This window comes from Myotis yumanensis, unplaced genomic scaffold (genome assembly GCF_028538775.1).
Source record: "Myotis yumanensis isolate MYYU_CA2020_CCGP unplaced genomic scaffold, mMyoYum1.0.hap1 SCAF_11, whole genome shotgun sequence".
NCBI classification, from domain to species: domain Eukaryota; kingdom Metazoa; phylum Chordata; class Mammalia; order Chiroptera; family Vespertilionidae; genus Myotis; species Myotis yumanensis.
The window spans coordinates 71304078-71579091 of record NW_027223762.1 but is presented as its reverse complement, the minus strand read 5'-3'; the positions used below and the strand labels follow the sequence as shown (position 1 = coordinate 71579091).

The 275014-nt window shown below is 45.6% G+C and overlaps 2 protein-coding genes and 1 pseudogene across 4 annotated transcripts; all 3 read left to right on the top strand.

The window, feature by feature from the left end:
- Positions 1–73689: 73689 nt before the first annotated feature.
- Positions 73690–74536, top strand: LOC139019552 (PACRG-like protein; annotated as a pseudogene).
- A 6763-nt stretch (positions 74537–81299) lies between these two features.
- On the top strand, positions 81300–225919 carry VWA3B (von Willebrand factor A domain containing 3B). Of its 3 annotated transcripts, none has more exons than XR_011473203.1 (28): positions 81300–81497; positions 86502–86729; positions 101735–101829; positions 102862–103112; positions 105064–105223; positions 112529–112698; positions 116787–116905; positions 135156–135281; positions 137742–137938; positions 144697–144851; positions 147550–147688; positions 149381–149512; positions 150751–150849; positions 153885–154067; positions 166336–166463; positions 169554–169711; positions 173978–174094; positions 175680–175767; positions 175846–176002; positions 184903–185021; positions 189489–189539; positions 193816–194020; positions 212943–213054; positions 216766–216890; positions 217993–218130; positions 220240–220340; positions 224847–225452; positions 225871–225919. XR_011473203.1 is itself a non-coding variant. In XM_070429900.1 (28 exons), the coding sequence occupies exons 2-28, from the start codon at positions 86534–86536 to the stop codon at positions 225241–225243; spliced, it is 3726 nt and encodes a 1241-aa protein (XP_070286001.1). In that variant the 5' UTR covers positions 81300–81497; positions 86502–86533; the 3' UTR covers positions 225244–225901. The 3 variants fall into 3 exon arrangements, 2 of the variants coding, with proteins under 2 accessions (XP_070286001.1, XP_070285999.1); XM_070429900.1 differs by having other exon boundaries at positions 224847–225026; positions 225219–225901; XM_070429898.1 differs by having other exon boundaries at positions 224847–225901.
- A 12662-nt stretch (positions 225920–238581) lies between these two features.
- Positions 238582–274072, top strand: CNGA3 (cyclic nucleotide gated channel subunit alpha 3). Its single transcript, XM_070428550.1, is given in 8 exon segments — positions 238582–238833; positions 246014–246134; positions 253837–253956; positions 256428–256622; positions 264232–264285; positions 265622–265726; positions 267653–267759; positions 271109–274072. Coding segments are annotated over 7 exon segments (2082 nt in total). The 5' UTR covers positions 238582–238833; positions 246014–246033; the 3' UTR covers positions 272509–274072.
- Positions 274073–275014: the final 942 nt, after the last annotated feature.

The window sequence follows — 275014 nt, the reverse complement described above, 5'->3', positions numbered from 1 at the left end:
CTGGGCATTTGGCAGATGGAGGCAGACTGTTGAGCTGGCAAAATCAGGAAAAACCTGCCAAACCCGCGGTTCTCAGTGTCATCCCAGACCAGCAGCCTCAGCATCACCTGGGGCCTCGTTAGAGATACAGATCAGCAGGCCGCTTCCCAGGCCTGTGCAATGGGAAACAGCTGTGGTCCAGCAGTCTGTGTTTTCACAAGCGGGCGGTTCTGATAGTCAAGTTTGAAGACTGTTGTGCTAGATTGATATGTGCAGGAATGACAAGCTGTTGGAACTCCTCATCTCCTGCTCACTTTGTCCTCGACCCAGATTGTAAACTGCTATTGAAAGCAGAGTTTAAAGGGACTCAGACGAATTTGGACTTAAATCTCAGCCCTGCCTTGCTTACCTATTCATATAATCCCTAGGCAAATTACTCAGCTCTTTTGGCCTCAGTTTCCTTATCTGTAAAATGACTTCTAATAAATTTGTAAACATAAAATAGTGTTTGGCAAATAGTAGGAGATTGTAAAAGGTAGCTATTATTGAGTACCCACTTTTCTCAAAACACCGTATTAGGCACAGTGAAACTTTCAAAGATCATTCCACAGAATATTTGAGAAGGCTTACAAGAATACTTTCATTATAATTAAAATATATATGAATTAACATTGGGGACGAGGTGGGGGAAAACACTATTGGAGTCCCCAGAGCTCTCTCACTGGCTCCCCAGGTGAATGCATGTGGTCTTCTAGTATTCAACACCATCTTATACTCTTTCAAGTCCCAACTTTATTTTACCAGCCAACCAGTCTTGTTATGCCCAGATTTCAAGATCCCCAATAGACCATCAGGGAGCCAGCCAAGTCCGATGCAAAAGCAGAGAGTCCTTTATTATTATTACAGACCCAGGTCTGGCTCCCAGCCTCTTCCGAGGCAACAGCAAGAGGAGAGAGAGATGACCTTGGGAAAAAATGGGATTTTAACTGTTTGAGTCCCAAGCAGCACAATTGCGCTGCTTGGTATTTCTCGACATAAAATAAAACAAGCGCTATCACGCTGTTTGGGTCTTTTCGTACTCTGTTAGAGAAAGCGCGGTTGCGCTGTTTGGGATTCTTCGACAGTGTTTTTTCAATACCCCCTGGGACTCAAACGAATCGTATGTTTTCTCGACATAAAATCTCAGCAGCGCAATCGCGCTGCTTGGGACTCAAACGGTTAATAGGGGGGTGGAGTGAGGGGAGGAGAGATGACCGTGGGCCCTGCCGATTGGCCAGGCGCAAGTTGGGTCTTGTTACACAGGCTATGGCGCGCGTCCTTTGATTGTCATTGGTCAGTTTAAAGAAATCCCGGGCGTGGCCAGCAGAGGCCTGGGCCTCCGGGAAGAAGGTACCTTCCTGAGCACATGGCTACTGCCCCAACATGGAGGATACAGGGCAAGATGGAGGGCATAGCCCTCGCCCTTTCAGTCTCTATTGAGGTCCCCACTCAGGCATCTAATACACATTTTGAACTCCCATGAACTCCTAATCTTCTTCTGGAACCTGCTCCAACCACAGCTTTTCCTATTTCCAGGGCAACTCTAACCATCGGCTGCACCAGCCAAAAACCCTGGAGCCATTCTTCATTCATCTCCAGATACATCCAGAATCTAACCGCTTCTCACCAGCTCTGTATACATGCTGAACTGAGCCCCATCATCTTCTGCCTGGATTTTTACAGGAGCTGCCTACCAGCTTTCCTTGTTTCTAACTGCAAAAGGAAATTTTTCCACTTACAGCACTTGCCTAGGAGAAATCAAAATGGAATGCTGTTATACCTCAGCTGGTTAAAAACAAACTAAAGCTGATGAAAGACTGAACTTTCAGTGACCCTCTTGGCTAGACCCTTGTTAGACGTAACTGGAGACTCATTCCTGTCCAGCAAACAAAGGACTTGTTTTATCCCGACTATCCAGACTGCTGGTTTTCAATCCTTGATTAGTATAAGCATCTTGAACCCCCTTCCTCTTTCTAGCATTTAAGAAACCCTGACTTGGAAAAGGACAAAGAACATAGGATTTCACTTATATATGTAGGATATAAAATAGAAAGCAACGAACCAACTCATAGGCAACAGGGAAGAAGGGTGTTAGGGAGAGGACAAAGAGGGTAAAGACTTTAGGGTCAAACATACATATGGTGGTGGGGGGAGACTACACTTTGGGCGGTGAGCACACAACAATATAAAGATGACGTATTACAGAATTGTAAACTTGAAACCTATATAATGTTCTTAACCAATGTTATCCCAATAAATTTAATAAATTAAAATGTTAAAACCTTGACTGTTCCCAATTAATGAGTTACTTAGTGAACTTTTTCACTGGTTTGTTTCCTTGCCTGGCAAGTACATAGACTCAGCCTTGAAATTTTTTTGTTTGAAACCCTGTGGTCTTTGCTTTACATTTTGACATAAATTTGAACATTTATGGTCTCTTGTCAACACTGTATCTAAAATAACCCATTTAAAACATGGGGGGGGGGGGGGGGGCGGAGATAGGAAGAGATCAACCAAAGAATGTAAATGCACATATACATAACCCATGGAGACAATAGGGTGGTGAAGGCCTGGGGCTTGGGGGGTGGGGGTGGGACCAGGGGTGGGCGAGAAGGGGTCAATGGGGGGGGGGGGGCAATGGGACACATGTAATACTTTCAACAATAAAGATTTAAGGGAAAAAAAAAACCATACAGGTCATCCTGTGCCCCTCCTACAGGGACTCCCGTCTCATGGTAGGAGCCAAAGCTCTTAGGATACTTCCTGTGGCACATGATTTGGTTCACTGTGATCTTGGCCTTCCATTTCTACTGCACTCTTCCAGGCTCAGTCTGTCTCAGCTGAACTCACCACATACCAGGTATGCTTCTGCTCCAGGGCCTATGCCCCAGCTCTTCCCTCTCTCCCAAGTGCTTTCTCCTCCCCCAGTTCGCTGCTTGCCTTGCATTCTCACCTCTTTTCAATCTAGGCTTAGATATCCCCTCTGTGAAGTAAACTCTGATCACTACTGTTAATACTAAAGTTTAATATACCCACTCCCAAGGCCCTGTCTTCCTTATCCTGTGCTCATTTTTCTTTTTTCCATAAAACTTATTACTTTCTATAATACCATATATCTTAATCATTATACATGGTTACTGTTTTCCACCACCATCCCTCATCTATTTTTGTTCACTGATGTATCTCAAGTTTCTAGAATATATTAAGCACTCAGTAACACTTGTGGAATATGAATGAATGATTGAATGGGCGGATGGATGGATGGATGGATGGATAAATAGACCAAAAGATAAAGATCAGCAAGACGTAATCCTTCCCCTCAAGCAAATTTATAATCTAGTGGGTAAGATAAACATGTACAAAACATAATAGGAGGGAGTGAACCAAAGGAGAAAAGAGGAGAGAGATTAAAGGAAAGCAACTCTGGGTTCTACCAATTTCTGTATTTATCCAGCCTTTTCAACTGATTCTCCTTTGTTTTTATTTCTTTGTCTCTTTCATCTAGTCCAGGGTATGAATAAAGCCCACAGCAATCAAGTGAATGAGAAGAAATGTAGCATATTGACAATCTTCCTCAATACATAGAATATTCTGCTCATTTTGTCTGCTGTGTGCCTTATTCTTTGGTAGGTTTCCCCAACTATTATTCTTAAAAAGAAAAAAAAAATTAATTCACAAGCCCCACGTTTATGAATATTCAACTTACTAGGTAAATTGCTATAGGTATGGGGTGGACAAATAAGCCCCAAGCAGTTCCATGCTGTACCTTGAGGAAGTAGCTTGTGAGGTGGTGGGCTGAGTTTGATACCTTTGTGGATTTCATCCAATTTGAAGCTCTTTACTCATATAGTCTTCAAGAAAACGAGACTCCTTTGCATTTCCCAAATTCACATGAACTACGGCCTGATCAATGATTATACCATTACCGCATACACCCCTCAACTAATAAGCATATTTCATTTAGATGCCAGAATTAACTATGGTTTTATTCACTAGTTCACTTCCAAACCAACGGACACATTCTACACGCCTGTATTCATCTTTCTAGCATTTTCATGGCAAAAGTTTAGGTTGAAATAACCAAAATTTCAGCTTGACATTTCAAATTCTCCACAATAGGACCCAGTACCTCACTAACCTTCTCTCTCCTAGAAGACCTATTATTTAACTGTTTGTAACTGTAAAACTTCTAGTAATGGTCCATAAAGGTGAGGACCAACATAATCAAGATGCTCAGATGGAGACCAGAAATTATGAAAAACAACTAAAACACTAAAATGTATGACAGTAAAAAGAAAATAAAAGGACACTGCTGAGATGGCGCTGAGGTAGGAAAGACACAATCTTATGACTTTTTGAGATGTTCATGTTGTTTGGTGGTCTTTCCATTAAAAGAAGGGAAATAATATTCTTGAGGACAGAGGCTGTCTCTAGTATTTTTCTAATTCCTCCCACCTCCCCTACCATTGTCCTCTCTAATGCTCAGTAAGTACTTTGAAAATTAATTTTAGGCTGTCCCAAGTTTCTGAACTTTACTAAACACCATTGTTAAAGAAACCTACTTCAACCATCATTCATTTGCACTTAAAATGCCATGGTTGGATGGTAATTAGCAGCCTTGGAAAATCACTCAGGGTGGAAAGGAAATTAAGGGAGAGTTGTTTCTACCTCTCCCTATTATTTAGCTATTTGTAGCTGTAAAGAATGCCAGAACTGGTCCGTAAAGGGGAGGGGCAACATATTCAACATGCTCAGATGGAAACCAGAAATGATGAAAACACGAATACCGTAATGTCCAACAGTAAAATCATTGCCACTACTGAGATGAAGATGAGGTAGGAAGAGACACAGTTCTCTCTGCCAAGCCTGGCGTGCGTTCCCTAAATGAGGAATCAATAACAGCAGACAGCCTAAAAGTAGGCATCCCAGCACACACACACACACACACACACACACACACACACACACACACCTCTGAGCAATGTTTTCCAAAAAGTGAACTCGACTTTCTCTAAATGTCATCACTTCAATTTCTGTTATTTTGAACACGAGTTAAATTTGGCATTTTAAGTCTGGCATTTTATAACCACTTAACATGGCTGGTAAAAATGTCTTCATGACCACGAATTAACAAATCTGTGACTTGTTCTTGGAATTATCATCCTAAGCGAAATACATCAGGCAGAAAAGTCAGGAACCATATGATTTTACTCATGTGGGATATAAAACTGAAATCAACAATTGAATAAGCAAGATAAACAAACAAAAACACACAGGCACAGACAACAGTGTGCTGGTCGCCAGAGGGAAGGAGGGTAAAGAGGGTCAAAAATATAGCGGCAGAAGATTTGACTTTTGGTGGCGGGCACACAATGCCATATACAAATGCTATATTACAGAATTGTACATTTGAAACCTACACAATTTTATTAACCAATGTCACCCCAATAAATTCATTTAAATAGAGCTTTAAAAATGAAAACAAAATGTCATCAAGGAATAGTCTATGCAAGTTCTCAAGGAGTTAACCTACATCATGGTTAGCATCTGTGTTCCATCACAAAGGTTTGGTGCTTTGAACCCCTTTGCTAGTACAGAGGCCAGGAACAGTCATAGCACAGTCCTTGATATTTACAAAATATGTCTGCACATGATGGAAGATGTAATTGCAAATAAAGGAACTATTCTTTTTGTTGGAGAAAAGATTTTTTGACAATGTGATTTTACTCATAACTTCACTCCAAATATTCACAGGATTTTAAAACAAGGAGTTGACCTTAAATATAGCATCCCCTCTACTTCCAGCGCTGTGGGCAAATTTCTCAGCATCTGTCTGTCTCCGCAGTTTCATGTTTTAAAAAATGGCAGAAATGACTACTGAAGGCTCATTGTAAGGACTGAATAAACTAAGCTTCATGGAACTACCTAGCACACGGCAGATGCTCAGTAATGTCACTGTTGCAATAATGATTATCATCGCAGAGAAGGAAACTGAGGCCCGTTAATGAAGGGACCTGTGCAAGATATCGCCAGGGCAGGGACATGACTCTCCAGGCCAGAGCTTCAGTTTTTGTTTCATCTTTAGGTCCATTTAACTTAATATCTTTATATGTCAACAGTGTTTTATTTGGCAGAGTGCTCCTATAATTATTGTATTAATCTTATAATAATGTCAAGGCTAAAGAATTAAAATACCACCGCTCTACCTAAATGACAGTACAGATCAATTCAGTGACATGGTAAGAGGTGAATCAAATGATTGCTTAAAAGGGTTTCACTAAAATGACATTAGCCATAGCCTGAACCTCCCTGGTCACGTACTCAAGCATAAGCACTTTACATGAGTCAAGGTAATCCAGGTTACCTCTAGTATTTTTCTTGATCTGATAACATTTTTCTTTGTGATAACAAAAAACTTCAGAATATAATGACTTAATGATTTGGTTCTGTCTTCCAGTACATGTTCATCTGAGACCCTGGCTGATGGGGTAACCTGGGTCACTGTAGCAAAGTTAAAAGAGAGTTCTGGGCATGTGGGGTCTCATAAAGGCCATTGACTTATCTGGTGGGAACTGACATTTCATCATTTCCACTCACAACTCATTGGTCAGAATCAGTCATATGACCACACCCAACTTCCGGGAACTGGGGCAGTGTAACCCTTCCTGTGCCTGGAAGAAGAGAGGCAGGAGGGACTATTTAATAACCACCCCAGGCTTTAACTTATTTTCTTTCCTTCTTGGAAAATAAGAAACAGCAGCTTGGGAAAAGATGATGGAAACTGGTTTTAGTTTCTCATGAATATGAGTTGTAAAGAACAACTAAGTTTTTATCATGCATACTTTTCTTACTTATTTAATATATTTTTATGGTGAATATAGTCATCAATGAAATATGAATGCTTTTAAAAGCAGTTGGGGGACTCAAATTTTAATGTTTAGAGTTTGTACATTGAAAGAGCAGTAACGGGATATTTGAATACTGGCTTGATTTTTTATGAGAAATTGTTAATTATCATATGTGTAATAATGATTACTATAGATTTTTAAAATGAAACTTTATCTTTTAGAAATACATACTGAAATATTTATGGGATTTGCTTCAAAATAATGTACAGGGTAAGTGGGGGCAGTGGGTAAGATTATAGATGAAAGATGAGCCATGAATTGATCATTGTTGAAGCTGGATGATTGGTGCTTAGAGGTTTATTATTCCAGTCTCTCTATTATCAGGTATGCTTGGAATTTTCCATAATAAAATTTTAAATGCAATAATGGGCCTCCAGCTGCTTCAGCCCCAGATCTAGTTTCTCTAGACATGGCTAACAAAGGGTCCGAGGCCATCACTTTGACCAGGAAGGCCTGGCCTGAGAGAGCAAATCATTGAGTTCCAGGAAAATTTTGTACTTGGCAAATACTGGAAACAACCAAACTAGCCCAAGGTGGCAGCAGATAATGCTCATACCTCAGAACCACCCATTCTTGCTCCCTAAAGAGGCGGAGTGCCTCCAGAGGCCACAGCTGCTGGTACAGCCCAACATGTGAGGCTTGTGTCGAACTCTGAGCTAAACTCCTCTTCCCGGTTACTCGGTGACCCTGGCAGGGCACTCAAGTTCTGTTGGTAGTTAACACGGTTCACAGAGACTTTTGAGGTATGCAAAAATGTGTGGGACATGAGCCTGGGCCGCAAACAGACCTGGGATGTGACACAAGGGTGACTACAGAGGCTCCTCCCTGCCTTCTAAGGCCCTGGTCCTCATGGCAGTTCTTTACCCCTGAGCCAGCCCACTCTCTGTTCCAATCACTCCAGCCTGTTCATAGCGGGGGCGCTGGTTGTGAGCATTGCCAGGTGACCCCTGGGACGGAACCTATTCTCCTCTGTGAGCACTGCTCCCTTGCCCATGGGGTGGACCTCTGGCACCTGGGTTTATTCTTTTTTTTTTTAAATATATTTTATTGATTTTTACAGAGAGGAAGGGAGAGGGATAGAGAGTTAGAAACATCCATGAGAGAGAAACATCAATTCAGTTGCCTCCTACACACCCCCTACTGGGGATGTGCCCACAACCAGGGTACATGCCCTTGACCTTGTACCTTGGGACGCCCCCAGTCCGCAGGCCGACATTCTATCCACTGAGCCAAACCAGTTAGGGCATGGGTTATTCTTCATGATCTGTTTTCCCTGCCATAGTTGATTGGCAATGGATGCCTATCCCAGTCTGGTCCAATCAGATTCTCTTTAAATTTTCACTAAGAGGTTTGGACATTGAGGATAAATTCTGAGTTATGTAAATGGCAGAGCTTACATCCGACCATCCACAAGCTTCTGCTGCAGAGTCCCTGGAGCTGCCTCAAGTTCCAGTCTCCTGAGGACTGGTCGCTCATCACTCTCATGGGTGCCATGAAATTACCCAGTATCACAAAGTATATATATGACTGAGGTTTCTTTCTTTGTTAAGTACCTTGAGGGGTGCAGTAGGAAACCTCCACAATAGTCTCCAGTTATCTCCACATTCTGTTATTCACACCTTTCTGAAAACCACCCTGTATAACCTTTGAGTGTGGGCTGAATCTAATAACACTTCTAATGAATAGAATATGACAAAAGTGATGTTATTTTACTTCAAGATTAGGTTACAGAAATCTCTGTGTGTCCCCTCTGGGGGAGGAAAACTACCATGTTATGAGTGTCCCTGTGGATAGGCCCACTGGGCAAGGCTAGCCCATAGCCAGCAAGGACCTGAGGCCTGCCAACAGCCACGTGAGTGAGCGTGGAAGCTAACTGGGAGCCTTGAGATGACTATGGCTACAGGCCAGGCTGACACTCTGATGACCAACTTCTGGGAAATTCTGAGCCGGAAGCACCAAGGTAAGCTGTACCCAGATTCCTGCTGGTAAGTGGTGTTTTAAGCTGCTAGATTTGGGGGTAATTTGTTACACAACAATAGATAACTAATACAAGGGGGTGTAAGTATTCAAAATAAAAAGGAAATCATAAAAACTGATGAAATTGAAAGGAGATATAGGCTAATCCAAAGTTATAGTGCTGATTTTAATACTCTTCTGTCAGTATTTAATAGAAAAAATAGGCAGAAGTCATAAAAACAGAGAAGACTTATACAACACTGTCCAGAAACTTGACTGAATTGATGTTTATGGAATGCTCCATGTAGAAAGAGCAGAATGCTCATTCTTTTCACATGCATGTGAGTTCATCTAGATCAGGGGTCCTCAAACTACGGCAGCCCGCCGAAAACATTTATCCGGCCCGCCGGGTGTTTTTGCAGCCGCTGACTGTTGCTGAATTTGTTCATAGTTTTTTTTAAACTATAGTCTGGCCCTCCAACGGTCTGAGGGACAGTGAACTGGCCTCCTGTTTAAAAAGTTTGAGGACCCCTGATCTAGATACACTATCTGCTGGGGCTTACAAGGACTATCAGGGGTCCTCAAACTACGGCCCGCGGGCCACATGCAAATACAAATATTGTATTTGTTCCCGTTTTGTTTTTTTACTTCAAAATAAGATATGTGCAGTGTGCATAGGAATTTGTTCATAGTTTTTTTTTTAAACTATAGTTCGGCCCTCCAACGGTCTGAGGGACAGTGAACTGGTCCCCTGTTTAAAAAGTTTGAGGACCCTTGACTAAAATCATAGAGTATGTTCTTCAACCACAAAAGAATTAAAATAGAAATCAGCTTTAAAAAAAGCCCAGTTGGGGTGGCTCAGTGGTTGAGTGTCAACCCATAAACCAGAGGTCACTGATTCAATTCCTGGTCAGGATACTGTTGGGGTCCAGCCCCAGCAGGTCCAGGGGTTCCCAAAGGTGTGGACAAAGTCCTAGAAAAAGGAATGACATGGAGATAGCATTCAGTTGATCAGCATAGGGAGGTTCTCTCTTTATTCTCCTGTTACATCTGTATTTATACCAGTTGATTTTAATCCTATCCATTCTATTCCAAAGGTTGGGGCATTTGTTATCTCCATTCTAAGGTCACTACTCTATTGTTCTGTTAAGCTACAAGGAAGTAACTGAAGGAGATTATCCTAAATAAAGATTATGTAGCTTAAGCTTGATTGTTCATAGTTAAAGTGATTAATTACCCGCCTGGCACTTAGTTAAGGGGTTTTATTCCCTTCCTTAGTCCTGTTAATCCCTAACTCCAGGAAAAAATCCCCACCTGGGGAAACAACCTTTCTCAGAGAGGTGACCTTGGTTAAAACACATAGCGCTAAGAAGGGGAGCAAACATATTAAGAACAGTATGCCATATACGCCATGTCCCTTGAAACATATGCTGTGCAGATGTTTCTTCCCTGCAGCAACTGTGTCAAGCAGCAAGGATGAACTGGCTTCTGGCAAATTCCCCCTTTTTTATTTTTTAAATGATAGCGTGTGTAAATCAGCGGCCACCTGTCGGATTGGGTTGTTTAAGACCCGGAAGACCTGTTTGTGACTTTGCCAACAGGTCAGTCCGAGGCTTAACTCCACAGGATACATGCCCGGGGTTTGGGGCTCCATCCCCAGTAAGGGGCATGCATGAGGCAGCCAATTGATGTTTCTCTCTCATTGATGTTTCTCTCTCTATTCCTCTCCCTTCCCTTCACTGTAAAATCAATACAAACATTTTTTTTTTAAAAAAGATATCAGGATAATTAAATTCCCACATGTTTGAAAATTAAAGATTTTTTAAAATTTATCTTTATTTTTGAAAGTATAACAGATGTCCCCCTTCCCCCCCCCCCACATTGACCCCTCCCCTCACCCCCCAGGCCTTCATCACACTATTTTCTGTGTCCATGGGTTATGCATATATGCATACAAGTTCTTTGATTAATCTCTTCCCACCCACCGCCCCACACCCACGTTCCCTCTGAGATTCATCAGTCTGTTCCAAAGATTTTAAATAATGCATGTGTCAAGGAAGAAATCACAAGAGAAACTAGAATATATGTCTGACTGAAGGATAATGAAAACCTGACATAATGAAATTTGTGGGATGAAGCTTAAGCATTGCTTAGAAGGAAAAGATAACTTTAAATAGTTACAATAGAAAAGAATAAAAGCTTAAAACGAATGATGTAAACTTCCATCTTAAGAAGCTAGAAAAACAGAAAATTAAGCGCGGATAAATAGAAAGAAGGAAACAGTAAATATAGGAGTGAAAATTAATGAAATAGAAAATATACAAACAATAGATAAAAATCAGTTAATCTGAAAATTGGTTGTTTGACCATTCTTCTGGCTTCCTGCTTCACTCACTTTTTCTTTCATTCTGGAGACCATCTTGACTATTAGACATGATGCTCACTCTGTCCGCGTGACTAAGAGTTCAGCTTCTATATCCTGTATCCGCTGCTCTAGTTTAAACTGGAGGACATCTACTAGAAAGATCACAATGTCCTTAGAAGGGCTGAAGGGATATATTAGGCTCAGTCTTTAGGGACATCATCTACAACACCCTTTCAGAATCAGGCTGGTAAGAAGCATTGACCCCAGAACCACGCTGCCTCGCCCTCCCCGCACAGCAGCGTGGCTCCCTGGGCTCTTGCAGGGGGTGTCCACACCATGTCTCACACTGATTTCATCTGACAGGTGGAACCCACGTCAAATGTTTGTATCGCAGTGGGAAGGAAGGCTGGGAAAGGTAGGATCTGGCTTCTACAGTTGAAGGTGAATTCACAATCCAGGAAATCATCAAATAGACTTTAGAACAAGCATGTCAAACTCGTGGCCCACAACGAATATTTTTGCAGTCCAGCCAATATAATGGTATGTAAGAAACGTTTTAATAAAAATTTCATAACTTAATTTTTACAATATCCTGTTATACATAATTATTAATAATGAACTACAACGTTCGCTAATGACTGATCACTATAATCGTGTTGCATTCATTCCCTTCACTCGACTTATGCGCAGGCGCACCATTTCTCTCCACTAATACCAGCAGCGAATATTTTAGCAGCCGATTGCCACGCGCAACAGGAAATATTTCGCTTTCGGAGAACAAGAAAAATAGGTTTATTTGCATTACCCTTATTAATTTGTGCAGTTACTCAGTGTCGGCTAAGTTAGTATTCAAAAAAATATTAATTTTTATTAAAATGTTCTATTATTTGATGTTAATGATGACTCATTTATTTCAGCCCTTTGTATTCAGCATGTCTCTATCCAAATAAACCTACGTTTCCATGAAAATTGAAGCTTTTGTTTTTTTGCAGCCCACATACACTTCAACCTTATTTATTTGGCCCATGTTAGCCTTTGAGTTTGACATGCTTGCTCTAGAAGATTTTGGATAGGCACAAGTGACAGGTGAATGCCTTAGCTCTCGATTGCTAGCACAGTAGGCTTTCGCTCTACGATGCTTTTTTAGCTTTTAATTTTGAAATGTATTTTACACATGCAGCTGTAAAAAATAAAAACAGGAAGCAATCCTGGGTACCCTTCACCCAGTTTCCCCCAATGGCGACATCTCACAGAAATATAGTCTACAGTACTGTCAAAACTAGGAAATTAAACATTGAAACATGCATAAAGCTTTTTCAGATTCCACCAGTTTTAATGCATTTGTGTGTGTGTGTGTGTGTGTGTGTGTGTGTGTGTGTTTAGTCCACTGCACTTTATCACATGCAAATTTGTGTAACCGCCGTCAGAATCAAGATACAGAGCTGGTCCCTCACCACCAGGCTCTCTCGTGCTACTCTTACAGTGATCACCTCCCTCCTTAACCTTGGCAACCACTAATCTGCTCTCCATCTCTGTGATTTTGTTACTTGAAGACTAGAATCAGGCCGTATATAACCGGTTTGAGATTGGTTTTTTGCTCCCCTCAGCACAATTCCCTTGAGATCTGCCTGAGTTTTAATTCTGGCTTTGTGTCATACTGGCTGTGTGATCTTAGGCAAGTTACATAGCTTCTCTGTCTCAGTTTCCATTCAAACCAAGGGCCACCTGATTTTGAGACAAGCTTTGCTCTCTCCCCTTCACGGTCTTGCCTCTCACTTGCCGTTGAGAGAAGGCCTTCAGTTGGCTTTATTCTCCGTTTCTCTGTGGAACCTTGGAGCATGGCTGGGACCAAACTCCAAACCTCTCAGCATTTTCAAGTCAGTACAGTGTAAGGAAAAACACTATTTGGAAATGCTAATTGATAGGTTTAGATATTTAAATTTTGTCATAATCTTAGTCTTTTGTTGAATACTTTTATATATGTTTAAAGGAATGTTGTTTTAAGTGGAAGCCCATTTCTGCTGCTACCAGATTTTATTTTGATCTGTTTCTCTCTCCAGTAAAGATGTGCATCCAGGTGGCATTTACCTGTCTTTGGAAGTCAATTGATTTAGTCTTCGATTGTGACATGGCTCTGGGTACACTGCCAAGGGAACAGTCTCCCTGTGCCAGTTGGCTGATTATCTGTAGTTGTCGTTTGTATAAAGCTTTTGTATAACTTCACAGAGCTCTCTGCACAAACGTCAGCTCGACAGAGAGGCCCCCTGACCATCTCCAAAATAGCATCTATGCCTTCCGCCTCTCTTCATTTCTTTACCCTACTGTATTTATCTGCAGAGCAGCGTCACTACATTATATGTCTGCGATATGTATTTATTGCTTTACCGTCTGTCTCTCACCTTCAGGATACAATCTTCAGGAGAGAAGGAACTTATCTATTCCCTGCTATATTTCCATTGCCTCAAGTGGTCTCTGACACATGACATTTTTAGAATGAAGGAATGACATGAAAGAATGAATGAATCCATTATCCCACTTTTAATGGTGGGGGGAAAGGGGCACTCTGGACCTGGGTGAGTGGAAGGAGAGATGGTATCTTGTAGCAGGAAAGACTTGGTATATCAGTGATCTCCATTTGAGCCCCAGAGCAGAGGTGCAAGGGCTTCCAGAATGAAGGGATAGTGATGACAAAAGTCTCGACAACAGCAACCCTGTGGCAGGGATGGAGCCCAGTCCACACACTTGGGTGTGCCAGAAAAACAACTTCATTTTTATGTAACTTAACCCAACTCCTATTTTGAGGCTAGCTTTTGACCTGACGGAGCACTAGCAGCGGTAGGGGTACTGTCCTGCCCCACCTTGCTCAGCATGTGGGGTTCTGTGTCTGTTCCCTGGGTGGGTGGGGCATTGGCTTCACTCACCGCTGGCTGGGACTGTGCTCCTGTCTTCTGTCTTGCCCAGCAAGGCTCCGAGTCCATCCACCAGGATTTCTTCTTCATCCGCTCTTTCTGACTCATCCACTGGGCTCTGTTACAGAAGGCGATTTCCCTATAATGTTCTTCTGCTTTTCAGCTTTGCCTGTCATTTCTGTTCTCAATTCCATGGTAAGTTTCAGTTCTCTATTCTCATCTCTGATATAAGAACTTTGCTCTGTTTCTCAGGACTAAAGGTTTAGTGATGAAATGAGGTAGTTTTTCCTGGAAACGCCTACACTGCCCTTTTTTTTTTTATCATGAATATTATAGAATGTTTTCTAATAGAAATGCCTCATTTATTGTGGTAGCACTCTTCCTAAATCAAGTACTTAAGTTTCATTCAGATGATGGGCCTTATATATAGCCCTAGCTGCCGGGAGCCGGTCCATCCTTGCTGCTTGACACAGTTGCTGCAGAGAAGAAACATCTGCACAGCATATGTTTCAAGGGACCTGGCGTATATGGCATACTGTTCTTAATATGTTTGCTCCCTTTAGCACTATGTGTTTTAACCAAGGTCACCTCTCCGAGAAAGGTTGTTTTCCCAGGTAGGGATTTTTCCCTGAAGTTAAGGAGGGGATAAAACCTCTTAACTAAGTGCCAGGCGGGTAGTTAATCACTTTAACTACAAACAATCACCCTTAAGCTACATAATCTTTACTCCCTGGAATGGAGATAAGAAACGCCCTAACCTTTGCAATAGAAATTGACAGGATTAAAATCAACTGGTATAAATACAGATGTAACAAGACAACAAGACAGAGAACCTAGAGAGAGAACCAAGAGACAGGACTTGGCTGGAGATCCTACACAGAACCCAGAGACAGAACCTAGAGACAGGACTTGGCTGGAGATCCTAGACAGAACCTAGAGACAGGACTTGGATGGAGATCCTAGACAGAACCTAGAGACAGAACTTGGCTGGAGAACCTAGACAGAACATGGCAGGAGAACCTGGATAGAACCTGGCTGGAGAACCTGGCTGGAGAACCTAGAGACAGAACCTAGAGACAGAACCTAGCGAGAGAACCTGGCAAAAGATCCTGGACAGAACCTGGCTACAGAACTTGGCAGGAGAACCTGGAGAAGCTGGATGGAGAACCTAGCGAGAGAACATGGCACCAGAACTTGGCTACAGAACCTCTGGTGGGAGAACCTTGCTATGCTGATCAACTGACGTAGCCTCCATGTCATTCCTTCTTCGCCAACTCGGTCCACACCTTTGGGGACCCCTGGACCTGCTGGGGTTGGACCCCAGCACCTAGCCAGTTTGGCTCAGTGGATAGAGCATCGGCCCGCAGACTGAAGGGTCAGGTTCCATTCCCATCAAGGGCACATACCTCAGTTGCAGGATCGATCCAGGGCACATGTGAGAGGCAACCAACTGATGTGTGATGTTCCTCTCTCTCTGTCTCTCCCCCTCCCTTCCACTTTCTGAGTTTTAATCTAAAAATCAATGAAAAAATATCCTCGGGTGAGGATTAACAATGAATAAATAAACAAATAAATAGTATATTTATTAGAGCCATAGAGATTAATGAGGCATTACTACTTGGGTTTCCTTTATTATAAGTAAATTATTCATCGAATAAAGTGTCTTTTGAAAAAAACAACAGTTTAAATGCAATTATAGCACCAAATTTTCATGAGAGAAATTTTAGTACTATTGTTGGGCAGGTTTTACTTTAAGCGAACTGGGAGTGTTAATATAAATTTAGGAATTAAAAAACTCTAAGCTGGTAACCAGCAGTGTATGTCAGAATCCTCTGTAGAGGCTTCTTACAATACATTAGTCTGGGTCCAACCCCCTGAGTCAGAGGGTCGTCTGTGAGGTCTGAACATGTGTGAATCCTTGTTGCAACCCAAAGTCCAATCCGCCCCTTCATTCATTTCACTGATAAAGACACTGAAGCTCAAAAATACTAAGTGCTTTGTCCAACCTCACACGCATGAAAGAAGCAGTTTCGTCTGTCATATTCCAATGGGCTGTGACTCTACAGCCAGGAGTGAAGCTTTTCTGAGTGACGAGATTTAAAACTCATTATAAAACTCCACTTTTGTCATCACCTTGTAATTATGAAAGTCAAAATTATGCAGAAATTCTTAGTTCTTATTGGAATCAACCTTCAAGTGTTCAGGTTAGCAGTTCTCAGAGGTCATATTTATGTTTTGCCAGAAAGTTCTCTGAAAAGAGAAGGCCTTACCATCTTATGCGAGTTGGGGCTGAGATTACTACAGAGGGAGGGATGTGCCGTGGACACGCCATAGTTAGAGGAAAACTGAGTGGGGAACCAGCCACTCTGTCGTAGATGAACCTAACAGAACCTGACACTTGGCACATCCTCATGGTACCCTGGCTGCATTCCTGCAGGTCATGGAAGGAAGAAAAGAAGGCCTGATGACATACTTGCCTACATCACCAATGTCGCTCTCCAGATAGCTTAAAACAAGAACTCTCCTCTGACCCTGCAGAGCCTGTCCAAGCAGTTATATTGGTATATCCCCTTTACCATCAATTTCCTCAAACGAATAATGCAAATTTGGCATCTTAACCTCCTCAACACTTATTAGTCATCCAGGTGGTTCTCGTCCCACTTTCCGTTTCTGCAAAGTAACACTGTTTGTTCATTTATCTAATATTTTTGAAGTGCTGAACTTCCTTGCCAGGCACTGACATAGGCTCAGGCAAGCATAAAAGACATAGACATTATCTCCTAGACCTTACTTTCCGGTAGGGGGCGGGGGCGGGGGGGGGGGGGGGCACAATGAATCACCCAGCTACAAACTCTGGTGGCACAATAAAGGACGCAGAGAGTGTTAGGAGAGAGTATAATGGAGGACTCATTAGGAAGGTGGTTATCAAAGAAGACCTCTTTGAGCAAGTGGAAGTCAATCTGACACTTGAAGGAGTAGCAGGAGTTGGCCTACAAAAACGTGAGGGAAGGTGTTCCAGGCAGAGGAACAAGAGTAAAGGACAAAAGGCAGGAATAACATGGACAGGCAGGCAATTCATAAAACTAAAAGAAGGTGGGCCAGTGTGTTGAGAGCTGAAGAGCTAGTGGGTAAGCAGTGTCAAGTGGGTCTAGGGAGACAGGGAGGGTGAGGTCATAGCATCTCATAGGCCAGGCTGAAATCGTTGGTCTTGATTCCAAATGCAAAGGGAGTCATCGAAGGGATTTAAACAGGAAATTGCTGTCTGTCGGCTGGAGACTGGATTACAACGGAACCATGACGGCCATTAGAAGGCCATGGCAGTGCTCTAGGTGAGAGGTGATGGTGACCTGGAGTAGGATGGTGGCTTTGGGGTGGAGGGAAATGGAACAAGTTGATAAACCTGTTACATTAAATGTCTGGGAGGTGTCCAGTATGACCTCTAGGTTTCTGGCTTAAGCATCTGCTAGATTGGAGGTGCCATTTACTGAGGTTTAAAAAGATGGCAGAATAAAAGGTTTGGCGTAAGGACAAGAGTTTATTGTTTTAAATGTCTGTGAAACATCAAAGGGAGATGTTAGGAAGGCAGTTGGGTCTGTGGGTATCAAGCTCAGAAAAGAGGTCTGGGGAGAACATAAATTTGGGGGTCTTTGACATATAGTTGGTATTGAAAGCCATAGGAATATGGAAGATCTCGGGGGGAAAAGAAAGGTTTAAGACAGACCTCTATGAAACTTCACAATATAGATGTCAAAGAAGTGAAGATAAATAAACCAAAACAGGGCAGAGGAAAACCAGGGGGTATGATGTCATGGTAGCAAGGAAAGAAATTGTCTTGGAAAAAAGTGTGGTCAGCTCTGGGTAGTGAAAGCTCAGGTACCCTGAGGACTGCAAAGGAACTATTGGATGAGAAGGCCATTGATGGTCTTCATCATGAACAGTTTCTATAAAATCATCAGACAAAAATCAGATTGGATTGGTTTAAAGAGTGACCAGAGGTTTAGTAAGTCACAATGAGCATTAAATAAAGACAAGAAATAGAAAAGAATGGAAAAGACCAGAAAGCCAGAGTACATTGCTTGTATTAAAAATAAGAAATATGTTCTGAAACTTTTGTTTCAGGCACGTGAGTGTGTCCACCTAAGGGGCATAGTCAAAGGATTCTCTGAAGCAATGGGAGATTGGAGACATTTTTTACTCTCATGACTGCGGACAGGGTTCCCACTGACATCTATTGAGTAGAGGCCATGGATGCTACTAAACACCCCACAATGCAAAGGACACCCTACAATGCAAAGGACACCCTACAACAAAGAATTATCCGCCCCCAAATGTCAAAAGTGCTGAAGTTGAGAAACTCTACTCTAAGATAATGGACTTCAACTATAGCTGCACATCAGAATCCCTGGGAAGCTTATAAAAGCTCCCATGTGTTGGGACCACCTGGGAGTTAGTATAGTTGAAATTTTCCCCAGTTTATTCTCAGGTGAAGCCAGGATTAAAAACCCTTGCTCTGGCCCTAGCTGGTTTGGCTTAGTGGACAGAGCATCGACCTGCAGACTAAAGGGTCTCAGGTTCAATTCCGGTCAAGGGCACATGCCCAGGTTGCAGGCTGTGCAGGAGGCAGCCGATCAATGACTCTCTCTCATCATTAATGTTTCTATCTCTCTCTCCCTCTTCCTTCCTCTCTGAAATTAATATATATCTATATCTATCTATCTATCTACATATATATATATTAAAAAAACTAAAACAAAACCTTGCTCTGGGAGAAGAGTTCCACAGTCCTTTTATGCATGTGTACTAAAAAGGAGGAGATGGATTGCAGAAAATTTATGATTCCTAACACCACCCCCAACACACACACACACACACACACACACACACACACACACATACTTAATGGGTGAAAGCCCAGCTAATATTATCAATAAATCTTAACAATGAAGCTTGCAACATGGTTTTAATTAATCTGTCACTTTCTTTTGGGCCCAATGTCTCTCTCAGATTTCCTATCTTTCATTTGGAGAATAACTGGCTATTTCTCAGTTCTTGCTCCTGTCTCTGGCCAGAAGCTGAAAAATACCACCAGACCACCGGGTAGGATAGGATGTGGCTTCTCAGTAACCTACTTTAGTTCCTTTTCTTAAGAGGACCCTAATTTTTTGTCTTTGGTGCTCCTCAGCTTCACTCTGACCTGACTACAGGTAGATTTATTGTTGCCTATCCTGCTCATAATCCAGGGCATTCTTTTAATCTGAGCACATCCTCTTTCAATTATGGTCAATTCTCTGCTGTTATCTCTTCAATATGTTGCCTCTCCCCAATTCTCTTATTCTCTCCTTTAGAACTCCTATTAGATTTGTATGGATTTTGACATCTTTTTCATGAGATTATGTTAATTTCATTTTCATAATTTCTGTTCTTTCTCTGTTTTTTGGTGTAATGTCCTCAGACCCAACCTCCAAACCACCAGCGCTGGCTCTCTCTCTCTCTCTCCCTCTCTCTCTCTCTCCCTCATCTTCTAGTCTGTTTAACTGGTCTATTGAGTCTTAAAATTTTAATGACTATATATTTCATTTTCAAAATTTCTCTTTGGTTCTCTATTTTCTCCAATGTTCTCTTTCTGCCTTATGGGTCCTATTCATTCCTTTGTCTTTTTTAACATTTAAAATCTCTCAGAATGTTTTATTATCATTAGTTCTTAGAGTGTAAACTCTATCATTGGTTGTGTCTGCTGACTCTCTTCCTTCTGATCTCATGCAGACATGTGTGGACAAGACTAACACTTCTGCAGTATCATAATCCCAACATCGAAATATCCACCATCTTTCTACAAGGAACAGTCAGCTAAGAGAACATTGTTCCCATTGGTGTCCAGACCTCACATGTTGTATGTGATAGTTTATATTGGTTTAAAGCCCTTATCTGAGGAGAATAGTGTAGGCAGAAGGACTATGTGGGGGGAGGGCGGGGCTCCTCCAGCCGGCGCTGTCACCTGATCAGTTGCCCGGTCGCCTCCTGCAGAGGGAGGCCAGACTGCAGCTTACTAAGCTGTCAGTAGGACATCCCCTGAGGGCTCCCAGACAGTGAGAGAGTTCAGGCCGGGCTGAGGGACTCCCCCCCCCCCCCCCCCCCCCGAGTGCACGAATTTCCGTGCACCAGGCCTCTAGTTGATTTATAATGTTCAGTTATCTAACACCTTGAGTATCTCACCCACAAAACTGCCACCTGGACTCCTGCTGCACAGTTTCTGCAACCTCACAGACATCTACAGAGCTGGTCTGATGGCCTCCTGCTCTCCAAATATCCTACAGTGGTCCTTTCCCAGGTCTCGAGTCTAGGAGGCCATCCCAGAAGGAAATGGAGTCTTTCTGAGGGAAGAGCACTTGCATGTGTGAAATAACGAGAGCACATAGCCAAATGCCAAATCATGTGCACCAGACAAATGATGTAGGAGGGAAGGGAAACATTAAGTGCTAGTAAAGCTTCACGAGCAGGCTCAGATATCATCTGGCCTTGAGGGTGAGGTGGGCCTGTGCATGAAGCATTCCAGGTGTAACTGGGTATAAATACAAGGTGAAACATGCTGACAGCTTATGCTGCCCTTTTGGTTTAAGTGGGTAGATAGACACTGAGGAGGGGTGGTAGTAACAGGCCGGGGGGGGGGGGGGGGGGCGGTGGGTGGGTAAGGAAGCTAGAAGGGAGAATACTGACAATTGGCTGATGCTTAGTAGGGAAGGTGGTGGGAGGCAGATGAGAAACAGAAAAGGTAATAACATAAATAGCCACTGCTCACTGAGCACTTTCTATGTGTGAGACTTTGTGCTAGCTACATTACATTACTTTCTAATTTAATCCTTACATATCCTATGGGTAGAGGGTGCTAGTATCCTCATTTTCCAGATGAGAAATCTGAGGCTAAAGGAAGTTAATTAAGTTGCCTTGGGTTATGCTGGTAGCGAGAGATAAAGTATAGATTTGAACCCTGGCAGTCTGGCCTCAGAGTTTGTGGTTCTAACTCTGTCTGAGAAGATTATAGTGTGTTGCTTTAATGCTACAAAAATGTTGGACCATGTGTCATTTGATCATTGCTTTACACTGGTTGTCATCTTCTGAAGTAAGACTATGCTCACTCAACAAACACTTATGATACTGCCAACCCCTAGCCTTATATTGTATGTTGAGTATATCAAAATGAGTCATTAATTACTGCCCTGGAGGAGGTGACAGTCCCATAAGGAGGTCACAAGAAGGAGAGACATGTAAACACATAATTATAATGCAGTATGGCAAATGATGATTCAACATAATGCTATTAAATAGCCCATGAAACTAGCAGCCTCCAAAATATTCTTTGAGATATATTAGAATAAGTTCATGTTTAATTTTAGTCCCAATTTTAGTAATAAGGACTCATATATTCCTGCAGGGGAATTTATCCTATTTTTCTTTTAAAAACTTAAAAATTTTTTCTCAGTTACAGTTGACATTCAATATTATATTAGTTTCAGTTATACAGCATAGTGATTAGACATTTATATAACTTATGAAGTGATACTCCTGATAAGTCTAGTATCCCCTCGCACCACGCATAGTTATTACAATATTTTGACTATATTCCTTATGATGTATTATACATCCATGTGATTATTTTGTAACTGCCAATTTGTATTTCCTCATCCCTTCACCTTTTTCATCCAGCACTCCCACCCCGACTCCCTTTCCACATGGCCTTGAGGGGGAGTTTGTTCTCTATATCTATGTTTGCTTCTGTTTTGTTGGTTTTGTGTGGGGTTTTTTTTAGATTCCACATATAAGTGAAATCATGTGGTTTTTTTTTTTCTCTGTCTGACTTATTTTACTTAGCATAATACCTTTTAGATCCATCTATGTTGTGACAAATGGCAAGATTTCACTCTTTCTTTTGGCTGAATAATATTCTATTGTATATATGCACCACCTTTTCTTTATCCAGTTATCTATCCATGGACACTTAGGTTGCTTCCATACAATAATTCTTTGATGAACATAGGGATGCAGATGTCTTTTTGAATTAGTGCTTTGGCTTTCTTCAGATAAACACTGAGAAGTGGAATTACTGGGTCCTTCTCTGTTGCTTGTTATAGCCTTTGTTTGAGTCTATTTTGTCTGATATAAGTATTGCTACTCAGGTTTTTTGTTTGTTTCCATTTTCATGAAATGTCTTTTTCCATCCCTTTACTTTCTGACTGTGTGTGTCTTTCAATCTGTGTGTGCTTGTGTAGGCAGCATATGTAAGGATATTGTTTTCTTATTCATTCAGCCACCCTATGTCTTTTGATTGGAGCCTTTAATCCTTTTATATTTAAAATAATTATTGGTAGATATATAGTGATTGCCATTTTATTATTCATATTTTTTTTTGTCTTTCATCTTAAAGAAGTCCCTTTAATATTTCTTGTAATACTGGTTTGGTGGTGATGAACTACTTTAGTTTTTTTTTGCTTGGGAAACTCTTTATCTATCCTTCAATTCTAAATGATAACTTTTCTGGGTAGAGTAATCTTGATTGTAGGTCCTTACTTTTCATCACTTTTAATATTTTGTACTAATTCTGTCTGACCTGCAAAGTTTCTATTAAGAAATCAGTTGACCAGTCATATGGAAGCTTTCTTGTAGGTAGCTAACTGCTTTTCTCTTACTGCTATTAAGATTCTCTCTTTGTCTTTAACTTTTGGCATTTTAATTATAATGTAGCTTGGTGTGGTCTTCTTTGGGTTCATCTTGTTTGGGATTCTCTGTACTTCCTGGACTTGTATGTCTATTTCCTTTGCCAGGGTAGGGGAATTTTCAGTCACTATTTCTTCAAATAAGTTTTCAATACTTTGCTCTCTCTTCTTCTGGTAGCCCTATGATGCAAATGTAGGTACTTTTGATGTTGTCCCAGAGGTCCCTTAAGCTGTTTTCATTTTTAAAAATTCTTTTTTCTTTTAGCTGTTCTGATTAGGTGTTTCTTACTACCTTGACTTTCACATTGCTGATTCAGTCCTCTGCTTTATCTAGTCTGCTGTTGATTCCTTCTATTGCATTTTTCCTTTCTGACTGATTCTTTTTTATGGCCTCTATGTCCCCTCCCCCCCTTTTTAATGCTGTTAAAGTTCTTACTAAGTTCCTCGAACATTCTTATAAACATTTTTTGAATCTGTATCTGGTAGCTTGCTTGCTTCCATCTCATTTAGTTTTTTGTGTGGAGAGTTCTCCTGTTCTTTCATTTGGGGCATGTTTCTTTGTCTCCCTATTTTTTCAGCCTCTCTGTGTTTGTTCCTATGTATTAGGTAGGCCCTCTACATATCCCAGTCTTGGCAGAGTCTCCTTATGTAGTATGTGTCCTATGAAGCCCAGAGACACAGTCTCCCTGGTTACCTCAGGTGGGTGCTCCAGGGGTGTTCCTTGTGTGGATGGTGTATGACATTCTATTGTTGTTGAGCCTAGATTGCCGTCGACACATTCATTTGTGGAACCAACCGTCAGGTTGACTGGCTGTGGGGACTGGCTATGACTACTGCAGACAAGCTGTTGTGTACAAACTGACCCCATGGAGTGAGGTTTGCGGTAGCAGGGCTCTAATGCCTGCTGAGTTCACCCTAGGGTTGTATCATTTGTGGAGCTGCTAATTGGGTGGTGCTTTGGTGTGATCTGAAGCCAGTCACTGGGTGTGTTGGTTCTGGGGCCTCTTGGGAGGAGCTTTGGTACAGGCCCAGTTCAGTTGCTGCTTTGCTTGGCCTTGGGCAACCTGGCAGGAGTTAAAAGCTGGGCTAGGAGGCATGTGGGAGAGGCTATGCTGTGAACCAACTCTGGGTGCCACTAGGTTGGGGCCACCTAGCAAGAGGTACAGGGCATGCCAAGGCCAGTCACTGCTTGTTTGGGGTTTGTCAACCGTTCAGAGATTTCAGGGAAGTCTGCAGGCCAAGGCCAACCTTATAAGTGATAGATACTGAGAGAGGTTCCAGTTTGTGCACTAGTTGGCTGGGGTGAGTGCTCAGGGAGTCACCAGGATGGGATGTGTTTGATGGAGACTCAGATTTTACACCCACCAATGTGAACAACAAAAGAAAATACACTGGCTCAGTGGTTTTGTGTTGACCTATGAACTGGGAGGTCATGGTTCAATTCCCATCGGGCACATGCCCAGATTGTGGGCTAGATTCCCAGTAGGGGGCATGCAGGAGGCAGCTGATCAATGATTCTTTCTCAACATTGATGTTTATATCTCTTTCTCCCTCTCCCTTCACTTCTGAAATCAATAAAAGAAATTTTTTTTAAAGAAAATACACTGAGAGGCAAGAATATACAATGGAGTCAAAATAGTCTCTTCAGTAAATGGTGTTGGGAAAATTGGACAGTTACATACAAAAAAATGAAACTAGACCACCAACATACACAACAAATAAACTCAAAATGGATAAAGGACTTAAACATAAGACGGGAAACCATAAAAATACTAGAGGAATCCACAGGAAGCAAAATCTCAGACATATGCAAAGCAATTTCTTCACCTATACAGCTCCTAGGGCAATGGAAACTAAAGAGAAAATAAACAAATGGGATTACATCAAAATAAAAAGCTTTTGCACAACAAAAGAAATCATCAATAAAATAACAAGAAAGCCCACTGCATGGGAGAACATATTTGCCAATGTTATCTCTGATAAGGGTTTAATCTCCAACATTTACAGGGAACTCATACAACTTAACAAAAGGAAGATAAATAACCCAATTAAAAAATGGGCAATGGACCTGAATAGCTACTTTTGAAAGAAGACATAAGGAAGGCCAAGAGACATATGAAAACATGCTCAAAGTCACTAATCATCTGAGAGATGCAAATCAAAACAACAATGCGGTACCATCTCACACCTGTTAGAATAGCTGTCATCAACAATTCAACAAATGACAAGTGCTGGCGAGGATGCAGAGAAAAGGGAACCCTCGTGTACTGCTGGTGGGAATGCAGACTGGTGCAGCCACTGTGGAGAACAGTACAGAGTTTCCTCAAAAAATTAAAAATGGAACTCCCATTTGACCCAGTGACCCCCACTTCTAGGAATATATCCCAAGAAACTAGAAACACCAATCAGAAAGGATACATGGACCCCTATGCTCATAGCAGCACAATTTACAATAGCTAAGATTTGGAAACAGCCTAAGTGCCCAACAGCATATGAGTGGATTACAAAACTGTGGTACATCTACACAATAGAATACTATGCTGCTGTAAAAAGGAAGGAACTCCTACTGTTTGCAACAGCATGGATGGACCTGGAGAGCATTATGCTAAGCAAAATAAATTTCAGGTGGAGAAATTTAAATATCACATGATCTCACTCATATGTGGAATCTAATGAACAATATAAACTGATGAACAAAAACAGATCCAGAGACAGAGAAGCCTTGATCAGACGGCCAAACCTCAGAGGGAAGGTAGGGGAGGGTGGGGGTAAAGGGGAGAGATCAACCAAAGGACTTGTATGCATGCATATAAATCTAACCACTGGACACAGACAACAGGAGGGTGAGGGCATGAATGGGGGGTGAGGGGGGGGCTATGGGGCGATAAGGACACATATGTAATACCTTAATCAATAAAGAAAAAAATATAATGGAAATACTATGGTCACAAAAGAAAATACACTGAAAGAAAAAGAACAGTCTCATGACCTGTGGGATGATAGTAAAAAGAATCCAACATTCATGTTAGTGGAGTCCTAGAAGGAGAGAAGAAAAAAAATGGAGATGAAAACATATTTAAAAATAATGACTGAAATTTTTCCAGCTTGGGGGAAAAATATAAAACAACACACTCAAGAATTTGAGTGAACCACAAACAGAATAAACCCAAAGAAATTTACAGCAAGACACATTATAGTCAAACCTAAGGACAAATTAAAAAAATCCTGAAGCATCCAGAGAGAAATGACACTTTACTTAGATGGAAAGCACAATTTGAATGACAGCAGATTTCGCATGAGGAGGCCAGAAGAAGTGATGTTTTTATCCCTCTCTTCCTCTCCCTTCCTCTCTGAAATCAATAAAAAAAACAAAAACAAAAACAAAATACAGAATTCTAAATTATCCATGGCTACAGAGGAAGTCTCAAAGGAAACAAATAGATGTAACTGGATGAAAATAAAATACAATATATTGATAATTGAGGGATGCATTTAAAATGGTGCTGAGAAAATAAATAATCAAAATAAGACCAGCAATCAATGAAATTAAGCAATGTCAATAAAAATGGCAGGATAAGGATTGGCAAAACTCCATAAAAACAATAAGAAAAATGGCAAAATTTTCAGAATTTTGGAAACTAACCAACAGCATTTGGCACCCCAAGAGCAGTGTTCATTCAATAGACGAATTAGAGTAAGATCAGTGATTTTCCTGACATTTTAAGTTGTCTTCTACTTATTCTTCCTCCCCCCTTCCTCGCCAACCCAGCTCTGTTGCAGCCTTGAAAACCAACTACCCAGAATCATGGTAATAATGATTCGAAATCAGCTATTTTAAACATGTTAAAAGAACGAAAGAAAACCGTGTATAAAGTGCTAAAGAAAAGTGTGACAATGATGTCTCACCAAATAAAGAATATTAATAAAGAGAAATTATAAAAAGAACCACATAGAAAAGTACAATAACTTAAATAAAAATTCACTAGAAGGCTCAACAGATTTCAGCATACTGAAGAAAGACTAAGTGAACTGAAAGACAGATCAAATGAGATAATCTAGTCTCAAGTATAGAGGGGGAAAAGAATGAAGGAAAATGAACAGAGACTTTCAGAGTCTTTTTAAGCCCCAGAAGAGAAAAGGGGCACAAATAATATTTTAAGAAACCATATCTCAAAAATTCCCAAATTTGATGAAAAACATTAATTTATACATCAAAAATCTCAGCCTGCTTCAAAGAATAAAATTGATGGCCAAAGACAAATGTGAATCTTGAAAGCAGCAAGAAAAAAGCATATCATCATACACATGAAATCCTCAATGAAATTAGGAGATTATTTCTGATTAGACCCTTGATCCAAGAGGCTATGGAATGAAATATTCAAAGTTCTGAATGAAAAATACTGATCAGGATTTCTAAGTATCTTTTAAAAAGAAGGCAAAAATTAAAAAAAAACAACCCAGAAAATTCATCACTAGCAAACCTGCTTTTCAACAATGCTAAAGGAAATCCTTCAGACAGAAGTAAAAGAACACTAGATGGTAACTTGGGTCCATCTGAAGAAATAAAGAGTTCCAGTAAATGTTGCTATATAGGTAAACATAGAAGAAAATATAAATGTATTTTTTCTTCTTATTTTTCCCCTACTTGATTTAAAACACAATTGCATAAATCAATAATTGCAAATCCATATTGCTAGATACACAATGTATAAAGATAGAATTCTTATGGAATGTTGAAAAAGAAGAACAAAGTTGAAGGACTTACACTTCTTATTTCCAAAATTTACCATAAAGCTACAATAATCAAGACAGTGTGGTATTGGCATAAGGATGAATAGTTCAATGAAACTGAACCGAGAGTCCAGGAATGAACCCAGACATCTATTATCCATTGATTTTTGACAAAAATGCAAAGACCATTCAAAGGAAGAAAGAAGAGTCTTTTCACCAAATGATGCAGAAACAACTGGATAATCACATTAAAAAGAACAAAACTGGATCCTTTCCTCACCCTAGATACAAAAATCAACTAAAAAAACACACCAACGTCCCATATCTAAGACTTAAAACTATGAAACTCTTAGAAGAAAACATAAGTATATGTATCTGTGACTTTGGTTAGACACTGTTTTAAGCTATAATTCTAAAAACACAAACAGCCAAAGAACAAACAAATAAATTGGACTTAATCAAAAGAAAAAAAAAACCTGTTGTGCTTCAAAGGACACTATCAGGTGAATGGATAAAGGAAATGTGGTACATAGGTACCACTGAATACTATTCCGCCATAAAAAAGAAGGATATCCTGCTATTTGGGACAATATGGATGGACGTTGAGGATATTATGCTGAGTGAAATAAGTCAGACAGAAGAAGACAAATACTGTATGCTCTCACTTATATGTGTAATCTAACCCCCCACCCCCCAGAAACCAAAGTCATAGAAAAAGAGATCAGATTTGTGGTTACCAGAAGCAGGTAGTGGTGGTGGTGGTGGAGGGGGGGGGGGGGCAATTGGATAAAGGTGGTCAAAAGGTAAAAACTTCCAGTTATAAAATAAATAAGCCTGGGGGTGTAATGTACAACGTAATAACTGTACTTAATGCTGCTGCATGGTATATTTGAAAGTTGGTAAGAGAGTGGATCCTAAAAGTTCTCATCAAAAGGGAAAAAAAACTTTGGTAGCTATATGAGGAGATGGAAGTTAACTAAACTTGTGGTAATCATTTTGCAATATATGTAAGTCAAGTCATTATGCAGTACACCTTACACTTATACAGAGCTGTATGTTAATTATATCTCAATAAAAAAAAAGTGAAAAGACAACCCAGTAAATGGGAGATATTTTTGATAAAGATCTAGTATGCAGAAGTTAACTATTGAATTATAAATAACTATTACAATTCAACAATGAAAGGCAAGTAACTAAATTTTAAAGTGTGCAAATGACTTGGAGAGACATTTACTCAAAGAATTTACACAAATGGCCAATAAAGACATGAAAAGGTGCTCAACACCATTGGTTATAGGGAAAATGAAAGTTAAAACCACAATGAAATAATGGTTTCAGACCTACTACAATGGCTAAAATAGAAAAATACAAACAATAGCACATGTTAGAGAGGATGTACAGAAATTGGAACTCTCACAAATTGCTTGTGGGAATGTAAAATGATGCAGCCACTTTGAAAAACAGTCTGGCGGTTCCTTTAATACTTAAATATAGAGTTACCATATGACCCAGCAATTCAGCTTCTAAGAATATACCTAAGAGAACTGAAAGCAAACGTTTTTATATGCCCACACAAAATGTGCACATATGTTCATAGTAATATTATTCATAATAACCTGAAGTGAGAAGAATCAAAATTTTCATCAGCCAACGAATGGATAAATAAAATGGGGCATATCCATACTAGGGAATGTAATTCCACCATGAAAGAATGAAGCACTGATTCATGCTACAATGTGGATGAACCTTGAAATTGTTATATGACTGAAATAAATAAACCAGATTCAGGGGGCACAAATTATAATTCTAGTTACATAAAATGTTCAGAATAGGCAAATCCACAGAAACAAAAGTAGATCAGTGGTTGCCAAGGACTGGAGGAGAAATGAGTGGAAAGTAATTGCTAATGTGTAGGGGGATCTTTATTAGGTGATGAAATGTTCTGGAATTAGATAGTGGTGATATGTGCTTGCTTTGTGAATATACTAAAAAAGAATGAATTTTACAGTTTACAGGGTGAATTAGTATGTATGTGAATCATCCTATATAATAAAAGTGTAATATGCAAATTGACCATGGGCCGAACAGCGGGACAACCATCCAGATGACTGTCCCGTCTGGACGGCAATCCGGGACCACGCTATGACACCTACTGACACCAGACCAGCCAAGGTGGGTGCGATGTGATTGGCCAGGGGCCTGGCCATCGCCCTGCAGAGGGAGGCCCAGGACACTGTCTGATTGCCCCAAAGAGGGAGGTCCAGGCCACCAACTAGCAGGCTTCGGTGGGTGGCCGGGGCATCCCTCTGTGAGGGAAGCCTGGGTCCCGGGTGCTGGAGGGAAGCCAGTGCCGGCAGGCGGGGGAAGGAAGGCCTACTCCTGCATGAATTTCATGGATTGGGCCTCTAGTATCTTAACAAGTGAGCTCATCAAAGTCGCAGGATGATCTTTCAGCAACACAAATTCAGTTATGTTTCTGTACACTAACAAAAACAGATGGAATCCAAATTTTTTTTAAGTTGCTAACATGTAATTATTTCAAAGAAAATTAAATATTTAGGTGTAAATCTAATAAACATGTACAAGATCTGTATAATGAAAATTACAAAATACCAATTAAATCCTATATAATAAAGAGGGATATGCAAGTTGACTGTCACTCCACCACAAAGATGGTGGTGCCCACAGCAGAGGTGGGGGGGAGGGGGCGGGCGGGCGGGTTCCGTAATACAAGATGGCTGCACCCACAGCAGAGGCCAAGTTCCCATAACAAGCCTTAAGGAGCAATCAGCAGGGATCTGAGGCTGTGCCCCTCCCCCGACCCCTCCTGTGGGGCTTGACAGGGGACCTCAGGCCGTGCCCCCGACCCTTGTGCCAGGCCAGGGGGACCTCAGGCCGCGACCCCTGCCTGGCAGAGCTTGACGGAGGACTTGAGGCTGTGCCCCTCCACCCAGCAGGGCTTGATGGGGGACCTCAAGGTGCGCCCCCCCCCCACCCCAGTACTGGGCCAAGGGACCTCAGGGTCCCCCAACACCAGGCCGGGGGACCTGAGGCCACCCCCCTACCTGGCAGGGCTTGACAGGGGACCTCAGGCTGTGCCCCCCGCCCTGATGCCAGGCCAGGGGACCTGAGGCCACACCCCCTGCCAGGCAGGGATTGGCGGGGGACCTCAAGGTGTGCCCCTCCGCCCCAGTCCTGGGCTGGGGACCTTAGACTGCTCCCCTTGCCCCGGGCCAGGGGACCTCAGGCCGCACCCCTCGCCCAGTGGGGCTTGACGGGGGACCTCAGGCCGTGCCCCACGCCCCAGTGCCAGGCCAGGGGACCTGAGGCCGTGCCCCCTGCCTAGTGGGGCTTGATGGGGGACCTCAGGCCACGTCCCCCACCCAGCGGGGCTTGACGGGGGCCTCAAGGCTCACCCCGCACCTTGGCCTGGGCCAGGGGACCTGAGGCTGTGTCCCCCGCTCCAACGCCGGGCCAGGGGACCTGAGGCTGTGGCCCCTGCCTGGCAGGGCTTGACAAGGGTGGACCAGCCAGGCCTGGATCTAGCCCAATGGGGGTGGGGGGGCCAGCTGGGTCTGGGTCTTGTGCGATTTTGAGGTGCACGTGGGTGGGTGGGGACTTGACTCTGGGTCCCATGGTGCGCCCCAGACTCTGACAGGAGGAAGATTTTCATATACATTTTACTAATTTTCTTTCATCTCTGACACTTCTATTATAGAGAAAGGGCAAATAGCAATATTAAAATATTTCCTCTAATTAATCCCCTTTTAATGTGCACAAATTTCATGCACCAGGCCACTAGTATATAAATAAATAAATGGAGAGATAATTCTTATTCATGGATTGTCATACTCAACATAGTAAAGATATCAATTCTCTCCAATGATCTATAGACTTAATGTAATTCCTATCAAAATCACAGAAAGGTTTTTTTCTAGATAATAGACGAACTATTCTAAAATTTATATGAAAAGGTAAAGAAACTAGAATAGATAAATCAATTTTGAAAAAGAAGAGTAAAGTGGAAAAAAACAGTCTACTTGATACTAAGCCTTACTTTTATTAATCAAAGCATTATGGTATCAATGGAGAGATATACACGCATAGATCAAAGGAATAGAATAGAGAACTAGAAATAAATCCACACAAATACGTCCAACTGATTTTTGACAAAAGTTGCAGGAGAAATTCAGTGAAGGAAGGACAGCCTTTTCTACAAATGGCACTGGAGCAATTGGATATCCATGGGCAAAAACTAAACCTTGACCTAAACCTTATACCTTAAACAAAAATCAACTCAAAAGGGATTATAAAGGTAACACCACAGAATTCATAGAATAAAATACAAGGGTCCTTAAACCTGGTGAAAAGTTTTTAGGCTTCGCATCCAAAGCACAATCCATAAAAGGAGGAATGGATGTATTTTGCCTCATCAAAATTTAAAATATTTGCTCTACAAAAGGACAAAAAGTATAGACAGAAGATAAAAATTTGGGAAGAATATTTTCAAATCATTGCTTGGCCAGTGTGACTCAGTAGTTGAGCATTGACTTGTGAACCAGGAGATCATGGTTCGATTCTCGGCCAGGTCACATGTCTGGGTTTCGGGCTCATTCCCCAGTAGCGGGCTTGAAGGAGGCATCGGATCGATGATTATCTCTCATAACTGATGTTCCTATCTCTCTCTCCCTCTCCCTTCCTCTCTGAAATCAATAAAACTATATTTTAAAAAGTCATATATCTAATAAAGTCCTTGTATCTATACGGTGTCCTGAAAATGTATATACTTTGAAGAATTATTAATTCCAATGAGTTAAATTTGAAAAGAAAGAAACATCAATTGAGCTATCAGGAAAAAGAATGTATATACATTTTTGGGGACACCTTGTATATAAAAAGTACTCTCAAAGTTCATCATTAAAAAAAAACAAAACAGACCTAGCCAGTTTGGCTCAGTGGATAGAGTGTTGGCCTGCGAACTGAAAGATCCCAGGTTCGATTCCAGTCAAGGTCACATGCCCGGGTTGTGGGCTTGATCCCCAATGGGGGGCCTGCAGGAGGCAGCCGATCAATGATTCTCTCTCATCATGGATGTTTCTATATCTCTCTCCCTCTTCCTTCCTCTCTGAAATCAATAAAACTATATTTTTTAAAAATCCAACTAGAATATGGACAACAGACATGGAAAGATCAAAAAGGGACACACAAATGGCAACTAACCATATGAAATGGTATTCAGTGTCATTAGCCACTATGGAAATAAAAATCAAAACCACAATGCTATACCACCACCCACCTATCAGAATGGCTAAATGAGAAACAGTGGCAGCATCAAATGCTGGCAAGTATTCCCCAGAATACGCTGCTGTTGGGAATGTAAAATGGTACTGTCATCTGGAAAATAGTTTGGCAATTTCTTGTAAAACTAAACATGCAACTACTACACACCCAGCAATTGCACTTAGGGACATTTATCCTAGAGAAATAAAAACTTATGTTTACACAAAAACATAAGCAGCTTAAGTCGTAATTGCCCCCCACTAGAATCATCCCAGGTGTCCTTCAACAGTTGACTGGTTAAATAAGCGGTGGAACATCCATACCATGAAATACCACTCAACAATGAAAAGGAAGGAACTATTCTTACTCATAACAACTTGAATGGTCCTCAAGGACATCATGCCGAGTGAGGAAAGCCAGCCTCAAAAGGTTACGTAGTATGTAATTCCATTTATACAATATTCTTGAAATTACAACATTTTAGTGATGAGCAGATTAGTGGTTGTCTTGGGTTATGAAGGAAGTGAGAAGATAGGGGTGCTTGTTACTATAAAAGGGTAGCATGGGGAGATCTCTGTGGTGATACAGCAATTCTGATTGTGGTAGTCTTCACGTGAATCGACAGGTCTCCCCCAGTGGTAACACTTACATAACTGCAGCACATTATCAAAGCCAGGAAACTGACATTGGCAAATCCATAGAACTTACTCAGATTTCACCAGTTTTACATACACTCGTGTGTGTGTGTCTGTGTGTGTGTGTGTCCACTGGGTAAAGTTAAAAAGAAATATTTTTAAAAAGTTCAATAGCTTGCCCTAGCGGGCTTGGCTCAGTGGATAGAGCGTTGGCCTGCGGACTGAGAGGTCCCGGGTTCGATTCCGGCCAAGGGCACATGCCTGGGTTGCGGGCTCAATCCCCAGTGGGGATGTGCAGGAGGCAGCCGATCAATGATTCTCTCTCATCATTGATGTTTCTATCTCTTTCTCCTTCTCCCTTCCTCTCTGAAACCAATAAAGAAATATATTTTTTTAAAAAAGTTCAATAGCTATAGTCAACAAACTTCAAATTTGGGGCATTTAGGCTGTTACAATCATCACTGGTAAAAATATTTGCCTGTATACATCTTTGTGTACAAATCTTGCCCAAGATTTTAACCTATTTCTTAATTTTGAATTTCTAGTAAGTGGAATTTCATAGTCTTAAGAGTAAGGGAGAACATTTTTAAAATATGTTTTTATTGATTTATAGAGATAGAGGAAGGGGAAGAGATATAGAGAAAGAAACATAGATGAAAGAGAAACATCATTGATTGGCTGCCTTCTTCACACCCTCTACTGAGGATTGAGCCCACCACTCAGGCGTGTACCCTGACCAAGAATCAAACCATGACCTCTTGGTTGCTGAGTTGATGCTCAACCACTGAGCCACACCATCCCAGCAAGAAGAACATTTTAACCTGTAAGCTGTTTAAAATGGGATGGGCTGTCCAGGGAGCTAGCAAGGGCATCATCCTTGCTGAAGGTCACCAGTTAGGAAGGCTATAGAAGAGATGCCCATGTTAGTTGGACCAGGTGGCCTCTGAAGTCCATGTACAACTCGGAGTTCGAGGATGGAATATGTTACAAGCTACTCTGTGCAATGAGAATGAAACTAAATTCATCACCCTTCTCCAAGACCTGACCCTCCCCTAGATTCTTTGCCTCAGCAGATGATATCACTGCCTCACTGCTCACTGGGAGTCACCTCACACACCGCTCATTCACTTATGGCCTTCTTTTCCCCAGTAGTTGTCAGGGAGCACAGGAGACTTGGTTGGAAAGTCTGTAAGGAGGGAAGTGGGCTGAAGGCGGCCCACCTGTCTATTGGAATTCTGACTTAGGGGAGTGTGGTCAAATGCAGCAGCTCCTAATTGTTTCTTGACCTTTCCAAGCAAGTCTGGTACATGCGGACTATCAGGTGTTTACCAGAATCTTTATGCTTAATCTTTAGGTGTCCTTGCTTAAAGGGCACTGCAGACATGTGTGTCCTCCCAAGATTACTTAGCCTACTGATTGTATCTAAAAGATAAACTTTATCTCAAACTGCTGTTACAATAAAAGCCTGAAGAGGCAGGCGATCAAGGCTGTCTGGTTCCTTTAGCCAGGCAGTCCCTTAGCCCTCTCTTGCACAGCAATCCTGTGTTGGAGTAATCATCCATTGCTCAGGGTCTGCTGGTCAGCCCTGGCAAGTAGTCACCACATCCTTGGAATTGTTGCTCCAAAACATCTCTGACTTCTGTGCTCTTCTCCCTCCTGGGTGCCTGCCTCACTTGGCCTGTCTTTTAGCCCTATGGCTCTCTGCCCAACCTCTGCTGCTCTACACACTGCCACTAATACAAGCTAAGAAGTGTGAAAGATGTTAATCTGTCTTATTTGTTATTACAGTCTCTGTCTTTTTTAACCTTCTAGGAAAGACTTTCTTCCAGGTCAAGGAAGGCGTTGGGGGAAGGGCTGAGTATCACACTTGCTGGTACCCCAAAGTTCACTGGAAGCTCCTTGTGGGCAGGCAGGGCCTGGAAGACCTTTCAAACCTAACACCCTGGCGCCTACCCATGTGCCAGCCACAGTTGGCAGTTAATTGTGAAGCCCACAACCCGTGAGGCCGTGTTAATATTATTGCTATTTGGCAGATAATGGAAACTGAAGCACAGACAAGTGTTCAAAACATCAAAGGCCACCTTACTACATTGGGATGCTGCTATCAAATCAAATTTTAGGAATCAAAAATCGCACAATGAATGTTGAATATTTGTTATATACTAAGGAAAACTGACTAGTTGGCCTTACCCCCACCTTAAATATTTTTATTATTCCTTTGTATAATTTTTCATTTTCAGTGATGTTAGTCACTGAGGGGCGCATCTAAACGCTCTGTCAGGTGTGACGAGTAACTCGTCTGCAATTCTGACAGGGAATGAAAGGCACAGAGTTATAACTGGCTATTTGTGTTTTAAAATAAAATGTACAGACTATACAGACAAATGGTTAATCAAAGACATCAGGAACCAACAAACCAAAACCAGAAACAAGCAGAACACTGATCAGGAAAGGGGAAGTCTTTCTAAGATTGTGTGTGAACTGAATGTGTGTGTGTGTATGTGTGGACATGTATTCTGCTTCTATTCCTTGTAATACAGTAAAATTTGATTAATGGTGAAAGTTTCTAGGGTTGGAGATATTGTTGCTGAAACACTCAACCTCTCATCCAGACACTCGCTGACACTCAGTTTCCCTTCGAGCCTTGTCCCCGTCTCCCAGGCTCAGAGCTCACTCATTTCCAAGCTGGTCCTGACTTCACAGTCAGAGTGGGTGTTAGTTCCTAGGGCTGCTGTAACTGGGTGGCCTATAACAACAAAAACGTATTGTCTCGTAGTTCTTGAGGCTAGAAGTCCAAAATCAAGGTGTCTGCAGGGCAACATCCCTCTGCAACCTGTAGGGGAAGTACCTTTCCTGGCCTGTGGCTAACTTCTGATGGTTTGCTGGCAATCTAGTTCCTGGACTTGTGGGTGCATTACTCCAATCTTCCATCCTCATGTGGCCCCCTTTCCTCTGCGTGTGTCTCTGTGTCCAAATATCCACAGTTAGATTAGATTAGGGCCCATCCTAATGACCTCATTATAACTTGATTACATTTGCAAGAACCCTTTTTCCAAATAAGGTCACATTCTGAAATACTGGGGTTAGGACTTCACCATAGCTTTTGGGGGGACTCAATTCAACCTGCACTTATGGAACTGTGAGGGCTGTGTGGTGCTGCCTTCCTCAAAATCACCCTCATCCCTGGGCAATTGTTTGGCTGGGTACTACCTGGGGATGCTGGCCCAGGACCCTACTACTATGCTGTTAAGTGCCTTGCACCCCAGATGTCACAGCAGGCAGGGTTTCCTTGGTGACCAATCTCATGGTTTGCCGAGGATGGAGACAGCCAGAAGCCTCTGGGTTCATCTCCTAGTTGTCCTTCCTTTCCCTTCAGCCTAAGGGCTTTCTATTTTTATCCTTCTGTGCTGTATGCTTGTGCTTACAACCCTCCTTAACTCTTTTTGGGATGAAATAAAGTATAAAAATAAGTTAAATGAATGGCAATTTTCTGCCACAGTTTGGTGGCTTAATTAAGTAGCAGCACAAGGGCAGGCTGTGATTTCCAGGGCCTCAGTGGTTTCCATGACAACCACAGGGCGCTGCCTCCTCCCCTTGGCCCTTCTCCAACCTCCATACTAAGGCCAGCTCATTCTGGTACCTCAGCCCTGCCTCCACCCTTCTGGGAAGACCTCTCTGAGCAACACATAGGGCCCACACATAGGGTTCCATGTGCACCCACAGAACAGCTCTCCCTCTGTCAATGCACTCAACTGGTGCTATGCCAGTTGCCTGTGTAGTTCCGTGTCTCTCATCAGTCGGCGCGCTTCTCAAGGACAGGGGTCACACCTTCTGCATCGTTCATTCCCTCAAGTATCTAATTTGAACTCTGCCTTCAGGGAGTTGCCATAGCAGGAGCTGGAAAACCAGCATGCATGATTTTTGAAGGCCTGTCTCAGCAGCTGCCATCACATGTCGCCAGATGTGCCTATTTAAATTTAAATGAACTAAAATTAAAAGTCCAGTTCCTCAGTCCCACTAGTCACATTTCAAATGCGTAATAAGCCACATATGGTTAAACTACCACATGGGACAGCATAGCTATGGAACATTTCATCATCGCAGAAATGTTTACTGGACAGAGCTGGTCTAGGAGCATCCCACAACTGCGGCCCCTAAAGACACTCTTGGTGTCTGTCCATTGCTCTCCTAGCCCATCTGAGCTATGCCAACTAGCTTTAGCCCTGGGAACAGAAGAGATAACGTAAACCATATATCCCTCTGTTAGAATCTCGAGCTAATGCCCCCTTACATTGGTTTCTGCTCTTTTTTTTATATATATATTTATTGATTGATTTCAGAGAGGAAGGGAGAATGAGAGAGAGAGATAGAAACATCAATGATGAGAGAGAATCATTGATCGGCTGCTTTCCACACGCCCCGCACTGGGGATTGAGCCTGCAACCCAGGCATGTGCCCTTGGCCGGAATCGAACCCGTAACCCTTCAGTCCGCAGGCCGACACCCCATCCACCGAGCCAAGCCGGCCAGGGCGGTTTCTGCTCTTTATTAGTTTCTTCTTTCAGTTCCTTTGGTTTTATTTTGATGATCTTTCTCTGGTTTTCTTAAAATTGTCAAAAGATGAACTGAGGCATTAAGAATGTTAAGAATTGATTTGAGTAAAAATTGATCATAGTAGGACAGTGCCAAACCTGAAGTGGTTAGAAGCACGCCACTGGCAGGAGCTACTAGAAAGACGGTCACAGAGGGAAGTTGGAAGCAAAGCAAGGCAATTATTTGCTCAACTGTAGTGCAAGCATTTGCCTTTATGGAAAAGCCTAGCTGGCTGTTTGTTATTGGTTGTCAGTAGGTTTAGAGTCTTAACCTTGATGCATTTCCAGGCGTAGGTTTGGTTTGCTTACAAAGGCTGGCTAAGGCCTTAGACCCGCCTCAGTGTAATGGCTTCTTTATTTAATCAATTTAACAAAATGGATGCTTACAAAATTGACTTCCAGCTTTTTTCCCCCTCATAATATATGCATTTAAAGCTATAAATTTCCCTCTAAGCATGGCTTTAGCTGAATGTCAGATTTTTGTTTTGTTGTCACTTAACTTTAAATATTTTATATTTTTCATTGTGATTTCTTCTTTGACCTCTAGATTATTTAGAATAATCACACTTTTCTGTTAATTTGATTCTTTTATTATTGTGAAATATCCTTTACCTGTAATAATAATTCTTTTTTTGTTTTTGTTAACCCTCCCAAGGATATTTTTTCTATTGATTTTTAGAGAGTGGAAGGGAGGGCAGGAAGGGGCGGGGCAGGAGGCAGCTGATCCATGATTCTCTCTAATCATGGATGTTTCTATCTCCCTCTCCCTTCCTCTCTGAAATCAATAAAAATATATTTAAAAAACAAAGAATTCTTGTCTTAAACTCTACTTTGTCTGATATTGTAACTGGACAATCAATGGGTCTGTGCTGCCTGTCACTACTTGTGCCAATTAAGCAGAGACAGGGTTGAATCAAATATGAGCATTTATTCCAATACTGCTGGCAGTATGGGAGAGCAGCAGGTCATCCACAAAAATCTGCTCTGCAGCCCCCCCATAAGCCGGCTGCTTATATAGGGTAGAACAGGGATTACATGGGGAAGTAGGCAAGGGGAAGTAGGAGGGTGGGGTGGGACTCCATTGTTTGGGCAACAGGGCCATTAATCTTGCATGATAATAGGCAGTTCTTGAATGAGAATGGTTCTAAGGTTGACTCCCAGGTCCAAGGTTGACTGCCAGGTCCTAGGTTGACTGCCAGGTCCTAGGTGCGTACAACTCCCAGCCAGGTCAAACTGTCTTTTCTTTAATCAACACGAGGCAATCATGGCTAACAGAGCATGATTAATATTTCCCATAACCATAGCTAGTCTCCAATATTCTATTTTTGCCCCTAACAATATTAGTATAGCTATTACGGCCTATTTTTAGTTATTGTTTATATCATATATTTTTTCTATTCTTTTAATTCAGTGGTTCTCAACCTTCCTGATGCCACGACCCTTTAATACAGTTCCTCATGTTGTGGTGACCCTCAACCATAAAATTATTTTCGTTGCTACTTCATAACTGTAGTTTTGCTACTGTTATGAATCGTAATGTAAATATCTGATATGCATGATGTATTTTCATTGTTACAAATTGAACATAATTAAAGCATAGTGATTAATCACAAAAACAATATGTAATTATATATTCAATATGTGTTTTCTGATGGTCTTAGGTGACCCCTGTGAAAGGGTTGTTCGACCCCCACAGGTTGAGAAACCCTGTTTTAATTCAATCTGAGTCCCTATATTTAAAATAGAATTTGGCCGAAACCGGTTTGGTTCAGTGGATGGAGCGTCGGTCTGCAGACTGAAAGGTCCCAGGTTCGATTCCGGTCAAGGGCATGTACCTGGGTTGCGGGCACATCCCCAGTGGGGAGTGTGCAGGAGGCAGCTGATCGATGTTTCTCTCTCATCGATGTTTCTGACTCTCTATCTCTCTCCCTTCCTCTCTGTAAAAAATCAATAAAATATATTTTTACAAAAATAAATAAAAATAAAATAGAATTTGACTAATTTCAATGAAGCCTGGGAGTTTTTTTGTCTTTAATTAATTTATCTCTTTACCCTTAATATAATTACTGATATATTGGGTTTAAATCAACTTACTATTTATTTTTCTATTTGTCCTATATTTTTTTGATTCCCTATATTTCTCCTTTCTTCACTTCTTTTCGATTAACAAGGTGTTCAGGTGTTTTTTTTATACTTTTATGTCATTCCATGTCTCTCCCTTTATTGTTAGTTACACATTTTCTTATTATTTATTTACCTTAGAGACTGTGACATGCTTCTTTCACCTTTTGAAGTCTCCCTTAAATGTTTTCACCACTTCCTAAACAGTGCAAAGACCTTTGACCACTTTCATTCCCTACCTTCTTTCTACCTTTGTCCTATTGTTGTCATGTATTTTAATTGAATATATATTTTAAACTCCTCAAGTAAAAGTACTATTTTAAACTCTATATTGATTTAAATTTACCCTCATTTTTACTTTTCTGGTTTTCTTTATTCCCTCCTGCACCTCCAGCTGAGGTCATGTGACTAAAATAACAGAAGGAAGAAATTTTAGTTCTCAGTTAGGTAGTCTGCTGATAATAGTCTGTTAGGTTTTTATTTTTTGTTTGTTTGTTTGTTTCTGTTTTGAAAATGATTTTATTTTTCTTTCGTTTTTAGATGCTATTTTCCTTGGATAGAGAATTCCAGTTATATTCTTTCAGTACCTAAAGATGACAATGCATTTCTTTGAGCTTTCAAAATTTCTGTTGAAAGTCAGCTAGAAGTGTTGTTTTTTGAATGTACAGTGTTTTTATTCTCAATTTCTAATTAAAATTGATTCTAAAATGTGCCCTTTATCTTTGGTCTGCAGCCTTTTAATGATGGCCCTAGGTATGGTTTTCTTTGTATTTATGGACTAGAATTCCTGAATCTGTGACTTGATATCTCCCACCACTTTTGGAAAATTATAAGCCAGACTTTCTGCAGCTGTATTCCCTATATTTTTCCCTTTCTGGAACTTGAATTCTATGTATGTCAGACTCTTTCACTGTGTCCCATGTGTCTCTTATGCTCTTTTCTGTATTTGCTGTCTTTTATTTTTCCTTTCAGGATTTTAATTTAGATGTTCCGACTGGCCTATTTTGCAACTTCCTAAGTCCCTTTTCTGTGCCTAATCTGTTGCTATTTGGGAGGGATATAGGGGAGGTGGGGAAGGTTGATCTGATATAATCTACTCAATCATAGTTGGAGATATCGCCAAATCATTTAAAATTCTTTGGTCATTTTAATTTAATTAGCTCACTTTTTACAATTCTCTCTTTTTAAAAAATATATTTCTATTGATTTCAGAGAGGAAGGGAGAGGGAGAGAGAGATGAGATAGAATCACTGATCGGCTGCCACCTGCATGCTCCCTACTGAGGATCAAGCCCGCCCATAGCCCTGGCATGTGCCCTTGACCTGAATGGAACATGGGACCCTTTAGTCCGCAGGTCGGCCCTCTATCCACTGAGCCAAACCAGCTAGGGCTCTGTCTTCTTTTTATCTTATTGTATTATCAGCTAAATCTTTTCTCTCTACACCTATTTTAGTCTTTGTTTCTGTAATTGTTTTATATTTTTATCCCACTGCTTCCCTATGCTGGGTTAACTCATTTATTCCTTCTTCCTCTGGGCTTCTCAATTGCTGCATTATGCTCTTTTTTTCTATCCCATGAACAAATACTCCATTCATTTCTTTGTAAAATTTCTGGTACTATGCTTAGTCAACTTTTCAACTGTTCTGTGGCAATAGTCTTTTCGGTGAGTGTTCATCTGCCACTCCCACTGTTACTTTCATCTTTTTATTAATGTGGTAACTTTGTTTAGATTCTGTGACTTAAAAAAAAAAAAAAAAGCTCTTCTTGGAGGTTTAAATTGAAGAGGGGCAGAGCCATTTTGCAGGCTAAAGGTGGTTGTATGTGTGAGAGTTCTTTTATCCTTTATTTCTCCGAAGTCAGATGAGATAAGCCGGGCAGGAGCTCACACCATCCCACCTGCCACCAGCTTGCAGCCGTGGCTGGTCTGTCTTCCTCTTTCAACCCTGCCTTGTTCTTTGTCGAGCCTTTGGATTTAAGTGGTCAACCCGGTACACTGTTCCTATTGTTTCAAAAAGAGATTTCTGGTTTTGTCACGTAGGGTGTGTCATTTACTTTGAGGAACTAGGTTTTCCTGGATTTGCCTGATGTTTCCCACCGTGATATTCTCCTCTTTATTGTTCCAGTGCCTACTTGACCTTCGCTGAACTTGGGAGCTCTTCCTTATCTATTTTGGTTTAGGATTGCAGATGTCTCTCAATTTCTTTCAAGAGGTTTGTTCCTGTTTCTTATTCTTCTTCCTTTTGGGTGATTTCTCTGAGAAGAGGGAAACTGCCCTCTTTATGCTGCATTTTAGAACCAGAAGGCTCGGAGAGCCTTTCGTATACAAAATTATTTTTAGTTTCAGTTCTGCATCATATATAATCTTTCAAGAGTCATGTTAAGTGGTGAGTAGGGAACTGAGTTCAAGTTTAAATTCAATCTTGCCTGGTGCTACTGAAAAGGAAAATGGGGGGCGGGGGTGTTGCAACCCAGTTCAGTATCTGGTTAAAACTGTAGTCTTACTTCCCCACTCTGACTGACTTGGGTGGAGCTGCAGAGCCTAACCCCAAGGCCCTGCCACAGCTGACTTGGGTGGAGGGGCCACCACAGGAGGAGATATATAGGTCAGAGCCTTCCCACGAGTCCAGTGCAGGCTTTGGATCCAAAGGGAGCGGGCCTAAGCTGTCAGTAGGACATCCCCTGAGGACTCCTGGACTGTGAGAGGGCACAGGCCGGGCTGAGGGAATCCCCTCTCCCCAGTGTAAGAATTTTCATGCACCAGGCCTCTAATTTATAAATAATAAAAGTAGGTTAGCCTAAACCGGTTTGGCTCAGTGGATAGAGCGTCGGCCTGCGGACTGAAGGGTCCCAGGTTCAATTCCGGTCAAGGGCATGTACCTGGGTTGTGGACACATCCGCAGTGGGTGATGTGCAGGAGGCAGCTGATTGATGTTTTTCTCTCATCGATGTTTCTGACTCTCTATCTCTCTCCCTTCCTCTCTGTAAAAAATCAATAAATATATTTGAAAAAAAAATAAAAGTAGGTTTACAGTTGTTGGTATGGAAAAGAATACAATAAGTAATAAGTAATAATACAAGAAATAAATTCTGTTCTGCATACTCACAACTGTAAACCTACTTTGGCCCACCCTGTGCTTACCTTGTAGGGATCTATAAGGATTAAATGCTGATAAAGTGCTTCCAACCATTCCCGGGCCTCCCTGACTCCACATTACCCAGCTCTTCTAGGGAAACCAGTTGCAGCCTCTTTCCCTGAAATCCTGCAGTCCTGAACTCGAATCTCCTCCTTCCACACCTGGGCATACTTTCTAACCTGGCAGACATGGAAGTGAGCCCCATTCTTTAAACTTCGTTTTTCCCAAATATTATGTCTGTGCTTCAGTCCTCCACATTCCCCTAGGGGCCCAGGCTCTGGATTCCAAAAATCAGGGAGGACCTTCCTGGTAGGTTTTTCTCCCCAGTCCTATCATATCCCTGACTATATAAGGGCCCATCATGTGCTTGGGAGAAACAGCAGGAACGCAAAAAAATTTTGAAAATCATTCTTCAAGAAATCTCATTACACCTGGGAGTAACACAGAGGGTATAGAACATGGGTGTCAGAGGAGTGGCTCCTCCCTCTGCCTGGCTTCTTGCAGGAGGTGACAGGTGAGGGCAGATGAGTTACCTACTGAATTAGTTTCCTAGCGCTGCCCTAGCAAAGTACCACACTAGGTGGCTTTCAAAAAATGGAAATGTATTGCTTCACAGTTCTAGGGGCTAGAAATCCAAAATCAAGGTGTCGGCAGGGCTCCCTCTGAAGCCTCCAGGGAAGTCAGTCCTCACTTGCCTCTTCCTAGCTTCTGCTAGTTTGCTGCCAATCTTTGGTGTTCGTTGGTTTGTAGTGCATAGTTCCGATCTCCACCTTCATTATCACACTAGAGGCTCGAAGCATGAAATTCATGCATGGGTAGGGTCCTTAGGCCTGGCCAGCAATCAGGGGTGATTGGCAAGGGGGGGGGGGCGTTGGCACTTACCTTGGCTGGTGGGGGTGGGCCTGCAGGCTGGGGGCAGCTCCCACGTTGAGTGTCTGCCCCCTGGTGGTCAGTGCACGTCATAGCGACCGATTGTTCCACCAGTCCTTCCCCTGTTTGGTCGATTTGCATATTAGGCTTTTATTATATAGGATGGCATTCTACCTGTGTGTCTGTGTCTTCACATGGCTGTCTTGTTATTAAGGACACCAGTCATATTGGACTAGAGGTCCATCTAGTATGACCTCATCTCAACTAATTACAACTGCATTGACCCTATCTGCAGTACTGCCAGTTAGGACTTCAACAACTCATTTTTAGGGAAGCACAATTCAACCCATAATACTCAGGGAGGGACGGGGCAGGCCTTGGACCAGGTGAGGGCTCCCTGGGTAGAAAACACCTGTGTAGGTGTAAAAGCTTTCTGTCCTGATGCCAACGGGGATGAGCCAGTGGGCTGGGAGGCTCCAAGCTGTTGTGGGAAAAGGAATAGGAGGCGGTGGGATCTGGGTGACCCAAAGTGAATTGAAGACTGTGAAAAGGATACTGTTAGTTAGAATGGCAGGAGAGGGCAGCCCAGGCAGAGGCTTTGACTGTCTTTCCAGGTGCCAGTTATATAAACAGACTTCCGGGACCCTGTTCTTGGGAACTTCTGGAGATGGCGTGTATTGTCAGGGGACAGGGCCGAGAAAGATCCAACCTCTTCTGGACCACTGTTCTCTCATCCATGCGGAATGCTCTGCGTGGAGCCCCTTCTGCTAAATCTCATGGTCTTACCTCTTTCCCAAGAGGCTTCAACCATTCGAAGTCCAATGTTTGGCTTCAATAATGGTTTGCAGGCCTCATTTTTTACTTCACACTCTCCTACGTCAGCCAATGCCCACATTTTGTTCTTTTGGTTTATCTGCTTTAAAAAGTCGCTCTGCATCTTCAAAGTGATGGCTTGCTATCTTGTGAGCAAACTTGCCCACAACTAAGGGCAGATTTCACACCTGTTTCATACAGTAATTTAGGCAAGGTTGGAGAAATACTGTTTGTTCCTGTGAGTATTACATTTTCAAAATCATTCAATCTTCCAACAAGTACTTGAGTGTCTACTACTTGCCGTGAGATCAAATATTCTGCCCTTCCTGAGGAATTACTCACCTGGCCTGACAACGTGAGCTATGCGGCATCTTTAGGCAGGTGTTTTAGTTTAAATTACTTCTGTCTTCTCTCCCTCCAACCTGATCCTCTTTCACTCTTTAAAAAAAAAATTAACAGAGATAATGTAAATATTCAATCTAAGTTATAAATGAAAGTTCCTCTCCCAAACTCATTTTTGAGAAAAAATATCAGTTAGGAGCCTTGACTAATGAAGGAAGTTGTTTCCTCGTTCGGAAAACGTACTCTTGTGCTAGATCTGGCCTTTCCACTTTTTCTTTTTCTGATTTTTATTTTTTATTTCAAGAAAAATGATTTTAAAAATGATAATGTGCATGCAATAAATACCAATTATTCAAGAAAAATGATCTTACATATAATAATATTACATGCAATAAACATTAATATTTTAAGAATGAAAGGATTTTAAGTATAATAATATTACCAAAACTGTACCAACATAGTATGATATCACAAAAGTTGTAGGAAATATTAAAAATCTTCAAATAACAGGATTACTTCTATTATGTTCTAGAATATTTTCCCCCTCTGGCTCTATTTTTGTTCATCAGTTTATGTTGTTCATTATACTCCACAAATGGATGAGATCATATGATATTCATCTTTTTCTTATTTTGCTTAGCATGATGCTTTTAAAGTCTATTTTGTCGGATATGGGTATTGCTACTCCAACTTTTCTTTCTTTTCCATTTGCATGGAAAATTTTTTTTCATCCCTTCACTTTCATCCTGTGTGTGTCTTTTGTTTTGAGGTGGGTCTCTTGTAGACAGCATATAGTTGGGTTATGTTTTTATATCCATTCAGCTACCCTACACCTTTTGATTGGAGCATTTAATGTACTTACATTTAGGGTTATTATTGAGAGGTACTTATTTATAGCTATTTTAATTTCAAATGGCTAGGTTTCTCTCTCTGTTTCTTCTTCTCAGCAATCCCTTACAGAAGTGGTTCTCAACCTTCCTAATGCCGCGACCCTTTAATACAGTTCCTCATGTTGTGGTGATCCCCAACCATCAAATTATTTTTGTTGCTACTTCATAACTGTAATTTTGCTACTGTTATGAATCGTAATGTAAATACCTGATATGCAGGATGTATTTAGGCGACCCCTGTGAAAGGGTTGTTCGACCCCCAAAAGAGTCGCGACCCACAGGTTGAGAACCGCTGCCTTACAGCAATCCCTTTAGCATTTCTTGTAATGCTGGCTTGGTGGTGATGAACTTCTTTAGCCTTTTTTTTTTTTGTCTGGGAAGTCCTTTATTTGACCGTCTATTTTGAATGATAGCCTTGCTGGACATAGTAATCTTGGTCTCAGATCCTTGCTTTCCATTACCTTGTGTACTTCATGCCATTCCCTCTGGCCTGTAGAGTTTCTGATGAGAAATCAGGTGTCAGCCTTATGGGAACTCCTTTGTAGGTAACAGTTTTTTTTCTCTTGCTGCCTTTAAGATTATCTCTTTGTCTTTAATTTTTGGCATTTTAATTATGATGTGTCTGAACATGGGTCTGTTTGGGTTCTTCTTGTTTGGGGTTCTCTGTGCCTCCAGAACTTGTGTGACTTTTTCCTTTACCAGGTTAGGGAAGTTTTCTACCATTATTTCTTCAAACACCTTCTCTATTCCTTTCTCCCTTTCTGCCTCTTTCTGGCACACCTACTATTCTAATATGGTTACATTTCACATTATTCCACAGCTCCCTTAAGCTGTCTTCCTGCTTTTTAATTGTTTTTTTTTTCTTTTTCATTCTCTAATTGAGTGATATTTTCAACTCTGTCTTCTAATTCACTGATTCGATCCTCAGCTTCCCCTAATTTGCTGTGTTCTTTATTTGTGTTATGTTATTATTATTTTTATTTTTTATTTTAAATATATTTTAAATATATTTTAAATATATTTTAAGAAGAAGGGAGAGGGATAGAGGGTTAGAAACATGGATGAGAGAGAAAGATTGATCAGCTGCCTCTTGCACCCCCCCCTTACTGGGGATGTGCCCATAACCAAGGTACATGCCCTTGACTGGAATTGAACCTGGGACCCTTCAGTCCGCAGGCTGACACTCTATCCACTGAGCCAAACCGGTTAGGATGTGTTATGTCATTCTTTATCTCAGACTGTTCTTTTTTCATAGTTACTATATCTTTTTTCATAGTGTTGACATTTTAACCAGCATTACTCTGAACTCTGTTTCAGATGAATTTCTTATCTCTGGTTCATTTATCTTTTCTTCTGGAGAATTTGCTAGTTCTTTTATTTGGGGTTGTTTCTTTGTTTTCTCATTTTGGTTGTCTGTTTGGGTTTGTGACTATGTATTAGGTAGATCCTCTTCACCTCTCTATCTCTAGTGCAGGACAGTGTTAACGGCTGTTTCTGACTAATTGGATCAGGCAAAGACCCAAAGCCTCCAGAGACCAGCTCTGACTACAGACTGATAGGATTCCAACTTGAATTGCCCCCAGGTAATCGTCCTCAGGTGTGGCAAGAGTTTTTTCAACAGGGTGGGGCAGTTGCTTCTGCCTGGAGGCTAATTGTTACTTTTAATCTCTTAAGTGACCTCAGGGCAAGGTGGTATCCAATAGGGTGTATTGACTGTCTCTCCCCCCCCCCCCACCCCCCCCCCCCCCCCCCGCCCCAGCAAGGCAGAAGTCTATGTGGGAAAGATGTCCTCTGGCTGTGTGAGGGAATGACTGAGCCCAGGAAACTTGGGGTGTCTGTCTTCTGAGCTCTATCCCCTGAGTCCCCAGTGCTGGGTTCTGCTCTCACAGCTCCAGTCCACTTCACCCTCCCTCTGCCAGAGAACAAGGTGGGTGGTTCCACAGAGAATGTTTGTGCCTTGGACCTTGAATGGGGTGCCTGAACTTTCAGCTGTCACTCCCTGGCAGACAGCATCCCACTGCTTTTCACAGCTTGATGTTATGTGGGTACCCTCCTCAGTTTGGTGCTCTCTGCTGGGGAGCCCAGCTCCGGGATTAGATCCCAGAGTTCTCAGTAGCACCCCCACTCCCACCCCCCGTTAGCTGAGATATCTCTCTGGGACTTCAGTTCCCCTCTGTGGGTCATGACTCTGCCCCTCCTACCAGTCTCTATGCCGGCTCCACCTTTGGTCCTTGGGTATCAGGGTTCTCTCCTGTGAGTTTTCCTTTGATTATTCAGGAAGCCTTCTCGTATTTCAGTTATAATTCCAGCTTGTTCCTGGGAGCATGTCCGTGCACATCCTCCTACTCTGCCACCATTTTTAATCTCTCAGGGCCTTTCCACTTTGGAGAGATCACCAACACAAGTTTGTTTTATTTTTAAAGAGGGACATAGGATGAATCTCAAAAATATGCCTGGCAAAAGAAGCCAGAACACAAAAGAGTGCAATTTTATGAAATTCAAGAAGAGTGAAAACTAACCTACAGTGACAAAAAGCAGATCAGCAGAGGCCTGGGCCTGCGGTGAGGGGGCGAATGGACTCAGAGAGCCCGGAGGAGTCACCCGGGGAGAATGGGAATGTTCTATATCACGACGTGACAGTGGTTACACAGATATGTACACTTGTCCAAACTCATCAGACTCTATTTATTTATATGTAAACTATACCTCCACAAAATTGACTTAAAAACAATACATCAATTCAACGTGGAGTGAGCATTTGAATGGAAAGGAATTATCGAGGGAACACACACACACACACACATATACACCTTTTTGTTTCCTCTTTTTCCTTAAAGAGCTTTATCAAGGTATAATTTATGTACCATAAAATTGACCCGTTTTAAGTGTATAACAATAAATTTCAGTAAATGTGCAGAGTTGTGCAACCCCTCCCCCCAAATACCGTTTTAGAACATTTCCATCACAAGAGTAAAATCCCTCACACCCAATAGTAGTCAGGCCCCAGTGGAGCTTATATTTTATGGTGACTCTGGGGAAGGGGCTAAGTGAGTACCTTAAGTGGCTGAGCTCACCTGCCAGGGAGCCATGGAGGACTGGAGCCCTGGTGGGCTTGCTGTGGGCACAGCCCTCAGGGGCCCCCACAGAGGCAGGTCCTTTCCTTGTGCTTTATTATTTTTGTGTCACAGGCATGTTCTCTAATGCTCCTCCATGGACCCCGCATGGACGGGCATAGGAAAGCCTATGTTGTCCTTTGGGTGCCTCCTGCTCCCTCTGTGCCCGAGTCACCGGGCCCCAGAGCCCCCTACTGCAGCTGCCCCTGCCTGGCCTACCTGCTTCCCTCCTGTGCCCAGGTGGAGGCTGGTCAGGGCTCAAGTGCGTTGCTTCTGTTCCTGCCAGCTGCTGGGGAGCAGGCCCAGGAGGAGCCCATCCTGCCGGTCAGCTGGCTTTGGAAGCAGTGATAAGAGCAGCCTGAATGTCCCCAGAGAAACACAATTAAGAGGAGGGAACACAGGAATGATCATAGTGGACCGGAGCAAAAATAAGCCCCATTGGACAGCAATTCTGTTTACTCTGAAGGGTTGGCACACACCCAGAGACACGTGATAACACTGCCACCTTAGTCTGAGGAAATCAAGGGTGAAAAGCTGGCAGGAGGGTGGAGGACAACCTGAGCCTCTCCTCCATGTTCCCATAGAGCAGGGGTGTGGAGCGTCGGGCCAGAGAGCCGTAGAAGGCCCGCGAAATCATTTGCTCTGGCCCTGCCACGGCATTAGGGGTGAGTTAATTAAATGTTTGAGCAAATACAGCAGGCTCATTTTTAAGTTGATAATTTTGTATGGCCTGTGAATGAAGTTATAAACATCCAAATGGCTCTTGGCAGAAAAAAGGTTCCCCATCCCTGCCTTAGAAGCTCAAAATCAAGGGAAGGCTCAGGATTCACTTTTTATGGGCCTCGCCAGGACTCTATTGGCAAAACTTAGTAATAAACAAAGTAAACATAATTTCGTTATACATAGGCTACCAACATCTAAGGGTCCGTGGTACAGCTCGTTCTCGGAGCAGGTGAGCTGAGGCTGTGTGAGAGGGAGGCCAGAGCTGGTGTGCACAGTTCTGAGCTGTTAGGAGCAGTGTGCCGGGTGGTCCTCCCTGCTGTGCTACTGTTACCGTTACAGATGTCTTTAACATTTTAGAGTGTCCAGCTCAGCGAGTGGCTTATATACACCGTACATTGGGTCATTGCTATCAAGGCTACATCATTGGCAAGGCCTGGTGCGAGATGGAAATGTGGGTCCTTTCATTTATAAGAAACAGCCTTTTCTTTTCACTTGTGGTCTCTATCTCTCTCTTGGCCTGAAAAACTGTTTTTGTAAACTTATTATTAATGCTGTGCTCCTTTGGACATGGGGATCCTCACAGGGTGAGTGCAGACCCTTACAGATGTCCAGGGCCCCAACCTACAATTCCTCCTGGCCCCAGACGGGCTCTGCCCCTGTCCCTGCCCCTGCCCCTGCCCCTGCCCTGCCCTGCCCCTGCCCCTTAGGTCCTTTGCCAATTTTTTGCATGTTGGCTGGGTGTGCTGTCGCTTCCAACAGCCAGTACTTGGTGTATTGCTTTCTCAGGGGCTGTTGTAAGGTGGGCAGCTTGAAGCAATAGAAATGTATTCTCTCAGAGCTAAAAGTCTGAAGTCTGAAATCAAAAAGTAGGAGGGTTGGTCCCTTTTCGAGGATCTGAGCAGAAACTGTTCCATGCCTCTTCTAGCTTCTGGTGGGCTACTGGCCTCTCTTGGTGTTCCTTGGCTTGTGTGCACTTCACTCCAACCTCTGTCTTCACTTGGCATTCTAGGGTGTGTGTGTGTGTGTGTGTGTGTGTGTCTGTTTTCTCTTCTTATAAGGACCTCATTTTAACTGATTATATCTGCAAAGACCATATATCCAAATAAGGCCATGAGGGTCCAGTGGACATGAATTTTAGGGAGACACTCCATAAACCAGAATACCTGAGCTAAAGAAGAACCCAGAATGCCTAGGAAGTTAAGTCTCTCCAACTCCTGGCTACATAATTTGTACGGCCTAGGGCAAAATGAATACTTGCTTAAAGATTATTAAGAACTTCAAGACGAGGGAAGCAGAGTGTTGAATGAGGCGTGGGGCCTTCTGAGCAGGGAGCCCATGTGACTGGATTCCCGCGAAGCTGGCCCTGCTCTTGCCTCCGAACAGGACAACTGGGAGGGGACACCTGCACTGTCTCCACTGATCCTTGAGGGCTCAAGCCAAAGTCACCTCTGTGACAAAGCACCTTTGTTTGGCCTCCCTCACTTCCCAAACCCACTCCCCCACACCCTTACTATTCAGTTCCTCTTATATCCCTCTCACCCAAATCCCCATCTCAGGTCTACTTCTGGGAACTGAAGGTCAGACAGGCAGGGACAACTGTGTTCTAACTGGATAACCCCCGAAAAGGTCATTGCTGAGGCAACATGGTCTTATGTGGCACAGCTAGCTTCTCTATTCCTTTTCTTCTTATAAGAAAAACTTCCAAAACAGATCTTAAAGAAGCACCAGGGCACTTCTGGGAAAATAGAGTCGATGGACTTCACCTATTCCTCCACTAAACACCATTGACATTATATAGAAAACAACATAAGGAGACTGAAAGGTGGAGAGGAGAAGGCAGGCTAGCTTGGCCTTCAGGATCCAAGGAATGGCATGCTGGCGAGGTCCCTGGATTCTTTTTCCCTCTTATATTCTAGACTCAGAATGAAAGAAGCTTGAAACCTGGAAATGACAATGATGCAGACAAGAAACAACAAACAAACAAACAAACAAAAACACCTCCACAAAGTCCACTTTTTCTTGTGAAAGGACCAGGGATGGTGGAGCCTACAAGGCAGGAAACTTTTAGACAATAACGGCTCTTCTCCAGCTAAATACTAAAGAAAATGCCTGTGGCCCCATTCCCACCTACGCCAGCAAAGGTGGAGCGAGAGGCCTAGACTACCACCCTCACCAGGTGGAAAGAAGTGCTCCATCCCCCGCAGAGGTGGTGCCACAGAAGCCTGGTGGAGTCGGGATGTCCGTGCCCAGCAATAGGAGGGCTGCTCGCAGGTGGTGTCAGTGAGGCCACTGGGGAGCAGTAGATGACAAACTCCTACGTTTCCTGACCACGAACATACAGTGGGGAGAAATGAATTTCCACCCCCCCTCAGCATTAATGAGGAGCCTCATCACCCTTGAGTGTCAAAGGAGGCCAAGTGGGCGTCTGGAATGTACCCTCATCTGACAGTAACAAGGTGGCGACTTCGCCTCTGCCCGAGTAGTGTCAACAAAGCCTACTAGAAGAGAAGGTTTAAATAAGATCCAGAGTCTCCTAACAAATTACCCCAAATGTCTAGGATTCAATTTTTAAAATCACGCATCATATCAAGAACCAGAAATATTTCAAACTGAATAAAAAAAGATGACAGAGATGTCAGAATTATCTGATTTTAAAGATTTTAAAACAGCCATGATAAAAATGCTTCAATGAGCAATTATGAATATGCTTAAGCAAATGCAAAAGCAGGAGCTCTTAGCAAAGAAATAGATAGTTGGGCAAAGAAACAGATCATTAAAGAAGAACAAAGTGGAAAATTTACAACTGAAAACTACAATAACCAAAAATGTAATAGATAAGCTTGACGTCAAAATGGAGGAAAGGTTATGTGAATAGTCAGATAGAACAATAGAAATTACTCAGTCTGAGCAACAGACAACAAATAGACTGAAAAAAAATCAAGGATCCTTAGAACTTGTGGGACTGTCACAAACAATTTAATAGTTATCTCATTGGATTCCCAGAATAAAAGGAGAAAGAGGGCGGGATTTTAAAAGTCCTGAAAGAAATAATGGCTGAAAACTCTTCAAATTTAACAAGAGATCTAAACTTACAGATTGAAGAAGTTAAGCAAACCCCAATAGAACACACACACACACACACACACACACACACACACACATGCACACACTCCACCCCAAGATGCATTTGGTCAAAGTCTAAAAACTAAAGAGAAAGAAAAAAAGTTTTTAAAAATAGCCAGGAAGAAACATCCTATCTAAAGGGAAAAAACAATTTGAATGACAGCAGAATCCTATATCCAATGAAAATGTTCTTTAAAAATAAAGAAGAAATCAAGATATCTTCAAATGAAGGAAAACTGAATAATTTGTTCCCAACAGACCTAACCTAAAGTAATGAATAAAGGAAGTCTCTAAATAGAAAGGAAAAGATAAAAGAAGGAACCTTGAGAAAAACAGGAAAGAAGAAAGAACATAGTTAGCAAAAATACAGTATTTTTTCTTTCTCTTCCTCATTTTCCTAAATTATGTTTGATGATAAAAGCAAACATTGTAATACTATTTGATGTGGTTCTAAATGTATATAGAGGAAATAATAAGAAAATTATATTATTAGTGGGACACAGTAAAGGGCCATAAAGGGATATACATTTTTATGCTTCACTCAACTGGTAAAATGAGGACAAGACACTGTGATAATTTATGTATATACTAGAGGCCCGGTGCATGAGATTTGTGCACTGAAGGGGGGGTCCCTCAGCCTGGCCTGAGCCCTCTTGCAGTCCAGGACCCCTTGGGGTATGTCCGCCTGCTAACTTAGGCTTGATGTCAGGAGGGATCGGGCCTAAGGCGGCAGTCAGACATCCCTCTCGCTGTCTGGGGCTCTCGCAGTCCAGGACCCATCACTCCTTACCACCCGCCTGCAGTGGAGGCCAGAGAGGCTCCCACCATCGCCACTGTGCTCGCCAGTTGTGAGCTCAGCTTCTGGCTGAGCAGTGCTCCCCCTGTGGGAGCACACTGACCACCAGGGGGCAGCTCCTCTGTTGAGCGTCTGCTCCCTGGTGGTCAGTGTGTGTCATAGTGACTGGTTGTTCCGCTATTCAGTTGATTTGCATATTAGGCTTTTATTATATAGGATAATAGAATACTTAGAGTAACCCCCAAAGTGCTCTAAAAAGAGATATACTAAAAAAAAACCACTATAGGTAAATCAAAACAGAATTCCAAAAAAATATACAAGTAGCCTAAAGGAAGTCAGAAAAAAAGACTACAGAGTAATGAAAAACAAGGAGAAAAATCAGAAAATTAAAAAAAATGGCATACGTAAGCCCTAAGATATGTCATATTAACACTAATTAAAAGAAACCTGGAAGAATTAATTTGCTAGGGCTGTTGTAACAAAATACCATAAGGTAGGTGGCTTAAGCAACAGCAATTTGTCTTAAGTTCTGGAGGCCAGAAGTCCAAGATTAAGGTGTCAGCAAGGCCATATTCCCTCTGAAGGTGATAGGAAAGGGTTTTATTCCAGGACTCTCTCCTAGCTTCTGATAGGTTCTTGGCTTGTGGCTGCACAACTCCAGTCTTCACCTGGTGGCTTCCCTGTGTCTGTCTGCCTCTAAATTTCCCTTTTCTATAAGGACATCACTTATATTGGAGTGAAGTCTCATCCTACTCCAGTGTGACCTCATCTTAACCTAATTACATGCAACAACCTCCATTTCCAAATAAGGTCACATTCTGAGATAGTAGGGACTAAGATTTCAACATCTTTTTTGAGAAACACAATTCAACCTGTACACTGGAGTAGCCATGTTAATTAACTTCAGATAAAACAGACTTCAGAGCAAGGAAAATTATTAACAATAAAGATTTAATTTTAAAAAAAGCTCATAAAAAATCAATAAAATATATTTTTTTAAAAAGAGAAGCTTTACATAATGATAAAAGGATCGGTTCCCTCAGAAGACACAATAATCCTTAGCGTGCATGCACCTAACAACAGAGCAACAAAACACATGCAGTAACCTGAGCCCTTTGGCTGGCTGGGTAGAGTGTCTGCTTGCAGACCAAAGGGTCTTGGGTTCCATTCTGGTCAAGGGCACATGCTGTGGGTTGCGGGCTCGATCTACAGGAGGCAGCCAAATCAATGATTCTCTCTCATCATTGACGTTTCTATCTCTCTTTCCCTCTCCCTTCCTCTCTGAAATCAATAACAATATTTTAAAAAATACAGGAGGTAAAAACAGAACTGCAAGAAAAAAGAGACAAATCCACTTATAGTTGGGGACTTTAAAACCTCTCTATTAGTAATTGGAAGATCCAACAGGCAGAAAATTAATAAGGATGGAGTTGAACTGAACAGCACCTCAATCAACTGGATCTGATTGACATTTAAACAATACTAGTAGTTTACCCAAATACATCAGAAGACATATTCTTCTTAAGTTCAGTTGGAACATTCACCTAGACGACATTCTAGGGCATAAAACAAATATAAAAGAACAGAAATCAAAGTATCATCTCAGACCACAGTAGAATCAAGTTAGAATCAATAGAAAGATGGCTGGAAAAATCCCCAAATATTTGAACTAACATGAGCCAAAGAAGTCTCAAAAAAAAAAAATTAGAAATATTGTGAACTAAATGAAAATGAAATACAACTTACCAAAATTTGTGGGATGTAGCAAAAGCAGTGTTTACAGGAAACTTTACAGCATTGAATGCATATATTAGAAAAGAATGAAGATCTGAAATGAATAATCCCAGGGACTTGAGAGCAAAGAAAATGACAAGAAACAGAAAAAGAAACAGAGAGGGTCATTATGTAATAAAAGAGTCAGTCCACCAAGAGGACATGATAATCCTAAATGTGTAGGCACCAAACCTCAGAGCTGCAAAATATGTGAAGGAAGAGTGATACAACTAAAAGAAGAAATAAGCAAATCCATAATCATAATTGGAAAATGCAATACCTTTTTGTCAATAATTGATAGAACAACTAGACCAAAAATCAGCAAAAATTTAGTACTAACACCATCAACCAAAAGATCTAACTGACATTTATAGCAAACTCCATACAACAGCAGAGTACCCATTTCAGCACATGTACTAAGACAAGACCACATCCTGGCCTATAAAACAAACCTCCACAAACTTAGAGGGATTTAAGTGACGGAGAGTGTGTTCTTCAACAATAATTGAATCAAACTAAAAATTAATAATAAAAAGATAACAAGAAACTCTCCAAACACCTGGGAACTAAATAACATACTTCTAAATAAGTCATAGGTAAAACAGGAGCTTTCAAGAGAAATTAAAAAATAGGTTGGATTGAATGGAAGTACAACTCAAAATGTGTGGGACACAACTACAGAGGTGCTGAGAGGGAAATTTGTAGTTCTAAATGCAAACATTAGAGAAGACAAAATGTCTCAAATCAGTAATCTAAGCTCTCGCCTCAAGAACCTAGAAAAAGAAGAGAAAAACAAAACTGAAGCAAGTAGAGGAAAGAAATAATAAAAATCAGAACATAAATCAATGAAATTGAAAAACAGAGAGAAAAAACAATGAAACAAAGAGCTGTTTCTTTGAAAAGATCCATAAAATTTAAAATCTCTGGAAAGATTGACAAGGAAAAAAGACACAAACCCTTATCAGAAGTGAAAGAGGGGATGTCATTACTGACCCAGTACAAGTTAAAAGAACCACCAGGGAGCCTGGCTGGTGTGGCTCAGAGGCTGAGTGTTGACCTCTGAACCAGGAGGTCACGGTTTGATTCCCGGTCAGGGCACAATCCCCAGTGGGGGGCTTGCAGGAGGCAGCTGATAAATGATTCTCTCTCATCATTGATATTTCTATCTCTTGCTCCCTCTCCCTTCCTCTCTGAAATCAATAAAAAGTATATATATTTTTAAAAAGAACCATAAGGGAATAATACAAACAACTCTATCCACATAAATTTGACAATTTAGGCAATTTGGACCAATTCCTCAAAATACACAAAGTACCACAATTCACATTTATAAAACAGCTCATTTAAACAGCCCTATAAATATGAAATTAAATTCATAATTTAAAAATTTCTTCCAAATATGTAATCAGTCCCCAAGAATTTTACCAATAGCTTAGAGATTTAATTGTACACAACCCATGCTGGAAAGTGAAAGGACAGGGGGCAGGGAGTAACATTTCCTAACTCATCTTATGAAGCTCATATTATTACCCTGATACTAAGGCAAAGCCAGACAAAAAGAAAAGTTTAGGCCAATATCCCTCATGAAAATAGATGCAAAAGTTCTTAGCATAACATTAACAAACACAATTCAGCAATATATAAAAAGAATAATACTGCAAAAAGTAAGCAGGATTTATTCTAGAGATGCAAAACTGGTTCAGTACCCCAAGATCAATTAATGTAGTCCACTAAAATAATAGGCTATGGAAGCAGAAAGAGCATTTAATATCCAATTCATGATAAAACACACACACACACCCTCTCAGAAAACTTTAATTTTTTCAGGCTCAGTAGAAAAGAGCAAAAAAGGACATCATATGTAAATGTAAGCAGGACATTCTTCCAAAGTAAAGGCCAAATGATGCCATCCATGCTTAAAGAAAATTTCCCAATAGTTCAAAGGGAGAAAATGGTGAGAGAACTGAGTTACCAAATAGAACACAATGGTAGAGGCAGTGCTGTGGGAAATTATATTCCCACTAGAGGCCCGGTGCACGAATTTGTGCACTGGTGGGCCCCCTCCGCCTGGCTGGCGATCAGGGCCATCTCGCCCAGTCCCGATTGGGTCCTATCAGGCCAGTGGCCGGAAAGAGACCGCAGGAGGGACTGCGGGAGGGCTCCAGGGCGTATCTGGCCCCATCTCGCCCAGTCCCAATCGGCCCAACCCCAGCAGCAAGCTAACCTACCGGTCGAAGCATCTGCCCCCTCGTGGTCAGTGCATGTCATAGTAACGGGTTGGTCGACCACTAGGTCAGACACTTAGCATATTAGGCTCATATATATATATATATATATTTTGATCAGCAATTTAATATTATTCATCACATCAAATTAATAATGACAATTATTAATGGATAAAAGTAATTGGAATTTAATAATATACACTGATTAACATTTGTATTGGATTTTTTGGTTTGCTTGTTTCAAATCTCTAAAACTATCTGCATAAGTTCAAGCTCTGAACTTGGGTTGTTTGTAGATGAAACTCTTCTGAAACATTCAAATATAACATACATTTCATTTATTCCAGCTACCCACCAAATGACACAGGAATGTCTAGTGGTGCCCAGGGGGTACCTTCCAAGTGTTTACAAATGCATCTCGTTAATTACCTGCTGGCAGTGACCATCTGTATGGTTTAATTTCCCCTGTGCTGGCCCTGTCTCCCGGTCAGCCCCATCCTCTCCATTCCCCACTCCTGCCCCGCTTCCAGCTGACAATGCTGCTTCTCTGATCACCGCTCCTCCCATCTTGGCCAGGACCCCGGTATCTGCAGCCTCCTCCACGGTGCCTGAATGGCCCTGGCCTCCAGAATTCTTCAGTTAGAGGACCTATAACCTGTGTTAAGATGATTCAGTGCAGACAGTGTCATGGCATTTCCCAGGCTGTGGAAGCTTCCAAATCAGGAATATAGCTCTGTGTCCACTGGGACAGGGCTTGCTCAGCTGGAGCCCACTGGCCTCCAGGGGGCTAAGGCGAGGATTCAGGAAGTCTTTCCATTTGGATGGGGAAAGAACATCTTTGTTTTCACCATCCACAAACTAAAATACTTTGTTTCCCTCCATCATGAAACTTGGCAGCAAATGGGGGTGGGGTGGGGGGGAGGGCGGCGGTAAGGTGGAGAGAGGGGGACCAATGGTTCTGCCACAGCGGGAATCTCAGGTTTTCCCTTGATGTTACAGTTTCTGTATCTCCAAATATTGTTTACACTCATCGTGATTTTAAAATCACAATAATACTAGACTTGCCTCTAGAGCTTGTTTTTTAAAGTGTTAATAAAGAAGCACATATATTGCTAGTATAGCACAAATTTATTTATTTATTTATTTATTTTTTAAATCTTTATTGTTCAGATTATTACATTTGTTCCTCTTTTTTCCCCCCATAACTCCCCTCCTTCCAGCTCCCACCCCACCCTCCACCCTCACTCCCCACCCACTGTCCTCATCCATAGGTGCATGATTTTTGTCCAGTCACTTCCCGCATCTCCCACACCCCTTTTCCCCCAAGAATAGTCAGTCCATTCCCTTTCTATGTCCCTGATTCATTATAGTCACCAGTTCATTCTGTACATCAGGTTATTTATTCACTTGATTCTTAGATTCATTTGTTGATAGATGCATATTTGTTGTTCATAATTTGTATCTTTACCTTTTTCTTCTTCTTCCTCTTCTTAAAGGATACCTTTCAGCATTTCATATAATACTGGTTTGGCGGTGATGAACTCCTTTAGTTTTTCCTTATCTGTGAAGCTCTTTATCTGACCTTCAATTCTGAATGATAGCTTTGCTGGATAAAGTAATCTTGGTTGTAGGTTCTTGGTATTCAGCACTTTGAATATTTCTTGCCATTCCCTTCTGGCCTGCAAAGTTTCTGTTGAGAAATCAGCTGATAGTCGTATGGGTATTCCCTTGTAGGTAATTGAGCCTCTTTCTCTTGCTGCTTTTAAGATTCTCTCTTTGTCTTTTGCTCTTGGCATTTTAATGATGATGTGTCTTGGTGTGGTCCTCTTTGGATTCCTTTTGTAGCACAAATTTTTAAAAACTATTTTGAGCCATGTATTTCAATATAGTAGGTTTCCTTACAGCGGTTCTCAACCTGTGGGTCGCGACCATCAGAAAACACAGATAGCATATCAGATATTTACATTACGATTCATAACAGTAGCAAAATTACAGTTATGAAGTAGCAACGAAAATAATTTTATGGTTGGGGGTCACCACAACATGAGGAACTGTATTAAAGGGTCGCGGCATTAGGAAGGTTGAGAACCACTGCTTATGTCCTTATGTATTTTATTTAATTCATTTAAAAGCGTTTCTTTTTTTTTTCTGAGAAGGGGTTCATGGGCTTCCCAGACTGCCAAAGGGGACCATGGCACAAAACACTCATGAAACCTGATCCTAAGGATTAATTAACAGAAGGGCTATCAGAATGTACTTTTCTCCCGTGTAATAGGAGCTGTTCAGGTGGTGAGTCTGGCTCTTGCAAACTGGGGCACAAGAGTCAGAACTGTAGTCTAATACTCGCCACTTAGACAAAGATTCTGGACTCCACTGCTCTTCCCTGCACAAGGGCCATTATGGCCGGGCTCAGCCAGAAGCCTGGGGGGTCCTGTGGCCAGGGCACTGCTGTGCTGGCTTTGGAGTGGCCCTTTCTGGCAAGGTGTGTGTCCTGGACTGAATGGTGTCCTCCAATATGACATGCGGAAGTCCCAATCCCCGATACCTGTGAATGTGGCCTTTTCCGAAATGGGGTCTTGCAGCTACTAGGATAACCAAGGGAAAATGAGGAGAGACACACAGGGAGAAAGTCGTGTGAGGATACAGCAGAGATTGGAGTGAGGCAGCCGCAAGCCAAGAACACCAGGGATGGCCGGCCACCAGCAGAAGCTTGGAGGGGTGCTGGAGGACTTTACCCAGCGTCTCAGCGGGAGCTGGCCCTGCTGACACCCTGGTTTCAGGCCTCTGGCCTCCAGAACTGTGGGAGGATACATTTCTGTTATTTTAAACCTCCAAGACTATGGTACTTTGTTAGTGTGGCCCCAAGGAACGAATACAATCCGTATCGGGTGCCTAGTAAAGGGAGAGTAGGAACCTCACGGAGGTCACAGAACTGGCTGTGTGACTTCTGGGACCTAGTTCCTAATAAGGCTGCACACGTGCCAGCACCTGGTGGGAGCTTAACACTCATTGTTATACACTGTCTGGGTGTGAGGTTGTGGGGAAGGAGATGCCGAGCAGCTACCCACTTCCAACTGGCAGAGCCGAGAGAACCCCAAAATAGAGCACAATTGTTGGGCCTAGAGATCAGCTTAGCACAGCTGAAAACAAAATGCTGTTCTCTCTTTTTTTGTTACACCAACACATCAACTGAAACCATTTCCTTACATTTTTACTCATCCCCTTTCTTTCCCTGGGGCTTAAATACAAGTCCAGGGAAGGCCGGGTGGGGCCCACACTCACTAGTTTCACATGGCACCGTCACTCCCTTCCTTGGCATGTATGTGTTCCCTCCCGGAGAGCACAGGGAATTACACGGTGACACATGCAAATCTACCCATGACTTTGCTAGACCTCCACCTTGCTTCCTTGCTAGACCTACGCCCCAGGAGTGGGCAGGGTGTACCAAGTTAGGACCTTCTTCTCTATCAACACAGTAGCCTGTTTACCCAAGATGTCAGACGGGATTAGGTACCAGTTCAGACGCCCTTTTAGAAGACCCTTTAAACCAGGGGTGGGCAAACTTTTTGACTCAGGGCCACAATGGGTTCTTAAACTGGACCGGAGGGCCGGAACAAAAGCATGGATGGAGTGTTTGTGTGAACTAATATAAATTCAAAGTAAACATCATTACATAAAAGGGTACTTTTTTTTTTTTAGTTTTATTCATTTCAAACGGGCCGGCCCGCGGGCCGTAATTTGCCCACGGCTGCTTTAAGCCAACAGGCAGAAGTGGTCTAGGGCCTTGAACTTCCCTCCCTGGTTTAAACCCTTGAGGAAGGGATGGTGATGGACTGGGAATCAGTAGGGGCAGGGACACCTCATTGCCTGGAGCTCCCACTCTTTTCCTCTTGAGTCCCTGATTTTCTTCATGTTTGGCTCCGAATCTTCCTGCATCCAAGATAGTTCTTCTTTCCACTGAGACCTCTGCCTTTTGCTCTTGTCCAGAAGTGTGTCCTAAGTTCTAGCCCTGCTCCCAATACATCCTTTAAAATACACTAGACTGGAGCATTCACAAGAGCCACCAATCTTTCAATAAGTAGTTTCTCCCAGATCAAATGCAAATTCAAATATTAACCTGCATAAATTTGTACTGATGTAATCTAATCTTCAAATGTCAGAAATATAGCCATCAACCTTCTCCTCCATTCCCAAGAGAGAATGCAGGACCTTTGGTCTCACACAAAACCACCTTCAAAATGTCTAGTCCAGTAACCCCTTCATATCAAGTTTTCAGTTGAGAAAATAAAAACTGTTGCTCAATATGCCTGTGAACTAGCTGTTCATGTTACTAAACCACCCTGCTCCCTCTGCTGTTGTTGGCCAGTGAAATAACTCCATTTATAGATCAATTGAGATAGAACTCATCTATACTAATGAAAGGGTAATAAGCTAATTAGACTGGGAGACCTTCCGGATGTCCTTCCGGACAAAGCCATGGTGGTGGGGCCGAGGCAGAGGTGATTAGGGGCAATCAGGCCAGGAGGGGAGGGCAGTTGGGAGTGATCAGGCGGGCAGTGGCGGGGGGGGGGACAGTTGGGGATGAGCAGATCGGCAGTGGGGGGCAGTTGGGGGCAAGCAGGTGAGTGGTTAGGAGCCAGTGGTCCCGGATTGCGAGAGGGATGTCCCCTGAGGGGTCCCAGATTGGAGAGGGTGCAGGTCGGTCTGAGGGACAACCTCCAGTGCATGAATTTCGTGCACTGGGCCACTAGTCTATATTAATAAAAGGGTAATATGCTAATTAGACTGGGTAGACTGGACTTCATTCCAGACGTCCTTCCTGACAAAGCTGGGGGCATGGCCAGCCTGCAAACTGCCTGAGGCCCCTCTCCCAGGCTGGTCCTGCCCCCCAACAGGGACCCCCACCCTGATCCAGTGCCCCCTTCAGGGCAGGCCAGCCGGCCCCCACCTTTGCACCAGGCCTCTATCCTATATAATAAAAGGGTAATATGCAAATTGACCCCAACAGCAGAACAACCGCTGGACCAATCACTATGAGGGGCACTGACAACCTCTTGGTCCCTTTCCTGGCTGGCAGGCTCTGATCTCCTGATGGTGAATGGGGAACCAGGGGGGAGTGGCAATTGGGGGCAGGGCCAGCTGTGGGCAGCTGGGGAAGATAGCCCTGATCGCAGGCCTGGCCTAGGTTAATTTTGTGTACCGGGCGTCTAGTATATCATAAAATATAGATGTTTAAAGTGTACAACTGAGTGGTCTTTAGTACATCCACAGAATTGTACAACCATCACTACTATCTCATTCCAGAAATTTTTCATCACTCCCAAAAGAACCTCTGTGCCTTTTAGCAGTCACTTCTCCTTCTCCCCTCTGCCAGACCCTGGCAACACTAATTTAATTTCTGTCCCTGTGGATTTACCTGCTCCTTTATTTTTTTCAACCCTTTTCCAACCCCAAGAATCCAAGCCAGCTCTACCAAACTAACATTTCTTTAGTGAAGGCCTACTGGGCGGGAGGGAGGCTCTGGGCTTTGACTTTGAAAGGCCAACCGTTCAAGTTCTCTTTTTTCATAACTAGAGGCCCAATGCATGAAATTCATGCAAGGGGCTTGGCCCCCGCCACTGTGGCTTTATCCGGAAGGTTGTCTGGAAAGTTGTTCGGTAGGTCATCCGGTCTAATTAGCATATTACGCTTTTATTATTATAGATGCAAAGAAAGAGTGGCAGGTGGCCACACAGATCCCAGGAAGGGCTGGTGTGGGAGTTAAGGGAGGCGTGATAGCAGTGACCTTGAGGAAAACCCAGGGCTCTGGGTTTGTAAACTGAAGCCACACCACATGCTTCCTTAGCAATGAGGCTTCATAACCATGGAGAATGTGTGCCAAGGGCAGGGGCTTTTGTTTCTAACTGCTGGAGAGTTGCTGTGGGTGTTGCTAACTTTCAATGCAAACAGAAGCAAACTTAAATGTCCACTGAATGACCTGCAAGTTGATTCTTTGGGGCAGGCCCTTTGCCCTCACAGCAACCATTTGTTGGTTCTGGTATTGCCCAGTTGACAAAGACTATTATCACATCACCAGCTAACCAAAGTCCTACAAGGGGAAAATAGTCCTAAAGACACCTTAGAATACAATTTATTTTTATTTATTTATTTTTAAAGATGCATACATTTATTAAAACTTGGAAGACATTTAACAATTTATTAAAGTCAGAAATATAAATTCTTAATATTAACTCTAGAAACACAAGAATTCAATTTCCAAGGCTTTACAAAGAATTCCTTATGAAGATGTTACTGTTACATTCGTTATTAGCTTGGTACTTGGAGCACTTTGGATATCATTTCACCATTTCACGCCCGACCCAGCAGTAGCACATGAGATTGTGGATAGATGAGAGTCTCATATTCATATTTATCTAAATGCAATATATAGCACCAGATTCTCCATTTAATGAAATGCAGTTTCTTTTACAATTCTTTGGAGCAATAAGCCTTTAGATTCCCATTTTCCCACCAGAGAAGAGCCACTCAAGTGCCTTTGTCCTAACACAACTTTGAGTACTTGTCAGGAATTAAAGCGGCTGAATTGTCACCATAGGACTCCTGATAGGGATGCAGGTAAAGTCTCTGGAGGTGCTTTACTCTGTTCTTCCACATCTCACATTCACTTGGCTGGTCACAGGTAGGCAGGTAGAAATGGGTTAAAAATTTTGCAACTCATTTTCTACACAAATAGATTATGATTGTTAGTGTAAGGCATGACAGAAGAAACGGAACCAGCACTTTCCTCCAACGTGACTGTGTAGCTCTGAAGTAGTAGCAAAAGCCATCCCAGCCGCCTTGCGCCTCCAGTCAGGTGCAGGTGCTGCTCCACGCAACAAGCGCACAGCAAGGTCACCAGGCTCTGGCAGTCCAGGTCAACCCTGGCATCCCATTCCTTTAGTGCCCACGTGTGGCTTGCCAGCGGTCTCTCCAGCAGGAACCCCGCAAAAGGCACGAGCGCCACCACTCGGCCCCAGTTGGGGCCCAGGGGCTGTTGAAATGCGTTCTGCATCGCGGTCGCCACCATCTCCACGAGGTTACCAGGCCATCAGTGGTAGCGGGTCCAGGAAGACCGGTAATGCTCCTGTTGTCTGTGTCCATGTGTTATGTATATATATATATATTTTGGCTAATCCCTTCACCTTCTTCCATCCAGTCCCCCGACCTCCCTCCTGTCTGACAGCTGTCAGTCTGTTCCATGTTTCCATGGCTCTGTTTCTATTTTGTTCACCAGTTTATTTTGTTCATTAGATTTCACATATAAGTGAGACCATATGGTATTTGTCTTTTTCTGACTGGCTTATATCACTTAGCATAATAATCTCCATCCAAGCTGTTGCAAAAGGTAAGATTTCCTTCCTTTTTTATGGCCATGTAGTATTCCATTATGTAAATGTACCACTGCTTTTTTTAAAAAAATCTTTATTGTTGAGAGTATTACAGATGTACCCTCCTTCCCCCCCTTCCCCATGACTCCCTCCATCTGGTTCCCACCCCACCCTAGGCCTTCACCACCTTTTATCTGTGTCCATACGTAATGCATATATGCACACAAGATCTTTGGTTAATCTCTTCACACACCCCTGGCCCCCTTCCCTCTTCCCTCTGAGATTTGTCAGTCTGTTCCATTTTTCCATGCCTCTGATTCTATTTTATTCATCAATTTATTTTGTTCATTAGATTTCTTGTTCTTTTATTTTGATTTTTAGATTCAATTGTTGATAGATTTGTATTATTGCCATTTTATTGTTCATATTTCTTCTTCTTCCTCCTCCTCCTCTTCTTAAATAATACCCTTCACCATTTCATCTAATCCATGAACATGGTATATGCCTCCACTTATTTGTATCTTCCTCAATTTTTTCCTTCAATGTCCTATGATTTTTCCAAATATAGGTCTTTTGCTTCCTTGGTTAAATTTATTCTTAGGGATCTTTTGTTGTTGTTGTTGCAATAATAAATGAAATTATTTTCTTAATTTCTATTTTGGATAATTCATTATTGATGTAAAAAAAAAAAAGTTGCTGAGGCCCTAGCTGGTTTGGCTCAGTGGATAGAGCATTAGCCTGAAGACTGAAGGGTCCCGGGTTCAATTCCAGTAAAGGGCATATGTCTGGGTTGCAGGCTCGATCCCCAGTAGGGGGCATGCAGGAGGCAACTGGTCAATGATTCTCTCTCATTATTGACATTTCTATCTCTCTCTCCCTCTCCCTTCCTCTCTGAAATCAATAAAAATATATTTTTTAAAAAGTCGCTGATTTCTGAATGTTAATTTTGTATCCTGCTACTTTGTCAAATTCATTGATTAGATCTAGTGGTTTTTTTGTGGGTAAAGATTTAATTTATTTTTTTTCAAAAAATCTCTCTCTCTAATTTTTCTTTTTTTATTTAAATTTTCTATTGTTTAAAGTATGACATATGACTCCTTTTTCCCCCATTGACCTCTTCCCAGCTGTTCCCACCCTACAGCACATGCCCTCACCCCTCTACTGTCTGTGTCCATGGGTTATGCTTACATGCATTCACACAAGTCCTTTGGTTGATCTCTTACCCCCCTCTCCCACCCTGAGGTTGGACGGTCTGTTGGATGCTTCTATGTCTCTGGATATATTTTTGTTCATCAGTTTATGTTGTTCATTAACTATTTAATTTCTGACATCAACATATCAATAAACACATATAAAAATGGTCACTCAATTGGTTCTCAGGACATCATTCAAATATTCATAAATTAATTAAGAACATAGTGCCCTAGTCGGTTTAGCTCAGTGGATAGAGTGTTCGCCTATGGGCCGAAGGGTCCCAAGTTAGATTCTGGTCAAGGGCACGTACTGTGGTTGCAGGGTCCTCCCTGGCCTGGGCCCTGGTCAGGGTGTGTGTAGGAAACAACCAATCGATGTTTCTTTCTGTCTTTCCCTCTCTCTTACATTCTCTCTAAAAATCAATGGAAAAATATCATGTCCTTAGGTGAGAATTAAAATATATATATATATTAGAGGCCCAAGATTCATCCAAGAATGGGCCTTCCTTCCCCTAGCTGCCGGAGCCGCCTTTCTGCCTTCCCACGCTGCCCAGAGGCCCAGAGTGGCTGGGGCGGTGCAGAGTGCCTGCATCATGCCCTGCCCCTGGCTGCTCAGTGCCTGTGTATGCAAATTAACCCACCATCTTTGTTGGGTTAATTTGCATACTCACTCCTATTTGGGGTGGGTGTCACAAAGGTACAGTCAATTTGCATCTTTCTCTTTTATTAGTGTAGATATATACACATATATACATATATATTTATATTTTAAAAGAAGATCAAATAATGAAAATGAAAACACAAAATTTAACAATTTTTTAAATATATTTCTTTATTGATTTCAGAGAGGAAGGAAGAGGGAGAGATAGAAACATCAATGATGAGAGAGAATCATTGATCGGCTGCCTCCTGCATGCCCCAACTGGGGATCGAGCCTGCAACCCAGGTATGTGCCCTTGGCCGGAATCGAACCTGGGACCCCTCAGTCCGTAGGCCGACGCTCTATCCACTGAGTCAAACAGGCTAGGGCAGTGGTTGGCAAACTGTGGCCCCTTGCATGTGGCTCTTCCATAAAATACCACGTGTGGGCATGCACGTACAGTGTGATTGAAACTTCGTGGCCACACTCAAGGGACCAAAGAGCCGCATGTGGCTCATGAGCCGCAGTTTGCCGACCACTGGGCTAGGGCAAAATTAACAAATTTTTATAAAGCATTCATAGACATCCAAAAATAAATTTAAGGAATATAGGGTTGGTAGTCTAGTGTAAAAAACATTGTTATTGATTATTCTTTGATGCATTAAAAATGTGTTGCCCTCGCTGGTTTGGTTCAGTGGATAAAGCGTCGGCCTGCGGACTGAAGGGTCCCAGGTTCGATTCTGGTCAAGGGCACATTCCTGAGTTGCGGGCTCGATCCCCAGTGGGGGGTGTGCAGGAGGCAGCTGATCAAGATTCTCTCTCATCATTGGTGTTTCTATCTCTCTCTCCCTCCCTCTCCCTTCCTCTCTGAAATCAATAAAAATATGTTAAATTTTTTTTTTTAAATAATGTGTTTGTCTCTTCTATGTTTAGACACAACTAAGTGTTGGGAATTGAAAGGGGAAGATAAATGGGGCTGGGGAGAGCACCACAGCAGTCAGTTCAATGTGTGAATGCAACACTGCATGTATGGTGCTCTGGAGACTAGAGGAACTCTTTATCAAGTAGGTGACATCAGTACTGGACCTTATTGAATGCAGAATTCTCCAGGTGGAGAATAAGAGAGGAGAACTCAGGGCAGAGTGATCAATATCCCTGGAATGAGTATTTGTATATATTGGCAATTCTTTTATCATAGTAAATCAATTAAGCAATATGAGTACATAATTTATGTCTAGTTCAGTAGGGGGCACATTGCAGTTCATGTTCCTGCTTTTGAGAAGTGAGAATTTAGTTGGAGAAACAAAACTGCAACTGACGACACAGTGACCCCACAAGGAGTATAGTATTGCCAAAGAGTATGGCCCAGAGATAGATGCTACAGGCGTGCCAAGCAGGCTGAGTGGCCCAAGATGGGGTGGTGAGAGCAAGCTTCACAGGAGGGACAGCTGAATGAGGCCCAGAAAGACAGAACAGAACAGAACAGAACAGAACAGAACAGAACAAGCAAAGCCTGCAGTGACATGCCTCCCAAAGTACAGTCACTGAATGGGGGCGCTGAGGGCATCCCAGACTGATAGAGAAACCTAACACGTGGGAAGATCTGGTATGGCCACCAGAGTAATGGTGTTAGGCTATGCTCAATTTTGATCATTGAGGTCAACGTATTTTACCCAGTCAATTAAATCAATGATTCTCCTTCATCCCTTCTTTTCTCTACCCCAGTGAATCAACAACTGTGTAGCAAGCAAAGCAAACTGACAGGTTGCTTTGTCAACGGTAGCCTACAGACCACATTAGAGTCAACAGTCAGGCTCCTGGAAAGAGTAGCCATGACCTTGCTTTAGGTAAGTGCAGTCTTCTTATGCATTCCTTGTAGTAAGTGAGTGGGAAAAGCCCTCATCGGATATGCTGGTTGAGGTCTCAGGTATCAAAGGCTTGCCAACCATAGTAAGGCAAGGACTTGATTAAGACTGCTAAAGATGACTTTCAGTTAATACTGATTTTTTAATTTTCAAGCTTTAAGTTAAATTTTTTGAATAGCCTATACATTTGTATGGCATAAAATTCAGATCATCTAAAACAATATTTACTGAAATATCTTCTCATTTTCCCTCCCTGGAGGTAACCAATATTGCAGTCTTGAGTCTCCTTCCAGAGATAGCTTATGCATAGAAAACAATTGCATAGTCTCAAAGAAAAGAATTGATTAGTATCAGATTTTCATACCATAAATAACACTAAGGATGTATTTTCTTGCAATAATGGGGGAAATGGTTATTTTTCAAATTATAAAATAAGTGGACATTTATTATATTACCTAGAAACGACGAAAAGGAAAAATAAGAAAAGGAAAACTGTCTACTATCATACCATTTGGAAATAACCTACAATTATTTATATTTCCTTCTAGGACTTTTATACTAGGACACAATATGTTAGGTCTTTTGTTTTCACTTATTTTCAACTTTTCCAAGTCATTAAATGTGTCTGTAAACTCATTTTTAATGGCTTGTTTATATATACCACAATTTATTTAACTGAGTCCTTTCATTTAAAACTCAAGTTGATTTCAATTTTACACCATTATAAACCTTGATTTGATATATATTTATTTTTTATTTATTTATTTATTTATTTATTTTAAAAAATATATTTTATTGATTTTTTTACAGAGAGGAAGGGAGAGAGATAGAGAGTTAGAAACATCGATGAGAGAGAAACATCGATCAGTTGCCTCCTGCACATCTCCTACTGGGGATGTGCCCGCAACCCAGGTACATGCCCTTGACCGGAATTGAACCTGGGACCTTTCAGTCCGCAGGCCGACGCTCTATCCACTGAGCCAAACCGGTTTTGGCTATTTTTTATTTATTGATAACTTTATAATTTAGGTGCAAGTTTCCTAAGGGAAAAGACTGTGTTTGACTTGATTACTTCTATCCCTATAGCACAGTGCCTAGTTATGTGAATTTAAGTATTAGACCATATCTGCAACAACAAAATGCACATTTTTAAGTGAAATTAAACCTCAGAAAGGATTTACTTAAGTGAAATGAAATCTCAGAAGGGGTTGGGTTTCTGATTTCTCATATAAGTTGATTTTGGAAGATAGGACAGTATTATTTCACATGCTAGAGGCCCGGCGCATGAAGTTTGTGCGTGGGTATGGTGCCTAGGCCTGGCCTGCGATCAGAGCCATCTTTCCTGGCTGCCTGCTGCCGGCCCCACCCCCTGCTGCCACCCACTCCAGTTCCCCGTTTGCCATCAGGCGATTGGAGCCTGATGGCCGGAGGAAGGGATCGAGAGGTTGGCCATTCCTGCTCGCTCGTGGGCCCTGCCTCCGCTGTGGGTCGCCCTCTGTGTGTGGAGCAACTGGCGGGGCAGGGGTCTTGGCCTGGCACTACCCATGTCCCCCGCCACCCACCCCCAGTTCTCCATTCTCCATTGGGCGATCGGAGCCTGCCGGCCAGGGAAAGGTACCAAGAGGTTGTCAGTGTGCCTCATAGTGACTGGTTGAGCGGTCATTCTGGTCGTTCTGCCGTTAGGGTCAATTTGCATATTACCCTTTTATTACATAGGATTATTATATAGGATAGCTACAAATCTTGGAGGATAAAGGGTTTGTTTATTCTCTTTCAAAAAGGAAGACTTGTGACTAGGGGCTCAAATGTAAAATCAAGGTCACAAAAAGGGCCTCCATTTCTAGTAAGCTGCTCCCTGTATGAGTCCCACTGCAGTGAGACCGAAGAGCACATGTTGTACCACTGCAGTAAACAGGCTGTAGGGCACCAGGCCAGCTGAAAGCATCAGATAAAACACACTTCACAAGTGACTGTCAGACAATGCCATCTAACACATTACAAAAAGCTACTTTCTCAAAACAATCCTGCTCCTCAGGAGAGGTCTGTTTTAAAAGACAATGCTCACTAGACACTGGCAGTCTTGTTTATAATTCCAAATGAGGCAACAGAACAGCCACTTGTTCCGTCTGCAAAAAAAACAAAAAAAAACTCCCCCCACCCTTAACTGTGAGTCTTCACAGGGAACAAAGAAGGATGCTTCCAGAGCAAGGGGCAGTCAGACACAGAGGAGGGCAGATGGAGCAGATTTCTGTGGGAGTTCAGCTTGTGACTCAGAAGGGTAACATTTCACGTCCAAATGAAGGTGTAGAGATGGCCCTTGTGTTGACAAAGCTGCATGTCATGGAGACCAGGAACACTGAGTGCCCAGTGATAACAGCAGTATCTGGGGACCATCGCATCCTCGGGCACCCCACACATTGTATTTTTCACAGCCGGGCCCTGGTCTAGGGTTAGGCTTACACATGTGCACAGAAGTTTCCTGCAAATCTGACTTTGAAACCCTTTGCAGAGAAAACAGAAACAATCACAGGCTATTTCTTCACTGGAAACTAAATTTCTGGCTATGATATGCAGAAGGAAACTCTTTCCTGGGTCTGTCTTTCCCTGAAGGTATAAAAAGTGCTTCTTGTTAAATATTTTATGATGATCCTTGTTATAGTGATGGGGAAAGTTTCGATACTGTAAAGATGATACTTTAACATTAACAGGCCCAACATTTACCCCAAATGCATCTGTCTTCACAATGGATCCAACATCCCACATAAATTACAGTGTTTTTTCTGTCAAGAATAAGATATAACGAGCAAAAGTTTATAAAGTCAACTATATAAACTTTGAAGCATATTCCTTATTTTTTAACTTTTATTTAATTTTATCAATTTATTTTTTTAATTCTCACCCAAGGATACGTTTTTATTGATTTTAGAGAGAGAGAAAGGGAAAGGGAGAGAGAGAAACATTGACGTAAGAGAGAAACATCAATTGTTTGCCTGCTATACGCACTCCGACTAGGGATTGAACCTGCAACCTGGGTATGTGCTGTGACAGGGAACTGAGCCTGCGACCTTTCGGTTTACAGAACAATGCTCCAACCAACTGAGCCACACTGGTCTGGGCTTTAATTTTATTTTTAAATAATTATAGACACAGGAAGTTGTAAAAAAAAATAGTACAGAGAATTCCTTGTACTATTTCCCCATCCTCCAATGGTAATGTTTCACATAACGGTATATAGCACATAATCAGAACCTGGAAATGGACATTGAAATGGGTGCTGCTGCCTCTATTGCTTTGAAGTCTGACAGTATGGCGTCTGACAGTATAAAGTTAACAGACGAGTCTTACAATCCAAGAAAAAGAATGAGTTCCATCTCCTGCTAAGATTTACTACTACCAGGTTCCTGTTCTCTATCTTCTTCCCTCCTCAGGCTACAGTGTTAAGGTTTTGTAACAGCTCTGCCTCCTTTGGGCACAGAAATGCTGTTTCCTCTAAAACTTGCTAATTTCTCATCTTGAATGCAGAGCAGGCCTCCCTTGTCCCTCATTCCTTGTGTTCAGCAGACAACTTTCAGAAAGAGAAAGTGGAAACTTTTGGGGGGTCTCTCCTGGTGCTGCACTTTAACATTCTGTATTTTTTATTTTTACTTTTCATTTAAAAATAATTATAAATTCAAAAAAATAGCAAAAACAGTAGAGAAATTCTTCGAATCCTTCATCCAGTGTCTCCCAGTGGCTACTTTAACTTACTTATCAGGTTACTTACATTTGGAAAATATAATAAATTCCTGTGGGTTTTTTTTTTTTAAACTAGGGAACATCAAACCTTTTCTTTAACTACTTCTTTTGTCCAGTGAAACAAAATTTATTATAGCTGAGTCTCTTTTATTCAAGATATTAGGGCTAATTGTTAACCAGTTAATTGAACATGTAGGAACCATTAATAAAAATAATAGAGCTCATATATCTCATTTTAACTTGTCTCATGTAAAGGTGTTCTTTCTTAAATTTTTTTGATACAAGGTGTGTCAACTGAAGGTCTTTGCCACCAATTCAGTGCCACCAGGATTCCCTAACTTGGGGTGTGGTGAAGGGGGAGATTTGTGAGACACCTCAGAGGAGAGGCTGCTTGGGTGGTATGTCTGAAAATCCAGTTCTGGTGTTGCAGCTTCCTCCCCTTCCCCTCTCCCTGCCCTTACTCCTGCCCCTCCCCTTCCCCTCTCCTCCCCACTCCTGCTCTCCTCTCCCAAAGGCACTGGGATCTTAAAGACTAAGGCTTGCAGCTCTGCAAGGGATGAGAGCTGGCATTGGTCATGACGTTGGGAAAGTTCTCCAGGGAGGGGAGAAACCTGTTGTATGCTTTTAAAACCATCCTTCCATTTGAAGAGGACTTCAAAAGACAAAAAGTGGCACTGAGAGAATGACTTTCTAGGAATTTTGTTCAAACTTTTACTGCAGTAAAAAATCAACAATTCGCAGGCACCACCAGATCTGAGGACCACATGAAGCTTCATTTCCCCCCAAGCCCGGCTGTTGGGGGAGTGGGCGCCGGTCAAAAGCCCCATCTAGGGTGGTGGCTGGTGTGAGGCGTAAAGGGGAAGCCATGCAGAAATCGGAGTGCCATGGAGCTGCACCGCTGAGAAAGAGTGACAGCTAATTATGATCACAGAACATCATCAAGTGCACAAATAAAACAGGACAACAGATCAAGGAAGTGAATCCTCATTGTCAACCAGAGTCTGCAGGAAAAGTTCATCCTCAACCAAGTGATAGACTTAATCCTAAAACAATTCAACTGTTTGGTGAGCAGTCACTAGCTCCTCCTGCATTTGCAGCTCTTTAAAGGGGGTATTCCTTGTAGGTTGGTCCATGGTTCAGTAAAGCAGATTACAGTGGGAATGACCTGAAAATCTTCCATTTGATCCTCTTTTTATTACTTTAACTGAGGGTCTGAGAGAAACTAGACATCCATATACCTTTGTGTCAAAGAAGGCTTTTAGAGAATTACTTTTAGGTGCTCCTGAAAAAGCGGTGCCTCCGAGGTAAGGAGGGAGTTTAGGGGGGTGCGAAGAGATTAACCAAAATACTTATATGCATATATGCATAACCCCTGGACACAGACAATAAGGTGGTGAAAACCTGAGTGGGGGGGAGGGGGGGCTAGAAGGGGTCAATGGGGAGGAGGGGGGAGAAGGGGTACATCTGTGTTACTTTCAACAATAAAGATACATTTTTTGTTTTTTAAAAAACTGTGCCTTTGCTTCCTTGCCTGAGTCCTGGCAGCTCTGGTCCATCCCAGCGATGAGGTGTTGGACAGAGGATTGAAGGCTCTGGTACGATTAAGTGTTGTTGTTGGTCCTTCTCTAAATAACCATCTGAAACATCTACTTCCCAGTGGAAACCTTATCGCCATCAAAACTAAAATTCCAACATACAGCTCCATATGCTGATGAAGAAGGGAACTGACAAAAATCTTCTAACTATCTGGTGACAGGCGTTAAATGCTCACCATGGATAACTATGGAACTTTTTAAGATTCACTTCAGTTTATTCTTTTGTAAATTATAGCTGCCACTCATTAATTTACTAGTTTAAGATGAATATACACAATTCTGCAGAATCATAGTAAAAGTTAATCACCAACAAAAAAGAATGGTTAATGATGGAAAGCTAGTTAAAAGATTTTTTAAATTGACTTTTAGGGAGAGAGAGGGAGAGGGAAAGAGAGAGAGAAATCGGTATGAGAGTGAAACACTGATTGGCTTCCTCCTGCATGCCCCCTATTGGGGATTGAGCCCAAAATCCAGGCTTGTGCTCTGACTGGAATTGAACCGGCAACCTTTGGGGTACAGGACAGTGCCCAATCAACTGAGCCACACCTGCTGGAGCTGGAAAACTATTTTTAAAGTTCTATAACAGTACAATTTTGTGGGGGTTATTTTTAAAATTTCTATGGTTTGTGTGAACAACCATTATTGGGTTTACAATAGATGTGTTTGTATTTATTTTCTAGGGCCTTTTATTTATAACATCCCTTTTGCAATCAGTTTGTAGCTCTACACTTATTTCTAGATATTTTGCCATTCTTGATTTTATATTTATTGAGGCTATGGAAATTTAAAATAGGGACATTTGTGAGTTACTATTAATTATTGTTTGTAAGTATGTATTTAATGTACAATGCTTGGGAAAATTTCTTTACAGAGTATTCTAGTTTAAGAAAAAATGTAAATGTATAATTCTCTTATAAGCATGTTTATTACAACTCATTAAAACTACCTAAACTTTAGGTGTTAAGTGTATTTAAGTAAATGTTATTTTTTCATTTTATAGTCTGAATCCAGTACATGAACAGATTCAGAAATTAAAATCTTAAAACTCATTTAAAAATCAACAATTCTTCTACTGTTGGTTAATGACTCAAGAACCTGGTTAATTCTTTGATCAGAAGATAATCTTCAAATAATTATTATTATACTAGAGGCCCAGTGCATGAATTCGTGCATGGGTGGGGTCCGGCCAGCCCGCCCCAATTGGGGCTGATCGGGGTGAACCAGCTGTGAGAGTGGCCGGGCATGGTTCGCCAGCCGGGCCCACCTCCTGGTTGAACTCCTGGTTGGACTCCTGATGGAGGGGACAATTTGCATATTAGCTTTTTATTATATAGGATTAACATTTTACAAGAGCCATTGACATATAATATTATAAACCCTATCTTTGTGACAGCATTTCTAGTTGAGTAAGAACATATTAGTATATAGTTTCAGATGAAGCTGAACTCTGTGTGTGTTCCTAGCTGTCTGTAGATTTCACATGCCATTGCCACCACATTCTACCAGGCAATGTGTCCTCCACTCCATTTTCTCAGGTAACGTATATAACACACGGGAAGCAGAGCGTGTGTGCAACTCTTTCTCCAAAAGTCTAAGTTGGCGCATACGGCTGGGAGAAATGCCCACTGCCCAGGGATTATTCTGTGCTCTCCATATTTCCCCATCTCCTCGTCGTTAGGTGGGGTCATATGACGCTCTGGCCAGTACGCTGTCAGTAGAAGCAAACATGAATGCATCAATATAATTGTCTGTGTGCTAACATAAAATGCACAATATTGCATGTATTTGTTCTACAACTTGATTTTGAAACACTCAACAATATATCTTGGAGATCTTCCTAGAATATAACAAATAAACTATTCTTTTGAACAGCTATCATATCCCAATAATGTCACAATTTCAACCACTCCCTTATGAATGGATAGTTAGATGGTTTCCATTATTTTGCTATTACAGAAACACTCCTGTGTATGCTCAAGGTAACCTGGGCAAAAAGTTATGTGCTTTGATGATTTTAAAATATAGTCTATTAAATTCAATTTGCTGGTATTTCCCTAAGATTTTTATAATTAGATTCATCAGCGAGAATGTCCTAATCCTTCTAATGCTGTCATCTTTCTCTCCTCTCTCTTCTTCAGTCCTTAACAAGTGGGAATACTGATCTAGTTGGGTCAGATTCCAGGATGTTGATGGTGATGAGTTTAGGAGCGTGAGCACATCCACCTGGGTGTGGTTCTCCCTGTGGTGCTTAGGTGTTTCTCAAAGAGGGACAGGCCAGCTGAACCAGGGTGTAGCTCTTCTGGGGGGCAGACCCTCTTCTCTCTCTTCCTCCCACATGAGCAGCGCCACACATGTGCCCCTTCAGGCGTGGCAAGGAGTTGGTAGAAATTCCTGAGTTTAGCCTTGTGCCCCAGCCCTGTGTCCCTACAGGGTCACCAGATGACCCTGCACTACGGTTAGAAGAACCTAAAATACGGGGATTCCTATTGCCCACGGCCATCGTCGATGTGTGTACTCCTCTCTCCAGGAGCCACCGGAAGAGGATGACCAGCCAAGGCAAGATCCAGGCCTATTCCTGAATATCATTTCCATGCGACCAAATCTCATCCAAGGATATTGTTTTTGGCAGCTTTTAGTATAAGTGTCTATAATGAAAAGTAATTTTAAATGTTCAAGTGTTTGGGACTTTTTGTTAAAACAAAATATTTTTGTTCAATTCCTCTTCATTTAGCTATTGGGATATAATAGTAGACAGTAAGGCATCCAGTTCATTTAGAAGCAAGGCTGCATTGCAAAGGTGTTGGTTAACAGGAAGTGAGGGAGAAGGGTAATTAGAAAATGCTTTATGCTGTTTAAAATTTAAGTGTGAGGTTTCAAATCCAGCAAGGTTTTCCTTGAGGCATTAATATCCAGTTCTAAATGAACACTGTATCATAGATGGCAAAAAATTTCTTTTGGAGAAAACTAAAGCCAACAACTGACCAACACAGCATATGATTAAGAGGGCAGGGTGTCCAGGCAGGCTGCCTAGGCTCAGATTCTGGAGCTAGCATTTACTAGCTGAGCTGCCTTGGAGAAGGTGCTTACTCTTGTGTTTAAGTTTATCTATAAAATGGGGATAATGATAGTATTTCCCTCAAGGAGCTTTAAAAAGGATTGAACGAAGTGATATATTTAAAGTGCTTAGAACATTGTCTAGCATTGAATAAATTTTAGCTATTACTTTTAAGTATTGATCATTACATTGTCAGGGGTAGAACAGTTATACCTAACAGCTCCATTCCTCACAAAAGGTGTTAGATTGAGAACCATAGGCCTGCATTCACTCCCCAAATAGTAAATACTGAACCGAAGAACATGACAAGATATACAAGTGTCTGTTTAGACTTTGCCTTCCCTCACTCCCACCCGCCTCTCTCAGGCAGCCCCTGGCAGCCAAACACCCTGGACCAACAGTGCCAACCAAGGTTCACCCGCGGCTGCTGCCTGATTTCATTGCTCTATTTCCGCACTTTCCTTGTTCTCTTCCTTCCTCTTCAGAAGGAGGGAATTCCATCTCAGACTTTTTCTCACACACACTAGTACACAGCCTTGAATGAATTTTCTCCTGTTCTCTGGTTCCAGTTTTTCTGGTGGGCTTAGGGAAATTGCTTTTCTTCCTTTTATTTCATTTACCACCCTTCCTGTCCTCCAACCCCCCAAATTCTAATCATGCCCATAAGGCCAAGTAGTGCCAGTGATAGACTTGTGGAAAGAAAAAGAAAAAGGATTCAACCTGCAAAGTAAACAGCATAAAGTAAAATAACAGCGTAAGAGTTGTCATAAGGCAGTTCAAGGTGTGGTACTGACAACTGATGCGGAGTCTGGACAGGGGGAGAGAAATTATTGGGGCTAGAGCAGCCGTGGGCAAACTACGGCCCGCGGGCTGGATCCGGCCTGTTCGGCTGTTCTACCCGGCCTGCGGAGCCGAAAGAGCGGAGGGTTCTCTTGCTCTCCCCTCCGCTCCTTCACCAGCAGCAGTGTTAACATGGCAACTCGGGAAACACGGCCGCAGCTCCTTCTTCTGAGTGGGCTGATTTATATCCGCCCATTCAGTAGAAGGAACAACCATCAATCTTTCAGAGGCTCCTCGTAATGCCCGCTGACGCGCCTCCATACACCACCCTGGGAATGCGTAGACACGTTATCGTGGTGATGTAGGGAGACACGCCCCTGGAGAGCACAGTATCAGAGCCTTTGCCATCTTCAATATAAGGTATGTTGCTATGATTCCTCCATTTTTTGAAGTTTTAAATTATAATAATTAGTGTTTACATTCTTCTTGTTAAAATGTTTGAAATGAATAAAACTATTGAAATAAAAAAAAAAGACCGTACCCTTTTATGTAATGATGTTTACTTTGAATTTATATTAGTTCACACAAACACTCCATCCATGCTTTTGTTCCGGCCCTCCGGTCCAGTTTAAGAACCCATTGTGGCCCTCGAGTCAAAAAGTTTGCCCTCCCCTGGGCTAGAGTGTCATGGCAGGCTTTGTGAAGAGAGAAGAGCTTGAGCTGACCCTGAAAGACCTGGGGGCTGTGGCTTCCAAGTTTTGCTAATCCAGGCGAAGGGGTGGTCTGAGTAAAGGCATCTGTGGTTAGAGGCATGGACCAGGTTAGTCTCTCTGCTGGAGGGTTTGTTTGAGTTGTGGGCAGTGGGCAAAGAGACTGGAAGTATAATCTGGTCCTGAGTGGTAAACAGGTTAGACATTATTTTAAGGATGGGTCTGATATGATAAATATCAATCACTGAGGTTGAGGATAGGGATACAAATTATCTGTAAACAGTAAATTAAAAAAATTTGTTAAAGTTCAGTACAGTGGTTATATAACTATGTTAAAAGTATTCTTATTCCAAAGTATTCTTAATCTGGTCAACAAACAAAAATGAGGTGAACCATCCTGTAGCTAGCCGAACTCATTTGTATCAGCTCAGCAATACTTCAAAATGACCTAGACTTCTGCTCTTTTATCTGTCTACAATTTAAGTAGTGTTTGACATTTTGATAGGAACTTATGCTTATAGGCACATAAACCTAACTGACAGAAACATAAAATCTTCTGCAGTTACTTGCATGTAAGCGGCAAGTGTCCCAGGGAAGGGAGAATGCATGGGATGAAGGTGGGGACAGGAGTGCCTGGTGTGTGTGGAGGCGGTGGGTTTGCTGTGTGGATGCTGTGTGCTCTATGCCATCTGTGTGACACAGGAATATTAGTCCAGCCAGGTGTGGACAGCAGGGAGCAATGTGGCCTTGGCAAATGTGGTTATAGCTGCTGTGTTTTCTCCTTTCCGAACAGTCTTCAGCACTGTTGAGTTTTTGTTTGTTTGGGGGGGGGGAGGATGGTTTTTGGTGGTAAGGCCGACAGGTGTCATTTGCAGGGCCAATGGTACACAATCAAATAACTTTACGGAATGATTTGTGATCTGAGATAAATCTTTCAGTACTTTTTACTTATAAAGGTGTTAAAAGAACGCAGGAATAATAAACCCCCGTTGGGGGTATAATTATTCAGTTCTTAAATTAACTATGCTTTCTTGGATCTTTGACTCAAAACCCTAGAAATAATAGGGTTATTTTAAACTTCTTGAGTTTTAAAAATGTAAGCTACAGCTTAATATCCCAATATACTAAAAACAATACTTGCCTGTGGGATCTTCTTCTAAAGAAGCTTTTCTTAAGTACAATTTTATTTCTGAGTGACTGAAAAATCACAGGCATATATTTTAAGCTCTTTGCTTATTTGATAAGGAAAAACGGAAATGATTATATATAAAGCTGAATGAAGAAAGTAATGCCTATAGGAATTCTCATATCCAATAGATAAGAGTGTTTTTGGTAACTGCAACCTCTGCCTCCAAAATCGCAAGTCTGCAAAACTGCAGCTCGAGGTGTCCCTGTCTCAGCTCCAGCTCCTGCAGGCTGAGTAACCCGCAAGGGCCCCAGCTCTCTAGGCTTCTTTCCTCAACTGTAAAACGAAGAAAATCTCTCTTTACAGCATTGACATGAAAATTAAAAAGTAAGTCCTCTGCACGCTGAAAAGTGAGTACAGAAGTTAATGGCAACGTTTCCTACAATGTGCTGGCCTCCCCGCCTTTATTTTTTAAAATTTATTTTTATTGTTGACACTATTACAGATGTCCCCATCCCCTCCTACCCACCCCACCCAGCCCCCGCCTCCCCTTCTCTCTGGCCATCATCACACTGTTGTCTTGTGTATGAGTTACGCATATATGCTCTTTGGCTAATCTCTTCGCCTTCTTTCATCCAGTCCCCGCGCCCTGACATCTATCACTCTGTTCCATGTATCCAAGCCTGTGTTTCTATTGCTCCTCAGTTTATTTCGTTCATTAGATTCCACATATATGAGATCATATGGCCTTTTAGTGTCTCTGACTGGCTTATTTCCCGCCTTCCTCCACGACTGCTCTCGCCAGGTCCCTTACCCTGCCTGGTCTGTGTATTCGTTTGTTGATGATATTATTTATTAATGTTCGCTACCATTGTTGACTTCCCCGGTGACAGCAAACGCAGAGGACAGTCCCATTCTCCCAGTCCGCTGGCGTGGGACGACCTTGCCCGAACCCACCTGGAAGCCCCGCCCCCAGCCCCGGATCCTGGCCCCGCCCCTCACAGCCCCGCCCGAACCCACCTGGAAACCCCGCCCCCAGCCCCGGCTCCGGGCCCCGCCCCTCACAGCCCCACCCGAACCCACCTGGAAGCCCCGCCCCCTTACGGCCCCCGCCCACGAGCCCCGGCTCCTGGCCCCGCCCCCAGTCCGGGAGCCGCGCGGTGATTGGCGCTGTCCTAGCAACCGCCACGCCGCGGTCATCCTCTGGCCACGCGGCTACTCGGTCACAAGGGACATCGAACGACTGGGGTCCTGGGCGAGGAGCATGGACGCTTCGCGCGCGGGAGGCGCCGCTTGTCACCTAGAGGGAGGCGACCCTCTCCCGCCCTCTCGGGTCTGAGGCCCGCGGGAGGATGGGAGGGCGGCTGCCGAACCGGAACCGCCTGCCAGTCACCTGACCGAAGCCTAGTAAGTGTGGGCTGCGGTCCCTGCACGTCAGACCCTCCGCGGGGCTCCGGGAAGCCTTGGGAATTCAGTTTCCGAGCTGGACTGTCCCTACTTACCGATGCCGAAACCGGCCCGGAGAGGCTCGGCGCCTCGCCTCCTCACTTACCTGTTTGGTACCGGGGCCCGGGCGGGAAAGCTGGTCGCGCCCGCCCACCCCACAGCCCTTCCCTCCGCCTGGGCCGCAGCCGCGGGGGCCGCCAGCCCCGAGCTCCTCTCTGTTTCGGGGCCAAGTAGGAAGGCGAAGGCAGTCTGGGCTTTGGAAGTAATGCGAGCACCGGAACGTTATTTATCATAACAGGAGTAGCCTAAACCCGGGCCATGTGTGTGCATTGACTTCCTCCAGCTCTCGGTCCTGGAACGGCCGGCTCCCTCCGCCCCTCCGCACCCGCACGGTTTCCACAATCACACCAAGACGAGCCCCGTTCTCTGGCTCTTGTTATATGGGCATAAAGCTTATATTTAGTTTCCACTTGGTAGTTTTCCTTTAATCTTGTTTTTGTTTTGTTTTCCCCCAGCAATGACCTTCCTCCTAAAGCACCCCAATTACCTTCAGATTTTCTTTTCTTGGCCCTATTTTCTCAGCGGGACAGCCCCTGTCAGTCTCCCTGCCTCCGCCTAGCCCTGCTCCTCGAGGGCAGAGAATGGGGTGGGGGTGGGGGTAGGGTGTTACAGCAGGGCACCCACGGGACCTCTTCCAAGCTTGCTTTATTTTTGGAACAATCAAAATTCAAAACTCACATCAATCACAAGATATATCCACTTAGCCCAGACTTCTTTTTCAGAAGCTAACAAGGATATAGGAAGTTTTGGGTGTTGATCATAAAGCAGAAGTATAGGACATGTTAATAGAATTAATAGACTCTAAGTTGTGCATTGTGCCTCAGCCTCTTACCATCTGGGCCTACTGTCAGAAGCCGTGAGGACCTCTGCAGGTGCTCCCCTCAGCAGCAGTGGCCACCTCTCCGCTGCCCAGCATGGCAGACCCCGGCAGCACTGGCGTATGAGGCCCAGACCTAGTTCCTTTGGTTGGAGCCTTTGGACTTGTGCCAGATTAATCTTTCTATTTTTCCCCAAATTCTGCCTTCCCGTCCCTGCTTTCATCAGACTTTGACCTCCTCCTCCTCCTCCCCCCCCCCTCCTCCTCCTCCTTCTCCTCCTCCTCCCCCTCCTCCCCCTCCCCCCACACTTCTTTCTATTTAGGAAATCCCTTCCTGTTTCCCCAAGCTTTGGCCCTTGTGATGCACTCAGGGCAGCGCTCAACTGGAATTTGTTCCTCTTTCCCCAATTTGTAATAACCTCAGATGAAGAAATCCTGAGTAATAATAGTAATAATAACAACATAGTAATATCCAGAAAATAATGTCTCTGTTTAAACAGATATCATTTTCCTGATCTTACCCTTGTTAGAAATGCAAATCTTTGCCTTGTTTGAAAAAGAAATCAGGATTCTCAGCAATTCTGAGTGATCAATTTAGTTAAACTTTTAACACCCATGCAGACAGAGTGCCTGCTGTGTATGAGGTACTGTGCTGAGGACATTCAGATAGTTTGTCCCTGTAGTCATGGAACCCTCTTGCAGTCTAGAGGGGACAAATCTCAAGTGTTCAGGGCCACCTTGGTGAAGTGTCCAAGCAAAGGCCGGGGCTTTCCTGGGGAGAACCACAGGAGCCCACCCGGGAGGTGGGAGGCAGGTGGGCGTGTGCAGGAGGGCTGCTTGCAGGTCTTCGGCAGCAGCTGTGGCAGGCGTCCTTGCCCTGACACAGCAGCTCTCATCCCATCTGAGTGGGAGGACCCCTTCTGTTGGAGGGGCCCTTTCTCTCCTTTCTGTTTTCTCTGGATAAGTTCCATTTTCCAGTTGTTTTCACTTCCCACAATGTGGGCATTCTCAGGCTAAAAAACCCCGAGGCAAGATCTGAGTCAATGATTCCTACAGGTTCTCTGATCCAATAGTACTAACCAGATTTTTTTTTTAAATTTTAGATTTCTTAAGTCATGTGAGTGCAAAAGGGGCTGGGGCACACACCTTAAAGGGTTCAGTTGCCTTTTGTTTGGAATCAAGAACATACCCCTTTGGCTCAGAAGCCTCTTTTAAATTTCCAAAATTCAGTTTAGGAGTCTTAGGATAGTTTATGTAGCTGTGTTCCCTTTTTACTCTAGGGCAGAGGTTCTCAACCTTCTGGCCCTTTAAGTACAGTTCCTCATGTTGTGACCCAACCATCAAATTATTTTCGTTGCTACTTCATAACTGTCATGTTGCTACTGTTATGAATTGTAATGTAAATATCTGATATGCAGGATGGTCTTAGGCGACCCCCGTGAAAGGGTCGTTCGACCGCCAAAGAGGTCGTGACTCACAGGTTGAGAACCGCTGCTCTAGGGCGTGTAGCTCCCTCTAGTAAGAATATAGGAGGTGGGTGAGTATGTTTCAGGGAAGAGAAAGGTGAATTGGAAATGATGAAATAAATAATAAAAAATCTTTATTCTGAGCCTCCTTTTGTTCTATAAGAACCATTGGCTAAATGTAAACATCAGTCTTTGTTGGACAGATCCCCAAAAGAAAGTGGAAGCATAGAGTCTGTGCTTTCGTTGTTTTCATGTTCTGTGGTTCTAGAATGGGAGGAGGAAGAAACAAAACTTCACAGCTCAGTATGACTGGGGTGTGAGGGTAAAAAGATGCTTGCAGTAAAAGTGGGTATGGGAAACAAAGCACAGTTACCAAGGGACAATGATTTTAAGTAATGTATTTGTACAGAGCTCTTTCCAATATGTCAAGTGCTTATCCACGCAGAAGTCCTGTGTGGCTACATTTGCCCCTTGCAATAGCCTGGGAGTTGGGGACCATGGATGGTGCCACCACTGTGGAGAAGGGAAGTCACCTACTGTGATGGCATGGACCTAAACAGCATTTTCATTCTCAGTTTTCCCACTCCTGTATGATGCTGTCCAAATACTTTTGCGATATTCTCATCAAATTGAGCCCACTTAGGAAGAAGGCAATATCTTCACCAATAATATGAGTTTGTGTACCTTTGGAATTCAACATATCCGGACAGTACAAATTTGCATAAACCTTAAAATAGAAATCATTATCTTTAAAAACTTGAAAATGACAAATCAGGAAGCTTGTTGATCCTGAGCTCTGAAAATAAAGGTTATTGCTCTCTCTTCAGTGAGGACCCCGAAGCCCTAGGAGAAAGCAGTCCTCCTGGAATCACTGTGTGGGTAGGCTTGTGCCATAGCAGGTGGTTAAGAAGTGGCTTTGACTCCTGCTCCTCCTGCCACTTACTGGCTGTGGGTCCTGAACAACTTTTTCAAATTCTCGAAGCTTCTGATTCCTCAAATGTAAACGGGGTGTTAACAGTATCGGACAAATATGGTTGTGAGGAATTTATGATACAGCACATATAAAAAGCTCATCTCAGGGCCTGGCCAGCAAATGGGAGTTGCTGCAGTTGTTTTTTTTATTATTATTATTATAATAAAGGCACAGAACATTTTGTGTTCTAGACCCTACAGGCAACTGATGTGTTTGGAATCTCAATTATGCATCTACCTGCTGTGAGATGATGAAGACCTTAGTTAAGCTCTTTCAGTCTTGGTTTCCTCATCTGTAAAATGGGAATAATAGGGCTACCTGCCTCATAAGGTTATTACAAGAATTAAATATATATACTACCCAGAATACACATAAAATTGTTTGCTAATAATGACACTTCTTTTCAAAAAAATCTTCCTAGCTTGGGTCCAACTGATTTCTGTGTTTGAAATTCATGGGAGACTTTTAGGAAATACAGTTTTAAAGATGGGATAAAGGACTATTTCCATTGTTAAAAAGTATTGTAGTCCAGGGGACTCATTTATATGCATTGCACACTCCGACTGCAGAAGTAAGCAGAGCTTTCGACTCTTTCCCCCAGTTGTCAGGCCCTTCCTGAAGTTGTGGTGAGTGGGTTAAGATTGCATTACAGTTTGGCGACTCCTTTCCTCCTGTGCACATTGGCTATATTTAGGCAGGTCTAGATGAGTTTAATATGTTGAATATTGCCTTGAGTCCAGTTGGTCCCAGAACAGCTGGCCATGTGAGCCAGAATGTGTCAATCCAACTTTACAGTTTTAGAGAAGAGAACATTCGGAAGGCGAGGCTGTGTATTCTGGCTGGGCTGAGCCTCCGTCTGGTTCCCACTCTCTCACTAGCTCGCAGGTGGCCACTCCACGTGCAGAACAGTGTGTTTCCTCTCAGGGGTTCATCCTCTTTAACTTCTTTGGATGCATATGATTATAATTGGAATACTGATGTGTAATGAAGGTTCAGGAGTGATTATTTATTTTCCAAAACGGAAGACCTTTATATTTTTCTGATTATAAAAATAAATGTTGTTTTAGAAACCTTTAAATAATGCGAAAATTCAAGCAATGTAGAAAAGGCAAAAGTCCCACACACTCTCACCACACAGAAAGCTACTATAAGCCTCTTAGCATATATCTTTCTAAATGTTTTTCTGTGTGTGTATGAGTACCTACCTATGGATGTTGAATTTTATGGATATCTTTTAGCAATATATGTAGATATCTTCTTTGCCAACAAATATACATCTGTATGATAATTTGTTTAAAGGTTGGGGAAGCACTAACACAGTGTTTTCTGTGTTTGTTTTTTCTAAGAATAGTTTAATGATTTTTAGAGAGAGGGGAAGGGAGAAGAGAGAAGTGAGAGCATAACATCAATCGGCTGCTTCCTGCATGCCCCCCTCTGGGGATCGAGCCTGAAACCTGGGCACGTGCCCTAATGAGGAATCAGTGCCCCATCAACTGAGCCACACCGGCCGGGGCTGTATTGTAATTTTTAACTGGTAGGTAGAATTCCACTTCATGGATGTACTGTAATTTATTTCAAACCAATCCTCTGTTGATATTAGATTGTTTCCAAGTTTTCAGGAAGTCTGAGTTTGACAATTGCCTTTACAGGAGGCCCCTGTGACTTAGATCCTAACACAGAGATGGAGATATCAAGCTCATCTTCTACCATCTCTGAGCAGCAGCTTCGGAGGCAAGAGGGACAGAGCAACACCAACACAGACGTGGCCAAGCAGAGTCTCATCTCATCCAAGGAATGGCTCCAACTGCATGGGCTAAAGAGCAACAAATTGAACATGAAACAGATTTTGTCACAAATTGGATTTCCACACTGTGAAGGTAGAGTACTCACAGAGCGATGCTGGCTGGAAAACCCAATTTAGCACGCTGCCTGGAAAACCACGGGTCTCTGAGCTTGTTTTTTTTTTGTTTTTTTTAAAATATATTTTATTGATTTTTTACAGAGAGGGAGAGAGAGGAATAGAGAGTTAGAAACATCGATGAGAGAGAAACATCGACCAGCTGCCTCCTGCACATCTCCTACTGGGGGTGTGCCCGCAACCCAGGTACATGCCCTTGACCGGAATCGAACCCGGGACCTTTCAGTCCGCAGGCCGACGCTCTATCCACTGAGCCAAACCGGTTTCGGCTCTGAGCTTGTTTTGATCTCACTTCCTTGCGGGTAAAAAGCGTTGGCACCCCCAATATATGAGTATTATATAGATGTACATTTGTAAATCTGCATACTAAATATTGGTAATGCTTAATTTCCTTCTTCTTTGAAAGGTGAAATATAATTTTTTTGTATTTATCCCCTGGGATGTGCAAACCCCTTTTGGAGGGAGGTCAGTAGCGATGTGTAGTTTCAGGGAGAGTGTGCTGTTTTCCTGTGGTGGCCTTCCTTGCATTGTAGTCTAATTTTTTTTCTAAATGCATTAGCTTGAATGTTGGTTATGAACTCCTATGAGTACTGCCCTCCAGCAGTGAGTATAGTAATGTGTGAGGATAGTGGATTATACCAGCCTTATAAAATTATTTGGAAATATTTACTCCTCTATGTTCTGATGTTGTTTGTGTGTATATATATATATATATATATATGATTGGCACTATTTCTTCTTTAACTGTTTGATAGAACTCAGCAGTGAAACTTATTTGAGCCTAGACTTTTGTTTGTAGGAAAAGTTTGATAAGAAATTCAATTTTGGTAGCAGACATAGAACTATTCATATTTTTTTGTTTCATCATGGTAATTTGGGAAGGTGTGTTTTTCAAGGAGTTTGTTCATTTTATCAGTGTGTTTTAAAAAAATATATTGGCAAAACACTGTTCATAATATTCCCTTAACATTTTTTTAATGCCTGTGGAGTCTGTAGAAATGTCACCTCTTTCACCATTGATATTGATAATTTGTGTTTCTCTCACTTTTTCAGGACAGGTTTTGTTAGTGGTATATTGTAACTCTTTTCAAAGGACAAAATATGGGCTTTGTTGATTTTTTTTTTCTACTTTTTGTTTTCTATTTCATTTATATCGGTTTTGATCTTTATTATTTATTTTCTTCTACTTTGAGTTTAACTTAAGGTAGAAACTTAGATAATTAGTCTTTTTTTCTCTTCTAATGTAGTCATTGAGAGTTATAAGTATTTCCTCAAGCATTGCTTTAGTTGAATCCCACAAATCTTGATAGGTAATGCTTTTATTATGAGTGAGTTAAAAATATTTTCTTTTTTTTCTTGTGACTTTTTCCTTTGATTCATTTTTAAAAAAGAAATGTATTGATTGATTTCCAAATGTTTTACGACTTTGAAAGATACCTTATTTTTGTTGGATTTCTAATTTAATTTTGTTGAGTTAGAGAACATAAGATTTTAGTCTTTGGAAATTTACTGAGATTTGTTTTATGGCCCCTCATATGTCTTGATGAATATTTCATCACACTTGGAAAGAATGTGTATTCTGCAGTTTCTACATAATACTTGTAAATGTTAATTGAGCCAAGATTGTTGATAGTATGATAGAAGTATTCTGTATCTTTAGCGATTTTTTTTGTGTGTATAGTAGATGTGTCCATTTCTCCTTTTAGTTCTGTCAGTTTAGTTTGAAGCTCTAAATGCATATCCATTGGGATTGTCATATCTTTCTGATGACATTTACTTTGTTTGATGTTAATATAATTACCACACCTTTGTCATGCTTAGTTTTCACATGGCATGCTGTTTATAGTCTTTTACTCTCAAACTACCTGTAATCTCTCTGTGCCTCTTTAACCCAGTCTCATGATCTCTGTCTTGTAATTATAGTGTTTGTTTTGTTTTTTCACTTTAATGTAATAATTGATATAGTTAAATTTAGGTTTCCCATTTTACTTTTTGTTTTCTATTTGTCCCATCTTTTTTACCCTTTGTTTCTCCTTTCCTGCCTTCTTTTGGGTAAACTAAATATTTTTTAGTGTTTCATTTAATTCCATTTAGATTTCAGTGGGCTTAGGTATACCTTTCTGCACTATGCCTTCAGTGGTTATGTCCGTACTTTCAGTGGTTTGGGTAACTGACTGAAGCTCTTCTAGTGCTACCCCTTTATCGTCACACAGACCTCTGTCTCCCAGCATCCTTAACCCCTGGTGGCCACCAGTCTAAAAATCAATGGAGAAATATCCTCGAGTGAGGATTTAAAAAATGTTTATATAAATGCTATGACATCATATGTGAGCTTTGGAGATTGGCATTTTTTCACTTAATATTATTTCTTTGAAGTCCGTCCAAGTTGTTGCATGTATCAGTAGTTTGTTTCTTTTTTAAAATATGTTTTTAATGACTTTAGAGAGGGAGGAAGAAAGAGGGAGAGGGAGAGAGAAACACAGGTGTGAGAGAGAAACACTGGTTGGCTGCCTCACAAGGCATCCCTACCAGGGGCTGAACCTGCAATCGGGGCATGTGCCCTGACCTTGAATCGAACCAGTGACCTTTTGACGCTCAGCCAAGTGAGCCACACTGGCCAGAGTGATAGTTTGTTTCTTTTTATTGCAGAGTAGTGTTCCGTGGTGTGGATGTACCATCAGTTAACCACTCACCCATTAAAAGACATTTGAGTAGTTTATGCAAATAAAGCCTATGAACAATTGTTTACAGGTTTTTGTATAGAACATAAGCTTTCATTTCTCTGGGATAAATGCCCAGGAATGCAATTGCGAGGTGGTATGTTAAGTATATGTTTTAATGTTTTGTTAAGAAACTGCCAAACTATTTTTCAAAATGGCTATACTACTCACATTAATAATTATGAAAGATAGCTTTTCCTCTTTATAACAGCATTTAGTGTGTCAGCATCTAAAAATGTTAGCTATTCCAATAGTTGTGTAGTAATATTCCGTTGTGGTTTTAATCTGTAATGCCCCAATGCCTAGTTTAGTTGAACATCTTTTCATGTCCTGATTTGCTCTATATCATCTTTGATAAAATAAATGTTTATGTCTTTTCATCATTTTCTAATTAGATTTTTTTAAATGTTGAGTTTTGAGAGTCTATTTTATATTATATATTCTAGAAATGAATCCTTTGTCACATATGTGGTCTGTAGATATATTCTCTTAGTCTTTAGCTTGTCTTTTTATCCAGAACTTCTGTTTCTCAGAGCAAAAGTTTTTAATTTTGATGAAGTTCCATTTGTTGACTATTTTCTTGTATGGTTCTTGTTGAGTCTCAAAGAATTTCTCCTACTTTCCCCCTAAAAGTTTTATAGTTCACATCTTAAATTTAGCTCATGACCAATTTGAGTTCATTTCTGTTTAAGATTCATTTTTTTGACCATGGATATCCAGTTGCTCCAGGATCATTTTTTTTTAAATTAAATCTTTATTGTTCAGATTATTACATTTGTTCCTCTTTTTTCCCACCATAACTCCCCTCCACCCAGTTCCCACCCCACCCTCCGCCCTCACTCCCCACCCAGTGTCCTCATCCATAGGTGCACGATTTTTGTCCAGTCTCTTCCCGCACCCCCCACACCCCTTTCCCCCCCAAGAATCGTCAGTCCATTCCCTTTCTATGCCCCTGATTCCATTATAATCACCAGTTCATACTGTTCATCAGATTATTTATTCACTTGATTTTTAGATTCACTTGTTGATAGATGTGTACTCGTTGTTCATATTTTGTATCTTTACCTTTTTCTTCTTCTTCCTTTTCTTAAAGGATACCTTTCAGCATTTCATCTAATACTGGTTTGGTGGTGATGAACTCCTTTAGCTTTTCCTTATCTGTGAAGCTCTTTACCTGACCTTCACTTCTGAATGATAGCTTTGCTGGATAAAGTAATCTTGGTTGTAGGTTCTTGCTATTCATCACTTTGAATATTTCTTGCCACTCCCTTCTTGCCTGCAAAGTTTCTGTTGAGAAATCAGCTGACAGTCGTATGGGTACTCCCTTGTAGGTAACTGACTTTCTTTCTCTTGCTGCTTTTAGGATACTCTCTTTGTCTTTTGCTCTTGGCATTTTAATTATGATGTGTCTTGGTGTGGTCCTCTTTGGATTCCTTTTGTTTGGGGTTCTCTGTGCTTCCTGGACTTGTAAGTCTATTTCTTTCACCAGGTAGGGGAAGTTTTCTGTCATTATTTCTTCAAATAAGTTTTCAATATCTTGCTCTCTCTCTTCTTCTGGCATCCCTATAATTCGGATGTTGGTACGCTTGAAGCTGTCCCAGAAGCTCCTTATACTATCTTCGTATTTTTGGATTCTTTTTTCATTTTGCTTTTCTGGTTGGGTGTTTTTTGCTTCTTCTTATTTCAAATCTTTGACTTGATTTTTGCGCTCCTCTGGTCTGCTGTTGGGAGTCTGTATAATATTCTTTATTTCAGTCAGTGTATGCTTAATTTCTAATTGGTCCTTTATCACAACATCAAGGGTCTCACTAGATTTCTTGAGGATCTCACTACATTTATTGGCGGTCTCACCAGTCTTTTCGAGGGTTTTACTAAATTTATTGACAGCTTCTAGACAGTTCTTGAGAGACCTTAAAAGTGTGGTTTTGAACTCTATATCCAGCAGTTTGCTTTCCTCCATTTCTGTCATTTGTGTCCTGTTTCTTTGTCTCGGCATTTTTTGTGCTTCGCTGTGTCGATAGAGTGGCTTTCTGTGCTAAGTGTCCCAATCACCTGAGGTAGACACTCTTGGTGCACCCCCTTGTGGGCTTTGTGCACAGTCTTGTTGTAGTTAAGCCTTGATTGTTGTATGTAAAGCTGGGAGGATTTGACCTCCAGGCCAATTGCCTGTGAGAATCAGCTGTGTCTACGGTGGGAGAACTTCTGTGCTGAAGACACCCTTATGAGGCAAGACTTGCTTCAGTGGGGCTTTGGTGCTCACCGAGTCTGCCCCCTGTGTGTGTCCCTTATAGATCTGAGTAGTTGTAATTGGATGGTCCCACTCTGACCACTGGGTACACTGGCTCTTGGATCTAAGGAGGTGCTAATCTAGTCTTTGCCTGAGGCTACCCAGCAGAAGCCAGCTATAAAGCAATGCAAGTTGCCCTGAGGCCTTGGGGCAGCTGCAGTTTGTTAAGTTATTTTCAGATTACAAAGGGCCGGGCCTTTCATATGCAAAAGCATCCTTACGGCTTGGGGCGGGGTCCCAGGGGATCAACAGGGCGAGCCGAGCGAGCCAGCAGTATGGCTGCTCTCAGTCCTGCCTTCAGAGGTCCTGGCAATCGCAGAGAGTGCCTCCGAGAGAAAGCTGCCCTCGAGTTCCGACCGATGCCAGACAGTCCCGTTTCTCCCGTGTGAGTCTGGGTCCCCAAAGACTCGCCCAGAACTGGAGCTCAGAGCCTGAGACACCCTCCCGATTGAAAAAGACAATCATGTCCTCAGCCTCCAGCCCTCTCCACATGTACCTCTGCACCTTTGTATTTACTTCAGCACCGCACCTCCTCTGAGTCTCGGTATGCTTTTCTCTTTCCTTCTAGTTGTAGAAATTCCACTCAGCCAGCCTTCCTGTGGTTCTGGGTGATGTCCGTTATGTCTTTTAGTTGTATTTTTGAAGTGGTTGTGTGAGGCAGCAATCTCCGGTTTTACCTATGCCACCATCTTGGTTTTTTTCTTTCTGCTTCAGGATCATTTTTTAAAAAGACTATTTTCCTCTTTTGAATTGCTTTTGCATTTTTGTTAACAATTTGTTGGTTGTACTTGTATGGGGCTATTTCTGGGTTTTCTGTTTTGTTCTATGCATCTGTGTGTCTATCTCTTCACTAATACCATAGTCTTAGTTACTATAACTGCATTCTTACTATATATAATGTCTTGAAATTGGACAGACTGATTCCTTCTATTTCAGTGGTTCTCAACCTTCTGACCCTTTAAATACAGTTCCTCATGTTGTGACCCAACCATAAAATTATTTTCGTTGCTACTTCATAACTGTAATGTTGCTACTGTTATGAATCGTAATGTAAATATCTGATATGCAGGATGGTCTTAGGCGACCCCTGTGAAAGGGTCGTTCGACCACCAAAGGGGTCACGACCCACAGGTTGAGAACCACTGTTCTATTTTATTCTTTTTCAAAATTGTTTTAGCTACTCTAGTTCCGTTATCTTTTCATATAAATTTTAGATAACCATGTCTAGGTCTACAAAAAGATCGCTGGGATTTTGATAAGAATTGGATTAAACCTGTATTTTAATTTAAGGAGAATTGACATCGTAGACCTGAATATCTTCCCATTTATGTATGTCTTTTGATTTCCTTCATTCAGGTGTTTTGTATTTTTGGTATATGTCCTACACATGTTTTGTTAGATTTGTACTAATTATTTCATTTTCTGAGTAATTATAAGTGATACTGTATTTAAAATTTTTATTTCCATATGCTCATTGCTAGTATATACAGAAATATGCTTGATATTTTTGTATGTTGCTTTTCTATCCTGTGAGCTTACCTAACTTATTAATTTTAAGAGGGGTTTTTTGTTTGTTTGTTTTGTGTGTGTGTGTGTGTGTGTGTGTGTGTGTGTGTTTTGCTGCTGTTGTTGACTCCTTCAGATTTCTAGGTAGACCATGATGTCATCTCCGAATAGGGAAAGTTTTCATTCTTCATTTTCGATCTCTATGTCTTGCATTTTCTTCTCTTGCCTTGTGCTGGCTAGAGCTTCTAGAGCTCTGTTGAATAGCAATAGTGAAGGTGGACATCCTTACCTCACTTCAGATCTTAGGGAAAAGCTTTCAGTCTTTCACCATCAGCTATTTGTTAACAGTAGGTTTAAAAAAAATAAAGTTGAGGAAGGTCCCCTATATTCCTAGTTTTCTGAGAATTTTTATCATGAATGCTTGTTGAAATTTGTCAATTGAAAGGATCTTTCGATTTTTCTCCCCTAGGATGTTAATATGGTTGGTTATATTGACTGGTTTTTGAATATTGAATCAGCCTTGTATCTTGCAATAAACCACTTGGTCATGTTGTATAATTGTTTATATTGCTGAATTCTGTTTGCTGGTATTGTGTTAAGGGTTTTTGCACCTGTATTCATGGCAGATATTGGTCTTGAGTTTTCTCTTTTTATACTGCCTTTGCATGGTTTTGGTATCAGGGTGATACCTACTTCATAGAATGGGTTGGGAAGTGTTTCCTTGTCTTTTATTTTCTGGAAAATATTGTGCAGAACGTTAATTCTTCTTTATATGCTCAGTAGAATTCTTTGAGAGAACCTACTCAAGCCTGGGGATTTCTTCTGGAGAAGTTTTGAATTACAAATTCATTTCCTTAATAGATATGGGGCTATTCATATGATGTATTTCATATTGAGTGAGTTATAGTAGTTTTTATTTTGAGGCATTGATTCATTTCATCTAAGTTGTTTAATTTATGTGTGTCGAGTTGTTTGTGGTATTGCATTATTCTTTTCATGCTTGCGGGGTCATTAGTGATACTAGTATTCCCTGTTTCATACCTGATATCAGTAATTCATGTTCATTCTCTCTCTCTCTCTCTCTCTCTCTCTCTCTCTCTCTCTCTCTCTCTCCTCTCTCTTATTAATCCTTGTCCGAAGATATTCCCCCACTGATTTTTACAGAGAGTGGAAGGGAGAGGGAGAGACACAGAGAGAGACACATAGATTGGTTGCCATGACCAGGCCGTGGGGGATTGAGGCTGCAACAGAGATAGTTGCCCTTGACCTGAATCAAACCTAGGAACTTCCAGTCCTCTGGCCGATACTCTATCCACTTCTCTCCACTGAGCCAAACCGGCCAGGGCCATGTATCTTTGTCCATCTTGCTAGAGGTTTGCCATTTTTTTTTATTGTAAAATACCAGCTTTTTGTTTGATTTTTCTCTCTTGTTTTTATGTTCAATTTCATTGATTTCTGCCTTGACCTTGATTATTTCCTTCTGCTTTCTTTGGATTTATTTTGCTCTTCTTTTTGTAGGTGGGAGCTTAGATTATTGATCTGAGACTTTTCATCTCATTTTATGTAAGCATTTAGTGCTATAAATTTTCCTTTTGGCATGCTTGAGTTGTACCCCTCAAATTTTTACATGTTGTATTATCATTTTTATTCAGTTTTAAGTATTTTTTACTTCTGCTGAGACTTCCTCTTTGACCTATGGATTTTTTTTTAAACATGTTATTTAGTTCCAAAAGCTTGGAGAGTTTCCTGTTACCTTCTTGATTTCTAGTTTACTTCCATTGTGGACATAAGTGTTTGGTTTTAGTTATTTTAAACTGTTTGAAGTTTGTTTTATAGCCATGGGTATGATTTGTCCAGGTATATATTCTGTAGGTACTTGAAAATAAAATATATTCTTCTGCTGTTGTATAGTTTTCTACAAATGTCAATTAGATCCTGCTTATTGATGATGTTGTTGAGTATCTTTGTTTATTTTCTGTTTAGTTGTTCTATCAATTGAAATATTCAGCTATTGTGGATTTGTCTATTTCTCCTCAGTTTCATCAGTTTTTGCTTCACATATTTTACAGTTTGTTGTTTAGAGTATATGTACTTAGGATTGCTATGTCTTCTTGATGGATTAACACTTTGGTGATTATATAATGTCTTGTTCTGTCTCTAGTAATATTTTTTGCTCTATAGCAATGATGGCGAACCTATGACACACGTGTCAGAGGTGACACGCAATCTCATTTTTTTGGTTGATTTTTCTTTGTTAAATGGCATTTAAATATATAAAATAAGTATCAAAAATATAAGTCTTTGTTTTACTATGGTTGCAAATATCAAAAAATTTCTATATGTGACACGGCACCAGAGTTAAGTTAGGGTTTTTCAAAATGCTGAAACGCCGAGCTCTAAAGGTTCACCATCACTGTTCTATAGTTTACTTTTCTGATATTAATATAGCCAATACTGCTTTCTTTTTGATTTATATTTATGATTTATATTTTTACTATTTACATATATCATATTTGAAGCAAGTTTCTTAAAGATAGCCTATTGTTGGGTCATTTTAAAAATCCCCTTTGCCAGTCTCTCTTAATTGTTGTATTTAGACAGTTTACATTGAATGCAATTTTTGCTACGTTAGGCCTTGTCTATTTATTTTTTTGTTTTATGTTTTCCATTTATTTTCTTTTTCCTACCTTTGGCTTACTTAAACATTTTTTAGAATTTCCTGTGTTTATTTATTTATAGTATTTTTAAAGTATATCCTTTCCTACAGCATTTTTAGTGGTTGTGCTTGCTATTACCTTATAAATACATAAATTATCAAAATCTGGTGTCAACATTTTACCAGTTTGATTGGAGAGTGGAAACTATATTTCCCTCTATGTATCTTTACTCTCCCTATTTATAATATAACATTATTTTATTTTCATACTTTGAGAATAACATTAGACTCTGCTATAATTTTTGATTCAACAATCAAAACAATTTAGAAAACTTGAGAGGGGCTATTGTATTTATCCATATTTATGCTTACTATGTTCTTCCTGATGTTTCAAGCTCCTTTTTTTTATTATTTCCTTTCTGTTTATAGAGTTTCCTTTATTCTCTTTTTAAAAGTAGCTCTGTTAGTAACAAATCTTTTTAGTTTCTTGTCTGACAATGTCTTTATTTCTCCATCATTCCTGAAGAATAATCTCTCCATATGTAGGGTAGACAGTTCTATTCTTTTAGCACTTAAAAAACATTGTGCCACTTCCTTCTGGCCTTTGTGATTTCCATGAGAAAGCCATTTTTATTAGAATAGATTACCTACTGCTAGTATGTAAATGTTTTTACTGATATTTCTTTATTCAATTCATTACATTTCCTTTATATACTTTCATATTATACCCTTCTTTTTAATCTAAGAATTTGTATATTTTATATCCTAATACATAAAAACCTTGAGTCTGTCACATCCACAATGACCAGGAGGCTCAAGCAACTGGAAGTCAGTCCTGCAGTCAGCGGGTGCCTTGGCGACCCAGCGCAGACTGCTATGGCTGCAGGCAAAGTGACCCAGCACCGATTGCCGAGGGGGCTGTGAATCAGGCCCAGAGAGAGGCCTAAAGAGAGAAGCAGGGTCTGATCTGTAGCCTCTGTGGCAGCTGTTGATTAGCACTTGCCTCTCTCTTTAGCTCCGGGCATGGTCAGCCATGCCTCCATTTCTCTCCAGGCCTCCACGGGGCTGCTGATCAGCCCCACCTTTCTGATCAGGCCCTGTGGATAGGCCCAGAGATGCTGATTGGCATAGAAACCGACCAATCAGAACCAAATCTAGGTCAACTGTGAGGAGCCAATGGCTGCCTAGGAGGCGGAGCTTTTGATGCTGACTGGCATAGAAACTGACCAATCATAACCACATTGGCCAGCAGGGGAGGGCAGTTGGGGGCAACCAGGCCAGCAGGGTAGGGAAGTTGGGGGCAAACAGGCCGGCAGGGGAGTGCAGATGGGGGCCATCAGGCCAGCAGGGGAGGGCAGTTGGGGGTGAGATCAGGCCAGCAGGGGAGCAGTTAGGGGGTGATCAGGCTGGCAGGCAGAAGTGGTTAGGGGCAATCAGGCAGGCAGGCAGGTGAGCGGTTAGGAGCCAGCGATCCCGAATTGTGAGAAGGATGTCCGACTAAACCGGCAGTCAGACATCCCCCGAGGGGTCCCAAATTGGAGAGGGTGCAGGCTGGGCTGAGGGACACCCCCCCCCCCCGCCCAGTGCACGAATTTCGTGCACAGGGCCTCTAGTCTATTGATAGTTACCATATTGGAAGTTAAGACTAAAAACTTTAAAAAATATTTATTCATTTAAAAGTAACAAATCCAACATAACATTTTAAAGAAAAATAAGTATATTTTCTAAAACAAAAATTTTAGTAAGAGTGGCATTGTTTTACATTTTAAAAAATCTTTTTATTGTCTGTCTCAGTAGAAAATACTTAGTTTCTCATTTCTACTTTTTAAAATAACAGCTTTATTGAGATGTAATTCACATACTATACGATTCACCCATTTAAAGTGTACAATTCAGCATTTTAAACAAATTTTAAAAAATTTTTATTTTCTTAATTGATTAAAGTATTACATATGTGTCCTTATCCCCCATTGCCTCCCCTTCCCCACCTCCAGCCCCCCACCCCACACTAATGCCCTCCCTCACCCCCCTGGTGTCTGTGTCCATTGGGTATGCTCATATGCATGCATACAAGTCCTTTGGTTGATCTCTCCCCTTTACCCCCACCCTCCCCTGCCTTCCCTCTGAGGTTTGACGATGCTTCTCTGTTTCTGGATCTGTTTTTGTTCATCAGTTTATGTTGTTCATTATATTCCACAAATGAGTGAGATCATGTGATATTTATCTTTCTCCACCTGACTTATTTCACTTAGCATAATGCTCTCCAGGTCTATCCATGCTGTTGCAAATGGTAAGAATTCCTTCTTTTTTACTGCAATGTAGTATTCCATTGTGTAGATGTACCATAGTTTTTTAATCCATTCATCTGCTGATGGGCATTTAGGCTGTTTCCAAATCTTAGCTATGGTAAATTTGTGCTGCTATGAACATAGGGCTGCATATGTCCTTTCTGATTGGTGTTTCTAGTTTCTTGGGATATAATCCTAGAAGTGGTATTACTGGGTCAAATGGGAGTTCTATTTTTAATTTTTTGAGTAAACTCCATACTGTTCTCCACAGTGGCTGCACCCGTCTGCATTCCCACCAGCAGTGCACGAGGGTTCCTTTTTCTCTGCATCCTCGCCAGCACTTGTCGTTTGTTGATTTGTTGATGATAGCCATTCTGACAGGTGTGAGATGGTACTGCATTGTCATTTTGATTTGCATCTTTTGGATGATTAGTGACTTTGAGCATGTTTTCATATGTCTCTTGGCCTTCTGTAATCTATTTAGGTCCATTGCCCATTTTTTGATTGGGTTGTTTATCTTCCTTTTGTTAAGTTGTAAGAGTTCCCTGTAAATGTTGGAGATTGAGCCCTTATCGGTGATAACATTTGCAAATATGTTCTCTCATGCAGTGGGCTTGCTTATTATTTTGTTGATGGTTTCTTTTGCTGTGCAGAAGCTTTTTATTTTGATGTAGTCCCATTTGTTTATTTTCTCTTTAGTTTCCGGTGCCCTAGGAGCTGTATCGGTGAAGATATTGCCTCGGCATGTTCAGCCTTTTTAATATATCCATAGGTGTGGGCCACTATAACAACAGTCAACGTTAGGACATTTTCATCATCTTAGGAAGAAACCTGGTACTCCTTATCTACCCAACCGCTCCCTCAACTGCCATTCCCAAGCAGTCTACTTCATGTCTATAGATTTGCTTGTTCTGGATAGTTCATATACATGGAATCCTATAAAGTGGGCTTTTGTGATTGGCTTCTTTCACTGAACATAATGTTTTTAAGACTTATCAATGTTGTAGCATGAATCAGTACTTCATTCCTTTTTATGGCCAAATAATGTAAGGAGATGAATGGTATGGATATATCACAGCCTGTCCATTCATCAGTTGATGTGTGGAGAGCTGATTCTTATTTTAGCAGGTAGTTAACTTGGTTGGACTCAGACTGCAGACTCTGCCCTCCCTGTGACAAGCTCACCGATTGCCTTCTTTCAAGGATTAATGCCAATGTAGTTTCTGCCTGTTCTTGATTGCTCTCTAGTACCTTCAGGCAACTATTTTTACATTTTTTTCTGAGTTAATACTTTTTCCTCTGTGAGGATTTGCCTATAAAATTCACCATTGCTAGATGCCGAATTCACAATGCCTCACATTTTAATTAGTAATTGTGGTTTATACAGTCTTCTGTAGGCTCATCTCCTTCAGTCCCCCCAAAACAGTACTCTTTCCTCATCCCAGGTGAATGTTTTAAGTAAAGAGAGAGTATTGTCGGTGATTTGAAGTTGTTCTATCTGTGTCAATTAAGAAATTGAACTCTTGGAAGCAGAGATTTTAGAGTTTGAGAAGTTTGAGTGTTGACAATGTAAGAAACATCCAGACCTGTAGAGAATATTTATGAGTTTATTAGCCAAATTGATGACACTTTCTTGGAAGCAAAATCTCAACGGATTGAGAAAATGCTACAGAGAATAGCCACTTTACAGCGTATTTTATTTATTATTATTTATTTTTTTTTACAAATTCCTTTAATAACTTCTCTCTCTCTCTCTTTTCTTTTTTTCTTTGTTAAATCCTTCCCCAAAGGTAATTTCCCATAGATTTTTAGAGAGCGTGGAAGAGAAAGGGAAAAACAGAGAGAAACATCGATGTTAGAGAAACACATTGATTGGTTGCCTCCTGCATGCGCTCCAACCAGGGCCCGGGCCGGGGAGGAGCCTGCAACTTAGGTACATGCCCTTGATCGGACTCGAACCTGGGACCCTTCAGTCCACAGGCTGACGCTGTATCCACTGAGCCAAACCGGCTAGAGCTATGTCTTATTTTATATATTACAATAAAAGAAGGAGATGTACGGGGTGTTACATGAAATCCATTGTTGGAACATTAAGGAGGCAGGAGAAAGCAATGTGGGAAATCTCTGAGATGGATAAAAAGTAAATTGGAGAGAGGCATACTTTTTTGCATGGTGGGTATAGGATAGTTAACATTAGTAGCACATGGAGATGGTATTTAGGCAGCAAGGTAACAATGAGAAATTCTGTGGTCCCTTCTCTACTTGGAGATTGTACCCTGAGGGGGTCTGGAAAAAAGGGGATTACTCTGACATTCTAAAGGTATGCTATTATAGATGTAAAAAGACAGTAGACAGTCTCAGTTAAGGTAAAGATTGACCTTTGTCAAGGAAAATACTGACCTAGGACGTGACTACTCACCACAGCTCGCTTTCAGTTAGGAAGTGTTAGTTTCAGAGCATCCTGTGTAGTTACTTTCGGTCTCTGAGTTTGTAGGCCCGCTATGCAGGCCTTCCCTGAGCTTGTCAGGTTTGGTATGTGGCCCCTTTTTTGTCCTTATGATTGAAGTTATTGCTGATGGAATTCAGTAGTTCATTCTTTACTCTTTACTATTATGAACATTGAGCTGCATTCTTGTAAATTTTCTCACCCCTGATGATTTGGGACCAAGCCTGGCCAGGGAAGCTGTAAAATCCAGCCTTGCCCTTTCTGCCGTTCCAAAGCAGGCTGTCATCCTGCCTCCCTAGAGAGGCAGGGAGTAGGACACGCTAGGTCTGAGAGCACCACCATTCCCCTTCTAGCGTGGGAACTCAACAACAGCAGCAATAAAGTAATCATCACAATAAGAACATCTCTGGGAAGCCTTGCCTCATCTCCTGTCCTGCAACTCACAGTTAGTCCTTGAACCCTTTCTGTAGCCTCCTGTCCCATGAAGGATAAAATGTTTTAGGCAGCACTGTATTTCCATTCCGTGAGCACTGTGTGTATCACATGGTGGGTGCTCAATATGTGTTTGTGCAACAGATACTGAACAGTTGAGCACATAATCTGATAAATTTTGTTTTGAATTCTGTGTGAGTGTTCTGAATCCATTACCTGCTTGCTTCATTCACTCATCTATTCATGAACCCCCCCTTGAGAGAACAGTGGGCAATATCTGAGTTTAACTTTTAAAACTCTGAAAACAAGTCCAAGTCCTGAATAAAAGGTTTTAAAAACTAAACACAATTTCTGTGTTTTCTTATTGACCTCTGACTTAATCATCCTGGACAAACGAATCAGGAAACCAAAAAGCAAATCCCATTTTCCTCCTCATTCATTCATGTATTAAAGGATTACCATGTCATAAGCAATTACATTTTAGCACCCAGAAATACTTCAGAATGCAAAGCATCACAGTGTGTAGCTATCACTGGGGATCTGAAGGGTGTGAGAGAAAAGCATTTTGAAATAAGAGTAAGTGTTGATAATGCACCATTTTGATGGTTGTGTTTTTTTTGAAAATGCAGCTTATGTGACGTCTCTGGGGAGATTTGTGGCTTCCCGGTATGCCGACGGACTATTCCCACGGGTCTACAGAGCGGAGGATGGCACAGCATACAATGTAAGTGGGAATCCCCTTAGGGACAGGCCCTGTGATCACTGCCGAGGTCTGGAGCAGCCCGTGCAGAGAGGCTCGCTGCTTCCAGGGATGCCGGAGCTTGAGGAATAAGTCTGAGGGACAAGGGGATGGGGAAGGAAAGGAGTTTAAGACAGACGGGACAGTGTGAGCCAAGGCATGAAAATGTGGAATTACCTGGTACGTGGTCTGTTCAAAAGACAGTTTAGGTACTTGGGAGTGTTCTGAGGGTTGTTGAAGTTCTTCAAAGGTACCAGATCTTTAAAATTTTGGTTCTTCACAGGATAAGTATAATTTTTTCTTATTCCTTTCCCATGTCTCCCACCACCTTACACCCCGAAAGGCCTCGCGCAACTGTGCCTGTTCTGTGTGGATGATGGTTTGTGTGTGCAAGAAATGGCCCGCAAGTGTCTGTCACCTTTCAGTGGCGGCCCCGACGGGTGTTGGTGGCGGCTGTAGGTGACCGAGTGATCCAGATGCAGGGGAGCCTGGACTGAGAGACGGAGAGCACAGGATAGAGGTCTGAGCAGGAGGATAGTCGCCGGCGCAGCATCCTTGGAGGAAGCCGGCAGGGGTGCTGGCGTGGTTAGAAGCATTTGCAGAAATATTTTTGGCATGTTGTAGTTAGGAAAACTTTTTAGTGAGGCTTATAAAAATAAGCTTCTCCCTTTTTATTCCTCCTTAATGTCTTAAAAGTGTCCCTGGAAATTTTCTGATAATGGTTATTCTGTAACTGTAAAGATAAAACATGATCTAGAAATAGATCTTTTAAAAGAATAATAACACGTGATCATCTTTTCTCCTATGGGGAATCAGCCACAGGTTTTTAGCTGCAAGACTAGAACCCTTCCTTTTGGATTATGTGGGGGTTGGAGGTCATCTACAAAACTCTTATTCATGCAGTTCTTGATGGCAGGGGCCTCGGCTCACTGGGCCCTGTTGTTCCTGGCTGCACTGTGGTTCAGGTATCCTCGTTATTTATTTATTTATTCATTTAATTAATTTAATTTCATTAAGCTGACAGCTAAATCAGAACTGATTTGTCAGTTTGTGGAACATTTAAAACAAGCGGCGGAGAGCTATGAGCAGCGGATAAACTGGCTCACCAGCAGAAGCCGGCAGGTGTTTGGTGTCATCTTGGAACAGTGCATCACCATAGTGCTGGATTGGGGTGACATGCGGGAGGAGGAGCTCAGTCTGTGCCAAGACGCTCTGACAATGGTCCTCGAGGAGCAGGTGGCTCTCATAGCCAAGTTCAACATCATACGGTGAGCTTCCCATGGGCACGGAGTGCTTCCGTGAAACTTCATAGGCAGTTTTCATTCATGTGGAGTTAAGTAGTGTAACTAGCATAGTTAGCTCTATTGGGGGGGAGGGGGGGTGGGGGGGTAGAGAGAATGTAATTTTGTAATTTCCCTAGAATATAGACTTCCAGCAGAAAACCCACAATGAATATCTCAGAAAACTTTTATCTGCTTTGCTCTTGGTATTTTAGTTTTCAAATTAGGAGAGATTTAGAAACACACTTTTCTTCAATGCATGGCAAGATGAAAAAATATAAGAATATGAATGATATTGAGTAAAAATCCCTTCACTCATTTTAGATTTTAGCTTGGATAGTGGATTTAATCTGGTCACAAATTTCACTGGTTTTCAGACTGAGCTCACAACTCAGGTTGACCTCTCCATAAGTTCCCCCCTGAATCAGAACAGCAGGTGGCTGGCTTTATAGAATCTCCCGTATTTCAGGGCTTTCGCAGTCAATCATTCATAGACTTGGGTTTGAGAGGATTTGGACTGCAGGCCAACTTCCCATGTGGAACAGTGGCTGCACCTCCCCGACAAGAAGCACCTGGAAGGGGGGCATCTACCTGAGTTTTTCTTTTCTTTTTTAATTGAATTTATTGGGATGACATTGGTTAATACACTGAGTTTTTCTTTTTTAAAAATAAAACACTTTTAGCTAAATAGATGACGTCTTTGGGGATGCTGCCTAATCGTGTCCTATCCAATGTTCCTGTTCCTGTCACAGATATATTGAAGGAAATAAGTGCTTAAGTCTACCACACTGTAGCTTTCTTGGAAATGCTCTAGCATATGGGCCACGCGGCCAGATTCTCTACCGGGAAGCCGCCCAGGTGACACATGTGTGCGGCAGCCTCTGTCTCTGGAGGTTCATTGAAGCCATGTTTCACATCATTCTTATACTCATAAATTCATATGATTCATATAGGTCACTGGATTATAAACATGGAGATAAATACAGTCAAATGGCTGTTTTTGAAATAAAAATGATTTAATAAATTTAAAAGACTTATGCTCTGTTGAACTCAGATCAATACTATTTTTTTATAAAGTATATTTTTATTGTTTTGTTTTTTTTAGAGAGAAAAAGAGAGGGAGAGATAGAAACATCAATGAGAGAAACATTAACATCGATTGGCTGTCTCCTGCACGCCCCCTACTGGGGATTGAGCCCTAACTGGGAATTGAACCGCTGCCTTCCTCGTGCATAGGTCGATGCTCAGCCACTGAGCAACACCAGTCAGGCAGAACAAAACTATTTTTAATCCAAAAATACATTGATGGGATTCTTTCAGAACAATGAAAACAATGTAATAAAAGAACCAGAATTTTATAGTAATAAAATTGTTGCTAATTTGCAAGTCTTAATGCTGTGAATCCTTATAAATTTACTAGCAATAGAAGACAGTTCATATAAATCTGCCTGTTTATGAAAATAACTTCCTCAATAATTTTTTAAAAAATATATATATTTTTATTGATTTCAGAGAGGAAGGGAGAGAAAGAGAGATAGAAACATCAATGATGAGAATCATTGATTGGCTGCCTCCTGCACGCCCCCTACTGGGGATCAAGCCCACAACCTGGGCATGTGCCCTTGATCAGAATTGAACCAGGACCCTTCAGTCCATAGGCCGATGCTCTACCCACTGAGCCTAACTAGCTAGGGCACTGCCTCAATAATTAATCTACTTTATAATGTTTGAAATTCTCTGTTCTCCATAAACATTGTTTTCCCAAGTCAGTACAGCTGATGGCAGGTAATGGTGCTTTGGAAACCTCTTTCAGAGGCTGGGAGCTGCCTGTCTTTCTGTCAGTGCTGATGTTAAGTGGCTGCTGCTCAGGACTGTGAGACTGAGGGCTGACAGCTGTTGTTGACCGCTGCCGGTGACAGCCCCATGCGATTCCTTTCAGGGCTTCCCGAGAGCCTGTGAAATGGCAGGAGAACGCTGCTCCTGCGATGGAACAATCCATAGCTGCCGCCATCAGTTGGGTGGAGAAACTGGCCTTCGAGCAGGCTCTGAGCCAGGCTAGCCGCCTGGACGCTCTGCAGGAAGCGGGGAGAGACAGAACTGTAAGTGTGTATCCAGGGCTGGCCCCGGTCACGAAGGCGGCTTCAGGCTTATGTCTCACCTCAGTATCCTCATACTGCCGTTCAGCTGTTCCGAGTCCCTTCCCAGGGGCATCCCACAGGGGCTGCCTCATTGGCACTGAAGAGCCCCATAGTCTTAATCCTGTTCTCCTCTGAATTTGGAACCAAGTAAGACAGAGTGACAAGCCCCAGACAGGGATCAAAATCACAGCTTTGGTGATGGCAGAGCTGGACCAACCAAAATGAGACTCCCTAACACCTGTCCTCTGGGCTCCTCTGGTGGGGTGATTGGGGTCGACCCTCATTTAGCCACTCCCAGGAGAGCCACATGCCGCTCAGAGCCCCTGAGCATCGAGGAAGGACAGGGTGTTAGGACCTGGTTCTGCATCTCTAACACTTTAATTCCACTCTTGCTCTCCTGACAATTAGATGAATCGGGCACCTCTTATGGAAGGAGAGGTTGGAAGAGTCCTCATTGCACCCTTCGATGAGGAAGTAGGGCTTCCCCCACACCCATGTTCTGAAGCTTTCCCACTTCCCCTTCTCACAAATGGGTCTGTCATGTGCTTTCCAAGGTGATGTACATCCATGCCAGTGATTCATCCATTTTCAAATGTGAATGTATTCACATTTATACATTTTGATAGTGACCTTTTGGAAATAAAGATTAACTGGAAGAAGTGATTAATGGTGGTGTTCTATGTGTCTTTCAGCCACAAGGATGTGTGTTTTTGTGAGTGACTCTAATGGTGGGATTGTCAAGGGTAGTGGCAAGCCAGAGAGGAAGTCCTCTGGGCAGGTGGGTCCTTTGACCCGCCTCAACTCCCTGCCTGGGGGTGGGTCCCCTTCCTTTGAGATACAGCTACTTAATACCTATTAATTAATATTAACATTTAATTGCTTTTCAACCCTGGAAGCTGGGGAATTCTATAGATTTCAAGCTTTATTCTGCTGCATTAAGAAGTCCTTTCTTGGGCTAGTAGGCCGTGTGCTGGCACCTTGAAAGGGTAGTCCTCAGTGGTCACCAGGCTGTGTTTATGGATACTGAGGAGGATGGTTTGACATTGGAAACACATTGTTTATCCTCACGAAGCCAGAAGAGCAAATGTTTCCCATTAAAGAAGAACAAAATACAACCTACTTTGTTCTTTGGCCTTTCAAGTTTGTCTTAACATCTGTAAAATTTCAAGGGTCTGGACATTGTAATTAGCATTCAAGAAATGGGACATTTCACAGGCTCGTGTGTGTGTGTGTGTGTGTGTGTGTGTGTGTGTGTGTGTACATGCACGCGCGCCCTCATGGGTGTTTTCTTTCTTTGTTCACCTGGCTACCCTTATCACAGCTGACTGACAGCTTGGCTGCAAGATTTCCCCGTGACCTTGGTTTTCTGTTTTACGTGCCTCTGGTTTGTGCCTCTCCTTTCTCTGGGCTTCATCCCAGTGCAGGAAACAAGGAACATTTCAGTGAGTTCCAGGGAAGTCCAGAAGAGGAAGAACCCAGAAAGAAGCCTACACGCACTGGCCATCAAATGCCCCCTGAAGACCTTGAGGAGAGACTGTGGAGTATGGCAACTGCAAAGTGCGTTAGACAGGTGGTCCCTCCACCTAGCGCTTTGCTTGGTTGTGGTCCCAAGGGAAATTCTGTAAATGCAACTGTCTCGTGGGTGAAACTGCCCATCCTTAGGCTTTATGAGGAGTAAAGCAAAGCTTGCATGTGTGTGTGGGGTGGGGTGGGGAGGGAATGGGTCCCCTGCTCTGTGAAACTCAGCCCACCCCAGTGAGTTTCAAACTCATCCATGTTGCTGCTGTTCGCTGTGACTAGAAAAGACTAGGGCTTAAGAAACTTGAACAATAAAGCAAAACACCCAGACTTCCTACTGAGGATAACCTACTTTGGGTTAGCATCTCCCAGAAGTGAGTCCTGAGAGGAACCAAGAAAGTGAGTATTGTCTTGTGTCCAGAGACGTACTCGGAGGTTGGGTTTTTGTATCAGGTCCACACGAGAAGGGAGGGTCCCGTGTGCTTGGTTACGGGGAGGGAGAATGTTCAGAGGCCCTGGCCTCCTCCGGACTGGGCTCTGTTGCCGCAGACAGGCCAGGAAGATTCAACAGCGGGGTGAGCATGAGCCCTCACGTCCAGAGGAGCCGGGCAGATGGTGGGAGTCTGCTTACATCTCTCATCATGGCAGGTGAAGAGCACTGTACATGGGTGAAGTACTGAAGTGTCCTGGGGGGAAGTCCTGGCTCATGGGCAGGGCAGCCGGGGGTGCTGGAGGGATTCCGCAGTCTAGAGGGGCCGGCATCACCCTCAGGGCCCAGGTGTGCTGTCCGGCTCAGGGCTCTGCCCTGCGGCACACCGCGGTCAGAACCCTGCACACGTCTCTCGGAGGTTGGTAGTTGCTCAGTCTTTATGAGGAGGAGGAGGTGCAGGGCCCCAGAAGGCCTGCTGGCCCAGGACGTGTTAGGAAGGAAAGACTGGTGATCTCAGCTGCCTGAGAAGCTAACCAGGGGCCCTGCCTCTGCTTTCACAGCGGCCACCTCCCCAGGGGCTCCTGTTCTCTGTGTTCTCTCAGCCTCTCTCCCATCCACTGACAGGCACAAATGTGTTTACCCTTTTACTGGACGGCTAAGTGGGTTAATGGGAGATGGACCCACCTGATTCCATAGGAGCCCCCCACTGGGCAGTAGAGAAGGAGGGGCCACCTCAGGCGTTCCATTTACTTCCTTCAGAGATGCAGACAGGCATCAGCTCTCACCTCTGTGTGCTTAGCAGTGGCAGTGCCTGCCAAGGGCTCGCTAAGTCTTTGATAAACATTGAAGGAATAAGGAGGAAATAATGTTGATATTCTTCTTTTTAAATGTTTTTTATTGACTTTTAGAGAGAAAAGAAGGGAGAGGGAGAGGAAAACATTGATGGGAGAGAGAAACATGGATCGGTTGCCTCCCACAGGCACCCCTGCTGGGGATCAAGCCCACAACCTGGGCAGTGCCCTGAGCGGGAATCAAACCGGCAACCTTTCAGTGCATGGGATGGCGCTCCACCAACTGAGTCACATGCCAGGGCAGTGCTGGTATTCCTGGGCTTGGGGCTAGATGTGATCTAAGAGAGTCCCCTCCCCAACCTAGGGTGCATATTTGAGTTTTTTGAAGTGAAGGGAGGTGGTCTGCATGGGACCAGGCAGGCGAATTGCTGAGCCTCTGTGACTGATAGGGACGGCGGATTACACAGGGACCCTGAAGCCCGGGAGTCCCCCAAGTTGGTGGTGGTCAGGGTGTTAGGGCAGATCTGAGACGTGAGCTGATTAATACCACGGGGGTAGTTCCTGCCAGTAGGAGAATCAGAAAACCAAAATTGCTGCTCCAGGAAAGGGCTGCCACAGGACAGGGAGGATCTGGAAGTTCCACTCAAGGTCCGGGTTGGTCAAAACTGTTGCAGTGGCCAAAGTTGTATGACGAACGAGAAAGTGTTGCCAGACCTCGCCATGCTCATGGGGTCGACTGTCACTGTTGCTTCCTTGCGGAGAGAGATTTTCAGACCCAGAGGCCTCGGGGCTCTGACCGGCGAGAGCCTCGCGGAGTCAGGAGGCAGCCTCTTGGGGCTGGTCCTTCTTCCCCCCAGGCCTGTGGCTGGGAGGCTGCGGAGGACTCCTTGGCCAGCAGATGCAGTTGCCGCGGGAAGCTGCTGGACATTGGCCCAGGCAGAACAAGACATTTTTAGTGAAACAGAAAAGCTCCACCCTATTCTATGCAGTATAAAGTGGCAGGAGTTTGTGATGCAGGAAATAGCTGAATGTAACCCACACAATTTCCAGGTCTTGTGTTATCAGATTCAATGAGATTGGCATGAAGGGAAGTGCAGGTCAGTGAGGAAGCTGGCCTGGTCCTGGCTGCCCCCGCCCCAGCCGGGCCTGCCCCGGGGAGCTTGGAGGTGCTGGGTTGGGGGAGGGTTCCCTGGGAGATAAACCCCTGAACCAGACAACCTCCTGGACTCAACTTTGGTCAGTGACGTTGACAGCTGGTGGTCGGAGCCTCAGATGGTGTGGGAGCTGAGGAAGTGAGAAGGGTGCCTGGCCTCTGGCCGCTTGGTGTCCATGACCTCCCTTTTACGATGCTGGGAGCTCACCTTCACCTCCAATAGGTGACCAGCCTTGCCATGAAGAGGCGACAGAGTGAAGTGGTTGAAAGCAAGGACAGCAGCTCATGGGGTCAGGCAGCCTGGGTTTACTAGCTGCAAGACCAGGGCAATTAACCTGTCCAGGCCTCAGTTTCTTCATCTGTAAACTGGGCGTGAAGATAATTCATATCCCACAGGACTGCTGTGTAAAATAATTCATGTTAGCTTATTGTCCCAAATAGCAGATGACCCCAGAGCCATTTCACTTTAAAGGGCATTTGGCCCGTTTGGGGAGGGGCTAGTGGTAGGCAGCGTATTATCTCCCTCTGTTCTTCTCAGTGTCTTATGAGGCAGAAAGGCAGGGTGCAGGGGGAGGGGTGGGACAGGCGGCTTTGTGGGAAGCATGTAGCTCGGATACCTGAGAGCTGGCAGAAACAGGCAGTTAAGAAGCTGAGGACCGAACTTAATGAGTAACCCTATCACCTTCGAGAGGGAAGGAATCCCGACTCGCTGCTGGCTACAGCAGTTTTTAATTTGATGAAATCTCGAGGGGAAACATTCTGCACAGGGATTCCAGACTCCTGGGTTACTGCCAGGGCAAAGCAGCCGGGTCTGCACGCCCACCGCAGGGGCGCTGCGGGGTGTCAGCCGGCAGACCACCTGTTGGGGTCCAACCACAACAGGTCCAGGGGTTCCCCATAGGTGTGGACGGAGTCAGCGAAGAAGGAATGACACGGAGACAGCCTTCAGCTGATCAGCAGCCTAGCCAGGATCTCTAGGCAGGATCTCCAGCCAAGTTCTGGTCAGGATTTCCAGAGAAGTTCTGGTTGGGATCTCCAGCCAAGTTCTGGTTAGGATCTCCAGCCAGGTTCTGTGTCCATGTTCTCTTGCTAGGTTCTCCAGCCAGGTTCTAGCCAGGATCTCCAGTCAGGTTCTGTCGCCAGGTTCTAGTCAGGTTTTCTTGCTAGGTTCTGTCTCTAGGTTCTCTCTCTAGGTTCTTCAGCCAGGTTCTCTCGCTAGGTTCTGTTTCTAGGTTCTGTCCTGTTGTCTTGTTACATCTGTATTTATACAAGTTGATTCCAATCCTATCAATCTCTATTCCAAAGGTTAGGGCGTTTCTTATCTCCATTTCGGGAGTAAAGATTATGTAGCTTAAGTGTGATTGTTCATAGTTAAAGTGATTAACTACCCGCCTGGCACTTAGTTAAGGGGTTTTATTCCCTCCCTAACTTCAAGGGAAAATTCCTACCTCGGGAAACAACCTTTCTCAGAGAGGTGACCTTGGTTAAAACACATAGCGCCAAGAAGGTGAGCAAACATATTAAGAACAGTATGCCATATACGCCAAGTCCCTTGAAACATATGCTGTGCAGATGTTTCTTCCCTGCAGCGACTGTGTCAAGCAGCAAGGATGGACTGGCTCCCAGCAACCACCTAGAGATGTTTACCCTCCCTGACCTCCCCACCGAGCTAGCAAACCCAGAAGCTGTCCCCGTGTCTGATCCCCGTCTCAGGCCACGTGTGAATTTAGTTCCTCTGAGGGGATGCACCATCCGTGCAACACTTGGCACCAACACAGCTGAAACACGCATCGCTAGGAGTAGCTCAGCTGCGTCTGCCCTGCATCCCACACAAGGTCACGGATGACAGCAGGAGGAAGTGGGCCTCGTGCGCTTGCTGGAAGAACAATCTTAGGAATGAGGAGGAATCCGGACAACACTGCTCCTCCGGTGTTCTTCCTGCCACTGGGTGACTGGCTGAGAGCATGTGCCGCTTCCCTCCGTCTTTACTCCCCTTCGATCCTTTTTAAAGTCGGAGCTGGAGTTCAAAGGCCTGAGAGGAAGTGGGGGTGGGAGGTAGGGCAGGCACAGGGGGCTCTTTGGTGTTGGCGAAGGGTTGTTGCTGCAATAGGCTGGTCTCCGCTCCCAATGTGCTCTCCTAGCTCCCGGCCTGCGTCCTCCGTTGCCCTGCCCCCTCCTGGCTCCGGGGCACAGAGTCTGCCCTGGCCACTGCCCACAGGGTGTCCTACCAGCTGGGGAGCTGATCATAAGCCCATCTCTCTGCCAGGTGGGTGTAGGGCCCAGGCTGGAGGTCTGGGGGAGATCATTGATGGTTTACCTTCTGCTCCAGGCCTGTGATTAGAGCAGAGAGGCTCGCAAGTCCTAAAGGGATAGGCATCTCCTTATCCCTTAAAGATGGGGGTTCCCCCTGGCATCTGGAGACAGTCCATCCAGGTGTTGGTAGGCAGTGTAGATGCTGTGCAGTGCGGGCTCTCTTATATACATAAGTGTAGGTCATCTTGTTTACTACACTCTCGCTCTTATCTTCATTAGAATTACTTGCCCCAAGTTACAGAGCTCCTGGGTGTGTGTGTGTGTGTGAGGGGGTGTGTGTGCTGTGGAAGGCAAATCCTGGAAAGGAGCAAGGGCGTTGTGGTCGCTGTAGGACCATTGTCACGGGGCCCTTGGGTGGGACTGGCATCACTCTAAATGAAGCAGGGAGCTTTTGGGGATTGCCTCCTATCGTGTGTGTGTGTGTGTCCTGACACAGGGGCTGTTCATTCTCTCACTGTTGTCATGGCAACAAGAGGCAAGGCCCTGTGGATGGACCTGGGTCCTCGCCTGCTGTGTGAAGTCCGGACAGCCTCACCCCACTCCGGGCATGCGCTTCCCTGTGAGATGAGACCCGAGGATGAACCAGCCGGGAATGTGCCTTCCTGCCACAGCCTGCCTCAGATCAAGGATGGAGGAGCTGGATTGCAGGATTCTGGCTCCGCCATGGAAATGGCTGATAAGCTTCCTGCCGCAGTGGCTGTGTGTCTTCCTGTTGAAAACAGCTGCTCCTGCCCTTGCCCCTGCACTGTGTGCTGCACTCATGGGCACAGAGAAAGCTCCTCTCCAGGCTGCCAACCATTTCCTCCCATGCGGTACCAGAGGCTGCGGCCACTCCCACAGATCTCGGCACCAGGCCTTGGATCCCTCACTTCCTGACCTTGGTCCCCAAATGTCCTCACAAAACGTTGAGCAGTGCTGCTGCCTTTCTGTGCTCCCTTCTCGCGCCCCCCCCCACCCCCCCGCCTTTAAAATAATGCCGTTTTGTAGGAAGTGTACTGCCAGTGAGCCCTGCACAAGGCAGGGCGGGCAGGAGGTGAGTTGCTGGGACTACTTTCTTGCAGATTGAATCCGTGTACTACTTTGTGGTGGGGGACATTCCTGAGGAGTCCAAGCAGCTGCTCCTGCAGAGGGTGTTGGAGATGCCATGTCCTGTCTGCACCGTGTCCTTCAACGCCAGGGGAGAAGGCACTGTGGCTTTCCTAAAGGACCTGAGCGCCAAGGCCCACGGCAGGTAGGCAGAAATGGGCCCTGGACGGACTGCAGGGACGGGGCCTGGCCGGTCTGTGCTGTGCTCTTCCCGTCTCCCCAGCCATCTCAGTCTCCACACACCTTTTCTTCTCCACCCTGTACTAGTCTTGCCTTTTTTTTTTTTTTTTTAAATCCTCACTCAAGGATAGTTTTCCATTGATTTTTAGAGAGAGCGGAGGAGAGAGGGAAAGACAGAGAGATATATCGATGTGAGAGAAACACACTGATTGGTTGCCTCCTGCACGAGCCCCGACCAAGGCCCGGGCCAGGACACTGCAACCGAGGTACGTGCCCTTGACTGGAATCTCAGACCGATGCTCTATCCACTGAGCCAAACCAGCTAGGGCAGTCTTGTCTTGTGTTTCCTGTAATTTGGTTGCTTGGACATTGTGGGACCTTGCTGACCTTGCAGAGACTGCCCCTCCCTGGGCTGGCTGATCCTAGAGCGAGTGAGTGACCCCTGAGCGAGCTGCCCAATGCAGACCCCTGTTTCCTGCTCACCCCAGAGCAGGTACCAGAAAACTCCGCTGCCTCAGAACGCGCTGAAATTATGCAAACATAGCCAGTCCCAGGCCTGCTTGCTCTGCCTTGCCCGTGCCTTCCTGCAGAATCTCTACAGACTCCGGCCCATGCTTCTTCTGCCGCCTCTGCCTCCTGACCGGCCCTGGCGCCTTCCTGTGTGGCCCTGGGTGGGGGGTGCCCCTCCTCTTGGGCGCTGTGTTAGTTCTGCCTGCCATAGCCACGTAGCACAGGCTGGGGCTTAAACAATAGACATTTGTCTCACTGTGCTGGACGCTGAAGTCCAAGATCAAGGTGCCTGCTGATTCAGTTTCTGGTGAGAGCTCTCTTTCTGGCTTGCAGACAGCTGCCTTCTTGCTGTGTCCTGTATGGTAGGGAGTGACAGGGGCAGGGAGAGAGAGAGAAGGGGGTGGGGAATCCACAGCATGTGAGCTCCCTGGTGTGTCTTTTTAAAAGGATGCTAATCCTATCAGGTCAGGACTCCACCCTGAGGACCTCCTTTTACCTTCATCAGAGGTTAAACCAGTGGTTCTCAACCTTCTGGCCCTTTAAATACAGTTCCTCATGTTGTGACCCAATCATAACATTATGTTCGTTGCTACTTCATAACTGTAATATTGCTACTGTTATGAATCGTCATGTAAATATCTGATATGCAGGATGGTCTTAGGCGACCCCTGTGAAAGGGTCGTTCGACCGCCAAAGGGGCCGCAACCCACAGGTTGAGAACGTCTGGGTTAAACTTTATAGGCTTCGGTATGAATGGAAGGGTGGACACAATGCACTCATAGCGGGAACTGTGAGTAATGGATTGCCTTTTCAGTGGCAGTTGAAGTGATCTGTTGGCCTCATCATATCTGAATAATAATAAAATCTGCATTTTATTTTATTTTTTAAAAATACATCCTATTGATTTTTTACAGAGAGGGAGGGAGAGGGACAGAGAGTCAGAAACATCGATGAGAGAGAGAGAGAAACATTGATCAGCTGCCTCCTGCACACCCCCCACTGGGGATGTGCCCGCAACCAAGGTACATGCCCTCAACCGGAATCGAACCCGGGACCCTTCAGTCCGCAGGCCGACGCTCCATCCACTGAGCCAAACAGGCTACGGCAATGAAATCTGCATTTTAAAACAAACCCCACAGGCCTATCTGTGTGTGGGTTGAAGGCCCTGGGGGAGAGAGGCCAGCTGCTTGTGTGAGTACCAGGAGAGGCCTGGGCCTGTCTGAGACGAGTGCAGTGCCGCTCGGGGGTCTCTTCTCAAGTTGAGTTGCTCCTCGTGTTTGTGTGGGGAGCTTGTTCATCGTCGGAGGCCGGGGCTTTACCTGCAGGCTGACTCCACACAATGCAGGGGAGCCTGGTCACATGCAGTTAGCCCTGCGTTTTGCTTAAGAACTATCAAGGGAGCTTGATTAAAATGCATATGTCTTGGCCGCAGCCCCAGAGATGCTGTCAGGAGGGAGGGAGAGCCAGGAACCCCTGGGGTTCTGAGGGACACTGCTCTGGCTGCTCTTAAAGCACTTGGGAGAAATTGGCTTCCATCCTGGTGCCGGCCCCCCATATACAGCAAGGGCTCACTGCCCCACTTTGCTGTTGGAGACAGAAAAAGGCAACTGGCGCGGCCACCTTGCTTGTCCTCAGCTCAGGTGGGCATCTCCTCTGGGCAGGTGAGTGGCCAGGGAGTAATTTAACAGGGAGTTCGCTCTGACCTTTAGCACTTCAAAGCTTAACAATTTACCCCTGCATTTCAGCTCCTGTCTTGTATGTAGGCCATGCACTGGGGAGTGCGAGTTTTGAGGAAGAGGGCGAGGTGTAGACACCCCCTCCCTTCCCACCCCGTCCCTGCTCTGGCCCTCGAAAGTGAGCCCAACCCACAGCCAGCAGTGCTCCTGCCCCTCACGGCACCAGGGCCCTGGGTCCCACTTGGTCTCCCTGCACTTTTGGCTCTTGAGCCCCATCTAAAGTACAGTAAGGGTCCAACTGTAAGGGCATGTCCCGAGCGTCTCAGCTGGTGGGGCCTGGACTCTGGGTGCCCCTGTGCCCCAGGGCAGAGCCCCCAGCCCTCTGTGGTGCTGTGCTCTGTGGACTCTTAATGGTGATTTGCTTTCTGCACAGCGAGGCTTATTAGCCAGAGGGAATGTCTGCCTTGCTTGCTTTTCTAATCCGGAGACCACATCAGAGAGTAGAAAGTCTTGGGTACCAAAGGCCTTGGCATTCAGGGGGTGGGCCTGCCAGGACTAGCTTGGCATCTTTTCTCTGCTCCGCCAGGAAGCTGGCCATTTCTGCTCAGGGAGAGGTCCCAGCGGGAGGGAGGCACAGCCAGGTTGAGTCCATCAGCCTCATGAGGAGCCACTGGACAAGGCTGGCTGTTCACTGCCATCAAGCCATCGTCCTGGTGTCACCTGAAACCCTTTAGAAATAGATGGGACTGCCCCGCTGGCGTGGCTCAGTGATTGATCGTCGACCGGTGAGACCAGAGGTCACGGTTTGGTTCCCGGTCAGGGCACATGCCTGGGCTGTGAGCTCAATCCCCAGTCGAGGACATGCAAGATCAGTGATTCTCTCTCATCATTGGTGTTTCTATCTCTCTCTCCCTCTCCCTTCCTTTCTGGAATCAATAAAAATAAAAACAGTAAGAAAGAAGTAGGAGGGACTGAGGCTTCCCGTGGCCTAGGCGAGGCCACATCCACCCACCCGCGCTCACCTGTGCTTCTGGGTTCTCTCTGGGAGGGTGAGCAGCCACGGGCCACCCCGACAGGCTGGAGGACCATTCCTCAGCGATCTCCTCCGCCCACCTGGAGAATTCCCCGTGACTACTGACTTTAGATTCCAGATAAGTGGCTTCGGCCGTGGCTTAGCCCACGACCCGCGCACCACACCGGCGCTCCTTGAGCTTTAAGGAGCACGAGTCCCTGGGGTAGAAGCTTGTTCAAGTGCCGCTTGCACTCAGCGTCGTGGTGGCTACGGGAACATGCGTCCTGGGCAGCTCCCAGGCGCTGCTCTCCTGGGCCATGCTTGGAGGACTCAGTCCCTAAACCGTCCACACCAGAAATCTTCCTATTCGGACTCCGCGTGGGTCCCGGGGAAGTGTATTTGCCGAGCTCAAGCTGACTGCAGCCTGGCGGCCATTGGCAGGTGCCATCGGCAGGTGCCATCGGCAGGTGAGCCAGTGCCCCTTGTCGCCTGAGCTCTGACTACAGGGCTGTGGGCACTGTGGGGCCACGATAGACTTGACTTGTCAAGACTGTGCTGCCATGAACAAAAAATCAACGTAAGTACAGGGTATCGTTTCTCCAGGCTCAAGAAATACCATTTGGCTGAGCAATGACTCTGTAATGAAGAGAAGAGTGATCAGTTAACATCCCAACACATCCACAATTCCCTGTTTCCTCCCACCTCCCTGTGTGCCCCCTGGGGGAACAGGCGAGGTGCAGGGAAGCGCTGATGGTGCCAGGCAGCGGGGAAGAGCAAGTTCAGTCTCGGGCGACGGAATGGACATGCGCGAGCACCACTTTCCCGCCTAATGTTGCAAATCTCTTCACGTTTCAGGTTCCATGCGTTTGCAGAGAGAACAGAGTATGCGGGATTCCCTGCATCCTCCCTAAACGATGGTCACGACAGTGTAGTGACCAGGAATTCAAGGAAACTGAAAGGAAAACCCCCTCCAGGTACCTGGCATAGAAAAGAAACAGTGTGCGTTGTGCCTTAATGATCGCAGGTGGTCTTGTGTCTTAGGAAATAAAGCACCAGGTGGGGACTGACTGGTCTTGGGTTATGTAGGTGGTACCAGGGCAGAGCTCATGGTGCTAATGGTGAGTTTGTCAGTGTAGCAACCGGTCCGAAGTTTATCACCGGGGGAAGCGGCCTACGTGGTAAGTGCTCACAAACTTGGGAACCTTCTGGAGACGTGGCCCCGGGGCATGTCAGCGCAGGGCTTAGTTCTTGGCAGGCAGAGCCCTTCCGCCCAGGGTAGCTGGGTGCCGTGGCGAGGACGCCTACGGTCTCGTTTCTGGGGCCCTTCACGCAGGGACAGTGGAGCTTGTAGATGCCCGTACGGGATTGACCTGCCCCGTGTTGGGGGCCAAGGCCACACAGGAGCCTCTGCATGGGCTGAATGAACCTCCCTTCTCATCCAAGGAGTGTGATCAGAGACTTGAGCAGGCATAGAAAATGAGGTCACAGAATCAGTGAGAAGCAGGGTGGTGATTCGGATGGTGCTAGACGGTTACTCAGAGAGCCAGGAGTTGGAGTTTCTTTGGGACTGTAAGGTGCCAGACGCGGGGCACACACCGCCGGGAGAAGCAGGGAGGAGGTGCTGCCTTTGTGAGGTGACATGGCACAGGGTGGTCAGACGGGTGAGAAAGCCCAGCCACCTCCACCCTCCTGCCAGCAGAAGGTGTCTGTCCTCAGCGTGAGGCAAGCAGGACTCTGGGACAGGGAGAAGCTGCAGTTAAGCTGCTAAACTCTTCTGTAAGTGTGGCAGAGGACGGGAAGGGCACTGGGGCTTCGCGGAGGCAGTGTGTCAGGCGGGGAAGGCGGGGGCAGCCGGGGGTCAGGTGGAGACTAAGGCAGGGGGTGGGGCCACAAAGTGTGTCAGAGGCAGGCTTTGTGAATTCGCATTCTTGGTGCCCCATGTGGAGCAGGAGTGGTCCCTGTGACACTCAGGGTGGGCACTGCTTGAGGCCATAGCCTACACCTCTGTTCTGACAGTGACGTAGACAACTCCAGGAAATCGGAAAAATACCCATTGATAAGCAAGGTTGATGCTAAGCTAAGAAGAATTAATTCAGAATGTATGCCGTCCTATTGGGAATAACTGACAGGATGAAGCCTGCGGGCAGTGGATCAGTCGGAGTGGAGGCTGGATGTCGCCAGCTCCCCAAGGCAGGCCAGTTACTGTCAGTGGGTTTGATTTTGGCCTCTCTACTCCTTGGAAGTCAGTGTCAAAGGGCGACGTATCTGGCTGCATAGCTTTCATTTTCTGCAAGTGTCATCTTCTCAACCCTGCGACGCATACAAATTAAATTACAGATTAAAACATTCCTCTTAGAACAAAAGGCTCAGAGCGTGGCCTGCCACTCGAATGCCATTTCGGCGCTCACATGTTCTCAATGTGGGGAGAGAGCCCCAGATCCTGCATATGGACCTTCTCTCCTCTGTCCATCACCATGTCCCAGAAAAGCCAATGTTCCAAGTCGACCTCTCCCACTCAGAAACGCCCCAAATCCTTGACTCTTTTGTTTGGCGATTTTGTGGTTTCCACCCTCAGTGAACTGCCTCAGAGACAGTTCTTCAGTCTTTTCCTGATCAGTACCCCCCCTCCGTCCCCCACCAGCTGTTTCAGGCATTCATCGGTGCCAGTTTCCTCAGGTTCCCCTCCAGTGTGGGGAGGGAGGGTTCCCTCAGGAGGTAAGTTGCCAACTATTGCATAGAAAAGCAAGACTGTCAAGCGAGGGGCTGGGGATGGGTGCTCAGGGAAATCACCTGCCATTTAAAGAGATTTCATGCTGTAATTGACTTTCAGAGGATAACTTGCCATCACCCCGTGCAGTACACCAGTGCACAAAGAAACTGTAGTTACGATAAATATTTTTAGAAGTTGTAGTAAAAGATGCATAACATAAAATTGACCATCTTAATCATTTTATTTCGGTAAATACATTAACACATTTCGGCCAGATCACGAGAATTCTCGTTTGCTAAGGCTGTGGCCTTAGAAAACTTTTAAAAGATATTAGTTTGTAAGAATATGTAATAAATAACTTCAAAATGCAATGGGTATTTAATTTTAAAGCGTGCCTTTAACATTTACGTAAAACGTTTTTTGTACTCGTTCAATAGAAACTTATCTGGCCACTGGGTAAGGCCAGCAATAAAACCACTGGTCCGCAATTTAACATTGTTGTACAACCAATATTTGGAACTCCTTTCATCTTGCGAAACTGAAACTCTACACCTATTAACAACAAATCCCCATTCTTCCCTGCCCCAGCCCCTGGCACCCACCACTCTCCTTTCTGTTTCTCTGCCTTTGCTGTATTATCATTATCATCTTAGAATGGAACAAACACGTAGACATTGCTGGGCGTATTCCAGGCACGGCTCCAGCCTCTCGTCAAATTTAACTCAGTCTTCGTCACAGCCCTATGGAGTGGGGCTGTCAGTGCCCTCAATCAGGGAGGCGGCACCAAGACAGAAAGTGGTTAAGAAACTTGTCGGAATTCACTGAGCTCTTGGCAGCCCTTCTCTGGATGTTGCTTTTGTCCCCTAGTTTAGCAGAAGGCATTTCTGTTTTCTTTTTCATTCTCATTTCCCCCATGATTTCTAGGAAAAAGGGAAAAAGATATTGACTTACATAGTTGCCTGGAGGTAAAGGCTACATCTTAAATGTTAAAAGTGTGTTAAAGTGAGCTCTCAGATCAAATGTGAAACCTGGTATCTGCATCTACTATGTGGGATGGACCGGATCTTTCACTTTTTCTTATTGTACATTTTCTTGTTGTGCATAATGTTGCCACTCATTGTGTTTATCTCAAAAATGTGTTTATCATTTGAACACAGTCCATCTATGATCAATTTCTCAAATTCTAAAATAACATTTGATAGGTTGGTATAAAATTCTGGTGTTTTAAGAGAGAATATAATTTGTAAACCTTAAAAAATAATGATCATCTGTTTTTTCTCTATTACACCAGTTATTTCCTAGAAACCATGGTATCACTTCTAATTGTTGAATGAGAGTGATGAAATGTACCAGCCCTCTAAATGTTTAACTTTGTCACTTCACAGTATTTTTTCTAAGGTGGCTAAAGCTGGGTGTGTGTTGCTAGGTGCATCACATACATTAACTCGTTTAATCTTCACAACAGCCATGTGAGGTGAATCATTTTATTATCCCAATTTTTCAGAAGAGAACTTGAGTTATTTTCTTTTTCTTTCTTTCTTTTTTTTTAAATTTTAGAACATCTAGGGTGTCTGAGTTTGCAAGGCCAGGCCAGGCCTCCACACAGGCCTCCCCGGAGTGGGTCAGGTTAGCATGTGGGCCGCCCCCCCGCCCCTTTTTTTTTTTTTTAATTTCTTTATTGATTTCAGAGAGGAAGAGAGGAGAGAGAGATAGAAACATCAATGATGAGAGAGAATCATTGATTGGCTGCCTCCTGCACGCCCCCCCTCCCCCAACTGGGGATCAAGCCTGCAACCCAGGCATGTGCCCTTGGCCGGAATCGAACCTGGGACCCTTCAATCCGCAGGCTGATGCTCTATCCACTGAGCCAAGCCGGGCAGGGCTGGAGTTATTTTCTGAGGTTACACAGCTGGTAAGAGGCAGAGCTCGAGGCCTGAGCCCAGGCACATGAAAACTAGGCTGCCTTGTACTCTGCAGACATAGTATAGACAAGATGGGAAATACAGGGAGGGAAGGAAAAGAAATATTGTTGCCACCAAAGATTTTCCTTCCAATCTTCTCATTGCGTATAGTCTTTTAAACAATTAAAGCATAAATGTCATATCATGTATCCACTTGAATATTGCATTTTCTACTTAATATTATAGTATTTTTACATATTCCTAGAAAACTTTTGTGACATTTAAAATACACAATACTTCATGAATGCTGCGGTATAGTATAATTTTATTAATTTCTTGTCGGACATTTGAGTACTTTCTAATTGTTTTGCTACTAGAGATGATAACAATACTTTTTGTGAGTGGTGTATTTCCTCCTGCATTTAGATCTTGGGGGATTGATTTCTAGTAGTGAAAATACTGGATCAATATATTTGTATATTTTGGGGTAATCTCTCACATTGAATTGCTTTCCAAAAAATGTTTCAAGACAAGTTAACTCACATCAAAAGTGTATGGGGGCCCTAACCGGTTTGGCTCAGTGGATGGAGCGTCGGCCTGTGGACTGAGGGGTCCCGGGTTCGATTTTGGTCAGGGGCATGTACCTTGGTTGCGGGCACATCCCCAGTGGGGGGTGTGCAGGAGGCAGCTGATCGATGTTTCTCTCTCATTGATGTTTCTAACTCTCTATCCCTCTCCCTTCCTCTCTGTAAAAAATCAATAAAATATATTTTTTTAAAAAGTGTATGGGGAAGACCCATTTTACTGAACCTGAATTAGCATAAAAATAGTATCTCATTGTTTCCATCTGACTTTCTTTAATGAAGAAATTAATGTCAATTTGTAGTGAAAAACAGTAAACATTTTTGTATTTAACTTCTTTTGTGAATTGTCTCTGTCTTTTGCTCGTCTATCTGCTGGGTCTTGTGTTTCTTATATTGTGTGAACTCTGTGCATTAATGACATTAACTCTTTGGTGCTATTACTTACGGATAATTCATCCTAGTGATTGTTTGCCTTTTGATTTTGGCTGTATTTTATATGCAACCTTAAAATCTGCACTGTAAATTCAACCTGTAAACCTGTAACTTAAGTGACTCCGTCTCTTTTCCATTGATTCTTTATGGCCTGAGTTTAAAACAAAAACAAAAAGCGTTTTAGTGCACCTAGACTTATTTTGAGGTATGCATAATGTACGGATATAAGTGGATGTTTTCTTTAGTAGCTCATAGCTGTATTCACCATCCACTTCCTAACCTCTGTCTCTCTGGCTGCCTTTGTAACATATTACATTCCTATGTGATAGGCTTGCTCCTGGCCGCCTGCTCTGCTTCACTGCCCTTCTAGTCTTCCCTTTCTAGGGAAGATACAGCAAGTACAGTCATTTATTTATTCTGTGCTCGCTTTGGGTTCTTATATGGACATTAATTCCTCGGAAGAATGCCCCTCAGGTGAAATTTTTCCTATTTGTTTTTCCAGACTGTTCTTTCTAGGTGTCTTAACAAGGCCAGCGTGTGCTCTTTAGGTTGGTACATTCAATGGTGCAATACATTTAAGTTTTTCTTGCATTACCTTCCAGGAGTGCGTGGTCCGTCTTCTCTGTCAACAATACTCAGAGAGACGATAGGAAGGGGATTAAGGCTCATGGTACCTATTGTGTCAGCTCCACTGAGCACTTATCTAGATGGTGGTGCCTGTCCACCACAGGGATCAAGAGAAGATTGCCTCGCCCGGCCAGTGTGGCTCAGTGGTTGAGCATGGACCTATGAACCAGGAGATCACCGTTCGATTCCCGGTCAGGGCATATGCCTGGGTTGTGGGCTCCATCCCTGATCAGTCAGGAGGCAACCAATCAATGATTCTCTCTCATCATTGATGTTTCTATCTCTCTCTCCCTCTCCCTTCCTCTCTGAAATTAATAAAAATATATTTTGAAAAAAGAGAGAGAAAGCTGCCTCTGACCCATGATTCTGTGGTCAGGGGCTATCTGAAGACCTTCCCTGGATTTCTTTAAATACACACACACACACACACACACACACACGGTGGCCAGATTATTATGACCACCTGACGTTTGTAGGCAAATTAGCTATAATTTCACGCTGAAGTTGCTAGAGGGCCAGACCATTATAAATAGGGAAGCAGGTTGTTTACCACGACAGTAGAAGTGATTTTTTTTTCCCTGAAGATATGGGTAAACAATGCGATTTAAGAGTCTTTGAACGTGGGATGGATATATATATATATATATATATATATATATATGTAATGATTTCAGAGAGGAAGGGAGAGGGAGAGAGAGAGAGAAACATCAATGATGAGAGAGAATCGGTGATTGGCTGCCTCCTGCATGCCCCCCACTGGGGCATACCCCCTGACCAGGAATTGAACTGTGACCTCCTGGTTCATAGGTCAATGCTCGGCCACTGGACAACACTGGCCGGGTTCCCCAGGATTTCTGAGAACCTACGGCAAACCCTCTTGTTGCCCTTGACCTCTGGTGTCCTCTGTTGGCCTGCACTGTGTCTGGTTTCCCCACGTTAGCCTGGATGAGAATTCATGTCCTCTGTCCCCTCTCGCCACTCTCTTCTCACCCTCTTCGTTAGGTGTTATTTTGGTAGATGGTACTGACCCTCTGTGGGCTGAGGAAAGACTAACATGCATCCTCCCTGGACCTTCCCTTCTGTTTCTCCTTTTGCCTTTGAAGCCTCTTACTATTTCTTTTTAAGAGCAAACCATGCCATTGAGCCTCCCGCCAATCCTAATGACAATATGTCCTTGGGGTTTGTTAAGCTTCTTGGACCTGTTGGTTTACAGTTTTCACCAAATTTTGAAAAATGTCAGCCATTACTTCTTGATCACAGGTCTACAGATCAACTGCAGTTAGATTATCCCAGGGTGGACTCATCTTTCTTTAAGTGGTGTTACCCAAGGTACATTTTTATTGTAGCAAATGCTGCGAGCATACGAGCCAAGCCAAACCCTGCAGCCATGCGTAAGGTCCCTGTTCATGTAACATCCACTAATACTCCATTGGCCAAAGCAAATCATGTGACCAAGTTCAACAGTTGTGGGACGGGAGGTCTCCACTCACACTGAGATGGAAGGGAAGTAAATATTTGCTGAACAACAATGTGAGCTTGTCACAATCTTTTGTTTTTGTGTGATTCTTTTTTTTTTTAGCTCTGGGAAAGTGTTTGCTGGATATTGAATCCACTTTGGAGTCAAACCTGGGCTCATACCCTAGTTTTGCCACTAATTACTGTGTGACCTAGACAAGTTACTTAACCTTTCTGACCGATGTTCTCTCAGTTGTAAAAATGGGAAGAATAGCACTTACCTCATGTGGTTGTGGGAAGAATAAAAGCATATGGCACACCCAGAAATGTTTAGTACAAGATTGGCATTCAGTTCATGTTAGTTTCCTTTTGGGATTCCAAGTGGCCTTCCACTGGTTCTAGAAAGTAAGATAATCCAACAAGATATGGCAGCCTCTGTCATATAGAGCATTTCATGCTGCTGACCAGCTTATCTGCACGCATAGCGATGGGTGGGCACTGGAATTTGGAGCGAGGAAGCGGATACTGATTTGTTAAATTGTGTCCAGACGGGAGGAAGTCCGTGTTTCAGGTTGAGACTAGGAGTGGGCCGCTGGGGGGGCCCCTCTAGAGCTGGGACTGGAGCACCTGCCCTTCCAGGCGAGGAGTAGTACACGCAGGGCCCTTCCGGGAGGACTTTCCCCCACTTCCCTGTTGTCAGACTGGGCTCAGGGAGAGGCCTGAAGTGCCAGCATATCTGTAAGTTGGGCTTCAGAAACTGTCAGGTTGGGTGGATTGTCCTGGTCGGGGCTGGGTCATTACTGTCTTGGAAGGCCCTTTAACTGCCGGTGCTTCCCAGGGACTGTGTGTGTAACGGGTCCAGTCCCCATCCTTTGGGGAGCTGCTCCTGAGGCTGTGAAACCCCGTGGGCCTGAGTGAGGGGTCTGTTGAGTGGTTTGGGGACTTTCTCCTGGGAAGGAGAAAGGCTTTTGATCTTTTGGGTTTAAGGCAAATCTCATCTTTTGGTTTGGTTCTTTCTTCCTGTTTTATGCTAGAAAATTTAATTAAACCAAAAATAATAAAATTTTCAATGAGGGCCTTGCATCCGGCTATAAAAAGAGATAATTTTGGCATTGATGTAGCCAGTCCAGGATCTGGACCACTGGGGACGCTCACATGGACTTATTTTAGATGGCCTACAGTGTCAGGCTCTTCACAATTGAAATTCAGGGACTCCGTGGTAGGATGAGCACCCAGGCTGACTACCGCCGTCTGATCTCTGAGCTCCCATTTCAGGCCAGAGCTTTATACTTTGCTAGAGGTCTGGCTCATGAAATCTGTGCACTGGTAGGGTCGCTAGGCCTGGCCTGCGATCAGGGACGAGCTTCCCTGGCTGCCAGCAGCAGGCCCTGCCCTCCGCTGCCAAGGCCTGTAGGGCAACCAGCTGGGTGATCGGGGCCACACTCGCTTGCACCTGCCTTGGCCTGATGTTGCCTGCATCTGCCGCCATCCACCCCCGGTTCCCTGTTCCCCATCGGGTGATCGGAGCCTGCGGGCTGAGGGCAGCTACTGCATTGAGCGTCTGCCCCCTGGTGGTCAATGCGTGTCATAGTGACCAGTCATTCTGCCGTCCGGTCAATTTGCATATTACGCTTTTATATACATAGATACTGAGGAGGAGGAACAGAAGGACGAGACAAACTGCAAACAACTGGGGCACAGCTTCAACTTCCGCGTGTTTACATATTTTTCTTTTTTTAATTATTTTTTATTTTAATTAAATCTTTATTGTTCAGATTATTACAGTTGTTCCTCTTTTTTCCCCCCATAGCTCCCCTCCACCCAGTTCCCACCCCACCCTCTGCCCTTACCCCTCCCACTGTCCTCATCCATAGGTGTATGATTTTTTTCCAGTCTCTTCCCGCACCCCCCACACCACTTTCCCCCTGAGAATTGTCAGTCCACTCCCTTTCTATGCCCCTGATTCTATTATATTCACCAGTTTATTCTGTTCATCAGATTATTTATTCACTTGATTTTTAGATTCACTTATTGATAGATATGTATTTGTTGTTCATAATTTGTATCTACCTTTTTCTTCTTCTTCCTCTTCTTAAAGGATACCTTTCAGCATTTCATATAATACTGATTTGGTGGTGATGAACTCCTTTAGCTTTTTCTTATCTGTGAAGCTCTTTATCTGACCTTCAATTCTGAATGAGCTTTGCTGGGTAAAGTAATCTTGGTTGTAGGTTCTTGCTATTCATCACTTTGAATATTTCTTGCCACTCCCTTCTGGCCTGCATAGTTTCTATTGAGAAATCAGCTGACAGTCGTATGGGTACTCCCTTGTAGGTAACTGACTTTCTTTCTCTTGCTGCTTTTAGGATACTCTCTTTGTCTTTTGCTCTTGACACTTTAATTATGATGTGTCTTGGTGTGGTCCTCTCTGGATTCCTTTTGTTTGGGGTCCTCTGCGCATCCTGGACTTGTAAGTCTATTTCTTTCACCAGGTAGGGGAAGTTTTCTGTCATTATTTCTTCAAATAGGTTTTCAATATCTTGCTCTCTCTCTCTTCTTCTGGCACCCCCATAATTCGGATGTTGGTTCACTTGAAGTTGTCCCAGAGGCTCCTTACACTATCTTCATATTTTTGCATTCTTTTTTCTTTTTGTTTTTCCGGTTGGGTGTTTTTTGCTTCTTCGTATTTAAAATCTTTCACTTGATTCTTGCGATCCTCTAGTCTGCTGTTGGAACTCTGTATAATATTCTTTATTTCAGTCAGTGTATGCTTAATTTCTAGTTAGTCCTTTTTCATATCCTCGAGGGTCTCACTAGATTTATTGAGGGTCTCACTAAATTTATCAGTGGTTTCTAGAAAATTCTTGAAAAACCTTATAACTGTGGTCTTAAACTCTGTATTCCTCCATTTCTGTCATTTTTGACCTATTTCTTTGTCTCCACATTTTGGCTGCTTCCCTGTGTTGATAGAGTGGCTTTCTGTGCTAGGTGTCCTATAGGGCCCAGTGGCTCAGCCTCCCCAATTACCTGAGGTGGACACTCTTGGTGCACCCCTTTGTGGACTTTGTGCACAGTCTTGTTGTAGTTAAGCCTTGATTGTTGTAGGTATCACTGGGAGGAATTGACCTCCAGGCCAATTGGCTGTGAAAATCAGCTGTGTTTACGGTGGAAGAACTTCTATGCTGGAGACACCCTTCTGGGGCAAGACTTGCTTCATTGGGGCTTTGGTGCTTACTGAGTCTGCCCCCTGAGTGTGTACCTTATGGATCTGAGGAGTTGTAATCTGGATGGTCCCACTCTGACCACTGGGTACACTGGCACTTGGATCTGTAAGGAGGTGCTAATTTAGCCTCTGCCTGAAGCTACCCAGCAGGAGCTATGGAGAGATCTGCAGATTCCTCTTCTTTGTTTGGGGTTTGGAGGTGCCCAGATGAGGCCCAGCTGTGAAGCAATGCAAGCTTCTGTGGGGCCTTGGGCCTTCTTTTGGATGTTCTGGGTCTTTCTGACCCAGCTGCAGTTTGTTAGGTAATTATAGATTGCAAAGGGCCAGGCCATTCATATGCAAAAGCCTCTGCACACAGCTTGGGTGGGGCGGGGTCTCAGGGAATCAGCAGGGCAGAGCAAACAGCTATGGCTGCTCCTCAGTCCTGCCCTAACAGGCCCCGGGTCTCAGTGTCCCGAGGTAATCGCTGCAAGCACCTCTGAGAGAAAGCCGCCCTTGAGTTCCGCCCACTGCCAGACAGTCCTGTTTTTCCCCGTATGAGTCTGGGTCCTGAGAGACTCGCCTGGAACTGGAGTCCAGAGCCATTGAGAGTTTGTGTCTCCCTTCTGATTGAAAATGACAACTGTGTCCTCAGTTGCCAGCCCTTTCCGCTTGCACCTCCGTACCTCTGCACTTTACTTCTGCACCTCCTCTGAGTCTCAGCGTGCTTTTCTCTTTCCTTCTAGTTGTAGAATTTCCACTCAGCCAGCCTTCCTGTGGTTCTGGATGATGTCTGTTTGGTCTTTTAGTTGTATTTTTGAAGTGGTTGTGCGAGGCAGCAATTTCAGGTGTTTACCTATGCCACCATCTTGGTTTTCGTGTTTACATATTTTTCATAGGTACAACCAATAAAACCAGTAGCTCAGAACCCTCTCCTAGTTCCAGGAGACCCGGTCGGACAGTATAGCACTTTCACGTCTAGGCCCACCCCACCCATTCATTCATCACTAATCCATCTATCACCCCCTTCCCACCGAGCCGTGCTGGCCTCAGACCCTCCCAGCACCGCATGCTGGCCAGGCCCTGCTAACGGAGCTAAACCGGCAGGTAGGGTTCCGTGTGCTCACGAGAAAGACCTAGCAATGAATAAGTAAAAAGGAGGATCAGGTAATAGGAAAAAGGCAGTTTTTCTGAGAGTATCTCCTGGCAAAACAGTAGCAGAAAAGCTGCCCTTTCCCACTAGTATTAAGTCCAGAAGTGGTGTAGCTGTAAAAATGTGGTTCATTCTGTCTTTGAAAGCTGCACTTCTTTTGTGTTGGTGGAGAAAAATGCATGGACTAAAACTGAATATTGTGAAGCCAGACTTTATTCTCTGTAACATATGCTCAGGCTGTTATGCCTAAGGAGGAAAAGTGACCAGGTTGTGTTCCTGGTAGACGCTGGCGACCTTTAGTTAGCTAGTTTCCTGGCTCATCGCTGGCCGTGGTGTTGCTGCCTTGTTCCTTGTCTCTAATTTAATTTAGAAGCGCCGATGGGTGCCTGCTTACAGCTTTCTGACTCAGGAGGCTCTCTCGGAGGGCAGATGCCTCCTTCTCCCAGGACTCAGTTTAACTCAGTGGGTGGAGCTGGAGCAGCTGCACTTCCCAAGCTGTTGCCACATCACAGTCGACATGGCCCAGGACGTTACTGACGTCCAGGTCCTGCTCCTTCTGACCGTGGGTGCTCTGAATTTTTTAATTTTTTATTTTTTTCTGCTATGAGACAATCATCTGGTTGGTTAACAAGCATTTATTAAACTCCATTTGTGTGCTTTACAGTCTCACTCGGGTTGAGGAGATGCAAAAGGAATAAAAGACATGGTTCCTGTGGAGGGAACCCACACTCCTGGGATGCCCATTGTGCTTTGCTTGCGGGTTGAAAAGTGGCTCCTTGTCTCCGTAGCTCCGGGATCCCGGTTTAGAACTTAAAAACTGTTCCCCTGTACCCCTTCTCCCCTCAGCGCTCACCTTCACCGGATGCATATGCAGGTCTAGTTTTCCCAACGGGAGAGGAAGCCCTGATGAGAGCAGGGAACCTTATATTCCTCCTCCAACAGTGCGTGTGTATCCTGAGCTCCTGGTTTTATTCTCAGCTCCTGGCTGCAGGCCAGCCTGCCCCCAGGACGCCCACCGCTCACTGTACCTCTCCTGGCCTAGGCGGTGGTGGGCAGGCTCAGCCCAGTTCTTCTATCACCAGTATAATCTCCTGGGCCCTCGCCAGTTAGGCTCAGTGGATAGAGCATCTGCCTGCGGAATGAAAAGTCCCAAGTTCAATTCTGGTCAAGGATACATGCCCAGTTGCGGGCTCAATTCCCAGTTGGGGGCGTGCAGGAGGCAGCCAATCAATGACTCTCGTCATTGATGTTTCTATCTCTTTCTCCCTCTCCCTTCCTCTCTGATTAAAAAATAATAATAAAAAACATTTTAGAAAAAGTCTCCTGGAATCATGCTGAAGTGACCGAGTGATGCAGCCTGCGTCACCTAACAAGACATGAGCATAGAGGAATCCCTCCAAAATCTTTTAACAGTTAAATGGAGCTACTAGGAAAAAGCAATAGTGAGGCTTTCTGGTAACATTTGAAAAACTTGCTCTGATTTCAGAGTGAGAGATCCACTCGCGTTTGTTATCTGAGAGCCGCGCAGTGTGCTGAGCTCTGGGGAGCGGTGACGAAAGGAGGCGGTGGTTGGCGACCGCTGTTCTGTTTGGAAGGAGCTGCCAGGAGCCGGGGCGTGCCAGGGAGAGTGGTCACCAAAACCGATAGACACAGGTCCGGGTCCAAGGAAGTCACAGTTCAACAAAGGGGAGAAGCTGCAGGTGGCAGGAGCCCGACCCTTGCGAGCTCTCTGAGTTGCTCACCAGCAGGCCTGGCTGTGGAGGCTGCGTCCCAGGGCAGGTGTGTGTTGTGACTCACCAGAATGTCACATCCGGCCCTGCCTTGGGGGGCAGCCGCCGTGGTCACCTGTGTGTCAGAATTGGCCTGGGTGGTTTCCATCCCGGGAGGTGATGGGTCTGTAAGCACCTCGAAGGAAACTAAAAGCAGCCATAGCGTGGGAGGCTGCTGGAGCACGGTGTCCCGGGGTGGGAAGTGTATCCGGCTTTGGGCACACAGACCCGAGCTGAGTCCTGACTTTACCACTTAGCAATTGTGTGGCCTTGGGCGAGTTCCTACTTTCCCTGAACCACAGTCTGCTTATCTGTAAATGGGTGGTAATCCCTACTTGTATGATTGTTGTGAGAGTGAATGAGTTAATATATTTCAGGGCCCAACATGTTGGCTGGTACGCGGCAAATTTTGGTTTCCCCCTCTTTCTCCTTTATGTATCAGCAGGAGGCAGCCATTATAGAATGCATCTAAGGTAAACAGTGCTCTAAATAGTAGTGAACCAGATCAATGAGGGCGGCCGGGCATGGTATCCAGAAGGTTGGACGTCAGGGCAGAAACAGGGACATCAGGATATTGGGATATTGTTTCTGGAAATCATCGAACTTTATTTTCCCCCTAAGAATGTTTTTATAGGAATAACTTGTTTACACGCCTTTCTCATCTATAAGACTAAAATGCCCCAAACCTTTGTTGCAAAAGAATCCCTGGGATGCTTTTAATTTCCTGGTGCCCCACCCTCAGAATGCACCTGGGCGGGGTTTAGGAGTCTGTGGAATTCTGGGCTGTTGGATGGCATTACATCTGCACATCACAGTGCCCTAACCCTAACCCTAACCCTAACCCTCTACTCAGAAGAGAGGCCCCAGGAGCCAGTAGCACACCCCCCTACTGAGAGCTGCCCACACGTGGTATTTGAAATTGCTTTTAAAGGCATCATGGCCCTTGTGAAACATATGCATTCATGTCCCCAAGAAGAGGTCAGACCTTTATCCAGATGGCGAAGTGACTCGACTTGCTTCAGTTGGTGGTTGATTCCATCGGGTGAGACTGCGGCAGCTGCACACTGGCCTCCGAGGTTGGGGTGGTCATCAGATCAGTGACCTCTTGACATCAAAACCCCTTAATATATACATTGTTTTGTTACTCCTCACCCGGGGATATTTTTTCAGTGGACTTTTAGAGAAAGTGGAAGGGAAAAAGGTAGGTGGGGGGAGAGAGAGAGAAGCATCAATGTGAGAGAGACACATCAATCAGTTGCCTTTCACATGCCCCCCCCTTCCCCTCCCAAGGCTGGGGATCAAACATGCACCCCAGGCACGTGCCCTTGGTGGGGAATTGAACCCATGACCCTTTAGTGCAGGCTGACGATGTAACCACTGGCCAGGACTAAACACCTTAATATATTCTTTAACCCTTACCTGGGGATTTTTCCATTACAACAAAAACTGCTGGTTTCACCACTTTCAATCTCTTTGTGGATGTAGTACGTCCCCTTTCACCAGACACATCAAATATATCTGACCTGGTCTTATTTCATTTAGACCAGCCAGTCTGAGAAATCAGTCCTGGGAGCAAATGAAGAGCAGCAGCTTAATGCGGCATCTCTCCCAGCTGATGTCAGCGTGCAGCGCGCCTGCAGGCATGTGGGGGTGTTGGGGGGTGCAGGAGGGTCGCTGGGTGGGAGGGTCTCTCAGGCCGCCCGATGTCTCTGTGAGGAACCGTGTCCTGCCTGTGAGCACTGCAGGCCTGGCTGGCCGACGCCCTGACGGCCAGATCCCGACGGCTTCATTGTTTTGTCCGCTCTCTGTGTGAGCCTGGAGAACTTCAAGTTCCCAGAGCTCTCTGACACTGAGCTTGCCTGTGCCTGTCCTCCTTCCTCTCTGTTCCCCGTGGGCTGTCTCCCTGGGCTGCAGCTGCCCTGTATCCTACCAAGCCCCGCAGAGGGGCCCTGGGAAAATGCAGCTCGTCCGCACTGCCCGCAGGGACTGGAAGCAGAACCCCTAACACGGAGTCATGCCTTTTACTGGCCTGTGGCTTTCCTTGTCCACTAGCTGGTTTGGTTTTGTTTTTAAACAAAACTAGTTAAATGGATAGTTTTGAGTTGTTCTGTTTCCCGATCCCCAGCATAAGAACCTGTAGCTGCCTAATTGCATGGCTACACCAGTGTGATAATGCCAACCACAGCTCCCACAGGGCGCGTCCAGGTCACTGCTGCCCCGGACGCACGCTCTCCTGTCCCTGCATCAGGAGCCGGCAGGATTTCCTCGAATGCTGACCTGTGGTCACTCCCTTTTAGGATACCAATGGGAAGCCTTGACTCGTTTGAAACATTTTAAGAGAGAACCCTGCTACTTAACATGCCGCTGCTGGCTCCCCTAGCATCGGAAAGGCCTGTGGCACCGGGTTTGCATTTGGCCACAGCCGGTGGGAATATTTTTGGAGTTGCTGCACGGAGCTGGGTGCATACCACCTTTCACTCCTTGGACTGTTGATGGTGGCAAAGCCATGGTGGCCCGCATCTCTGCCAGGGCTTGTCACCCGCTTCTTTACAGGCACAGTCACGAATGCTCCCTTAGCCCGTGGTCAGCAAACCGTGGCTCGCGAGCCACATTCGGCTCTTTGGCACCTTCAGTGTGGCTCTTCCACAAAATACCACGTGCGGGCGCGCATGTACAGTGCAATTGAAACTTCGTGGCCCATGCGCAGAAGTCAGTATTTTGTGGAAGAGCCGGTATTTTGTGAAAGAGCCACACTGAAGGGGCCAAAGAGCCACATGTGGCTCGCGAGCCGCGGTTTGCCGAGCCGCAGTTTGCCGACCACTGCTTAGGCGATCTGGCCAACGTCGGGAGGGCAGAGCTCCGGCGTCCCTTTCCTTCCACCCTGCCCTTCCTGACTACTTTTCACCTCAGAGTCATCGACTCTGGTCTGCCCCATCTGTCTCGGTGGCTCAAGGTCAGCCCTGTGGCCCGGTGGGTGAGTCTCCTGGGGTGGCCTGTAGACCTGTGGTCTCCTCCTCTGTGGCTGTGGCTCTCAGTGTCTGGGGACTGCTAGTGGACAGGCTTGGTAAGGGGGTCCCTCAATCTCTGTGGCTGGAGACTTAGTAGAAAGGTTTGGTAAGTAGGGTCTCGTCGCAGCTGGAGTAGGGGCCGCAGGGCCCCTTGGTAACCACTCGCCACTCTATCAGGGCAACTAGTCCTAGCGGCTGAGCTGGTGTAGTCACACCAACCTGGATTTGACTCTGCTCTGCCACTCATTGACAGTGTGACCTTAGACAGCTCACTCTGCCTCAGTTTACACAGCTGTAAATGGGAACAAGAATAGAATTTGCTCCCAGAGTTGTGGTGAAAAGAAACAAGAAAATGTCTAGGAAGGCCCAAGCATAATGTCAGGCACATAGCAAGCACCCCCAAAAAGTACTCATCATTACGGAACTTGGACCCAGCTTGCTTCCATGATAACATCATCAGTGTTCTCTGAGCCAACTGTATACAGTCTGTGAAGTAGAGTTGTTGTATGTTTGTTTTAAATAACATTTTCAGCCCTGGCCGGGTGGGTCAGTTGGTTGGAGTATCGTCCCATACACCAGGGTTCAACTCCTGGTCAGAGCACATACCTAATTTTAGGTTCTGTCCCCAGTTGGGGCACATACAGGAAGCAACCAATCAATGTTTCTCTCTCTCTCCTTTCCTCTTTCTAAAAATCAACAAAAAACATATCCCTAAGTGAGGATTAAACAGACCCACGTAACTTTTTTATTGGAATGGAATTTTAAAATGAGAAATACAACTGCTAAATTCTTGTCTATACACCTGTTTAAAGCAGCACAGGGCCAGGGACTCCCCTATAGCCCAGGTGCCTTGAGGCGTGCCAGGCTGGTGGTTGGGCCACAGATACCACTGAAAGTGGGTGGGTGGCATCTTCCACTCATGGTAGCCTTTTGCCGTCACCACTGGCCATGTGCTCACAGCGCAGAGGGGTGGCGATCATTGTAGGTGCGTGTACAGTTGTAGGAAGTAATACAGAGATCCATGTCCCTTTACCCAGATCCCCCTTGTAAAACTATAGGACAATATCACAGCTGGGACACTGACATTGGTACAGTCAGGGTACCCCACAGGATCCCTCCTGTTGTACTTCAGTCACACCTCTATCCTTCCTGCTCTTACACCTCCTTAACCTCCAGAAACTGCTGATGTGTTAGAGCAGAACCTACGTGAGGGCAGAGCCTCTGTCCCAGCCGTGGATGTCTTACCGTAGACGCACTGTGACTGATTATTGTGAGAGTGACATAAATGAGCCATGCCATGAAAAACAAAGTCATATGGTATAACCTAGCCCTAAACTGAGACAGCAGAGGTCCAGAAAAGGAGGCCAAAGACTCATAGTAACTTCAGGAGAAAAGAAAGACTTGGGAAGGTGCTTTCAAAGAAGGCAGGCTCAGCTAAGTCAAGAAAGGATAAGGTTCGTCACTTTCCTAAACCATTACCTTTCCCTTCCTCGCCACATTCACCTGGCATTTATTAGGTGCCTTTGAATATTTTTATTCTTCATCATATTTGAGTATTATCAGTAATTCACCTTAAAATATCTGGGCTGCTACAAATACTTACTTTATAAAGATTTATTACAGCCCAGATGTGCATTTATAGTTTCTGGAGATGACAGCTTTTCCGTAGGGATTTCAGTTCTGTTTCCCAGAGGTTATTGAGGAACATGGAAATTTAAAAATAACAACTTTAACTTTTCAATTACATTTGATGTACAATATTATTTTAGTTTCAGATGTACAGCGCAATGATTTGACATTTATATAACTTACGTAGTGATCACGCTGATAAATCTAGTACCCATCTGATGCCTACATCGTTGTTACAATATTATTGACTATATTTCCTATGCTTACTTTATATACCCGTGACTATCCTATAACTGTCAGTCAGTACTTCTTTTCTAAAAATTTTATTTGTATTTTTTTCAATTACAGTTTATATTCAGTATTACTCTGTATTAGTTTCAAATGTATGGCATATTGGTTAGACAGTCATATACTTTGCAAAGTGTTCCCTCTGAGACTTCCGGTACCCACATGCCACCAGACATAATTATTACAATGTTATTGACTATATTCTCTATGCTGTGCTTTATATCCCCATGACTGTTTTGTAACTACCAACCTGTACTTCTCAATCCCGGCACCTTTTTCACATAGCCCCCAGCCACTCTCCGCTCTGACAACCATCAGTCTGTTCTTTGTATCTATGAGTCTGTTTATGTTCTGCTTGGCACATGGAATTTGATGTTCAAAATGTTCTAGAAAACTGGCCTGGGAGTGCCAGGCCTGCTTGGACTGCCAGCCACGGCCAGCCACTCACACTGTGTTTCCCTCCCAGGAGCCGGGGTCCGAGAGGACGTGTTTCTCATTTGGAGGGAGATGGAGGAAGCCTACAGCACGCTGGCCCAGATCCAGAGGCTGGTGGCCGAGCCCTCCAAGTCTGACATGGCCGCAACGGAGAGCGGTGGGTACCGCTCATGTCCCTCCTGTGCAAGAGTCAGAGCTGCTGCTGCTTGGGGTGGGGCTGCTTCCAAGTTCTTTCCCAAGGAGCGCTCCTGAGCCCAACCTGCGGGGAGCATCTGGAGCTGTGGGGCGTGTGTTCATGTGCATGTGTGCATGTGTGTGCATACATGTTTGTGTGTGGTTGTGCATGTGTGTGTGTGTTTTGTGTTTATGAAAATTATTAAATTAAAACTAGAGCCGGATAGTAGTTAAAGCAATAAAAACAGATTCTATCAGGAACTATTGCAATAGGGAAAGAGGTGTTACAAACTAGGCTCAGTTATGAACACAACATGGAAAAGTCGAGATTTATAGCCATGGAGCAGTGTCAGGGTGGGTCAGTAGACAGAAAACTACTGAGAGGAAAGATCAGGAATTGGAGGGTGCGGGGGGGTCAGGGGGTGATTTCTGGCTAAACCGACCTGCTAGGGTTCCTGCTGTGGGCAGGCCTCAGTGATCAGAGGTCACCTGGGGCATTGAGTGGGTTCTGGCTAAACTGACTTAGCAGGAATTTGCTGAAACGGGGCAATGCACAGACAAGCAGGAAGTCCCAAGATCACAGTCTCGTTGAGAAGAGGATCCAGAGGGGCCTGAGTTTTGGAGTGAGAAAAAAGTCCTTTGTACCAAGGAGCAGAGATAAGCGTGACAGCACATTTCTTGCTGGGAGTGAAAGGACAGTGGGGCCCATCTTTCATTTGGTCCTCTAAATTTTCAATCTCGAATTCTATGTCCCATGAAAATGTACTTCAAAAGCAAAGACAAAAATAAAGACTTTTTAAGACATACAAAAGCTGAAGGACTTTATTATCCGCACATCTGCACTGCAAGAATGTTGGCGGCAATCTCAGGCAGGAGGAGAGAAAAATAAATGGAAATATGGAGCTATGCAAAGTAATAAACACCAGAAAGAGCTATGCGGATAAATATGTGATATTTTTCTAATTACTTATCTTTAAGACAATTAACCATAGGAACAAAAATAGTGTGTCTGTAACAGATGTGTAAGTAAAATGTATGACAATAATAGCATAAAAGCTAGGAGAAGGATAGCAGCATTATCCATAAGTTCCAAAGATAAACAACTCATATGTCCGCTGACAGACAAGTGGATAAACAAGATGTGTACTAGTATATACTAGTACACATAACAGAATATTAGTCAGCTTTAAAAAGGAAGGAAATTCTGACACATACTACAACATGGATGAACCTTGAAGATATTATGCTAAGTGAAATAAGCCAGACACAAAAATGACAAATATTATATGACTAGAGGCCTGGTGCATGAAATTCATGCGGGGGGGGGGGGGGGGGGTGCTATCCCTCAGCCCGACCTGCACCCCCTCCAATTTGGGATCCCTCTCACAATCTGGGACCACTGGCTCCTAACCGCTTGCCTGCCTGCCTGCTTGCCTGATCACCCCTAACCGCCTCTGCCTGCCTGCCTGATAGCCCCTAACCACCTCTGCCTGCTGGCCTGATTGCTCCCTAACTGCTCTCCTGCTGGCCTGATTGTCCCCAACTGCCCTCAGATGCCAGCCTAATCACCCTCAACTGCCCTCCCTGCTGGCCTCATCGCCCCCTAACCGCTTGCTCCCCTGCGCCGGCCTGATCTCACCCCTAACTGCTTGCTCTCCCTCACTGGTCTGATCGCCCCTAACTGCTTGCTCCCCTGCTGGCCTAATCGCCCCTAACCACCTCTGCCTCAGAACCCGCCACCATGGCTTTGTCCAGAAGGAAGTCGGACGTCTGGAAGATGTCCAGTCGACCTGGGCTAATTAGCATATTACCCTTTTATTAGTATAGATTCCTCTTATATGAGGTAAATTTATAATCAAATTTGTAGAGACAGAAAGTAGAATAGTGGTTCCCAGGGACCTGGGGCATGTGGAATGAGGAGTTATTATTTAATGGCTGCAGAGTTTCCATTTGGGACACTGGAAGAGTTCTGGAGTTTGATGGTGGTGATAGTTGCACAACAATGTGAATGTAGTTAATGCCACTGAATTGCACACCTAAAAATGGTTAAGTTTAGGTTGTGTATGTTTCACCACAATTAAAAACAACAAACCACGTGGGAACTTGCCCAAGCTAGAAAGTGATGGAGGCAGGATTTGAACCCAGAGCTTCTGACCCCAAGTTTAATGCTCTCCCAAACACACTGCCTTGGTCTATTGGCCATCTCCACCTATGCATGGGGCCAGTCACCTTAGGTAGAGAGGAAGTAAGATGAAGTGTAGCAGGTTCTGGCCTTCTAGTCTTGTGAACTGATTCTTTGCCATCCCTGCTTTGGAAAGCTTGCTTCCTGAAGTGAGTGGGGTCCCCCAAAGAACATGTTTGAGCGTGGTGAATATTAAGGTGGGGGTGCAATATGAATGGCTGTGTAATCTGAATGGCTAATGATCTGTGATTCCAAAAATAGAGTCAGGAACAACCTCTGTTGGAAGTGAACCAAATCCAGAAGACATGTGGGACTCTAAGAAGTGGCTGCAGAAATATGGCTTAAAAGCCCAAAAGCTGTCATTTTATGATGTACTTGCTGACTGTTCCTTCCGCCATGCTGATGGAGTCGTTGATATAAAAGCCAAACCCGAGAACGAGTCCATACAGACCAGCGCGGTAAGTGCGCTCCCGTGGGGCCGTGCCTCCCTTGGTGCCCTGAGTAGGTAGGCGAGGCCTCCCTCAGGCCAGTGCCCAGGGCAGCACCAGGTTAAAGGCGTTATGGAGGTAAGCTGCCTGGGGTGTCCATGCGGAAGGTCCGTACACTGCTTCTCACCGTACACTCCCCTGTGGGGGTGGAGGCCAGTTCTGGGAATGTTTTCTAGAGATAAGTGAACTATACAATAATTATACATAAGCGAGGAACTGGGCTTGTAATTCAGGCATTATGCGTCTCAGAAATATGCAACATTATTTCTAAGGAGACGCCCGGTGCTCCTCCATATTGAATGGAAGAAGGTAAGTACTTGTGAAGATGCCCACAGCAGGCGTCCCTACGTCCATCCTAAAGATGCACCAGTCCTAGTGACTGTCCGTCAGCACTGAGTGCACCCCCCGTGAGCACGAAATCAGTTCTGTGGGGGGTCACCCACTGGGAGGGGGTGTGCATGTTGAGACCCTTTGACAGCTGTAGTCCCATTGTGCCAATGGGTCGGGAAGGAGCACAGCTTCTCTAAGTGCCCGACTCTGGCTCCCAGGGACGGATAAGGATCTATAGCAGCGGTTCTCAACCTGTGGGTCGCGACCCCTTTGTGGGTCGAACGACCCTTTCACAGGGGTCGCCTAAGACCATCGGAAAACACATATATAATTACATATTGTTTTTGTGATTAGTCACTATGCTTTAATTATGTTCAATTTGTAACAATGAAATTGGGGGTCACCACAACATGAGGAATTGTATTATAGGGTCACGGCATTAGGAAGGTTGAGAACCACTGATCTATAGTAACAGCTCCTAAACTCTAACACGCGTGAGTCAGTGGGTCTGGGGTGGGAGCCAAGAATGTGCATTTAGACCAAAGCCTCAGATGATGCAGAGGCTTCTGGTCCAGGGGCCACACGCTGAGAAATGCTAGATGTAAATAGAACCCAAACTGTCAAAAGTTCAGAATTATGGAGACTAAAAAGTATCACAATATGAAACAGGACATCGGGATAAAATGAATATGCTAAATGTGTCTAAACTGGAGAAAAGCTCTTTGAGAAGGTAGTAAAGGCCCAGGTACCCACTGCAAAGTGAAAGCCGAAATGCCAGCAACAGAGCAGACACGACTGGGAGAGGGAGTCAGGGTCCCTCTCAAAGGCAGGCCACTCTATGTATCTCTAATCTCCGGTTCAAGGTCAAGATCGTCACTGAGATGTCTGTCAAGTTGGAGGTGAAACCCCAGGCTCTCCAGCACTCAGGCGGGCTGGCCACGGCTCCTCGGGGAAGGGCCTTTCTCTCAGGCCTGCAGACACTCGATGTATGTTTGTCCTTTCACTGCTGTGTGCTGACAATGAGCTGCAAGGAGGAAAATATAAAAATGGAATTAGAAGGAAAATGCAGAATTGACGCAGACTTGTCTCCTGGCATATATGCTGGCTGCAGAGTAATTGCTGGGTTGTGGGGACATCTCGTTGGTTTCCTGATTTTGTAGACATCATTCAGTAATGTCATTAGTTCAGGAAATAAGCATAACTAAATTTTCATTTTAAAAGGTACATTAGGCCCTGGCTATTTAAGAATATGAATCCTCAGAGAGAAGGCGGGGAGGGAGGGGGGTAGAGATCAACCAAAGGACTTGTATGCATGCATATTAGCATAACCCATGGACACAGACACTGGGGCGGTGGGGGCTTTTCCGGGGGGCGGGGGAGCATGTCGGGGTGGGGGGGTCAATCAGGAGAAAAGGAGACATGTGTAATACTTTAAACAATAATCATCATCTACACTAATAAAAGAGAAACATGGTAATTGGTGTACGACCGCTACCCTTTTCATTGGCTAATCAGTGAGTATATGCAAATTAACTGTCAGCCAAGATGGCGGCCGGCAGCCAGGCAGCTGGAAGCGAACATGAGGCTTGCTTGCTGCAGTGAAGGAGGACTCCAGTGTTCCCTGCCTGCGCTGCCGGCCTCTGAGCTGGCAGTTTGAAACTTTGTAACAAAACCCTGGGATCTCAGAGCTGGAGTTATACATTGTTTCGATTGTAGAACGCAAACAAACCAGCGGAAGCCTCAAAGCTAGAGCCAGAGTTAAAGCTGGCCCAGAATAAAATAAAAAAAAAGAGAAAAAAAAGGAGGGGTTGGGAGCTTCAGTCAACAATCGCCAGTCTGAAAGCAGCCCTCAGCCCCTCACCCAGACTGGCCAGGCACCCCAGTGGGGACCCCCACCCTGAAGGGTGTGTGACCAGCTGCAAACAGCCATCATCCCCTCACCCAGGCTGGCCAGGCACCCCAGTGGGGATCCCCACCCTGATACAGGTCATCCTTCAGGGCAAACCAGCCGGCCCCCAGGCCTCTATCCTGTATAGTAAAAGGGTAATATGCCTCCCAGCACTGGGATCAGCAGAGCCTCGAGGCCTCCTGGCACTGGATCAGCATGACAGGGGGCAATGCCTAAACCCCCTGATCGCCCTGCGATTCTGTGTGTGACAGGGTGCGGCGTCCCAACCCCCTGATCGGCCCTGCTCTGTGGGTGATAGAGGGCAGTGCCCCAACCCCCCACCCCCACCCCACGGGCCCTGCTATGTGTGTGATGGGGTAGAGCCATAACCTCCCCATTGGCCCTGCCCTGAGTGTGACAGTGGTGGCGCCCCAACCCCCTGATAGACCCTGCTCTGTGTGTGACAGGGGGCGGTGCCCTAATTCCCCTATTGGCCCTACTCTGTGAGTGACAGGGGGGAGCTCCTCAACCCCCTGATTGGCCCTGCTCTGTGAGTGACAGGGGGTGGCGCCGCAACCTCCCCATCGACCCTGCCTTGAGTGTGACATGGGGGGGTGCCCCAACCCCCCAATCGGCCCTACCCTGAGCATGACTGAGGGTGGCATCACAACCTCTCAATCCGCCCTGCTCTGTGCATGACAGGGGGTGGCGCCCCAACTCCCCAATCAGCCCAGCTCAGAGCCCAACCAGGGGCTGCACCTAGGGATTGGGCCTGCCCTCTGCCACCCAGCAGCAGGCCTAAGCTAGCAGGTCATTATCTCCTGAGGGGTCCCAGACTGCGAGAGGGCACAGGCCGGGCTGAGGGACCCCACTCTTCCCTCCCGAGTGCACAAATTTTTGTGTACCGGGTCTCTAGTATATAATAAAAGGCTAATATGCAAATTGTCCCCTCAACCGGGAATTTGAGTGGAAGTTCAACCAGGGGCCGGCCAACCACCTGTGGCCCCTCCCTCCAGCTGGCCTGGCCCGATTGGCCATATTGGGACGGGACGGCTGGACCCCACCTGTGCATGAATTCATGCACCAGGCCTCTAGTAATAATAATAAAAGAATATGAATCCTTCCCATTGGACCTAGCTCACTGCCCCTTCCTGGCCACGCGGAAGTGCCCTCAGGCCTCTCCAACACGGATTATCTCCTTCTTCCCTCGACAGTTTTATGTGAAATTTTATAGGGAAAGTTTGAATAATTTGGCTTATGCGGAATATTTTGCCTCAATTTTCTTGTGCTAAAAAATAATGTAGTAAAAGTTGAGAAGTATACAGCACAGCTATATTCTTTCCCAAATATTGATGAAAAAAAAGGGACAATTTTATTTTTAGTATTTGGGGTGACATATCTGAAACCAGATTTATGCCTAAAATTGTGATGTGTATAAGGTAGGGAGAGCCTGAGGCTATGAAAGAGATAGATTATTTAGGGTTTCCCAGACTACCATGGGCAGGGCCTCATAAACTCTTAACTATAAAAACCAGTTTATAGGTACTGATCTAGGAAACTCGTTTGCACTGAGAAATAAATGACTAAAAAGGCCTCGCTGTGTAGCATTTCCAAGATAATGAGCAGGTGGGAGGAGACAGAATGCATTTCTAATTAGGACATTTCAGGCAAAGTCTAGTAACATGAAATTTCAGGGCACCCCTGAAATCACATCACAGGCCCGGTTGCCTATGCTGCTCACGTACAAAGCCAGGCCTGACGTTCCCAAACCCACTCTGGTCGCACCATCTCTTCCTCTAACAAATGTTTATGGAGCCCTTACTCTATACCAGGCAGTCTGGTTTGGTGGCAAGTGCACCATATTTGGAGCGAGGAGACCTGGGTGTGAACACTGTTTCTACCAGTTACTAATTATGAGATGTTGAGCAAATAATTCAGCCTCTTTTAGTCTCACTCTCCACATCTGTAGTAGGTGGTGTAAAGTCCAAATGAAAAGAAATGCATGTCTGAGCACAGCGCCTGGTGCCCACCCAGCAGACGTTGCCTGCCTTCTTTACTAAACGCATGAGAACTCAGAAATGAGCACTTATGGAACGCCCATGTGCTTTATACAGAAGTGGCATATTTGTGCTCTCCTATCACATGTGACACAGCGAAGTCACAGGGCCTCCGAAAGGTGAGGCAACTCACCTGCCACCTCATGGCAGGTGGAGGCCGGGGTTGAACTCGGATCTGCTTGGCTCTCACACGTGCTTTCCCCGTTCTGAGACTCTGCTGCCTGACCCTGGATTCACATACCATATGGCTTGGTGTGTTTCTGCTTGGGAGTGTGTAAGGCACAGTTGGCAGAGGCCGCGTGTTGGGGTTGAGTAAACAGAACTCTCGTGGGTGCCATCCCAGGAACGTGGTGAGAATGAGAGGACGTGCTTCCCCTGGGGCTGCGGGCAGATGTGCTTCCCCTCTGCCCGCCTCGGCGGCATCAGGGCTGATTTCATCAATGCCCTCAACCCGGTTCGCATCAGTCACCACAGGGCCCCTGAATCTCACTCGTGTGTGGCTCTGACCTCCCTTTCCCGAGCCTCCTCCCTTTCTCCCTGACTCCCAGAACCCTCCCACTGTGCCCTCTGAACCTAGAAGCCATCAGCAAACCCCTGGAGCCTCAGGTGAACTGAGGTGTTCCCTTCTCCTGCTTGTCTGGGTTCTCACTCACAGACCCTGGGTTCACTCCCTCCTTCTGTGGGCTGGGGGTGGGCAGGGGTGGGCAGTAGCCTCTTTGCTCCTCTTTGCTGCTTCTGGGTCATTCTCCTGCCCTCTTCCCATGTCATCAGAATGTACCATCCACTACACCTTCTGTGGCTGTCACCTACTGTGATCCAGGCCACCTCCATCAGTGCTTGGCGATTAAGCTTGTGGCTGCTGTCACTGGCCCTGTTTTAAATCCTAGTGATGTCAATACCATGTAGATGGCCCCGACCTTTCATCTCTCTGACCTACTCTTCTCCAACGACGTTCTCCTCTACTCCCTATACACCACTCCTGTCATAGGCTACCATTGACATTGTCATTACAAATAGCTGTGTAATCATAACCCATATAATCAATTCCAAAGGTCCACTGTTTGATCACTTTTTTTTAGGTCATTTCCTCTGCTGTCCTAATTGCATCAACCTTTCAACCCCACTGGGATGTCCGATTTGTTGTTTCTGCCATCTTCTCTCTGTTCTCTCTATCCTCTAGTCCCTCTCACACATCCTCAGCTACTTTCTCTCTTACATTCTTGCACTCCCTGGCAAAACCCCACCCCTGGTTAAATCCACTTCTGCCATTTCTGCCTTATACCTGTGCAGTGACTACAGTGGGCGAAGGAGGAGAAAAACACAGCCATGCGTCTGGCTTCACCTTCAATCCCGACCTGTAACTTCAGGCGGGTCTTTTGTGCTGCAGCGCAGTCCCATGTCCTCTCCCAGTCCATGCAGACTCTCATCCTGCCAGACGTCTACCTGCTCCTCCCTCCTCCAACTTCAGCATCTTCTCCGTGCTCGCTCTCAGCAGGCGACCTTGTTCTCCTTGCACTGACCATTGAAGTGAACATCCACGAACACCTACAAACAGCTACAAACATCCTAGCATCTGTGTCTGGAGGTTCTCCTCTCATTTCTCCTAGGATGGCTGAACTGCCCTTGCTTCTGTCTAAGACCAACCCCTCCCTGTGTGCACTGATCCCAATTCCCTCATTCATTCATTCATTCATTCTCCCCCTTTCTAATTCGTATCATCAGTATTGCCCTCATTTCTAGATCTTTTCCATCAGCATATAAACATGGTGTTATTTGTTCCATCTTAAATAGTCTGTTCACCCTTTACTGGCCTCCAGTTCTGCCTCCTTAGCCTCATTCCTCAGCTCCTCTCTAGAACTCAATCCCCTAAGGGTTTTATACATTCCCACTCTCCAATTCTGCGCTTCCTCCACACTCTTGAATGCACTCCAGTCAGGCAAAGGCCCCCTCTCCACCAAAACTCACTTGGAAGGGATACCTGAGTTGTGAATCCAGGGATCAATTCTCCGTCTCTTTCTGTTATCAACACATGATGTAGTTTGGGTACTTCCTTGAATTCTCTTACTTACAGAAAATGCACTGTCCTGTTTTTCCTTCTTGTTCTCAACATTCTTTGTTAGTTCTTTCCCAGCTAAATGCTGAAGGCCTCGAGGTGCCGTCCTCAGACCTCTTCCTGCCTGCACTCACCCCCGGTGTTCCCCCACTGGAAACAGCAGCTTCTCTGGGGCACAGACAGGGTTGCACACATCTTTCTGACGTCATCATGACATCTAGCACAGGCCTCCGTATAGAGCAGACCCCAGTGCACACTTGGTTGAACCAACAGTGGAATGATTTTACGTGGGAGTGAGTGTGATGAGCTGTATAACTAAGGCAGAGATGGAGGTGCCATCTGGAGACTTTTCGTGGTGGGATGGTTTCTGAGTGGCTCCTGTCCTTTGTCCTTTCCATAGGAGACCAACAGGAAGACAGTCCACGCGAAATACTGTAGCAGATTTGTCCACGCGCCCTGGAAGGACGGGAGCTTGGTCCATGTCTGCGTTACCAAGGAGAAGTGCACGTGGTACACCGAGAGAATCCATGCGGTCCTGGCCCAGATCAGGCGCAGGTCGGTGTGTTTGCAGAGGGTACAAGAGGTCTGGTCTCTCTGAATTCAAATCTGCTTGACCTCTTTATAAAAGCGTAACCAAGAGAAATGGCCAGTAAACATGTTAAGTCAAGTGGTTTGCTGGTGTTTGCTGGTGGCCTTGTTGTTAATACCAAAGGGTGATGTTTGGATTCAAATTCTTAAAAACAGCAAAGGTGTAGTTAACATGCTGGTTGTGCGTCACTGTAGGCAGCTAAGGAGCACTTCTCCTCAGAGTTGTGGGCAATATTCCATCTGTCCTCTTGAATATTACATTCCAGGTGACTGTTACAATGTGAAACATTTGATTATAGTGGAAAAATTTATATGGATACTAGAGGCCCGGTGCACAAATTCGTGCACCGGTGGGATCCCTCTGCCTGGCTGGCAATCGGGCTGATCAGGCTGTCTCGCCTAGTCCCAATCGGGGCCAGCTGGGGGGAGGGACCGTGGGAGGTTGGCCAGCTGTGGGAGGTTGGCTGTGGAAGCGCACTGACCACCAGAGGGCAGCTCCTGCATTGAGCATCTGCCCCCTGGTGGTCAGTGCATGTCATAGCAACCAGTCAACCGGTCGTTTGGTTGACTGGTCCTTACTGTCACTTAGGCTTTTTATATATATAGATATATCTTTAGAAATCAGCTAAAAATAACTTCATGTGGTCCCTCTCCACCCTGCTGTTAATATCTGCTGTGGCCTCAACCTCAGACCCCTGGGGATGATCCACCTCATGCTTTCACCTCCCGAGGCAGGGACAGCTCAGACCATGAGGACCAGACCCATTCAGGTGCATGGGCTCCGGGGTCAGAGAGAGCTGATTCTAATCCCCACTCTGCACTTGCTGTGTGACCCTGGGCAAGGTCATTGATGTTTTTATGCATCGGCTTCCTCGTTTATAAAGTGGGAATATAATGCCATTTGGAAATGTGTTCTATGGATTAGATTAGAGACTAAATATAACGAGTATAGGTGAGTACCGCCTGCAGTAGCTGCTTGGAAATGAGAGTTTCCTACTTCCTTCTGTGTTCTCTGCTGTAAAGGTATAGGCTGCAGACACCTGTCTCCATATTAAGTCTTCGGAGGCCCAACTTCTCAAAACCCAGTTGGTGATGGGTTATTGGTGAAAGGGTTACTCAGAAAAACGAATCCTTATGTCGGAGTCATCTCTGCCTATAGTTTCCAGGTTGACTTTTGGGGAGAATTGTTTGGATTTCAGGTCTGGGAAAAAGGATGCTACTTAGGAGACATTCTGCCTGGCAGCTGCCAGGTCTTTTGTCCCTCTTGTCACACCGGGTTTGTTGGCAAGTCTTCTCTCCTTCTCCGTTTCCCGTGGAGAATTGGTATCATCTCTCCCGTAAATGCTTGTGGAATTCACCACTGAAGCCATCTGGGCCTGGAGTTTTTCTTTGTGGGAAGGTTTTAAATTATGTATTCAATTTCTGTAAATGCTCATAGAGCTGATATTGGTAACTTGTCCTCTTTATTTTCTAAGCAGTCTGGCTAGAGGGATCCATTTTATTCATCTTTCCTTTTGGTTTTGTTGTGTGTTTTTCTCTGCAGGGTTTTCTCCTTTCTATGCCATTACTTTTTATTCTCACCCTTTTTATTTAATTTATTTTCCCTTACTTTGGGTTTAAGTATCTTAGAATGGATATCACTAATTTGAGATCTTTCTTTCTAGTGTAAACATTTATTTTTCTTTGTTTGTTTTGCTTTTATTTTATCATTTTTTATTTTTTATTTTTATTGATTTCAGAGAAGAAGAGAGAGGGAGAGAGAGAGAGATAGAAACAGCAGTGGTGAGAAAGAATCATTGATTTGCTGCCTCCTGCATGCCCCCTACTGGGGATCGAGCCTGCAATATGGGCATGTGCCCTTGGCCAGAATGAAACCCGGGACCCTTCAGTCTGTATGCCGACACTCTATCCACTGAGCCAAACCGGCTAGGGCATAAACATTTATTTTATAAACTTTCCTCTGAGTAGCTCTTTAGCTGTCTCTCACAAATTTTATTATGCTGTATTTCATTTCATTCAATACTCTCCAGCAGTCTGTCCTTCTAATTCTAGTTGCCTAGGCCTTACTGAACTCTGAACTCAGTTTCGGGTATTTTTTTATTCACTGCTCCCTCGCCCAGGCATTGCCTGCAGCCATGAATTTCAGTTTGCCTCCTGTGATGGGAGCCCGGCCCGTCCCCGGAAGCAGCCCTGCACACACAGCGGCCTGGCGCGTGGTCACTGCAGGGCCTGGGGCACCCGGCATTGTGCATGAGGCCCATCGAGGCTCCAGGAATGCGCTGGTGTTACCCGCGGACTGTGGTCAGCAGGGCTAGAAGGAAAGCGGTCTGAAGGCATAGTTGAGGGCTTCAGACTCTCAGATGACTACAAATGATTTACTTTTGACTTTGGAACCCAGTATTGGATTTATTTTCTGTCCCATTAATTTTCCTGGTTCTGTTTTACTTGGAATGGTGATGGTTAGGGGAGGGGAAGTCAGTGAGGGAACCAGTCCAAATGTAGGATTGTCCACAGAAACCCTTCAACATGAGTAATCCACCCACAGGAGAGTGTATATAACAACGCAGCCCAGCTCTGGCCTCTGTAGGCGTCTCATGAAGTTCTTAGGAAGGTGCTCTCGCTCCACAGGCCCTAACCGTTCACGTTCACACTATTTCCTGCCTAGGATTGAATGGCTACAGGCAGGGAGTCGAATCCTCTTTGGGAAAGTGTATAAGGACTGCGTCTACATCCTCATTGATACGTCTCACTCAATGAAGGGCAAACTGGAGTTGGTGAAGGACAAGATCATCCGGTTTATGCAGGTTAGATGCGCGGCCAGCCCCTGCATTGGGGCCTGTGTATCATGAAAACATCTCCACTGGCCTCACTGCTGTGGGAACAGAGTGCACCGGTGAGGTTTGCACTAAAAAAGTCCACGGGAAAGCCAGTCATTTCAGGAAAAAGCTCCTTTCACCAGTGAGAACCGCCTGTTCTCCTTGGCAAGCAGACCTTCCCTTGGCGGGTCCTTTCTGTAATACGTGGCTTATCAAGGGAGTTTCTGTGTCCACTGCTACAGGTTTTCTCTGTCCTGAGGTCTGTGCGTGCACACACCTTCATGGTTTTCATCTGTAGGTCACACTGGAATTTTAATTCTCAGTGGGTGGAGGTGCTACGTGCGCACAGACACAGCCTGGCGATCAGGAGCATCCCATGCTCACTCCTGTGCTGCCTCTGGCTTGTAGGCCTGACACAGACGCCGTGCGTCCTAACCCCAAGTTCCCACACCTGGAAATGGGCATCACAGCACTGTCACGGGCCAGCAGTAGTGAGGTATTTACCACAGAAAATAATGGGGGAGGGGGGGTGGACAACTACAAAGTGCAGCTTCTCATTGGGGAGACCTGTCGGAGAAATAGGGGCTGATGGGAGGCAAGTGAGCAGAGGAGTTACGGAGTCATAGCCCTGCCAGAAAGATGGCCAAAGTGGAACTCTGCTTCGGATTTCTTTTTCTTAAGCATATTGCATTTAGTGGGAGCACTTGGTGTGTCATTAATATCAGTCTTAGAGACAACATTTAATGTCACACTATATATAAACATTCTAAATAATAAGAGAGGGATATGCTAATTAGCCCAGATATGCTAATTAGCCACGACTAGATATGCTAATTAGTCATGACCAGTATGCAGATTGACCATCACTCAAACACACAAGCTGGCCGCCCCCATGTGGTCAAAGATGGCCACCCCCATGTGGCCACAAGATGGCCAGCAGGGGAGGGCAGTTAGGGGGGACCAGGCCTGCAGGGGAAGGCAGTTGGGGGCAATCGGGCCTGCAGGGGAGAGCAGTTGGGGGTGACCAGGCTGGTAGGGGAGGGCAGTTGGGGGTGACCAGGCTGGTAGGGGAGGGCAGTTGGGGGGGGAGAGCAGTTGGAGGTGACCGGGCTGCAGGGGAGGGCAGTTGGGGGTGACCGGGCTGGTAGGGGAGGACAGTTGGGGGTGACCGGGCTGGTAGGGGAGGGCAGTTGGGGGTGACTGGGCTGGTAGGAGAGAGCAGTTGGGGGTGATCAGGCCGGCAGGCAGAAGCAGTGAGGGGCAATCAGGTAGGCAGGCAGGTGAGAAGTTGGGAGCCAGTGGTCCTGGATTGTGAGAGGGATGTCTGACTGTGAGCATCCCTCGAGGGGTCCCAGATATGAGAGGGTGCAGGCTGGGCTGAGGGACACCCCCCGCCCTGCCCCGTGCACAAATTTCATTCACCGGGCCTCTAGTATACATATATGATACATAGTGTATATTCATGCTTATATACATTTGTAAAGGTTTACTATCTAAACTGTGTATAATTTACTTAAAAGCCTCCTGTATCAGAAAAGATTTTCTCTGTTGAATGTAATTTTTACCTTCTAGAACTGAAAATAGATATCATGGTGATTGAAACTTATCAAACCATGACCTGTCCTAATATTTTCTTACATTTGAGTGGTTTGATGGTTAAATAGTAATTGTCTCTTACAGGAACAGCTGAAATTTAAAAGGAAGTTCAATTTTGTGCAGTTTGATGCTCACGCAGTTGCTTGGCGGGAAAGACTTGTTGACATCAATGAAGATAACTTGCAAGGGGCTCAGTCCTGGGTTAGAGACATGAAGGTGAGAAGGAGGGGGCCTGGGAGAAGCAGGCGCTTGATCCCTGGTGAGCTGATCCTGGGGAAATCCCGGGGAACGTGCTTTGAGCTGCGAGGATGGCAGTGGCTTCACACACACACTCACCTGGATTCCTGAGGCCACATGGGCCCCGTCCCAGTGGTCGGTGTCTTTTGAGGGGGTGGGCCTCTCCGCAGCTCCGAGCCCAGCCCGCCTGTTCCTCCGCAGGTGTCCAGGGCTTGCTGCTCCCTCCTCCCTTCCTCAGCTGTGCTGGTTCCCACCTGGGCCCAAGGGTGGCAGGTGCCCTTCTCCCCACCCCACCACCTGCAGACTAAGGCTTTGGGTCTGTGGGGAGGCAGAGGGAGGGTCTCTGGGGATTCAGGCCGCTGTTCCTCTCCCCCATCCTGCACCGTGGAGGAGACGTTCTTGGGACTCCCCCAGGCTCTTCTGTGAGCACCCGGGGGTTTGTGGTGAAAAAGCCACGAGAGCACAGATTCCCCTGTAGCTGTGGCATCCAGGCCGAGTACCCCTGGGCAGCCTCCACCGATTCACTGTCATCCCAGAAAAACTCTTCTTATGAGTGTCTGGCTGCATCCTGGCCCGGAGAGCCAGTGCGCCCCACCTGACTGCAGGTGCCGCCCCGCCCCGTATTTTGGCCCGTTGCTGCCCTGTGCCCTCTGGTGGGTGTGACAGCTGTCCGGGGCCTGCCACTTGTCTGGCATTTTCACTGCGAGTTTGGGAGTGGCACTCCTGCCAGTGCTCTGCATCCCTGGGCAGAAACCACAGGAGTTTTTAAAACTTACAGTTTCTTTGTTGAACCTCCAGATTGCTAATGATGGCTCACTCGTGTTTGTGAACACGGGGTGTCATGAATCAGTCCTGGTTTGAAACAAACACATCCCCGCCGGGGTGTGCTCAGGCTGCAGGGTTAAGCCGTGCTGGCAGCTGAATGAGCAGTGGCTGCGTTAGTGCCTCTCAGGGACTGCACTCAGAGCTCTGCCGTCAGGACAGGGAGGCCCGGCCCTGGCTTCCCGCAGCCCCGGGACCTCAGAGAGAGGCCTGACGGGACGCCCAGGGGCTGGCTTCTTGGGATGCCTGGGCTTAAATTATTATCTCAATATCATTTCATGCATCTTTTATTTCACAAGCACTTCCCTTTCTTTCTGGAAGCAGAACGTAACATTGGTTTGAGATCTTTCTTGAGATTCAAGTGCGTGCCGGCTATCTCTCCCTCTTTTCTGTAGGTCGGGAGTTCCACAAACACTCTGCATGCCCTGCAGATTGCTTTTGCTGATAAAGAAACACAAGCAATCTACCTTTTGACAGACGGGAGACCTGACCAGGTACTGATCAGACTGGGGACAAAGAGGGACTCCCCAATGCCCTGACACTCGATGCTGGGAAGGGATTGGGGCCTTTTCACCTGCCATCTAAAAGCTGTTGAAAGGTGTTTCCTTGGCTGAGGGTCCCCTAACGAGGTGAGAAAATACTGGAGCAATTCCTTTGTCTAAGGAAGCACTGAGGACAATGTATGTGGCCTTGAGTGCTATCTGGTTAATGGCCACACGCCCACAGGCCTGAAGACCACGCCATGTAAGGAGCTCCCCGCCTTCCACTGAACTCTGGTTTACATTTTATTATAAACGAACAGGGAGAAGAGTCTTTCTTTTTTCCTCCGGGGACTCTGAATCTAAACATGTCACTGCACACGCCCGTGGTTTTACCCCTGATGTTAACTCGGTGATCACTTGAAGGGAAGCATGCCTTGCGAGTGAAATGTTCCTTGTTTTGTTTAGCCTGACTGGAAATATTTGAAAGTTTCAGCGGAGTCTGTTCTTCTTTTGAGCTTTGTGAATGAAAGTCTAATGCTCTGGGCATTAAGTAAATACACAAATTTGCAGGCCAGGCCATGCAAATTAACCACTAGAGTGAATTGGTACCCACTCGTTTCCTTCATTGTGAGCTGTGTGCATGTGAAGACAGCTGGGCCAACAGTGTGCAGTACCCTGTGCCCAGTGGTGCAGGGATTACATGGCAGAGCAGCTGGGCTCGCCGCGGCGTTAGACTTACCGTGGCCGAGACCGTGTATGTAAAGTTGTACTTGACATGATTTCCCGTCCGCGTCACTGCACTTTCTCTCAGAAGCAGAGTGTTGTGCCCTGTGATGTTCTACGTGTGGCGCCAGGTGTGAGGCTGCAAAGGTGGCTCGGTCCCTGCTTAGGGAAGCGGCACTGCAAGGGACGTGCAGGGGCGTCCAGTGACCCGACAGATGGGCGTGCTGGTGCTCTGCGATGTCTGAGCGGAGAGAAGCCAGGCAGGTTTCCACCGAGGAGGGGACGTCCCGCTGTGTCTGGAAAGAGGAGAAGGAATGTTGTAAACAGAGGAGGTGGCTGGTATCCTGGGTAGAAGGAGCAGAGGGGCTGTTCGGAGAAACAGTGTGAGAACAAGGCAATGAGAGGAGAGTGTCGGGCAGAGCCTCGAAAGTTAGGTTGGGGAGATTGTGACGGTCCTAGACGGCCACCTGGAAAGGGTGGGTTTCACCACAGGCGGGGAGGGGTGCTCAGAGGAGCGTATGGTTCTGTCCACTGTGCGTTAGACATATGCCTGTCAGTGCCAGGGGCAGAGAGGCCTTGATCACTGGTCAGGAACCACTCGGGTAGGAGCATCAGAAAGAAGGACAAGGACACTCTCTTCTGAGATGAGATCATGGAAGTGGCCCCAAAGGACTCGGTGACCGATTTGGGAGGGGGTTGTGGGGCCGGCCCAGTGAGGAGAAGTGGGAGCAAGGGAGAAAGAGGTCAAGCTGACTGATTTCTGGTTCTAACGATTATGTTGTCAACTGACTTGATTTAATGAAGGCTTGGAGGTTGCTGGTGGAGGAAGCCGCGTTTGAGCACTTGTAGTTCCTGGACGGCCAGAAGCCCCTAGAAACGCAGGCTGGGGGCCTGATTTGAAAGTCATCTGGACAAGGTCCTTTTCTTCTTAGCAAACTCCCACTGATTTTATTGCAACTTAGAAGCTATAGACCAGCATAAGCATAAGAAAGAACAAAAGTTAAATCATTCACAAGTCAATTTTGCTTTTAAAAAATCTAATATGTGCAAATTTTTGAAGTCATGAGAAATTCTTAAGAAACATCATTCTCAATGACTGCACCATATTCCATTATAGATTTCATAAAACATCCACCTTCAAAATTACTTTGTTTATGTAATTTTTGAATAGTAATACACTGACATGGTGTAAATTACAAAGGTACAAAATAACATACAGAGAAAATTCTCCTTCTACTTCCTGTTCACCAGCTAAGAGGCAATGGATGTTACCGGTGTCTCCTCTCCTCTTTCAGAGATAGTTTGTTTGCCAGCAGACATGTACTTATACATACGTTTTCTTTAAAATATACAAGTGGCAGCATGTTACACCACAGCTCTGAGGACCTTTATTAATAAAACAATATACAGAGCTTCCTCATTGTCTTATAGCTGCCGACTATTCTTTCACGTGGCTCCTTAGCCATGTCCCCTGAAGATGGACATTTAGGTTGTTTTCAATCTTTCTGTTATGAACAGCGTTGCAAAAGTAACTGTGCCTACTAGTCTATATCGTTGTGCACATGTATGAGTATGTGTGAAGGGTAAATTCTGAGAGGTGGACTCAGGCAAAAGGTATATGTTTTGATAGATACTGCCAAATAGCACACAGACACACACACACACACCCCAAGAAGATGTAGCAAATAACACCCCTGCTAGCAGGATATTGAATCTGCTTCACAAGATGCTGTGAGGATTAACTGGGACATTGTGCCCCAACCGGGGGCCCAGCACACAGAAGGACACTTAATGGCTCTTCGTTTGCTCTCTGTGGGAGACACACTGACCATGGCTTGTCTGAAGCTGGAAATTGCTCTGTTGGTGGAGATCTTTGGAAGCCACGTGAATATCCAGGGTCCCCACTCTGTGGAATCCTTATTGTCAGGAAGTTCTGCTCCTGGCCTCTGACTGCAGTCCTGTAGGGGTCTCATGCATAGCCCAACACCTTAAAAGCGTGGATCCCAAGCTTAGGCGCACCTAAAGCTGAGGGACTTGGTTCGCTAAATGTTTCTCCCGGATTCTTTCTCCCGCCCTCAGAGGGCGAGGACCGTGTCCTCGGTCTCTGTGCTCGCACTGTCTGGCAGTGCTGGCTTTCCGTACTGACTTGAATTGATACCTTGCTAAGAGGCCACTCACTGTTTGCTACATAGGAAATTACCAGCTGAGGTTTTACTATCTTCAAGCAAATGCTAAGGGATTTTACAACTTATTTTTTTTCTTTCTCTTTTTGTTTCTTTCTTTCCATCTCCTCTTCACCTCTCTCTCAAAACTTATCATTTCAGCCACCTGAAATGGTTATAGACCAAGTCAAACTTTTTCAGAAAATTCCTATTTATGCTATTTCTTTCAATTACAATGATAAGATGGCAAACGACTTTCTGAAAGAACTTGCTTCTTTAACTGGAGGAGAGTTCCATTCCTACCAATTGGGCTCCAAAGATGCCTGTTCTCCGGAGGCTGAGCAGGTAAGAGCTTGATGAGCTGAAAAGAACGTTCACTTAACTGAATGTGACAGTCCGGAGGCCCAGGAACCACACCTTGACTGGGAAAACAGCAACCATAAAGCCAATTAAGTCGCACAAATGGATCCCTTGATGGTGAGTACACCAGTGTCTGTCAAGGACCCCTGGACTAGGGCACAGGTAAGCATGCAGATTCCTGGGTTCTCCTGAAGAGCTACTAAGTCAGGCTCTAGGCATAGAACCCCAAGGCCTTGCTATATTTGGTTTTCTTCTAAGCTTTTTATTGTGGAAAGTTTCAAACTTAACCAAAGTAGAAGAGTACCATCCCCCCATGTACCCATCAGTCAAATTAAACAATTATCAACATTTTGCCAAACTTCAGGAATCTGTATTTTTAACAAGCAACCCAGGGGATCTAGATGTGAAATCTGTTAGCCACTGCTGTTTATGGACATATGTGGGATACTTTCAAAAAAATTCAGATACTAGGTAGTTGTCTTCTAACTTCTTTGACTATATAACCACGTGACCATCTGATGAAGCAATTCACTCTAATGGGCTAATGGGAGAAAGTAAATAAAATTCTATTTTTACATTTTCCAGTCTTGACCTGAGGATATATATTTCAAGAATGCCCTTTTCGAGAATGTGTTTTTCATCTCATTGTCTGTCCTGAGGAGTGAGCCAGAATACTGATTAGTACTTGCATGTGATGATACTACTGGATTCTGGGGAATGAATCATCCAAGAGGATTGTAGAGAACAGAACCCAGAGTCCACACAGAGATAGAAATAGTGACGATTCCCATAAACTAGACTGGAAAACCTTATTACTCTATGGGCATTGGATGGAGTATGCAAAAGGGTCTTGCCTCAGTATCAGGAGCAACCAAACACTGATCCAGCTCTGCCTAGGAAATCTTAAATGCAAGAACCAAAAGGACCAAACTGTTTCCAAAGATCTATACTGAATCCCTGAGCAAACCTCAAGAATAAGTATAGGAAAGCAAACATGTCCACCACTCAACAAAGTGAAATTGAAAATGTCTGGTATCCTATCAGGTAGTACAGATATGCAAGAAGCAGGAAAATACAGGTGCATAATGAGAAAATGTAAGCAGAAAAATAAAAACATACCCATAACTGGCTCCGATGTTAGTGCATTAAAACAGTTAATGTTATTGTACTAGATACCTATGCAAAGTTAGGGAGAAACATGGATGATACAAGTAAGATACAAATCGAACTTGTAAAGATGAAAACTCCAGTGTATGAGATGAAAAACACATGCAATGGGATAGATAGCAGATCATATGTTGCAGAACAAAAGATTGAAACTATCTAAATGTAATACAGAGAAGAAAAAGAATCAAAACAAAAAATCAAACAAAAAAAGAGGTATCTGTGAGCTGAGGAAAAGTTCAAGTAGTCTACTAAATGTGTAATTGAAGAAATAGTGGCCAGAAATTTTTCAACTTGGATTAAAACTATAAACCCACAGATCCAAGAAACATACTGAATCCCAAACACAAGACATATAAAGAAAACCACACCAAGTCACATCAGAATGAAACTGCTCAGAAACAATGGCAAAGAGAAAAGAATAGGGAGAAAGAAGACATGCTATGCACAGAGGAATGGTATACATAAAGATGACAGTAGTCTTCCCGACACAAATGATGCGAGTAGAAGCACAGCGGAGTAACATTTTTTTAAAGTTCTGAAAGAAAAACCTGTCATTGTATAATCTATATGTTTGAAGAATCTATATGTTCTTTCAAAAAGGAAGGTGAAATAAGACTCTTAAAAATATACAAAAACCACCCTGGTCGTTGTGGCTCGGTTGGAGCATTGTCCTGTACACCAAAAAGATTTCAGGTTAGATTCCTGGTCAGAGCACATACCCAAGTTACAGGTTCCATGGTTGGGAGGCAACCAATCAATGTGATGTTTCTCTCTCACATCCTTTATATGGAGGTCTCTCTCTCTCTTTCTCTCTCTCTCTCTCTCTCTCTCTCTCTCTCTCTCTCTCTCTCCCCTCCCTCCCTCCTTCTCTCTAAAACCAAACTCGCTGAATAGGCTCAATAGTAGAATGGAGATAGCAGGATTGCATCAGTGAACTTGAGGTCAAACAATAGAATTCTACCAATCTGAACAACAGAGAAAAAATAGGCTAAACAAAGAAAAGAAACACAGGGACCAGTGGGACAATAACAAAAGATCCAATATAGTATCATAGGAATTCCCCAAGGAGAGGAGGAAGTGAAAGACTATGTGAAGAAATAGTAGCTGAAAACTTCCAAAATTTGATGAAAAATACAAATACACAGATTTTAGAAGCTACGTAAACTCCAAACAGGATAATCTCAAAGAAACTCATGTGAAGGCACATCATAGTTAAACACTTAAAAATCAAAGACCAAGGAAAAAAATCTTGAAAATAGCCTGAAAGAAATGACACCAAATTGACAGTGGATTTGACAGAAGATTTCTCATCTGTAATCAAGAAGGCCAGGAGAAGGGCACAATATATTGGATGACAAGTGTGACAGGTAAAGAGCTATCAACCACAAATTTTGTATCTGATAAACCTATCCTTCAGAAATGCAAGGAAAATGAAAATATTCTCAGACAAATAAAATTTAAAAGAATTTGTTGCTAGAAGACCTGCCCTTATATTGGCTCTAATAAGTTCTTCAAGCAAAAGGAAATCATGAAAGAAGAAATCTTGGAACATCAGGAAGAAAGGAAAAAAGAGCATAAAATATGAGTAGATATAATAGACTATTAATCATATTTGATAATTGAAACAAAAAATATAGCACTGTCGGGTACTCAAGGCAATAATATTTAAAAGGGAGGAAGGTGAAGGGACCTAAATAGAAGTGAAGTTTCTCTCAAAGTAGTAAAATATTGATTGCTAGTGCACTTTTATAAATCACATGCATATGTTGTGATACGCAGAGCAACCATTACCAAAACCGTACGAAGAGATACACTCAAAAGCACAACAAATGAACCAAGGTAAAATTATATTTAAAAGTTAAAATAACCTGGAGAAAGGCAAGAAAAGAAAAGCAGAGGAACAAGACCAATGAAAACATATAGAAAATAATAAAATAACAGAAGTAAGTGCTAACATCAATAATCACTTTAAATGTAAATGTTCTAATTACAGAAAAAATACATATTGGTAGAGTGAATAGAAGAACGTGACTCAGTTTTATGCTGCTTACAGTAAACTCACTTCATGTACAATGACAGAGGGGCGTTCAAATAAAAGGATGTAAAAGACATACCATATAAATATTAAAAAGCTGAGCTGGCTATGTTAATAACTGGTAAAGTAGACTTCAGAGCAAAGAAATTTACATAATAATAAGAGAATCAATCCACCAGGAAAATATATGTATGTGTGCACAAACCAATACAGCCTTAAAAGACACGAAGCAAGAACTGATAGAATCAAAACAAATAAACAAACAAACAAACAAATGGATCAATACAAAATTATAGTTGGGGACCTCAACATTTCCCTCTCAGCAGCTGATAGAACTACTAGACATAAAATTAGCAAGAACAGAGAAGGTCTGAACAACACAATCAACCATCAGGATGAAATTGATGTAGACATAACACTCTCCACCACAACAGTAGAATACACATTTTTCCAGTGCTCACAAAATATTCAAGATAGGCCATAATATGGGTGATAAACCTCAACTAATCTAAAATCAACTAATTGAAATCACACAGTTTGTCTTCTGACTGCTGTAAAATCAAACTAGAAATTAATAAAAGAAAGGCAGCAGGAATATGTCTAACACATGGAATTTAAACAGCACAGTCCTAAATAATCCAGAGGTCAAAGAAGAAGTCTCAAAGGAAATAAAAAGTACTTAAAACTGAGTGAAAACAGAAACACTACATATCAAACTATATGGGATGAAGCTAAAACAGTGTTGGGAGTGAAATTTATAGTACTAAATGTTTATGTTGGAAACAAGGAAAGATATTCAATCAACAATCTTAGTTCTTGTCCCAAGAAACTAGAACTAGAAGCAAAATAAATCCAAAGCAAAGGAAACAATTCAGAAAAGAGCATAAATCAGCCCTAACTGGTTTGGCTCAGTAGATAGAGTGTCGCCCTGTGGACTGAAGGGTCCCAGGTTTGAGTCCAGTCAAGGGCATGTACCATGGTTGCAGGCACATCCCCAGTAGGGATTGTGCAGGAGGCAGCTGGTCGATGTTTCTCTCTCATTGATGTTTCTAACTCTCTATCCCTCTCCCTTCCTCTCTGTAAAAAATCAATAATATATATATTTAAAAGAGCATAAATCAATGAAATTGAAAATAGAAAAAAAAACACATAGGAAGCCAATGAGACAAAAAGCTCTTTTTTGGGGGGGGGGGGGGGAGGGGACTCGAATTGATAAAACCTCTTGGAAGGCTGATGAAGGCAAAAATAGCATTTACAAAGGAAAAACAGCCTTAATTTTCTTTCAGAAAAATAGAGGACATCACATTAGATCTAGTAGTCATTAAAAAGACAATAAAGGAATATAGTGGACAACTTACAGTCATAAATTTGACAACTTAGAAAAAAATGGATAATTTGCACAAAAACTACAAGTTACCAAAACTCGGCCAAGATAAAATAGACAATGTGAATAAATTGAATTAATAATTTTAAAACTCCTGAAAAAGAAATACCCAGGCCCAGATTGCTTCATGGAGAATTTTACTAAACATTCAAAGAATAGCTAAACAAATTTATTTAAACAAATAGAAGAGGAGGGATCACTTTCTAATTCATTTTATGAGGACAGTAGTTCCTCAAAAACCAAAACACCAAAACCAAATAGGCAGTATAAAAAATCTACATATCATGAACAAAAATGCAAAAATCATCAATAAAACATGAGTACTCTGAATCCAGCAATGTATTAAAGAGTTATTCATTATGGTCAAGGCGGGGTTACTCTAGGTATACAAGTCTGGTTCAACATTAGAAAATCAATGTAAGCAGTAAAATCCAAAGCATTCAGTATAGTCCAGCATATCAACAGGTAAAGAAGAGAAATCATATGGTCATATCACTTGTGCAGAAAAGGCCTTGACCAAAGCCAACATCTGCTCATGATTAAAAAAAAAAAACAAAAAAACAAAAAAAAACCTCTCAGCAAAATAGGAATAAAGGGGAACTTCACAACTTATATCATCATAAAACCTACAGCTAAAATAATTTCCTCCTAAGATCAAGAAAGAGACAAGGACATCCCTTCTAACCACTCTTGTTCTGCATACTACCAGAAGCTTTACTCAGGGCAACAAGACAATGAAGGAAATAGATGGCATACAAGTTGGAAAGGAAGGAATAGAACTGTCCTTTTTTGTTGGCAACCTATTGTCTACATAGCAACCCCCAAAAGATCTACAAAAAAACTTTTATTACTATTGTTCAGCAATATCACTGGTTACATTCAAAGAATGTCAAGCTTATTCTAAAATTTGTATGTCAAGACACAGGCCTTAGAAGAGGTAAAACGATCTTGAAAAAGTTTAAGTGGGAATAGAGCTTACTCTGTAGCTGCTTTAATCAAGACAGTATGGCTTTGATGGAGGAATAGACATATAGGCCAATGGAATAGAATATAGAACCCAGAAATATACTCATGCAATATACCAAACTGATTTTTAACAAAAGTGCAAAAATAATAGAGGAAGTAGAGTCCTTTCAATAAATGGTTGGAGCAACTGGACATTCATAGGCAAAATAGTGAACCTCAACCTACATCTCACTCATGAAGATATTAACTCAAAATGGAGCATCAACTTAAAGGTAAAACATAAAACTTCTAGAAAGAAATACAGGAAAGAAATCTAGAAGACCTCAGGCTAGGCGAAGAATTTTTAGTCTTCACACCAAGAGCATGATCCATGAAATAAAATATTGATAAATTAGACCTCATCAAAGTTAAAACCTTTTGTTTTGAGAAAGACCCTGCTAAGAGAATGAAAAGATTTGTAGAAAGTATCTGCACACAACATATCTGACAGAAGCCTAGTATCTAGAATATATGAAGAACTCTAAAACTCAGCAGTAAACTTCAAATCATTCAACCAGAAAATGGGCAAAAAACATGCACAGACATTTCTCTGAGGAGGATATATATACAGATGGCAAATAAGCATGTGAAGAGATGATCAACATCACTGGCCGTTAGGGGCATGCAAATTGAACTGCCATGAGATATCTCTACATGCCCAGCAGAATGGCTGAAATTAAAAATCGTGACAAAAGTTAGTGCTGGCAAGGATGAGGAGACACTGAATTGTTAATCAGTTGTATGTAATTGCTGGTGGGATGTAAAATGTTGCAGCCACTCTGGGAAAGTTGGACAGTTTCCTTTAAAACTAATGTTTAATCACTGTATGACCCACTACTTGCTCTCTTAGGCATACATTTCATAGAATAAAAACTTATATTCACTGAAAACCTGTACTTGAATGGTGGTAGCAACTTAATTTGTATTAGACAGAAACACACAAGAACCCATATGTCCTTCAACAGATGAATGGTTAAATCAACTGTGGTATGTCCATATCCTAGAATACTACTCAGTAATGAAAGGAATGAATTATTGATTCATGCCACAACTTGCATGAATTTCCAGGGAATTTTGCTGAAGGGAAAAAGCCAATCTTAGAAAGTTATACTAGTACACTGTATGAATCCATTTGTATAACATTTTTGAAATGACAAATCAGTTTAGTGGTTGCTAAGGTTTAGGAATGATGTGAGAGGGAGGGAGGGGGCAGGTGTGGTTACAGAAGAGAAACACGAGGCCTCCTTATCATGATGGAACTATTCTGTTCTTGACTGTAGGGGCAAATATACAAGCCGCACAGATGAGAACATAGTATATAGCTAAACACACACATATACACACACAGAGAAGGACAAGTACAACTGGGGAAATCTGAATATGATTGGTGGATTGTATCAATTCCATATCCTTGTTGTGATATTATATTATTTATTTTCAAGATGTTACCATTGGAGGAAACTTGGTGAAGAACATATGGAATCTCTCTTTATCTGTCCTAAAGGAAGTTAATTAGAAGGTGCCTGATGGGGCAGGACTGGGCGAGATGGGCTGGACACACCCTGGAGCCAACCTCCCATGGTCCCTCACTGGCCGGCCACACCTGGGGTGCCGCTGTGGCTCAAAGGCCATTTGCAGAGTGAGTGGGGTCCCTTCAGCAGGTGAGGTCCCGCAGCCTGGCCTGTGAGGGGATCAGGCCAAAATTGGCTCTCCGACATCCCCCCAGGGGTGCCCAATTGCAAGAGGGCGGTTCTTGGGTGACGCACCCCAGAATCGGGCTCCCTCCTCTGGTTCCGGGTGCGTCACCCGAGAACTGCTGCTGCCAAATCACCGCAGCTCGGCAGCTCCTGCATTGAGCATCTGCCCCCTGGTGGTCAGTGCAGACCATAGCTACCAGTTGGACAGTCGGATGATTGCTTAGCCTTTTATATATATAGACTAAAGGCCCGGTGCACGAATTAATGCACGGGTTTGGTTTCTTGGCCTGGCCAGCGATCAGGGCTGATGGGGGCCGTATTGCCCAGTTCAGGGGGAGAGACCATGAGAGGTTGGCCGGATAGGGGGAGGGACCACGGGAGGTTGGCTGTGGGAGCGCACTGACCACCAGGAGGCAGCTCCTGCATTGAGTGTATGCTGTCTGGTGGTCAGTGCGTGTCATAGCGACCAGCCGGTCATCTGATTGTAACAGTCACTTAGGTTTTTATATATATAGATTACACATGCCTGCGAACCTACAATTATCTGAAAAGAAAAGGTTTAATTTTAAAAAGACAAAGACAATTTATTGGTAATGCAAAAATAATGATATATCATATCTAAGATTAAATGATAAATCGCTCAAAAGACAAATTACCAAAACTCTCTCAAGAATAGATAACCTGAACAGCCCTACATCTATTTAAGAAATTGAATTTGTAGTTAAAAACCTTTTTGTAGAGAAGACTCCAGGACCAGATGACTTCGCTGCTGATTTGTATAAAATATATAAAGGAGAAAATAATATGAATTCTACACAAACTCTTTCAGGAAATTGAATGAAGAAAATGCTTCCCAACTCATCCTATGAGGTTAACATTAGCCTGACATCAAAACCTCACAAATACATTATAAAAAATTTATAGGCTAATATTCCTCATGCATATAAACACAAAAATTCTAAACAGAACCTGGCAAATTGAAGGCAAAATATACAGGGTGTTCCTGAAAATGTATACACACTTTGAATGATTATAAGTCAGTGTTTGTTAACATACAGTTCATTTTCAAAATTTAAAAGAATCTATAGAAATGAATAATTTTTTTGTCAATGGCTGTTTTCAAACTGATAGCTGTTCAGGTCCAGGTACTGCTGGAAATGCAAAGCAATGCAAAGCATCAAGAATCATTTCGTTCAGTATTTGTGTGCCCTCAATTTGTACTGTACACTTTATCTTTCATGTATGTCCATAAAAAAAGTCTAGTGGCACTTTAGGATAAATTTTCTTTGTTCAAAGCTTACTTAGTCTGGCTTTACCCATTATTTCAAACCAGTTAAACCTGAAAAGGAGTGAAAATTAAGTGAGTTATCAGCTGTTAACGTGTGTATACATTTTGGGGGGATTCCTATATATAAAAAGTCTAATGTATAATGACCAAGTTAAGTTAATTCCAGAAATTCACGGTTGGTGAAATTAACCATATTAACATACTTTTAAAAACCAACTTTACAATCATCACAATTTATGCAGAAAAAGCTTTGACAAAATCCAACATGCATTTCTAATAAAAGCTGTCAGTGAAGCATGAATAGAATGGACTTCCTCAGTCTGACAAGTGGTTTCTGTGAAAAACCTACAGCTAACAACATACTTTAATGGCAAAAGAGTGTGTGCTTTCCCTCAAAAGCAAGAAAATGACAAGGATGTCTGCTTTTACCATGCCTATTCAACCCAGCGTAATGGAGGTTCTGGTTAGGACAATAAAACAGGGTGGCGGAGACATACAGATTGGAAAGAATAAAGTGAAACTGTCTTTATTTTCATTCAACATAGTTATCAATGTAGAAAATTCAATGGAATATACAGAAAGCTATTGGAAATAAAGTTAATTAGCAAGACAGTAGGATGCAAAGTTAATATAAAAAATGAATTTTGTACCCAGCTGGTGTAGCTCAGTGGTTAAGCATTGACCTATGAACCAGGAGGTCACGGTTTGATTCCTGGTCAGGGCACATGCCCAGGTTGCGGGCTTGATCCCCAGTGGGGAGCATGCAGGAGGCAGCCAATCAATGATTCCCTCTCATCATTGATGTTTCTATCTGTCTCTCCCTCTCCCTTCCTCTCTGAAATCAATAAAAATATCCTTTTTTAAAAAAAGAAAAAGTCTTTGTCATCTTATATTAGAAAAAAATTTTAATAGGGTTTTAATTCATGATCTATATAAGAATAAATTGATAAATTGGATAATGAAAAGATAAATTGTAAACTGGGAGAAATTATTTTCAAATTGTATTCTATCTAATAAAAGAGAAAGATGCAAATTGACCATGGCCCTGAATGCTTCCCATTGGCTAATCAGCATATCCTTATGCAAATTAACTGCCAACCAAGATGGCGGCCAGCAGCCAGGCACTGAAGCGAACAGGAGGCTTGCTTGCTCCAGTGACGGAGGAAGCCAAGGTTCCCTGCCTGCCGCTGCCGGCCTCTGAGCTGCAATTCTAAGCAACTATGTTACAAATATAGAAGGTAAACAAAACCCCAGAAACCTGCTTTCAGCCAGCCGGGCTTCAGCCAGCAGGACCGCAACAGTGTTTCAATTATAGAACAAACGCAGATCCCTGCTTTCAGCCAGCCAGGATCTCAGAGCTGGAGCCGAGCCTCCGAGCTAAAGCTGGCCCAGAATAAAAAAAGAAAAGAAAAAAAGGACAGGTTGGGAGCTTCAGTCACCCACCAGCCTGAAAATGGCCCTTAGCCCCTCACCCCAGGCACCCCAGTGTGGACCCCCACCCTGAAGGGGGCATGACCAGATGCAAACAGCCATCATTCCCTCATCCAGGCTGGCCAGGCACCCAAGCGGGACCCCCACCCTGATCCAGAACACCCTTCAGGGCAAACCAGCCAGCCCCCACCCGTACAAACCATGAGGAGATACCACTGCCCAAATTAAAATGATTGACCATACCAAGTGTTTGGTCTACCCTATATAGTAAAAGGGTAATATGCCTCCCAGCACCGGGATCAGCGTGACAGGGGGCAGCGACCAAACCCCCTGATCGCCCTGCGGCTCTGTGTGTGACAGAAGGCAGGGCCACAACCTCCCTATCTGCCCTGCTCTGTTCGTGACAAGGGAAGGTGCCCCAACCCCCTGATCAGCCCTGCTCTGTGCCTGATAGGGGGGAGCTCCCCAACCCCCTGATCGCCCTGTGGCTCTGTGTGTGACAGGGTGCGGTGCCCCAACCCCCGGATTGGCCCTGCTCTGTGTGTGACAGGGTGCGGCGCCCCAACCCCCCACCACGGGCCCTGCTCTTTGTGTGATGGGGTAGAGCCATACCTCCCTATCGGCCCTGCCCTGAGTGTGACAGTGGCGGCGCCCCAACCCCCTGATTGGCCCTGCTCTGTGGGTGATAGAGGGCGGCGCCCCAACCCCCTGATCTGCCCTGCTCGGTGTGTGACAGGGGGCAGTGCCCCAACTCCCCTATTGGCCCTACTCTGTGAGTGACAGGGGGGAGCTCCTCAACCCCCTGATCAGCCCTGCTCTGTGAGTGATAGGGGAGAGCTCCCCAACCCCCTGATGGGCCCTGCTCTGTGCGTGACAGGGGTGGCGCTGCAACCTCCCCATCGACCCTGCCTTGAGTGTGACAGGGGGCGGTGCCCCAACCCCCCAATCGGCCCTACCCTGAGCGTGACTGAGGGTGGCATCGCAACCTCCAGATCCGCCCTGCTCTGTGCATGACGGGGCAGCGCCCCAACTCCCCAATCGGCCCTGCTCTGAGCCTGACCAGGGGCTGCACCTAGGGATTGGGCCTGCCCTCTGCCACCCGGGAGCAGGCCTAAGCCAGCAGGTCGTTATCTCCCGAGGGGTCCCAGACTGCGAGAGGGCACAGGCCGGGCTGAGGGACCCTCCCTCCCCCCCGAGTGCACAAATTTTTGTGCACCGGGCCTCTAGTATCTAATAAAGGACTTCCATCCTAAATACATAGATATCTCTAAAAACTCAATGATAAGGAAACTCAAAAAATGGGCAAAAGATTTGAACAGATACTTCACCAAAGAAAATATATGTTCGGCAAATAACATGTAAAGATGCTTAACATTATTAATCATTAGGGGAAATACAAATTAAAACCATGAGGAGATACCACTGCCCAGCTGTTAGAATAAGTAAAATTAAAATGATTGACCATACCAAGTGTTTGCAAGAATGTGGAGAATGTGGGAATGTAAACTAGTACAGCCATTCTGGAAAAGAGTTTGGTAGTTTCTTTAAAATTTTAACATCTCTGACCATATGATCCGACCATTCCAACTCCTCGATCTTCCCTCAAGAGAAATGAAAGCAGATGTTCATACAGAGACTTGTGCACAAATGTTCATAGCTTTATTAATAATAGCCCAAACCTGGACACAACTCAGACGCTCATCAACAGGCAATTAAATGTTGGTATTCAGTATACAATATAATACTGAGCAATAAAAATGAACGAATTATTGATTCATGCTACAACATGAGGGAAGCTCAAAATAATTACACAAGTGAAGGAAGCTATATAAAAAAGGGTACATACTCTATGATTCCATTTATATGAAATTCTGGGAAATTAAACTACAGTGACAGAAAGCACATGAATGGTTGCTTGGGGATGGAGGTAATCTTGAGGTGGGGAGAGCATATTTACAAAGGACATGAGGAAACTTTTGGGGGTGATGGGTATGTTTATTGTCTTGATTACAATGATGGTTTCACAGGCTTGAATGTCAAAACTATTCAAATGGTACACTTTCCATACATTTAGCTTACTGTACGTAAATTATACCTTAATAAAGCTGTTTAAAATGGAATAATGCAAGAACTACATGAAATTTTTTAGATTCTTCTTTTCCTGGTAAACTTGGTCTTGTGTTAGACGTGTTTGCAGGGTGAACTCTTATGTGACCTTATAGTGTATTCACTTCTCATTTGGGCAGAATGAAGATCTCACCCTTTTAATTAAGGAAATGGAACAGGGACGCAGTGATTTGGAGAAGATGCAAAACCTGTATTCCGAGTCCTTGATCATGGACTGGTGGTACAACGGCGAAAAGGAAGGCGACAAGTGAGCTGCCAAACCGCCTGTCTCCCTGCCCCGGCCCCGCCAGTGCTCTGCGCTCCTTGGCACTTCTTCCTTCTGTGATGCTTTGTGATGTCTCTGAAAGAATCACACAGTATGACATTAGGGTTTTTCTAAGCAAAGAGAATTTATCATCCAATAATTTAGTAACGATTGGCTTAAGGAGGCCACATGTTCACTTGATAAGTAAGTTCTGAAGCCCTTGCATGGACCTCAGAAGCAGTGCCAGCTTCATCTGCACCCGGTGTGACCAGGCCCAGCCCGAGCGAGGCAGGCACAGCACGAGTGTGCAGGGAAGGAGGCCTGACACCGGTGTGAACACGCCCAACCTGAGCCACGCAGGCACAGCACGAGTGTGCAGGGAAGGAGGCCTGACCCTGGTGTGAACACGCCCAGCCCATGAGGCAGGCACAGCACGAGTGTGCAGGGAAGGAGGCCTGACCCTGGTGTGAACACGCCCAGCCCATGAGGCAGGCACAGCACGAGTGTGCAGGGAAGGAGGCCTGACCCTGGTGTGAACACGCCCAGCCTGAATGAGGCAGGCACAGCACGAGTGTGCAGGGAAGGAGGACTGACCCTGGTGTGAACAGGCCCAGCCCGAGCCAGGCAGAGCAGGGCAGCCGTGTGCAGGGAACCCAAGTCCAACTTCACTCTGCCTGTTGGCAAGTTCTATCTTCCCTCCACACCTATCCATTGCTGTGCGTCTCGGTTCTTTATCTTTGAAATGGTGGGTGTGGGGCTAGGATTTGGGATAGATGATTTCTTGGGCCTTTTCCCACTCTATATTCTAATGTGTTTCTAATTAGTAGTTTTTAAACACAAAATCAAAACCAACCCCAACATTCAGAAAATGTGTCAAGTCTTATTAAAATGATTTAGTATTGTACGGATATTCAAGTACCACAGCTTCATATAAATACTCTATCAGGAGGATTTTTTTTTAATTTAAAAGAGTGATAGCAGCCCTGGCTAGTGTGGTTCAGTGGATAGAGCTCTGATCGGCCTGCACACCATAGGGTCGTACCTGGGTTGCAGGTTCGATCCCTAGCCTGGTTGGGGGCACAAGCAGGAGATAACCAATTGATTTTCTCTCTCACATCGATGCTTATTTGTTTGTTTGTTTGTTTATTTCTCTCTGTCAATCCTCCCTCCCTCCCTCCTTTCCACTCTCTCTAAAAACATCAATGGAAAAAATATCCTTGGGTGAGGATTAACAACAAAAATATAAAGAAAGAAAGAAAAGAATGACAGCAAAATGGAAAGAAGTTATGAAATACATTTATTAACCATCATTTCCTCTTCATCAAAATTCACTATTAGCAAATTAAACATTAATATGGGCTGGGGGCAGGATATGAGCATGGAATCAGTAAAACAAGATAACTATTATACTGGGCATCTCTTACAATGAGGCTTTACAGCATCATTTTTTTAAGCATTTGTTTGGGAAATCTCAGATGTATCTTCTAAATTGAGAGGATTTGAACAAATAAATTCAGAATCAAGTTAATCGGCAGCACTTCAGTGTAAATTACATTCTCTGTGCTTCAGCCAGTACCTCAACTGCCCTTGTCTCCTTGTTTAACCAAACGAAAACCTCAGGAAGTTGGCTTGGTCAGTTGACTATACTTGCATTCTAGTTCTTTTATATTTCTCTTTTTAGGGGCTGGAAGGGGCGGCAGGTTCCAGAGCACCAGTGTGACCTCTTATGTAATCTGGAAAAGTGTTTTAATCTGGGCTTCCTCCCGTTGCATGTTAGGTTCCTCATCTATAACATGGAGTAATGGCAGCCATGGAATAGTTGGGTGGACTGAACGAGAGCATGCTTGCACCTAATAGGAGCTCTGAATTAACAGAGAGGAAAGAGTAAATGCAGTGCCTCCTGTTTCTATATCCTTGTAACATCACATTAGAAAAGTCATTCACCGATTTAGCTCCAGTCAAAAACAAATTGCCGTGTTCTAGTTTTCTACCAGCAGAAAAAAAATAGCCCCAACTATCTTCTCTTTCTTCTTTTTTTCCAAACATTTATTGAGTACAAGTGAGGAACCAGGAGAACTGGGACACAGAGGAATGTGGGCCTGGCCCCTCTGTCACGGGTGCACAGTGGGGTGAGGTACACAGGACTGGGCACATTAGGTGGTGCTCCATGGAGCAGGCACGGTGTCGGGGCGGAGGGAGTGAAGAGGGAGGGCGTGCTGAACTTGCTGGAGCAGGAGATGGTTCTGGAAACTTTCCCTTCTATGGCTGCTGTGTTCAGAGCTTCAGAGAAGGTGTGTCCAGGAAAGTATGGGGGCATTTCAGGATCCCTTCTGGCCCCAGATCTGTACCAGAATGTTTTGCTGTGATCTGGTGTTGCCCCCGGGGGTTCTGAGGCTTTTATAAGAGTTGGTTGTTCAACCCTTTGGTCAGAGACATGGGTTCCTATAGGGCAGTGGTTCTCAACCTTGGCTGCACATTAGAATCACCTGGGAATCTTTTTAAAATCCTGATTTCTGGGCCTCATCCTCCAGAAATTCTGTTTCTTTGTTATGGGGTGAGGCCACAACATTAGTGACAAAGTAACAGAATTTCCGGAGGATGAGGCCCAGAAATCAGGATTTTAAAAAGATTCCCAGGTGATTCTAATGTGCAGCCAAGGTTGAGAACCACTGCTGTAGTGCTTCCTGGTGTACAGCCGGCTCTCCTCGTGTTGGTCCTCACGTGGGCCCCTGCAGTCAGAGCACAGCTGGTTCCCACAGTTTGCAGATGAGGACAGTGAGGAAGTTTAGAGAGGGTTGGGCGACCTCCCTAAGTCACACAGCCAGGAAGGACGAGAGCTGCGATGTGAGCCATATCTTGTGGCTCCAGATCTGGGTCCCTGTCCACTCTTCTGGTGGGACAGCGATCAAGGGCTGTTCTCACACGTTACCTACTAGTAAGTGGGGAGGGGAGCTCACTTCTTTAAGTTTGCAACTTTCAGTATGACTATTGCTCTAACTCTGCCTTCTTGATGAAAATTTTATGTTTTCCCCCTCCTTTTTCTTTTTGTTCTTCCTTTTTCTTTTTTTTCTTTTTTTATCTAAATCAAAACAGGCATCAAAAAGAAATCTGTTCCTTGGTTTCAACCCCAGAAAAATGTTCAAATCCTCACTCTGATGTTGAAGCAACCTGGGTGTCCTCCCTAAATATGTCGAAAGTACCAGAAGACCTTTCACATCAACAGATTCAGAAAAAGAAACTCCTCCATGCAGGTATCAGTGAACAAAATGGTTTGAATGTCATTAATGGTTGTTCTTCAAAGCAAGAAGTAGAATAAAACGAAACCCACACAATATTATAAAATAAGCCTAACCTGGTGGTTTTTAGTTGAAATTTTTATTGAGATACTTGTACATTCACATGCAGTTGTAAGAAATAATGCAGAGAAATCCTGTATGCCTACTCTTCCCCCAGATTGGTGACATCTTGCAAAAAATCCTATATAATAAAAGGGTAATATGCAAATTGACCCTAATGGTAGATGACCGGGAATGACTGGTCTCTGTGACATACACTGACCACCAAAGGGCAGATGCTCAATGCAGGAGCTGCCTCCTGGTGGTCAGTGTGCTCCCACAGGGGGAGCTCCGCTCAGCTACAAGCCAGGCTGATAGCTGCGAGTGCAGTGGCGGTGGCAGAAGCCTCTCCCGCCTCCTCAGCAGTGCTAAGAATGTCTGACTGCGGCTTAGGCCTGCTTCCCATGAGGAGCAGGCCTAAGCTATCAGTCGGACATCCCCCGTGGGCTCCCAGACTGTGAGAAGGAGCAGGCCGGGCTGAGGGACCTCCCGAGTGCACAAATTTTTGTGCACCAGACCTCTAGTAATAGTACAATATTCCAAGTAGGATATTGACATGATCTTATTCAGTTTACCCAGATTTACTGTGTTCATGTGTGTGTGTGTCTGTGTATGTGTCTGTGTGTGTCTGTGTATGTGTCTGTGTGTGTCTGTGTGTCTGTGTGTGTCTGTATGTGTCTGTGTGTCTCTCTGTGTGTGTCTGTGTCTCTCTGTGTGTGTCTGTGTGTCTCTCTGTGTGTGTCTGTGTGTGTCTCTGTGTGTGTGTGTCTGTATGTGTCTGTGTGTCTCTCTGTGTGTATCTGTGTCTCTCTGTGTGTGTCTGTGTCTCTCTGTGTGTGTCTGTGTGGGTGTCTGTGTGTGTCTCTGTGTCTCTGTGTGTGTCTGTGTGTGTGTCTCTCTGTGTATGTCTGTGTGTGTCTGTGTGTCTCTGTGTGTGTGTCTGTGTGTGTCTCTGTGTGTCTGTGTGTGTGTGGTTCTATGCAACTTTATCACACAAGAAGTTTTGCATTTCCACCACCACAGTCAAGATACAGAACAGTCATCACCACAAGGATCTGGGCGTTGCTCTTCTGCAACCATGCCTACCTTTCGTAAGCCCACGACCCACTGAATTCTCCATTTGTAAAAAGTTATCATTTCAAAAATGTTATATAAATGGAATCATGCAGTACATAACCTTTGGGAGTTGGCTTTTCTTACTCAGCATATTTTCCTGAAGATTCATCCTAGTTTTTACATGTATCAATAGCTCGTTCCTTTTCAGTGCTGCGTAGTATTCCATGATATGGATATATCAGAGTTGGAAGAACATTTGGGTTGTTTCCAGTTTGGGAATATTACATAAAGCAGTTATAAGCATTCATGTACAAGGTTTTGTGAACATAAGTTTCATTTCTTCAAGATAATTTGTTATTTTATTTTTCAGTTTTACAATTTCCACTTGGAAATTTTTTATAACTTATATGTATTTCCTGAGATTTTCTATTTGTGCATTTTTCTCAAGAGAACTTATAATTAACTAGAGACTCGATGCACAGATTTGTGCACCGGTAGGGTCCCTTGGCCTGTCCTGAAGAGGATCAGGCTGAAACCGGCAGTCCAACATCCCCTGAGGGGTCCCAGAGTGCAAGAAGGCACTCTGCAAAGTTGCTGTTGCTCGGCAGCTCCTGCATTCAGTGTCTGCCCCCTGGTGGTTAGTGCGTATAATTGCTACCAGCCAGTTGGCCAGTCAGCCAGTTGCTTAGGCTTTTATATAGCTAGATTAATGAAACATCTGTAAGATAGTTTCTTTGGCTCAATGGTTGAGCTTTGACCTATGAACCAGGAGGTCATGGTTCATATTCTGGTCAGGGCACATGCCCAGGTTTGCAAGCTTGGTCCCCCGTGTGGGGTGTTTAGGAGGCAGCCGACCAATGAGTCTCTCCCACCATTGATGTTTCTCTCTCTCTCTCCCTCTCCCTTTCTCTCTGAAATCAATAAAAATGTATTTTTTTAAAAAAGATGAGAAAAAAAGATAGCTTTTTTGAATTTCTTGTTAGATAATTCCATCTTCTGATTCATCTTGGTGTTGGAGTCATTTGATTGTTTTTTTCATTCAAGGTGTGATTTTCTTGGTTCTTCATGTGCTGGGTGATTTTTTATAGCATCCTGAACATTTATTTGGGCATGATGTTAGGGACTCTGGATCCTATTGAAATCTTTTCTCTTAGTAAGTAGATGCCCTGGTCAAGGGGTTCCAATCACATTTTAATTTTCACAGCCTCTGTGGTGTGGTTTTGGTGCTTGGTTTTCTGGTCTCTCTGGGGCTGCTTCTGGTCCCTGCTGGGCTGCCTGAATTTTCTCAGGCCAGGACCACAGATGTCTCTCAGTGCGGGAGGGTTGTGGGGGCTTCTCCACCATTGTCTCAGGGGTGTCCTCATGTCCAGAGAGATGGAGAGGTTTCCTAGCATGGGCCGCTTGCTATGTCTTGGTCCCTCTTGAATTATCTGTCCACGTGTCCTGGTGTCCTGGTGTGTGAGGGAGGAATGTGTTAGGCCCATGGGGACAAAGAGGCTCCCATGCTGGGCCACTAGTGTGTCTGCATCCCTTTTGCCAGTCCTGCCTGCCCACCCCAATAAATCTGCTAAAGATGCTACTTGCTACTCATCCTAAACATTCTAATGGCTTTTTGTCACTTCCACCATTTCACTTAGATTTGGGATCATTGCTAATGATAGGCAACCCTGTGCTGAGTTCTAATTCTGTTTCAGTTTTTAATAGAGAGTGAAGAATGTGGGGATGGACTATACAGAGCTTGGGGAGGAGTTAAATGCTTGAATCCACTGCCAGATAAATATGTTTTATTTGCAGAGTCTGCAAATAGTGCAGCTTTTATGCTTTGAGACTTTTAATTTCTTAATTTTTTGTTAATCCTCACCTGAGGATATTTTTCCATTGATCCTTTTTCTTTTTAGAGAGAGAGTGGGAGAGGGAAAGTGCTTGGAGACTTTTAGGACAAAATTTTATTTTCGTTTTGGCATCCTGTGCATGTGGTTATTTTGGGCTAGTAACTTTGGTCAAGGTGGGCTGTCATTGTGGTCAGGGGCAGGAGGTCAGCTCTCCTGTGTGGATCATTTGTCTCCTTTTCACAGGCATAGCTCCCAAGAAGACGCATCCTTCTTAATTCCTGGTTACACAGGCAGCCAGGACTCACCCTTTGTTGCCTAGAAAAACAATGACTAACATATAGCTCACTTCTATCTCCATGCCTGGAGGCCCTGGGATTACCTTTCCGTGCAAAAGACAGACCATTTGTAGATTGCTAACTATCATTCACTTTATCTAATTTCTTATGGGAGGTGGTAAGTCCCTTCTTGTTGAAAAATAAGAAGACATTTTATTCAAGAAAACTACTAAAGCCTTGGTACTTGTGCCTCTAAATTGTGAAGTACAAACACATTTACAATTAGTGTAGTTTAAGAAATCACATGTGAAAACTCAAGGTATCTTGGTATAGGCTCATTATCCCCTAACACACACAGATTAAGTATCAATATTGTTAAGTGTCCACGTGCTAGTTGAAGGGACCCAACAGAGGGTAGAAAATAATACAAAGGTGTGGACAGCAACTGTGGGAGACAGAGCTCCTAAAGCAGCCTCCCAAAGATGACCCCTCTGACCCCTGTGACTATGAGTCATCACTCCCATGATTACGTCATGTTGACCTGGAGACAGGGCTCTAGAGGGGTGGCAGGTACCTACACGGCCCTTAGAAGCAGAGGCGTTTTCCAGCTGGTGGCAGAATGGAAAATCAGAGACGAAGCACGAGGGGAACTCAGTGTGCGTGGCGGCTTGCAGATGGAAGGGCCACCGGAGTAGAAATGCGGGGCCTTAAGCAGCAGAGCGAGGCCTCTGGCTGACAGCCAGCGAGGAAGCAGGGTCCTCAGTCCTGCAACCGCGGGAAATGGATCTGCCAACAACTGGATGACCTTGGAAGCAGAGTCCTCTCCGAAGGGTCAGAGCTTGACCTAAGATGAGTGGAGCAAGCCGGTACCACAGCATTCATTGCTGTCAGGGCTGTGCTCTGAGGCTGGAAACTGAGGCTGCATTCTGTTTTTAAGGATCCAAGGAAATAGGTGCATCTAATGAAGTATCTCTTTCCATCCCACACTCCTTTAACCCCTCTCCCTGTCATACCTGCAGAAGCCACCAAAACCAGCCTGCTCAGAAGCCAGATGTGCACCCTCAAGAGCACAGCTTGCAGCAGGAAGACAGACGACCTTCCCACTCCCGGCAGCTGGAACCCTCCCGGTGACAGAGGCAAGGTGGAGAGGGTCTCTGTCAGCGAGCCAGGCGGGCTCCCTTTGCCCAGGGCCGGCTCCTGCGAGCTGGGCATAGATACTTAGGGGGAGGCACGTACTTTTAAATGGGACCAGGTTGCTTTCTGTGCAGAGGACTCTCTTGTAAATCAGGTCTACCTGCTTTTGTGAACGGGGTTTTCTTAGGGGGCGACTTGCTTACTGTGCCTGGGTGTTTAGTACGCACGGGGCCTGTGCAGCTACAGTGCCAGTGGCCATGCTTCGGCCACCGCAGGGTTTGAGTCTGAGCGTCGAATACTTCGCAGTTGGTTTATTTATTTATTTATTTATTTATTTATTTATTTGTGTTTGATATCACTCTAATATTTTATTGATTGACTTTTAGAGAGAGACATTGATTTGTTGTTCCACTTATTTATGCGAAACATTGATTTGCTGTTCCACTTGCTTATGCATTTATTGGTGATTCTTGTATGTGCCCTGACTGGGGATCAAACCCACAACCTTCCTTGGTGTATAGGGGTGACGCTCTAGTCAACTGAGCTACCCGGCCAGGGCCACGGGTGGTTTTTTTTCTTCCCTTCTGGCACAGGTGGCACCATCCAATAAACTCCTCTCCGCTCTAAACATGAGGAAGATAGAGCTTTTCCACTCAGTTTTTATTACTGTTGATAAAGTCATTATTGTTAAAATAGTAAATTTCTAAAAGTTTAATTACTGTAGTACTTTTCCCTATATTTCAGGTAGTTGATAAATAGTAAATCCTAGTACACACACACACACACACACACACAATCCAGAATCCCCTGGGCAGTGGGGTGCACCTGGGTGACATCACACCTGTTGGTGCTGGGCCACAGCTTAATCGACCCTTGTGCTCCTCAGGCTGATGGAGGCGATGTCTTTTCCCTAGTTTCAGCTCACCTGGCACATCTCCTGTCTGCTCCCGGCACCATCCTTAAAGGGCTCATCCTGTGATTAGGATAGGATACGTTAGGCTTTTAACTAGCTCACTCCCAAATTCCCCTTCATCTAAATGCTGCTGATCTGATGAGCTAATATTCCTTTTCATGAATAAATCCAAGCTTATGTACACTAACCGCCCCCCCCCCCCCATACCAATGTGAACAATTGACCCTACAACTAAGCAGGGCCTAATAAAGATTTGGCTTCGCTACACAGAGCTGAGGAGCCACAAAACAAACTGTTATTGGCTAAAATGTCGATCAAAGCTCCCCTGTGTACTTTGGGAGGAGCCTGATGAGGCCCACATTAAACCACCAGTGGTGAGTGGTATTCTTGTTCAACATTTAAAAAATGTGTCCTCTGGAAAGTGGAGGGACATCTCCGTGGCCCAGGGGGAGGTGGGTAAGACAATGACAGGTGGTACTCACCTGGGGTTGGTCTTCAGTGTCAGCCGCAGGTGCGTGCTGCCTGGGAACCACTCTGAGGGACCGTGTGCTCTGAAGTGAGGTCTGTTTCTCAGCCTCAGGCACAGCTGAGCTCAGAGACCTGTGCGCCCCTTTTGCATCTTGCTGTAAACCCAGTGTGAGGACATTGTCCAGTCGCCATTTCCCTGTCCACAGAGCTGAGCATCCTGCTGACAAACGAGTATCTGGACGACATATCATTAGAAAGACCGACTCCAGAAGGAAGCCACACTTACAACCAAGAGTGAGTTTTAATTTTGTGGGGACAGTTTTGTTCTGTTTTTGTTGTAAGTTTTAAAATGTCACAGTCAAGTGTTCTCAGTTTTTCAGGTTTGTCTTCAGAAAACTGGCTCAAGACCCACGGCTTGGTTGCCAGGAAACTCACCATCATGCACGCCTTGTCGGCGACAGCCGTCCCGCACAGCCCTGCCTACATTCCCATCCTGGGCAAGCACGTGACTTCCAAGGTCTTTGATGAGGTGAACTGATTGTCTGTGTCTCTGCTCGACACAGTTTTCATTTCGTGCTTAAATGAAAAGCCGTCCACTCAATGTCTTGTTCAGTTGTAACCAAAGTGCATTTTACCCACTGAAAAGGAGCTCTTTATGAAGGCGGTGAGAAGCATGTTTGCTGTCAGCTAAGAAGGAACTGGCCTTTGTTAGTTGGCAGTTCAGGGTTCTCTGCTTGTGAGAGACGAGGTTCTTCTGTTGCTCACCTTCTCTTCCTGAGTGCATCATCAAAGTCTCCAAAGGAAAAAGAGAGAAAGAAGGAGGGAGGGGAGGAGGGAGGGAGGGAGGGAGGGAGACAGAGAGACAGATGGATGGAGAGCTAGCTAGAACAAAAGAGCCCTAAGAGAGTGATGAGTGACAGTCATACATGTCCCAGAAAGAGAGAAAGAGCTAAGAGCTTCCAATAAGAGGGTGTGCGGTAGGGTTACAAGCGGAGGAAGCCAAATAAGTGTGAAGAGTTCCCACTGACTTGTGTGATGAGAAGGTCCTTGCCTTTAGCAAGAACAGACTTAGTGGAGCAGCCAGAGTGCACAGGGATGGGGAACACAAAAGGCAAGAGAACATAAGGCTTGAACTCCAGAGCTTCAATGAAACAGCAACTAATGATTTAAATAGGAACATGTCAGGCCTTACAATCACTAAATGAAAAGAATATCCTTAAAACCTTGTCTCACACTGAAATATTTACAGAGGAATGGGAGGGGTTTGGGATTAGCTTCAAAATAACCTGTATGGTGGGAACAGTGGGGGGAGGGGAGGAGTAGGTAAAGCAACATTGGCCATGAGTGGGTAATTGTTATATTTGGATTAGAAGACTATTGAATGGTGTGGGGCGGGGGGGGGGGGGGGGGGGCTCATTCTACTGTTCTGTCTTCTTTTTTACATATTTGAAATTTTCCATAATAAAAAGTTGAAAAAGAAATCAAAGGCAGGAAACTTCTTTTAAAAAGAGCTTTATCTAATTGTCCTTGCAATAGCTGAAATTTGGTGTATTTGGAAGAAGTGGGTGAATTGGGGAGGTTTTCTATTAGTCACATGTAAGGAATTATGCCCATGGGCTTCCACATCAGCCTGGTTGGCGTGACCAGTGGCTCTTGCTCTGGAGGTTGTGTGTGTGCTCACTTAGGCTGGGTTCCTGATGACTTTGCTGAAGGTGAGTGGTCCTGGCCCTGTCAGCTTGTGACGGGCAGATTCTATTTACACCCGCAGTGAACGCTACCTGATTAGTCGGATATCAGCTTATCACGTGAAGCTTTCTTCTAGCAACTTTGGTGACAACTTCTCATGTGCTGTGGATTTATTTTATTAAATTATTGAGTTTTATTTGGAATAGAGGATATTTAGTGAACTCCCCCTGGGAACAGAGTTTTCTTATGCTTATCTTGTCTCCTTCTAACCCTCGCAATAAGCTTTGATACGTCAAAAGTAAGTTTCTCTAAAAACAAACATAATAGGGTAGGAAAACATGAGAATAAAATAAAAGAAAAAACATGAAGGGCATATTTATGGATTGAATAAATAAAAATGTTATTTTGTATAAAACTATATCAATAAAATTAAGGCAGATCTCAGAAAAATATTGGTAACATATACGACACACAGTTGAGGAAATGGCAACTAAAATAAGAAGTTCTAGTTCTTGTGACCTCTGGGAAGTGTAGATCAAAGATCCAGTTTCATGTCAGAGAAATGCTCTGACATAGCCTGAGAGCTCGGACCTGGGGCATTTGCTCAGCCCGAGTCTGGGCCGGGGGAAAGGAGTTATGAAGGTGCAGAGATGAGGAGCAGGGTCCTAGGCCGTGGGGAGCAAGCACACAGGGAAGTCTGAGGGTCAGAGAAAGGTCTCACTCCTGAGGAAGCTTAGTGTGGCTGCAGGAAGGTGCTGGAGCTGGGACGGAAGGTCTTGACTGAGTTAAGGACGTTGAATGCCATTCTGAGGGGGATCTGAAGGCTCTTTACAGAGGAGAGAAAAGATCAAGTTTGGGCTCTGACTGCTATCTGGACAAGAGTTGGAGGGGTCTGAGGCCGGGAAGGTGAGGTGCAGTGAGAAGGCAAGGTCAAGGTGGCTGTGACCCAGGTGGTAACACTGGGGACAGGACCAAACCACATGGAGCTGAGCGAGAAAAATGCCAAGAGTGAAATTTAAGAAGGAAAAGTTGGGAGGAAGAGTAGTGAAGGTCCTGGTCCTCAGGGGAACATTCGAGTCTTCTGGCGCTAGAAAGCAAAGCCACGGAGAGAGGACAAGCTTCTCAAGTGCATCTTCCAGGGGACTGGGCTTGTGCTCTTGGTGCCACTGTACGTCCTTCACGAACCCGGGGCCGGTAACACACTGCCCAGCGTGCTCACTGTCCTTCATTATTGATAGTAAGAGCCAGAATCATGATGATGATGGAAATGTACTGTAATGAGTTCCAAGTTCACCCTTAAAGCACACTTACATCTCCTATTCCTTAATATTTCCTCTGACGTTAAGAGACCCTGGCTGTCAATGGGAAAACAGGAAAACTATCATCTAAAATTATTCCCACTTAGTGGGGTGTATAGCTTTTTGAGACTTGGACATAACATTTTATGAAAAAGTAGACAAACACTAGAATGGGGCTGAAAAGAGAACATGAATCCTAACCCACTGCACTGAGAATTGTAATTGACTCTTACCCTGTGCGCTGTGCACGGCCACATCCATCCGGGTGGAACTGTAAAGCAATGCTGGGCTTTGCCCCCCACTCTTGGTTTCATTCATGACTTACGTGTGGGCTCCTTCTTCTTCTGGAACACAGTGCTGTTTTGGTTTTCAGTGTTTCCTGGACCAGCATCAAATCTGTCACCTTGGAGATAAAATATTGAGCAGACAGGTTGCCCTAGCAACTCTCCATTTCAAAATGCTAACTGGCAGTTTAAGTTTCCAATGGACCAGATGATTTTTTTCTTACCTCTTTCAAAAAGAATCATTCATTGTCAAGCCATATACAGAATAAAACTGTTTGAGTTATTTGTTGAATCTAGAATTTGAAGCTCTTTACTGCCAATTGCTTTGAAAATAATAAAACCAAAATAATTTGGAAACATTAGTCTGCATCATTGGAAAGTCTAAATCTTCATCGTCATCATCATGATGTCTTTAACAGCAGCCCATCAAGCCTTGTTGCTTTGCCCTAGTCTGGGTCCAGCAGAGAGCTTTGTGGTCAGAGAGCCCTGGCTGGCACCCCAGCTCCTTTACTCCTGGCGGCCATGGCAGGTCCCTGATCTAGTATGAGAGGAGTCCTCACACTAGGTTCTGAGTGAAACACTTGATATCATCAAAGTAGTTCATTTAAAACTCAGAGAGCAGCCTAGCGAGGTGGCCAGTCCTCACAACATGTAGCTGATGAAGAATGTTAGGGGCAAAGAGGTTGGGGATGCTGTGACAGACCTGGCATTCTGTTATTCAAATATAGTAGCATTCAACAGAACTTTCTATTGATAAAAAAGCTTCTTTTTTAAAAAATATATTTTATTGTTTTTTTACAGAGAGGAAGGGAGAGGGATAGAGAGCCAGAAACATCAATGAGAGAGAAACATCAACCAGCTGCCTCCTGCACACCTCCTACTGGGGATGTGCCCGCAACCAAGGTACATGCCCTTGACCGGAATCGAACCTGGGACCCTTCAGTCCGCAGGCGGACGCTCCATCCACTGAGCCAAACCGGTTTGGCTAGAAAAGCTTCTTTAATTAAAAATTCAAAAGCACAATTATTGCAAAAGCTATATATATTCATTGTGTAAAAAATTAGAAACTATAAATGAAAAAGAACCAATAATTAAAATTCCCTGCAGGTGAATCATTGGTGGTTAGCTGGCTATTCCTTTTCACTGTGTGTAAATCCTTTGTTTTTTGTTTTCTTTTTTACCAAAATGAAGTCAAACTAAATATACTGTTTTGTACCCTCATTTTTACTCAGTAGTCTATTGTGAATGTTGTTCCAGGCCAACAAATGTGTATCTCCTATACCATTTTATTTATTTATTTTTACATTAAAATTAAAATAGAAAACCCCAATCTTTTATATTCTAAAAGCTTAGATTAAAAAATGTAAGATGTGCCTGGTCAAGTGCCTAGTTGGTTGGAGCAAAAGGTTTCGGGTTTGATCCCTGGTCAGGATGAAGTGTATGGGAGACAACCAATCGATCCACGTTTCTTTCTCACATCCATGTTTATCTCTCTCTCTCTCTCTCTCTCTCTCTCTCTCTCTCTCTCCCCTCATCTTCCTCTCTCTAAAAATAATTAAACATATCTTTTGGTAAAAAGACAAGAAAAAGTAAGATATCATCTATAGTCTATACTGTAATCTACAGTGAAGTAAATAGCATATTTTCAGGGGTTTTTGAATGGTCTTATTGGCTTTGCCAGTTAATTTTGTGGCCCTGCCTTCATTCTGCTCTTTGGAGGCTGGACGTATTGCAGTTCAAAAGCACACACTTAGGCTTCAGCACTTGACAGTTTGTGCATCCGAAGTTTTATTTGTACGCAGAGTTACCCACCCAGGATATGCACAGCTCTTGCATTTTCATTGCACATATCCAGTCAGACCTTTCTTGGCCAAGCTGGCAGCAAGGTGTGGATACTTATTGGAAGAGCTGATTTTTTGAAAAAAAAAAAAGTAGTTGGTGAATTCAGTCAGGGTTGAACAATAAATATTTAATTATCAGTTTCATGCTATTTTCTCATTTCAAAAGGGGGATTGTGGGATTGCTTGTAAACACAGGATGTTGTCAGGTAAAATTCTGTCTGCACTACTTTAGCAACTAATAGCTGTGTGCACAGTTCTGCATTCTCCTTTTTCTTGTTGTTAATCCTCACCCAAGGATTTTTAGGCAGAGTGAAGGGAGGGAAGGAAGGAGGGAAGGAGAGGAAGAGAGAGAGAGAGAGAGAGAGAGAGAGAGAGAGGCACATCGATTGATTACCTCTCCTACTCACCCCAACCAAAGCCAGGGATCGAACCTGCAACCCAGGTCCATGCCCTTGACTGGCAATTTTACCCACAACCTTTCAGTGTGCGGGCCAATAGTATAACCACTGAGCAACACCAGCCAGGGCTGTATTCTGCTTTCTTTATTTAGCATATGTTATAAATGTATTTCCTTGTAATGACCATTTTTGGGTGATTTTAATGGTTGCACAAATATTCAATAATATGAGTTACTACAATTTATTTAACTATTAACTGAATTATTGGGCAGTTTACTTGGAATTTTAAGAATGCCTCTTTTCCTATATCTCTGCTATCATGTAGAACACTAACATTTAAGAACTTTACCAATTGCTATATGAAATGGTATTTCATGTTATTTTCTATTCTTTTATTGTTCAAGAATAGTTTTCTTATGTAAGCTAAATACCTTTCTTAAAACCTTGCTCACCTATACTTAGCAAACACCTCTTTAAAAATAGCAAAGTTACACTCATCTCTTACCTCAGTTACCAAGGCTTCAAATTTGGTGGGATCCAAACTTAATTATGTTTTACAATATAGATGAACTTTAAAATTTTTGAGCCTTGGCCATTCTTTTGATACATAATTTTAGTCTTTCATGTGTTCAACAAATGGTTAGTACTAGAAACTAGCATGTTTACAAGGAATAAAGACGGACAGAGTTTAGTGAGAGGCAGGCCCTGTAACAGGAGCTGCAGGTATGAATACACCGATACAGGGCTTGGGTGAGGAAATAGGCAGAGTGCCTAGCGCTTGGCAGAGTAAAGAATAAACTATTATCATTACTGATAAAACTATTCTTAAGTACCGTGGCTCCTTTAGGGTATCTCTGGCCCAACAGCGGGAAAAGTTCTAACAGAATCAGCCCAGATCGGCTATCCATGAGTTCTAGAAATTTCTTCCGCCTGTATGGTCAATGTCTATCTCCCTCCTTCACTTCCTCCCTCTAGTTAAAATTTCCTCAGACGAGGTGTGATTATTAATATCCATGTGGTAAGGTTTATAGATTAACCTCAGAGAACTGAGTAGGCTATACCTTGAGACCCCCTTTTGTTATCAAATATTGTCTAGAAGGGTCTCTCATCAGTTGGTTATGTTTATTTGCATTATAAGAGGTGAGAAGTGCACCATTTCAAAGGAGGTGTGGGCAGGGTTTATTCCCTCCCAAGCAGAGCTGCCAGGCTCTTCACTGACCGCCTCCCTCCCCATGGTTTCCTGGCAGCAGCCGGCGGCCACCAGCTGACCTCCCAGCCCCTGTGACCTCATAGTCACAGTAAATTTGACATCATAAAGAGAATATCCCATGGGACCTTCACGTGACCACCATGTTGTGAAAACTAAGACCACAGATTGAAGGTGTGGAGTATGACTTTGTCTTTCCTTCAGTCTGCGTGTGCACAAGCCAGATCCGCACAACCCTGAGCTGTTTCCACACCGAAGCACACTATGGCCATGCCCAGCATGCGGTCCAAGTCCACAAAAGAGGGAAGTAGAACCTGACCTGCGGGCTTTCTTCAGTGTGTGAAGGGAGGGGCCACGCTGATCGTGGTGAATGGGACGGCGTTGCTACGCATTTTGTGGTGATTTGTGACTAAGCCATATCAGTTGGCAAACTTGGAGGGCTATTCAGAGACTTGTAATGGTTTTTTATCCCCAGAGGTGATAGAAATGTAAGGGTCTTTTGTTGGGATTGCCTCCCGCCTCCAACCCCTCCCCCCTCGCCCCCCTGGGAAATTTATGTGATATGTAGCTCTATTTTGAAAGATTTTTTTTCTCTAAGTTTCATTTAGTTCCCAAAGGCCAGTCTGGCTCCTGCCTTTGACAGAGACTGTTAGAAGCCACACGCTGAATTCATGTGTCTGACAAGTAGCGAGGCTTGACTATGCGGCCTCTTAACTTTATGATTTTCTCATCAGTTTTCTGAATTTTTGCCTATTTTCTTGTTGGTTTTGGTCTTGATGTTTTAACAAGATTAATATATTTAGTTTTCAATTTCAATACTGTTTTTTCCAAGAGAGATTTCTTTTATTATTTAAAATATTGTTGTTTTTCCCATTCATTTGTTCTTATGGTACTCTGCATGTTTTTGTACTTTTATATGACTTTTACATTTTTGAACAATCTAATAATTCATTTAAATCATAATTAATATAAAGTCATTGTTAGATGGCTCATAAGTTAGTTTCTTTAGTGAATTGACATTCTGATGACTTGCTCAGCTATCAGTTGTGGGGTGTGGTGTGTGTGTGTGTGCGCGCGCGCGCATTTTGGAGTTAGTATGCTGGCTCATTTTAACAAGCGTTTTTTATCTGTTTTTTACTCTTTCTCCTCCTGTTTTGCACTTGCCTCAGTCCATCCCTTGAGCCTCCTCATTGGCATTCAGCCCTCTAGCTCCATGGTGACACTGGAATATAGAACCAGGGGGTGGGTTAGAGATTCAGTGCCCTCTCTCCTAGCCTGGCCTTCTTTCCGGGGTTTGGGGACCCGGAGACCAGGGCTGGCCTCAGGCACTGAGCCCGCTGGGGCCCTGTCCTTCACAGAGCACTCACCCTCCACCCGCTGGCTGTGCGGGAGCCCACTGCCCCGCCTCTCTAGGGGGAGCCAGCAAGCCCGCAGCTTCAGCCCTGCTCATCTGCTCACATCTCTGTCCAATTTCATCTCTAGAAAAATGTCCACCCTGCCTTCTCCTTTCTATGTATTTTATTTTAAATGATAACAACAACAATATGATTTTTGTGTAGTTTTGGAGGCGGGGGGGGGGGGGACATAAAAGCATGATCTATATTGTCTTGATTGATTGAAAGTAAAAATTGCTCTTTACAAACAATTCCCCACATTTCCAAGACGCCTATCTGCTCCTTGTGGTTGGAAGCAGATACAATTTTGAAACAATATTGCTTAATATTCTCCTGTTGGTTAGTTTCTTTTTCTTTTTTGTTTAAATATTAAGATATGGAATATGCCTTTTTGTGAACATATGTTTATCGATCAATAAATATTTGTTGCGGGCACACCATGTGCCAGGCACTGTGCGGGGTGATAGGAATACAGTCGTGACTAAAACCCAGTGCCTGCTCTGGGGGAGCTTACACTCCGGGAAGAGCTGAGTGTGCCATGTACAGGTACGGAGGTGCGGGCAGAGGCATCCAGCCCGGAAGGCAGCACAGGTGCAGACAGACAGCCCAGAGCGGAGCCTGGGGCTCTGGGCTCTCGCAGAACGCAGTTCCATCTGACATGTATGAGAACCTCCTATAGCCCTGGCTGGTTTGGCTCAGTGGATAGAGCATCAGCCTGTGGACTGAAGGGTCTCAGGTTCGATTCTGGTCAGGGCACATGCCCGGGTTGAGGGCTCGATCCCCAGTGTGGGGTGTGCAGGAGGCAGCCAATCAATGATTCTCTCTCATCATTGATGTTTCTCTCTCTCCCTCTCCCTTCCTCTCTGAAATCAATAAAAAAAGAACCTCTTATAAACTGATAAGGAAAATGGTCAAAAGATGTTAACTATCATCAGACATTCTCAAAAGAAAATTAGATTAAATATATGAGAAAGTTGTATAACCCGGATAGTAATTTACCAGTAGCAACAATGAGATCCTGTTTCTTACGGTGCGTTGATGGACAGAGTTCATGAAGCCAACACTGGTTCTGACGACAGTTCCCCAAACAGTTTTGTCTTCTGTTTATGTGGTGGTGATTTTGTAAAGATATAGTTTTTGGAAGAAAAGAGGTTAGCAACGACATCTCTTGATTTTTTTCTTAACGACTTTCTATATGTTATAATTTGCTACAATTATATTGACTTTAGAGTCAGGAAAACATGCTGTGTAGCAGGTGGCGCCACCTTTGAAAGAACATGTCAGCCTCTCCAATGACGCTTTCCTGTGCATTGCTGTGTAGGTGTTCCCTCTGGCACACGTGTGCAATGACACAAACAAGATGACATTAATTAACCCCCAAGGAGTCAAGCTCAACGTCTACAAGCAAAAGGTGGAGCAGGCAATTAAGTCCTACGAAAAGTGAGTGTTCCTCCGCTCCCGCACAGGGCCCTGGGATTTGTTTGTTTTGGCTTGTTTTCTCCTGTTTTAGCTTAGATTTCTCATCTGGAGCAGCTGTTTAAAACTCGCCTGCAAGGAATAGCCAATTCAGCAGGAGCTGCAGCCAACACAGACGCCCCCCTGTGTGGCACTGCGTTAAATACCTCACCCCAATATGCCAACAGTTTCAAACCCTCTTCCCTTTCCCAAGGGAGGGGGGACATAAAAACATGAGCTATATTGTCTTGATTGATTGAAAGTAAAAATTACTTTTTACAAACAATTCCCCACATTTCCAAGACGCCTATACGCCCCTTGTGGTTTGAAGCAGATACAATTTTGAAACAACAGTATACTCCTGTTAGACTTTCTTTTTCTTTTTCGTTTAAGTATTAAGATATGCAATATGCCTTTTTGCGAACATATATTTATGGCTCTTCCTGCCCAGTGGGCCTCTCCCTCCTCCTCAGTGAGGCCTCGCCAGTGACTCCATCCCCACTCGCATGGCTCTCCCTGCTCAGGCCCGGCGCTCCCAGCAGCAGGGCCCGGGCAACCTGCCTTCCCCTGGGCCTCTTCCTCCTAACGGATGTCACTCTATATATTTGACTATTGGAATTTTTTAATTTGATCTAATTCAAGTTAAGTCATTAAAATTCTTCAAATTCAGCTATTCAAAATGTAATATGGTATTATTCCTATTATCATTTAATTTCCTTGAATCATTCCAATACCTGCCTTCTCCGAGTGCCTGCTCTGGGGGAGTCTGGGGTGGCTGCGGGTGGGGAGGGAGGCAGGCGATTCCGGGGTTCACTCGCGGCTCGGACATGGACGTGGCGAGTCCTGACAGCGGGCTCCCCTCTCATCCCCCAAATCTGCTGACCCTGAAGAACCGCACGTAGATGGGTTTCATTGTTATGCAGCCCTGATTCCTCTGAGAACCAAAGTGCGGTCAGTGACTCGCCTGTTCCTCCCTTCCCGTGAGTGAGTCTGGAAAGCCTTCTAGTACCTTTAGAGAAACAGTATATACACTGTTATTATTAGTAATGACATGAATTTTAATGACTAATTTTAATGTTGACTACATTTGTATTACTTATTTAGTGTTATTAATTTGATGTTTATATTAAATGAATTGTTTATTTAACATTATTGTTTAATAATATTAATTTTTTCCAACTTTTAAATGTATTTTTTATTGGTGATAGTATTACAGATCTCTCCCATTTTTCCCCCTCCCCCACTCCTGCCAACCCCTACCCAGTGCCCAGGCCTTCACTACCCTATGCCCGTGTCCATGGTCTGTGCGTAAAAGTATGTAAGTCCTTTGGTTTATCTCTTCTCGTCCCCCCCACCCCACATCGAGGTAGGTCAGTCTGTTCCATGCCTCCATGCTTCGGGTCTTATTTTGTTGGTCAATTCATTATGTTCATTAGATTCCACAAATAAGTGGGATCATGTGATATTTGTCTTTCTCCGTTTGGTTTATTTCACTTAACATAATAGTCTCCAGGTCCATCCATGCTGTCCCCAAGGGTAAGAGATCCCTCTTTTTTACTGCTGCACAGTATTCCATAGTGTAAATGTCCCACAGCTTTTTTATCCTTTACTATTATACAGAATATGACATTACTGTTACACAGGATAAACTTCCTGATCGTTTGCATTCAATAGTATTTAAGAATTTTGTTGGTATGAGTGTCAATACCCTTTTCTACCTTGCTCCACCTTCCTACAGACATGCCTAATATGCAAAGTAATGAGACAGTTACTCCCACCCCATCCTCAATATAATATTTCTAAGGTGTTTTCCACCGCAAGTAAGCCAGACGTCACCTGTACGGTTGGGGATAAGCAGGCACATGGGAGGATCACAGCCCTTCGGCCAATATGGTGGCACAAACTAGCTGTTCTGGTCACACTGAGTGCCTGTGTGCAGGAGCACTTCTGTTGCAGTATTTTAAGAACGGAAGCAGCAATGTTGGCTTTGTATCTGAGTCCTGGCTCTGCATGGAGATTGCCAGGACCAGCTGGATTCTGGGGTGATTACTCTGCCGCTTTTATTTATTTATTTTTTTTGAGAGTCTAAGGTCAAGGTTGCAGCCCTCAGATCATGGGAGAAGCACCAGTTGTAAGCTGGCCCAGGGACCATGTTAGTAACCTCTACTTACTGATCGGCTGCCGCCTAGACTTCTGAAATGTCCTTAGGACAGGTTGCTTTGCAAATGAGCCACTCTTGTTATAAGTGGTTTGTGGAGCAGAGAGATGGAAAGCGAGTGAAAGTCACTCCCCAGGCGGATTTCACTCTTCCCATCCAACAGAAGAGGAAAACTGCGCAGTAGCATCCCTGAGTCCAGCGCAGAGATGCCCTGTGTCCAGTGCCCTCGGGCATCCCATAGGGACCACCCGCATCCCATAGGGACCACCCGCATCCCACATGCGAAGGGACTTCCCAGGTCTCTGTCCCCTCCCGTCCGTGGAGCGGGGATCCACACTCTCAGTTGTCCTCAGCTCACACCCACCCACTTTTCGGCCGTGTGCCTTACACTATTTAGTGAAGATGGACAATAGGGGAATAACAGAGGTGATGGAAATGTGCTCTTGGAAACAGTTTTTTCTAAAGGATGGAATTAAAATTAGACGTGCTAAGTAATTGGACTCACAGTCACTAAACCAATGGTTTCTCAGCCTGCCAAGCGTGGCCCGCCCCTCTCCAGAGCCCGGAGGCCATGAGCCCAGGGTTATTCCTGGTCACAGGCAGGCGTGGGCAAAAGTAAGAGCACGGGACCATTGTGACAGCCTTCTGAGTGAACGAAGCTACTGTAATAACACAGCCTGCATGTCCTTCTCCATTTCCAACAACTGTAACCTACTTTTGCCCACCCCTGGACATACATCCCAGTTCTCTCAGCGCCAAGGTGGGTGCTGTGATCCTTGTTTCATCGATAAGAAAATAGAGTTTCAAAGAGTCACATCACACAGGCTCACACAGCAGCCAGTGGAGACCTGAGATTTGAACCCGAACCGGTGTAGCTCTGAGCCCTGGTCCACACGCCCAGCCTCCCTAGTACATTGCCTCCGCTGTCAAGGTTTAGATTTAGGAGGATTTTTAAATAAGTTTTTTTTTTCTGGAAAAGTGTGCACGCACACACACACACACAAACACAAACCCAAAATGCATCCTATGAATCGTTTTTTTATTGTCTAAAGTTTTACATATTTCTTCTTTTTCTCCGATTGACACCCCCCACCACCACCACAGCCATTCCCACCCCTGAAGGCAAGCCCCCACCGCCCCAGTGTCTGTGTCCATTGGTCATGCTAACATGCATGCATACAAGACCTTTGGTTGACCTATGAATCATTTTGAAGTCTCAGAAGCCCTGATCATTGTTGCATAAACCACACGGTTAAAGAAACCCAATTTTCAAATAGACCCCAAAGAACCAACACCTTCAAGTGAGACAGGAGCACCCAGCTGGCTTTCTTCCTACTCCCTGACTCTGTCGCTTCCCGAGGATCTACGCGTGTCAGACACGCGCGCCCCTGCTGAGTCCTCGCAGTAACACGGGGAGGGCACTGTCAGTGTCCCCGTTACACAGAACAGCCTCTCCCCAAGTCCTGACTCTGGCCTGTGCACCCCACGCCAGCCCCCTTTCTGTGCCAGGAGAGCAGGGCAGGACAAAACCCCCAAGTTTGTTCTCAGAGCCCTGGTGACTGATGCTGGGCCGGGGGTTAGAAGAACGCCTCGCGGAGAGTGACCGTGTTCTGCCCCCTCATTGACTGAAGCAGCTCTTTCACGGATAGCCGCTCACACCTGGGCCAGTGCTCTGCCCTGCACGGCAGGATCCTGGCGGGTAGCGACGTAGGGTCAGCACAGGCCTGGCAGGAGCCCTGCAAGAAGCATCGCTGGTTAGTGATGAGAAGGAGCTCCGCCCACCCACAGAAACCATCAGGCTCCAACCTCCCCCTTTCTTCTTGGGTTGCAGACTGCTCAGTGATGCGGTTTAGTCTCAGCATCGCCAACTAGCGGTGGGGGCGAGCAAGGCCCTCATCAGTCCGCCTCCCCGAGGCTTCGTTTGGAAAGTGAGGTCTCCACAGTGTGACGCACTCCTGTGCTGGGTGACCCTGGCAACCTCCTTTGCTCGGAGAATTCAGGCAGAAGAAAGTCTAAAGAAGCAAATTAACGCCATACTTAGTTTTACTTTGGAAGAAAGGCAGTGTGCCTTCATGCAGAGATCACGAGGCCCAGCTTGTTGCTGCCTCTGACAGAGCTGGGAGCTGCCCGCCTTTGCTACAGGGCTTCTGAGTGGCCTGGGGAGGAGCGTGCGCCAGTGGGATGGAAGCTGGCCTGCGCTCGCCCCGCACTGCCCTTCAGAACCTGGGCTCAGCCTTTTGCTATGAAACGAGGTGTTGGTACTAATTGTTTTCAATTTTTTTTTTTTTAAACAGGCGCTTGAATAAAATTGTCTGGCGAGCATTATCTCAAGAGGAAAAAGAAAAGTAAGACAGTTCCTCACTTTAAAAAAATTTTTGTGTGTCATTTACATAACCTACAACTAACTTTTTAAAAGTGAACAATTCAATAGTATTTAAATTATTCAAAATGTTGTACACACCACTGCCTCCCTCTAGTTTCAAAACTGTTCTATCGCCTCAGAAAAATTCCTTGTACCCATTAAGTAATCCTCCCCCTCCCCCTCTCTCCCTCTACGTCTAAACTTGCCTATTCTGGATATATCATATGAAAGAAATCATACATTGTGTGACTTTCTGTGCCTGGCTTCCTTTACTTCGTTAATGTAAAAACTTAACATTTTCAAGGTTCATCCAAGTTGTAGCATAGACAGTGCTGTATTCCTGCTCATTGCGGAGTAGTGATCCATTGTGTATATCTACCAGCTTGCTTACCCGCTGATGGGTGTTTCCGCTGTTTCCGCTGTGAACAATGCTGCGATGTACATTCACGCAGAAGCCTCGGTGTGGACATGGGTTTGCATTTCTCTCGAGTGCGTAACGAAGAGTGGTTTGCTGGGTCACAGGCAATTCTATGTTTAACTTTTAAGGAACCACCAAATTGTTTGCCACAGCAACTGCACCACTTTACATCCCCACCAGCAAGATGTGCGGGTTCTTGTTCTTCCACAATCCTTGCTTACTTTCCTTCTTTTCTCTAAACTGAAGCCATCCTAATGGGTGTGAAGTGATATCTCACTGTAGTTTCCAATTCCACTTCCTTAAGGTCCAGTAATGTTGAGCATCTTTCATATGGCCATATGCGTATCTTCAGCAAAATATCTATTCAAGTCCTTCAGCCATTTCTAAACTGAGTTGTTTGTCCTCTTATTGTTGAGTTGGAAGAGTTCTGGATGTTCAGCCTTTATCAGGTCAATATTTTAACATTCCTGATAATTTCCCTTTTCTCCCCAGAAGTTTTTAATGTTTATGATATTGATGCATCTACTTTTTCTTATACTTGTGGTGTCAAACCTAAGAATTCAATCCATTGCCAAATAAAAGGTCATGAACATTTACCCCTGTAATCTCTTCTAATACTTCTCTGGCTTTAGCTCTTACACCGAGGTCACTGATCACTTCTGAGTGAATTTTTATTTTTATTTATTTATTTATTTTTAAAATATTTTTATTGGTTTTTTACAGAGAGGAAGAGAGAGGGATAGAGAGTTAGAAACATCGATGAGAGAGAAACATCGACCAGCTGCCTCCTGCACACCTCCCACTGGGGATGTGCCTGCAACTGAGGTACATGCCCTTGACCGGAATCGAACCTGGAACCTTTCAGTCCTCAGGCCTAGGCTCTATCCACCAAGCCAAACCGGTTTTGGCCTGAGTGAATTTTTATATATGGAGTGAGGTTGTCTCTATCTGAAATAGAGATAGTTTTACTTCTTTCCAATTTGTAGGCCTTATGTTTTTCTTCTTGTCTAGTTATCTGGATTCCACTCTCTGCACATGGTTGAATGAATGCCAGTGGTGAAGGGGGCATCTTGTCTTGTTCCTGATCACAGGGGAATGCTTTCAATCTCTCACCACTGGGTGGGGTATTGAGAGTTTTTCATAAATGCCCTTTATCATATAAGGAAGTTCCCTTCTACTCCTAGTTTGCTCATTGTGTTGTAAATCAGCGAGCTGGACAAGATGCCTAATGAGCCAATTAGTTAGGAGTCATCTTTATTGCACGCAGGTTCAGAGCAGAATACCTCTGTCAAATTCTGAACCCCACATACAGGAAGTCTCCCATATTTATACTTTTCGAGCCTCTTTGTTTGCAGATATTACAAAGGGCTCTGTGTGAATTATTGTTACAGACAGTTGTAACCTTGAATGCACTTGGCATAAGAATATGGGAATTATCTATTACATTGGATGGCTAGCTTGCAAGGTCAGACAGTTAAGTTTATCTTCTTCTATTATTTGAACTAAAAACAAAGTCATTTTATAGAATAACAGACTGAGTTTACAGGACTAGGGACTATCTAACAATAGCAGAGAGTTTCAAGCAGCAGTTTCATACAGGATGGAGGTTACTATGCTTCAATTGTTTTTGTCATAAGGGGTATTTGTTGGATTTTGTCAAATGCTTTTCCTACATCTATTGAGATGATTGTGTGGGTTTTTCCCTTGTTCTGCTGATGGGCTGTGGTACATTAATTCAATTGATTTCCTCAGGTGAACCACCTCGCATGCCTGGGTTGAATCCCACTTGGTCCTGGTGTACAGTGTTTGGTTTGGTGGCTGCCATTGTGTTGAGGCTATTTACCGCTCTATTCCTAAAGGCAATGGTCCTGTAGCTTTCTTTTCTCTAGTTCTTTGTCTGGTGTTGGCACTGCGGTAATACTGCCGTTTTTAAGTGGTTCCTTTGATGGGGCCATCTTTCTCCATTTCTTTGTATGCCTTAGCACCTTCAGCTGAGTTTAGAACGTTTGAAAGGAACAGACGCCTCTCCCAGTCATTATACACTGTCTTCTTATGGGGAAGACCTCGTGCAGTCATCCAGGCTGGAGATCCCAGGAACCTCTCAACTCTTTCCTGGGGTGTGTCTTCTCCAGGCTTGTGTGCGTCCTTTCCCAGAGCGTTGCTTTTCAGGAGCCTTGGTGTCTGGGGTTGGTGCTGCAGGATCTCTGGAGCTGAGGCAGCCATGGACTTGACTTTGTTCTCAGCTGCCCCTAACCCGGCATCCAAGTGAACAGCCCATCCCGTCAGCACTGTGAGTCAGATAGACAGAAACCAGTCCCTCTGACAGACCCCATGCAGGTGGTCTGCAGGTGAACGGTGACGCTGAGATGAGCTCGGCAAGCAGAATTGAGTTTAGAGAAGCAAAGGGTTACCGCTCACTCAGGCGAGAAGCAAAGCCTCCAAGGCTCTCATGGCTTTTATTGGGGAGTACAGCAAATAACAATGGAGTACAGCAAGTGACAGTGGTAAACAGGCATGCCTATGAGATCATCTGAGCTAAGTTATATATTAAACTATTAATTTCCTATATTATACAAAGACCCTTTCAACCTGAAGCAGTGTACCCTCCCTGGCTTTCCATGCCCTCATGGACTATTCAGCACCAAGGAAATTCTGCCTTGGAACAATAAATCTTGCATGCAAGATTCTGACGTGGCCCGCTTGAGGCCCCCGCCTTTTCTTGGCAGAACGTCCTCTTCTAGTTAACTTCATTCCACTTGACCAGCTATACACCAACAAGCCAGAATGTTGGGCACATATTCCCCTTTCTCTTTCCCACCCAAGGAAGAAGTTTTTCTCTCAATTGTGTTGCCTTGTGCCTGGGGAGAGGTAGGGCCAGGCAACATGCAATAAACTTTCCTACGCGCTTCAGTGGCTGCTCTTCTTGGGTTTGTGGCGTGCTGAAGCTCTGCGTGGTTTCTGGAATTCTCTCAAAGGCAACTTGGTTCATATACTGGTTTCTTATTCCACCATCTTGCTGACGTCACTCCAAGTTAGATTTTTAATAGGAATTTTTGCTGTCATCGGGAGACAAGTTTGTTTGTGGATTGAGTCCTGTGGTTGTGCTGGGTTTGCACTCTTCCTCCATCACCCTGCGTCTAAGGAGGTGACGCTCAGCAGTCAGTGATGACAGTGATGCAGTGCGCTCTCTCCCCACCCACCCCCTCTCTCTCCTTCCGCCGAGTGTGATTCCCTGGTAGTGGGGCTGGAAGTGGACTCCGGGACCTGGGCCATCCCACCACCTGTTCATCAGCTCCTAGAAAGTCCAGCTGCTCTTCCCTGTGCACCCAAACCATGAACCGGGACAGTTCAAGGAGGAGAGCAAAACCGCTAAAATGAGCAAATAGAAGAGTTACTGCACTGAGGCAGACAGTGGGTTTCATTAGTTTTTTTCTCCTTTGTTCTCCAGAGTCACTGCTAAGGGACCGTTGTATGAACTTTCTTTGAAGCACATTTTTGGTTCCACCAAATGTTAGGCTTACGGAGGAAGAAATGGGTTCTAAATATGCCAAAAAGAAATGGTTGGGAAAAAGTCACGTGTATCAAACTTCTTTAAAATCAGATAATCAATTAGATCATGAGGAAGAGTGCCTACCAGAATTTACAGAGAAGGTTACATTTAACTTGTGCAAGCCTCCAAGAGGGTGTGGCTGTGATTCTGTTAACTGATACCCAACACCGGCTTTGACGGATGTTTCTCAGGAGAGGGTTTACTAAAAACCATCTTGCGGTATTTTTCCTATTATGGTCATTTCCTTTATTTCCTTTGTTCTTTTGTTTCTTCTTCCCTTTTCTTCCTTAGGCTGGATGCAAACAAACCAATGCGATACTTGGAAAACAAGGCAGCTTTAAATGAGGCGTTGGAACGGCTGAATTGGCCCATTTCACTGAAAGAGCTGTCGATGCTGGAGAATGAAATCCTAGCTGGGAAGATGTACATCCAGCAGGCCATGGAGCTGCAGGAGGCCGCCATGAAGGAGGACACTGTGAGCAAGGCACCTGCAGAGGTGGGTACCGTGGAAGTGTCTGTGTTGCCTCCCTCCCTCCCGGCACTCACTGCCACCCCTGTGCTGGCCTGCCTTCTCTCTCCCACCCACCACACTGACGGCTGAAAGACTTAGCGCCAACCCCGTGAGGGTCCAAGGACTTCTTTCAACAGGAATTAAATGCTATTTGATTTTACTGTGGCCTTATTTTTAAAACAATACCTCTTTTAGCTGCAAAATAAAACTAAGCAGAAGTATAATGTCATGATTAAAAGCCTGGATTTGCAATAAGTCAGAGCAAGGTCCAAATTCAGATCTGCCTCTGATCCCAGTATGATCTTGGCCAATTACTCTGTTACTCTAAATTTTAGTTTTTGTTTGTTTATTTGTTTAATATTTTGTTTTTATTGTTGACACTGTTACAGATGCCCCTGTGCCCACCTCTATCCAGACCCTGCCCTCCCCTCCCTCTGACCCTCACCGCATTGCTGTCTGTGCCCATGAGCTATGCATATATGTTCTTTGGCTATTCTCTTCACCTTTTTTCGTCCCATCCATCCTACCATCCTCTGACATCTGTCAGTCTATTCCATGTATCCATGCCTCTGGTTCTATTTTGTTCATCAGTTTATTTTGTTCATTAGATTCCACAAAAAAGTGAGATCGTGTGGTATTTGTCTTTCTCTGACTGGCTTGTTTCGCTTAATATAATAATCTCCAGGTCCATCCAGGCTGTTGCAAAAATAAGAGTTCCTTCTTTTTTATTGACACATAGTATTTCCATTGTGTAAATGTGCCACAGCTTTTTAATCCACTCACCTACCAATGCAACATGGGCTGTTTCCAGATCTTGGCTATTGTAAACAACACTGCTATAAACATAGGGGTGCATATATTCTTTTTGCCTGGTGTGTCAGGATTCTTAAGATATATTCCCATTAGTGGGATTTCAGGGTCAGGTGGTAGTTCCATTTTTAATTTTTTGAGGAAACTCCACACTGTTTCCCACAGCGGCTACACCAGTCTGCATTCCCACCAGCAGTGCACAAGGGTTTTCTTTTCTCCACATCCTCACCAGCACTTTTTTGTTGATTATTTTTCTTTGTTTTTATTTTTTAATAAAAAAATATTTACTGTTGAAAGTATGACATATACCCCCTTTCTGCCCATTGACCCCTTCTAACCCATCCCCATCCCAAGCCTTCACCACCCTATTGTCTGTGTCCATGGATTATGCATATATGCATACAAGTTTTGGTTTATCTCTTCCCACACACCCAACCTCCCCCGCCTTCCCTCTGAGATTCCACAGTATGTTCTATGCTTCTATGTCTCTATCTATTTTGTTCATCAGTTTATTTTGTTCATTAGATTCCACATATGAGTGAGATTGTGTGATTCTTGTCTTCCTCTGACTGGCTTATTTTACTTAGCATGATACTCTCCAGGTCCCTCCATGCTGTCTCAAAGGGTAAGAGATCCTTCTTTTTTACTGCTGCATAGTATCCCATGGTATAAATGTACCACAACTTCTTTATCCACTCATCTACTGATGGGCACTTGGGCTGTTTCCATATCTTAGCTATTCTAAATTGCCCTGCTATGAATACAGGGGTGCATACATTCCTTCTGATTGGTGTTTCGGATTTCTTGGGATATATTTCTAGAAGTGGGATCATTGGGTCAAATAGCAGTTCCATATTTATTTTTTTGAACCTCCATACTGTTTTTCATAATGGCTGCACTAGTCTGCATTCCCACCAGCAGTGTACTAGGGTTCCCTTTTCTTCACATCCTCACCAGCACTCATCATTTGTTGATTTGTTGATTCTAGCCATTCTGACAGGTGTGAGGTGATACCTCATGGTTATTTTAATCTGCATCTCTTTGATAATCAGAGACTGACATTTTCTTGACCCTTGGCCATCTGTATGTCCACTTCGGAGAATTGTCTATTTAGGCCCTTTGCCCATTTTTAAATTGTCTTCCTTGTTGTTGTATAAGATCCTTATATATTTTGGATGTTAACCCTTTATCAGATGTATCTTTGCCAAATATGTTCTCCCATACAGTGGGCTTCCTTTTCATTTTGTTAGTGGTTTCTTTTGCTGAGCAGAAGCTTTTTATTTTGATGTAGTCCCATTTGTTTATTTTCTCCTTAGTTTCTCTTGCCCTAGGAGATATATCTGCAAACATATTGCAGCAAGAGGTGTCTGAGATTTTGCTGCCTATGGTTTCTTCTAGGATTTTTATGGTTTCACGACTTACATTTAAGTCTTTTATCCATTTTGAGTTTAATGTTGTGTATGGTGTAAGTTGGTGGTCTAGTTTCATTTTTTTTTTATGTATGTGTCCAATTTTCTCAGCATCATTTATTGAAGAGATTGTCTTGACTCCATTGTATGTTCTTGCCTCCTTTGTCAAATATTAATTGAGCATAGTGGTTTGGGTCACTTTCTGGGTTCTCTGTTCTGTTCTATTGATCTATATGTCTGTTCTTGTGCCTGTACCAGGCTGTTTTGAGAACAGTGGCTTTGTAGTATAACTTGATATCTAGTATTGTGATCCCTCCAACTTTGTTCTTCTTCATCAAGATTACTGTGGCTATTCGGTATCTTTTTTGATTCTATATAAATGTTTGGAGTATTTGTTCTAGATCTGTGAAATATGCCATTGGTATTTTAATAGGGTTTGCATTGGATCTATAAATTGCTTTGGATAGTATGGACACTTTAATGATGTTAATTCTACCAATCTATGAACACAGTATATTCTTTCATTTGTTTATATCTTCCACTATCTCTTCTTTCAACATCCTCTAGTTTTCCAAGTACAAGTCTTTTACCTTCTTGGTTAAATTTATTCCTAAGTATTTTAATTTTTTGTTGTTGTTGCAATGGTAAATGGGATTGTTTGTTTAGTGTTTGTTTGTTTTTTCGGAGAATTCACTATTGGTGTATAAAAATGCTATAGATTTTTGGGTGTTAATTTTCTATTCTGTTACATTTCCAAATTCATTTATTAAATCTAGTAGTTTTTTTTTTAAATTAAATCTTTATTGTTCAGATTACATTTGTTCCTCTTTCCCCTCCCCCCCCCCCCCCCCGCCCCATAACTCCCCTCCTCCCAGTTCCCGCCCCACCCTCCGCCCTCACTCCTCACCCACTGTCCTCATCCATAGGTGCACGATTTTTGTCCAGTCTCTTCCCGCATCTCCCACTCCCCTTCCCCCCGCCAAGAATAGTCAGTCCATTCCCTTTCTATGTCCCTGATTCATTATAATCACCAGTTCATTCTGTATATCAGATTATTTATTCACTTGATTCTTAGATTCACTTGTTGATAGATGTGTATTTGTTGTTCACTATTTGTATCTTTACCTTTTTCTTCTTCTTCCTCTTCTTAAAGAATACCTTTCAGCATTTCATATAATACTGGTTTGGTGGTGATGAACTCCTTTACCTTTTCCTTATCTGTGAAGCTCTTTATCTGACCTTCACTTCTGAATGATAGCTTTGCTGGATAAAGTAATCTTGGTTGTAGGTTCTTGCTATTCATCACTTTGAATATTTCTTGCCATTCCCTTCTGGCCTGCAAAGTTTCTGTTGAGAAATCAGCTGACAGTCGTGTGGGTATTCCCTTGTAGGTAATTGAGTCTCTTTCTCTTGCTGCTTTTAAGATTCTCTCTTTGTGTTTTGCTCTTGGCATTTTAATTATGATGTGTCTTGGTGTGGTCCTCTTTGGATTCCTTTTGTTTGGGGTTCTCTGCGCTTCTTGGACCTGTAAGTCCATTTCTTTCACCAGGTGGGCGAAGTTTTCTGTCATTATTTCTTCAAATAGGTTTTCAATATCTTGCTCTCTTTCATCTTCTGGTACACCTATAATTCTGATGTTGGTGCGTTTGAAACTGTCCCAGAGGCTCCTTACACTATCTTCGTATTTTTGGATTCCTTTTTCATTTTGCTTTTCCGGTTGGGTGTTTTTGCTTCTTCGCATTTCAAATCTTTGACTTGATTCTTGCGCTCCTCTGGTCTGTTATTGGGTGTCTGTATAATATTCTTTATTTCAGTCAGTGTATGCTTAATTTCTAGTTGGTTCTTTATCACAACATCGAGGGTCTCATTAGATTTCGTGAGGCTCTCATCAAGTTTATTGGCAGCTTCTAGCAAATTATTGAAAGCCCTCAAAATTGTGTTTTTTAGCTCTATATCCTCCATTTCTGTCATGTTTTTTTGTCTCCGCATTTTTTATGCTTTCTTGGTGCACCCCCTGTGGTCTTTGTGCGCAGTCTTGTTCTAGTTAAGCCTTGATTGTTGTAGTTAATACTAGAGGGATTTGACCACCAGGCCGACTGGCTGTGAGAATCAGCTGTGTCTGCTGCAGTGGGAAAACTTCTGTCCTCTGGAGAGGTACTGATCTAGTCTTTGCCTGAGGCTATCCGGCAAATGGCTCTGCACAGGGCTTGGGCGGGGCGGGTCGCAGGGGATCAACAGGGCGGGCGGAGTGAGCGGTTATGGCTGCTCTCAGTCCCGTTCCCAGAGGCTCTGCTTCTCAGAACCCCAGCAACCGCTGCAAACCTCGGAGAGAAAGCTGCCCTCACGTTCCAACTGATGCCAGACAATCCCGCTTCTCCCGTTTGAGTCTGAGTCCCTAGAGACTCACCCGGATCTGGAGCACAGAGTCTGAGACTCCCTCCTGATTGAAAACAACAACTGCGCCCTCAGCCACCAGCCGGCTCCACGCACACCTCCGTACCTTTATATTTTCCACACTGCGCCTCCTCTGAGCCTCGGTATGCTGTTCTCTTTCCTTCTAGTTGAAGAATCTCTCCTCAGCCAGCTTTCCTGTGGTTCTGGGTGATGTCAGTTCCATCTTTTAGTTGTATTTTTGAAGTGGTTGTTTGCAGCAGCAATCTCCGGTGTTTACCTATGCAGCCATCTTGGTTTTCCCAAATCTAGTAGTTTTTTTTGTTTTGTTTTGTTTTTTTGTTTTTTTTATTGCTTAAAGTATTACAAAGGGTATTACATATGTGTCCTTTTTTTTCTTCCCCGCTCTTGACAATCCCCTGGCCCCCCCCTACCCCCCAGTGTCTATGTCCATTGGTTATGCTTATATGCATGCATACAAGTCCTTCGGTTGATCTCTTACCCCCCTCCCTCCTGCCCCCCAACCCTCCCTGGTCTTCCCGCTGCAGTTTGACAATCAGTTTGAGGCAGCTCTGCCTCTGTATCTATTATTGTTCAAAAGTTTATAATGGTCTTTATTATCCATGAATGAGTGAGATCATGTGGTATTTTTCCTTCATTGACTGGCTTATTTCACTTAGTATAATGCTCTCCAGTTCCATCCATGCCATTGCAAATGGTAAGAGTTCCTTCTTTTTTACAGCAGCATAGTATTCCATCGTGTAGATGTACCACAGTTTTCTAATCCATTCATCTACTGATGGGCACTTAGGCTGTTTCCAGATCTTAGCTATGGTGAATTGTGCTGCTATGAACATCTGGGTACATATATCCTTTCTGATTGGTGTTTCTGGTTTCTTGGGATATATTCCTAGAAGTGGGATCACAGGGTCAAATGGGAGTTCCATTTTTAGGTTTTTTTTAAAATATATTTTATTGATTTTTTACAGAGAGGAAGGGAGAGAGATAGAGAGTCAGAAACATCGATGAGAGAGAAACATCAATCAGCTGCCTCCTGCCCATCTCCTAATGGGGATGTGCCCGCAACCCAGGTACATGCCCTTGACCGGAATCGAACCTGGGACCTTTCAGTCCGCAGGCCGACACTCTATCCACTGAGCCAAATCGGTTTGGGCTCTAATTCTTTAAGTTGTAGTAGTGTTAGATAACTTATTACCAGTATTTTTTGTTTGTTTTTTGTTTTGTTTTTTGTTTTTGAGGTAGGCCTGTAGTGCTATGAACTTCCCTCTCAGGAATGCTTTCACTGTGTCCCATAGATTTTTGGATTGCCATATGCTCATTTGCATTTGTTTCCAGAATGTTTTTTGTTTGTTTGTTTGTTGTTTTAATTCTCACTGGAGGATATTTTTCTATTGACTTTTAAAGAGAGTGGAAGAGAGAGGGAAAGACAGACAGAAATATCAATGTGAGAGAACCACATCAATTGGTATCCTCTTGTATGAGCCCTGACCAGGGCCCAGGCTGGGGAGGATCCTGAAACCAAGGTACATGCCCTTGACCAGAATCAACCCTGGGACTCTCTGTTATGCAGACCAACGCTCTGTCCACTGAGCCAAACCAAATAGGGCCAGGATGTTTTTTATTTCTTCTTTGATCTATTTGGTAACCCATTCATTATTTAATGCATGTTATTTAGCCTCCATGTACTATATTGTTTTTGAGTGTGTTTATTGTAGCTGATTTCTGATTTCATGCCATTGTGGTCTGAGAAGATGCTTGATATGATTTCAATCTTCTTGAACTTGTTAAGACTTATTTTGTGTCCTAACACGTGGTCTATCTTTGTGAATGACCCATGTGCACTTGAGAAGAATGTATATTCTGTGGCTTTGGGTGAAATGCTCTGAAGATATCAATTAAATCCATCTGATCCAGTGTGTCATTTAAGGTTACTGTTGCCTTGTTGATTTTTGTTGTCTGGAAGATCTATCATTGATGACAGTGGGGTGTTAAAGTCCCCTACTATGATTGTATTGTTGTCGATCTCTCCCTTAAAGTCCACCAAGATTTTCTGTATATATTTGGGTGCTCCTATATTGGGTGCATATATGTTTACCAGGGTTACATCCTTTTGTTGGAGTGATCCCTTTAGTATTATGTAGTGACCTTTTTTGTCTCTTTTATAGCTTTATTTTCAGGTCTGTTTTGTCAGATATGAGTATTGCTACCCCAGTTTTATTTTATTTTTTTTTATTTCCATTTGCACAGAATATTTTTTTTTCATCCCTTCACTTCCATCCTGTGTGAATCTTTTGTTCTGAGGTGGGTCTCTTGTAGACAGCATATAATTGGGGCATGTTTTTGTATTCATTCAGCTACCCTATGTCTTTTGATTGGAGCATTTGATCATTTATATTTAAGGTTATTATTGATAGGTCCTTATTTATTGCCATTTTTTCTTTATGCCTATGTTCCTCTATTTCTCTATTTCTTCTTCTTAATGCAATCCCTCTAACATTTCTTGCAGTGCTAGTTTAGTGGTACTGGACTCCTTTAGCCTTCTCTTGTCTCTAAAGTTTAGGTTTTTTTTACTTATAAAATAGGAATATTAGTAGTATCTGCCTCAGAGGATTATTATGAGAGTAAAATGAGCATTTAAAGAACAGTATTGAAAGCCCACTTTAAGTGCTAGCAATTATTGTTAATAAAACAAAGCTTGTAAAAAGAAAGAATAATTTATTATAGGAGTGCTTTATTATTTATTATCCCTTTGAATCTTTTGCTTCTAGTTTTTTTCCTCCTTGAATATATTTTTTACATAGATGAAGTCAGAGTGTCCATAATCATTTTATCTTCTGCTTTTTAATTTAGCATTATCTCATATACTTTCTCTTTGTTTTGACAGAGTCATGAGATTGGTATTTTTGTGATTATATAACACTTCATGGTGTGTGTATATATATACACTGATTTATTTAACTCTTCACTGAATGTTGGACAGTTAGCTTATTTTCCAGTTTTCTTCCCTTTCACATTCTGTTTTAATGATTTCTGTGGTGCACATAGTTTAATTTATTAGGATAAATTTTTAGGAGTGGGATCCTTAGATCAGAGGGCATGAACATTTTGGGGCTTTAAATACTGTTGCAAATATAACACCCCTTTTCTGACTGCAGATGGCTATGATAGACCTGGAATAGTTCATCTGAAACCTTACTGAGTTCTATTTAATTTTCACCATAGAACAGTCTTAAAATTACATCCAAAGCACTGACCTTTGAGATCCATCATATTTTGTTTCAATCTTTGCTGAGTGATATTGGTTTTGCCTGATATTCTGTAGTTGCTGTTCTAGATTCCTGTGTGTGTGTGTTTTTATTTAATTTTATTTCCCCCCCTCAAAAATGACATTTCTTCCTTCAGTGTAGAAAGCTATTTCTTTTGTTCAGAATGCAAACTTTTTATCATGTATTTATCATTTTTATTTATTTTGTTTTATATATATTTACATATATAGTTTTTTGTTTTTATTTTTAAAAATTTACTTCCTTAAGTACTGTTTAATGTTTTCTTGGGAGGCACCATCTGATGCTTCCAAATGTGTGGCTGTCTGTTGGGCTGCCTCCCCTAGATGTCCTGCAGGTACCCAAGAATCAAGAAGACTGAAGGTGAATTAGCTCCTTCTCCCTGAAAGGAACTCTTTTTTTAAAAAAATTAAATCTTTATTGTTCAGATTATCACAGTTGTTCCTCTTTTTTCCCCCCATAGCTCTCCTCCACCCAGTACCCACCCCACCCTCCGCCCTCACCTCCCCCCCCCCCCCCCCCCCACTGTCCTCATCCACAGGTGAACAATTTTTGTCCAGTCTCTTCCCCCATCCCCCACACCGCTTCCCCCCCCCCCGCCAAGAATAGTCAGTCCACTCCCGTTCTATGCCCCTGATTCTATTATAATCACCAGTTCATTCTGTTCATCAGATTATTTATTCACTTGATTTTTAGATTCACTTGTTGATAGATGTGTATTTGTTGTTCACTATTTGTATCTTTACCTTTTTCTTCTTCTTCCTCTTCTTAAAGAATACCTTTCAGCATTTCATATAATACTGGTTTGGTGGTGATGAACTCCTTTACCTTTTCCTTATCTGTGAAGCTCTTTATCTGACCTTCACTTCTGAATGATAGCTTTGCTGGATAAAGTAATCTTGGTTGTAGGTTCTTGGCATTCATCACTTTGAATATTTCTTGCCACTCACTTCTGGCCTGCATAGTTTCTGTTGAGAAATCAGCTGCCAGTCCTATGGGTACTCCCTTGTAGGTAACTGACTGTCTTTCTCTTGCTGCTTTTAAGATTCTCTCTTTGTCTTTTGCCCTTGACATTTTAATTATGATGTGTCTTGGTATGGTCCTCTTTGGATTCCTTTTGTTTGGGGTACTCTGTGCTTCCTGGACTTGTAAGTCTATTTCTTTCACCAGGTAGGGGAAGTTTTCTGTCATTATTTCTTCAAATAGGTTTTCAATATCTTGCTCTCTCTCTTCTTCTGGCACCCCTATAATTCAGATGTTGGTACGCTTGAAGCTGTCCCAGAGGCTCCTTATACTATCTTTGTATTTTTGGATTCTTTTTTCATTTTGCTTTTCCGGTTGGGTGTTTTTTGCTTCTTTGTATTTCAAATCTTTGACTTGATTCTTACAATCCTCTAGTCTGCTGTTGGAACTCTGCATAATATCCTTTATTTCAGTCAGTGTATGCTTAATTTCTAGTTGGTCCTTTTTCATAACCTCGCGGGTCTCACTAGATTTCTTGAGGGTCTCACTACATTTATTGGCAGTCTCACCAGACTTTTTGAGGGTCTTACTAAATTTATTGGCGATTTCTAGAAAGTTCTTGAAAAACCTTAAAAGTGTGGTTTTGAACTCTATATCCAGTAGTTTGCTTTCCTCCATTTCTGTCATTTGTGTCCTGTTTCTTTGTCTCCGCATTTTTTATGCTTCCCTGTGTTGATAGAGTGGCTTTCTGTGCTAGGTGTCCTATAGGGCCCAGTGGCTCAGCCTCCCCAATTACCTGAGGTGGACACTCTTGGTGTACCCCCTTGTGGGTTTTGTGCACAGTCTTGTTGTAGTTAAGCCTTGATTGTTGTAGGTATCACTGGGAGGAATTGACCTCCAGGCCAATTGGCTGTGAGAATCAGCTGTGTCTGCAGTGAGAGAACTTCTGTGCTGGAAACACCCCTTCGGGGCAAGACTTGCTTCAGTGAGGCTTTGGTGCTCACTGAGTCTGCCCCCTGAGTGTGTCCTTTATAGATCCAAGGAGCTGCAATCTGGATGGTCCCACTCTGACCACAGGGCACACTGGCTCCTGGATCTCTAAGGAGGTACTAATCTAGCCTCTGCCTGAGGCTACCCAGCAGGAGCTCAGCTGTGAAGCAATGCAACTTGCCGTGGGGCCTTGGGCCAGCTGCAGTTTGTTAGGTAATTTTCAGATTGCAAAGGGCCAGGCCTTTCATATGCAAAAGCCGGCACACAGCTTGGGCGGGGCGGGGGTGCCAGGGGATCAACAGAGCAGAGCAAGCAGCTATGGCTGCCTTCAGAGGCCCTGCTTCTCAGTGTCCCAGCAATCGCTGCAAGCACCTCCAAAAGAAAGCTGCCCTCGAGTTCCGACCGATGCCAGACAGTCCAGTTTCTCCTGTATGAGTCTGGGTCCCCAGAGACTCGCCCGGAACTGGAGCTCAGAGCTTGAGACTCCCTCCCGATTGAAAATGACAACGGTGTCCTTAGCCGCCAGCCCTCTCCGCATGCGCCTCTGTACCTCTGTGCTTTACTTCCGCACCGCAGCTCCTCTGAGTCTTGGTATGCTTTTCTCTTTCCTTCTAGTTGTAGAATTTCCACTCAGCCAGCCTTCCTGTGGTTCTGGATGATGTCCATTCCCTCTTTTAGTTGTATTCTTGAAGTGGTTGTGCTAAGCAGCAATCTCCGGTGTTTACCTATGCCGCCATCTTGGGTTTTTTTTTCAAGGAACTCTTTTTCATCATGCGGCTTCCTCTCTGTTTGTTTTTTCTTTTATTCATCGAGATATTTTTTAGTCCCTATAAGGTGCCAAGCACTACTCTAGGTATTAGAAGTACCTAAACCCACAGATCGAATCCTCCCTCCCTCTAGCTGGGAGACAGAGCATTACAGGTCCCAAACGATGGGCCTTCCTGTGGTGAACTGTGTAGACACCACTGCCCAACAACAGGATTCGGCAGCACTCTTCATGCTCTACATCACATTACATTTAAAAATGGGAAGTGTTGCTGACGGAGTGAAAGGAAGACTTGTGGTTCAGAATAAAGACTGTGTTCTGATGAATTTATCTAGAATTGTGGAAATCAGAAGCTCATTCTTTATGGGATATAAGTTAATTGTTCAGTTTGTTTATTTCCCTTAGCCACAGTGTGGGGATAAATATAATTTCCATAATTCTTCATCTAAAAATATTTGTTCACTCCCTAACCTAGACTAGATTCCATGCTTGACACAGTTGGGCCAGCTGTTCTCTCTGTCTCCTTGGGGCCTCGCAAGGTGCTTCTCTACCCTGGGTGCACAGTGGGGGCTTGTTAACTGCACTGAGGACTTGGGCCCAGCCTAGTGGAGGAGACATGTTGGAATAGAACATAAGCTCTGTGAGCGCCGAGACCTTGTCTGGCCTTCTTTATAGCTGCATCCATAGCACTGAGAATGGTGTCTGGCACACGGCGAGCACTCAGCAAATATTTATTGAATGAATGAAACCCAGATCCTTATATAAGATTATTACAGATGTGGCAACAGAGGCATACCCATAGAGCAACTAGCAGATGGGAAAACGTGAACAGTTCTGACTGGGAGCTAGGGAAAGTTTCATGGAGGGGGTAATTAAGTTTGGTCTGGAAGAATGTGTAAGGGTTGTGGTGTGAGAAATGTTCTGAGGGAAAGACACAGTCTGTGAAAAGGCAGAGAGGTGGGAATAATATGGTGGGCTCCCCAGGGGGGGGATCCCCGGGGGAAGGCGAAGAGACGAAAAGGGAAGATGGCACTAGAATATGAGGAACCTGGAATTCCCTCCTAGGACCACGGCCTATAGGTGCCTATAGGAAATGAATTCTCAGGGACGGGTTTTCAGCAAGTGTAAGATGTTAGAAAATCTGTGTCTTGGAGAGATTCTTTTGGCAGCAAGATGAGAACCAATGTGGAGGGGAAATGCCAAAACCAGGTGCAGCATTCCCCTGAGAGGCGTTGAGTCTTGAGCCAAGCCTGAGAGTGGGGAGGGAATAGGAAACAGGAACATGACTTGTGGAAAGTGCATGTGTGTGGCAAGCCAGGGGTAAAGGCGAGGGTGCCCACAGATTCCTGTCTTGGACAACTGGGGAGACAGAGATACTGTCAACCACTTCCATACGGCCCCTGCTTCTCAGGGCCACAGTGTTCCCTGGACAGCCATCTAAACCCCTGTCATTCCCTAACTCCTTACCACATTGTTTTCTTCAGCTTATTTTACTGCCTGACATTGTATATTTCTTTATGATCTGTCTCTCCTAATAGAATAAGGGTGGGCTTTTGTCCATTGTGTGCTGGATACTCCCAGTGCCATGAGTACCTCGTAGGAATGCATAAATATTTGAATTAATAAATAAAAAAAATGGGTAAAACATATTTTCAGGGAAAGGTAAGTCACTTTAGGTCCCCTTGATTCTCAGATGTCCATGGGGTACCCAAGTGAGAGGCCAAAGACAGCACATGTTTGGAGCTTGGCAGAGAAACCTAAGTTAAGGAGGTTTATCTGCAGATCATCTGAGGTGTTGAGAGGAAGAGCAGACAGTGGAGTGACAGAAGCAGGGAAGTTAGAGGAGCAGGCGGCCCAGGGTACGGAGCTCTGATGCAAGAGCCTGGACCTGGAGTGAGACAGACCTGAACGCAGGTCTCAGCGCTGCCGCGTTCTAGCTGCGTGACAGCCAGGCCCTCCACGCCTCGTTTCTTCACTTAAGATAGAAAAATCACAGCGCCCACCTGCAAACGGCTGTGAGGCCACACCTGGTGCGGTCGGACAGGTGCAGCACAAGGGTGCGCCCGCCACAGGACACACCCTCCACCTCGGTGTCCAGAATGCTTTCTCCGTGAGGAAGGCCATCCCTGAGGAGTCGTGAAAAGTCACACAGAAGGATGTCTGAAAGCCATTTCATTTGGCAAGAGGGGGGTCACTCACGGCCTTAGCCAGAGTAATTTCTTGGAAGTCTGGGGGCAGAAGCTAGTTTACAGTGGGTAGAGGTGTGAGTAGAAGTCAAGGAAGTAAATATAGGAAGTGAAGATCAGTGCTTCAAGATCTTTGTAGGGCAGGAGAGGAGAAAGCGATGGTGGGAACCTGAGCATGAACCAGAGTGAGAGGAGACAGTTTGTGTAATGGTGTCAATGGGTCTACTCTTGCCCCCTTCTTGGTCAGGGGCTAAGGCTCCCCCTTTACTGCCCTGTCCTCACACAGGGTGCCCAAAGCCCCCATGGTCTGTCCAAGGGGGCATCCCTGTGTCCCAGGACTGTTGTCTATAGGTAATGAATGAGGGGTCATTTTTGGCAACTTATCTTCAGAGCTCTTTCCATTCTTTGCATGGCCTTCTACAATGGAAGATTGTGTATATTATTTTCTTAAAATGATACTTCTCCTTACCATGTGTGATGTATCCTGAGATACTTTTCATTCCATTTTGGTCAGACCCCACAGATCAATTTCACAACCCACTAATAGGTCTTGACCAGAGTGAAAAAGGTCACGGCCAGAGAAAACGTTGGTTGGGACTAGAGCTCAAGATTGTAAGGCCTTGTGGGGTCCTTGAGTGAAATTCATCACAGATGCAAGTCCTGTTTACTGATTCGTATATAAATAGAGCCTCATTTTAAATCCTTTTAGGAAAGAACAAGAATTTTGATTAATGGTTATAAGTTGGAGAGGATGAAACCTTCTCTTACTTATTAAGACTCCCAGGATTGTATTGAAAATGTGTAGCAAACCCAAGTTTGTTTGAGTGTGACCACATAATGAAAGTCATGAGACTGAAATTTTAAATTCCCCTGAAAACTCCCTCACTAGCACTTCTTGTTGCCATGGTTGCAGACTTCACCTCATTGACCAATCCTGAGCTTTCAGAGGTAGGAACAGGAGAAGGCATCTGAATCACAGTTAACCTCCCAGTCTAAGGAGCCCCAGCCACACTTCCTACAGCATTTCCTCAGTAACACGGTGTGCTCCCGGGCAAACCCCACAGCTTCCAGGCCCAGGAGGACCCAGTGGGCTCTCTGCACCTGGAAACCTGACCTCCTTGGAAAATTCGGAGGCAGAAAGTCTTGTTGAGCTGTAAGCAGCCCAGGAGAGGCCTTGGAGGTTCCTCACAAGGCTGGGTGCACGTACTTCTCAGGGCTGTGACTGGAAGGAAGCTGGAGTCTGTGGCTTCCTCAAAAAGAGCGCTAGGAAAATGCACAGGAGGGAGGATATGGGTGAGACTGGGTGAGGTGAGACTGAGAGAATGAAGGAAGGAAGAGAGACCTTGGACTTGAAAACATCACATTGGGCTGTGACTTTTATACCACACGGGAGAGAATTAGTTGGGGAGACTAAAGGGAAAGGTCTTGGAATTGTATAAAATTGTATAAAATGAAGTCAGAATTTGTTATCTTTGTTTCCAATAATAATCTGGCCAGTTGTCATTCTTGTGTTGTAGTCCATCCTTTTACAGTGACCAGTGTTCCCTCCATACAGGGAGAAGGGAGGCATCACACCTTTCTCCTGCCACGAGTAAAAGTTTAGCCTGCGGGGCTGATGCTTGGTCTGGTGGGAAGACTAACTCAGCAGTGACTGGCACTGTTCTCCAGGGGCACATAGCTCCCGGGTGTGAGGGTGGGATATGCGAGTCTGGATTGTGCGCCAGTGATGTTGCCATCACAGGAAGAATGGCAGCTGCACACCCAGGCCAGCACCTCGGTGATAAGCTAGCATCCGGAAACGGGACCCAGCGGGCTCCTGAGGAGTGATGCGAGGACACGGGGCCAGGGTGGGACTCAGAGGAGCGTGAGGCGCCCTGATGGGACAGAGAGGGAGCCAAAGAGAAGTGCTCACCTCATGATTGAGAAAATCCTGCTCAGGGACACCAGCCACTGAAGGGAATCAAAAGGAAGGAAGGGAAACGCCCACAAACCCTCCGTATTATCTACAGAGTTGCCGTCTAGTATCTGATGTTCAGGAGTGGAAAGGTGGGATCAGCTCTAGGGATCCCCGAGGTGACAAAAGTCCCAGCCAGGTTATCTCTTCCTGCTGACGCCCGAGGCACCCCCGCTGGAGATGCGCTGCTGGCCCCCAGCTCTCTCCTGCCCCTGGGGTCTCTCTTCCACAGTCATGGCTCTACCCTGAACAGGTGTGGGCTGGCCACTGACCTCCGAATCGGGAGAGCCATGTGGAGGCCTTATCAGTGGGGTCCAGGCAGGAAACAGACTCTCATTCAGTTGGTCCACGTGAAGAAACGTTAGGGAAGGGACTTCCTGCAGAGGTGGAGGTAGGGCTAAGGCAGCCCCGGTATCCGAGGCCCCCAGCAATGGCAAGAGCAGGAGGTTGAAGGGGCGGCAGGAAGTAGTGCTGCCTGGGTCCCGGCAGCGCTGGTCCTGAGCAGGGAGTAGAGCTGGAGAGACGGGGCGGGAGGCGCGCAGAGCCAGTGCCAGCCTGTCCCCCCCACACCCTCTGACCTGCCTCCCAGGGCCTCGCCCCTCCGGAAGCAGCCGGCAAGGATATTGAGAGAACCAAATCAATATTTGGAATCTGGAGGAAAGAGGGGTTAGGTAAGTTAGTTATGCGATTACCCTCATTTAGAATCTTGACTGTATCTAGGCGTAGGTCCTTTTAATGGCTTCCCTGTTATACTGATGAAATCTAAATGGGAAAAGACCTTTCTGGGTCGATGTGGTCATCTGTCTGGAAGAACACTTGTTATCTGCCTGGAGGCAGAGAGGCTGTCTGGTGGCTCCGTGGCCACCGGCAGGTGCCTCCCGGGTCGATCGGTCTTGGCTTTGAATCCTGGTGGCATGAAGCGGGTGGCTGTAGAAGTTAGCTTTATGGAAAGGTAACCTTCATGGAAGTTTACCTTTAGGTAAAGGTTTTTAAGTAACAATGATTTAATTCATCTTGTTCCAGATTCTCAAGATTCTAAATTCTATCTAATTAGAAGCTTTACGTGGGTCTGTGGGAAACTTTATGTGGCTCCTACGTGACTGTGATATGGGCATCTCTGTGGGTGTGATGACAGAAAATTGTGCTACTCACGGTCATAGTCCTGGCTGGCACATTTCCCTCAAACTGTAAAAACTGCAGACAGTTTACACAAGGGCTGACAGTGGTGCCTGCAGTACAGGAAGGCCTAGTAAGGCTGGAATCTCCTGGACAAAGGCGTTAGAGAGCACTTAGGTTATCCCCTCGTTTTGCATTTGCAGAAACTGACTCTCAGGAAGGGTAAAAAGTTGCCCAAAGTCCCACAGCCAGCAGGCAGCACTTGGTCTGGCCCCTCCTGCCGCCTGGCCCAGGCTCCTCCCTTTGAGGCCATTTCCGACTGCCGGTCATTCTGAATCTCCCATGGAAGGTGTGACAGGCCAGGAACAAGCAGCTGAAATTCACCATATACCAGTGATGTTGACTGTCCTCTGACATACTGACTGCATTAGTAAAAATAGAATGGAAGTACCCAAGCAAAATCCGGCTAAATGGGAACACCATAAACAAAAGGGTAGTGCTCATCTGGCATTTCGTCCGTGTCTGCATAGGCCGACATTGGATCATATCCCACAGTTCCTTCAAGAGACTACCCCTTGATTCCCACTTCTTCATTTCTGAGGACCTGGCTCCCAGTGTTCATCTCCCAGGAGATCGGCCAGGCCCCCACTAGTTCTAATGAGCCTGTGCAGCGTGTCCAAACAGGCCCAGATGATTGACGCTGCACCAGTCGCAGCAGCCGCCCTGGAGGTGGGCCCACTCATATCCTAACTGTACTGGAATGAATAATGGCCAAGAGCAAATGGTGTGGAGACCACCTGAAGTTATTTAAATTTTATAGTCAATCGCCTCATAAATTAGAGATTTGCTTAAGTGGAGTCCCATAGATGAACTCATAAAATATGCATTTAACACTTTATTTATGGTATGATCATAACATTGCAAAAAAGTAAGCTCAAAATGCATGTGAAAACACCTGCTGTTGGCTTTCTTTCATGGAGAAGAGGGACACTTGACTGTCTGCAAAGAGAAGCTGGAGAATGATGTTGCTGGGCAGTCAGATTGAGGAGGACTAATTTCTTTAAGAAACCCAAGAATTAATAAATTAATGGTTGAGACAGGGAAAAAATTTTTTTTAAAAAATCTAGCAGGGAAAATCTCCAGTTTCTGCAATGTAGTGATTTGAAGGAAAAGGCCTATTTGGTTTATCTTTTTCTTCCTATTTCTTTTTTAAAATTTTTATTGAACTTATTGGGGTGGCATTGGTTAATAAAATTATATAGGCTTCAGGTGAACAATTCTATTATACGTCATCTGTCTATTGTATTGTGTGTTCACCACCACAAACCCAGTCCCCTTCCATCACCATTTATCCCCCCTTTACCAGCTTCTACTCCCCCCCCCCCGCCCCGCCTTTTCCCTCGGTAATTGCCATACTGGTGTCTGTGTCTATGAGGTGGTGTTTTTCTTTGCTTAATCCCTTCACCTTTTTCACCCAGCCCCCCACCGCCTCCCCTCTGACAGCTGTCAGTCTGTTCTCTATGAGTCTGTTTCTATTTTGTTAGTTTATTGAAGCTTCTATACTCATTCACTCCATAGCCCACTGTATGTAAAATAATGGAGCAAACCATAAATAAATGGCTGTCTATTTTTACTTCCTTTAAAAAAAAACACCACCACAGATTTATAGAAATATTAATTTGACAAAGCTCAACCTATTTCAACTCAGTGATTTTTAGTAAAATTGACTGAGCTGTCAACCACCACCACAATCCAGTTTTAGCACATTCCCATCACCCCAAAGAGACCCCTCATGCCCATTTGCAGTCCATCTATTTGCACCCTCACCTTGGATAACCATTAATCAGTATATATCTCTATATATGAAAGCCTAAGCGACCGTTCGACTGTTTGACCGTTCGTTCGACCATTCAACCGGTAGCTAGGCTGCGCACTGACCACCACAGGGCAGACGCTCAACTCACAGGCATGGAAACATGGAACAGACTGATGAATCTCAGAGGGACGAGGGGAAGGGGGAGGGTGGGAAGAGATTAACCAAATATCTTATATGCATACCACAGGCCCGGTGCATAGATTCATGCATCATTGGGTCCCTCGGCCTGGCCTGCGGGGATCAGGCCGAAACCAGCAGTCCAACATCCCCTGAGTGGTCCCGGATTGAGAGAGGTGCAAGCCAGGCTGAGGGACCCCACCAGTACACAAATCCGTGCACTAGGCCTCTAGTCAGATATAAATGACTAGATAATATTCATCATAAGGATACACCTCTGCTTTTTCTGAATCTGCCTGGTAAGTTTGCCCAGCGAGAGAGAACTGGGCTGGGCTTGGCTTTGAAGGGGCACCTGGAATAGGAAGGGCCTTGCTCATTTTTAAAACCCCTCTTTTCCTCTGTGTTCTTCAGATTGAATAATTTCTGTTGATTTGTCTCTTCTGTCATATCAATTCTACTATTAAGCCCTTCCAGGTATTATTTTTTTACTTCTAAAATTTTCATTTTGTTATTTTTATAGTTTTTATAGTTTCTATTTCTCTGCCGAAAACATTTTCCATTCATTTCAAAGGTATTTGCTTCATGTCATGGACTGTAATTGCTGGTTTAAGTCTTTATCTGATCATTACAACACCTGGGTCATCTCAGTATTGTGATCTATCCATCGCCTCATACCTTGAGAACTGGTCATATTGGCTTGCTTTTTTTGTCTGTTGCATTTTGGATTGTATAATGATGTGTTGAATATTATGTTGTAAGACTCTGGATCCAGCTTCAATTCTCTGGAAAAGGTTGGCTTTTTTGGTTTTGTTTTGTTTTAAAAAATCTGATTATGTTTAGGCAGCAAGGCTCTCAGGTCAGTTGGGTGAAAGCCTGTTCCCAGCAGCGGAGAGCAGGAAGTTCCCAGAGACAGTGCACAGCGCACGCATGTCCTGCACTCCCATCTGAGTCCTGAGACACCTGGGCCTGCGACTGTCACTGTCTGCACTGACTTTCCTTTCATTTATAATCTTTTATCTTTTAGCCCCAGAAATTTCAAGGAAATTCAACAAAGAAAATCAAATCCAAAAAATTGCATCACCTCAAAGGCCAGAGGGTTATTGCAAGATGTGACGCAAATGGCTTTTATTTCCCAGGTAGGTATATTATTTTGTAAGATTGCTTTGTTAAAGGATATGCTATCAGGGAGGGGACCAGCGGTTCTCAAACTGCGCTTTCCCTAGAACAGTGATGGCGAACCTATGACACGCGTGTCAGAAGCGACACGCGAACTCATTTTTTTGGTTGATTTTTCTTTGTTAAATGGCATTTAAATATATAAAATAAATACCAAAAATATAAATCTTTGTTTTACTATGGTTGCAAACATGTATGTAATATTCCTAAAGTGCTGTTCAAGCTAGTGTGGTGAGCAAACAGATGGAAATTCTTATCTTCATGGAGGTTACATTCTAGCGAGGGAGACGGACGAGCAACCGGATACATATGTAGTGTGTCAGATACGGTGCTATAGAGAGAAATCCAGCACGAAGGGGTCGAGGTGAAAGGAGAAATTCTAACTGTGGTGGCCCATGAAGAGCTGCGGGGGACGGTGATGAGTGAGGGCCTGAAGGAGCAGGGGCGGGCCATGAGCTTACCTGGAAGAAGAGAGCTCTAAGCGGAGGGAACAGTGGTGCAAAGTCCTGAGGCCGAATGCACATGGCATATTTTAAGTCCTTATGTGTGAGAATGGGGTCATCCTTCCTGCTGTTCAGTGTGGAGCAGCATTTCACCTCAGGAGTCACAGTGGTGAGAAGTGGGAGAAAAGGCCTGAGTACTGTCTCGGGCGTAGGGACAGAGGCCGGAAAACCCTGTTCATGTGTGTGAGGTCTGCCTCTCTCCTCTACCAGCCATGGGCAGTTCTCTGAGCCTCAGATGCCTTATCTTCCCAAATGGGGTTCAGAACAGTTAAAACCCATAAGACTGTTGTGTAAGTTAGATACGATAATGTATTATACAGCATGTTGTAAATTGGGAAGTGTTAATTACCAGCCTATCACCCAACCGGAGAGCTCCTCTTGGGAGATATGAACACCCCTCGTCTTCTCTGGGGGACGAGGGAGTGCTTGCAGTTTCAAAACGTTCACAACTCGGCACATACCTGGGTCTCCGGTTTCAACTGATCCTCCTCCTCCTTCTCCTCCTCCTCCTTCTCCTCCTCCTTCTCTTCCTCCTCCTCCTCCTTTTTCTCCTCCTCTTTCTCCTCCTCCTCTTCTTCCTCCTTCCTCCTCCTCCTCCTCCTCCTCTTTCTCCTCCTCCTCTTCTTCCTCCTTCCTCCTCCTCCTCCTCCTCCTCCTCCTCCTTCTTCTTCTTCTTCTTCTTTCTCTCTCTCTCTCTCTCTCTCTCTCTCTCCCCCCCCCCCACCCCCCGCCTTCCTCATTAAAACACACACATATTAACAGCAACTTGAAAAGGCAAAAATCACAGTTTGCTAGACGGAAAACCTCTAAAATTAAAGAAGACAAGAATATGGTGAATGGCTGTGTAGGGTGACACCCAGTGCATTGGGGCAGGTGGTGGGAAGGCTACTGGTGGGCAAAGTGATTGCCTTTTGCAGGAGATGGAATTGACTGGACTGTGACTATCAGAAGGTTCTTACAGCCAGGAATTAAATATATATATATATATATATCCAGTCTCCAGCCTGAGAAATTCCCGTTTGGAGCAAAGAGTAAGAACTATTTCTGCATCTCTAGCCAAATGAACTGGGCTACGCTGTATGCTTAGACCATTTCTCCAGTCCTCGAACTGCTGAGCATGGCCACAGTTTTGCTGAGGGCCTCAATAGGGGTGTGTCCGTTTCCTAGCCTGAATGCAGGAGAGCCCTCAGGCCCAGGTGGGGAGCCCCCTCGTACCCAGGACGATGACTGCCATCACCAAGCCGCCTTCAGGAGAAAAGACCCACAGAACAAAGGCCAGGCCCCTGAAATAGTTCTTCGTGACATGTCAGAACCAGGGGCTGAGGACAGGAAAGCGGGATGTTGGGAAGCCGAAGGTTGGAAGCTGGTCTTGGATCAGGACGTGGAAATGCTGGCAACTCCTTAATTAGATGGAGAAGGAGCCAGAGCAGAGGCCGAGCCCTAGCTTGACAGGCCGCGCAGGGTCCTGCAGGTCGAGGACACAGCCAGAGGGTGTCACCGGCGAGGCTGGTTCTACAGTTAGGCCATAGAAGCACTCTAATTGTGGGAGGTGGGCAAAGGCCACCTCTGCAGAGAATGTACACAGAGGAAAAGAGAATGAAGGAGCTAAAAGAGATTATAGTAACATACTGAAAAGTTGGGTCCAACCACCTAGGGCAGGTCGGGCATACTGTTGTGTAAAAGGCGGAGAATGAATGGTTTAGACCAGTGATGGCGAACCTATGACACGCGTGTCAGAGGTGACACTCGAACTCATTTTTTTGGTTGATTTTTCTTTGTTAAATGGCATTTAAATATATAAAATAAATATCAAAAATGTCTTTGTTTTACTATGGTTGCAAATATCAAAAAATTTCTATATGTGACACGGCACCAGAGTTAAGTTAGGGTTTTTCAAAATGCTGACACGCCGAGCTCAAAAGGTTCGCCATCACTGGTTTAGAATGTGGGCCATGCAGCCTCCGTCACACCTGCTCACTGTAGGCAAGAAACTGGAAGACTGCCTGCTGCTTTCAGACCAGATCCTACTAAAGCCCCCAAGGCCGGGGCATGAGGAGCCTCCCAGGCTGAGCCCAGTCCTGAACCGAGGAGAGGGTGAGGCATGGAGGGTTCTCTTCAACCAGGAGTGGTCCTGCACTGTTTTCATAACAGAAATTCCTCCAAAAACTGCTGCTTGTTTTTCTAACTAAAAGAGTAGTCAATGGATGGTAGGCAATGTGTGAGTAATGTGTAAAGAAAATTCAAAATCCAGTTGAACATTTAGTTTAATAAGAAAGCACACACGGTGGAAAGCTGGTTTTCGTGTGTGTGTGTGTGTGTGTGTGTGTGTTTTGTTTTAAAAAGGTTTCCATTTCTTTGGTTATTTCATACAAAAGACATAGACTCAGGATAAAACTCGGCAGTCTCCTGGCACGTCCAGGGCCTGGGGCTTGGCCAACGCCGCCTGGGAGCCGGCGGGGCCCAACGGGACGTGCACTTTCTGTCTCAGAGCAGAGGTCCTGGCAGCTGCCACTGCCAGGGCGTGTCCTGCTCAGAGCTCCCCTGATACGTATAACCCGAACCTAACGGGAACATGCATCCATCTCGGCTAAATGACAGCACGTGTGCACCCAGCGTGGCATTTCCTTTCTGGTTGTAACACGCTCTCTGAGGAGAACGACAAGGCAAGGAAACGTCTGGGTTCCTGTTTTCTCCGTTTTGGTTGTAGATTTTAGGGAAGCTGTGGGATGTGCTCAGCCTCGCGGGCTTTTCATTGATCTAACATTAATGAAAAGCTGGTGAGGGGAGTGCGCAATTCCTTTTCACTCACAATTGAACAGCGCTGGTTTTCCTATCTGAGCTTTACAGAGGGGAGTGTGGCTAAAACAGATACATGAGGGAACCGACGGTAGGGTGTCCAGGAAGAGGGTGTCTGTTTCTGAGATGGTTGCTGGTGACGCTGGGTGGGTGAGCTGCGCATGCTCTGGCCCCAGCTCCGTGGTGCCCAGACCAGAGCATGCCCTTCCCCGCCTGCAGTCTGCACCCCAGGCCCTCCAGGAGGCGTCCCTCGCCATCTGGTGAGTCGTCCAAGAGGCAAAGTGTGACAATTAGCCAGCCCACAGGAGGGGCAGCCCAAGGCGATAGGCTTTCCTTGTCCTCCTATCGTATCTTAACTTTGATTCCTTCCAGGGGTCGTGAAGAAGTGCATAAGCCCCACCCATGCACTGGTGAACTTCAGGTACGGAGACACCAAGGTGGTGCCTACCTCCTTCATCACGCCTGTGGGGGGCGCCATGCCCTGCCCGCTGCTCCAGGTACCGGCTCCAGCACCTGTTCCCGAACCCTTTCACGTTCCCAGTCCTCTGAGGACAGGCAGCCATGCTAGGCCCTTCGCTGCGCTCTGGTTGGGCTGGAAGAGGAATGGCCTGTTTTCTATGGTCACTTGCCTGGAGATTTCTTTGTTCATGATCCTGATCAGCTAACTGCCTGATATATAGCTCAGGACTGCACTGGCCACTTTACAGGCCATAGATGGTCAGGGAAGGGTGTTGCTGAGGCTGTTCGTGCTCTTGAAACTGTAACTACAAACTATATTAAATAGTTTTTCTTAAAAAATATATTTTTATTGGTTTCAGAGAGAAAGGGAGAGAGAGATAGAAACATCAATGATAAGAATCATTGATTGGCTGCCTCCTGCATGCCCCCTACTGAGGATTGAACCCACAACCCAGGCATGTGCCTGACCGGGAATCAGACCATGACCTCCTGGTTCATAGGTCAATGCTCAACCACTGAGCCACACCGGCCGGGCTAAATAGTTTTGAAGCAAGGGCATAGGTCATGCTTCCTTGACAGCCAGGCCAGAGAGTAGGGAGAAAGCTCCAGAACTGCAGTGCCGTGGGTTTTGGAGAGAGTGGAGGGAAAGCACTGAGGGAGCACACTTGCAGGGGCACCTGGTCGTGTGGCCCCATCTCCCCTGCCAGACCCAGGCGCACGTCAGCGTACTTCCTCCTGGCGGGAGCCTGTCCATCTGACAAGTGCCCAGCAGCTGTGTCCCTGCCCAGGACTTCCTGTCCCTTTACCCACGGGGTCCTCCGTGTGCTCCAAGCACCGCGAGCAGGCCTGTGTTCCTCTCCCCTGGGTCTTCATGTGAGGCCCTGCAGGCCCCTCCCACCTGTCCTGGGAGGATGTTTCCAGACCCCTCCCAGGCCCTGCTGCAGTGGGGCTTCCTCAAGCCAATCACTGCATTCCAGGGTGGCCAGTGAGTGCAGGAATTGTGGAACTATTGGCTCTTTCTGAGAAAAAATTATGTATTTGAAATTTAGAACCCTGGGTGTTTTAAAACACGCTTATATTACTACTGTCTAGAAGGCCTATAAGCCAAGTGTTTACTATGAGGCATGTTCTCATCTACAGGTTGGAGATTATGTATTTGCCAAGATTGTGACACCCAATGGATTTGACTTCTATGTCCCTGCCATTGTCATAGCACTTCCGAATCAGGATGTGGCCGAAGATAAGCTCTACACGGTTTTGAAGTGTAACAACCGGAGAGTAAGTAGAACTGCGTCTGGAAAAGGGCTGCGTCGCCAGCAGGAGCCGCTCCCTCGCCCCCTCTCTGCGGGCCGCACTAGCTCTTTCCTGGCCCTGCCAGGCGTCCTGAAGAAACATTTCCCGGCTGCATCCCCTCCCCCTGCGGTTTGGATTCTGCCCACTCAAGACACAAAAGCTGCCTTTGCTACTGGAGCCACGGCCTCCCTGCTCCTCCACGGGACGGCCTTTTGGGCTCCCGCTCTGCCTCCTGCCTGGGAGCTCCCTTGGCTTCATCAGGGTCCTTCCTGTCCTTACAGCTCTCTCTCTCTCTCTCTCTCTCTCTCTCTCGCTCTCGCTCTCGCTGATGCTGATGATCAGGATGCTCCTGCCTGATGCTCTCCTGCCAGTCCTCCCAGTGGATCTGTCCTAAAAGCTTCAGAAAACATCCTCATCAGTTATGAATCTGATGATATCATTTGCCTGCCTGATGCCCCCCCCTCCCCACCCCCACACACTTCTCATCAACCTCAAGAAAAAGTGCAGCTTTAGGGATGTGAAGTACAGCACAGGGAACATTGTCAGTAAAATTGTAGTAACTCTGTACGGTGCCAGGTGGGGACTGGAAATATCGGGGTCACTCTGTAAAGTGTAGGATTGTCTGCCCACTATGCTGTGCACCTGAAACTACTACAAAATAATAGTAAATGTAAACAGTAACTGAAAATTTTAAAAAGAAGAAAAGAAAAGAAAGGAAGAAAGGGGAAAAAAAAGAAAAGGAAAAAAGCGGGGCTTGACCGGCACGTTTCTGGCTGCCCTGTGAGCTGGAACACAGCGGCCTTTCCTGCCCCTGGGCTTCCGCTCCTCCTGGACGGCCTTCCATCTTCTTTCCACGAAGCAGCTTCTGCCTAGTCGTGCCCCCCCTGCCGAGGCCCTCGTGGGGGGGGGGGGGTCCCGCCCACTGTCCTCCCTCTCCCCACACCGGCTTCCTTGCCAGCCAGCTCCCACCTCCTTCAGTGCAGGAGCTGTGGCCTGGGCACCTTTGCACCATGACAGCCCCTGGGGGAGAGAAGGTTCTCACAATTGCTTTTCAAAATGTTTGAAGAAATGATGTTTCTAATAGGAATAACTTTGCTTGGATGGACTGCTTACTATGCTTGGAAAAGAGGCTGGTGAGCAAACAGGAGCAAATGGAATCACGCTGACTTTATTAGGCCTTAGTATGCGCCACAGGTGCTGCTCCAAGTGCGTGGCCCGCAGCGGACCGCTGAGAGCCCAGAACACTGTGACGTGGCACCAGTCACCTGTCTTCGGACAAGGAAACCGAAGCAGAGAGGTCATCACACACGGGCATGGAACAGGCAGGCACCAGGAGGTCCGCTCACAGGCCGCACGCTCGCCCTCTGCGTCTGAATGAAACATCCAGTCAATTCTGGATTGAAGGCCGTGAGCAAACAGCAACTGAGCCAGTGGGCCCAGAGGCACTGAATGCAACCTGACAGACAAGGGGGAGAAAGGGTGCCTTCTCATCAACCCAGGAAAGCCTGAGAGAAACGGGCTTTCCTGGGGCTGTTCGACGACAGCACAGGGGCCCCCGCCTGGAAGGGCACCGGCTGGTGCTCCTGTGGGATGCCTCCCAGGCAGGAAAGGAGGAAGCAAATCCAGGGATGACACGTCCCCGGGGTGTGGCATGGTCAGGGCATGGACGCTGAAAACAGTTCTGATGGAGATGCTGGGAGACTCATGGGGCTGACGGTCGGCGCTCATCAAGGGGCGGTGGTGACAGCTTATAAGCCCAGGAAAGAGATGGCCAAGGCCGAAATAAAGATAGGACGGTGGTTATGTGAGAGGATGTGTGTGTGCGTGTGTGTGTGTGTGTGTGTGTGTGTGCACCCACTGCATCCTATGTGGCTGGACTTGGCAAATGATCCAGGGCATGGAGAATGGCAGAGAGGACTCAACAATGACTTTTATTCAGCATGTAATTATCAAGTGAGGCTCTGTATCTAAACTGCACTATTAAGTATCACTCTAAATAGGATAATGGCTAGTCGCTGTTATAATGGTCTGTGCTGGAATAAAATTACATCTGAACTGTGGACATCTCTCAGTTACTCTTTTGTATTATTACAGGAATTTTGCCCACGAAATGCACTTATAAAGATCAGCCAGAACAAGTATGCTCTCTCTTGCTCTCATATAAAGTCACCCCCAATTCAGGAGGATCCCAAAGTGTAAGTGGACCCCACTTTTTACTTCCTGAATTTTATTCATATCTTTGCACCTTTAATCAGTTTCTAGGTGGAGAGTCATGATCTCTAGGAATTCGGGAGGAAGCAGAGGTGGGCAACTTATTGCTTAAACTGTGGTTCCATGGTTATTCTTTATTCAGTGTCACACCTTACCTCCAGGTTATTTGTCTATCTGGTTCTAATCTCAGATCTAACACTATTTTGCTGACCTTTCAGAAAAGGATTCTGACTTCTGTCATGAAGATGAAGGAATTATTCTCCTTTTATTTGTAAGGATTCAAGGCATTTTTTCTCCCCAGCTCTTGGCAACCACCATCCTACTTTCTGTCTCCATGATTTTGACTACTGTGGGAACCTCACATAAGTGGAGCCATACAGTAGTTGTCCTTTTGTGACTAGCTCCTTTCACTTAGCACAATGCCCTCATGGTTCATCCACATTGAAGCAAATGCTAGACTTCCTTTCCTTTTTAAGGCTGAACAATGTCCCATTGGATGTGTAAACCATATTTTGTTTACCTCTCTTTCTGCCTCTGAGCACTGGGGTTGCTTTCACCTCATGGCTATTGTGAGTAAAACCGCTATGAACAGGGGAGGCCCTGCTTTCATTCTGTGGGTATATAACCAGAAGTGGAATTGCCGGTCACATGGTAGTTCTACTTTTAACATTTTGAGGGACTGCCTACTGCTTTCCACAGCAGCTGCTCCATTTTACATTCCCACCAGCAGTGCACAGGGTTCCAGTTTCTCTACGTCCTGGCCAGGACTTGTTATTTTTTAGTTTTATTTATTTTCTTTTCGATAATAACCATCCTAATGGGTATGAAATAGTCAAGCCAGTTTTTTCATCTTTCTTGGAAACTACGTCCAGAGTTTTTGAGCTGATCTTTGAAAAGTATCACATGTGGTAAATCTTGCTCCTTTGAAGAGGGATTTGATCGATGGAATTTTCTGTTTAGAAATAACTAAAAAATTTTCCCATCCTATTAATTTTTCTTGACAATTTCCAAAAGGATCTGAAAGCAGCCATAGTCAAAGTTTTTCAGAATGAAGGCTGGTGGTCAAGGTGGCAGATGCTGATTATGGGAACAAAATATGGTTTAACAAACACCAGGCAGCTGGTGTCTTAACTTACCCCGAGGGCTCTGAAAAAGCCAGTTCTCAAATGGTCTGCCATGCTGGCATGGCTGAATGAAGTCAAGGTATTTGTTCCCAAGACGTCTTCTTTGAAAGACATTTCTGGATAAATAAATTGTCCAGTATATTTTCTCTGTGTTTTTTTGGTACCTCTCCATTTTCCCCACCCTGGCAATGACCACTAGATTATGCAGTATTTGTTTTTTTCTAACACATTTCACTTAACAAAATACCCTCAAGTTCCATTCAAGTGGTTGCAAATTGTAAGATTTCTTTCTTTACTGCCGAATAATATATATATATATATATATATACACACACACACACACATTCCATTCATCTATCGATGGACACTTAGGTTGCTCCCATGTCTTGGCTATTGTAAATAATTCTGCCATGAACATAACAGTGCAGATATCTCTTCAAGATAGTGATTTCATTTTCTTTGGACAAATACCCAAGTGGAATTGCTGGGTCATAAGGCAGTTCCACTTTTTTTAATACTAACATTTACTATTTATTTATTTATTTATTTAAATTCTCTCCCAGGAATATTTTTCCATTAATTTTTAGAGAGAGTGGAAGAGAGGGGGAAAGAGAGAGAAATATCGATGTGAGAGAAACACATTGACTGGTTGCCTCCCACACACACCCCGACCAGGGCCCAGGCCAGGGAGGAGCTTGCAACTGAGGTACGTGCCCTTGATGGGAATCCAACCCGGAACCCTTTGGTTCACATTCTGATGCTCTATCCACTGAGCCAAACCGGCTAGGGCATGGCAGTTCCATTTTTAATTTTGGGGGATCCTCTATACCAGGGGTCCTCAAAATTTTTAAACAGGGGGCCAGTTCACTGTCCCTCAGACCGTTGGAGGGCTGGACTGTATTTTTTTTTAAATTTTTTTATTAAATCTTTATTGTTCAGATTATTACAGTTGTTCCTCTTTTTTTCCCCCCATAACTCCCCTCCTTCCAGCTCCCACCCCACCCTCCGCCCTCACTCCCCACCCACTGTCCTCATCCATAGGTGCACGATTTTTGTCCAGTCTCTTCCCGCATCTCCCACACCCCTTTTCCCCCCAAGAATAGTCAGTCCATTCCCTTTCTATGTCCCTGATTCTATTATAATCACCAGTTCATTCTGTACATCAGATTATTTATTCACTTGATTCTTAGATTCACTTGTTGATAGATGCATATTTGTTGTTCATAATTTGTATCTTTACCTTTTTCTTCTTCTTCCTCTTCTTAAAGGATACCTTTCAGCATTTCATATAATACTGGTTTGGTGGTGATGAACTCCTTTAGCTTTTCCTTATCTATGAAGCTCTTTATCTGACCCTCACTTCTGAATGATAGCTTTGCTGGATAAAGTAATCTTGGTTGTAGGTTCTTGCTATTCATCACTTTGAATATTTCTTGCCACTCCCTTCTGGCCTGCAAAGTTTCTGTTGAGAAATCAGCTGACAGTCGTGTGGGTATTCCCTTGTAGGTAACTGAGTTTCTTTCTCTTGCTGCTTTTAAGATTCTCTCTTTGTCTTTTGCTCTTGGCATTTTAATGATGATGTGTCTTGGTGTGGTCCTCTTTGGATTCCTTTTGTTTGGGGTTCTATGCGCTTCCTGGACCTGTAAGTCTATTTCTTTCACCAGGTGGGGGAAGTTTTCTGTCATTATTTCTTGAAATAGGTTTTCAATATCTTGCTCTCTTTCATCTTCTGGTACGCCTATAATTCTGATGTTGGTACGTTTGAAGCTGTCCCAGAGGGTCCTTACACTATCTTCGTATTTTCGGGTTCTTTTTTCATTTTGCTTTTCCGGTTGGGTGTTTTTTGCTTCTTCGCATTTCAAATCTTTGACTTGATTCTTGCGCTCCTCTGGTCTGCTGTTGGGAGTCTGTATAATATTCTTTATTTCAGTCAGTGTATGTTTACTTTCTAGTTGGTCCTTTATCACACCATCGAGGGTCTCATTAGATTTCCTGTACATCTCATCAAGTTTATCGACAGACTCTAGAAGCCTCTTGAGAGACCTCAAAAGTGTGGTTCTGAACTCAATATCCTCCCTTGATAGTTTTGTCCTGTTTCTTTGTCTCCGCATTTTTTACGCTTTCTTGGTGCACCCCCTAGTGGTCTTTGTGCGCAGTCTTGTTGTAGTTAAGCCTTGATTGTTGTAGTTAATACTAGAGGGATTTTACCTCCAGGCCGACTGGCTGTGAGAATCAGCTGTGTCTGCAGTGGGAGAACTTGTGTCCTCTAGGGAGGTGCTAATCTAGCCTTTGCCTGAGGCTATCCGGCAAATGCCTCTGTGCAGGGCTTGGGCGGGGCGGGTCCCATGGGATCAACAGGGCGGAGGAGGGAGCAGTTATGGCTGCTCTCAGTCAGTCCCCAGGGGCTCTGCCTCTCTGTCCCAGCAACCACTGCAAACCTCGGAGGGACCGAAGCCAGACAGTCCTGCTTCTCCCGTTTGAGTCTGGGTCCCTAGAGACTCGCCCGGATCTGGAGCTCAGAATCTGAGGCTCCCTCCGGATTGAAACAGACAACCACGCCCTCAGCCACCAGCCCGCGCCGCGCACACTCCGCACCTTAGTATTTTACTTTAGCACTGCGCCTCCTCTGATTCTCGGTTCCTCCTAGTTGTAGAACTTCCATTCAGCCAGCCTTCCTGTGGTTCTGGATGATGTCCGTTCCGTGTTTTAGTTGTATTTTTGAAGTGGTTGTTCGAGGCAGCAAACTCCGGCGTTAACCTATGCCGCCATCTTGGTTTCTCTTTACTTCTCCTTGATGTCCCTTCTGACAACAGCCTTAGGAATGCAGTGACACAGGCTCCTCCTCCCTGTGGTGTCTCTGCTTAGTATTTCACCTCCGCACTGCGCCTCCTCTGATTCTTGGTATGCTTTTTTCTTTCCTTCTAGTTGTAGAATTTACACTCAGCCAGCCTTCCTATGGTTCTGGATGATGTCCGTTCCGTCTTTTAGTTGTATTTTTGAAGTGGTTGTGCGAGGCAGCAATCTCCAGTGTTTACCTATGCCGCCATCTTGGTTTCTCTCCTGTAGTTTAAAAAAAAACTATGAACAAATTCCTATGCACACTGCACATATCTTATTTTGAAGTAAAAAAACAAAACGGGAACAAATACAATATTTGTATTTGCATGTGGCCTGCGGGCCATAGTTTGAGGACCCCTGCTCTATACTGTTTTCCACGGTGGCTGCACCAATTTACATTCCCACCAACAGTGCACTAGGGTTCCGTTTTCTCCACACCCTTGCTCACACCTGTTATCTCTTGACTTGGATCTCTCTGTAGACACAGCAGCCGTGGAGACCATGGTGACCCTGATTCTGTCTCTCTAGGGAAGATGTGGGCATGAAGAACTCAAGTTTACTTACGTGGCCAGTCAGAGAAGCTGGCACCACCAACCTCCGGGAGCTGAGACAGGAGAACCTTAGAAGAAAGAAAAAGAAACCCGCCAAGAGGCTGCCCCTGCAGGAGGCGGTGTGCTCGGATTCAGATGACCCTTCCCATGGCTACAGGTCCCAAGAATCCTACCCCTGGAGACACCCCAAGCCCAAGGTGGGAGGGGGGCGACATTGTTTATCTCCAGAACACCCAGAAATCTCTCAAGAGTAGTGCATGTGAGATCACCCCCCAGTTTCTGGGCCAGTTTAGGTCTCAGTACAGCAAAAGCCCTAATACCTTAAGTAATGCTGACATCACTTCCCCAGAGAAGGGTCAAGGCACAGGGTTTAGGAGTCAGCCAGCAGAGTCATCACTGCTTCACCTCCACCTGAGCAGCCCCGCCCTGCACTCATAGAGCCTTCCACAGCAACAAAGGGCTGAGGATTGCCACCAGGAGACCTTAAAGCAGTATAGTAGCAGCTATGGTTAAGAGAGCCAGCGTTCCTCCGGGGCCGCCCAGACCTCAGCCCTGACACTGTGGACCTAGCCCCTCTGCTGAGGTAAGGCCGCCTCCTGCATCCCACCCCGCTGTCCCTGTTTGTAACAAGGTAGACTTCTCTGCCTCCCCCACCAGGATCTCCGACCTATTGGGGCTTATTGGTTTTGGCTTTTCCATTTCTTTGTCCTGTTTCTTCCCCTGTCCTCACAAAAATATGCTCAATCTTCTGGAAGACTCTGCACACCCAGAAGTTTAATCTGATAGACTACTGTTGTAGCATTTTCAAAAATTTTAGAAGTTAGTTATAATCCAAACCTGAACTCTTGTTTTAAACTGAGTATCTCATATGAATTAGGGATTTTTATCATTTAACATTAGGACTGAAATTAAGACTTAATAACTTGTATGAGAGCTACAAGACTGAACATTTCCTATTTTATTGTTTTTATTGAGCCCTTCCTAATTGTTTTTGTCTGTAGTCTGTTGTAGGTACCTCTAATTGAGCGTGGAACCAGAATAAAAACTTACATTGGAAACATTTCAAAGTTATTGGATTATGAGATATTGCTTTCTTTGAACACATTTTAGCAATAACATATAAAAGTATTCACCCCTATTCATTAATTTCTTCATAAAATTAGTTTTAAATAATTTAAAAAATGAAAAAGCTCATTCAAATCACTTAGTCAATAATAGCTTTTGGGCTAAATAACCATAGGATACAGATTATTAATAAGACAAATATTGGATGCATTTTACAAAAGCTAAGGCAGCATTCCAATACTCTAAAAATTCACAACATAATTAAAAGTGATACTCACATTCCAGAAAGCTAAAAATCACCAAGATTATGGCAAAGAAATTAAAAGAGGAATCCACTTCCAAAAATGTGTAAGAAAAGGGACATGAGCTCAGCATCAGCCAAAAGTAGGAATGCAATGAGGAAGGAATTAAGGAAATGGTCCGGAACAAGGCAGGGAGTTGTGGGAGGCATACTGCCACCCAGAGCCTGGAGCTTCTCCCAGGCAGGAAGGCTGTGGAGCCCAGAGGAGAACAGGTGGGGCAGGGAAGAAGCCATTCATTCAATCGCTGTAATTATCATGCCACCTGCAGGCCTGCATGCATCCATGTGGGCCATTGTGCATCCATGTGGGCCTGCGTACGTCCATGTGGGCCTGCCTGAACTCATGTGGGCCAGCATGCATCCATGTGGGACTGCGTTCATCCATGTGGGCCTGCGTGCATTTATGTGGGCCAGCGTGCATCCATGTGGGCCGGCGTGCATCCATGTAGACCTGCATGTACTCATGTGGTCAGTGTGCATCCATGTGGGCCGGCGTGCATCCATGTGGGCCAATGTGCACTCATTTAATTATTCAACAAGCAACTGAGTACTTGTGTCAGGCTCCAGGGAGACCTCTGACTTCTGAAAGGTGGGCACCTTCTGTCTATTCTACCTCTTCATCTCCACAGAACTGCAGGGATGAAGGACGATGGGACAAAGACACAGGATAACAGTTTGTTAGTATTACATTACAGAGCATGGTGTACTCAGTGACATTCAGTGATATGCTCAATGTGCTGTCCTTTGTTGATAATGCCCAGCCAGTGTGCTGGGGGAAATTGCAATAACAACAGTGTATTTGCACTTCCAGCCAATATTTTTTAAAATATATTTTTATTGATTTTAGAGAAGAAAGAAGAGAGAGATAGAAACATCAGTGATGAGAGAGAATCATTGATTGGCTGCCTCCTGCACATCCCCTACTGGGGATCGAGCCTGCAACCCAGGCATGTGCCCTTGACTGGAATTGAACCTGGGACCCTTCAGTCCGCAGGCCGATGCTCTATCCACTGAGCCAAACCAGCTAGGGCAACTTCCAGCCAATACTGAATAACAAATTGAATCCCCCTCCCCCACCAGAAAGAAATTAGAACCTGATAAAATGTATTTAACAGCTGTTTCCAAAACATTTGGCACAGGCAAAGATCTCCGAGAAACAAAGAGGACAAGAGAGGTGCTAGGCCAGTGGTTCTCAACCTTCCTAATGCCGCGACCCTTTAATACAGTTCCTCATGTTGTGGTGACCCCCAACCATAAAATTATTTTCGTTGCTACTTCATAACTATAATTTTGCTACTGTTATGAATCGTAATGTAAATACCTGATATGCAGGATGCATTTTCATTGTTACAAATTGAACATAATTAAAGCATAGTGATTAATCACAAAAACAATATGTAATTATATATGTGTTTTCCGATGGTCTTAGGCGACCCCTGTGAAAGGGTCGTTCGACCCCTAAAGGGGTCGCGATCCACAGGTTGAGAACCGCTGTGCTAGGCCGTGGCTTGTGCATCTGTATGCACTGCCTCAGGTAACTCCTGTTTGACTGTCACTAAATAAATGTGCATCTTTAGCGCGTGCCAGAAATAACAAAAGGGGTTCAAGCTGTAAAAATAATCGTAATCGTTATGTGTCCAGATTTGATGGCCATCTTGTATAACTGGCACAGAGCTATGTGGAATGGGTATAAGGTTACCCCCTGAAAGAGAGAAGGCACTCTTATCAGAAGCAAAGGAACAGACGTTCGAGAAGAGACTGGATGACCACTCGAGTGGTGTATAAAAATCCATGCATCAAGTGACCGAGTCGCCAACATTGCCTCTTAAGTTCCTTTTCAACTCCAGGAGTCAGTGGATCAATGACACAGTCCATTATCAGCTCAGAGCATTTCCACATAGATGTACAGTGGTCCTTAAAAAGGGGGAAGGGAGGGAGGAGTTATGGCCAACACAATTAAACAAATGAAATTAATTAGGGAAATGAAATTGAAAAAGAAGTAAAATTATATTTGCATGTGATAAAAGTATACCTCAAAAACCTGAAAGAATATATGATAGTGCTAATTCATACAATAAAAATAACTCAGAAGGTGGCAGGATAGAAATTTAATATACAGTAATCAATAGCTTTCATGCACACAAATAATGATAAAGAAAACCTCATCTATAATAGCCACAAAGAAAATATAGTCAATTTTCATTATTCATGGCAGTTCTGTTCTACCAAGTCCTGTCTAACACTGAATTCGGCAAATATTGGATCATGGTCCTCAGGAGAACGGGGTTAGATGCCTGAAGGCCTCTGGTCACATCAGTTCCATCAATGGATCAATATGTGACCTTTGTTGTGTGTTTCTGTTTAAAGGCACCTTATTTAATCTATTAATATACATATTCATATATATTGTTAACTCATTAACATAGAACTCATGGCCAATAGCACTGTGACTCTTGCCTGAATGACGCTCATCTAACACGGCCCTTCTCGGTGGCACCTCACAGCCTCTTGGCACAGAACTCTAGGTGGCACTTCAACACAACCTGTGAGGCCAGTGAGACAGCGACGTCCACAGGAAGCACCAAGTATGCCACTAAAGAAAAGAACAGTTTTTGACACAAAGAGCTGAGAGAAGAAGGCAGAAAGGCGAGTCAATTTTCAACAGTCTGAGCATATGGATATCTGCAAAACACCTTGACTAGTTAAATTTTTTCCTTTTAATATTTATTGAAAGTATTACATAGGTCCTCTTTTTCCCCTCATTAACCTCTTCCAGCCTGCTCCCATCTTTGCCCCCGACCCCAGGCCCTCATCACCCCATTGTCTGTGTCCACGGGTTATGCATACATGTACACAAGTTCATTGGTTGATCTCTTCCCACCCTCCCTCCCCTGCCTTCCCTCTGAGGTTCAACAGTCCGCTCATGCTTCTATGATTGGGTCTATTTTTGATCATCAGTTGATTTGGTTCACTAGATTCTACATATGAGTGAGATCATGTGGTACTTGTCTTTCTCTGACTGGCTTATCTCATTCAGCATAATACTCTCCATGTCCATCCATTCTGTTGAAAATGGTAAGAATCCTTTTTTTATTGCCGTGTAGTATTCCATTGTGTAAATGTACTGTAGTTTTTTAATCCATTCATCTGCTGATAGGCTGTTTCCAAATCTTAGCTATGGTGAATTGTGCTGCTATGAACATATGGGTGCATATATCCTTTCTGACTGGTGTTTCTGATTTCTTTGGATATATTCCTAGAAGTGAGATGACTGGACCAAATGGGAGTTCCATTTTTAATTTTTTTAGGAAACTCCATACTGTTTTCCACAGTGGCTGTACCAGTCTGCATTCCCACCAGCAGTGCACCAGGGTTCCCTTTTTCTCCACAACCTAGCCAATACTTGTCATTGGTTGATTTGTTGATGGTAGCCATTCTGAGACTTGTGAGCTTAAGAACCAGCTCTGGGTCCAGCCTAGCCCTATGGTGGTGGCCTCCTCTCCTGCCCCCTATCCCCTCCCCTCTTTCTTGTGGAAATTAAATGAATTGACAAATATGCACAGTGTGTGGCAGAGTAAGTGCTGCGAACCTGTTGACTCATTACCTCCAGGGCTCGGGTTTTCCCAGCCTCTCTCTCTAATTAACAAGCAGGGTTCACCCCTGTAGGATTGAAATCTATGAAAAGAAAAAGCCTTAGCTTTCCAAAATCACACAGCTATTGGTCTGTCTGATAGTGGTAAAAAATTCTGTGCTATCTTTTTAAATGGCTGGAGGCATAACCCAAACCTGTTGAGCTCACTGAGGAACTCAGGGAACATTGCAGGGTACATCTGGCTAGAAAGATAGTGGGGACCTGACCCCAAAAGGTGGTCATTGGTGAATAGCAAACTGGCCATTTAGTCTTGAGCTAGCTACTCCCCACTCTGGGCCTCCATTTTCTTCTCTCTTCAGTGGGCAGGTTTGAAGAGTGGTCAGGGCCACGAGAGGATCTGCTGCATTCAGTGACTCCTGAGAACCTCCCAGGTTGTCCTCCTCCAACCTCTCCCCCATTCTTCCTCCACCACCAGAACTAGCAGCAGGGTAACCAGGGGCTTACACAACTCCCAGAGAAAGTGAGCTCGCACAGGGCAGGAGAAGATGGCGGAGATACCATCACCAAAGAGCGGGGGGAAGGCTGGTGTGGGAAGGGGTGGAAGAGAAGTGAAAAGGAGGGAGAGAAATGAGCAAGAAAAGATAAAAGACTGAAACTTAAAAATGGAAGGAATGAAAGAAAAGGAGGAAGAGGCAAAAGAAAAAAGATAAATTCCTTTTGTCAATTGATGGTCTATGATCGTTGGCACCAACAGGAATCTGCTATTTGGGGTGTGGTGAAGAAGGAACCTCTATTCAGTGAAAAACAGCTCAGTTGTGATCCAGCACAGCTGTGACAAGAGCAGGCTGTGCAACAGCTCAACTGTGAGAAAGCACAGCTGTGAGAACAGCAGGGGATGTGAAAGCAACAGGCTGTGGAACAGCTCAGTTGTGAGAATACAACACAAAGAGCACAGCTGGAGGAAGCCCTGAGGCCAGGCCCCTCTGGCTAGACAGCTCTGCTCTGGCCGGCACTGGCCTGCTCCTCCTCGGTCTGTCTGCACTGGTCTGCCCCACTCTGCTCTGGTGAGACATCCGTTTTCAGCTCAGCCAGGGATGTGCAGTCTCCTAAAGAAAGGTAAAGTGTCCTCTTAGAGCAGTGGTTCTCAACCTTGGCTGCACATTAGAATCACCTGGGAATCTTTTTAAAATCCTGATTTCTGGGCCTCATCCTCTGGAAATTCTGTTTCTTTGTTACTAATGTTGTGGCCCCACCCCATAACAAAGAAACAGAATTTCCAGAGGATGAGGCCCAGAAATCAGGATTTTAAAAAGATTCCCAGGTGATTCTAATGTGCAGCCACGGTTGAGAACCACTGTCTTAGAGCCAGAGGGGAGCTGGCTTATCTATATACAGTGGGGCCTTGACTTACGAGTGTCCCGACCAGCTGTCTCTGGGCTGATTTTTTGCATTGAGTTGATAAGAGTAAATTGAGTTAACGAGCTCCTTAACGAGCTCGGTCTCGGAACGAATTAAACTCGTAAGTCAAGGCCCCACTGTATATAAAAGTCTAAGTGACCGGCCCACTGACTGACCTACCAGTAGCTATGACGTGCAATGACCACCAGGGGGCAGATGATCAGTGCAGGAGCTGCCAAGCTACAATGACTTGGCAGCAGTGGTTCTCGCGTGACACACCCGGAACCAGAGAGGAGGGAGCCCGATTCCGGGATGCGTCACCCGAGAACTGCCCTCTCACAAATCGGGACCCCTCAGGGGATGTCAGAGAGTCGGTTTCAGCCCAATCCTTGCAAGCTAGGCTGAGGGACCCCACCGGCGCACAACTCTGTGAACCGGGCCTCTAGTCTATATATATAAAAGGCTAAGCAACTGTCCAACCATCCAACCTGCCAGTAGGTATGACACGCACTGACCACCAGGGGGCAGACGCCCAATGCAGGAGCTGCTGAGCTGCCGTGACTTTGCAGCAGCAGTTCTCGGGTGACACACCCTGGAACCAGAAAGGAGGGAGCCCGATCCCCGCAGGCCAGGCTTAGGGACCCCACCTGCCGAGGGACCCCCGCTCACTCCAAAGATGCCCTTCTAGCTGATGTGCCGCCCCAGGTGTGGGCGGCCAGGGAGGGACCATGGGAGGTTGGCTCCAGGGCATGTCCGGCCTGTCTCACTCAGTCCCACCCGGCCAGCCACCTTCTAATTACTTTCCTTTCAATGTGCACAAATCCGTGCACTGGGCCTCTAGTATGGACACAAGTCCCACTCCTGGTCCCTGATTGGTTCATCCTTATGCAAATGAGGACTCCAGATCCTCACAGTTTATTGGTCTAAAGGCATTGTCCTCATTGGACAGAATAGAGCCGCTCTGGTTGGTCAAAACTGTGTATCTCTGATTGGATGGGGAAAGTCTCAGTTCTATTGGCTGGAATAGGATTCCAGGAACTACTTGATAAGGGCTGCTCAGATGACAGGGACACAGTGCAGGCAGGCAGTTCAGTGCAGGCTTCCCCGTAAAGTGCAGTTTGTGTGAGAGGCCCCTGTGGAGAAATGGCTGCTCGGCTCTGGGTTTGTTTTGTTTTGTTTATTTGAGCCCAGTTAGTCACTGGGAACCCTTCTTAGTAAATACCTTCTTTCTCAGGGTCCACACTTTCTATAGCCACTTGGAAAAAAATCAGAATTAAATAGAAAAGAAAAATTCAAAAGCTACAGTCCACAAAGGGTCAAATGGAAATAGGAAATACCCTTATGCCCTCTAAAATACATTATTCATTGCTCTGTGTCACTGCGGATGTGTGTGCTGTGTCCACTCGTGGATAAGTGGGATACCCTTGCATGATTTAAACGTCAGATCTTGTGAAGAATGAGCTGGGTGACATCATTCCAGAGGCTCTGAATCACTTCCCCCGGGAAGCCTTCCTCTGCAGCGACTTCTTGTTGTGACATCAGGGTCAAAACAAACCCTGTTCCCTTCATCAGCAGCTCTCAACACCCTAGTGCACGGGGCCGTATGTAAGTTAGACCTGGTCCCGTGCCCCTGAGAATTTTCACGTCCAGCAATGAGAGAGGCATGATAACCAACACCTGTGGGATGAGAAACAGGTGGCTATAGGGAGAAATGACGGCCTTCCCCACTGAAACCTGAGCATCGCTTTCTCAAGGCACTTGAGCATGCACCGCCCCGTTATCTGTGCTGTGGAGGGAAACCCCCTCCTTCCCAGTTGCATCCCTGGAGCTTGGTGCCCAAAGCTAGGACTCACGCATTTAGCAGGTACGTGCTGAGCTGCGATTATGCGCCAGGCTTTATTCTGGGCACTAGGAGGTATGGCAATAAACAAAGGAGACCAAGACCCCTGTCCTCATGGTGCTTACAGACTATGGAGGTGATAGAAAGCAAATAAATAAAATATACAGTATGTCAGATAGAAATAAGTCCTGTGGAGAAAACTAAAGCAGGAAGGGGAGACAGAGTGTGTGGGTGGGATGGCATAGGGTCTGGAAGTTTTGAATAGGGTATTCAGGAAATGCCTTCTTGAGAAAGTAATATATGAGCAAAGACATGAAGGAGGTGGGGGAGGGAGCCACATGGATAACTATGCCAGACAGAGGGAAGGTCAGGTGCAAAGGCCCTCATTGCTGACCAACGTGCAGCCACCAGAAATAGCCTGCGAGTCCTCTCCTGCTTCAGTGTCATCGCAGCACCTCTGCGTCGCTTCACACCTTGCTCGCTATAAGGAAGAAATGCTTAAAGTAATTATGCAGAGCAGGTATTAAAATTTGGAGCCCAGAGGAGATGAACTGATGACTGAGATGGCGTGTTTCAAGAATGGGGCATTGTAGACAATCCAGTATTCTGTTAGTGGATCTCAGGATAAAAACGAAGTGGGTACCTTTTTTTTTTTTAACAGATGAGGCACTTGTGTCCCACATTAAATTGCTCAAAGATACAGAGCTTTTAAGTGAAATTGTCTAGACTTTATATCAAAATAAGCCCAACTGTATTAAAAAGTTAATTTTAAGAAAAAACATACAAACCATAAAAAAGAGTAGATGTCATATATGTTGTGGAATCGTGCATTCTAGGCTTTCAATGAATTGAATGAATCTCAGTGGAAAATGTTTGCAAGTCTCTAGAATAAATATTACCATAACTCAAATAAAAAGGCAGACAGACTGGGGGAAATACTTTCATCGAATATACTAGGGAAAAATCTCTGTCCGTATTGCACAGAAGCTCATTAAAACTGAAGGGAAAACCATCAACTTTCATGTAAATGGGGAAAGGACATGAATAGATGATGAACAAAGAGGAAACACAAATAATAAACAGACCTAAGAAAATGTCTGACTGATATGCAAATTAAAACTGTAATTGGGTAGAGTTTATGCATGAAATTTTCAAAATAAAATCAAAAGCTGGTGAAAAAGAGGTGGTGGAACTGGCAAGTTGATGACAATAGAAATTGCTAAAACTTCTCTTGAATTCAGATGTCATATTCCTGAAATAATCCTACTTCTGGGAATATAACCCAAGGAAATAGTTACAGAAAATAGAAAAAGGTTCTGTGCATATGTTTAGGGCAGTCATTTAAAGGATTGAAAAGTGGGAGGTAATTTAAATGTACATTAAACGGTCAGCAATAGTGTAAATCATTCTTTTAATTATGTAATCCATTTGCCTATGATCATGGCCAGTAAATAAATGACCTGTCTGTGACCAAAAATTATTAGAAACTAATGAAGCAAGATAGACTACTTCTCAAGATATAACACTTAATTAAAAGCAGAATAAAAAAACTGTATGTGTGAAAGAGAATAATATGGGCATGTAAAGAAAAATAAAAAAGGAACGTAAAATGTAGAATTGGTTTATTAAATTGATTTTAAAGTTTATTATTAATATAATATTGCTTATGCAATACTTTTTAAAATGTGGCATTTAAAATGGAAATAAGCCAGGTATGTTGACAAGAGCCGCGCTGAGTAAGGCTCACCTTTTTTCTACATGGTACATGTCTATTAAGTCAGCATTTTTTCTCATTAGCTTTTCGCTTGTTGTTGTGGAGACACATCCCCCTGAAGCTTCCGTCCTATTGAATGAGGCCTGCTCAGCCCACTCTCCTCTCCCTGTGCCTGGGCAGCTGAATTAAAGGACCCTAGTGTAGCATTTTACATTTGTTCTGTTACATTTTTCTTGGTCTATACTTCATCCCACCATGAAAGGCTCTCTTGATTTTTTGACTCCTAACCTACACCCTTTTTTGCCATGTTTCCCAAGTGGATGCTAGTTGGCCATCCTATACACAGTGAAATATATAAGAGAGTCCACCCTTACCCAAGGCCCTGATGGAAATGTTGGCCCAGCCGTACTGAGCCTGGGGACACGTCACATCTATCCAGGAGCCCCTTTGATGACATCATGCTACAATCCACTAAAATAGTCCAGCAAGCAGCACACACGGGCTGGCTTTGACGACGAGCACAAGTTCTTTTGTAGGTGAAACGAGCTTTAAGCTCAAAGAGGAGCTCAGGTGACCTTCCTGGACCAGGCTCTGGCTCGGGTCCATGGTGACAGGGAGCGCGTCTGCCCTCAGTGTTCAGTGTCGGTCCCCTGGGCCCTGGGCCCCTCCGATGCCACCTCTGCCATGGCGTCTGCAGCGTCCACCCTCCTGGTCTCCAGATCATCAGATGTTCTCAGTCTTCCTTACAGACTGTTCACTGGGTTCTTATCTGCACTCTGTATCCTGGAGTCACCTGCATTTTAAAAGAAATCAAAGATTAAAAGTGGAGGGACGGTGGTCCCAGGCATGGCGGTGGGTCGGGTACAAGAGACTGGATGGAGTGGGAAGGCCGCGCTAAAAGGGGGGCTCCCTGGGACAAGGTAGATTAGGTCCCACGGCACCAAGCTCAAGCTCTTAATGATGGTCGGATGGAATTTATAACTCTTCAAATCTCATTACTTTTCCTTCTATTCTTCCAACTGCCAGTCAGGTGAGGGAAATGGAGACCGTCGCCTCAATGCCTGGGGAGGAAGCAGCAAAGTGGGCCTGGAAAACTAGGAAAGACAGCTTCTCCCCATCCCCTCCTGCCTTCCCCCCAGATGCCTTTGGGCTGACAGAGAATTCCTGCTGGGAACCTGATGCGTCCTTGCTGCTCACGTGAACCTTGCCTACCTCTGCATAAATGTTTTATTTCTCAAAGGCCATTCCGACAAATTGCCTTATCATTTGCCAAGGATCTAGACCCCCTGCGGGAGCTGGCCCAGCCCTCCCCCTTCCTGATAACTGGGCTTATCTGTTCGCATTCCTGCTGCTCATCTGCTAGTCTGGTTTATCGCCTTATGGGATTACCTGCTCTTTAACACACTGCACACCATCTGGTCCCAGCAGAAGGGCTAGCTCGCTGGCCACCCACGGCAGTGTGTGTGTGCGTCTTAACCCTAACCCATAAATGCCAGGCCCGCCACATCTGAAATTTGTTTGGACTGGGCAAATTTTACATTAGAATAGCAAGCATTTGTCTCCTCACCTCAATTTTTTAAATCAAAAAGTATATTTTGCACCAATAATAAATAAAAAATTATATATTTACACAGTGAAACTGAAAGAACTATAGCTACAATCAACATCAATGAATCTTAATATTGATTGGGGAAAAGCAAGTCCCAGAAGATTCATGCAGACCATAATCCCATTTTCTAAACTTTAAAAACAAAACTACGTATCACTGGGGAGTCAGTGCCCTGAGCCATATCTGTGCTTGCTCACGCTAGGATGCAATCCCTCTGGGATTGGCTGGTATTCACCCTTTATTTCTCCAGCACTGGAACCACAGGCGGGCGGGGGGAGGGGGGAACTGTAGTCACCAGGCCCCCGGGTTCCAGCTTCCTCCGCTCCTGATGGCTGGATGCCACCTTTCCCCCCACAGACCCCTCTCCTTTTCCTTAGCAAGTCCCACTAAGGCTGAAGCAACCTGGGACTCACCTAGTCCTCCCCCCTCCTCCCAGTCTCACCTGCCCCCTCAGAGAGAGAAAATGGTGCCTTCTCCATAGCTCCCTTCTCTCTGTGGTCTCCGTATTCTGGCACAGGTTCTGGGTTTCGGCAGGTCCCTTTGCTGGGTCTCTTGGTGCCATGGACCTGTTAGGACATCCCACCAACTCACTTGGGGTTGCCAGCGATCCTTGTGTCCTGCGTCTTGACGAAGGATGGCTGTCCCTTCCCACACTGTTCCATACACACCTGGTTGTGTGAAGCCTGAGCAACAGGTCCGCTGAGGCCACCCCACTCAGTAAGTCTTTTGCCAAATCTGGACCCTCATCCTGGCAGCCCAGAATCTTGCTGCTGGATGCCTTTTGCAGGCAAATTCACAGATATATTCCCTCCAGGACTTGCTGCTGATTTCTAGTCTAAGTTTGTTTCCATGTTTCAGGAACCAAAACTTTTCAGTGATAGCTACTGCCACACACATCCTTTCCTGAGGGCCAGCAATGTGCCCGATCCCACACTGGGCGCTCTACCTCATTCATCAGACTCGGTGCACGTCAGCAGTTCATGGTCAATTTTGTAGGGTCTTGTTCCTCCACCCACACCCCAGATCTTAGAAACGGTCTGTGTTTCAAAAACAAAAATGCAAAGAAATTTCTTCTTTTTAGGGTTATGCCTTCAATTGTCTCCTATTAACTACTACTTTCTCCAGAATCAGCTCTGAAATGTTTCTGGGCAACAGATAATAACCATCTGCTTCCAGTCTTCCCCGAGGACAAGCCAACAAGAGACAGCTTTCATTTGTGTCATCAATTACAGGGGCCGCAGGAAACAGCACTTCCTGACAACGAGGCTGTAAACAACTGCGGGGTAGCTGCATGCCGGAGGCTCTCTGGATTAGGGAACCGAAGGGTCTCGATGACGCATGGTCGCAGGAGTTATCTTTTCTCTTGCGTTACATGCATCTCAGGTTTATCCCAGGAACCCAAAGGTAAAGCAAGAACTCTCCCCTCCTCCAGCTTCCGGGCCTCCACTTGGTTGTGTTGATCCCTCTCCTCCCTTCCTGGGCAGAGCCCCTGGCTCTGAATGATGACGCCTTGCTTGCCTTTGGGGGCCGGTTTTCTAGGTTTTGCTGCTCTTCTTTAAGACTTGTGTTATTCTAAGTTTTTATTTTTCCGTTGAGTAGTATGCACTTATCCCTTCAACTGCTGCATGAACTTGAAACCTTAATCGGACACTTTGATTGATGTGTTCTGGAAATGCCACGGGAACCTGGAGAAGAGGCTTCCAGATCTTGTCCCAGACAAGAACACTGGACTCCTGCTGGGACCCGCCACTTCACCCAGAGTCAGGGGGTGGGAGATGCGCGCCCTCGGACACACACCTCCTGTAAGGCAAGTGAGGAACGTGCAACCTCTGTCCAATAAAGCTACCTTCTCCCAGAACCCTTACGTCCCTTTGGCTTCCAAGGCGGCGACTGCTCTCTGGTTGGTGGGTTTTGATTTTTCGTCCAGGTAATTGGGTACTGCCTGTTACAATAACAGGAAACACAAACTCTGCAAGGAGAACACACCACATCCCTCAGAGAGATTTGTGTCCACACGCTCCCCGCGACAGTAACAAGTTTAAGGGGATGGACATCCTCACGGTTAAACTCCAAGCTCCCAGGTCTGCACTGTATCCTCATCCTCATCCCGTGCGGATGACGCGCTGGTGAACCCTCCCAGGGCGGAGGCTTGCGGTTAGGAGAGAGTCCAGAGTTGCGGGCGGACTTTCCGGCCTCACCCCCTCTTCCCTCTCCCCTCGGAGGGGATGGCGACGTGACCCAGCGACTCCTGCCTCTTCCGGGACCGCCTTAGAGGCTCCAGAGCCTCACCCGACCTTCTCCAGGGAGGTCCCAAGCTCCCTGCTCAGAGCGCAGAGCGGGGGTCCTGACCGAGCGGAGGAGCCGGACCAGGCTGCCGCCCACACGCGGAGGGAGCCAGGAGGAGACGCTGCGCAGGATAGGCGCGCCGAGGGAGCTCAAACTTGGGTGGGTAAGGAGTTAGGGTTTCCTGAGCTGGGAGTGCTGGGGCTCTGGGACGCAGGTTTGGCCAGCAGAGGGGCTTAAAATACAAAATGCGCGCGGGAGCAGAGGGTGCTGAGCCGGAGGGCGGCGCTGTCCTCAGTCCCTGGTGCTGAAAAGGGGGGCAGAAAGCAAGGGCCGACTCCGGCCTCAGCGCTCTCTCTCTCTCTCTCTCTCTCTCTCTCTCTCACACACACACACACACACACACACACACACACACACACACACACACACCTGTACCCGGAGTACCGAGGACCAGGACAAGACGCCGTCCTGCACCCAAGTCTTTCGCACCCTTTTTACTCTCCTCCCACTGCAGCTCTGGACCAAGCGGGGCTGAGCCTTCGGGCGGGCAGGAGGCGGGAGCTGGGCGGGCTCCCACTGGCGACAGGAAGGGGATCCAGTCACGACGCCGTCCCCGGGACATCTCCCCAAGACACCCTACACGGAAGGGAGGCGTCCTGGCTTCCCCGCTTTCGGTCGGGGACCTTCCCAGCTTCTCCCACAGTCCGCGCTGCTCTGTGAGGTTGTCCACGGCCCAGAGGAAGCGGGAGCCTGGGGAACCAGTGGACTGGTCGGGGACTGCCTCAGCTGGCCCCTACCCAGCCTCGGGGATCCAAAGAGATGGGTGAGCTGAGAAGGAGGCGAGGAACTGAAAATCTGGGGGGAGTCAGCACTCACTGTTTTTAATGATGAAATCATAACGAGATCTTGGCTTAGTGCTCAGAGCGAGGACCCTCCGATCCCTGCGATCCCCTGAGGGGGATCCTGTCCTGAGCTTTTCTCCCAGCTCAGCCCCATCCCCACTCCTCCTGGGAGCAGAGTCCGCAGGCCCTTGTGCGTGGCCATTCTGGACTGGCGGCCCTCGCACCCTCCCAGCCCACAGCTCCAAGTTGCAAACTCTGGCCGTAAACCCGATAGCCAGAGGGTGGACGCTCCTCACCAAATCTTCCAGAGGCAAAGCTGGTGGGCGGTGGGGCCCCTGCTACCCCAAATCCATGCACAATACCCCCCATGTGAGTTTGGGCTTGCATCCCAGAGTAGGCAGCCCAGCCCCTAACTTTCTCCAAGGACCGCCTGCCAGCTCCTCCCAACTTGCGCCCCTTTTTAAATTTTTTAAAAAAGATATTGTTGCTCATTCATAAAAACAAGCCACAATATCGCTGTCTGGACATGGGTCACACACTCCCTGGGCGAGAAGCCATTGGCGTGGGCCGTGGGAAGCTGGGCAGGGTCGGGGAGGTGACGGCTCTCTTGACCAGGTCTCGGGCCATGTCCAGTTCTGAGTTCTGCTGGGCGGGGCCCCATTGGGGTGTCACTGAACTGTGGGGAGCTCTGTGGGCAGGATAGGGGGGATGCCCAGCACACACGTTCCCTCTCCAGCCTCTGTCCAGAAGTGGGGTTCCCCTCCAGCATTGATTCCAGTGCTGATTCCGGGAGAAGGTGAAAGATACACCTCCTGGGTACCATGTCCGCTGCACATTGAGTTCTCGTGAGTACAAATCTCCAGGTTCAATCCTGTGAAAGGAACAGAATTGAACAGGCACAGTCCGCTCTGGACATGGCAGAGTCTGACCACAAGAGCTCAGTCTCTTTGGCCAGGACTGCCTGTGCCCCTGGCCGTGATGCGCCTCTTCTTGTGCCTTTTCTGTTCTCACTCACTGTCTGTCAGCGGTCCTGCCTCTGGTTAATAATGGGGTTGCCAGAGCGACCAGTATCCCATCGCCATGATACCCAGGAGGTAAACAGTTGGAAGCTGCAGAGGCTCCTTGCTAGCTCCCTCAGATCCTGCAGCTGTGGGCTTCGTCGGGCTTCCTGCTGGACTGGGGGGGCATGGCCATGTCCAAGGCTCTCCACCCCCAGTCTCTAGCCTCCCCAGCCACCTACTCACCTGAAACCCTCTCCAATCCCTACCAACCACTGGGGCCTCTGACTGAGATGGATCCAGCTTTCTTCCTTATCCCCCAATTGCATAAATGGAATCCAGGGAGCAAATGGTTTTCCCTCTGAACTAATTCATGTCCGCCGCACATTGAGTTCTCCTGAGTACAAACCACAGGTTAAACCCTGTGGAAGAAACAGAATTGAACAGACACAGTCCACTCTGGACATGGTGGGGTAGTCAGTGTGGGAAACCAGCCCTCACCCCGGGTAAGCCCACCTGTGCTCTGGGCTGAAGCAGAGGTGATTAGGTGCCCTGAGAATAGAGAGAGTGGGAGGGACTGACTCCTGATCGGGGCGGGGGGTGGAGGGGGGCCTCCCAGGGGAGATCATATTGGAGTTGAGCTTGAAGGATGAAAGGAATTTCAACTAACTGGAAGCAAGAAGGGAAAACCTCTCTCTAGGCAGAGAAACTAGCAGGAGCAAAGACTTATGGATTAGTCAGGAGCAGGTAGGACTAAGATTCCTGTCCAATTGGAACTACACAGCTGTATCCTCATTAGCATTTTCTCCTACTAATCAGAGCAGCTCCAGTCTGACCAATCAGGACAGTGCTTTTGGGGCCAATCAAATTGTGTAGATTTGGCACCCTTATTTGCATAGATGGACCAATCAGGGACCAGGGCGGGGACTTCTCTCTGTGTAAGTTAGTTCCCCTCTGACTGGGGGCACTTTCCCTTTCCAGTGAAGCCTGGCTTCTCCAGCTGGAAGCTGAGTGGTCTTGTCTCAGCACCCCTTAGTGGTGAGGGTGGCCTTGCAGCATGCCGGTCCGTAGCCATGCTGCATCACAGCTGAGTTGTTTGCACTGAATCAAGTCTCCTTCACCACATCTTAAGTTGGCATTGAACTGGCACAGACGACCCTGAGTTAACATGAGGCACTGGGGGAGCCTGCATCATGGGAGGGGTACACTGGCCAGAACCTGTCCCTTGGCTCTCACCTGTCCTGGGAGGGAGACCGCAATGCAGGAAGCACAGGGTGAGCTTGAGTGAGCAGTCGCTGCCAATAGGTGAGACAAGAACGTTCATGACACACTTGAAGGAAGGGTGAGCAATTTGGTTTGAATGGAGCATCCTGCTTAGGCTGATACGGCCCTGGTTATGAAAAGTCCTGAATGTCACGCTAAGACTCTATGCTGGAGAAAATAGGCAACCGCTGAGAGTCCCTGGGTGACATGATTAAAACTACCTTTCAGAGAGGCCCTGTGTCAGTGAGAGGACTGCACTGCTGAGCACCTCCTGAGAGCCGGCCTCTGGGTGGAGTTCAGAGGTGAGACTGAGACGGGAGGTGAGCAATGGGAATTGTTTCCACAATCCCAGGGAGGGGCAAGGGCCTGAACAAAGATGGGAGCAGAACTCAGGAGGCCTTTTCGTCCTGCTTTGCAGAACTCTACATTCCCAGTTCTTCTACTGGATGACTTTGAATACATTGTTCAACCATTCTGAGTCTCAGCTTCTCCATGTAAATTACAAGTGATCGTTATAATACCTGCCTGGTTGGATTGTTGGGAGGAGTAATTTATTGGAGTGAATTCCTTTCTTCCAACAGTGCCTGACATAGCAAGTGCTCAAAGGTAGAGATGACCATCTTATTATCCTATATAACAAGAGAGGAATATGCTAATTAGCCATTATGCCCTGAGGCATAACAATCAAGCGCATCACGGATCAGCAGGAGGGTGGGCCAACCAGGTACAAGCAGAGCTGCAGAGAGTTACAGGAGGGGGCAGGGCAGCAAGCTATGAGGGAGGGAGGAGGAGGGGGAAGAAGGTGAGTGGGGAGGGGTCAAGGGGAGCTACAGGAGGGCGGCAGTGACCTACTGGCTACAAATGGGCTGCAGAGAGCTACAGGGCAGGGCAGCAAGCAAGTGGGAGGCGGAGATCTACAGGAGAAGGCAGGGCAACAATCTTTGAGGGGGAGCGGAGGGGGCGTGGCTACAGGAGGGCAGGGCAGCGGGCAGAGAGCTACAGGCAGCAACCTACTGGCCCACGGATTCGTGTGCAGGGCTACTAGTTTTCTACAATGACAGTGGATTCCTTTCATGATCACATCCCCCCCAAAAAAAGTTAATTAAGAGGAAAAAACACACTTTATCTCCTGTGCCTACAGCTAGGCTTAGTGAAACAGGTCCTTGAGGAAGAAAGGGAGAGTGTGTGTGTGTGTGTGTGTGTGTGTGTGTGTGTGTGTGTATAGAGTGTGGAGTGGCTGTGGGGAGCAGATGGATTTCTGGGGAGAGCATCTGTAGGGTTGGCTACAGAGATCTGGGTTCTCCAGCTCTAGCAACATCTGGGAAGCAGTTCCATCTTCCTGGAACCTGGCCCGGAGCAGCTGAATTTTATTGCAAAGCCATCGTTCTGAAACTGAGCACACTGAGAGCTGAGGAAGCCAGAGGCCCATTTGTCCTGTGTTACCCCTAGGAGACCAAGACACTTTCCGGGCACGAGACAGTCCGCTGTCTGTGGGTTGGGTAACATGATTGATAACCTGGCTACAATTTCAGTGCATCCTCTTTCACTTCAGATCTCTTCCTGTACATGGGACAGTGTTAATTTTTATTTTCAGGCAGGAATGGAAAACCCGCATCTGGCACATGCAAGCTTCCCTTTGCCCGTGTTCTAAAAACGCAGAGTTCGGGAGGGAGAGCTCAGCTTTTCTAACTCAGACTCCTCCCTGTCTTGGTGTGGGGCATCCCTGGGGTTGCCTGTATGTACCAGTATCCATCGCTCCACAGAAAAGGGAGGACAAGGACTCTCACCTCCCTGCCCTCAGCACCTGGAAGCTCAGGCCTGAGCACAGCTGGACATACCCTCGTGGTCTAAGACTGGAGCTGCCCTTTGGGGCCTTTCATGGGCAAATGCAGGAAGCTTTGATATTTACTGCTCCCAGAAAGTGCCCTTGTTTTCCTAGAGGCAGGGGATTAAGCTTGCAGGCTCTGCAGTTAGATTGCCTGCCATAGTCCCGGCCGTGTGAGCTGTGTACCTTGGTTTGCTCATCTGTAAAATAGAGATGATAATAGTACTTATCTCATGGGGTTATTGTGAGGATTAAGTGAGTTAATACATGTAGAATAGTGCTTGGCATAGTGTAAGCCCTCAAAAATGTTGCGGTTATTATTTTATTATTATTATTGTGATATTTACATGTTTCTCCCCTTTGTTACACTTTTATTTTGTGAGCTCCTTATAGGAGATACTCTAAATTTTGCATTTTAAAAATGTTTTTATTTTAGATTTAATATTACTTCTATTTTTAGATATTATTCACATGCCATAAAACATTTCAGCTGAACGACATCCTATTATGTAGAAATACCCTCTTGTTCATCAGTCAATGGGCATTTAGGTCGTTTCCACGTTGGGGCCATTGTGAATAATGCTGCCATGGACACATGAACACATGTACAAGTTGCTGTGTGGATGTGTGTTTTCATCTCTCTTCGGTATGTACTTAGGAGCAGAATTGCTCGGTCAGGTGGTACCTCGATATTTAGCCTTTGGAGGGACTGCGAAACCTTTTTCCAAAGTGGCTGCACAGCTTACATCCCCACTGTGTGCTGGTGGGAAAGTATTCGTCTTCTGGTTTCTAGCACCAGGCATTGACTGGTGCTTTTTTCTTTAATGATTAATTTTTTTATCGATTTTAGAGAGAGGGGAAGGGAGAGAGACAGAGGGAGAGAAACACACAGAGAGAGAGAGAGAGATGTGTGATCAGTTGCCTCACGTATGTGCCCAACCAGGGATTGAACCCGAAACCTAGGTATGTGCCCTGACCTGGAATCAAACCCACGACCTTCCAGTGCACAGGATGATTCCCAACCAGCTGAGCCACTCGCCAGGGCAGCATGGACAAGCTTTATCTATTTCTTTGCTTGGACAAGCTGCTAACATCTCTGAGTCTCAAAGTGGCCATTTTTAAGTAAGGATACAAATCATAAACATCTGCCCAGCTGGAGCGGCTCAGCTTGCTGAGCATCAGCCTGTGCATGAAGGTTGCTGGTTTAATTCCCAGTCAGAGTGCACGCCTGGGTTTTGGGTTTGATCCCCAGTTGGGGAGCAATCTCTATCTCTCTCTTCTCTCTTTCTCTCTCTCTCTCTCTCTCTCTCTCTCTCTCTCCCTTCCTCCCTCCCTCCCTCCAAGCATGTCCTCGAGTAAATTTTTTTTTTAAATATATTTTATTGATTTTTTACAGAGAGGAAGGGAGAGAGAGATAGAGAGTCAGAAACATCGATGAGAGAGAAACATCGATCAGCTGCCTCCTGCACATCTCCCACTGGGAGACGTGCCCGCAACCCAGGTACATGCCCTTGACCGGAATCGAACCTGGGACCTTTCAGTCCGCAGGCCGACGCTCTATCCACTGAGCCAAACCAGTTTCGGCTCGAGTAAATATTTTTTTAAAAATCAAAAATACCTGATTAAGTTATTTTGAGGATTAAATGAGATGAAATATGTACTGGGTTTAACATCACATTTGTAACGATTTTATGAATGTCATGAATTATTAGATTTGTAACAATTTATCTTTATTGTTGAAAGTATTACAGGTGTCTCCTTTCTTTCTGCCATTAACCCCATCCACCCTGCTCCTGCCCCCACCCCTCCCCAAGCCTGTCTCACTATTGTCTGTGTCCATGGGTTACGTATATAAGTTCTTTGGTTAATCTCTTCCTGCCCCACCGCCCCCCCCGCCCCCCTAAAATTCATCAGTGTGCTCGTGCTTCCATGTCTCTGGACCTATTTTGTTCACCAGTTTATTTTTTAATTAGATTGTTATGTTTTGTTTTAAAACAGAATTTGGGGTAGCTATGAAAACATGAGCAAAATTGTCAGATTAAAAAAATAAATAAATGAGAAAACCAGAGTCAAGAAAGAGAATGCATTACCCCCAGAGAATGAGGGTTTGAAGCTTTCTGACATCAGACAGCAGCTTGGCCATTCATTCACTCATTCATTCGCGGGGTCAGCGCTCCACTCTGAGCAGCTCTCTGGAGTGGCAGCGTGTATGGAGGAAAAGACCACGTTCACACTTCAGCAGAGAAACCCAGCCCAGAGATGCCCACCTAGTACAGAGTGGCAGGAACTGTGGGAGGAAGTGGAGTAGGGCCCCCTGGGGAGTAGCCTTCCAGACTATACTGAGCTGAGCTGGGTCTGCAGCTCCTTCCCGTCCTGAGTCCTGATTGTATTTGTTCATGTTCATGTTTCAGCAACCACCTGCGGCAAGAAGATGGCCAAGATTAACACCCAGTACTCCCACCCCAACCCGCCCGGTCCTTGGGTGAGGGCCACAGACAGCGATCTTGATCACCTGGAAAACGGCCTGAGCAGGTAAGACGGGCTTTTTATTTTGCCTGGAAAAGGTCCTTCCCTGGGCTGGTCTACTCTGTGGGAGAAGAATGCCTTCGCCTGTGGCCAGCCGCAGGTCAGAGGGCTGGGGCTCCTCACAGTGCTCCTTCCAACAACATTGTTCATCTCACTGAAGTCCTTTGGTTCTTGTTTTAGAGATGTGGGAAAATAAGGCTCAAAAATTGCGTAACTTGAGACAGTAACAAAATGAAGATTCAATTCTACTGTAGAAAGGTCTCCAAACTGCCACACTTTCCAGGTGTACATCAAACACTTACCAGACTCTGTGCACCAGCGCTGTCCTGGGCACTGGGGTGCCCTGCCCTCACTTCCAGGGGTAGGCTGGGCTCTGCCAGCAAAGCCATCAGCCCATTAGTGACAGTCCTACACACACAGCTGCAGGGGAATTGGGATCAGGAGTTCCACTTATGGCCCGGTTGCTAACTTACTAGGAAAGTGTGTTTAACATTTCCATGCCTCAGTTTCTTCAACTGCAAGAGGGAGCGGCATTCTTGTCCAAGTTCCTGACATACTATTGAGGAGATGAGACGGTGCCTATTTGGTGCAAGTGGGCTTACATTGTTATGTTTCTTAAATTCCCAATAAGTTAATTGAGTGGATCCATGAGAAGCTTTATTTCCAACATTTATGTTATTTTTGTCCTATATATATAACACTCAAAACTTCTCCCTCCCATGATAACTGCATATTATCTGACTAGTGGCCCGGTGCATGAATTCGTGCACATTGAAAGGAAAATAATTAGAAGAAATATTTTAATAGTTAATATTGGATTTTGTATTCCACATGGTCCATGTACCATATTTGATTTTACAATTTGAAAAAGTCAAGGAGACTGGTCTTCATTCGGAATTTCTGCCTTAACTATACAGTCAATGTCGTGTTCCGTTCATAATTTGGATTCACTATCTAATATCAATAATATGTGTGCGCAAGGCAGTCTGTGTTTCTGAAATTCGATGACATAAATTTTAGCTGTAACTTTGCCAAGTAAATCAAATTTACATATATCATTTAAAAGAGCATTCAGCTTAATATTAAAAACCCTGGTACCAAGTCAGGTCTGTTTTCAACTTTTTGCCAGCATTGTAAATTATTTGTCATATCTGCCCATTTTGGGTTGCACATCATGGTTAGGAATAAATCAGGCTTGCCATACTTCATTACAATTGCCATAGCATCCTGATACTGAAATCGCTGCTGCATATTTCTGGGACTACCCTCAAAAGACGATTGGCACATTGTGATTTTCAGATCTAGATGTGAGAGAATCCATCAAACCACTATATTTTTCAACTCTCAACTTAGATTGGTTTGCTTTAATGAAATTTATCTGATTGGCTTCCATTTTTGAATATGAATCGACAATATACTGTTGAGTTAATTTTCCTGCATTTAAAATAGGATTGAAGTCCTAACCGGTTTGGCTCAGTGGATAGAGCGTCAGCCTGCAGACTCAAGGGTCCCAGGTTCGATTCCGGTCAAGGGCATGTACCTTGGTTGCGGGCAATACCCAGTGGGGAGTGTGCAGGAGGCAGCTGATCGATGTTTCTCTCTCATCGATGTTTCTAACTCTCTATCCCTTTCCCTTCCTCTCTGTAAAAAAACAATAAAATATATATTTTAAAAATAAAATAAGATTGAACATGTCCCGGACGGAGAGATGAAATCCATAATACTGCATTTGTGTGACTTGTGTCCTTACATTTTGTCTAGTATTATTGTCGATTACACTGTCGTCTCTGAGTCTTAATGCAATATCTGTTCCCAGCCTTTTCACCATGTGGAAAAAGAACAGGATACGTCATTGCATCTAATGTAGAAAACAGGACACTGATTTGTTTCATTTTAGTGGCATTTGGATTATTGGGATCTGGTTTACAATGAATGAGCAAGTCCCTTTCAAAAGGAGGTTCTCCATCTTCGTTTCTGAATATGACAGCAACCTCGGTTACACGAGGAGAATTATATCTACCTGGGTCACTGTTATGATCATATTTAATCGCCATTGTTACTTCGTGGGAGTAATACCTTTCGCTACTGCTTCAGATTGGGCTTCCTTTCCTACCTCATGTAGCATCTTGTAGAATTTTGTTAATTCATTTATTTCATGCAGAGGTTGTTGATGTTGATCATGAGTCTTTCTGAGCAGCCCTGGTTTTCTGGCATTGCTAATCTTTTACTCGTCACTTCGGCTGAGTCTAAAATGTAGAGTTGAGCAAACTTCTGAGAAATACCATCTGAAGGATGTAAAGTTCCAGTGCGGTGATAAACTTGTCCGTGTATTCTAAAACAGTATGGCCCATATCCTGATGGCGATGTGATATTTGCACCCATTGAAGCCAAAGCAAAAGAACTATTTATGGAACGATTATTTTCCATAACATTTTTACTGTCGGAATCTTCGTTTATCATTAATTTTTTAAATATGCTGGGCATTCTGGAAATTTTATATCATTTGGACAAACTTTACCTTTGCTGAAACATCGAGTAGATTTTCCATTCGATGGCTTCTCATCGGAGAAATTTAGTGAGAAGCAAAATGACATGTAACAGTCATTCTACCACAACTGTGTTCGATAATTGCATCCTCACTTACTTCATTTTCGCTGTGAAGTCAGTTCCTACTAGTATTGGTGGTACTTGTCCATGACAGTTTTTCAGACATATCCTGTCGACGATGCCGCTTTCTTTCAGCTGCAAAGGTACCATTCGGGCCAGCAGGCCAGGGAGGGAATGTGGGAGATTAGCCTGCCTGGAAGGGACCACAGGAGGGCTTTGGAGCGTGTCTGGACCAGCCCGTCTCGCTCCAGCAGCCCCAGCTCACGCCCCCAGCCTCACAGCCCCACAGCCCCACCTGGCACCCGCCTTGGCCTGGCACCGCCTGCTCACTTGCTCTATCATCCCGCTGTGGTCCCGCTCTCATCAGGGCCCATTGGGGGGGCAGCGCCTCCACTGCTGCCAGCACTGCATCACCAACACCCCCTGGTGGTCAGCACACCTCATAGCGAGCAATCAAACTCCCAGTCTCCTGGTTGAACTTCCGAGGGGACAATTTGCATATTAGGCTTTTATATAAATGGCCACAAATGCAGTGCCAGTGCCTCGGTCCCTACACCACTGGCTTTGGGCCCTCATCCATCACTTCTCCTCACTCAGGGGTGCATTTGTCTCTTCTCTGTCTGGGTATTTGGTTCCAGCTCCTTAACAGACTCGCTAATAAATGATGGACAACAATATCTAATGACATTGAGGCCCTACTACTGAAAATTTAGGCAGCCCTCGGACTCACCTTTGAGGATTCAGGCAAAGGGAGGAAAATCTCAAAGCACCCCAACAGAGACGTAGTCCCCAACCATTTTAACATACTGGGGCCCCCAGAAATGTGACATTGACTCAGGGGCATCAGAAATCCCCACCCTCCTAACTGCTGCCTCCTAACCCACCTGCTGTCCACACCTGTGTCCCACCACTGGGGACTTACTCCTTTAGGTTAAGGCATCGCCCCTCATTTAAAAGAAAAGAGAATATAATCCAGACAGTCATCTGCTACTAACACGTTGACATGCATTAATAGTTTCCTTCCCACGTCTGAGCTAATAAAGCTCCTCAAGGTGGGCTTCGGACAAGTTTGGGGAGTGAGGAGAGCAGGCCCAAGCGTGGGCACACAGTCAGGCTGCCTGGCAGCATCTGGCTCCTGGGATCTTGGGCCCCATGGGGGAAGGACTGAGCTGTCAGGTCAGGGAGAACTCGAGGCAGAATGGGACTTTCCCCATCGCTCCCTTTCTCCAGAGCATCTCGTGGAGTTCCCAGACTCCCTGGGCTGCGAAGGGAGGGGGCAGTCTGACTCGTCTAGGGAGGTGCTCGAGAGGAGGCAGGTCCAGGTGGTGCCAGATGGCTCTTACCCAGGCACCACCGTGGTCTGGCTCTGCCCCATGTGTCCTGGCTCCTCCTCTGCCAGTGGCCCGCAAGCCTGACTGCAGGCTGTTCGAGGAGCCCATGGGGCTTCCTGGGAGATGAGCCTCTGCAGAAGGAATTGCCAGCTCACTGAGCCACCTGACACCTAGTGGTGGGCCTCTGCTACCGAGGGACTCCCTGTGGGCTCACGCCCGGTTCACGTTCCCTCAGGGCTGGTCAGCCACACAGGTCAGGGCTCTGAATCATGCCCTTCAACGATGCTATTCATTCGTCATCTGAATGGGTGAGAATGCCATCCCTGCCCCTCTCCCCCTGTTCCCTGGCCAGCACGATAGCTAACAGCACAGGGCAGACTGCTCACCTGAACAATGGCCCATAACTGACCAGCCTCAGTTTCCACATCTGCACAATGGGCTGTACTTACCTCCGAGGCTGTAGTGGGTTCAGACAGGACAAAGCTCGGGCTCAGGCTCTGCCTGGAGTCAGTGCCTGTGAACACTCGCTGCCGGTCTCGGCAAGGAGTCCCCTCCTGTGGGTCTTCTCTGGTGTCCCTGGCTCTGCCCTCAAGCCCCAGCTGTTCCGACATCTGGAGCTCACCCTTCCTGCCTGAGTCCCATCATGCTGTCTCAGCTTGACCACGAGCCTTGTCTCACCCAGCCCCACCTGAGGCCTTGCCCAACTGCTCTTTTGGGGAAAAGCCTGTTGGCAGATTACTACAGAACCCCATGGAAATACTGCATAGATTTCAAACACAGAGAGAAAGAATGCTTCTTTCATGAGAGAGCTGTTGTGCTTTATCTCATGGAGGCAGGAGCGGGTTAACAGATGGACGGTTCCGGAATGGGTCACGTGGGCAGGCTAAGTAGCTGTCTCAGAGGGTGGATGAAGAAAACTGAATTTATTTAAGGAAAGGGGTGGGGGATGGGATGCCCAGAGGGAAGGGCTGAGCCGCACCGGGCCAAGGGGACATGGGGTGGCCGATGGCAGCACAGGAGCTGGCGTTTCATCCTTAGATGCGGTCACTGGCAGATTTGGGGCTGAGGTGGGCTTGGAAGGCGGGTGGATTGCAGGCGTGCGATCAGGTGCCTCAGGAGTTTCCACTCCTTGTGCGGTCTGACTCCTGGTGTCCAGCAGCTTTTTCCTGGTCTTTGTCTCCTGTGGCGGGAAGCTTACAAATGGCCATAGGGGTGGTGTTGCCCTACAGCCCTAACAGACATCGCGGTAGAAATTCAAGCCTCGAGAACCAAGTGCAGAGATGCCTGGGGAGGAAAGGCTCCCTGGTCCCTTGAACTTACATCACAGGAGGCTCCCGTTCTTCGTGGCGCACTGGCCCTTCTGCACTTGAGTCTATGAACAGCACTCAGATCAATATGAAATCGCCTTTTTTCTCTTTCCTATTTGAAGACCAGGAAACACACTGCTGGGGGTGAGCGGCCAGCCCACAGAACTCCTGGTTGGGTGCTGGGCAGGGACGGGCCGAGGCCTCTCACTCTGCCGCCTCCCTGCCGAGTGGGCGTCCGCAGGCCAGGCCACACACCACAGCGGTCCCTGTGGCCAGCGGCAGGCCTGCTTTGAAACCGGTAGGCTGTGCCCTCCTCACTGGCCCCCGAGCTCTGATGTCATGGGCAGTGGTTCCCCTGCTGCTGACCCAGGAAGCCTGGTCTCGGGATGTCTCCCACGTGATTAACAGGCGCCAGACTCACAGACATGCTGGGCCGACTGCTTGGTGCCGAGACAGAGGGGCTGCTGGTGGGGACAGAACAGCTCCATCCTCGGGGTGCCTCTGATCTGCCAGGTGCACGTGCCGCGTCAGCGCTCCGGCCCGCCGTCCCCGCTCCCCCCACTGCCAGCTGCTAAGGTCCAGGGGCTGGAGATAGACTTGCTTGTCCCCGTCTCCTCCTCCTGGAACTGACCTAGTCCCTTGGAGAGTGCCCGCCACCTTCGTAATAAACAGAATATTGGAAGGGCAGCTGAGGTGTAGCCTCCTACCTGCAGCAGGGCCGGCGGGCCTCTTGTTTGCACAAGGATGCGATGTGAGCGTCTCTTATGGGTATTGAGGTGGAATTCGATCACGTGGCTTGGAAATAGAGGCAGGCTGCACAGTGCAGTGGGTGGGTCAGCGCCACGTCTCTACCACACGCCACAGGGCTCCGTCCTCAGCCATGTCCTACTCAGCTCCTGCTTTAATGGCACCATGTGTGGAAAAATCAGCTTCATAGAGTGGATGCCAACAGGCTTTGAAGTGGATGTGATGACATTCAAATCTCAGCTTTGCCACTTGGCTGTGTGCCCTTGGGGAAGTTACCTAACCTCTCTGAACCTTGTTTTCCTCTCGTGTAGGGTTGTTCTGTAGATTAAATGATATAATGCATGTGGCTGACTTCAGTAAGCAGTCAATAAATGTCATACGGTTGGTTTTGTATTTGTGAACGAGATGGAGTTGGGAGGAAAGGCTGATGCCACTGTCTACCAAGGGTCCCAAACATCGAGTGACACCGATACACGGGAAGTCCCATCCTTCCAACAGACACATTGCACACGCAGCAGCCATGTTACAGGACTTGGGTTTTGGCTGCCAGTTGGTGCTGGGAGCACCAGAAGCGCACGGACCCACAGCCTACGAAGACCTCTGGCTTGGGCTCCAGCAACAACAGGATGGTCTTAGCCTCCCTGCCAGTCAGGCAAGAACGCAGGAGCCTGCTCCCAGGAGGATGCCCCTGAGGGAAAGGGACTTGAACCCGGTGAGGAATGGCCGGGGGCCGGGGGTTCCAGCCTGGAGAGGCAGCACAGGTGTGAGAGCTGTCCCTCACGGAAGGCGGCCATGGAAGTGGCAGGTGCCTGACTGTGGTCCCAGCAGAAGAAAGGAGTCTTGAGATGGGGAAGCTGAGGGACGGGCTGTGCAGAGGTGGCCTGGACAGGACGCGGGGTGGTAGTGAGCCCTCCCCGAGCCCCTCTCCCCCGTGGAGCGCAGGGATGATGAGGAAGGAGGAGGCCGCAGCTCAGTGGCTGGGGTGCAGCATTCTGACTTCTCCTCACTCGGTGGGAGGAAGGGAGCCTTTCCCTGTCATTAGTTCTCGCCTCCTCCAGCCGTCACCACCTGGTTAAGAGGGCTGATTAGGCTGGGATAGGCCATGAGATAGAAATCATTTGTCTTGCCCTGGCTCTTCCGGACTTGCAGACTGAAGTGCAAATCCCTAGAGGCCAAGGCCAGGATGGCTCTTAATCAGGCTGGTCAAACCGCAGCCCCAGGAGGTTTTCAAAGAAGAAAAATATTCTCAGAGACACTGGTCTTCTTCCCATAAACACTAGGGAAGGCCTCCTGAAGGAGGTGGCCCTGAGCTTGCCTTAGGAGGTAGGATTTCATGAGCAGAGATGAGTTTGCTCGAACACCCTTGTTCTGGAATTAGTGTGGACAAGGCTGCTCTGGCTCCAGGTGGCGGCGCTGGGACCGCCCCCTCCCGTGCTCTGACGGGACCCTGTGCGCTGGCTTGCCCCTCTCACTGAGCCCACCATGTGCGCTGGCCTTGGGCTGCTTTCCTCGGTCAGGCTTGCTGTGAAAGGAAGGCCACGTTTATCCTAAGAGCAGGGTCTGCGGCAGCATGACCTGCAGTGGGAGCCGTGGGTTGAGGACCCGTGGCCGCAGCTGTCCTCACTGAGCAGGGCATCTGGCCATCTCATCCTGAGCGTGTCCAGGAGGCGCGCGAGCGTGAAATCAATTCAGCCTGCGGCACATCTGATTTCCTAGGACCCGCACGCCTGGCGAGGAGACATGCTCAGGACTGCGGCCAGGCATCGCCATGGAGACCGGAGGACAGCCTGAACCCAGGCAAGGCTCCGTCACCATCCCCGGCCAGGAGCCTGCCAGGTAACGGGTGGGTCTCAGCCTTCTTCTTGGGAAGGGGAGACTGAGGCAGAAGGAAAGTAGATGCGTCTCGGAAAGAATGGTGGGTGGGATGGGTTGAAGATTTGGAGAAAGAAGAGGTAGGAGCAGAGTCAGACATCCATCAGTGAGCAGTTTTCTCCTGGGTCAGGGGTCTGAGCTCAGAAAAGTCTAAGAAAAGCTGCCTCGATCTGAACTTGCTTTAATGAAAAGTTATATTGAGAGACTTGCTCAATTCTGGAATAATTCGGGGGCGGGGGAGCCAACCAGGGAGGGTTCAGGAAACAAGCGCAGGCAGCCACGGGAGGCCACGGGGTCCACGGCCGCATGGAGAAGGGTGGTGGCACCTCCGGAGCAGCCCGGCAGGTCCCCACCAGCACACATCTTCCTTGTAAACGCATCCGAGAGAGTAACCAGGCTCTCTCCCTTCTGGTGATGGCTGTGCTCTGGCTTCAGTAGCTGTACCACCTGGAGGGAATCATTGCACCTTTTCAAGTCTCATCTGAGATGCTAATCCTGTGGTCCCCAGCGGTGCTGGGCTGGGAGCGGGGGGGGGGGGGGGGGGGGGCGTGCTGCACTGCAGCCAGCGCTGACTCACAGCAGGGGCCCACACACCTGGGCTCATGGCTTCCTTCCACCAGTTCTTTTTAATCCTCACCTGAGGATGTTTATTGATGTTTAGAGGAAGGAAGGGAGAGAGAGAAGGAGAGAGAAACATTGATGTGAGAGAGAAACGTGCATGGGTTGCCCCAACTGAGGATGGAACCTGCTACTTAGGTATGTGCCCTGACAGCAATCAAACTCGAAGCCTTTTAGTATGCAGGATGATGCTCCAACCAACTGAGCTACCCGGCCAGGGCACCATTTTTTTTTTAACAATGCCATAGTTATTTTACATAATCATGTGTTCTACAGTTTTTGCTTAAGACAATTACAAACATTTTAATTATTTATTCTTCATATTTATTTTTCATTGTGGAGGACGCTACCAATATTTATTTCACTATTCCATCTTAGTCATTTCAGTGTTTTTGTCTTACTAATGAAGTGATGCTTTAAGGCTCTTTAATTTCATGGAAGAGAAACCTTCAAACCAGCTCAAATTAAAAGACCTGGGGCAGGGGCAGGCAGGACGGGGCTGGGGTGGGGAGATGCTAGGGCAGGGGCTGGGGCGGGGCTGGGGGGTGCTGGGGCAGGGGGTGGGGGCTGGGGCAGGGGCTGGGGCAGGGGCTGGGGCGGGGCTGGGGGGTGCTGGGGCGGGGGACGGGGGCTGGGGCGGGTGCTGGTGGAAGGTGAGATACTGGCCACCTCCTGGAAATGGAGCCTGGGCCCCTGAGGGGAGCTGGGGAGGGAGTATCTGCTCCCTCTCGCTGTCTGGTGGAGTTTCAGGTCTTGGTGCTTTTGCTGCGTGTCTACTGCTTCTGTCTCAGCTCGCACATGGCAGGCACAGGCTGAAAGGCCTGCTCCACGTGATCGTGAGCTGAACCATCCAACCCCACGTTGGAGTGGCTCTTAGATCAGGGGCTTGAGTGACTGGTTCAGCTGTCCGTCTCTGAGCCTCGGCGGAGGCTGGGGGTGGTGGGGAGGGTATGGCCTCGGTTTCCCCTCCACCGCAGAGGGAAGACGTGGAAGGGAGTGTCCAGAGCAGACACGTTGGGCTGGGAGGCACCTGGACAGACGCCCACAGAATCTGCCAACATCTGCTTCTGAGTCATTTTCTTGCTTCAATTTATTCCCTTAGGCTAAGGTCACATGAGTGCAATTAGGGTCAAAGTATGTGACGACTTGTGACTTCATTCCAGTTGCTCACAACTATTTTTATTGGGGTCTGTGGTGTGCACTGTCGGTGCCAATTCAGGAAACCAGACGCCGAAATACAGAGCTGAGCCTGTCTTCCATTCCCTCCCGGCGAAGACGGGATGGCAGGAGGCCGCTCAGGGGGCTGGGGCAAGGCCAGCTCGGTGGACGTGGACTGCACCTCAGGGCCTGAGGCCCCGTGGGGTCTGGCTCCAGGAGAAGGGCCCAGGCAAGGAGCGACAGAATGTATGCACAAGCCTGGGAGAAAACGAGAGTTCCTGGAAGAAACAATAATACGTTTGTACTGAAGGGCTTAGTCCTTAAGCCTTGCTCTAGAGTTTTCAGCATTTGGAAATAGAATTGTTTACTCTTCCTGTGCTCACCAGTTGTGACAGAGTTCCACTCGGGGCACAAGGAACAGGGAGCAGAAAAGCTCGCTCATGCCCACTGGAGGCTGGCGCCTTTGTGGAGTGAGGGGTTAGAAGGACAAGGCCTTAATGAGGACCCGTCCCTTCCGGAGGGCGCTGACTTCTGGGTGCACACAGAGGAATAAACAGCCCATAGTGGGGGGGCGCAGCCTGAGCCAGGACCTGGCAGGAGGCGAGCGCTTTCCTTTCCCTCCTCTGTGCGCTGACTGCCGTCCGTCCGTGCCCTTCCAGGCTGTGGCGCCTCATCGTCTCGCTGCGCATATGGGCTTCCAGACACGCGCACCACCGGGACCAGCGACCGGACGCTTTCCTGGAGCGTTTCCGCGGTGCCGAGCTCAAGGAGGTGTCCAGCCGAGAAAGCAATGCCCGGAGCCAGGGCGGCCAGGAGCCAGCAGACAGCGAGAGAAGGTAAGGAGCCAACAGGAGGTGAGCCACCTGCGCCAGGCAGGAGGCACTGCTCACTAGGCCAGCTGGAAGCCGCTCCTGGAAGAAGGCTTCTGTCTTGGGAGAGCACCAACTGTCTCTGCCCGAGTCCAAGAAGTCCTGCAGGAGAGAAACCCTTCACCCAGAGGCCCCAGCCTCCTGTGACCCCTGACCCCATCCTATTCAGAACTCAGCGAGTGTCCCCGGGAACTGGTGCTCTCAGAAACACACTCGGGGGTGCTTGGCTCACCCATCTCTGTCCACCACAGGGCCCTCCTAGACTGCACTGTAACCCACCTTGATACGAACCCACCGGAAACCAGGAGCCTCGGGGAGAACCTCAGTGGTACCCAGTTTTATGCAAAGGGATGCATGCATTTTTCTGGGAAGAATGTCTGCAGGTTGGTGAGAATTTTCAAGGGGAACCATTCATGTTCCAGATCAGGTTAAAAACCACGGGGAGGTGGAGCGCAAGGAGGGGCCAGGGTGGGGTGGGGTGGGGAGAGTGTTCGCCTTTTGATAGGAGAAGGGTCTGCAGAACCAGGGTCTGGGCACCATCTTGCCCGCCCACAGCCTTCTCCACACCCTTAGGCTAATGGGAATGAGCATTTGACTCTGTCGCTTCCCAGTGTGGCCAGATGAGTGGAGGGTTGAGCTGGGACCCTATCAGGGCCGGGCTCAGCTATATCCAGAGGCCTGGTCAATGGTGGGAAGGGTCAGAGTGGGGAGATGAATTCGATGGTGCAGGATGGTAGCTGGTCACTTAGGGAGGCTTCCTGGGGGAGGAAGACTGGACTTTTGAAGCAAAGTCCCATTGGCAAAGCAAGGTGTTCGCAGGGACAGGTCTTGGTGCAGTGGGTCTGGGCTGTGGGACCACCAGCACAGAGGTGTGAACGCGCCCTTGGAGCTAAGCTTTCCCTCCTTCCCAGTCTCACAGGGAGCTGTTGCTTCCTGGGTTTTCAGATGCTTGGAATGGATCCTCAGAGAACCCTGTGTGAGGAGAGGGAGACGTGGGCAGGGCAAGCAGGCGTCCCCAAATGGCATTTGGCTGGATGGTCAGCCTTGTGGAAGCGGGGCCCCGAGGGTCAGGCTGGCGTGCTCCGGGCCACTGGCTTTGGCCTCCAGGTCTCCTAAGGGGTCGGCAGTGACCACGAACCAGCAAGCCACCCTCCAGCTCTGTGAGGCCAAGCTGGCTTCCTGCACCAGCCGTGCCCCAAATGTGCCCGGCAGTGGACAACTTGGAGAGCATACCTTTGACCATGAAGTACTGTGCTATCCAGCTTTAAATAATGTTTGCTTGGGCGCAAAACCAGCTCCACCTTCTACCCGGGTTCTCACGTAGATCGGGGGGGCGGGGGGGGGGGGGGGCGGGCCAGGACCGAAGGAGTTAAGATGGATGTGAGGGCGGGGATGGGAGCAGAGAGACTGAAAGCTGGGACAGCTCTGCCCACGGTCCATGTCCGCCCTGCTAATTGGAAGTGACAGCTGTGACCGAATCTTGGAGCAGCTGCCCTTTGAGAGCCAGGCCTGTGCGGACAAGGGCAGCGAGTTGTCACTGCTGCTGCGGAGTCCACCCTGGCCTGCCAGGCACTTGACGGCCTTACCCGAGAGCGCCGAGGGCAGGGGCCCCGTCGGGTCCATGGCTGCGCCCTTCATGCCGTTTTCACACGGTTAAGCTACGTGAAATAGAGTCGAATCTGAGGCAGATGCTGGGTGGAGTCAGTGGTTGATCACATTTGTCCAGAAGCGTCCCGTTAGCCAAGCGGTCACCCGCTCTTCCCCCAAAGCTTCCATCACAGCGAACTAGTCACAACACATTTGGTCCCTGACACCCTCCGTTCCTCAAGCTGCGTGCAAGGCCCGGGAGGTGGGGTAGGAGTAGCACCGGGACGGTCCCTGCGGGGAGCTGAGTGCCGGTTCCCACGTTCGCCCCCTCGGCCTCCTGCAGTGGCTGGGCCCGGCCAGAAGCAACACCAACACCTGCAGCAGCTCAGAGGCGTGAGCATCTCTGCTCCCTGCTGAGCCCTCGCCTTTTTTCCTCCAAGATGCCAGTTTGCCTCCCCCCTTAAGTGTTCCTGCTCCCCACCCTCAGAACACTGCCACACGGCTCTAGAAGCCTGTTCCTTCCACTGGAACGCCATCCGTGGACCATCGGAAGGGCCTGGTCATGTCTTGGGGCGGGCCATTTGGTCTCTCTGTCTCAGTTTCTTGTCTATAGAACAAGGGGGTTGGATGGGATCGCCGTTTCAAGCTTAACGAGCCTCTGTTGCTGTGTATTTGAGGGCAAAGCTGGGCTCCTTGTGGAGCAGCGGGTAATTCTTCTCAGAACCCCCCGCCCCCCACCCCACCCCTTCCTCCTGGGTGCCAGTGAGACGCTCTCATTCAGGCCGATTCAGGCCGATTTGGAGGATGGGATCAGGGCAGTGGAAAGAGGAAAATTGTATTTAGTTAGTTAGTTAGTTATTTGGTTAATTCTCATCCGAGGATATTTTTCCATTGATTTGTAGAGAGAGTATAAAGGAAGGGGAGAGATACAGACAGAGAAATATTGATTGGTTGCCTCCTGCATGAACCCCGACCAGGGCCAGGATTGAACCCGCAACCCAGGCATGTGCCCTTGACCGGAATCAAACCTGGGACCCTTCAGTCCCACCAACCGACGCTCTATCCACTGAGCCAAACCAGCTAGGGAAGAGGAAATTTAAATTCGTCCAGAGCATAGCCTCTAGAAACGGTGACCCACTGCCATTCCTTCCTGTCAACAGATGCCGAGCCGGCAGATAGCTATGATGTGTGATCATGGCAGATACCACTCAAGAGCCCAAGGAGAGCGTGTGCTGTGTGACCATACATGTGTTAGCACGTGTGCACCATTCTCCCGCCTTCTTCATGGAATGCCATGGGAATAGGCAGAGGAGCATCTCAGTTGGAGCATAGGGAAAAGCCATCATATCAGGGAGAAATGCCAAGTCCTTGACTTCCAGTTGAAGGAGAAATGGGCCAAGGCTTTTTCTTCTTTCCCTTTGTTCCTTGGGTAGAACATTTTTCCATTTTCCTCCCTGAAACTTAGTTGCATTTTGTTTGCATAAATTTGGACATCAAATCCAGAAACCCAAATGCCAGCAATCAAGAACAATGAAATTATTTCAACTATAAAACAATAGCTATTGGAATATGTGCTTGACTTAAAGCACCTGATATTAACACCTTTGAAACCTGGGTTGTGTCTGGCAGTCAGGGAAAGGCTCCGGGCACTAGAAACCACAGACAGGGGCCCTGGGGGTCTCCCGGCTCCTTCGCCCTGGGCTACCACAAGGGTGAGGATGGGGGTGGAGGGTGTTGGCTGCACTGAGCTCCTATAAATCTTTTCAGGGCTCATATCATGGGTCCAACACTGCAGCCAAGGACCAAGGGACAGAATCGGAGACTGTGCCAAACAGGGCCACCTAGACACAGACACAGAGGTACAGAAACAACTCCTGTGGACACCCATCCCCATTCTTCCACCTCTTCCGGAGTTTTCTCTTAGTCCCCTGAGTCCTGACTCTCCCTCCCTGATCAAACCGTTCCAGCCAAAACCAGTATAGTTTTGCAGCTGTGTGTGGGTCTTTTGGGGGCAGTGCTGGGTGGATTTGGGGGTGCAGCTGGATGGTGCTGGGTTTTTTAGAGACCCTCAGCAGGTTGGTAGCCAGAGGAAAGGCCAAAGCCTGTAATCAGGGGCCGAAATCCTGGACAAGGAAACCTGAGCCTGGTGCAATGAGAACCCTCAGCAAGGTTTGCATGCTCAATAAGCTGGTAGGAGGCGCCCTCTGCTGGTATCTTGGTGTTAAGACCAGTGGCAGACCGGACTTCAGGGTCATGCATAGAGGACAGAGAATGGGTGACTGTCCTTGCTCTTCTCACTTAACAAGCTAAATAGATTTTATTCTTATTCTATGTATTCATATATGCATTGTCAGAAACTTGCAAAACACAGAAAAGCACACATGAGCATATACCCGCAGAGAAGTACACGTCATGTTAACAGGAATCCCTTTATCAGAGAAAACCCTTCTTAACATGTTGGCAAAGATACCTCCCAGTTTTTCCTAGGTATAAAAATTGAATGGATAGAAAGACAGATAGATATAATATATTTAATACAGATGCTGGTTAAGAGCATTTGCATCCCAATGCGAAGCTTTGTGACCTTGGGTAAGTTACCTGACCTCTCTGTGCATCAGTTTCCTGACCTGTAAGACAGGTATTGCAACGTTGTCTGGCTTGAAGATTTAGTGAAGACTAAATGTGTTCATTATGTAGAGTGCTTAGCACAGTGCCTGGTACATAGTACGTGCTCAACAAATATTGACTAGTATGTTTAGCAGAATAATTTCAGACTGCAGCTGGAGCCGGGCTTGGGGTTTGGGACCTCAGGCGGCAGGTCCACCTGGGCCAGGCATGTGTGCACAGGCAGAGGATGTGTTGTCACTGGCCCGGCCCCTGAGTCCCCATAGCGCCGGCCCTCCTGGCTGCCCACCTTACCTCGCCTCCACGCAGCACGGCTTCTCGCCGGCCAGCCATAGCAACTGCCTCCAACATGCTGGAACTCACCGAAGACAACTTCTCTGACATGGGCTCTGCGGTCCTCATGCCCTGTCCAGTTCTTCGCCCCCTGGTTTGGACACTGCGAGAGGCTTGCCCTGGAGTGTGAGGCTGCAGCTACCAGATTAAAAGGAATTGTTCCATCAGCAAAGGTTGATTGTGCTGCCAACACAGACACGTGTCATTAGCATGGAGTCCGTGGGTATCCGATCCTCAGGCATTTGGAGATGAGAAGAAGCGGGTGCTGGGATGGGCCCGGGACTGCTGACAGGTCACAGCCACCTGGACAGGCAGGCAGACCAGCGTCGGTTTCTCTGGGACTGAGGAAGGACTGGGGAGACTCATGAGTGATAAAGAGGCTTCTGTGGTGGACTTTTTTCAGGGATTTATTCAATGAAACTCTGAGTTTCTTTTTTAAAAAAAGATATTTTATTGATTTTTTTTACAGAGAGGAGGGGAGAAGGATAGAAAGCTAGAAACATCGATGAGAGAGAAACATCGATCAGCTGCCTCCTGCATGCTCCCCACTGGGGATGTGCCCGAAACCAAGGTACATGCCCTTGACCGGAGTTGAACCTGGGACCCTTGAGTCTGCAAGCCGATGCTCTATCCACTGAGCCAAACCAGTCAGGGCAAAGCTCTGAGTTTCTAAAAGCAGCCACTTGAGGGACGTGAGGCCCTGACCGGGTGGCTCAGTTGGTTAGAGCGTTCTCCCGATCTGCAAGGCTACAGGTTTGATCCCCCGTCAGAGCACATACAGGAATCAACCAATGAATGCATCAGTAAGTGGGGCAGCAAATGGATGTCTCTCTCTCTCTCAAAAACAACAACAACAAAAGTAACAATAATAAAAGCAGCAGAAACTGGAGGGATAACTACGGATTTGCACACAACGAACGGTGTTGAGTTTCTGGTGAACAGTGTGGTGATAAGAGAGGGTTATCCATGTTTTGTCCTTCACATCTGATGAACAAGGGTGAGGACAAGACTGGCATATGCAGAACAGAAGATTTAAATTCATCCAGGAAAACATGTTTGGTGTTGCCCTCACACGACAGGAGACGACGAGGGCCCGACACAGGCCAGGACTTCCCAGGGCTGGCTCTGCTGTGGGCCCTGAAACGAACGCCAAGCATCCCGGCTGCTGGAGAACCGGGTGAGGATGGTGCCGAGAAATCCCTGCATGGATGCTGGACTCAAACTCAGCGTTAGCCGCGCACTTTCCGATTCTGGTTTGGGAAGCACAGCCGGACAGGTTTCTGTTGTTCCGTCAGCACGGCAGGAGGAGAGGGGTGTGTCACGCAGGAGTCCTTGCGTGAGGCCAAGGCCCTGGGGAGGTTCCTGAAGGACTACTTTGATAGCAGCCTGAAGGGATGCTGGAAGTCTGAGCCCACTGCAGACAGTAGCATCGATCCCATAAAGGCAGTGGTCAGTAGAGCAACGGTTCCCCACGGAGCCAGGCCCTAATCCCTACTACCCTGCGGCTGTTTTCCCTACGTGGCAAAGGGACTTGGCAGATGTGACTGGTTTAAGGGCCTGGAGACAGCAGAGATCCTGATTCCGGATGATCATGGTGGGCCCTCTAATCACAGGCTTCCCTCGAAGTGGAGAACCTTCCGCGGCTGCAGAGAACCAGGGAGGTGGCATCTTGAAGAGAACTCAGCCCGCCGTTTCTGGCTTTAGAGGTGGGAGAAGGGGACCACAACCGAGGACGCAGCAGCCTCTGTAGGCTGGGGATGCCTCAGCGCACAGCTGGCAACACAACAAGGATGCTGGTCCTGCCGTGGCCGGGAATCAAATTCTGCCAACAGGCCGATGAGCAGGAACACATTCTCACGAGTCTTCAGAAGGTCACGGCCTGTGACGCCTCGATGTGTGCCTGGGGAGACCCATGCCACACTCTGACTCACATCTGCAAGGTCACTCCGGGTCGAGTAAGCCATGCCCTTTGGGGCAATGTGTTCCGGCAGCAATACCAAACGAATACGGCTACTGTTATACGCGTGTGCAGTCTGCTTTGTAACAGCTAAACACCAGGGCCGCTTCCCCTGCCTCGGGATATCCTTCAGCGACACGTGAGAGGCCTCGGGAATTCCACTGTCAACGGAGCTGTGTGACTAGGTCGCTTACGCTTCTGACTCTATAGGAGTGTTAGTGGCTATTCTTTTGTAAGCTTGTTTGCACACAGCTTTGGTGGTTTCCTTGGGAAATGCTATGTGAACTGCACCGATCTTTTCCAATGGGTGTTCAATTAGCAGACATTTATTTCCCCTCCAGTGCCTCCCTCCAGGGTGCGCAGTAGGGAATCAGAGGGGCCTGCAGATGGCTGGTGGGGACCCCGGAGGCAGGCCAGGTGCCTTCCCTCGGCCCCATGTCCTCAGCTCTTCGATGGGCTGTGATGCCTGGCTTGCAGAACCATGGCAACGATGGTCAGGTGACCCTGATGACTGCCGGTCCTTAAAAGATGGTCATGAAGAAGAGGAAGCGGAGAGAAGCGCCTGTTGAGAGAGCTGCACTCGCAGGCCTTCCCGCGGGGGGAAGAGGGGCTGCTCCCCTGCAGCCTCGGGCCTGGGAGCCCGCTGCCCCCCTGCCCCCCAGCTTGCTCCCCACCCAGGTTTTCATTCAATGCCCAGAGAGGTTTTGAGAACCAGCAGGCCACACCCTTTCCTTCAGAACAAAGCGCTTTATAGGTGACTTTTTCACCCTAAAGTGTGGTTTTGGGATTATATCCCGGCACCTCGCCATGCCTCCAGTCCCAGCTGTTTGAGACGTCCTAGGGGCTCATGAAAATGGGTCAGAAATCGCACGACACTGAGCTAGTCTGCCTCACACTTCGGGAGTAATAATAACAATGACGATGATGATGACGATGACGATGGTGAAGTCAGTAACCTCCTTTCGGCCGGTGTGCTGGAAATAGCCACTCCCTGCCCGTGGCCTCTCCTGCGTGTCACTCGGCTCACCCTCCGCGTGGTGGTATGTGTGCTGTAAGAGAATTGCTTAATGTCCTGTGTCCTCCAGGGACAAGGCAAGAAAGGAGAAAGAGGAAAGGGAGGAAGGAAAGCTGCCTCAAACAAGAGGAGTAACGCTGAGAGAAGTGCATCCAAACAAGGGTTCCGTGGCCACGTGGAGCCTGCCGTGCACAGGACCAGGAACGGGGACCCAGGGTGACGCTGTCAGGCCTCAGGGGAGCCCCGGAGAGGAGGCTGGTGAGAGCTGCAGACGAGGACTTGGTCCCAGAGGTCAGGCTTATGAGTCCTGTGAGGTCTCGTCCAGCTGAGGGAGGCCTGGCCCAGCTCTGGGGCTCCCAGGGGGCCTCCTGGGGTGGAGCCTCAGGGGAGCAGTTAGGGGCTGTCCCTGTGAACCTGTGCTCCCCCCCGCCCCCCCCCCCCCCACACACACACACACAGGCATTCTATCTGCCACACAAGTGCCTCCGCACAGCCCAGGTAAGCTAAGGCCTGATCCTGGGCTCATGAAATACTACAGTCCCAAACCTCAATCCAAACCCAGTGGCGACAAGGGCTTGGAACCGTCCAGGTCCTACCTGTGAGAGGTAACCTTGCCCTGCGGGTCCCAGCGAGGCAGGAAGGCCTGTCTCCTCCGGAACAGACCTGGGCCAGCACATGAGGCGTATGGGCTGGGGAGGAGACACCTCGGTAAACGCGAATCCTCCCCAAACCCTGGGAGTGAAAGCAGAAAGCACCCTAAGCCATCGCTCCTCTGTGCGTGTGGCCCACGTGGCCCAGGTGACGCCCAGGTTGGTGGTTTGGATGGTGAGGCAGGACCCAGCTGCTGGGAAATGAGCCTTTAGGACAAGCATGTCAAACTCAAAGGCTAACGGGCCAAAATAAACGAGGCATGCAGCGGCGGGCCGCGAGTTTGACATGCTTGCTTGAGGACATCTGTGCAAGGGATGTGAGCAAGGTGGAAACCTTCCCAAGGGAACGTCCCAGGCTCCCACATTCTGCTCCGAGAGGAGCTGACGCAGAGCCTCGAGCAAGTGTGAGTGCACGTGGGCAGGCCCCGGCCTGGAGGGCTTGGGAGGCCTGGGGATCTGCATTTCCACAAAGCTCCCAGGCTCCTGCAGCAGCCCTGTGACATCATCAAGCTGTCTGCTCATTCCCTGCATCCTGTGGACACAGAGGGTGCCACCGGGCACGTGGGGATGTCGCCGCCATGATGTGATGGACAACTTGGCTTCCTGGGGAGCTGAGCTGGGAGGGCACCTCCAGAGTCTGCCCTGCCTCCCAGCCTCTCCTCCCATGTGACCCCGAGACTGACAGGGCCTGGTCTGGAGTAGCCCTCTCTGAGGTTCTGCCCACAAGGGTCCTTGGGTTCTGAAGCTCGGCCAGGTGTCCAAGACCCTCCAGAGCTGAGGCCTCAGCACACGGTGCTGTGGGGGGGTCTGTTTCCAGGGAGAAGGACGCCATGGTGCTGGACCCCTCCAGCAACGTGTACTACCGCTGGCTGACCGTCATCGCCCTGCCTGTCTTCTACAACTGGTGTCTGCTGGTGTGCAGGTAGGGGTGTGGCTGGGCCTCCCTCCAGCGGGCGGGGGGCGGGGGGTGAAGGAGGGAGGGCAGCCCGCCTTCAGGCAGGACTCTGAGTGTCACTCAAGAGCCCGGCCATGCAGCTGGCGCCTGTGTCTCCATGGTGAGGCCGCTCTGGAGGAGCACCGTGCGGGCTCTGAGGCGCGTGGGGACCTGTGCTGGGGCCCACAGCACCCGGGAGCCTTGATGGAGGCGTAGGAGGAAGATGAGGGCGAGCTGCGGGTGCTCTGCGGGCAGGGTGCTCTGAGGGCAGGGTGCTCTGCGGGCAGGGTGCCGGGGAGGAGCCTGCTCTCTGGCTGTGGCTGTGGGTCGGTGCAGAGGGAGCTGCGGCTCCTGTGAAGGCAGCAGGGCCTGTGGGTGCTCCTGAGCAGCCTGCAGGGCAGGTGCGCGTCCCTGGGCCAGCCTGTGCTTCGGGACGCAGGGGCGAGCGGTGGCTCTTCTGGGGACAAGCGGAGGCGCAGGGACTTCTTTAAGGAAGCTGCAGGAGAGGGAGGCAAGAGCAGCTCCTCTCATAAGGGGCAGAGGGAGGGGGATTTGGGGCTTCTCCTAGGAAAATGCTGCTCCTCAGGGTAGGTGGGGGCCAGGCTTTCCTGGGCGAGCCTGCAGGACAGAGACCTGGCTGCGGCCTCTGTGGGCCAGCAGGGGCTGCAGGAGAGGAGCAGGAGGTGTTGTTTCTCCTCCAGGGGGTAGGCGGGGTCTGGGCCTTCCGAGCCAGGTACAGGGCGAGGATGCAGGGACAAGAGGCTGCATTTCTGAGAGGACCCATGGCTTTGGGGCATCCTGTTCAAGTCCAGAGACAAGAACGCAGGGTGAAGGGGCCCCTGGGGGTAGGAGTTTGGGCGCCTGGAGGGGATGAGCAGGTGCAGCTACTCTTCTGGGGGTAGGGACTCTGGGAAGGCCCTTAGCAGGCATTCGGGGACAGAGCTGTTGATTTTCTGGGATACACAGGGGGGTTGGGCTTTTCTAATCAAACTTCGGGAAATGATAAGGGGTGAGCTGCTACTCTCGGAGAACAAGCAAGGGGTTGGGGGCTCTTCCCAGCAGGCCTGTGAGACAAGGATGCAGGGTGAGCTCTTGCTCTTCTGGGGATAGTAGGAGAGGCAGGGGAGCTGTGGGCGTTCCTAAGCAAGCCTGCAAGGCAGGTGTGACTGTTGGAGATACACGGGGCTTTGGGGCTTCCCTGAGCACGTGGTAGGGGGCGCGGGGCAGAGGTGCTGCTCTGCGAGGGTACACAGGGCTTTGGGGTCCCTGAGCCAGCCTGCCAGGTAAGACTGCAGGGGTGCGTCCTGCTCTCCTGGTGGTGTGGGAGCCACCTGCCCAGGCCGCACGGCAGGTGTGCAGGGCCCCAGGGCTCCCTGAGTGTAAGGGGGGCTTTCGGGATTATCTGAGCAGGGGTGGGCTCCCACACCTTACCCTCTGAGGGTAAGTTGGGGTGAAGCAGGGAGAACGGAGGGCCTCTCCCAGTCCACCCGGGGACAGGACAGAGGCAGGCTGCTGCTCTCTGGGGATCAGGGGTATTTTTCGGGTATTGTCTGTATGAGAAGCGGTGAACATAAAGATCGAGAAAGTAGAAGACATTTACTGGCTTGTTCACTGGTTAATCCTCCAGGAATTCTCATGTCTTTGACCTGGGAAGGGCAGGTCCTCAGCCTGCTCCTGACCCAGCAGTGAGGCCCAGAGAAACCGCCCGGCCTCAGAGCCCCCTGCTCAGAGCAAGCAGGGCCCACGCTTTGGGGTTAATCCCAGCTCTTCTTGGCTACGTGACCTTGAACACAAAGGTTTCTGGGAGCCTAGTCCCCTCCTTAGGGCCTGGGTGATGACGCCGGGGCGCAAGCCATGCAGGTCGGCTGGTGCCCAGAGGCCCTGCAGACATCTCTCCCTGTCGCCCTGGCTCAGGGCCTGTTTCGACGAGCTGCAGTCCGAGCACCTGGTGCTGTGGCTGGTCCTGGACTACTCGGCGGACGTCCTCTACGGCCTGGACGTGCTGGTGCGCGCCCGGACAGGTGAGTGCCCAGCCGGGACGTCCTGGGCCCGGCCACCGGCCCCACAGCAGGAGGGCCCAGGGGCCCACAGCCATGTTCAGGGAGATCCAGGATGGTAGGGTAGACTTTACCTACCCCTGACCACTAGAGCCAAGCAGGCTGGGGGAGCCTGCAGCAGTGATGGGGTGGTGCCGCCTCAAGCTTCCGCTGCTCCGGGGACAGAGCCCCGAGCAGAGGTCATGACCCCTGGGTTCTGGTCTCTCTTGTCCCAATGAGCTGTGCGACCCTGTGCAAGTCGAGCTGTCTTTCTGGGCCACATGGGTATTTCCATTGGTGTTGGAAGTAAGGAAGCCACATCACCATCTCGAAGCCCAGCCCAGCCCAGTGCGGCTGGAGGCAGGAGGCAGAGCGCGGTCCGTCTTCGCTGGGACGGCCGGCGGACCGGGACCTGCTGCTCCGTGGCTGTCAGAGGAGCACTTGACGTGGAGAACTGACTCTGGAACAGGCCTTCCTCCAGGTGCTTCTGGCTGCAAGTGGGGGCTACAGCCCCAGTCATGGCCCCCCGCCCTGCATCTCTGGGGCACCTTTTTCCAATTTGCACAAAGACATCATGTAAACTCATGGAGGCCCTGCTTGTGACTTCCAAGATTTTTTAGCGAAAAACTGTGCCATGGTTGTCGATATAAACATGCCCGATTGCAGCAATAAGCCGGGCAGCTCGGCAGTTCGCAGAGCGATGCAGCCCCCTCCTTTCCCCAGAGAACTGCTGCGCTGGAGACGGCAGGCAGGACTCTCCATCGGCCGACTTAGAAGCTGAGGCCAGAGACGCTGAGTGACTGGCCCAAAGTCCACGGTCACTCCCCCTCCCCAGCAGCCCCCCTGCTTCCATCCACATCCGTGCTCGGCGATGGCGACGTAACAGAAGTCCTCATGCACACAGCCCGGGGCTTGGCTTGCACGGTGACTGAGCCAGTCCTGGTGGTTGGCCACTCCTCAGTCACGTGAACCTAGCAAGACACAAGAGCTCCTGGCGTGGCCCAACTCCTGGGGCCGGCTGTCCCTCTTTCAACTAGGTCAGCAGCACAGGGCCTTCTTTCTCAGGTGTGCCCCCCCCTCCTTGTGCCTTGGCGCTACCCTGGCAACCTCAGACTCAGCAGGAACCCAGGGGTGAGGAGGCAGGTGAGCAAGAAACCCATTGGCTGTGGATTCTATTCCAAAGGGGAGAAAAAAACGCTTCAAAATCGAAAGAAGGTGTAATGAGGAAGTATCGAGGAGTCTTGAGGCTCAAGGAGTGTCATGTAATGCCAGTGGTTGGCAAACTGCGGCTCGCGAGCCACATGCGGCTCTTTGGCCCTTTGAGTGTGGCTCTTCCACAAAATACCACGTGCAGGCGTGCACATACAGTGCGATTGAAACTTCGTGGCCCGTGTGCAGAAGTCGGTATTTTGTGGAAAAGCCACACTCAAGGGGCCAAAGAGCCACATGTGGCTCGAGAGCCGCAGTTTGCCGACCACTGGTCTAGTCCAAGCATGTCAAACTCAAAGGCTAACATGGGCCAAATAAACAAGGTTGAAGTTTATGTGGGTCGCAAAAAAGCAAAAGCTTCAATTTCATAGAAACGTAGGTTTATTTCGATAGAGACATGCTGAATACAAAGGGCTGAAATAAATGAGTAATCTTCTTCTTATAATAATAAAAGCATAATATGCTAATTAGACCAGGCATCCTTCCGGATGACCTTCCAGACGAAGCTGGGGCTGTGAGAGAAGCCTGGGTCCCTGGTGCCAGAGGGAAGCCGGTGCCGGCAGCCAAGGGAAGGAAGGCTCTACTCTTGAATGAATTTCGTGTATCCGAAATTCATTAACATAAAATAATAGATTTTAATAAAAATTAATATTTTTTCTTGAACATTAACTTACCAGACACTGAATAACTGCACAAATTAATAAGCGTAATGCAAATAAACCTATTTTTCTTGTTCTCCGGAAGGGAAATATTTCCTGTTGTGCACACCAAACAAGTCAGTCCAAGACCAATGACGTGGCCATCGGCTGCTAGAATATTCGCTGCTAGGATTAGTGGGGAGAAATGGTGCACCTGAGCATAAGGGAAATGAATGCAACACGATTATAATAATCAGTCATTAGTGAACGTTGTAGTTCGTTATTAATAATTATGTATAACAGGATATTGTAAAAATTAAGTTACAAAATGTTTATTAAACGTTTCTTACATATTGTTATATTGGCTGGGCCGCAAAAATATTCGTTGTGGGCGGCGAGTTTGACATGCTTGGTCTAGGTTCTGAATAAACACGAGTTAACCGAAGAATGAAGTAACGAACGGGGTTAGGAAGCAGCACGTCCCTGACTCCCAGGGTCCAGCCCGTCTGACTTTCGGGGGTGAGCTCCAGGTTCCATGCTTCCCTTGGATGATGCCGTGTGCAGCCAGCAAGGAGCACAGTGCCTCCCTGGACAGTGTCTCCCACAGGCAGCTCATGCCCATTGGTGACTGGGGAAGCATGGCCATGACCTGTGCTTTTAACATTTTTATTAGTGTTTTCAAACATGCCCCCAGCCAGAGCGAGCAGTATTATGGATCCTCAGGCGCCCTCACCCAGCTTCAGCAGTCATCAACATTTTGCTAATCTTGTTTCTACCCTCACTCCCCACCCCTTTCTTGGCGGGACTATTTTAAAGCAAATCTCAGACAGTAACCCTTTTACCATGTATCTCTAATTTTCAAGGACTTGTTAAAAAATATAACTTCCATTTATGTTTCAAAATTTAATCATTTCTTTTTATCTTTAATGCCCAATCCATACTCAAATGGACCCAACTGATCTATATTTTTAAGTTAATAAAATGAATTAGGACATCCTAGACTGGTAAATATCAGTACCTTTCCTGTAGGCACGGTAAGTGTTGTGTTTTTTAAAAATATATATATTTTATTGATTTTTTACAGAGAGGAAGGGAGAGGGATAGAGAGTTAGAAACATCGATGAGAGAGAAACATCGATCAGCTGCCTCCTGCACACTCCCTACTGGGGATGTGCCTGCAACCAAGGTACATGCCCTTGACCGGAATCGAACCTGGGACCCCCCAGTCCACAGGCCGACGCTCTATCCACTGAGCCAAACCGGTTAGGGCTTCAATACTATTTTAAATGCAGGAAAATTACCTCAACAGTATATCGTCGATTCATTGAGCCAAACCGGTTAGGGCGGTAAGTGTGGTTTTGAAGTGGTTTCTAATATTAGTGTACCACCATGTCTTCTGTAGTCACGAGGTGAAGTATCTTTCTGTGGGCCCTGGTCAAAAAACACAGCCTCTTCGGTGCCCGCGTGACCTCCACCTCCCTCTTTAGGCTTCCTCGAGCAAGGCTTGATGGTCAGGGATGCCAAGAGGCTGTGGCGGCATTACACAGAGACCTTGCAGTTCAAGCTGGACGTGTTGTCCCTCGTCCCCACAGACCTGGCTTATTTCAAGCTGGGCATCAACTACCCGGAGCTGAGGTTCAACCGCCTGCTGAAGTTTGCCCGGCTCTTTGAATTCTTTGACCGCACAGAGACGAGGACCAGCTACCCCAACGTCTTCAGGATCGGGAACCTGGTTTTGTACATCCTCGTCATCATCCACTGGAACGCCTGCATCTACTTCGCCATTTCCAAGTTCATTGGTTTCGGGACAGACTCTTGGGTCTACCCAAACATCTCAAACCCGGAGTACGGGCGCCTCTCCAGGAAGTACATCTACAGTCTCTACTGGTCCACCTTGACCCTCACCACCATTGGTGAGACGCCGCCCCCTGTGAAAGACGAGGAGTACCTCTTTGTAGTCGTAGACTTCCTGGTGGGCGTCCTGATTTTTGCCACCATCGTGGGCAATGTGGGCTCCATGATCTCAAACATGAACGCCTCCCGGACTGAGTTCCAGGCCAAGATCGACGCCATCAAACAGTACATGCAGCTCCGCAAGGTGACCAAGGACTTGGAGACGCGGGTCATCCGGTGGTTCGACTACCTGTGGGCCAACCGCAAGACGGTGGATGAGAGGGAGGTGCTCAAGAGCCTCCCGGACAAGCTGAAGGCCGAGATCGCCATCAACGTGCACCTGGACACCCTGAAGAAGGTCCGCATCTTCCAGGACTGCGAGGCGGGGCTCCTGGTGGAGCTCGTGCTGAAGCTGCGGCCCGCGGTGTTCAGCCCCGGGGACTACATCTGCAAGAAGGGCGACATCGGGAGGGAGATGTACATCATCAAGGAGGGCAAGCTGGCGGTGGTGGCCGACGATGGGCTCACCCAGTTCGTGGTCCTCAGTGACGGGAGTTACTTTGGGGAGATCAGCATCTTAAACATCAAGGGGAGCAAGTCAGGGAACCGTAGGACGGCCAACATCCGCAGCATCGGCTACTCGGACCTGTTCTGCCTTTCCAAGGATGACCTGATGGAGGCGCTCACCGAATACCCTGACGCCAAGAAGGCCCTGGAGGAGAAGGGACGGCAGATCCTCATGAAGGACAACCTGATCGACGAGGAACTGGCCAAGGCCGGGGCAGACCCTCAGGACATCGAGGAGAAGGTGGAGCACCTGGAGTCCTCCCTGGACACCCTGCAGACCAGGTTCTCGCGGCTCCTGGCCGAGTACAGTGCCAGCCAGATGGTGGTGAAGCAGCGCCTCAGCCAACTGGAAAGCCAGGTGCAGCTCTGTGGGCGCAGCCCCCTGCCTGAGGGGGTCACACCGGAACCAGAGACCAAGCAGCAGTGAAGGCAGGGAGTCTGTCTCCTGCCTGGGGAGTCAGTTGTCCCTGCGATATGATATAGCCCAAGGCAAGGGACTTGGCAGGAGCATTCCAGCTCCTCCTGCCCTTTGCAGGCAGAGAGCCTCAGCTTCCTCATCTGGGAAATGGGACTTGTTCTGTCCGCCACGGTCAGGTGGCAGGTTCTTAGGAGGTCCACAGGGAACCCTGCGAGGGGCGGGACTTTGTGAAGTGCAGGTGTCCCCGGGCCAAGCACATGAAATCGTGGATACTGAACTCTTATTTTTTCACCCCTGAGGAATTCTTAGAAGTCTGACCATCCCTTTGTTATTCATTATACCCCCCACCCCCGCCCCCTCTGGCACCTTCCTCCACTCCGAGCCTGGAAGGGAGATGTGTCTGAGGCAGATTTCTGAACCTGGTACCTCCTCAGGGGCTCCTTGTGACCCTAGGAACCCAGGCCTTTGGGGGAGCTGTGCCAAGCTCAGGACGAGGCAAGGTCACCCCACCTGAGGTCACTTCAAGGCGGGGACGCAGATCCAGACGCCCTGCCATCCAGCCCCCACGAAACGGAATCTGTTTCACTGGAAAAAGAAAAGAAAAGAGCGTCTCAGCTCGGGAAGGAGCCCTCTCCCTCTAACTTGCCAAGGGATTAGAGGCGGCCTCTCGCCCTGGCGTGGGGGCTCTGGGGATGGGTTCCCAGCCAAACACGGCTGACAACAGGGACTCTGACAAGATGAGATCCTTAGGCCACATCTTTGCAAACTGCCCCTTCATCCCAGGAACCCTCACCCTCCCTCCGGAATTACATCCTGAGGCAAAGCTCTTAGCTGGCCAAGAGCACAGAGTGCAGAAGTAGCTCTTCAACAAACCCAGCCCGTGGAATTCCATTACCATTTTATAAGCTATTTAGGCATTGGGTTCTATGATTGTGAATTACAACCATAATGGTCCATCCTTTGCTTAAATACCTACTGGAAATTACCCCAAGAGAACTCCTCCTGATGCAGGCAAGCCATACGGGCAGCTTTTCCTTCTCTTTTCTCTCTCTCTCTCTCTCTCTCTCTCTGCCTCTTCTTTCCTTCCTTCCTTCCTTCCTTCCTTCCTTCCTTCCTTCCTTCCTTCCTTCCTTCCATCCTCCCTCCCTCCCTCCCTCCCTTCCTTCCTTCCTTCCTTCCTTTCTTCCTTCCTTCCTTCCTCTTCCTCCTCTTCCTGTTCCTCCTCTTTTCTCCCTCTTCTTCTCAGAAAAAATGCCCCATTTTGCTTTGGCAACTTTTGACGTTTTTGTGGTCTGATATTATAATCCATATGCCACATAACTGGGCCCTAATGTAGTTCATACAAAAGGTGCTGCATTTTCGAGTATGTATTTTGATGGGTCTCTTCTGGTTTTTATTATGAATCATTTAACCATTTTAACTTTAAAAAATAAAGGTAAACGGTTTATTAAAGGAAGTTAGGATGCAAGGAAATATCATCAGCAAAATGCAACTAGCAATGTATTCTCAAAACGCACATATTTTAACAGCCTTAACTATTAATTATGCCTCCATTCATATCTGCACAGGAAAAATAAAGACAGATTAAAAAATACTGAGTGATTCCTGCTTCATATTTTTTTTGTATTTTGTCATAAAGGAAGATGCAGCTGAGGTGTGTTTCTAGGCCATGGCCTGGCTACCCGGGAAAGAACAGGTGCAGGTGAGCAGGGAACAGCACCTGCCCGTGAGGGCCACACACAGGCAGGAGCAGGTAAGAAAATGCTACCAGACCGGCAGCGTGTGTCAGTGCAGAAGCCAAAGCACTCAGGCAGATACGAAGTGTATGCCGGGAAGGACGCTAAATTTGCAGGCATCTTTGTCCAGGGCCGCCCCGGGGTGTTTGGCGTTTGGGAAGGCGTGGCCAGGCAGGAAACTGGGGGAGCCTGGGAAGCACGCCCAGCTTTCCCACTGCTTCTACCCAAGGAGTCTGGGCAGCAAGTTAGAAAGTGGGAAGTCAGGCCCGCTCTTGTTCAAGTCATAACCTGGCCACTCGGGCCAGTTATTTTATCTTAGGCCTCATCTCTCTCACCTGAAAAAGAGGAAGGATACCGCCCAGGTCCCAGAGTTGTTGTGAATAAACACGTTATTTTCCTGGAGGAATAAATGGATACAATTTCAGCGAACTAGCCTCCACCTGCCAGGATGGTGGGAAGCTGAGTCTTGGGTTGTTGTCAGGACGCCTATTCACTGACTTGGAACCTGCGGAAGGATTTGTGGTCTCCCTGCCACCGTGGCTGCCACTGGAGGCCACCATCAGAACCCAGGCTGGGAGACGGCTTCTCATGGAAGTGTGTGTGTGTGTGTGTGTGTGTGTGTGTGTGTGCGCGCGCGCGCATGCGCGCGCGTCTCAGGACAGAGAGGCCCTGGGACAGGAAAGGGAGGAAGTGGATATGGACTGATGCAGGGTCCCTGGCGGAACCCTGGGGAGGTAAGAGGTGGTGGGACTCAGGTGAGGCCTAGAGCTCGGGCTTTG

Coding starts and splice junctions, on each gene's coding strand:
- VWA3B (XM_070429898.1), top strand. CDS start 86,534: ATGGAGATATCAAGCTCATCTTCTACCATCTCTGAGCAGCAGCTTCGG. Junction 86,730..101,734: donor TGGATTTCCACACTGTGAAG/GTAGAGTACTCA, acceptor TTGAAAATGCAG/CTTATGTGACGTCTCTGGGG. Junction 150,850..153,884: donor CAGACGGGAGACCTGACCAG/GTACTGATCAGA, acceptor TTATCATTTCAG/CCACCTGAAATGGTTATAGA.